Source organism: Corythoichthys intestinalis, chromosome 10, assembly GCF_030265065.1.
Source record: "Corythoichthys intestinalis isolate RoL2023-P3 chromosome 10, ASM3026506v1, whole genome shotgun sequence".
Lineage (NCBI taxonomy): Eukaryota > Metazoa > Chordata > Actinopteri > Syngnathiformes > Syngnathidae > Corythoichthys > Corythoichthys intestinalis.
This window is the reverse complement of record NC_080404.1, coordinates 14,462,533-14,745,905: the sequence shown is the minus strand read 5'-3', so window position 1 is coordinate 14,745,905 and position 283,373 is coordinate 14,462,533. Positions and strand designations below refer to the sequence as shown.

At 39.5% G+C, this 283,373-nt stretch overlaps 4 protein-coding genes across 9 annotated transcripts; 1 reads left to right on the top strand and 3 right to left on the bottom strand.

The window, feature by feature from the left end:
- Positions 1 to 9,865: 9,865 nt before the first annotated feature.
- On the bottom strand, positions 9,866 to 37,520 carry LOC130923168 (fibulin-7). Its single transcript, XM_057848681.1, has 8 exons — positions 37,306 to 37,520; positions 36,399 to 36,561; positions 30,290 to 30,466; positions 20,838 to 20,963; positions 20,633 to 20,770; positions 18,908 to 19,045; positions 18,412 to 18,550; positions 9,866 to 11,479 (listed from the first exon to the last, which is right to left on the bottom strand). The coding sequence occupies exons 1-8, from the start codon at positions 37,378 to 37,380 to the stop codon at positions 11,107 to 11,109; spliced, it is 1,329 nt and encodes a 442-aa protein (XP_057704664.1). The 5' UTR covers positions 37,381 to 37,520; the 3' UTR covers positions 9,866 to 11,106.
- A 2,520-nt stretch (positions 37,521 to 40,040) lies between these two features.
- Positions 40,041 to 54,457, top strand: LOC130923392 (zinc finger CCCH domain-containing protein 6). Of its 2 annotated transcripts, XM_057849069.1 has the most exons (13): positions 40,041 to 40,309; positions 40,405 to 40,515; positions 44,775 to 44,991; positions 45,063 to 45,185; positions 45,259 to 45,499; positions 45,586 to 45,728; positions 45,803 to 45,928; positions 47,920 to 48,034; positions 48,114 to 48,223; positions 48,308 to 48,534; positions 48,611 to 49,002; positions 49,088 to 49,273; positions 49,352 to 54,457. In XM_057849069.1, the coding sequence occupies exons 2-13, from the start codon at positions 40,430 to 40,432 to the stop codon at positions 50,776 to 50,778; spliced, it is 3,393 nt and encodes a 1,130-aa protein (XP_057705052.1). In that variant the 5' UTR covers positions 40,041 to 40,309; positions 40,405 to 40,429; the 3' UTR covers positions 50,779 to 54,457. The 2 variants fall into 2 exon arrangements, with proteins under 2 accessions (XP_057705052.1, XP_057705053.1); XM_057849070.1 differs by lacking the exon at positions 40,405 to 40,515.
- A 20,326-nt stretch (positions 54,458 to 74,783) lies between these two features.
- Positions 74,784 to 166,623, bottom strand: itga9 (integrin, alpha 9). The gene is made up of 28 exons (XM_057848312.1): positions 166,221 to 166,623; positions 165,852 to 165,979; positions 162,261 to 162,367; positions 158,435 to 158,558; positions 152,805 to 152,872; positions 150,266 to 150,395; positions 150,103 to 150,188; positions 149,960 to 150,022; positions 148,400 to 148,537; positions 146,862 to 146,967; positions 145,671 to 145,765; positions 142,940 to 143,030; positions 142,584 to 142,629; positions 140,179 to 140,330; positions 137,774 to 137,934; positions 103,539 to 103,691; positions 102,821 to 102,897; positions 99,410 to 99,557; positions 90,842 to 90,928; positions 90,669 to 90,748; positions 87,556 to 87,639; positions 87,081 to 87,189; positions 86,899 to 87,006; positions 80,793 to 80,918; positions 80,582 to 80,701; positions 80,415 to 80,510; positions 76,647 to 76,766; positions 74,784 to 76,481 (listed from the first exon to the last, which is right to left on the bottom strand). Exons 1-28 carry the CDS (start codon positions 166,394 to 166,396, stop codon positions 76,383 to 76,385), a joined length of 3,078 nt encoding a protein of 1,025 aa, XP_057704295.1. The 5' UTR covers positions 166,397 to 166,623; the 3' UTR covers positions 74,784 to 76,382.
- A 5,162-nt stretch (positions 166,624 to 171,785) lies between these two features.
- golga4 (golgin A4) lies at positions 171,786 to 232,646 on the bottom strand. Of its 5 annotated transcripts, none has more exons than XM_057847923.1 (26): positions 232,453 to 232,646; positions 230,356 to 230,433; positions 229,781 to 229,813; positions 224,633 to 224,734; positions 219,143 to 219,211; positions 218,738 to 219,064; positions 218,620 to 218,667; positions 217,150 to 217,206; positions 216,966 to 217,064; positions 209,117 to 209,258; positions 208,851 to 209,041; positions 207,601 to 207,684; positions 204,994 to 205,141; positions 204,736 to 204,914; positions 204,464 to 204,562; positions 204,217 to 204,372; positions 200,442 to 204,112; positions 200,208 to 200,329; positions 198,529 to 198,659; positions 195,066 to 195,152; positions 189,020 to 189,040; positions 188,408 to 188,476; positions 186,034 to 186,109; positions 179,187 to 179,284; positions 177,387 to 177,473; positions 171,786 to 172,398 (listed from the first exon to the last, which is right to left on the bottom strand). In XM_057847923.1, exons 1-26 carry the CDS (start codon positions 232,528 to 232,530, stop codon positions 172,381 to 172,383), a joined length of 6,270 nt encoding a protein of 2,089 aa, XP_057703906.1. In that variant the 5' UTR covers positions 232,531 to 232,646; the 3' UTR covers positions 171,786 to 172,380. The 5 variants fall into 5 exon arrangements, with proteins under 5 accessions (XP_057703906.1, XP_057703907.1, XP_057703909.1 ...); XM_057847924.1 differs by having other exon boundaries at positions 208,851 to 209,038; XM_057847926.1 differs by lacking the exon at positions 224,633 to 224,734 and having other exon boundaries at positions 171,787 to 172,398.
- Between the last annotated feature and the right edge of the window lie 50,727 nt (positions 232,647 to 283,373).

Here is a 283,373-nt window from a genome sequence, read left to right as displayed (position 1 = left end):
CGTCAACGCAGTGAAACGCATCCCTTCAAGTCAAGCAGGGAGTGCACAGCAGTCGCAGTGCGACCGTATTTTAGACGCGTCCTAGACGCAATTCAATGCGTCGCACTCGAAACGCACAGCAGATTTTATTATTTGACGCGGCCCTACTCCGTCAATTGAACAAGGTAGGATCGGGCAGACTGGAAGACACTCGTGTAAAAATACGGTGGATCCGGTCGATTTTCAAAATAATATGCAATTAATTGTATTAATTTCTGTGTGGCGCTTTACCTTGAGAAAACTCATCAATGAAGCTTTTTAAAACCGTTCGTAAGGAAAAAAATGATTCATTGAGGCATTTCATTTGTAAAATACATGTTAAAATCTTTGTCATTGCAATTGTTTTCTCTTTAGCACGGGACTTCTTTTTTCTTCTTTCTCTCAGAAAGAAAGCTGACCAATACGTGGGATCTGAAAGGCAAATGATCGTTACATTGTTATCTTTAAATACCCGCTACTCTTGTGTGATTTTGCAATCCTCGCGTGAACCGATAGAGCTGCGCCACAGACGCTCTGCTCGTAAAACGCGTCCTATGGAAATTGGGGGCGAGCGTCAGCGGTGTGTTGACGTACGGGCAACGCTGACGTGGCATAGACATGCATGGTGTATTGACCAGGGTGAGACTACGCAATCGGCTCGGGACCGCTCATCTAAATTTTTTCTTTTTTAATTGAAAAAAAATTCTCGATGGACTGAGGGCGCGAAGTTTGAAGTGCAAAGTAGCAAGGGATTACCATAGTGTAATTTTGGGACTATAAACCGCTACTTTTTTCCTTCATTTTAAATCCTACGGTTTATATATATATTATCTTTATTCCGGAATCTCACAGTGGGTCCATAGCACACACACACCAACAAAGAAAAAAAAAAAAAAAAGAATACCGTACATACGGAGACATAATAATAAAGTGACTTGAAAGGAAAAAAAAAAAAACAACAACAACAAGGAAGCACTGGCAATCAGTGCACAACAAACAGGCTTTTGTTCCAATGGCACCACAGGCTCGAACTAAATCTAAAGCTCATTGTAGGGTCTGTTAAATTCATTATAATATTATTTCCAGACTCATTTAGCCGACACATGAAGCTGTACATCAATTTTCTTAAAAGCGCTTTAAATGTGGGTAATCCAGAGCTAACAAATAATTGACTGGCGCTGTACCATCTAGGCACACGCAGTAACAGCCTCAGGGCATCATTGTAGGCTACATTTAGCCTCTGCATGGATTTAGCTGTGTACCTTGACCACAGGTGAGCTGTGTAAAATGGTGTGCAGTATGCCTTAAACAGCGAGGTCTTAACGTGGGGGGAGCACATAGAAAATCTTCTTTTGAGCATATTTGCCTGTGCATAAAGTTTACAACATTGACGATGAATATCCCTGTCATCCGACAAGTCTTCAGATATGAAGTGGCCGAGGTATTTGGCTTCATTGCAAATATTCATAGCTATTTTGCCAAGAAAGAACTGAGGGAATATAGCCGCCCTATCTTCTTTAGAACGGACAATCATGATATTACTTTTCTCTGCGTTATATTTGATGTCAAAATGATCACCAAATTCGGAACATATCGAGAGTAACTCCTGCAAGCCAGCACTGCATGGGGAGAGCACCACCACATCATCTGCGTACATAAGATGGTTAATGACAGTGTCTCCTACAACACCTCCCGTATTACACTTATTGAGTCGGCTGGATAAGTCGTCCATGAAAACATTGAACAAATATGGAGAGAGAATTCCTCCCTGTCTTACACCATTACCTACTTTAAAGCAAGCAGAGACCGAGCCACCCCATTTTATGCGAACAAGTTGATTTGCATACCAGAAGGCCAGAATACGGATTATGTATTTGGGCACCCCTCTTTTTGCTAACATAAGAAAAAGTTTGCTGTGATTGATCCGGTCAAAGGCTTTGGATGAGTCAATGAAGCATAAAAACATTGTTGAGTTTAGGCTTCGATATTTAAATAATAGCTCCTTCAGAGCAAATATACACATGTCGGTTCCATGTTTCCTTTTAAACCCGAACTGATTGTCGCTTGTCGAAATAAATGAAACAATTCTACCCAGTATGATTGACTCTAGAACTTTAGAGAGCACACTGGCCAGGGCAATAGGTCTGTAATTATCTTTACTATTGATTTTACCAGCCTTGTCTTTTAAGATAGGCACAAGTTGTACTGCCATCATAGAGTCAGGTAAGATGCCATGCTTAAAAAACCCGTAAAAACACAAGGCAAGAAGAGGGATTATTTTCTGACTGGCATTTTTTAAATGCTCAGCTGTAATACAATCGGCACCACCAGCCTTATTGTTTTCTAGTTCAGTAATAGCTTTGTGGATTTCATCCGGGGTTATCACTAAAATCTCACTGAGGTCAACATTATCCGGTATGTATATATCACTCTTAATACAGTTAAACAGCTCATAGTAGTGCTGTCTCCATAATTCCGCAATGTTATTCGAGCCACATACTCCGTTAATGTTAAAAGGTAAGGGAGCTTTACAATTATTCAATATTTTCACCTCTTTCCAAAAGTCACAGTATCTATGATTACTAAGTTTGCCAGCAAGGGAGTCTGCCCTCATACTGGCCTCATTCCTACTAATAAAACGTACAGCAAGCTTAAACCTTGCATTTGTGCGCTTTTTATTCTCAAAAAGAGGCCCACATCTAATTCTGCCAGATGCCGTCCATTCTTTAAAGGCTTGCCTAGCTGCTGAGTGAAGTTCAACCACATAAGAATTCCATCCAGGCTTGGCATGATGAATTTGCCCATTATTGTTATTATGTAAAGTTTTACCAGAGTCATATAGGCATTTAACGATGAAATCATACAAGCTGCACAAATCTTTGCGATGCTGTATGTTTTTGCAGTTTATATCGCAACATAGTAGAGTTTGCTTTGGTAATAACACGGAATCTAACAACATATCCGTTTTTAAGGTGTACTTGCTGATTATCTCATTTGTTAGGGCTGACCAGTTAAGTTTACTAAAGCTGGCTCTGCTTTCGTCTGCGCTTATCATTGGTATTTTCTCCACTTTGACACACATTAATAACGGAATATGGTCAGATGTAGCTAGATCGTAGCAAATTTTCATACTCATCAGTGAGGCATGGGCATCTGCCGTGGATACGCAGTGATCAAGCCAAGATACAGTATGCCACACATCACTAATGTACGTGTAGCTGTTTGCAGGCAATAACAGTTTGCTGGACATAAGCAGGCTATTATCATTGCAGAAGTGTAGCAAAAGTTTCGCAAAATTGGAAGACCCATCAGAGATGTCTGCATTATAATCCCCTACCAAGAACACGCTGGTTGAGCCACATCTGTCAATAAAAGCATTAATACACGCCAGTCTGTTACAGTATTCGTCCACATTGCTATATGACTCATAAGGCGTGTAGATATTAATAATAATAAATGATCTCTCCGTGCTTTTAAACTCAATGGCTATCGCCCAGTCAACATCAAGTCTTAACACTGACACAACTGGGTCAAGTGTGCAACTCCACAGTATTGCTACGCCCCCAGGTATTCTCCCACGCACGAACTTGTCCCTGAGATCGGTCGTTGACTCTCCAGCTCCGTGGAAGTTTGGATGCAGCGCATTTAGCCCATCAAGTTCTTGTTTGGCTAACCATGTCTCCTGTACGCAGAGAATATCACACTCCTCTAATAGCTTGTCTACAACAATACGTCGCGATTTGTCCGCTGCACTTTGCCCAACGCGCAGGCCACGCGCATTATAGGACACAATCCGTATCATAGTTACGCGGATACGAGCGCTGGGGCAGCTATACCCGGCATCCGATCATCCTCGGCTGGAAAGACTATGGGCTTTCTAGGCTCAAAGTAGCGGCGTATAAACGTCCCAGCTGGCCATAGCCCCGGATCATACATATCAGCCACTTCCGTACACTCCGCAGTTACCTGAAAGGAGCTGAATCTGGTCTGGGCGGTCGCGATCTTCCGGCAGATGACCACTCGAACCTTTTTCTCAGCCAAGTAATCCTTAAGTGTATTGGCGTCAAGTTCAGGGTCAAACCTAGTGGCGAAGATGTTCACCAACTTAGTTTTGACCACCGCGATGGTAGAGCACGCACCGGTGCCGACGATCCCCAGCTTCCTCCTCTCCCGTCTGGCAGGCGCCCCACCGGTCCGAGCCTCGGGTCTGGCGGCTCCTCCAAGTTCGGGAGTTTCTGTTGGTCTCTGCCGCCGTCTTCTTACCACCTCGGACCATTGTGGACGTGAAGTGTCGGTGTCCGCTTGCTCCTGCACGTCGATGGTATTCGTTGTTGTTGCCACAACGGCATCCGGTTGTGGGTAGCCATTCTGGCTAACGTTATGCACGGTTTCAATCGCAGATACCCGACTGGCAAGTGATACAGTCACATCTCGCAGCTTTTCACAAGCGCTCGTTTGAGCCTCGATGGCACTTTTCACCCCGGTCATGTCCGAGTTCAGCTGTTGTATCCGTCCCAGTAGTGAAGAGACGTCAATGTGATCGTAGCCGATAGGCGGTAGCTCGTCCAGGTGATATGACACAAAGCGTGGTATGTTGTCCCCATATTCGTTTAGTAACCTCAGACAGGCTTTAATATTGTTCGAGTCTTTTTGCGGTCCTTTGTGTGAGACACAGCGTTGCGTGGTGGAAGGGCACAGCTCAAACAAAAGTTTCTTGGAAGACTCGATCCACTCCGTGCTGAAATAGCTTGTGGCCAACATGACAATATCATCATGGCCCAGAGTTCTCATTTTTATGACGAGGAAGTTTAGCAGTTCGTCCTCTACTATAGTTTTACCGCTGGTTGTTCGGTAGATTTCAGGTTTAGCTCGCGGCGAGACTGCAGCGGAACGGCCTGCCGGCGGCGCCATCTTGCTTTTATAGTCCAGTGCGGCTTATTTGTTGATCTATTTGGGTTAATAGGTGACACTTCATTTGACAGCGACGTCATAAGACTGTCATAAGACCGTCATAATTATGGCACCGTATATAAAGGAATAAAATAATGATTAATAATTACAAAAAAAAAAACAACAACAAAAAACTAAACCAGTACCCCAACCAACAAACATTTGCATTTTACAGATGTATAAGATTTACAGATGTATAAGACAAGGTATTTAAAAAAAAAAAAAAAAAAACATGTTAGCAGCATCAGAGGGTCATAGTGTAAAGAGTAATTAGGACCGAATAAAAATGAAATGATGAAAACCTCTATGATGAAAAAAAAGCATTTTTTAAAACTCAACTGTTGCACTGGATCACAATACATTGTAATCTAGTGGTCAAGTTCCTCAAAATGATTTCCAAGGGTGAGCTGCTTCTTGTGAAATTCAAACTGATCCTTTGACATGACAAATGTATGGGGATGAGCAAAACATCCACTATGACCTGACATTGACATCATGTTGATTGATGTTTTCACATCTTTTATTGGGTTTCTGATTTATGCACTGAAATAAAGAAATCACCGAAGTCCATCTGTTTAATCCATTCACCTTTTTATCAACAAAAATAAGAATTGGCTTTGGGTAAAGTTTAAAAATATGTATATAATTAACATCAGAAGAGTTGCAGAAATATGTTAACCGCATCATTTAGTAGCTTCTCACTTATATCTTACTGCCTTGCGTGTTTGGCCCGATTCAAGCACTCAAGCTGCTGCAGGTTTGAGACCCACCGGCCAAAACACACTGGAACCTGGCTCTGCCTCAAGGCCTTCCTTGTATATTATCTCTCTCTTTCTCTTCTTCCCCTTCCCCGGCAAATGGCTTGTGTTAGGAAGCTTGACATTCTCCAATTGTCGCTGGCAACATCCTTTCTCCTTGAAATGGATGCAACATGTGCCTGAGGATAAGCCCTGAAAACAAACACGCTAATGCGAGTAGACCAGAGCCTTTGAGGTGGAACGCAATTCGTTATGGGATGCTGCTAGACCTCCAATCTGCGTTGGATTTTTCCAAAAGGAAAAGCATGGACATGGAATTAATTTGTTCAAGGGTCATACTGCCACTGTCATAAATCGATTATTAACTCTTCAATGTTTAACTGAGATGCTACCATTACTATTGGCCATACAAGAAAAAAAACATTGGTTTTACTTCTTTTTAGGGTAAGCTTTCTGTCTTACTACAGCAGAGATGTTTACTTTCCTGTTTTTTCATGACTTTTCTCGGGATGTCCAGTTTTTGTTAATGTCACAAGTGTTGATTTTTAGCATCTCTTTATATTCAGACTAGGTGACTTTTCAAATGCTCTGTATTCCATTGCTAAACAATTCAGTCACATTGACAACACCATCTATATGGGATATGGTAGGAATCTGAAAACCCACGCAAGCATGGAAGAACATATACATAAACGCTATACAGGAAGGTACAGTGTATCACAAAAGTGAGTACACCCCTCGCATTTCTTCTGATGTTTAAGTATATCTTTTCATGGGACTACACTGACAAAATGACACTTTGACACAATGAAAAGCAGTCTGTGTGCAGCTTATACAGTATAATAGAGTTCATTTGTTTTCCCCTCAAAATAACTCAAAATATAGCCATTGATATCTAAACCCCTGGCAACAAAAGTGAGTACACCCCTATGAAAAAAACGTACATCCCTAAATGTCCAAATTGAGTACTGCTTGCTTGTCATTTTCCCTCCAAAATGTCATGTGACTCGTTACAGGAGTGCTGTCAGCATTGCTGCTGAGATTGAAGACGTGGGGGGTCAGCCTTTTAGTGCTCAGACCATATGCCGCACTTTACATCAAATTGGTGTGCATGGCTGTCACCCCAGGAGGAAGCCTCTTCTGAAGACAGTAAACAAGAAAGCCCACAAATAGTTTGCTGAAGACATGTCAACAAAGCACATGGATTACTGGAACCATGTCCCATGGTATGATGAGACGGGTGGGCTTTCTTGTAACTAACTATAATAATAACTATATAAGCTGCACACAGACTACTTTTCATTGTGTCATAGTGTCATTATGTCAGTGTTGTCCCATAAAAAGATATACTTAAATATCTGCAGAAATGCGAGGGGTGTACTCACTTTTGTGATACACTGTAGCTAACACCAAACCCCCAAATGTGAAGCACACGTGCTGTCACCACCATTAACAGTGATGATAAAACAAAGTGGGTAACACTTTATAATAACTATCCGTTTTAGTAGTTAATAGATCATTAGTAAACTGTTGATAAATGATTTATTGTTGATTTGTGAAGTATTTGTTAACAGTTTGTTAAGCATTTATAGGGTGTTCTTAACCTGAAACACAGTTTGTGTAGAAACGTTTGAAGTTTTTGTGTGTAACGTTTGGCATTTCTATCTTTTCAGGTTAAGAAAAAGAAGAAAAGGCATTTTGATAAGGCATTTTGCAGGCAGCGCTCATGTTGCACACTTATGAAAATCTGCCATAGAATAGAAAAATATTTGTACTTTTTTTTCTATAGTTAACCAATAAAACTTATGACCTTCAACATAAAGTGTATATAGTTTTATTAAGGTCAATCAACTGGCATGGGCATTTAGAATGGGGTCAACCATATTGGAACACCCTGTAAATGCTGAACAAACTATTAACAAATACTTCACAAAGCAACAATAAATCATTTATCAACAGTTTATTAATTATCTATTAACTTGTAACCGGATAGTTATTATAAAGTGTTACCACAAAGGGGAATTTGAGTAGTAAACATTAATTTTATTTAGTTATCCATATTCGTCAAACCTCCTTAACTTCAATAAGGCAATGTGTTATCTTGTAATATAAATGCTAACTGCAGTGTGTAATTTTATTCTCTTATGATTCTTGACCTCTCTTGACACTAGAGGTGGGTAGAGTAGCCAAAATCTTTACTCAAGTAAGAGTAGTGTTTCTTCAAAATAACATCACTCAAGTAAAGGTTAATGTAGACGTCCAAAAATGTACTCAAGTACAAGTAAAAAAGTATTTGGTGAAAACAATACTCAAGTACAAGTAAAAAAGTATTTGGTGAAAAGAATACTGAAGTAATAAGTAACAAAGTGAATAAATGCTTAAGATGTTTGATTTTTTTTTTTTTTTTTAAACAATGGTATTTTTTTTTTCTTAGCACAGTTAACGTAATTCTCGGACTACAAGCCGCTACTTTTTTCCCTCATTTTGAGTTCTGCGCCTTATAGTCCAGTGCTTATTCGTTGATTTATTTGTTTTTTTGGGGTAACACTTTATTTGACAGCAGCTGTCAAAAGACCGTCATAATAATGACATGACACTGTCATTGGCATTAATGAATGCTTGTAACAGATGTCATTTAGTGTCATCTGGCAATTTTGTCACTAACTTCATTTATGTCCATTCTGGATCCTATACATCCATTAAAAAATGAGATAATTTGCTAAATTGTGTCAGAATTATGCCGGTCTTATGAAAGTCTTATGACACCGTTGTCAAATAAAGTGTTTCCGGTTAATATCATTTGTTTAAATATCTTATATAAATAGCTTATCTATGAACAAATACAGTTTTCGTGTCAAATTTGGTGGGTTGCGGCTTATAGTCAGGTGCGCCTCACAGTATGAAAATTATGGTATCTAAATGAAATGTTCATATTACATAATCACAGTAAGCCAAGAAATACAAAAAAAAAAAAGAAAAAAAATCAAAAAGTACTGAATTTCGTCGAGAGATCATTCGTCCAAAGACCATGAGTGCCCTCTCGTGAAGAAAACATATTTCCTATTATGAAACTAAAAGGATCATATCTCTGGTTTTCCATGGTCAATCGGTGTTAAATAAAGACTAGCAAAGAGTTTAAAATCTGTGATTTCCAGTCATGTTGACAGCTTAATTTAATTAACACTTAATTCTTACGGTGCTTTAAAGACGCCACGTGATTAAACAGGCCGGCGTGATCATAGAACGGCAAACTTGATTGCAAGCACGATTGGTATAATGGAGTCAAGTGATTATTGTTGTGACCATAAACGGAGATTAAGGGAGCCCCCTATTTTAATTAAAAATGGTGTCAATCGTTTGTGCTTCTTTTGTGTTAGTTAGTGGTGTAAAATCTTTTGTTTTTGCTTCAACGGTTTCGGAGATATTCTGCTTTTAATTTATAGTGACGATGTCACAAAACCCCTTATCTTGCGGAATGGAACTGTGCAATGGTGATGATCGTTTGTGCTACGTTTGTGCTGTAAAAACATTTGTTTACGACGCTATTGTTTTTTGTTTGTTTGTTTGTTTGTTTTAAATATAATTGCAATTCTTTTATAGGTCAATGTGAGGTCAACCAGCCCATTTTGATTAAAAATGGCTAAAAATTGTGTTTGTGCTTTGTTTTTACAGCACAAACAAGTACAAACGATGCACAAACGACTGACACTTTTTTAAAGCCATTTTTAATCAAAATGTTGGGCTGGCTGACCTCAGATTGAACTATAAAAGACTTGTAAATATCTCAAAAACGATAGCAGCACAAACAAAAATTTGTACTGCACAAACCGGCACAAACGTAGCACAGCTCGTTTTTGCCGGCACAAACGTAGCACAAATCGTTTATGCATTGTTTTTTACAGCACAAACGACTGACACCAAGATTGATCAAAATGGGGGGCTAGTTGAACTCAGATTGACCTTAAAAAAAAAAAAAAAATTGTAAATATCTCAAAAACAATAGGAACACAAACGAAACTTTTTACCGCACAAACTGGCACAAACGTAGCTCAAATGATGGACATCGTTTTTAATTAAATTTGCGTCTGATGTGGGGCCCACTTCAGGAAGGTACTTCAAACATGATACGTTGTGGTGTTTAATGCCCACTTTCCAGAAAAGACAATTTTACGGCGAACGTGAAGTCCTGGACGATGATGTGGGAAGACAGTGAAGGAAGACAGCACACATGTTGAACATTAGCATCGAATTTGGGAGGGGGAAAAATTAGATGTGTTTTTACATATTTGACAGTTCCCATGTCTCTGATGAACTCCGCGCTGCTTCGAAAGTGTGCTAAAGCCTGCTTTTTCATCCGTTCAGAGAACATTTGATCACTATCCAGGATTTTTCTGCTTAGGTTTAATTGCCTAACGCTGACTTGATAACAAGCACTGGCATACTGTTCAGGATCAAGTGAGGTAACTAAACAAAGGCTGAAATGTTATACTGAGTTTATTTCATTTATGTGGTAACAATTTAAATTGTGCAGTTGTTATCCTCAAAATACACTGTTTGATATGTGCTATATGTAATGTCCCGCTACTGTAGATCAGCTACAATTTAGAAGAACAAAATACTCGTAGCAATGAATAGTGTGCTTATATACAGTATATGATGTAAATAAACAATGCAAAAACCGCCAGCAATGTATCCAGACTATAATACAACAAGTGTCCTTGTTTCTATTGGTTGTAGTTTTATGCGATAACACAACAATCGTAAAAAATTTTTTTAAAAATCATGCTTTTTGATTAGGGAAATTGATACTTTTCGAGGAAATACTGTAAATGGAAATGCCAAAATTTGGCTGGAAAAAACATGGAAATTGTATTGCCTCTATAATGTAAAGCATTCTTAAATTAGGAGTTTAGTATGTATATACAGTAGGTCTATTTATAATTAAATCAAATTTCAAGTTAACTCAATTTTTCATTTTCTGGCAAGTACTCAATACTGTAATTTGCATGGAGTGCCATGGAAAGTGTCCTACTTGTCCAACTGAATATTTTTAAAAATCTGTTCTTTTCCAATGGAAAGTGTTGGGAAAGTTTTAAGAAATCAGTTGGAAAACTGGCGCCTGGATTTGCTATGTTCAAATTCAAGACAAGTTCTTCAAATTCCCGTCCATCTAACAAGAGCAGGACGATGGGAATCTTAGAGGGGTTACAATTTGATAGTGTCTGAGTAGCATTCTAATGCTGCCAAATTCTTACTGGGATTTATAATCTGAATAGGATATTTGCACAGTCTTACTTGCATTCTAAAATCCTAAAGCAAAGCACGCTCTTGCCTGCGAGCGGATGCTATGGGATGAAAATGATCAGTACAGTTAACTTCCTCAGAAGCTGTAGGGTGACACCAGAACATGGACTCTTGCCACATGCTTTGCCTGGAAGATACGGTCGGCGTATTCCGACATGTCCACGTCTACGTTGATCTCCTGCGGCCCGCGCAGCTGCTGAACCAGTATCAGCTCGCCAGTTTGTCTGTCTGAGCGCTGCATAACAAAGATACCCCTGGAGTTTCCTCCCACGATGCCAAAGCGCAGGCTGTCGGGCCCCGCGCGCCCCGGAGCCCCCGTGGTGGCCATTCGGAAAAGGGTGGCGGGCGTCTGTACGTTGGAGGGGAGGGAGAGATAGTGGAAAGAGATGGTCTTTGGAGCGAGGTGGCAGGAGCGGCTTTCCATAGGGCAGGGATTCCTCTCACACTGACTACACAAGACAGAAACACATCCAGTAAAGGCAAAACAAAGATAAACACTGATTTCCTTTTGAAGTTAGGTTATTTTTCACATTTGAAAGCCCCATTAAAGTTAAAATGCAATAGACATTAATCATCACTGGCAGGCAATGAAGTCATTAATGAAATACAGTAACGTTAAAACAGTTATAACAGTAGTAAGGTTGTCGATCTGTTTCTTTACAGGGCCCGGACGTACTTTTAAAACCGTCAGTGCTCCAACCACTGGCCCAGTGGGGCCAGTAAAAAAATGCGTCGGTTAAAAAAAAAAAATCTTATTTCACATCCATTCCCAGTGGTTCTGTGTTTTGATTATGTTACATACAGTGCCCTCCATAATTATTGGCACCCCTGAAAAAGATGTGTTTTTTAGCTTCTAATATAAATATATTTTTTAATTCAAATAATATGGGACCTTAATGGAAAAAAAGAGAAAAATCCAACCTTCAATACAAGTGCATTCATTCAGTGGGGAAAAAAATCCCACATAAAGAAAAAAATTATTTGACATCAAATAATGTGTGTCACAATTATTAGCACCCCTCGTGTTAATACTTTGTACAACCCCCGTTTGCCAACAAAACACGGTCTGGGGACTGAGATGGCCATCGGAGGAGCTTGATTTTGTGTCTGGTGAACCATTTCTGTGTAGATTTGGCCATATGTTTAGGGTCATTGTCTTGCTGAAAGACCCAGTGACGACCCATCTTCAGCTTTCAGGCAGAGGGCAACAGATTTTGATGTAAAATTTCCTGGTATTTCAAAGCATTCGTGATGCCATGCACCCTAACAAAGTTCGCAGGGCCTTTGGAAGCGAAACAGCCCCACAGCATCACTGACCCACCCCCATACTTCACAGTTGGTATGAGGTGCTTTTCAGCATACGCATCTTTCGTGGCACACCAGACCCACTTAGAGTGTTTGTTGCCAAAAAGCTCAATCTTGGTCTCATCTGACCAAAGCACACGGTCCCTGTTGAAGAGCAATCTTGGTCTCACATAAAAATACACACGGTCCCAGGCTTCAACACCCAGAAAAAAGACCACTCAGGAAAGAGAAAGTCACCAGAGGAGTTGACGGAAATCTAAATCCAATATGAAAAGAAAAGGGAGAAAAAGTTTTATCCCCAGTGGCGAGACCACTGGAACTGCCTTGGTAACGATGAGACAAAAAAAAAACAAAAAAAAAACGAGGTTTCCTGTGAGGTGAACCTGTGGTATGAACATAACGTGATAATTCATCCGCGTGACTACGGAAAAAATAATATCATAATGACAGTCTAGCTTGAAAATCGTAATTGCCATCTCTTTGACTTCTAAATTGTTGCCACGACAACCAAGACTTCCAGAGGGCGGTAAGGGGAAGCCAGGAAAGATTCGCCCAGGCACGGGCTCTCCTGCTGGCACGCCTCACCCTGGAGCCCCCAGAAAAAAATGCTTTTTTTTGTGTGTGTGTTTGTTCCCCAAAAACATAAAAATATGTTTAAGTGGTCAGTTGATTCGAATTGGGTTTATTCATGTTTCTGGTTGGGTTATTCATGTTCTGGGATGGTGCACCCTATAAAGTTGAAAACAGGTAAACACCACACGGCAGTTTGTCACATGCCAAACTTTCCACAAAAATTATAAAAATTATAAACATCATTTAACAGCATTGCATCTCTGCTTTTTGCTGTTTGCTTCATCAAGCTGTGACTTTCCACATTCACTGGAGCAGTTCACAGCCGAGTGTGAAGCGGTTGGAATGAAGATCACCAAATCCGAGATCATGGTCCTCAGTTGAAAAAGGGTGGCATGCACTCTCCAGTTCGGGGATGAAATCCTGCACCAAGTGGATGAGTTCAAGTTTTTTAGGGTCTTTTGTTAGGAGGAAGCGGGAGATCGACAGGCGGATCGTTGCAGCGTCTGCAGTGATGCTGACTCTGCACCGGTCCGTAATGGTGAACATGGAGCTGAGCCAAAAGGTGAAGCTCTCGATTTACCAGTCGATCTACGTTCCTACCCTCACCTATGGTTACGAGCTGTGGGTCATCGCAGGGTGTCCAGGCTCTCCCTTAGAGATAGGGTGAGAAGCTCAGTCAGGAGGGACACAGTGTCGAGCCGCTACTCCTCCACGTTAAGAGATGCCAGTTGAGTGGCTCGGGCATCTGGTTCGGATGCCTCCTGGACGCCTCCCTGGAGAGGTGTGCCGGGCATGTCCCACCGGTGGGAGGCCCCGGGGACGACCCAGGACATGCTGGAGAGACTATGTCTCTCCGCTGGCCTGGGAAAGCCTTTGAATCCCGCCAGAGGAGCTGGTTGAAGTGGCTGGGGATAGGGAAGTCTGGGCTTCCCTGCTAAAACAGCTACCTGACACCGGATTAAGCGATAGATGATGGATGGACGGACGGAGGGATGGATGGACGGACATCATTTTAGCGCAAAAAATCCCTTTTGATTAAATCTACCTAAAAAAAAAATGTTATTCACGTTATTCAAGCAAATTGTTCTTTTTTGTTATTATTGGTATCAATAACTGACGCGTTGACCTGAGCCAGTGGTTTTGATTGTGGGGCCTGCGAACTTCAATTCCCTTATTGTCTACCCCGGTTTAGGTTGAGTGTTGTTGTAAGTGTCAATACACCAGTGTTATCGTGTGGTCAATGTAGAAACAGTTCATATTAAAAGCAGATCTGGTTCATCTATCACACGTCTATCAATTGCAGCCAATGAGTGGATGAATACTATATACATAATACATCCATGTGGGAGAGTACAAAGCCAATGAGCTCATGACCACATTTGAAGTCTTCAGGAGTGGCGACACATAATTGTATATGCAAGCACTTGCATTGAAGTTCATGAAAGGCCGAGATTTTTTCCAGCACATTTGACGTTAACGTAACTATCTTTGCATTCAATGCCCCAGATCAGTTCCATTACATCACAATTCAAACAAAAGAGTTTTTATCCTAAAGACAACGAAAATAATATTTGTTTGTTTGACATCAGTGCTGTTATTGGCAGCACTTTTGATTATAATCTTATTCTTAGTTTTTTGGACGATAATACTTAGTAGTCTTAGTCATATTTTAGTCATCTCAAAATCTCACATGAGTGACAACCAACCAGTGTTACAATGCAGGCTAACTACACATACTGTACAATGCCACACATCGTGAACATGTGACGGAAACTATTGTGCATTTTCGTCTCGTTCTCGTCATGACAGACGAAAACTGGCTTTCGTCTCATTGTGTTTTAGTCTCACAAAACACGTTTTTAGCTCGTTAACGTCTCATCATTGTCATGAAAAAATGTGTTCACTGACGAAATATTTTTGTCATAGTCATTGTTGACGAAAACAACATTGTTTGACATATATTCAAAGATTGAAACTGTGAGAGAATTTTATTCATGCTTAAAACACAACCATTATACATCATATTTTGTATGCTTGCATGAGAACATTGTAGCATTAATCTGTTGAGTGTGCCTTCTCATGGCCTTGACGACTGTAGACTGTATCACAATATGCCCAAATATGGACAGTTATGTTCCTGTTTTCCAATATTCCCTGAATGAATACAATGAGCGACTGTGGTTTATCAGATTAAGTTTATCTTCATTCTAACCGGGACCGGTGTTCAAGGTCTCAGCTCAAATATGTTTTTGTATGGAAAAATACCCAGGTTTGTGAGATGATGAGTTTCGTTTCTTAGTAAGTTTCGTTTCACGGTGGGCTCCGGCACCGCCCTTTGAACAGTATAAATGTCCAGCCTCTATTGTACTTCTTTGTACTTTCTGGGTGATCATAGCTCCTGGCTGGGTCGCATCATTTTGTACCCGAGAGCTCTTGTTTATAAAGCCTTCGAAGAAAAGCAATCTATGGTTGGGGTTGTATTCATTTTTCTAATCGAGCTATCGAGGTAATACTTGTCTTGGAGTTCAAACTTGAGCTTCCCTGACAGGAACATTCCAAATACATGGTAACGTCAAATATTTGTAGAACACAATCAAATCTGGAAAATTATGGGAAATGTGTGTCATCTGCAATTTCCTTTTGAAATAATATTTTACATCGGTTGGTATCACTCGGAATGTGTGGGAAATAAACATGCGGTTATGAAGCACCAACAATGACATCCAACAAATTGTAAACTCACTTCATGAGGCAGCTGCATCTGATGGGCTGCATTATGCGTGCTGTGTCAAAAACTTGTGTCGTGTTCAGACGTTTACTTTATATGCAGTACACGACTGAAAATTGCAATTATAATCATAAAAATATCTTGAATCAGTGCTTCTGTGATAGTGTCCATTAAAACTTGGCATACTACTTTCTAAAGGCGAAACTTGTGTGTCTGGTGAGGCTATATGTTTTGGAATGTAGTATCTGATTGGCTTAAACTACGGTGCTAAGCAATACTTGGCTTTGTTCATGTTAGTGTCTGCCAAAAGCTTCAGTCATCTCCTCTGCTGGCATCGGCGTTCCACCACACTGCTGGTTCAGTAAGCGCACACAGGGCTATGTTTCAGTCCTTCAGACCTTGCAGCTTGGCTTTACAGAGATGTCGTAATGTTTCTCAGCAATTGGACTGCATTAAAGAGAAATTAATGTTTGGCACTGCGGTTCTGCTGAGCATGCATGCGCTTGTCACATATGGTTTGTGTCACTATTACACCGCTTTAACCACAAATCTTCTTTTTGTAGTTTCGGGCTTCTCATGTGGCTTCTGTGTGTGTGTACAATCCTCTTGTCGTTCTCCTTTGAGCTGCACTCCAAGGTTAATAATGATGAAATGCCCTCACCAATCACAACATTCAGCACACTTGCACAACTAATGATATCCCATCTGAGAAGTGAATCAAAAATTCGGACTGAACCAAGAGAACTGTAGCAGCCGTGTAAAAGTATACACTCCAGTAAAGGTTCTAATACTCTGATTATAACATGGTTCCGCAGCTGCATTGTGTTAATTTCAAGATTACCTGACTCATTCAGGCATGCACTATTTTAATTTACTGTGTAATGACCAATATTAAAAGATAACAAGCCAACATTAATTAAATCTACAGTATAGTTCTATAAAGAAGTATTTTCTTCTCGAGCTACAAGGGGAATTTGGACATAATGTGGAGGTTATAAATAATTTTTAGAGTTGTCTGATAATCATTTTTTAACCACTTACTAATATTTTCCAACTTAAAAAATCAAATAACGATCTCAAACCGATACAGACATGTGCAGTCATGCATTTAACACTTAACACTGCTAATTTATTGTGATGCCCCACTCGATGGATTAATCAAGATAAATATAACAACTTCAAGGTTTTCCAGACAAAATAATCATTCTGTCAAAAATAACAACTGAAGTAATACAAAATAAATGTCCCATATAGAAATTTGAATTGAAAAAAGCCCAAATTGTCCATAATTAAATAAAAGGAATCATTCACAATTAAATCACGTTTACAGTAGTTAACCCCCCAAAAAAACACTAGGGGATGACCAAAGCATAGGAAATGCTAATGAAATGACAATTCCCAAGATTTTTGTATTTTATTACTTTTCTAGATTTTTATTGACTATTTCTTTCCGGTAATGCAGTAATTATATATAATGAGTTTATAATTCATTATTTTTCAATCATTTATTGTTCACTTAAATTTTGCATCATGAATGCAAATGTTCTGCTCACAGAACAAATTCCAAACCTCTTACATTAGCGACATCTTATGATTAGTAGGCATAACTGCTGTGTTAAGCTGTAGCCAGCCTTTGTGCAAAGGCAGAAGTCTTCAACATTAACCTAGAAGGCGTCAATCATATTGGCCCAAAACCAGTATTGTAAAACCGACACCGATATTATCAGATATTGTCAGTGTTGTTATACCAGCCCTTTCTAATTTTCCTATGTAAGATAATACTTATTAGTCTTAGTCATATTTTAGTCATCTTGAAATGTGTTTGTCTTTGTCTAGTTTTAGTTGACGTTTACTCAAAATGTTTTTACTCAAAAAATAAATAAATAAATAAATAAATAAATAAATAAATAACACTTTCCGACTATTTTGAATGAACATTGACAGTCAAGCACATATTGTATATTGTAGTGTCTACGAGGGAGCCACCAACTTGGTGATTATATGCACTCAGCAGAAAAAAAAGTACATTCTTTTCAAGTAATTGTATACACCCGACGCCACAAACTGAGTGTAAAAAAAAAAATTGTCCGAGAGTTTAAGAGGATGCGCGGCATTAGCGTTAACCTAATGCTAACACAAATGCGTATGCAATCCTAACGCTACGAGTTACATTTAAGGTGTGATAATCACTCAGCACAGACCTTTAAAGGGCTAAAGATTGCAAATTCGCTCTGGCCAAGAAAAGAAAACAAATCTCAGCATGCATGCGTGTGTGCAAGACTGGTGATTGGAGAGCAGCAGCAAGTCACATGAGTGACACAACCAGACACTGCTGCCATGCAGGTTAACTACACTTAAAACACTTTGTGAACATGTGACGGATACTATTGCTAATTTTCGTCTCATTCTCGTCTTGCCATACGAAAACTGGCATTCGTCTTGTTATGTTTTAACAAAACACGTTGTCTCTCAAAACACGTTTTTAGCTCGTTATCGTCTCGTCATCGTCATGAAAAAATTTTCGTTGACGAAATATTTTCGTTGTAGTCATCGTTGACGAAAACAACAGTGGATGTTATTTTAGAATGCTTTCATCAGCGAATATTGTCGTCTATTCGATAATATTTAAAAAAATAATTTTCAGTGAAACTTTTCTTTTTCTGTTATCAGTAAAATTACCCCCCCAAGAGTATCATTCTTATTTAGTGTTCATGAAGTGGTCACTGAACGCAAGTGCAACATGGCAGGCAAAAAAAATTCAAAAGGTAGACGCACAGAGGAGATGTTTTGACGTAGGTGATGTTGCCATGGGATCGGGGACAGTCTGGGTTGATGCACTGGAAGCCTCCCCCAGTGTTGATGCATGTTGTTCCTCGGCTACAGTTGTGCTGCTGGTTTAAACATTCGTCCACATCTGGAAGACACAACAGCAGAGGCATGTAAGTAGAGTGAGGAGCCGGCAGGCAGACCGTCCACAGTCTGAGCGCCGGGTGCTGAACTCCACTTGTTTATTTAGTTTTTTGGTTCAGTCTCACATAAATGCTTCATGTCCTAAAAATTCTTTCTGCTGGGAAATGGTGAGGCCATTCATTCCAGGGACAGAAATTTTGCTCCATAAATTGGTCACAAGGAGAATTTAGGGGTTTGAAAGCTTTGCACTTTTGCAAATTACATGTAGGCAACCCCGTTTGGTCCGACATACCCAGTCAGATATGCAGCTGTTAAGGCCTTGTGAATGAGCCTTTGTCCCATGTGCCCTCATGTCACTCACCCTCGCAGCTCCGCCCATCTGGGAGTAACTTGTAGCCACTGGGGCAGGAGCAGTGGTATGAACCCGGGACGTTGACACATTCATGGACGCACAACGTCCCGCCCTGGTCCAGACGGTAGACTTCACACTCATTGACATCTGTTCAAAACAGGAAAAGGCAGGCATCTCAGGAGCGTGCAGGGCTGCTGTACACAGGACAGCAGGAATGTATGGGATGGAGAAATTTCACATTAAAAAAAACATACTAGAAAGATTGTTTCTGTCTACCGGGTTGCTTAAGAAATATGCATTTGAAATTAATCTAGTTTTATCCAAATGTTACACAGCCTACAACAAATTACCTCAGAAATCTGTCAAGTGAAGTCAGTATGACAATCAAATTTTACATTATTATGCAGTGCTAACATTTTTGTCACCAATTTTTTAAATGCCAAATTCATTTAAGGAATGATGAATGTATAGTAAATACATGACAGTTTGAGGAGGACATAAGAGCACCTTTATTGGACAGTGGGTAAGTGATATCATGTTCCAAATACTGCATCATAACTGTCACTAAACGTGCCTGTAACATACTACTGCTATCACAATCTTAATTATACATAGCAGGGATGGGATTTCATTTGGTAGAACATATGCAGTACCGTTCAGTTCACTGACCACAGGAGTGCAGTTTACTGGGCATGACAAATTGGCCCATGTCTATTTCAACTGTTGGAAAAGTAGTGTATGTTGTAAAAAATTTATAAGTTTTAATTTGCTCTGGATCATTTTTAATGATGCATTATCTGCATGTATATAATTTGGTAAGAAATAAAAGACATCTAGCCATTCCAAAGAGTTGATATTGTTTGAAAAATGGATAATTTTGACTAATTTATATAGTACAAACTAGGGATATCACGATATCTTTGCACCCGAATCCTAGTCAAAAAAAAAAAAAAAAAAACGAGGTACAGACTGAACCAAGGTTGTGTACAGCTAATATAATCCTATTTACTGTGCGCTTAAACTGTTAAAATACTATTTCAAAAACTCTCATTTACTAATCCTACTCATCCTAACAAATGTAGCGCTTGTCCTTATTTAGGGTCATGGGTACATCCGTCTATTGACACTTTAGATTTCTCAAAAAACCCAACCGAACCTGTTTTTTTGGAATGTGGGAGGGAGCACATTGTAAGGTAAATGTGTGAACCGTGAGGCCGCTATTCAGAAGCAAGGGAAACTACAATAGCTCAGAAATTAATACTGGACACGGCAATGCCAGTCAACGTCACCCCATAACAACATAGCAATCCCATAGTATCCACAAAGACTATGAACAGTACAGGGATAACTACAGAGCAACAGATTTTTGTGATTAGATCAGTTTAGTAAGTGTTATATAATCACGTTACGGTGTTTGCATTGTTTACAAAACACATACATGTTAGTGCTATAACTTAGTGTGAATACTTATATCTCATAATTCACATTTATACCCTAAACGCATCTGAACTGTGACCTAAATGTATGCTAATCAGCTTGCGATGTCTCGAGAGGATTATGTTGTTTGCTACAGACTGGCCTCCACTGATTACTTGTAGAAGATTCAGATTTTTAGTGGATGTTTTCTTGTGCAGTTAAAAATCAGCAAGTGAAACAGCTAAAAAATATTATCATGTGACATAATTACAGTGCAAACTTGAGAAACGTAACACATTCAATCTAACAGGAACTCACCCTGGCAGATGCTGTTGTCAGAGGTGCCACTCATGTGGAAGCCTGCATCACAGCTGCAGTGTTGGGCCCGGTTCACTTGGGCACAGCGAGGTTTTCGGCTGAACGCTGGATCGTTCATTACGCTCCACTCGGGAGGAGCTGCGTTAAAGGAAACAATATGCTTTCGCCTAAGGAAGAGCAGTGTGATTTATTTAGTGCAACCTACCAGTCTGAGTATGGTGCTGGCAATGAGAGCCACTCCAGCTCTGTGAGCAGGTGCATTTGTACTGATTAACACCTTCCACGCAGGTACCTCCATTTTGGCAGGGGTTACTTGCACATTCACTTACATCTGAAGTTACAGAAAAAAGAAGACAACACAAATTAAAAGCATTTTTTTTCAACTCCCATGGATAATGGATAATATACTGTCCCAATTGCAAAAAATTCAGTGTATCATAAAGATCCAACAACTAACACATTAAATCGATTATTAAATTAGTTGTCAACTAATTTTATAATCGATTTTTGCCGGCAGCTATGAGCAGAGGTGACTAGAGTATAGAAAAAATTTACTCAAATAAGAGTAACGTTACTTCCAAATAATATTACTCAAGTACCAGTACAATTAGTGATACAAAAAATGTACTCCAGTACAAGCCAAAAAAGTATTTGTTGAAAAGAATACTCAAGTAATGAGTAACATTGTGAGTAACTGATTACGATGTTTGATTATATATATATATTTTTCCAAACAATGGTATTTTTTTCTTAGTACAAAGTTATCTACAGCGTATCAAAAAAGGTGAGTACACCCCTCGCATTTCTGCAGATCTATCTTTTCATGGGACAACACTGCCAAAATGAAACTTTGAAACAATAAAAAGTAGTCTGTGTGCAGCTTTTATATTAGAGTTTATTCATTTTCCCCTCAAAATAACTCAAAATATAGCCATTAATATCTAAACCCTTGGCAAGAAAAGTGAGTACACCCCTATGAAAAAAATGCACGTCCCTAAATGTCCAAATGGAGTGCTGCTTGTCATTTTCCCTCCAAAATGTCATGTGACTCCTTACAGGAGTGCTGTCAGCATTGCTACACAGATTGAAGAGGTGGTGGGTCAGCCTGTTAGTGCTCAGACCATACGCCGTACTCTACATCAAATTGGTGTGCATGGCTGTCACCCCAGGAGGAATATAACATATAACAGCTTAGTCTCCAATCAACACAAACTTCCATTTAAAGTTTCATACAAGAGAGTGTGCTTTGAAATTGGATTTGGATTGTATTTATGAATAAATGACCCATTGACACTATTTATATCAGCACTTTGCCCACAAGAAAAAAAAATATCAATCAGCAGCACTTTTTTGTTTGTTTGAAGGAACAAGCCTTTTGTCTGATTTATGGATTGAGAAATTATTTTTATGTTTTGTTCTCAGAATCTTTAATCAAAACTTTAACATGTTTTATGTACTTAAAACAGTAGAGTTGTAGACCACAGTTGTTAAGTCAGGAAGCTGTAATAAAATATTATTTTTTTAAGGAAACAGTCATGAATTTTGTCCTCATTGTTACTTTCAAAATGCCTAAAACAACTTCAAGGTAAATTGTAAAGGTAATCGAAAAAAGTGACATTTATTAGATTAATCGATCAATCGTCTAATTAATCGTCGGATTAATCGATTATAAAATAATCGTTAGTTGCACTCCTAGTGCATCATATAACAATTTTGCAATCTTAATAGCTCAAATCAGAACGTAATAGGCTAAATACACGATTTGCATAGGCAACTACAATCCTGCAACGAATAGAAACAGAAGAAAAAAATCCTTAATTTCCATCACTTTTAGCGCTGAGTCCAATATTCCAAAATTACATCCTGACAACAGCAAACTTAAATGTTTCATATGATGGAAAAAATGACTATGTTGTCACACTGTTTCTATAAAAGTAACACTTCTTTAAGGATTGACATTAACGCTGTCTACCCACAACACTGTCTATGATGGACTTGTTCATGGCAGTGAAATCTCCAGACAAAATTCTTTCCGCTTAAACTTGCAAACACTACATCAGCTAGAGTACCGCAGACATGAAAATGACTAGATAATAATAAGGCTGTATGAAGGGTGAATTAATATGCTTACAGACATGAACTATAAATAACAAATTTGTCCAGATCCCCATGAAATGTTCTTTTAACAGGGATGAGGACAGTCTGGTTCTATGTAGATGACTTTACCTTTTATGCAGCTTTTCATACATACATAAATTGTTGTATTTCTGTATTTCATTGTTTGTTTAGCTTTGCAGTATGTAGGACTGTACACAATTAAAAAATAAATAAATAAATAAATAAAGATTTTCAATTCCAGCAGCGAAATAACAAATCCGCAAGAACTTTCAATCCAGCATTTTCCCCCACTTAAATGGGGAGTTCATCCTACTAAAACTACAAGTAAGATTTAAATGTGACCTACCCGCTTTATTGACATGCAAGAGGCAATATAAACAAGTTTATAATAACCACGACTGTTGATAACGTGTCATATTCAAGATGTATTTTTTCCCCTGGCCAAACTGGAGTTTTGCAAAATTAAGAGAACATTTAAAGAAATAAATGTTGTGCTCTTTATGCACAAAACACCAAAAATTTACCAAACTGTAACCGATAAAAAAACCAACAACAAAAAACAAGGCACAGACAGAGTTTTGACAAAAAAAGACACTTAATTTTCATCATAAATTGCAACCCACCTTAGAAATCAGTATCCACTCAATGGACAAAATGTGCAAAATAAGTTTTGAAAAGCCTTTTCTGTAAAATTTGATACTGATGGAGGTGTACCTTTTTACAAAATGGTGTTTACCAATTTGGAATTTTGTAAAAAGGACTGTACCACAATTTGGATGGGCTTAAAAGTATTTAGGCAAAATACCTAAAATGTAAATGCAACACTTGGATGAAAATTCTCCTGTCTCAGTCACTAAAAAATCAAATATGTATTTATCACTGTTAGCATTTAATGTTCAAAACCGACCAATGAAGCTACTTTACAGTGGAAGACAACCAACTCATTTAATACTTTGGTTGCTTTCTGTGGGCCTCTATACGGCCTTAACCTTTAAAAGCCCACTTCACGCTCCTGGATATTCATTTAACTCATTTAAAACTATGTCAATATTGTTTGTTAGCATGGCTAAAATTAGAATGCTGATGCCAGTTATAAAGAACACGAACAGAGATAATACTGTACTATTGCAAAGTCATGACTTCTCATGTTGCTTTAAGCGTGACTGCCAATAAACAAGTTAAAAATTTGGGATTTTGGGGGGTTAAAAGTGCTGCCAGCGCAGGCTGAAGTAGCTGCGAAAGCATGCTTAGCATACTTCAGCACTATCAGACCATAGTTGGGGTATCATTTCAGGTCCAAATCTCATGTCAAGAAACAAGCGAGATAGCGAGAGGAGATGAAAGAGTCTTACAGTCATCCAAACTACTGCTGTACAGGGGAGGCACAAAATTGGCAGGCGAATAAATGGCACAGTGGAATGATATACGGGAATTTTGAAGCATCCTTGGACATTAGATACCACATCTAACTAGGTTTTCTATTGGAATGTCAAAGAGGTCCAAGCATTGTGAAGAAGGCTTCATTTCTTTAAAAACTGAATTAAGCAACTGAACTACATACAGTTGTATGAAAAAGTATCTGAACCTTTTGGAATTTCTCACATTTCTGCATAAAATCACCATCAAATCTGATCTGATCTTTGTCAAAATCACACAGATGTAAAAACAGTGTCTGCTTTAACTAAAACCACCCAAACATTGATAGGTTTTCATATTTTAATGAGGATACCATGAAAACAATGACAGAAGGGGGAAAAATAAGTAAGTGAACCCTCTGGCTAAGGAGAATTAAAAGGCAAATTGAAACCAGTGTGTACCAAAAAATAAGTCAGGTGTGTGACCAATCACTGATGAGTGGTTTAAAGCTGCCCTGCCCACTATAAAACACACACCAGGTAAGAATTGTCTTGAGGAGAATCATTGTCTGATGTGCATCATGGCTTGGTCAAAAGAGCTGTCTGAAGACTTGTGATTAAGAATTGATGATTTGCATGAAGCTGGGAAAGGATACAAAACCATCTCTGAAAGTCTGGATGTTCATCGATCGACAGTCAGAGAAGTCGTCTACAAATGGAGAGTTTGGCACTGTTGCTTCTCTCCCAAGGATTGGCTGTCTACCAAAAATGACGCCAGGATTACAGCGCAGAATACTCAAAGAGGTAAAAAAAAAAAAAAACTCTTAGCGTGTCTGCTAAACACTTACAGAAATTACTGGCACAGTCCGATATCTCTGTGCCAAGAATAGTGTTTATGGGAGGATTCCCCAGAGAAAGCCACTGCTGTCTAAAAAAACCCCATTGTTGCTCATTTAATGTTCGCAAAAGGCACTTGGACACTCCACAGAAGTTTTGGCAAACTATTGTCTCGACTGATGAAACCAAAGTTGAATTGTTAGGGAGTAACACACAACGTCATGTGTGGAGTAAAAATGGAACAGCTCACCAGCATCAACACCTCATCCCCACCATGAAGCATGGTGGAGGTAGCATCATAACTTGGGGCTGTTTTGCCACCTCAGGGCCTGGACAACTTGCAATCATTAGTAGAAAAATGAATTCAAAAGTTCATCAGAATATTTTGCAGGAAAACTTGAGGCCGTCTGTCAGACAGTTGAAGCTAAAAAGAGGATGGATGCTGCAACAAGACAATGATCCAAAACACAGAAGTAAATCAACTTCAGAATGGTTTCAGAAAAACAAAAATACACGTTCTGGAGTGGCCAAGTCAAAGTCCAGACTTGAACCCTGTTGAGATGCTGTGGCAAGAGCTAAAGACAGCGATTCATGCCAGACATCCCAGGAATCTGATTGAACTACAGCAGTTTTGTAGAGAAAAATGGGTCAAGATTTGTCCTGATCAATGTGCCAGACTGATCTGCAGCTGCAGGAAACGTCTGGTTGAAGTTATTGTTGCCAAAGGGGGCCACAAAATATTAAATGTGATGGTTCACTTACTTATTTTACCCCCCTTCTGTCATTGTTTGCATACTATACTCATTAAAATATGAAAATATGTTTGGGTGGTTTTGGTTCAAGCAGACACTGTTTTTTCAACTGTGTGACTTTGACAAAGATCCGATCACAATTGATGGTGATCTTACCCTCCTCCCAAGTCCCCCTGGTAGGGTGGGTGGCTGTTCATCTCAAGTGCGGGTCCTCTACCAGAGGCTTGGGAGCTTTAGGGCCCTGCACAGTATCTTTGCTAATTCTAGGACTGCATTCTTCTGGACGGAGTTGTCTGATGTTTCTCCAGGTATCTGCTGGAGCCACTTCTCCAGTGTGGAGGACACTCCTATGACCACAGGCACTACTGTCGCTTTCACCTTCCAGGCTTTATCCAGCTCTTCCTTGAGCCCTTGGTATTTCTCTATTTTCTCGTATTCCTTTTTCCTGATATTGCCATCATTGAGTATGGCTACATACACCGGCTTTCCTCTGCTGCTCATCCATGATCACGATGTTCGGTTGGTTGGCCACAACCATCTTATGAGTTTGTATCCGGAAGTCCCACAGGATCTTAAACCTCTAATTTTCCACCACCTTGGGAGGTGTTTCCCATTGCGATCTTGGGGTCTCAAGTCCATACTCTGCACAGATGTTTCTGTACACTATAGTTGCTTCTTTGTTATGGCGTTCCATATATTCTTTTCCTGCCAGTATTTTACACCCTACTATTAGGTGTTGGACTGTTTCAGGGGCCTCTTTGCATAGCCCGCACCTGGGATCCTGCCTGGTGTGGTATATCATGGTCTGCTCCTGTGCTGCCATGATTAGCGCCTCTGTTCTGTCTTTCAGTGCAGCTGTCATGCCTTGAGTTTAGTCCAGTCAAGTTTGTGCCTTAGTGTGTCTTGTCATTGTGATTAGCCATTGATTTCACCTGTTGTGGCCCGCTCCTTGTGTTGACCAATCCGCTGCCTCCCTCTTGTATCATCCACCTGTGCCTCATTGTGTCGTTACCCCTTGTCTGTATTTAAGATCACCATGTCAAGCATAAAACAAAAAAAAAAAAAAAAAAAAAAAAACCCCAACAAAAATCACCATGTGCTGTCCGTTCATGTTGCGTCGTTCTGTTCTTATCTCATGTCTATGTCCATGCTCCTACTGTGCCTATATCCCACAGTAACTTTCCTACACAGGCTTTTATTTGAATTTTGTTTGTACTTTGCTTTTTGTCACCGAAATTAAAACATTTTTGAGTTGATCACCACCCTGCCTTGCAGCCGTTTGTTTTCCCTGCGTTTGCAGTATATATATACATATATATTAGGGATGTACCGAAAGCAAAATTCCTGACCGAAACCGAAAACCGAATATTGGAAATACTTGGCCGAAAAACGAAGGGCCAAGTAATACACAATTAATTTTTATTTCAGTTATTTTTATAAGCTATATTTTATTTAATCATTTTCCAATTAATGCCCTTTGCCCTGGCACTATCCCGAAATGTTTTCATATTGTCGAAAGGCTCCGCCACGGAAAGAGTCTGTATGCTGGAAGTGACTTCTTTTTTTTTTTTTTGTTTCTGTGAGATTCTTCGACTCGTCGTATTGTTTGAAGGACAAGTGGCTGATTAAACCTTAGGTGGAAAAATTCTTCGGCGTTGTACCCCCTCAAGACACTTCAGAAGAACAGATTTTACAGACTGCTATCCAAACATGTCTCTTTGATACCTCAAAATACTTCCAAACCTTGGACATGTCGATTGTGAACCAGTATTGTTTACAAAGCAGTGTTAGCCAGCGTGTTGCTTCTCATCACCACATGAGGACTAAGATTCTTCACACCATTCGGTGGTAAACTTTTGGTCTTCAAACCATTTTAAACGAAAACCAATAGTGCATTTTTACGTATTTTCAGCGGATAGTTTTCGGCGCCAAATTTTTTGACACATTGGTAATATACAGTGAATAGAACCCCTAGCAAAAAGTATGGAATCACCAGTCTCGGATAAGCAATCACTCAGACATTTTATCATGTAAGCTTGAAAAAACAATGAATTAGTTCAAAAGTGCAACTCTTTAGCATTCAGAAACAGACACTAAAAGATGGATGAAAAACATTATGGTGGTCAGTAAATGTTAATTTTATAAAGCAAGTGCAGGGAAATATATATGGAATCACTCCATTCTGAGGGGAAAAAAATGGAATCATGAGAAACAAACAAAGAAATAAAAATAAAAAAAACATCTCTAGTATTTAGTAGCACCACCTCTGGCTTTTATGACAGCTTGCAGTCTCTGAGGCATCGACTTGATGAGTATTCTTCATCAATTTGGTGCCAACTCTCTTTGATTGCAGTTACCAGATCAATTTTGCAGGTCAGAGCCTTGCTGTGGACATTTTTTTTCAATTTCAACCACAGGTTTTCAATAGGGTTGAGATCTGGGCTATTTGCAGGCCATGACATTGAGTGTATGAGTCTTTCTCCAAGGAGTCCTATAACAGTTTTAGCTCTGTGGCATGATGCATTGTCATCTTCGAAAATGACAAACATTTTTCAATTGAAGGGATAAGAAAGCGGTCTAAAATTTTAATGTAAACTTGTGCATTTATTGAAGATTTAACCACAGCCATCTCCCCAGTGCTTGCCTGACATGCAGCCCCATATCATCAAGGACTGAGGGGATTTTTATGTCTTCTTCGGGCAGTCATCTTTGTAAATCTCACTGGAACAGCACCAAACAAAAGTTCCAGCATTATCACCTTGTCAAGAGTCAAGAATCTGCATTGGACAAGGTGTCAAGAGTCAAGAATCTGCATTGGACAAGGTGATGATGCTGGAACTTTTGTTTGGTGCTGTTCCAGTGAAATGTTGCAGCAATTGTTAGAAAATGGAAAAGGCTAAACATGACCAATAATCTATCTCACACTGGGGCTCCTTCTAAAATCTCTCCTCGTAGGGCATGATGAGAAAAGCGAGGGCTTAGCCTAGAACTACACGGCAAGGGCTGGTCAATGACCTGAAGAGAGCTGGATGCACTGTTTCAAAGGCTACTATCAGTAGAACATGACGATGCAATGTTTTAAAACCATGCATTGCTCAGAAGGTTCCCCTGTTGAAACCAGTACATGTGAATGCCCGTCTAAAGTTTGCCAGACGCCTGAATGATGCAGACGGGTCATGGGAGATAGTCATGTGGTCAGATGAGACCAAGGTAGAACTTTTTGGTGCAAACCTTACTCATCGTGTGTGGGGAAAAAAGAAGGATCAGTACAATCCCAAGAACACCATCCCTACTGTGAAGTATGGCGGTGCAAACCTCATGCTTTGGGGCTGCTTTTCGGCAAAGGGGACAGGACGACTGTACTGTATAAAGCAGAGGATGAATGGTGAAATGTATGGTGAGATTTTGATCCACAACCTCCTTCCTTCAGTCAGAGACTTGAAGAGTTGTGGCTGGATCTTCTAACATGACAATGATCCGAAGCACACAGCCAAGCTGACTAAGTAGTGGCTGCGTAAAAAGCATATCAAGGTTCTGGAGTGGCCTAGACAGTCTCCAGACCTCAATCCAATAGAAAATGGATGAAGCTGAAACAATGTTTCTGAACGACAGCCCCGAAATCTGACAGATCTAGAGAAGATTTGTGTGGAGGAATGGGCCAAAATCCCTGTCCCTATACGTGAAAACCTGGTGAAGAACTAAATAAATGTGTCTGACCTTTGTAATAGCAAACAAAGACTCCTGCACTAAATATTAGCACTGATTTTCTCAGGGGTACAAATACTCATGAACCTCATTAAATTACAAATAAATGATTGAAAAATCATACAATTTGAGTTCCAGATTTTTTTTTAGATATGTCTCTATTAGTGGAAATGCATCAATGATTGAAATTTCAGACCAAGAGGTTATTTCTCAACACAGCTTCCTCCTCGAGTTCGAGAAATTCTGATGGAAGTCAGACTTTCAATAGCAAAATTAGGGGTGTGTTCCCCATCTCCACAACATTGACGTCTTTTTACATTACTTACAGTGGCTGCTGCTGGCAGAGAAAACCTTCTAATATCCCTAGTCTTCGAAGGGGGCGGAGGAGGCGGCATGTTGTATTTCTATCGGGCTGTGAATGCGTATGTGTGTGTGGGGGGGGTGTCAAGAAATCAGTCAATCAAATGTGTGTTTGAGGGGAAAAAATGGACAGGCACATTCAGCAAGTGAAAGGGGGTCAATGTAAGTCAGAATATAATGAAAGTACTGTAGTTCACTTAATAATGGTCGGGTCAGTTCTATCTTTACAACATATGGGAAGACAATGTAAATGACCTATAGAACTGAAGCCATTATATAATGCAAATAAGGTTGCTTAAAAGTTGGTTGGGACAATTTCAGCCTACTGAAAAGTTGGTAGTTTCTCCTAAAGCGTGATTGGCTGCTTGCCTATAAATGTTGTGGTCATTCACCATAAGCAATACAGATAAAGGATGGACGGGGAGATGGATTTATTTGAATTTTGAACTGGAATTGAATGGCACTTGGAGTTGAAGTTAAATTTCAGTGGCCTTGTATTCAGTCGCAGGTTGAGTGCTGGTCTCACTCACCTTTGCAGATTGCGTCTACTCCGCTCCAGGTGCCATTGTCCTGGCACACACGTGTGGCCGAACCCACCAGATGGTAACCCTGCGAGCAAGAGAAATGCACCTCGTGCCCGGCTAAGTGTTTGGATCCAAACTTGGTCCCGTGCTCCAGTTCTTCCAGGGGCTGGCAGGTGGCAGGAGCTGCAGCGAGAAACAAGCTGATCAAATGTGGAGAACAACAGTCAACCTCCCAACATCTATTGGCAATCCCTGCCTGGAGATGTACACGTGTCAGTGGACACGTGATTATTAGAAATGGACTGGAAAGTTGAATGTCTGAATAATATACTGTATTCACATTACATAACATTATAAATGGACTCCAATTGCGACTTTAATGGAACGTTTATGCTTCCTCCATCGATGACGGTTATGAGAGAAACTGTTTAATAACAACTCAAGAGTTTTGTTCTTTTGTGCCTTGAGACCAATTTTGCCGTTCAATGTTTTCCAGATGAACAGGATAAGCTTCATGACGGAAACACACCACATGAGAAAAATGTGCGCACAGAAACCATGGAAGTTGTTTTGCTTTGTTTGATTATTATTTTAAGACAAAACATTTTAAATTGTGCTTGACTGAATCCAAACAATGTCTTAATTCACTGTTTCGCCTTTTTATATTTTGGCATTTTATAGGGAAAAAAATGCAGTGTTTTGGATTAAATTTTCCCTTAAAAAACAGACAAACAGCATAATAATCTCAATTCTTTTTTTGCATGACAACCATAGTAACAGATGATTTTGGATCGTTTTAGGAAGAAACAAATCCAACAATAGCAGGTGTCTGTCGTACATCTGAAAGGAAAATGAAAGAATGTTGCACATATTGCATTATTAGGCACATTTTCATGTAGAAAGACGTAATTAGTCACTATAGAGGTCAGAAAAATCACAAAATACAGCAACAAATTTGCCACCAGTTGGAAACATTTATTGTGATTTGGTAAACACTATAGTCATGATTTAAAGAGCATCTGACATGAGAAAAAAAAGTCTTAAATAGCATTATTGTGTGAATTAGCATCATATTTTGAGACGATTCGACTATATACAACAATGTAGCAAAGCGCAGATGACGAGAAATTTGTTTTTTAATCTGCCGGTTAGCCACGCCTACCATTATAGGGCTCTAGCGTCCCCAACAGGTGGATGACGTCAGCGGGAGAATGGACTCATCGGTTTTACTATTCTGCCCATTGAGGGGGAATTATTCAGAATGAGGAAAACGCGACAAAGAGAGCCGCAAAATGTCATTGTTTCAGTCTCTCTACTCCAATATTTTTACAGGATATTCTTTTTATCCAAGTATTTTTCCCCAATAGCTTTATAAATGGCTTGAGAAGGACCAGTCAGCCCATTGAGGGGGAATTATTCACAACGGGCAAAACGCAACGAAGAGAGCTGCAAAATGTCATTATTTCTGTCTCTCCAATATTTTTACAGCATATTATTTTTATCCAAGTATTTTTCCCCAATTGCTAAATAGATGGCATGGTCCTGACAAATAACAGTCTTGTGCTAAATGGAATATGAAATTTAAAAAAAAAATGCACTTATTCAGGACAACATGGCAAAATTACTCCATAATGGTCAAAACTGTCGACTTCACCTTTACTGTCTCACCTCCCGAACGATATTTTATGACACCTAAATCGGGCTTATGTCATTTCCCTTCTCCGGCTTCGGAGAATGTAAACAAACCAAGAGGCGTGACAGCTAGCTGACAGGCTAACCCGAACCGAGTGATGTTTCAAAGTCTTCGAAGCAGAAAATCACAAATAACTAGCCCGGAACTTTTGACATGACGACTGGGTTGTCGATTGTCTTTGCTGATCGGCAAACCGCCCGGCGGAGAGCAATATACACTTCGTTCCCCGAAAGAGGGCGGCTGCAGTTGTTGTGCAGCTAACGTGCAGCTAATGTCCACGAGGAGAGCTTTTTACAAGCCTATCAATGATCAAACGTAAGTAGTCCTTTATTTAAAGAAAATTTGTACTGTTTACTTTGTAATCGCTGTATTCGCGGCTATTTTTAACACAAAGTTGCAATTTCTGATCGGATGGAAAATTTGACAGAACATCGGGCACACCAGGAATGCAAAAGCCGAGTATAGTGCTCGCCCGGCGGGGGTATGTGCGACAAGGAGCATGTCATCCACAAAATGATAGCCACCTCCATATTAAAATGATCCCAGTATTTGACATAATACAAAACAAGATGTTTACTCACTTCCTTGTAAGTCCTATGGTCCCACAGTAGTAGGGCTTGTTTTGGCCAATATCCACGGTGAATGGGAACCTTTTGAAACTCCAAAAAGGCGCACACGCCTCTCCCTCATACAGCAAGATTTTTCTGCAGCCGTTTGGCTGGCGTGATGCGAAAAATAAATGTATTAATCCGCAAAATCAGCTGAATCCTTAGTTCTTCTCATACAACAGTACGGCTGTATAGTGAAGAGGACTCCTTCTACCGTACACGTCACAGGGCCCTCTTTCTCAACTCGAGACTGTTGCCGGAAGTCACTCATTTTCATGGCGCGGGATTCAAAAAATTAAATAAATCTAGCGATCGCTTCCACACACATCCAAGCGGTCCATACCTTTCAGGAGCATAAAATACCGCGTGTATTTTGAAATAAACATGCTTTTTCGTGTCACATGCACTTTACTAAGTGAAAGCAATGCACTTCAGCTTTCGACAATGAATAATTATTACACAGAAATAGCACCATGCTACAGGGGAAAAAATATTGCTGGCTTGTAATCCTTTTATTTGTGTTGTTTGGGTCCAAACTAAATAAAAAAGTGCCACAAAAAAGGCAAAATTGTGGTTTGGAAAAATTAGAGGCTCTGGCTATATTTAAAATTTCCGATTTTCCGTCCTAGTTATGCAGAAAATAATTATGTTAAATGTCATTTTCTTGTGTTTGAGGTCTAACTAAGTCTATAAAATGAGGAAAATGTACATATATGACGGAAAGCACAGACAAGACTGAAAAAGCAGTTTCTACTCTTGCACTCCTCTTTAAAATAAACTGCTGTATTTTAAGCCAAAACAACTGTTGTGTTTGATAGAACAATATGTCTAGATGCTGCCAGAGCAGATTTATGGCGTATTAAGCCCCCGAACTATTTTTAATCTGTCCGTTTGACTCTGGAAACCCCCGTTTACAGACGTCGCGCAACCGATTTTGTTTCAACACTGCCATAAAAAGCTCAGTAATTATATTTATTATTCAAAATGTCTGTCATTTTTAGCTTAGAATCATTAATTGATGTCTAATATTTCGCAAACAAAAAAAAAACGACTTAAAAAAATTATTCACACGCATATTTTAAACTTTTAAACAAATTACGTCACAATTTAAAAAATGGTGCCTGTAAAAAAGCCACGGATGTCTACCTCATAACTATCGTTTAATGTTTTTTTTTTTTTTTTTTTTTACTGTCGCATTTTCTCCGATATGTTAGATGATAAATAATCGATCAAAACAAAGAAAAATTCAAAAAAAAAAAAAAAAAAAAAAAAAAAAAACGTTAAAAGGGTAACTACATGAAAAAGAAAATCTTGACCACTCCTTGATGTCGGCGGTTTCTGCATTGCGACCCTGGTTATATTACCAGGGTTCACCTATAAAATACCAAAAAAATCCAGGTGTGGCCATTCACAGCTGTGTCTTGACACTCAGTGATACATGCTACATAGAGTTTTTGGATCTCACCTCCAGATAGGGTTTCGCTGTTTAAAAAAAAAAAAATGTAATGCCCTCCTGTTCAAAATTTTTCTTCTCGCATAAAATTGAGATTTTGAGCTTTCCAATGATCTATCACACATGCATATTGGACAATTTTGAAATTTGGCCAAATTGGGGGTCTCAGAGCGGAACTTTAAGTCACCTGAGTGTTTTCCGCCATATATATACAGGTATAGACTAAATTATTGGCAGCCCTGGAATTTTTCCAGAAAATACATCATTTCTCACAGAAATAATGCAAATCCAAATGTTTTCAGTATGGATGTGTTTATTTCTTGGATGTGCGTTGGAAAAACACAAAACCAGCTGTGGAAAAAAGTCAAAATTGACAAAATTTTAGACAAAACAAAAAATATACTAGACAAAAGTGTTGGCACCCTCACCTCAATATTTGGTTGCACATCATTTGGAAGAAATAACAGAAAGCAATCGCTTCCTGTAACCAATAACAAGTTTCGTGCACCTCTAAGATGGAATTTTGGACCACACTTCTTTTGCAAACTCCATGTCTCTCAGATTTGAAGGGTGCCTTCTTGCAACAGCAATTTCGAGATCTCGCCATAGTGTTCAATATGAATTAGATCCGGATTGATCGATGGCCACCTCAGAATTCTCCAGCGCTTTGACTCCAAACATTTCTTGGTGGTATTTGAGATATGTTTTGGGTCATCGTCCTGTTGGATCACCCATGACCTCTAACACTGACCCAGTTTTCTCACACTAAATCCTACATTATGGCCTAAAACATTTTGATGGTCTCCAGATTTCATGACTCCTTGCAAACTGTCAAGGCTCCCAGTGCCAGAGGCAGCAAAACTACCCCAAAACATCACTGGACCTCCACCATGTTTTACTATAGGCACAGTGTTCTTTTCTTTGTAGGCCTCCTTCTATTTTTTGTGGCACCGGGCACTGGTCTCCAACCATTTCTTGGTGCTATTTGATGTATGTTTTGGGTCATTGTCCTGTTGGATCACACATGACCTCTGATGCAGACCCAGTTTTAATGACAATACACCCTACATTAATGCCCAAAACATTTTGATAGTCTCCATATTTCTTGACTCCTTGCACACTGGCAAGGCACGCAGTTCTAGAAAAAAGAATGATGTTTTGGGGTAGTTTTGCTACCTCTGGCACTGGGTGCCTTGACAGTGTGCAAGGAGTCATTAAATCTGGAGACCATCAAAATGTTTTGGGCCATAATGTAAGAGTTAGTGTCAGAAAACTGCGTCATGGGTAATCCAACAGGACAATGACCCAAAACATACCTCAAATAGCACCAAGAAATGGTCGGAGATAAAAGTGCTGGAGAACTCTGAGGTGGCCATCGATGAGTCCAGATGTAAATCCAATTGAACACCTATGAAGAGATCTCAAAATTGCTTTTGCAAGAAGGCACCCTTCAAATCTAAGTAACCTGGAACAGTTCGCAAAAGAAGAGTGGTCCAAAATTCCATCTGAGAAGTACACGAAACTTGTTGATGGTTATAGGAAGCGATTGCTTTCTCTTATTTCTTCCATAGGATGCGCAACCAAATGTTGAGTTGAGGGTGCCAACAATTTTGTCCAGCCCATGTTTCGCATTCTGTGTAAAATTGTGTAAATTTTGGCTTTTCTCTTCAGCTTTTTTGTGTTTTTCAAATGCAAATCCAACAAATAAACACATTCATAGTTGTGTTAATGTCTGGCAGAAACTGTATTATCGGAAAAATCCCAGGGGTGCCAATAATTTCGTCCAGGATTGTATATATAAAGCTTTAGAAAGTACAGCAGTAAAGAAAAGAGGGAAACAGAATTTTAAAGTTGTGACCACAATCCAAATCTTTTTGGGAAACAAAAGTGTTTTCATATGACAATGTGACGAAACAAACTAGGAAATACCACTTCGACAAAATATGTGTTGCATGGTATAATTTGACTTAGTTAAATTCTCTAAATTTTTTAAGGTTGAATGTTTTTTAAAAAAAAATGGCATTTACGCATGCACAGACAGGGTAGTTATGTCTAACTGGCTTAAAGATTTTGAGGGGGTCCTGGGCAAAAGTCAAGTCAGGTTTATTTATACAGCCTTACATGGTCAAAAATCCCAAAGGGCTTTAAAGACAAACAGTTGACATTGAATTGTTAAAGAAATGCTTTACAGTAAAGTAATTAAGTAATAGAAATAAAAGATATAGTGAAAACATACCCTGAAAAGCGTCCTTAGACCCAACACCTTGAACCCTTAACAGGGGTACTATGTTATGATATTGTGGCACTCCTACACTTCTAACATTTTTCCCCTTTCATATCACCATAAAGATTTTTACTAACCAGCTGACTGGTCCGCTTGAGGCAACTTGGAGACAGAATTCTGAAGAGTTGCCAATTTTGACTTCATGATCCGGAAGCCCTCGGTGAATCGAAGCTCCTGACCTTTCAGAAACTTCTCCATCTGTCTCAGCACCCCAACCACTTGGTGTTTATCCATGCATGTCTGTAGAGCATGTAAGAAAATTAGGGGGGACGCTGGGAAGGAATTATTCATTCTCTTTGTAATCGACTCTAAAATACATCATATTCAACATAAATCACTATTTTTGACCAGACAGAAGATGAAAAAACTCAACCTATTTCATTTCTAAGTGCAACCCAAACACCACAAGACAAAATCTGTCTGGCAGATGTTTGAAGGACCTGAGTCCAAACGCTGTTCCTTTGTATATTTTGCATGCAGCAGGACAGTCGAAGCTCATTGGATGGTTCTGAATGAGCAAAATCAAAGTTGCATGAATGCCACAAGCAGTTACTTGAACAAAGGTAGGTGCCAAGTCAGTACAGAGTTGCATTTAATCCTTCCTGTAAGGTTTATTAATCACATGCTCATTGAAGCAATTTCTCAGGGGCGGCATACCTTGAATTCCTGTACTCCTATTTGTAAGGAGGGGGGCTTGCTACAACAGCAAATAGCTTCAAGACATTAAAAATCATCGTGCACATAGTTTTGACCTGTGCAGTTGCTAGGCTTTGCTCTAAATGCCCAAGGCGAAAAGGAAATGCCTCCAGCTGACAAGACACCAGGATCTCAAGTCTCCCATCCAGATGCTGCAGCAAAACCTTTGCCTCACTCAATAGTATGATTTCATGAATGGAACTTGTTAGACCAAAAAAAGTGACAAAATAATGCTATTAAACAATAGTTTCAATCATCATGTCAGGCATTAAATAAAAATATTCTTACCTGAACTGCAGCGTGGCCATGTACAGCTATCAAACCCAGCAAAAGTAAACACCTGCACCAAAAAGAGAGCCCCATAGCTCCAAAAGTTCAACAAACAATTTCTTCTTTGAGCAAAAACCTATCTGGCAAAGTTAATGAATGTATTTCAGTCTGACTCGGAATCTTTTAGTGGGATGCTCATCAGGTGTCTAAGATGGATCGGTGCTCTAGGATAGTTTGCTCTCTGCGTTCTACACGTCGCCTCCTGCTGCAGGAATCCCTCCCACCAATCTAAATTACATTCTTCATTTTCTAGCATTCGTACAGCATGGAAATAACTTCTTCCTAATAACCTTTAGGATGAAGTTTTCAGTAAAACAAATACTGTATTATTTCTGAATTGTGACGTTGACGTGTTTTATGCATGTGAAAGGTAATGAATTGTAATTGCAGCCTAAGCCAATAAATTGGATTAGTTACTATTATTTATCATTTAAAAACAAACAAATAGAAAACATTTTTCATTAACGGAAAAGTGATAAACTACTTCTTATTTCAAGGCGTAGGTTTGCGTAGGGACGGTAGGGACATAACACGAACAACTTTTCAGGATACTCAAATTGTCCCCACCAACTTTTAAGCAACCTTGTTTGCATTATAGGGTGATTCAAAATGATTGTGACAAAACCATAACACAACATGTCAATAATGAAAAGCATTACAAAACACTAGCTTGGACACATGTATTGAACATCATTTCAGGTTTTACTCATTGATTAAATTATTATTTTTGGCTCTATGGCTCTCTCTAAAATGTGTATTTACTGCCATCCTGTGGCAAATATATGACATGACATACATTTATTATTACGTACACTGCTGGCCAAAAGTATTGGCACCCCTGCAATTCTGTCAGATAATGCTCCATTTCTCCCAGAAAATGATTGCAATTACAAATGCTTTGGTAGTAATAGCTTCCTTTATTTTGCCAAACTGAGTTCTTGTAAGTGGTAGTTTGTAGTAGTAGTAGTAGTAGTAGTAGTCGTAGTAGTAGTAGTAGAAGTAGTAGTAATAGTAGTACTTTGAGCACTTATAAAACATGGAATAAAACTTGAAATGATGTTCAACACATGCGTCCAAGCTAGAGTTTTGTCATGTTTTTTTTTTTCATTTTTGACATGTTGTGTTATGATTTTGGCACATTCATTTTGAATCACCCGATAGGTAATTTAGATTGTCTTCCTATATGTTGTAAGCATAGGCGGAGTTTGACTTTTCTGGCAGGGGCGGCACAATATGTTGATGACCCCAAAACGCAGTGTCAGCAATAAAATTAACTTACAAGAATATTTAAAATAATAAGTTGACAATGAGCGTTTTTTTTGTTTTGCATCATTCTTGAGGGGAATTCTAAATCAGGCTGCTTAGACAATACTTTGCCAAGATCGTCATCCATTGAATTTGGTACGCCCGCCGGTGTCGTGCCGATGTAGTTACCCCAGTCAAAAATTGCATCCCCTGGGCGGAGCCATGGAGGTAGTTTTGGGTCTTTATTATTCAATCAAAAAAAGTTGCTTCAATTTAAAAAAAAAGTTGCTTCAATCAAAATATATATTTTCAACAGAAAAAAGTCGCTTCAATCAAAGAAAATGTGTTTGAATACAAAAATAAATTTGAAACTCAAAAAACTAAAAAAAAATGAATGTGAAAGCTATTTTTCTTTGATTATTTTTATTTATATTTATTTATTTATTTATTTATTTATGCATTTGTTTGTTTGTTTGTTTAATTTAAGTCAAGTTTTTTTTTTTTTTTATTGAAGCAACTTTTTGATTGAAGTAATGTTGATTTGTGTTTGGGCCAAATTTTTAGCCTGGTGCTCCAGACTCACCGCTGTTCCAGCTATACCCTCAGTGTTTGGAAAAACACAGGGAGAACAGTCTGGCCGTGCCATGCAACCAAATTTTGGCTAGGACATTTTTCTCTTTATTATTGAAGCAGTCATTTCTGCAAAAGGATTCCTGAACAAGTATTGACTGCATAGCTGATATAATTAATTGAAGGTTGACTTTTTTGTATTAAAAAACACTTTTTTGTATTGGTCGGATGACATATGCTAATTTATTGAGATAGGGTTTTTTGTTTTTTCTTGACTTTTTTTTTTTTTTTTTTTTTCCCCAAAATCATCAATATTGAAACAATAAAAGGCTTGAACAACTTCAGTTGTGTGTAATGAATCTAAATTATATGAAAGTCTAATGTTTGTCAGTACATTACAGAAAATAATGAACTTTATCACAATATGCTAATTTTTTTGAAGGACTTGTAGTTTCCTCTAATTCGGATTTATCAATAAAGGTATTTGATTTATATTGTTTGGGGGGTTACAACGTCGCTTAGTGGTCAAACTGTGGAAAGCGTGGGTATTTTTAAATGAGTTGTCATGGATCTAAACAATAGCTTGCGTCTACAGTTTATTTTTTTATTTAAATTTGAAATATTTAAATATTGAAAGTGAGCGTCATGGAGAAATTAACTGAAAAACAACAAACAACAACAACATTTTTTTTTTCCTGTAGACGAAATAACGAATCTGAGGAATACACTTGTAAATGTTTGAGTGGGCGGGTGATTGATTGTGAATTGAGCCAATGGTAGCACCGTTGAAGTGACTCTCCAGAAATGTAACCAATCACAGGCGGCCAACTGAGGTCTCCAGTTAGATCCGCACTGGGCTATAAACGTGCGGACGAATACAGCGTTCGGGAATGTGTGCTGCGGTTCTCAGTAGCCATTTTGAGATGATATCGCTGTTGAGAAATCCCGTGAAGATGCTGAAATCAACGAACATGGTTACAACACAGATTGTTTCTCTCTCCGTTTGCTCTCTTCTTTCACCATGGCGGCTGTCAACCGACGGGACAATAGCAAAGCGGGGTATCGAGCTGTGCTCACAGAGTTAAAACGTCATTGGTATGAAAGAGGAGAGTGTCTGTACACTGTCTCTGTCGAGACATGAAACACCGTGAGTTTTTTTTCCTGCAGCCGAAAGTCTTCCAGCATCTGTCACAACACAGCGTCTCATTGACTGATTGAGTTAATTAATCTTGTACTGGACAGAGAAGTGAAGCAGATTTGATTTCCAATGGCCTCTGTGAGCCTCGTTTCCAGTCCCCCAGTCCCCGTTTTTGACAAAAATATGACAGACTCTGAGCTGGCAGGGGACGAAAGGTCGAGTAACAATCTTAATGTCATTTTTAACACAATCATCTGTGCGTTTTAGTGATGTGCCTCGACATGCTTGTTTTCTGTTGACCCCCCCATCATTTGCCAGTTTATACATTTCCTGATGCCCCCTTTTGCAATCCTTGCATGCCTTTTTGGTGCATTGAAGTGTCGCCTTAATTATTCTGCTTTCCTGTGTCTAATACTGTGGCATTCACTAGTATTTACATGCAATGGCAGACTTTATCATCTTCATCATCATGACCATGATCATTCTTGGTACTAGGACAAATTCCTGGCTGCATTGTTGCCATCTGCAAGCAGCAATGAGCTGACAACACGCCCATATTAGTAATGTGCTTCCTCTGCTGGCCGCTTGAGGTACTGCAGGGGAGCAATGTTCACTCAGGGTTAACATGATGGTGATGGTCCATGCATTGAGGAAACTGTTTTTCACAGACTATAGCTGTCTCCTGGCCCCTAACCCGAACAACTAGTATTTTTGCCTCACTAGAAACATACTTAGTTGTCCTTCTGGTGGGGTCTATGACCTTACTAGTACATAGGCTTTTAAGATGAGTATCAAAGAAATCCAACAAGCGCTCACAGATTAAATATAGATCTTTAAAAATTATAATAACGAGTTAACTGCATGCTAGATATTGGTATTCTATTGGTCTCATACTGCTTAAGTAGTTGCAGATGGTAACTAGTGCAGAGATTTCCATCACTACTAACAAAGCTGGCTTATTAGAAATGTCAAATTTCTTCCTGATGTGCATGAATGTCACGCAGTTGATGTTCTACTTGTTTGCCCCAGTCATTGTACTTGTGTGCATTTGTCTACTAGTAAGGACTCATAGGCATGTGCCAGTATGTTATTTTGACGGTATGATAACCTTAAAGATACCTGGTTTAAAACAAAACAAAAAAAAACTGGATTTTTATTTTTTAGAACATATTAGCAAAATGAAATAGTATACGATATTATTAAGTTAAAAATCTAAATAAAATTAAAATAAACGCAGTCTTTTAAGTGAGTTTAAACCCACGGCCACAGCTCAACATTATTACCATCAGAACAAAAATAATTGAATTATTTTCCATAAAAAGCACGTGTGTATGACTCGTACCATGCTTACATGATACACACACTCTCAACGCAGACAAATGCCAGAGAGGAAAAAAACCCACTGCATGTTTTACCACTGCTAGACACACTAAACACGCTGGAATTAACTCGTACCTGGTGGGAAACGTTCATGACAGTGTTTACTAACCTTTTTCATACCACGGTATACTTTGAAACCAGTAATCGGCACATGTCTAGTGAGGAGAGTTGATCACAGTCTGTATATCAAAGCTATTGAATAAAGATTTGGCTTCTGACACTGCTAAGTCACTGATGGTAAGGGCTGCATCTAAGGATTAATTTTATGATCGATTAATGGATGAATGTTATTTTTTGTTTTTTTGTTTCATTTTCTGCATTTTTTTCAATTAACTTCGAAATTTAGCTTAAGTTGTTTTAGGCATGTTGTAAGTAACAATGAAGACAAAATGGATGACTTTCATTCAAAAATAATAGTTTATTACAGCTTCCTAACTTAAAACAGCACAGTTGTAGACTACAGTTAAGTACATAAAACTTGTTTTTAATAAAGGTTCTGAGTATAAAACATACAAATAATTTTTCATTGCACAAATCACACCAAAGTCTTGTTCATTCAAATTTTGAAAAAATGCTGCTGATTGACATTTTTGTGTGGGCAAAGGGCTGATATAAATTGTGTCAATGAGTCATTTATTTTCTTTAAACAAACAAAAAACCAAATGAGGAGGTGGCAGATTGTAATGAATCAGTTATCCTTATCAAACAGTTTTTCATAAATACAATCAAAATCCAATTTCAAAGCACACTCTCTTGTATGACAATTTAAAGTTTGAATGTGAGTGTGTTGAAAGGAGACGCTAAGCTGTTATATGAATGGGTTTATGTGTGTGGTTTCTTTATAGAAAGGGATGAGACAACCTTACTATCTAACTCAAGTGCTAATATGCTTCTCCAAAACACAATAAAAAACGGACACTTAAGACACTAATTAGCATAATCGCTAACTAGCTTAGCACTCCGTTCTAAATAGTAACGTCTTATCAACAAAGAACACAATACAATTGGCTTCATTTACTCACCTCTGATGGAGGCACACTGGATATAACAACACAAAGGGAATCTAACGCTCGCGTAAGTACCGTATTGGCCCGAATATAAGACGACCCTGATTATAAGACGACCCCCTCTTTTTAAAGACTCAAGTTTGAAAAAAAGACTTTTTGAACACCAAATTAATTTTTATACAGAAAATAATTACAGTACATCTGAATCATGATTATAACAATATATTTGAGAGAAAAAGCATGTTATTTTGCCTCATTCAAATCTTAATATCTGAACATTTAAATATGTAAACTAAAGCGCAATCACATTCGTAAATGAATGGCTTCTGGTTTTTGAAATGTATATAAACCAATCTATTGTGATAAAACAACAAAATTGCAATAACTGCATTAACCATAAAAGTGAAGTCTAACTGGAACTGTAGTCTTGAAACAAATCTGAATCAGGAAAAACATTGCAATAGAATAATGCAAACTGGTTACACTTGAGAGTAGCTGAGATCTGTCATGACAGAACATTGCTAAAAGATATCTGGCGCCATCTAGCATCGTAAATGGGTATAATGTCTAGACCGCGAATTTAAGACGACCCCCACTTTTTCAGTCTTATTTCAATGCAAAAAACACCGTCTTATATTCGGACCAATACGATATAATTGATTTAGCAACTAAACCTGAGTATAGCAGTGAACACTCTCTCTAATTACTGGCGCACGCATGCAGCCTCACACACAAACAAGCACCCCAACGGGACTGCTCATAGCTGTCGGCAAAAATCAAATTCGTTGGCAACTAATTTATTATTCGATTTAATCGAATAGTTGTTGCAGCCATACTGATGGTGTAGTGCAGGGGTCAGCAACCCAAAATGTTGAAAGAACCTAATTGGGCCAAAAAAAGATAAAAACAAGTATGTCTGGAGACGCAAAAAAATGAAAGTCTTATGTAAGCCTTATAATGAAGGCAACGCATGCTGTATGTGTCTTTATTAGCCTACTGCATTATCAAAATTACAACTATGGCTACAAATTCATAATGAGCCTTCATGATTAAATATGTATTTTCCCCGCATAAATCCTATAATGACACATTACGTGACTATGTTGTACGATGCTGCCTAATTCATTACATTGTAATGAAGTTTAACTTCATTACAATGTAATGAATTAGAATCATGTTTGTCCTCCTGCAGAAACCATATTAAAATAAAACGAAACATTTATTTCCAGGGAGCCACTAGGGCAGCGCTAAAGAGCAGCATGCGGCCCTAGAGATGCGGGTTGCTGACCCCTGGTGTAGTGGTACATTCGTCTGATTTCGATACAGACGGTGAGATCGATCCCTACTCACTGGCGTAGTGATAGTGCGTGCCAATGGTTGTTCGTCTCTGTGTGTACCCTATGACAGACTGGCAACCAGTTTAGGGTATAGTCCAGCCTTTCGCCCAAAGTCTTAACAACAGTAATTGAAACAAGTATTTGGAATTGTACATTTTAGTTTGGTAAGAAAATGTACTTAATTTAGTTTTGACATTAATTAGAAAATAACATATTAATGTAATTATTATTGTGCTTTTGAAAGAACAATGCTAAATAATTCAAAAAATGTTGCCATTAAACTATCAATACTTTGATCTTAAATAGCTCATTCATTTAATTTTGCTCTCAATTCATATATGGAGAAACCAATGATGTTTTTAGATTATTCCGATGTGTCCTGCAGCTTTCTCCCAGACACCAAATTGTACATGTTGTGCGATTGTTAACATGAATCGTTGTTCAAATGTGCCCTGTTGCTGGCAACTAATTTGGAGTGTGCGCCTCTCAACCAAAGTCAATTTTAAAAAATGTAGGCCAGCAAAAAACTTTTTTAGATTTGTGTACATTTTCTTTTTCAATGTATACTTTTCTGTAAGACTGATAAGTAAATGCAACAAATTCCTTTTTTGCTTTGAACCTCATTAAAGGTTTTTAAAATCATGATTTGTTTTAAATAAATTATGAAACAAATATGTGTTGGAAAAGTTAAAAACTACAAGGACTTTGATTTTGTGTGTGTGTGTGTGTAAATGGTTAAAACCATTTCAGAGAGGATGGGGAGTTGGAAGATGGAGAAATTGACGATGAGGGAATAGGGATAGAGGAAGAAAACAAGGAGGCTCCAGAGGTGTTTGAAAACGAAGAAAAGCAAAAGGAGAAGGAACGGGACAAAGAAAAGGAAAAGTCACACCGGCACTCAAGGAAACGCTACAAAAAGACCAAGGAGAAGAGAAGGTCGAAAAGGAGGAGACGGGACAGACAAAAAGTGAGATACTTAATCTTAAAATGTTGGATTTGTACCATTATTTTATTTGCTGTTTTTGTCCATCTCCTCAGCATCACTCTTCTTCAAGTAGCTCCAGTTCTGACAGCTATGACTCAGATTATGACCGTCCAGGGAGACCCAAAAACAGGCCCAGTCATGGATCTGGACGCGATTGTGACGTTCAGAATGTTCAGGTGTGTCTATACACCCTACCTTAAATTCATGCAGACAGTTAATGATGACCAATTATCACTCTTGATTTTCCAGCATGGAAGAGACCAGAAAGGGTCGCGCGGTAGCTTGCAGAAGTCACCGCCTCACAAAAACTCAAATTTCGACAAATATAGTGATTACAGCGATGACAACTACGACTACGAAGATGAGGAGGATCCCTATGATGGGGAATCCGAGTACATGCAGTCTAAAGATTCAACATCTGGCCCGGGAAAAGGCCGCTATCCGAAGGAGCAGATGGGGAGGAGGGGGAACATGAGGGGCCTGAAACAATGTAAGGACATATTTAGTAAATATTTTTCATCTCAAACAAGTTGGCATGTTAGCAATAATACGTGTGGATTTTATTTTTTTCTGCAGTTGGGCAAAGAGGAAGAGGCAGAGGAATTGGATCTGGCAGAGGACGAGGGTCGCTTAACAAAAAGATTAAGGGGGGGAAACCCTGGATGGGACGTGGGGGACGTGGCAGAGGGGTTGACCAGGACATGGAAGACATAGCTCCTGTATGTCCAGGACAAAATCAGTTTTTGCAACAAGTTGTTGTTGGGTGCTAAAATTTTTATCTTTTATTTAACAGGAAGTCAAAAATTCTGGTTTTCAGAAGAAGAGACTCGTTATGAGCAAAGAATTCATCAGTCAACACACGGTGGAACACAATGGAAGATACATTTGCAAGTATTTCCTGGAGGGTCGCTGCATCAAGGTTCATTAACTACTATCTACCTTAATAAGCATGGCGTGAAAAAGTTTGTGATTACCTATTGATTACACAAATGTTTATTTTTTTTTTGACACCAGCAAAAAATTGGCAAATGCAAAACCGTATTGGCCCAAATATAAGACTTTTTTTTTGCATTGAAATAACACTGAAAAAGAGGGGGTTGTCTTATATTCGCGGTCTAGACATTATACCCATTCACGACGCTAGATGCCGCCAGATATCATTGAAGCGATGTTCTGTCATGACAGATCTCAGCTACTCTCCCCATTCACGACGCTTGATGGCGCCAGATACCATTGAAGCGATGTTCTGTCATGACAGATCTCAGTTACTCTCCCCATTCACGACGCTAGATGGCGCCAGATATCATTGAAGCGATGTTCTGTCATGACAGATATCAGCTACTCTTTTTAGTTTAACCAGTTTTCATTATTTTATTGCAATGTTTTTCCTTATTCAGATTTGTTTCAAGACTACAGTTACAGTTAGACTTCACTTTGATGGTTAATGCAGTGATTGCAATTTTGTTGTTTTGTCACAATAGATTGGTTTGTTTACATTTCATAAACCAGAAGCCATACATTTACGAATGTGATTGCACTTTAGTTTACATATTTAAATGTTCAGATATTAAGATTTGAATGAGGCAAAATAACATGCCTTTTCTCTCAAATATATTGTTATAATCATGATTCAGATGTACTGTAATTATTTTCTGTATAAAAATTAATTTGGTGCTCAAAAAGTCTTTTTTTCAAACTTGAGTCTTGAAAAAGAGGGGGTCGTCTTATAATCAGGGTCGTCTTATATTCGGGCCAATACGGGACTTACGCGAGCGTTAGATTCCCTTCGTGTTTTTCTCTCAAATATATTGGCAAGGCAAGGCAAATTTATTTATATAGCACAATTCAACACAAGGCAATTCAAAGTGCTTTACATCACATGAAGATCATAAAAATCACATTTAAATCAACACAACGTAGAAACGAAGACAAAAGATCGCATTTAATCACAGAATAAAAATAAATAAATAAAATAAAAATAAAATAATATTGTTATAATCATTTGTATTGGATGTACTGTAATTATTTTCTGTATAAAAATGAATTTGGTGTTCAAAAAGTCTTTTTTCAAACTTGAGTCTTGAAAAAGAGGGGGTCGTCTTATAATCAGGGCCGTCTTATATTTGGGCCAATATGGTATGCGGGAGTTCACTGTATACATGTTAGTGCTGCCGCTATCGATTATTTTAGTAGTTGATTAATCTGTCAACTGGTTAGTTCGAATAATGGAGGATTCGGATTAGGAACATTTAATGCTTTGCAGAAAAGATTTTAGGACATGTGAAGTAAAGGCTTGCTAAGATTGCACTTTCAAAAAAACATTAAATGCCAACGTAAAAAAATCCCGAGTTTTTCTTCACACTATGCAGATGTGCACTTTGATTTAAAAATAAGTTAAAATACTTGAGCTTAGCCTCAAACGTTATTTAAAAATAAACAAATGAGGATCTAAACACAGCAAATGAAAAATTTGGTTACTTGCATAGCAAAAGTCCGCTAGCTTAAATGCTATACAATGCTAACTTTTTTCACAGTACATTTAAGAAATCGTTCAATCACATATTCCCACTAAAACAGCTAAATATACCTATAAACAATTACGAATCCACAAAAAAACATATTAGCTTATGCTGCTCTTAACAGTGATCAGCTGGATTCAGCCATGTTAAATGAGTTATTTAATATTCATTGTTGCCACAAGAAGGCAGTGTATCCCCCAAAATCCATTAAACTAAATGCAAACACTTTCAAAACAAACCATTACAACACCACTCCATGAAAAGAATACTTGAAGCAGCAAAATTTGATTCAAGGCTTTTTTCTAATCACATTACTCGAGTTATCATTGCAGCACGTCTACATGTTCAATAAAATACACCAACATGAAAAACTGAGTGTTGCTTTCTGCAGGGAGAGCAGTGTAAATTTGAACATGAACTGGTCATCCCGGATAAGAAGAAAGAACTTTGTAAATTCTATCTCCAGGGATATTGCAGCAAAGGAGACCATTGCATTTACATGCACAATATCCTTCACTCATGATCATGCATGACCATGTAAAACAAAGTGTCTATTCTGTGAGGCTCCTTAATTAGTGTTTGAACGTGAATATCCTTGCAAGTTCTTTCATACTGGAGCCAAGTGCTATCAAGGGGAGAACTGCAAATTTTCCCATGATGATCTCACTGATGTGACAAAAGAGTTGCTCAATAAGGTGAGACAAATTCAAGGCGTATGAGAGGCGCTACATATTAGAATCTAAAACTATAAGAGCTTCTTCTCTTGGGTACATGATAAGATCATTAATACTGAGGAGGAGAACGCCCGTGAGGATGAGTTGGAGCTGGAGGACTTGAGAAAACAAGGCATCGCCCCACTTCCAAAGCCGCCTCCAGGTGTGGGCCTGCTCCCCACGCCGGGTCACAGCAGCCCAACAGATGATTCTTCTCAGGCAGGGAAGATTCCTTCCATCTTTGAAATAAGTGTTCAACCGACTGTTGACCTAGCTCATAAGATTGGTTTAAAGTAAGTCAAATCACAAGCATGTATACTATTCTTTCAGTGAGCCTAAGATTAATTCTGCATTCTATTTTTATACGAGTGAGTCCAACTGCCCCGATCCCAATGAAGACACTGACCAGTTTAGTGGAAGACCGGAGGAAACACAGAGTGGAGCTTTGGTGTCTCCAGGCTCTGATACTACCACAATCCCTTCCTTGGGGCCACCAGGCACCGTTGGCTACCCAACTGGACCACCCATGAGTGCCCAGAGTCCTCCTGGACAGCAGATGCCACATGGATACCCAATGCAGCAGCCAATCCCATCTGGTCAGACACCAGTGTTTCATGGAAATACCAACTGTCAGAGGCCTCCATTCCCTGCAGTACCTGAACTTCAGATGTTGCAGAGCCTCTTCCCTTTTCCACCAGTGGCCCAGAACCCACTAGAGCTTCTCAACAACTTGCTGCAAAAACAGTCTGTGAGCCATCAAGGTTTGTGTCATGTTAAAACCAGGATCACAATATGAATCTTGAGTTACCTAAATTAAAATGGATATTTGTTTTTGTTTTGTGTTAGTGGAACCCGGAATAAACCAGATCCAGAACCTCCAGCAGCAGATTCCAGATGTCCAGTTACAGTCTTTACCTTCAGCAGTGCAGAAAGCCATTATTCTACACCTGACCCAGCAACAGGCAGCGTCAAAGCCATGTGAGAGCAATCCGCAGGGAGCAGAGAGTCAAGATGATAGGAATACAAACAGAGGCAAGTCCCTATTCGGGTCCTCAAGTTTTTCCATCAAAAGCATGGCGATCAGGCAACTCATTTTATCTTTTCCTTCAGACGAAATAACAAACTGGTACTCCAGTGACGAAGAGGGCGGGAGCAGTGTCACGTCAATCCTAAAATCTCTCAAGAGGCAGACTGAGATGCAGCAGTCCAAGACCACAACACCAGTCACTACAGCACCTCTGGGTGACCCTCGACTTGTCAAGGAGCGAACTCAACCAAGTGACCCACGTGTGAAGGCAGATCCCCGGCAGAGACCTCCAGATATGAAAAAGGAGTCTGATGCAGGTATGGATCCACGACTATCCAGGGACCCTAGGAAACCGAGACATGTCGAGTCGAGTTCCTACCGCCAGCAAAACCAGTCAACTGGCCAAAAAAAGCTCACTGGAGATGAGGATGAGGAAGGGGAGAGGGAACTCCGTGACAGAGCAGTCCTTATCCCATTGGAGGCCAGTCCGGGTGTGATGCTGCGAGACCCCCGCTGCCAACTGAAGCAGTTTAGCCATATTCGCGTGGATATTTTGCTTCAACGCCCGGCTTTCGCTTTAACAGTAGTTTGGGCCCCTGAAGACTTAATCCCATCTCCGATACCAAAACAGGAGCACTCCATCAATTTACCACTGCCACCTCTGATCGCTGACGCTCAGATGAACAGAACAAGTGTTTCGGACCACTCCCTTCCGACAAGCCCTACGCTGACTGACCCCAGATTGGCGGCGGCTCGTTTAAAGGAACGTTTTGCTCGTTTGCCTTCTGGATCCTCAATGGATAGACCTGTAGATCCACGTCAGATAAAGAATTTAGACCCCAGACTCAAACGTACAGGAAGTCTGGATTCCAAGCTGCCGGGTCAGAAGGAAGCCCCTGCAGAGGAAGTTTTGGAACCTGAGTTGCAAAAGACCAACATTAGCTCCTCTCTTTCTGAGAGACTGCCGCCCTATGCGCCACGGTTAGCTTCCTCAGGGGGAGTCCTGGAAAGTCCCACGAGAATCCTAGGAGGGATCAGTCTGTATGACCCCCGCAATCAGACTGAGCCATTTCAAAAGGATCAAGTAGACCCTCCTAGAAGAGCGGGTATTCTCAAACATCCAGTGAAGAAAGACACTCCTCCAACACAACCTGCCTCCCCGAGTCATGTCTCGCAGGATGAGACAAAAAACACGGAAGCTGCCTCTAATCACAATCAGACCGTGCGTGACTCCTCACCTCCACCCCACCAAGACTGCATCAGCACCCCTCACGCAGTACATAATTTGCCGGTTCAAGCGGTGGCAGGCCTGATCAGACCTCAGTATGCTGAGGGCAGGCAGGCCAAACTGGTAGGACCAGGTTCAGCAGAGGTTGCCGAGGAACAGAAGGAGCAAAAAGAAGTTCTGGTTGATGAACCCAAGCAGATGAGGGAGGAAGAGCTGGAAGACAGGACTCTCAAAGAGGTCTTCAAAACCTTTGACCCCACAGCGTCTCCTTTCTCCCAGTAAAGCATTGAATTTTTATATGAAATACACATGTCAATTGTTATTTAGCTATGACTCTATTTATGTACTTTCACTTTATACATACTGTATGTGGGTGGTTTAGGAGTGAGCATGTTAATGATATTTAGTAATTTAGCTAGGTTATTGATTTGTCAAAAAGTTAATGAAAGTTACAAATGTAACTACGGTTCTATGACTCCTGTATGACCACCAGCTCTGTGGTTGTCAGCAGGGATGTAATAGAACTAGCTGTAATAGACAAAACTCAGATTCTTGTCTTTAGTGCATTTACCTACAATATATTTCAACCTGCAATGTGAGATGGTCCTTTTACTACATTCAGTGTCTCAATTTAAATGTACGCACAATTGATAGTTCTGTTAATATAGTCTACATGCCTTCAGTTTGTAACGCCCATTAGCATTTCACAAAATACACATTTTCTAGTGACAAGCTTCTAAGTAACTCAATATGATAGGATAATCATCCTTTCTAAAAAAAAAAAAAAATGGAGTATCTTTCCGTCGTTCAAATTAATATACAGGTAGTCCTCAAGATACGAACGAGTTCCGTTTCTATGCTGGCGACGTAACAAATTTCTGAATAAATTGGAATTAACCATTTAAGTACACCTAAACCTCAAAATAACTATCCAAAAAGTCCAAGGTATTGTATTTTTGTTTAATGATGGAGAATACACTGTCCTCTGGTAGCAGCGGTGTGTCTGGCTGGACTGTCGCCTTGTATGACTAAGAAGCAGACTCAGGCGTCTGACATGGATAAAGGATAGCTGCATTCTGGTTTGGCCCACATAAAGCTGTAAGTTGTTTCAGCTAATATATGTTTGTGTATGTATTTGTAATTAAGTTTACAGCTACATTCTGTGAAGTTGTGTGTGAGCAATTTGCTATAAGAATTGTAAATACGTTAGCATTCGTAGCATTTAAGCTAGTAGACTTTTGTTAGGCAAATAAGGCTAATTTAATCTACTAAATATACATATTGATCAGACTATATGGACGTTTGAACACCAATTATTTTGTGTCAAATGTTGTTAAAATGCATGTCGTTCTGAACATAGGTTTACATGTGTTTTACAGCTTTACAAATTGTCAAAAGTGAAGTAAAAAGCATAATTGCCTTGTTTGCTGTCTGTAAAGCTGAACAACTTCCCGTTTGGTGAGGACAGAACACGTAATTAATAAAGTAAAAAATAAGATACTGTGAGGTACAATAAAGTACTGTTTTTGTGACTTACAAAAAAAAAAAAAAACGAAGGGAGACGAAATTGCGGTCAAGCCTCTGGTGTCGTAAAGTCGAAAGCGCGTATGTCGAGTATGTCGTAACCTGGGGACTACCTGTCTAATTGTGAAAATAGCTTTCAGCTGCCAAAAAAAACAAATGTCAAAAGAGATTTAAATATTTATTAAATGGGAAACGATTCAATTTTTAACAAGCAAATAAGGTTCTTTAATGTGCATTGATCAGATTTCAGCGTTCCTTTTTTTTTTTAACTGAACTACTAAATTTATTGAGATGCACTTGAATTAACACTTGTTTTAAATGTTTTTATACCAAACGTTTTGCCTCAAAATGAGTTTGTATTTGAAATTAAAGCCATATTGGATTTTTTTTTTTTTTTTTTTTTTTTTGTATTTTCACATTTTAAATAACATTTTCATAGTTTAGTAGAAGTATTGGTGAATGTCCTTTGTTCTCATCAGCTTTTGAACGCGGTGTATTGTACATATCTTAACATGAATTAAATATCTGCACCACAACCTGATGTAAAACAGTACTGAGTTGGAATGTACAGTATTTTACTTCAGCTGTGTGACAGACGGTTATGTGAACCACTACTTTAATTGCAACATTAAATATTATCGGTCAATATTTGTGATTCTCTTTCAGTTATCATGTGGTTTACAGTATATACACTGCTCAAAAAATAACGGAAACACTAACACATTTGTAGATATGAATGAATGATATATTTTTATGAAATACCGTATTGGCCCGAATATAAGACGGTGTTTTTTGCATTGAAATAAGACTGAAAATGAGGGGGTAGTCTTATATTCGCGGTCTAGACATTATACCCATTCACGACGCTAGATAGCGCCAGATATCATTGAAGCCATGTTCTGTCATGACAGATCTCAGCTTCTCTCAAGTTTAACCAGTTTGCAATTTTTTATTGCAATGTTTTTCGTTATTCAGATTTGTTTCAAGACTGCAGTTAGATTTCACTTTGATGGTTAATGCAGTTATTGCAATTTTGTTGTTTTATCACAATAGATTGGCTTCTGGTTTTTGAAATGTAAATAAACCATTCATTTACGAATGTGATTGCACTTTAGTTTACATATTTAAATCTTCAGATATTAAAATTTGAATGAGGCAAAATAACAAGCTTTTTCTCTCAAATATATTGTTATAATCAATTGTTTCGGATGTACTGTAATTATTTTCTCTATAAAAATTAATTTGGTGTTCAAAAAGTCTTTTTTTCAAGCTTGTGTCTTGAAAAAGAGGGGGTCATCTTATAATCAGGGCCGTCTTATATCCGGGCCAATACTGTACTTCGTTCTTTTCAAAGTTGAATGTGCTGACAACAAAATCACACAAAAATTATCAATGTAGATCAAATGTATCAACCCATGGAGGTCTGGATTTGAAGGTGGACTCGAAAGTGGAAAAACACACTACAGGCTGATGTAACTTTGATGTTATGTCCTTTAAACAATTAAAAACGAGGCTCAGTATTGTCTGTGGCCTCCCTACAACGCCTGGGCATGCTCCTGATGAGGTGGCTGATGTTCTCCGGAGGGATTTCCTCACAGATCTGAACCAGGGCATCACTTAGCTCCTGGACAGTCTGAGGAGCAACCTGGCTCTGCCAGATGCACCTACACATAATGTCCCAAAGGTGTTCTATTGGATTTAGGTAAGGCGTGGGGCCAGTCAATGTTATCAATTACTTCTACCTTCAGAAACTGCTTGCAACTACAGCCACATGAGGTTGAGCATTGTCATGGACCAGGAGGAACCCAGGTCACACTGCACAAGCGTAGCTTATGACAATAGGTCCAAGGATTTCATCCCGATACCTAATACCAGTCAGGGTGTCATTATCTAATCTGTAGAAGTCTGTGTGTTCTTCCGGGGATATGCCTCCCCTGACCATCACTGACGGACTACCACACCAGTCATGCTGAATGATGTTGCACCCAGCACAACGTTCTCCACGGCATCTCCGGACCCTTTCACGTCTTTTACATGTGCTCAGGTTGAACCTGCTTTCAACGGTGAAGAGCACAGAGCCAGTGGCATAGTTGCATATTCTGGTGGTTAGTGGCAAATGGTAATCGATCTCTACGGTGATTGGCAGTTAGCATGGGGCTCACTACAGGATCTCAGGCCCTCAGACCATCCACATCGAGTCCGTTTCTGATTGTTTGGTCACAACAAACATTCACACCAGTAACCTGCTGGAGGTCATTTTGTTGGGCTCTGGCAGTGTGCATCCTGTTCCTCCTTGAACAAAAGAATGTATACCAATCCTGGTGAGGGTTTAAGGACCTTCTATGCCCCTGTCCAGCCCTCCTGGAGTAACTACCTGTCTCCTGGAATCTCCTACAGGCCCCCAGTTTGCTCCTCAGAATGTCCAGGAGCTCAGTGATGCCCTGGTCCAGATCTGGGAGGAGATCCCTCGGGAAAACATCCGCCACCTCATCAGGAGCATGACCAGTCATTGTAGGGAGGTCATACAGGCTTGCGGAGGCCACACACACTACTGGGCCTCATTTGAACTTGTTTAAAGGACATTACATCACAGTTGAATTAGCCTGTAGTATGTTTTTCCACTTTAATTTTGAGTATAAATCCTAATCTGGACCTCCATGGGATGATACATGATTTTCATGGATACTTTTTGTGTGAATTTGTTGTCAGCACATTCAAATATGGAAAGAACAAAGTTTTTAATACAAATATTTCATTCATTCAGATCTACAACGTGGTACGTTAGTGTTGCCTTTATTTTTTTGAGCAGTGTATACAGTATATGTATATGGCGGAAAACACAGACAAGGCTGAAAAAGCAGTTTCTGCTCTTGTACCCCTCTTTGAAATAAACTGCTATATTTTAAGCCAAAACAACTGTTGTGTTTAATAGGACAATATGTCTATATGCTGCCATAGCAGATTCATGGCGCATGAAGTCCCTGTATTGTTTTTTATCTGTCCGTGTTACCCTGGAAACCCCCATTTACAGACGTCGCGCAACCGCTTTGGTTTCAACTAAGCTGGAAAAAAAGGTAAGTAATCGTATTTATTATTCGAAATGTCTGTCATTTTTAGCTTAGAATCATTAATTGATGTCTAATATTCCGTAAAAAAAAAAAAAAAAAAAAAGACTAAAAAAATTTTCACTCGCATATTTTAAACTTTTAAACAAATTACGTCACAATGAAAAAATATGCGTCTGTAAAAAAGTCATCGGATGTCTACCTCATAATTATCGCTTAATTGTATTTCTTTCGTTACTGGTGCATTTTCCCCAATATTTTAGATGATACATAATCGATCCAAACAAAGAAAAATCGGGGAAAAAAAAAACATTTAAAAGGGTAAATATATGAAAATGAACAGCTCGACCACTCCTTGATGTCTGCGATTTCTGCATCGCGACCCTTGTACATTTAAAAGGGTAAATATATGAAAATGAACAGCTCGACCACTACTTGATGTCTGCGATTTCTGCATCGCGACCCTTGTTATATGACCAAGTTTCACCCATAAAATCCCCCCAAAATCCAGCTGTGGCCATTCACATCTGTGTCTTGACACTCGATGATACATGCTACATGGAGTTTTTGGATCGAAACAAGGTAAGTGCATGATAATATCTCATTAAAATCATGGCTTCTTTAATTATGCTCTCGCGTGCTCTCACCTCCAGTTAGGGTTTTGCTGTTTAAATTTTTTTTTTTTTTTTTTAAGTCCCTCCTGTTCAAAAATTTTCTTCCCCCAGAAAATTGAGATGTTAAGCTTTCCAATGATGTATCACACATGCAAAGAGGACAATTTTGAAATTTGGCCAAATTGGGGTCTCAGAGCGGAACTTCAAGTAGCTACAAAATATATTTAATAGTTAAACAAAGTATATAGCAATGCAGTTTTACAGTATAGTTCTACAAAATGTAAGAAATCACACACACAAAAAAAAACATGTCAAAGTAAAGTATCTGCTTATTGCAAAAATTGTGGGACAGCTCTATTGTGACCTTTCCTTTGACATGTCAAGTTGGAGCCATCTTGTACTGGCGATGCAAGACTCGGTGCAATGGAGTGCGATGAAATCTTCCTCAAACCCAGATCATCTGTTTTGGGGTTGGAGGTCTGCTGGGCTCGGTGCATCTCCAAGTTCCTTTTCCACTGGAAACACAACGCGGTAGCTTCGGCTTCATCTGAGTTCGGCTCAGGCTGTTTTAAACCCTCAAACGGAGAAATTGCATATAGTTAAAGATCTCTAATCTCATTCAATACAACAAATGCATGTCTGTCCTACTTACTGTGATGCAGGCAGTCTCTGCAGCATGGACCCCCTTAAGGACTGTGTGGAGTAGATTTTGTGTGTTCTTCACCACAATCTCATCAGACGATTTGCAGCCAGGTGTTACAGAATTGACACTAAAGTATGTATAAAATTATCTCATTACACTTCTTTTCATGCTTAAATTTTGTTTTTCAGCATGTGTTTGCCTTTTCTGACCTGGAAAGGATGCTGAGCTGGTTGGTGATAGTGAGAATCTGCTCCACAATGCGGGCGAGTTCCAGACCACATTGTGCATCCAGGCAATGGTTGGCTATAACTTGAATAAAGTTTGTCACCGACTGGCAGTTTGACATCACATCTTTGACGGCACTCACAAACGCTTCTTTGTTCTAACAAATGACAAAAAACTCAAAGATAATGTAACACAAGATAGTATTTAATTTTTTTTAAGTCATATAATGTTCCCTCTAGAGGTCCTTAATCCTTACCAATAACGGGCCTCTGTTTCTCAGGTACTGTGTCATCTGACACAGTGTCTCTGCCATCTTTTTGGTCTCCTGGACTATCTTGTTGTCTTCAGGATCCCAGCTGGCACTTTCTTGCTTCAGATATAAGGACGTGAAGGTCAGTGAAGATGCTTCTTTGAAACTAAAAACACCCTGCACAGAAATTATATAGACAAAAAAAACTTGCACAACTCATATTTTTACAGCCATCTTAGGCGTCATTAGCACTAGGATGTTAGCTCAACCTAGGTTCCCACCCAATCCAGGACTGTTGGCAACCCTAGCTCAGCCATCCCATGGCAAAAATTTGCTACTCATCTGTTGCTTAACCTCGTCTCGTGAGACAAATCTGATCATCTCAAATTTGTCTCATTCTCTGCTTAATTGTTTCTGAGTTTGTGCTCCTAAGGGTACCCTTAGAAGCAAGTGATGAGTCAAAATGAGCAAAGACATCATTGAGACAAAGAAGATTGATTTGAGAAAACCACGTTTGAGCAATATTTGAGAAGAGAAATTCTCTTAATTAAAAATGCTTGCACAGCACCTTTCAGGCACTCAAAGCACTTTGACACTACTGTATATCCTCATCGACCTGCTGGTGACACAACAACAACGTGAGGTTCAATGTCTTGCTCAAGGATACTTAGATGAATTCATCTGGACAGAGCGTTGAACTCACAACCTCTGGGTTGGGAAATGACTTCTCTACCACTGAGCCACGTACGAGCTCAGATGTACTGTGCTCAATGTGACGCGGCACATCAATGGAAAGCAGCTTCAGAAGGAGCGTGTAGCAGCGATGAAGAAAATTTATTATATTTTGGTTGATTTAATAATTTATATTTTTCTTTGATATTTCAAAAAAAACCTTCAAAATCGCAGATATGTTGCCTGTGAGCTAGTAATTTTAGCAAAACATCGTCAGCCAGCGTGTTGCCTGTTTTGATTATGTCATCAAACAAGAGGACTAAAGTTTTTTCACACTATTTTGTGGTAATCTTTCGGTCTTCGAAACCAAAAACCGATAATTTGTAGCGGGCGATAGTGTTCGGCGCCGGATTTTCGGTCACATCTCTAATTTTTACATTGAACAAGATGAACCAAATGAACCAAATGTTATTTAATTATTTGACCAATTATAAAATTTTCTCGGATTTTGGCATGAGATGGATTAAGTTGTGATTGGACATGTCAGAGCAGACACTACTCTTTCTTACCATGAAAGAATCTTGAAAACCCAAAATGAGCAATTGGAGACTGGAAGGAGATCAAATTGAGAAATATTTGTGACTGGCACAAAATAAGGTTGCTCCGCGAGATCAGCAAAAAAGGCAGCTTCGAGGCAAGTTAAAGAAATAAAATACTTTGCTCATCCATATCAGACATTACTGAGATTGTAACTCCAAGTAAGGAGATAAAATTGAGACGCATTTGAGATCGACACAAATACTCATAGTTGTCTCTTGGTGAGATCTTGAAAGGAGACAACTGTGAAAATCGTGCCAGTAGAACTATTTTCAAGACCGTCTCATGTAATGCTCACTATGAGACTTATTTCTCAAGAGACAAATTTGAGAAAACTGAGAAAACCACTGTGGTCTTAATTATTATTGATTCATTTCTCAGAGATGTAAATGAGACATGAACAAGATCTCATCTTCAATTTTGCTTTGCGATGGTATCCATCAAAACATACTGAGGAATCATTTGTTGTACCATTGATGACAACTTAAATGTGTTTAATTAAACATTAAGATTAATTCTAAAGCCTGAGTTATGCTTCATCCTTCTGTGTTTGTACGGTTTTGGGGGACTCTTGACAACTTCCTCTAGTTTTCTTCCGGTTACACAACAATGCCAACGGAGATGGAACGCTTGAATCTTCAGCTCATCAACATTGAACAGTAAATGTTGATCCTACAAATGTTGAAGCGCAGGCAACGCAGAAGACCGTTGTGGAGGTGGTCGTTAGCGCAAAAATGTTTGTAAATGGTGGTGATTTCGGGCTGAACCGGAAACAACAGTCTGAGCGGACCAATCACAGTCCATTTGCGTCACGTCACCACGCGCTGACGAAACGCGTAGTCAAAATTTTGTGAAGCTGCACGTCAGGCTACGGCGAAGGGTCGTAAATTGGGTCTGCCTTGACGGCGTAGGTCCGCCCATAACTCGGCCTTAAGGCTGAGTTATGCTTCTGCGTCAGACCTGTGCTGTCAAGGAAGACCCGATTTACGACCCTGCGCTGTAGCCTGACGTGTTCCTATTGAATTTTCAAACACTAGCATCACGTCAACTCATATGACGTGGCGGAAATGGACTGTGATTGGTCCGCTCAAGGTGTTGTTTCCGGTTCAGCGCGAAATCAGCGCCATTGTAGAATAGAATCAAAAATTATTTGTCTACACGCAAAAATGGACCAAGCCGACGGGAGTATCATCGAAGAGCAAGTCTCGTCAAGACATCATAAAGATTGCCAAATGGCGAGGTCAGCGATTGAATAAAAAATATGGAAGAACCACCGAGACGTGTGTGTTCGGAATCGAGTGGGCACACGAAGTGATGACCCAGTTGGCCAAAAACTGCCAGCTTTTTATCACTTTATGTCGTATTTCTGGTTGGTGCACTTCATTATTTATTGTGTACATATGTTTGCTGTGAGTCTGTGACTTATTTATGTGTCACATTTCAAGTATCCGAAGAATAAAGCACATATTTAGTGCCAAAAGAGTTGTTTTGATGTTTAATTTTCAACAACAGACGATACACGATACATCTTTATATTAACATCAAGGCTTCCAACGCAGTTTGGGAAGTTCCATAGACGCCAGAAATCTGCTATGGCTTCCCACTGGCTGGTTATAGAACACGGCAAACAAATCGGGCTGGAGGGCTTTGCAGACCTCGGGCAAAACGCTGGACGCAGTGCTTGACGCCAGTTTGAAGCTAGCAGCCACAGCTAGCTGGTTTCCACCAATGTTGATGAGCTGAAGATCCACATTCAAGCGTTCCATTTTGCATTGTTTATTTTTTCTCCGTTAAACTAGACAAGAGGTAGTCAAAAAGCATGCCCCAAAACTGTACAAACATAACGCCACACCCCTCAAGTGGCTTGGCAGTGAATTACAGAGCAATGCGTCACCTGGCTGGAGAACCATCGAATGTCGAATGACACCGTAGTCGCTGCGCCGTCACCGCAATGCGGGAGCATAACTCAGGCTTTAGAATAGTTTCATTGTACCTCGACAACCAAGCAGTCTTGATTAATGGCCAAAAATGTAAAACTATTGTAATTGCCATTGATGTAATGATTGTCAAGATTTGTGAGCGTTTTTTTTAAACTTTACATCCAAAGCTATTGTCATTCTCCGATTCCACCGAGTTGCTGCTGTCCCGTGCAGTGTCGTTACATTAATAGACTGTGTGGACACCAATTCAGCCCACTGGGATACATTTGCAGCCTGATTGAAATTACAAGCCAAAAATGCTTAAAAGTTTTTTTTTTTTTTTTAACATACAGTGATTGTTTGTTTAGTTTTCAGGTTTAAATGGACTTTTAGCCATTGTGCTGATTCCTATGGGACAAATCCAAAGTACCCTGTAAAAACAGGAACTACTAACATTAATAGTTTGATTCAAGTCTACAAACAGTACAAGTAATCATTTTGGATTCCGCGAAGAAGCCGGAGCCTCATAACTAAGGCATGTGAGTTAACCACAAAACAAATACCAATACTTACGTGTTTTGCTGTACTTGTGGATCCAAACTGATTAGAAGCTGACATCCCTGAAGTACCCTGAAAAAACAGGAACTATTAACATTAATACTTGCATTCAAGTCTTCAAGCAGTACAAGTACCGTATTTTTCGGACTATAAGTCGCAGTTTTTTTCATAGTTTGGCTGGGGGTGCGACTTATACGTGAAATTATTAACACATTATGATATCATTTCACATGTTATTTTGGTGTTTTGGAGTGACACTGGTGGTTTGGTAAACTTGTTAGCTGTTCTTTATGGTATAGTTATCTGAACAGGGGTCGCGTTAACCGAATATTTTCCGTCGTTGACCGATTTTTTAAAACGGTGACGGAAAAAACTGAAGTCCATCTGTCATTTTGACAGGTTGCAATTCACACCCCAGACCACAGGGTGGCGAGTGAGCATATTAATTAGCTATTGTCTCTCTTGATGCATGACGTCGTTGGCCTTACTCTGAAAAATGTCAAGGCAACTGAGTGTCCGAAGTTTCTTCAGAAAGCCCCAAAACGACGATGGTGTTGATAAAAGAGGTGAAAAAAGAGGGACTGCACAAGCGGGCACGCAATTCAAGTCCATGTGCACCAGGAGGAAAGTGTGAGAATGCGTTCAGGCCACAACAGGTGAACTGTTAATTTCATTGTTCCATATGTAGCCTAGCTACTGGAGCCACAGTCAGCTGTTTTTGTCAGTGCGGAGAAAAAGTTACATATTCATCTGCTTGATGTGTGATGGCACGGTGTGGATTCTCTGTTAAGCTTGTTCGGACAGAGTATTAATTTAAAATGAATGAAAACTAAATACTATTGAATATGTTGAAGCGGTATGCAATGTTAAGAGTCTTGTTAGCTCGAATTGCTGTGTCCAGCCGCTGTAGCTGTGCTGCTCTCTATTCAAGCTGGAACGCGCGTGGCTCTTAAGTGTCTGTCACGTGACTGTGTCGTAGCCGGTAACGCGCTCGGCCAAATGGACACACAAGTACGGAAGGTGAATTATGCCAAACAAATGGTCACCACAATGTCATTATCATCATTTTAAAAATTTAAGTGACGGGTGAAAATAGATTATGACTGGATTTTTATGACCCTGTCAGTCAAAATGACAGACAACGAAAAAGTCTAGCGTAACCTCTTTATCTGAATAACTCTTAATAGCTATGGCCATGTTCGCGTTCTGCCTTTGGCAATGTGTGTTCAATTGTATTATTTACTTTTTTATATTGAAATGCATGCTTTCAGTTTGTGGCGCTTTCACGCCCATGTGGGGACGCACTCGCACTTGTTTATGTGAAGAAGAGCGCTCACACGCCAGAAGAAGACCGACAGCTACGTAGCTCTGAGTGAGTGGGCGAGTTAGCGGGAGAGAAACACAGCTGCGAACCTATGTTCATAGTTTATGCTTGTAAATTATCTCTATAGAGGCAACTCCTGTGTGTGTGATCTTTTCTGTTGTTGTTGTGTGTTTTCCACCCGCGATCGGACACTTAGAGCCAGTTGTGTGGTTGTTTGAACGATGTGCTAATGCTAGCGAATGCATGCTAACCGTTTGTGTCAATGCTGTAATAGCACCTAATTATCATTTATTACGTTGATGCAAACCTGTTTGGTATCGAGGACGAAATTGATTCAGCAAATTATACGAACGTCCAGCATCGTCATTTGGGAGTTTAGCTCGCTGTATAGCCAGGACCGACCCGTAGCATCCTGGTGAGGACAGTATATTCGCATTTCGCTGTTCATGCACTGTACACTTATTCAGCATGTTGTTCTCTATTGTATTTTCATATTAAATTGCCTTTGAAGATGACATGTCTGTTCTATGTGTTGGATTTTATCAAGTAAATTTCCGCCCAAAATGCGACTTATACTCAGGTGCGACTTGTAGTCCGAAAAATATGGTAACCATTTTGTAATGCGGGAAGAAGCCAGAGTCTAAGAACTGTAAGGCAGGGTTAAACATGAGTTAAACATAAAGTAAATACAAATACTTACATGTTTTGCTGTACTTGTGGATTCAAACTGATTACAAGCTGACATCTTTGGTTCGGCAACATTTTCACAAGAAGCTTTATTTATTTCATCGTATCTCTTATCATTGGATGTTGTGATGACATTTCGGATAGATCCCTCTATTGACGTGCATTGAAATCCTGCTCTGATGTTCTGCTTTACCTCTTGGCGGATCCCATCTTGCTTGCTAATCTCTTCCACCACATAGTGAGCTTTGGCTGACCAACACTGAATCTTTACCTCCAGATCAAATGTGCCACTAATTGAGCAGGTTTGCGCTATGAGACGTAGCTGGCTGATGATATCAGACATAAAAAAAGACAGATTGGTGTTGATGGCACGCAGGTTGGCACGTTCACGAGAATCCCGCATGTAGTTAAAGCTGTCCTCCACTTTTTGGGTGGCATCTTTTACATTTTCAAGAAGTAAACTGGCAGAATTTTCAAATCTTTGCTGTGCTTCATTGGATTCATTCTCCCCAGCTTGCTCTGCTGCAAAATGAGCAATGGTGACCAGCATGTTGAGTGTTGTCACATAATTTTCATTTGCTTTGCTTAAAAGCCTAAAGAGCTCTTTCAGCTTAATGATAAGAGTCCTCTGAAGGATCTCTGGTTTCGTGAGCTGCATGATACAAGGCATTACCCCTAGGTCATTCGCAGCTTGAAGGTAGCGCTCAGTCAACATCTTTAGCTCACCCTCGTAAGCGGTCAACTCTTTTGAGTGAAACACACTTTTACAAGTTAGACTTGTTAGCCTTGCAGCCTCCTGGATTCTCAGCGAGCACTCTGATAAGAAAGAAAGTTGCATTTGAGGAGTGTGGAGGCTGGCTATCTGTGATATACCTAAAATTCGATCGAGAGAATTAAACAAAATTTGAACGGATAAACCCCAGAGGATGCAGAGTCCCTCTAGCTGATCAACCTGACCATCAGATGAAGCCATGAACTCCATCAGGTATCTTGTGTTGTTCTGGGCTTTGTTCAGTTTGTTGTGCAAAAGCGTCAGTGTCTCCTGGTTGTCACTTTGAGGGGTTACATGTGATGATGTCAGCAGTTGCACAGTGTCAGCACACCAGTTCATCGCTTCAGCAAGTTGCCATTTCACATCGGCTTTAGATGACTGATGTCGTCGCAGATCAGAGTAAATAATGTGAAACCAGGGTTCGCTTCCTGGCAGCAGAACCTTGCGAATATTGTTGATGAGGTCAGAAAACTGCGTACAGAGTCTGGAGACATTCCCCATGCCCATTGATGAACTCATGGCCATTTCTTGAGCAGTCTGGACTAGCTGAGGTGTCAGTGACACCAATTCAGCCCGAAAGCTCTCCAAAGTCTTATTGTCGACAACATCCATAATGGCTATAGCATCCCTCGTTGCTTGGGAGTAGCAGTTTGACAGTTCAAGAACAGCAGTGCACACCCGGCTGAGGACTACCACATCTTTTTCTTTTGTCGCGGTCACAACTTCTTGTAGGATGGGTAAAAGTTCAAATTCGAAAGGCTTCTGAATAATTTTAGGCTCCTCTAAGACATCTCTGCCTAAATCGTCAGCAAATTTAGGAGACAGCTCCATTTCCATCAATTCTTTATCTGACTCAGACTCATCCCGTTCTGTTTCTGTCTCAATGAAATCCAAAACTGAGGAATCCAAACTTCTCAGCCCGCGCTCCTCATTGAAGTTGCAAGACTCATCTTCTAAATGATCAGGTTTACGAGCGTCCTCCCGCGAAGGACTGAGTAGATGTGGGTGCTGGCGGCCATCCAGTCCTTCCCTGAGGACATTAAAATGGTGGATAGCAGCATAAGCATTGTCAGAGAAGTTTGAATAGTACTCCACATCCAGTTTTTGACCTGAAAGCGTGTCACTGACCAATTGGTTCATTTTGCTTTGACAAAGCTGAGCTTGTTTAAGCAGCACCAGAAGGCCGTTCCTATATATGGGGTCTTCGCTGTGGTCCAAATACCTCCTGACTATGTCCATCATCAGCTGCATGTGACATATTAGGTTGGTCGTGTGTCCACTAAAAAGCTCGAAGTTTTGCTGTCTGTATGCTGCGTCGCAACCACTGTGCTCATTCATCATCTCTTTAATGGCAATACTCGTAAATTCCCTGATTTCCATGACAATGCTGAGCGCTTCCTGGAACTGCTTGACCCCTTCTTCCCATTTGGGAAACATTTCATGTAGCTTTTGAAGCGTTTCCACAGAGTTGTCAGCTAGTTCCAGGGACAGAGAAGCAATCTGGGCTCGGAGTCTGGTAAGACACACTCTGGAGTTCTCCACATTCTCAAGGCTCTTTGCATCATCAGCTATAGCAGAGAAAAAACTGGCAACTTGGATCATTCTATCCAAGTAGTATATGAATTCTTCTACTGGTGACTGAAGAAAGCTCAAATCGATCTGTGTGGAGGAATCTGCGTCCAAACTTAGTTTCACGACTCTAGAAAGTTCTTTGAATGCAGATGTTGTGACCAGAAATATGTCTAATAGTTGGTGAAGAATGGCAGTCATCATTGCTCTGTCGAGACCCTGTTGGAGTTCCCTTAATGAAGTGCAGATGTTTTGAAGGTGTCCCACGTGATCCTCTGGGGACTTAAGGATCAGTTTTATGTCAGACCACAAGTCAAGAACATGTCGACAGTGGAGCACTAGTCTGTGCTGAAACTCTCCTCGAGAAAGGTTAGCCACGGCCATGCAGTGAAACACAAGATCTCTAACCAGGCAATCCAAGTCACGACCTGGCAGCATCGACAAGTTGGACCAACTTTCCAGTAATTGAAATAAAAGTTTCCTCTTTTTTGTGTAAAAACCTCCAGGTCCCAGGGGTCCGCTTTGACATTCGCTTTTCAGTGTGCTAACAATGTCATCCACTGTGCTCTTCACTTTGTCAATTATGTAGCTCTTGGCATCTTGCGCCTCCTTGCTCGTTGGGTGTTTGATGGTGGTGCAGGTAGCAGTGTGCATCATGGGTATGCACCTCCTCAGGGTCTCTAAGTTGTTTCTAAGGTCTTTGGCCTGTAGGGGGTCCTTTAAAGAGTCTGCTCTCTCCCCAGTCAGATGGCTGAGTAAAAGCAAGGCATCGGAGAATACCTGAAAAACCCTGAGCAGTGAGTGGATATCTGAGCAGGAGGCGAGCGCGGAGAGATGCTCGGTCACTTTAGCGGCAGCTGAAAGAATTTTTCTTACTGTAGAGTTGTCAAGCACTAGCAGAACCTGAGGGGGGGAAGCAAAAATAGGAATACTTAGAAAATGGCTGCGCCAAAGCATCTCGACAACACCCTGGCAAGGTTTGACATTATCGTACCATGGTACTGCGGTGTATTGTGATTGTTATTATTGTCTTTGTGAGGATAGAGTTTCTAAATGTATAAATGTATTGTAAAGCAAACCATACTTTGACTACACCCAGAAAAACTGATTGTGCTGCAGTGACAAGTTCCTCTTTGTGCACTGTCAAGGTGGGCTGAATGCTGAGCTTCTGAGCCACCAACAACACATGTTGGCCTGACACTGTGATTGGCTCCAGTAATAAGCCCATTTCCTTACGCAGCACATCATCATCAGTGTCACTGACTTGTCTAGAAACAGACAAATAGGGGTTATTTTGTTGATTAATTTTGTGACTAATAGCCTACACAGTGTACACCAATGATTCACAAAAGACGAGAAGTGTAGTGCTAACACACAAAATCTTGGCAAAAACATTCAAGTAAACAAAACAAAAACCATTTTGGGCTTGCAACCCCCGGTTTATTGTACTCACTTTGATGCCACTGCTGTCATGTTGTCAGTTGCTTTAGCCAAACTTTGAGCTGCCTCCACTAGCTGGCTGAAGTGTTCTGGCTCCTCTACGCTCTCACACAGCAGAACAAGGTGACACAGGTGACAAGCAAAGGGCGCGACCACCTGGTCTGCCACCGCTGTCCTTATCAAGCTGTGGTCCAGTAATGAAGACATTGCGTACATCGAGCTTCCAACTGATTCAACCAGAAATAGATGTTCTATGCTGTTTGTTAATAATTTAGTGCTGCCTGCAGCATGTGCTCGATGACAGCGTTTCTAAGCAATTGGTGTCACATGACAGTTACGCTTGTAGCCTTTGGCACTACAATATTTTATGCCAGTCTATGGAGGTAGATTTGTGTCTTTATTATTCAATCCTAAAAAAATGTTGCTTCAATCAAAGTTTATTCTCAATAATCTGTGTAATCTATACGTAGGCCTAGTATATAACCTGTGATCATTTAAATTAGTGCTCACGTATATGGTTGAGCATTGTTTGAATTTAAACGGTTCTTTTTCCGATTCCACATTCCGATTCCGGTTCCAAACGATCCTCAATTCCGATTCTTTTAATAGGCAGGGTCTAAAAATATTGCATATTTTATATTAATTTCTTAACTTCTCGATTTATATATATATATATTTTTTTAATCATAAGAACTTTTAATTAACTTTGCTGTGAATTTCTCACAGGGCTATTTTTAACTTGTGTATAAATATCAGTCTTTGAACTTAAATATGATGAAGCACAGGAGTGCACTTTCACAAAGATGTTTAGTTTTCAAAAGCTCACGGAGAAAACATTTACACATAGGCTTTTGCCTATGTTTTACAGTGTCTTATGCTAGGGTGACCATATTTTGACCAAAAAAGAGGATACTCGGCCCGGCCTCAAGATACTTGAATTTTACTCGAAGATCACTCAAAGATGCCTATATCACCTACTTTTTTTACTCAAATGGTTACTCAACAGGCTTTATTCTTCCTAAAAAAAAAAAAAATTGAATAGTAAAAAAAAACAATGAATAATGATTAAAAAAAAATTAATGTAATGCAGAGTTGCAGACCCATGGAAATGTAGTCCAGTCAATACACACACACAGTAGGCTATGTGCCAACTCAACTTTATTTTAAATTACTATCGCGAAAATTGTCGTTGACAAATTGTTATTCCCACTCAATTTTTATTATCATTCAATGTTCTAAATTGTACGCAAACAATAACCGAAATAAACTGACAAGCTATTCAACCAGCCTGTTTCCAAATGCAGCAGTTCAAAACTACATTGCCCATAATGCCTAGCGCGGCTGAGCTCCCTGATTGCTACCTTTTTAGCGACTACGGGAACCGTGGCAAAATCAGACTTTGCTATAAAAGTTTACAATCATTGGCAGCGGAAAGATGCGACACCAAACAGGATTTTACAGATTACACCAGTACAAATCTCCGACAGAAGTCATCATTTGCCATTGTATACTTGCCTGGCACGGCCAGACTGTTCTCCCTGTATTTTTCAAACACTGAGAGAAAAGTCTGGGAACCAGCCCATTAACGGCCTCTCGAGCAGGTGCAAAATCAATCGACAAATCAGATTTGTTTATTTGCGTGACGTGTTCTTAACGAGCAATGTCACTCTTGAGCGTCGAAAGTCGTCTCCACAACAACACAGATGGTGAACAGGAGAGCCAAGAATATGTTCCAATCCACGGTAAAATCAGTTTTAAATGACCAAAAACACATCGACACGTGTCGTTGACAACAGTCTGTCTCGCGCTAGCCATGTTGAATAAACTCCGCTCTCCTCGTATGTTTACTTCCGCGCGCAAGTACCTCGTCCTGCCGTCGTCGTTTTACTAACGTCACATCTGCCCGTCGCTGATTGGTCCACTCCGCTGTCTGTTTGCTGTGGCTTGCTCCGCCCTGGAAATTGTATCCGCTGAATGGTGGCCAGACTCAATAGCTGGAACAGCGGTGAATCTGGTGTACCAAGCAAATTGTATACGTATTTATGGTAAAAAAAAAAAAAAACTCATAAGAAAGACAGCTATTTAGAATATAATACTAGCATTTAACCAAATAAACTAATGCAGAACAATTACAAGACTCATACAATATACTGCATCTCTGTGTACACGTATAACCCTATATACAACAGAAGACACGTGATCGACATTAACAGGAGATAAACTTACAGAAAGGTGTATAGAGCCACGTCTTTTAGAACTTATTGAACTCCTTACTGTAGTCTGACCTCTCGCCAAACCGCCAGTAGATGGTGGTAATTCCCATGAAACAAAAGGGTAACCTGCCAACAAAAAAGAAGATCTACTCCTTCTCCCGCCCCTACTAGTAGGAGCCACGTCAACGCCGGCAGGCGCTGCCCCCTACCGGCCAGAGGGATTCTCTTCAAATTGGTCCCGAGAAAAATCATAAAAACCAGACATTTTCATGAATTTATGAAACCCGGCCGGACGCTCCGGAGGGCACGTAATAAGAGGACTTGTCCGGGCAAAAGAGGACGTTTGGTAACCCTATCTTATGCTGCAAGCATTTATTGTATTGCATCGTTTGTTTTAGGTGGTATTTCTACAAGTTAGTTAAGGGCTTGAGTGTGCTGTCCTTTGATCTTAAGTTGACTATTTTTTAAGTTTGATTTCTTTCTTAACTGATATATTGTTTATCCGTCCACAAGATATCACTGCTATCCTTGCTCGTTAGATTATTTTGTAGCAGCTCATTGCTAACGTAGCGCCAGGAAAGTGTGATGTATGTGTTTAAAAACACATTAGATTAGTGATGTCCCGATCTGATCACGCGATCGGAATTCGGGCCGAGTGCGCAATTTTTCAGAGGATCGGAATCATGTGAACAAGATCGGTTATTTAATTTAAAAAATATATTCATGTTATTCTGCTTCATGCTCATACACGCTCTCCCTCACCCTCCTGCTTTTCTTGGTCAGCAGTGCCCTAAAGTTAGCTATTTAAAATTAATGATGATTGACTGGGGTGTAGCTTTGATCTTACCAGGGAAGCTTAATAGCGCTACCATCAAAGGCCCAAATCATCATTTAGCTTTTTAAACACTAGTGGTAGTGTTCTGTGGCAACTCAATGTGTATGAGAGAGGCTGTTCTCAGCAGCGTGTCAAAGTGTGAGTGGATTTGAGTGGACTCACTCAATGAAGCATTTAATAAAGACAAACATTTTTCAACATGATTCTTGTTAAAAAATAATTCACATTATGAAGGCGGCACGGTGGGACAGTAATATTCTTAAAACGTTTTTTCTTTTTCGGTATCAGATCGGGACTCGGTATCGGCGGATTCTCAAAATCAGGGGACTCGAACTCGGGTACAAAAACGTGATCAGGACATCTTTACATTACATTGTGCACTTCGGCCATGCATAAATGAATCTGGTTCAGTTTGTGTTGGTGATCCCATTTCATTGTTGTTGTAATTATTTTACTGAGACTAGTGCATTTATTTACTGAATCTGTAGCCTACAGAGCTGTTGGTTCCTTGTGCCGATGTCTATCTGACTCCAACACTTCACAAGTCCAAATGGTGCAGTGAGTTATGAATATACTAGTATGTTGTGTACACATTTACACCATAACCAGTAGAGGACGCCAGAAAACACACACACACACAAAATGACACTATCTTTCACTCTAAAAATTTTTATCATTCGATAAATATACAACTTTAACATCATTAAAACCACTCAACACTCTATATTGGAAACGATATTCAGTGACAGTAGTATATTCAGAATAAACCCCCCCATAGAACTTGTGATTGGTGGTGAAAGCTATCAAAATTATTTCCATAACAGTTGAAATTTACCCTCCTATAGATGTGAAGTGTCGCTTGTATCTTCATTCAGGTTTGAATGATCAAGGAAGTGGACTGAAGATGTGCACAGTATATGCTTTCATGCCAGTGAAAATCATTGGTAACTTAAGAAATGTGTCCCATCCAATCAATGTAACACAACAAGATAAAAAAATAAAATAAAAAATGTGAGCCTCTCAACACTTCAGTCTTAAAGAAAGTCTGAAATCTAAACATACATTGATATTTGGCATTCCACATCAAATTGCAAATCATTTCATCCAAACACAACTGAACGTGGGTTTTAAAAAGTGAGTATTGGTAATACGCATGTGTGCGTGCGTGGTGGGGGGCAATCAAAACTTCTTTGGGAAGACTAGAGTTACACATTTAGGTTTCCATTGTCAAGCTTTAAATGTTTTCACACTTTGAAATGTTATTTTGCGGGACAATTTATACACTTATTGGTTATTGATAGCATAATTTCACAAGACATTTTTTACCTTATGCAATAAAAATGAAAAATACCAAGGCTCTTGCTAAGTGTTTTACGTCTCATGTCTGAGTTATAGTCAACCAGGTTATGTCAAGTGGCAGCGGTTAATTTGAGGCAAATTTACCTTTGTGAAAGGGGTTTGATATGACTTAGGCAACTACATTACTCGGCTGACTGATTGCTCATGCTATCTGAAAGTAGGCCCCAAAGAATTCATTCATGTTAGTGATTTATTATAGCCTATCCCCACCTATTTTTGGGATATGACTCACACTACAGTCCAGGCCCACGAGGGTCCGCTCACGTATACGCATGAGGCAGTGGAGTGCAACTCAAATTTCCTTCTCCAGACTCCAACAAATATACTGTAATTATATAGTAGTAACATTCTGTAACATAATCAAACCTAATACACTCCGCCATTGTCAACTGGCACATAAATCTTATGATTTATCTTACGTCCTGACATCAAGTCAAACACCACTTGATTGAATTTAGAATAAGGATGTACAGAACACATCATTTGGCACACCAGTGTTAATTGAGCTATTTAAAAAATTGCTGTATTTATAGAATGAACAGCGCTACATCACACTGACAGTTGGTTATGGAAGTTTGGCCCCGCATCCAACCAAATAAACCCAGCATAATATTTCAAACACCACTCAGTATAACACTGTGAATCAAAACGAACACTCCACCCACAATAAGTCTGACGGTGTTCCACCTGGGAAGTTCCACAGCAGTAGCTCAAACAAGAGCATACACGTGTACCTAATTCAGAATTTTTGACATTTGGCTTAATCTTAAGAGTTAGCTGGGGTAAATTAGTCGGTGGAAGATGATAATTAAAAAAAAAAAAAAAAATCCGTACAGTCTGTTAAGGCCGAGTTATGCTTCCGCATCAGACCTGCGCCGTCAAGGAAGACCCGATTTACGACCCTGCGCCGTAGCCTGACGTGTACCTTTTGATTTTTCAAACCCTCGGGTCACGTCAACGCATATGACGTGGGGGAAATGTACTGTGATTAGTCCGCTCAGACTGTTGTTTACGGTTCAGTGCGAAATCAACGCCATTGTAAAACATTATTTTTGTACACGCAAAAATAGACCAAGCTGACAGAGGTATCATCGAAGAGCAAGTCTTGTCAAGACATCATAAAGATTGCCAAATGGCAAGGTCAGCGATTGAATAAAAAAATGGAAGAACCACCAAGGCGTGTGTGTTCGGAATCGAGTAGCCACACGAAGCGGTGACCCAGTCGGCCAAAAACTGCCAGCTTTTTATCACTTTATGTCGTATTTTTGGTTGGTGCACTTTATCATTTATTGTGTACATATGTTTGCTGTGAGTCTGTGACTTATTTACATGTCACACTTCAAGTATACACAGGTTTGGTGTCAAAAGAGTTGTTTTGATGTTTAACAATTGGCAGTTCACACACGATACATAATCACTGAGTGCCTTGGTGCTTTTATGATAACGTCAATATCAAGGCATCCAAGGCAGTTTGGGAAGTTCCATAGATGCCAGAAATCTGCTATGGTTTGCCACTGGCTGGTTGTAGAACACGGCACACAAATCCGGCTGGAGGGCTTTGCAGACCTTGGACAAAATGCTGGACGCAGTGCTGGACACCAGTTTGAAGCGAGCCGCCACAGCTAGCTGGTTTTCACCCGAGGCTGGAACTCTCTATGCGGCATCAAAAGTTGGACAGACCGCCCCTAGACAGTCTTCTGCGTCGCCTGCGCCTCAACATTTGTATGATCAACATTTATTCAATGTTGATGAGCTGAAGATCCACATTGAAGCGTTCCATCTTGCATCGTTTATTTTTTCTCCGTTAAACTAGAAAAGAGGAAGTCAAAAAGCATGCCCCAAAACCGTACAAACATAACGCAACACCCCTCTTGTGGCTTGGCGGTGAATTACAGAGCAACGCGTCACCTGGTCGGAGAACCATCGAATGTCGAATGACGCCGTAGTCGCTGCGCCGTCACCGCAACGCGGGAGCATAACTCAGGCTTTAGTTATTTATTCATATCAGGGCTCCGGAGTGGCTATGTTAGCGCAAGTCAATGGTCCCTTCCTAGCATGCCAACAAAAAACAATATTAACAGATCTAACCTAGTAAAATAAATTCAAAATGCAGATCGTTGTTCAAAATACCCACGCGGCCAAAACAATGTCACACAAAACTGCCGTAATTTATTTATTTCTGCAGGACTATTTTTTTAGATGCGTAATGCGACCACAATAGAGAGGAGTACTTCAGCCACTCGTGCTCATGCTGCATTCCAGGAAGTTGGGAAGTGGGACTTATCCCACTCGGATGGTACCAGTTGAGACCTCAACGCGTTCCAAGCGTTTTTAAAAATTTTTTTTACCTTGGCCATCAAAAGACATGTTGACCTGCTGCAAACATGGCTTCCCGTAAGTGATCAAATAGTGGAGGAAAAACGAAACTGCCTTATTCGTGGTACTTTTTTTTCCTGACTTCGCGACTAGGGCCTCCCAGTTCGAGTGGCGTTCCAATGATATTTTTCCTGGTCGGAGGGAAAACGCCGATTTCCCACCTTCCTTGAATGCAGCATCAGTCTACGGAGTCTTGACTAAAGAATGGCAACATAGTGAAACGTGCATTTAGAGGCCGTGGAAACAAAAGAAATGGGTAAATGAGAGTTTCCACAAATTCCCTATGAAGAACAAGGAACAATAAAAACTGTGGATACTAGCTGCTGGCTACGACATAAACACACCGGTGGAAAAAATACTACTCCGCTCTGCAGCCTGTTACCTACAGAGCTACTGGATTACAAATGTTGATGTTCATACTGCAGTTATTGACGTGCAATGGTAAGTTTTAATATCTTCATCCTGAAAACATAGCCAACACTATTGATTGCATGGGTTATCGATGATTTTCATGCGTGCATATGTTGTTTTTTATTGGCATGCTAGGATGGGACCATTGAATCAGTGCTTCGGCCACTCGTGACTTGTGCTAGCTTAGCCACTCCGGAGCCCTGAAATTAATAAATAACTAATAAACTGCACGGAATTTTTTGAAATCAACTCCACCGACTAATTTAACCCCCACTAACTCAAAGATTAAGCCTAATGTCAAAAATTCTGTACTTTCGCCTTAACACTGATACTATTTGATACTTTTTTTTCCCCGACAGCTGTCAACAGACAAACATGTAAAGGAATGCGTAGGTTATACAGTTAACTTGTTAATGAAATTTTTGTGACATTTTTGTTTGATGGTGCGCGTTCAGACTTTCTAATGTAAACTATGTGCCTTGGATCTAAATAAAGGTTGGGAAATATTGATGATTTAAACCTCCGTGAATCCCCCCCCCCCATCAGATGCAAATTTACAGAAAAATTATGTTATTCGTTTGTGCTAGCTTTGTGCTGCTATCGTTTTTGAGATATTAAGAATTCTTTTATAGGTCAATCAGAGGTCAACCGGCACCCCATTTTGATTAAAAATGGTGTCAATTGTTTGTGCTTTGTTTGTGCTGTAAAATGTTTTTGTTTGTGCTGCTATTGTTTTTGAGATACTGAGATTTCTATTTTTAGTGATGACGTCACTCACAGCTTTTTTGGATCAAACTCCCGTGGCTGACGGAACGTACCAACTCTGACAATACAATAACAGAGGGGGTCCCAACAACTAGCGCAAATGTAGCACAAATAAATGGCACCCGTTCCGGTCCATTTTGCAGTAAATGGGGGGCTTGAGATATTAATTTCGAGTGATGACGTGATTTACAGCAAAATGGACGCAAAGGGGTGCCATTCGTCTGTGCTACGTTTGCCCTAGCAGTGGTTCAGTGAGTAAGCCTCAGGGGTTCGGTGAAGGTTAAGAAACGCATAGCCTTATTTAGTACGCTGACTAAATCAAGGCAAAGTGGCATTTTAGACCAGGTTTTGGACTGGTTTGTCCTCACTTTACAGGCTTTATTCCATTTCTTTCAAATGCTAGGCCTCTATCTAATGGGAGGAGAAATCAGTTTGCTCAGTGGAAGGTTGACTGGTACTTGGCATGAGGAAGTATAACAGATCTACAGACAGCGTGAACTGCGTGGATAATGATAAAAAAAAAAAAGCGTCATTTTACGCCATGAAAACTATGTGATGCAAGGATTCGTTCATTCATTGATTTCCGAGCCGCTTATCCTCATGAGGGTCACTGGGGCGCTGGAGCCAATCCCAGATAACTATGAACAGTAGGCAGGGTACAAGGACACAATAGGCAGGGTACAAGGAAACAAAAAAACCATTCATGCGATAATAAAACGAGAATGTAGACATGAAAACAAAGAAAAAAAGAAACTGTGTGAAATGAAATGAGTTTAATTTCACTTACTAACGTGAAAATTAATCAAAATTATCTGTAGTAATTTAGAAAACTGGAAGAAATTTGAACATGAATTAGATCTTAGTTTGCTAGGTGTTGAATTCGTTAAAAAATACAAATAAAAAAAGGCTTTATTACGAAATTCCGAAGGGTTTGGTGAATGCACCTGTGAAACCCGTGGGATTCGGTACCTTTAGCAAGGTTAAGAACCACTGCTCTAGTTGTTGGGACACCCCTCTGTGATTAAGAGAGTTGGTACGCTCCGTCAGCCGTGGCTGACGGAGGGGCTGCGACTGACGTCATCACTCGGAATTAATATCTCAAAAACAATAGCAGCACAAACAAAACTTTTTACAGCACAAACAAGCACAAATGAAACACGAACGATTGACACAATTATTAGCCATTTTTAATCTAAATGGGGGGCAGATTGACCTCAGATTGACCTATAAGAGAATTGTAAATATTTTAAAAACGATAGCAGCATAAAAGTTTGACATCATTTTTATATAAATGTGCATTTGATTGCATCTGACTTCACAGAGGTATGATTTAAAAGAAAAAAAACATGGCCCATAAGGTGTTAATATTTCTTAAAACCTCAGCCAGATTATTCACTGCACTTTGTGGGCCAACTCTGCAACAGCAGCAGAGGTTACAGTGTTTTTAACTGTGTGTGCGTGTGTGTTCTTGTGTGTAAAACATAACATTACTGTTTGATGGTATCAACAAAAGGGTAGACGGAGAAGATCGAGAAGAATTGTCCACTCCCTAAGTAGGGAACATTTCCACTCTGTTGAGGGTTAGATAAATTTCTGGAGCTGAGAAATTCAGGCATATCAGACATCAGTGCTTTTAGGAAAACATACGACGGACGCGGTATGTTTAGAATGGCGCTAACTCCTCTTCGAGACCACTTCTTGCACAATATGGCTTAAAGTGTCAAAAAATAAAGTTGCTTCTGTAACACAGCCCTGAGGTTTTTGTCGTCCACCAGAATCCACATTCGGACATTCGACCTGCAGCTCCTCGCCGCCAGCTGGAAGTTCTGGCTATTCTTCGTCACCTCGCAAATTCCTGGATCCCCACCCTCGAAAACATATCAAGTCTCCAGAAAATATGGAGAATATTCTTCTTCTTCCACATATGGAAGGCTTGTTGAGCCTGGTGCCAACAGGACGACGAGGCTGAAAGGGGAGCCCCGTGCCGTTGGATTCATTCTGACCCAATCCCTAAATCTCTTTGGCTCCACGAGGACCCCTACCGCCGCTGCCACCACCACCACAAGTCTCAATGGTTCTTTTCCATCCAGTCCCAGCTATCATCACTGTCCTTTCTGTTCCGCTCCGCCTCGATGATTTCGCGGTACCTCCGACGGAAGAAGCCCATCTGTCCAAAAAAAAAAAAAAAAAAAAACTTGAATTTTGGGAGAGCTGCATTGTTAGCTGTTAACTTTTTGAACATAAACAGTACTGAATAACAAAATGCAGTGGCGAAACATTTGACTAATAAGCTTTAAGAAACGGCAAAAAGTAAAATCAGGAATAATTTTACCTTCCATAGCAGCACAGCGAGCAGCAAAAAGATGAGGATGCCCACCAGCAGACTGATGGCGATGATCCAGCCCACCACATAGCCTCTGGGCTCCTGACTGTGTAGCGCCTCAAAGATCAGCTGTAATACACATAGAGTATATAAACATAAAATAATGTATTTAAAAGGAAAGACAGGTAGTCCCCGGGTTACGACGTACTTGACTTACGCGATTTCGACTTTACGACGCTGGAGTCTCGTCCGCCATTTTGTATCCAGTCGTTTTATTGTTTTGTTTTGTTAAGTTGCATAAAAAGTACCTTATTTTTTATTTTACTTCAATAATATGATGTGGGTAACACTTTACAATAAGGGTCCCTTAATTAACATTAGTTGATTTGAGCTGAAAAATGTTTTCGAAACACTGCTCTATTGCATTTAACGTGTTTTCTGATAAATGAAGGTGATTTTTTGGTCACTGCTTCCTAAAATGAACTTCATTCATCTTATTAGGTCAACACCTCTCTAAATCACCCACTCCCTTTTTAAATATAAAGTCTCAACATATCAAAAGTAATTTTTCTTTCCTGCTTATATAGTTAAGAGTCATTCTCAGTACATTGGCCTCCTGGATCATCCATCATTGTCAGCCATGTGCAGTTCAGTTAAAAAACACATCATCACAAAAGCTTCTATTATCATCTACTTAGTTACCACTGCTCTTATTTGTGTTTGATTTTCTCGCTGTGACTTGTGCTTCCACCACAATTAGATGAGCATTTTTATTTTGGAAATAAAGAAGTTTGTGAATGCTTTCATGTATTTAAGCTGCACTAATTTCACTCAAATGAAAAAGAACATTGTTTTGCAACAATCCTAAGCCTGTCTTCATGCTGGCAAACAAAATATCATGGGATCTATTTATTTACTCATGCAAAAATGTTGGACAGTCCATTTTGCCAGATATTTAAGGACACTCCCCAATTACACAAGCTGTATGACGTCCTAGTAAAGGCAGCTGCCTAGCTTTGAAATGCTGGGCTTTGAAATTCAATGTGGCGTGAGACGGCGAGAGAGTGCGAAATGAAGATAAACTCTTTGTTGAATAGTTTCCCATGTTAACACATTCGTTCGTCTTTTAGTTTGGGAATGCGACAACTGTTACAACCTGAAATCTGTTCATTTTAGGAACGTGAGTCTCATTGTACGTCAAGGGATTTACTGTATGTCACTGTGTTTACATGAAACGAGTAATGAGGAACCCAGCTTGTTGGTAAGCTGTAAGTAATACAACCCGGGGTCCCAAATGGTGTGGATGTGTGTTTACTACTTGATGTGTGTGGGGGAGTGGGTGGGGGTGAGAATGTCTGGAGCATAGGGTCAGAATGCCTGTTGCTGGTTCAGTATAACGTAATAATTTGATGGATGCTACCTAGAGGATCAGGGGTCTTCCATTTAATCATCATGACTGATCTTTGGAGCCATTCAATCAGTCAGCAAACGACAGGGGGGGCCCATCGGTCTTTGTTTGTGGTAGAAGTGCCACCACATATCCGACGACCTCAGGTGTTCCCCGCACGGCTCAAGACATTACCATCCGACAGCAAATTTACAGTTTGGTAAGGAATTTTAACATCAGAAATGGCGCAATAGGAGGTCAATCCAAACACAATTTGTAGAATAGCCTTCTAGTAGCACATAAGTAAGTATGTGCTTATTTTAATTTGAAAGAATTTTGGTTAAACTGTAATTGATTACAATTACATAGCCAAAAAGCAAAAAGATCTGAAGTTGAATTGCCATTATAAGACATTTAAATTGTCAAAATAAATAGCATAAGATGCACATCTTTCTTTAATAATTGGCCATTTAAGAGGCCTTAAACTCCAAGTAACCTTAGCAAAATGATTTTCTAATAAGGGTGTAACGGTACATGTATTTGTATTGAACCGTTTCGGTACGTGGTGCTCGGTTCAGAAGGGAGGCGTACTGAACGAGTTTCTGACGTAATGTAACCCTTACTTTTTGAGGCTGTGAGTCGATCGGGTTACAGTTTCTTTGTGTAGATTATATTTACTCAGTCTTCTCTACTATAATGAGGACCAACAAGGTAGGACAGAAACGTCAACGGTGTGACATCGTGGCCGCTGCGAGGACGCAGTGAAATGCGGGCGTTAAAGTCAATCAGCCAATGCACACCAGTCGCAGTGCGGCCGCGTGTTTGACGTGTCCCAGAAGTGGCTCAACACGACACACGCGAAGAGAACGTCAGAGTTTATTATCTGACACGAGACGCGACCCTCCTACGTCAATACTCCTACTGGTAGCTAGGATCGGGCAGTCTGGAAATCACTCATGTAAAAATACGGTGGATCCGGTCGATTTTTACACTAATATGCAATCGTAACCCACTTTTGAGTCCATCAGATCTCTTGAGTGGTAGATCGGGGCACAGCTGACTTGTCTTTGTTGATTTACTGCTGTTTTCTCTGCTATAATAATAACCAACACGGCCCCGTGTTCAATACAAAACCCTCCTACCACAACAAAACAAGTAGGAACAAATATTCACATACTGTAGGAACTAAAGTTATACAACAATATACATGAATACTACATCACATTTGTAAAATATAAACACATAATAAAATAAATAATAGCCCATTTAAATAAAATAAATTGAAACGAGCTAAAACACCTGTAATTAAATAATAACAATAATACATAGATCCTGCTTACACAATTAAATTTATTAATTTCTGTGTGGCGCTTTAACTTGAGAAAATCCCCCAATAAAGCTTTTGAAAACCGTTCATAAGAAAAAAAAAAGATTCATTGTGGCATTTCATTTGTAAAATATATGTTAAAATCATTGTCATTGGGATTGCTTTTCTCTTTAGCACAGGACTTCTTTTTTATTCTTTCTTTCAGAAAGTCTTTCTTTCCGAAAGAAAGCTGACCAATACGCGGGGTCTGAAAGACAAATTGTTGTTGGATTATCTTTAAATACCCGCTACTTTTTGAGCAGAATTCTAGCTTTGTATAGGCTAATGTTCCTATTGCTGAAAGCACAAAGGTGTGTAATAAACAACTAGCACACTTATATTTTGCATTTTGTTTTCTTACCGTACAGAAAATGAACCGAACCGTGACCTCAAAACCGAGGCATGTACCGAACCGAGATTTTTGTGCTGAACCATTTCGGTACGTGGTAGTCGTTTCATAAGAAAAAAAAAAAATTCATTGAGGCATTTCATTTGTAAAATACATGTTAAAATCTTTGTCATTGTCATTGTCATTGTACCGTTACCCCCCTATTTTCTAATGTATCTTTTTTTTTAATTAGCTAATTTAATCATATTTTCCTATTTCTGTCGACACACACAACACACACAAGGCTGAATAAGCAGTTTCTGCTCTTGCAACCCTCTTTAAAATAAAATGATGTATTTTAAGCCAAAAGAACTGTTGTGTTTCATAGAACAATATGTCTATATGCTGCCATAGCAGTTCATGGCACATTAAGCCCCCGAACTATTTTTAATTTGTCCGTTTTGCCGTAGAGACCCCCCATTTACAGACAGTGTTAGTCTCTCCAGAAGAAGAAACGGTATAAAACAGGAAACGCTCTGCTCTTGGGGATACGCTGTGATACTAACTTTACAATCTATCAGAATGATTTCCCTAAATGCAGTTTGTAATAAAGAAATCTCATCATCGTACAAAGCTTTTCGTTGTCTTGGTTTCCCTTGGCCAAGGCAGTTGTAACACTAATACATTTGTACTCACAGAGATATCTTCTGGCAAGCCTTTAGGCACCTCCACTGTCCTATCATTTACTTGCACGTGGCCTCGTGTCACAAATTGAACCACAGAGGAAGTATCCTGCGGAAAAGACAAGATTGCATTTAGCTTTTGAAGATCACGATGTTATTCAAGCGACAACCACCTCTTACCGTTTTTAGAATTTCAGTATTGAGTAGAAGTTTGATATCTATGTTCAAAGCTTCTTCTTTTAGCTGTGGCCCCAACGTGCAGGTGATTGTCATACACGCTCTTCCTGGCCGGTCGCAGTCCTGACACAGACAGTCAAAGAAACGTGATAAGCAGACAGAAAAGAAAAGGCCTGAATGGTTGTCAGGAAACGTGAGAATGGTGCATAGTTACCAGGACTTTGCGGCCTGATTTGGTGAAAAAGGCAAACAAAGTATGGAAGATGCTCTCTCGATCCTGGGGGATCATGCATGGTGCCGGGTTCCTATGTGGGGTGCAGTTTCCTCGGCTATCAGCCACCTGAACAAAGATGTTATTTTTTATTCACTATTTAACCCTTTAACACCGAACGTGTTGGCAGCGACGCGTTTACGCATGTCGTCTTTGAAGCTTAGTCACTCTGTAATTACGTCACCCATGTGCTGCTGGTTGGTCTCATTTGAAAGTACGGAAGTTGATGTCCACGCCAGTTTTTATTTGAAGTCAATCGACCATGAAAAACGGGAGATAATGTCATTTGAGTTTTATAGTTTTATTGCACTCATAAATATGCATTAAAACGCTGCATTGACCATGTATCTATTTCCATATTTCCATCATTTCTTGTCCTTTTTCAAAACCGAAAGCAGCACAAAAGACTACATATATCCCAAGAGCCGTTGTGATGTCAAGGAGGGCGAACCGAATGTGGACATTTTTAATATATTTCCGAGCGAGGTGCCAACTAAGGAAAAGGAGGCATGCTGAAGCAAGCAACGGCCAGTTTGAGCGAGTGACTTTGAAACGTGCAGAATGAATCTAAAACTAAATTTAGCGCAAGCTAATGCATTATTTCAGTAACTCAAGGAAGAAGATGAGCCGTATTTGTCGTTGTTTTCCTGGGATGAGTCGGCGTCTCGGCGAGTAGAGGTGACAGGCTGACAGCAGCGCGCAAACGGCGAAAGAGCAGGCTGTGTGACGTTGTGTGTGACGCAGCTCCGTGACCTGTTCATGCAGAAGCTTTATTGAGTTCGCAAAAAAAAAAAAAAAAAAAAAACTTTATTGGGTCGTATGCCAGAAATATTAGAATTGAACTGAACTGCTTGTCAATATTTTTTTAAATACTTTTTTTCAATGTTATATATATTTTTTCTTCACTATAATATTTTCCAATTTTCTAAAGATGAGTGTTCGAGAAGCTTGGTTGCATGTACTATATACTTTAGATAAGGTGATGGGTATAATACCTAACTTCACAAAGAGATATCCTCCAAACCCTTTTTGTGTCAGATGATATATATTTTTTTTTTTCTCACTATTTTGCACTACTATATAATCCGTTTTGACCATAGTATGTGTAAAGGCCAAAAACGCCTATGACCATACTTGCTGTTTGTGTTGAATTGTCAAACATAAAACTATTCAATCTTATTTTTTTCTATTGAATGTTTATCCTAACAAGTAGAATAAATATTATCAAGCTTCAAAACGTTTGGTCGAGCATGTTTGGTTGTCAATGGGACATCAACATTACAAATTTTGAAAAAATATTTTGGGATTTTTTTGTCTTTTTGGGTCCAAAATGTGGATTATAATTGGTCAGTGAAGAAAACAACAGTTTGGACATGAAGTTCAAGCTGTCCTTAAAAAAGGGACCCAACTTGGCCATTGTGAAAATGTTTTTCTTTAAAATATAAAGGCAACATCAAATGCATGCAAATTCGGCCAAAATAGGCTTAGGTGTTAAAGGGTTAAACATCTAATTGATGTCATTTCAGAGGAGGCATGTTGGAATTAATCATTTAAGTGACCTAGGCTAGGTCATAGACATCATCACTACTGACGTGTCACTTCGTCATTCTTTGCGCGACGCCTTATCAGAGGGGGCCGAGCTTCATTTAGTAATAGCCGAAGACGGCACACGCTCATGTCAGATTTAAGCTTGAATTTACTTACGACTGGATTTAACTACAAACGTTGTAAGGCATACAAACAGGAAGGATTGTCTCAGGAGGGATTTGTTCGAGGATTCAAGGTAAATATTATATTTTTCGTATCATGCATGCGTGATTGAAGCATTTATTTGCAGGAATTTTCTTCTTTGTTTACACATGGAGGCGGCTAGTTTTCGTAACTGACTTGCCTCATAGTTTACTTTTAACCAAGAATCAATACTGTTTTACGTCCATATCTATATAGAATTAAGGGATTTAAGCATTTATTCACAAGAATTTTCGCCACAAAAGCTCTGTTTACGCCAGGCGGCCACTAGCCTCATTCGCTCACATAGTAGCATTGTACCTCGTCAATATACATAAAACACTAACTGCACGCTTTTTTTTTTGCTTTTAACCAAGAATCGAGACTGTTTTATGTTCGGGGATTTAAGCATTTATTCACAAGAATTTTCGCCAGAAAAGTTTCTTTTACGCCAGGCGGTCGCTAGCCTCATTCGCTAACATAGTAGCATTGTACTTCGTCAATATACGTAAAACAAACGCTAACTGCATGGTTTCTTTGCTTTTAACCAAGAATCGAGACTGTTTTACGTCCATATCTATGAAGAATTCGGGGATTTAAGCATTTTATTCACAAGAATTTTCGCCAGAAAAGCTCCTGTTACGCCAGGCGGCCGCTAGCCTCTTCGCTAACAGTATGTTGTGTATAATGATAATAAAGGGCTATTCTATTCTCTAATAAGTTGTGATTGTATATAGAATGTATTAATAATCTATCTATAAATTGTTTATAATTGATTCTGCATATTTTCCTCAAGTATTAAGTTTCTGATGTCAAATTGAGTGATTTATTAGCTGTTGAAAACTTGAAGTAAATTAAATAAAATAAAAATAAGTTGCTATTTTGGTCAAAACTTATATGTTAAATATTGCTATTGATCCTGAAAATATAGGGGATTATCTCTGCATTTGGTGATTTTTGTGCATCCAGTGTAAAATCAGACTTTTATAGCCATTGTAAGTTATGTGTTATATAAAAAATAATTAATCTGGACTTTATAAGGGAACGACTTTGAATTTTTTGATGCCGCTGCTCACGGAGACTCATATATGCCTAATGTAGCAGCTTTGGTTTTGTAAATATTTGAATTTGAAGTGTTTGAAAATAGGCCCCCTACGCGTCTTGTCAATAGGTTATGAAGTCTATGGCTAGGTTCATAACGCAGGTCTTAATGGACTAATCCGAATCTTTGGGGATTTTCCGACTCTAGTCAGGCATTAACTTGACAGTCCAAACGGGACAGGTCGCATAAAAGTGGACCATTTCAAATCCAATCTAGTTCACTTTCATATGTAGTTAAAATCCAATCAAGGCCACATTTTTCCAGAATGTGGCTGCGGTCTGAACTGTTAAGTCCCCCAAATCGGAATTCATGCAGCAATTACGTCAGCAAAGAGCGAGAGAGACGCAACAGAGCTGTGCATTAGCGCCTAGCTTTAACGCAGCTTTTAGGAAAGTGGCGATATTTCAATTTTGCTATTTCAAGATTGCTTACACGGCCATGAGTCGGGGCAAACTGTCCGTACACGTGTGCGTCATGCACGCACAGTGGGTGCATGCTATCAATCCATATAAACTTTGAATATAAGACTAAACGGGGAGTATTTATGTCAGTTACGTGTCCTGGAAATCAAATTATGATCACCCTAGAATGTCGTTGAGCCAGCATTTGTTTTGATACTCCTGTGCATGCGGGTCAGTTAGCACAGCGCATCTCGGACTACGAGTTAGTGCGCATGCGTGATACTTGAACGGGCTCAATGGACAAAGGCAGTCCGAACGGGCACGCCCCAAAAAAATCGGATATGACGAAAAATCAGAATTGTGCATTAAGACCTGCGGTATGAACCTAGCCTTATTTTCATGTCGGTGGTGACAAAACAGCAAAGGTACCCGTGACCTAGAGCAGGGCGGTAAACCGAAAATTTACCGTTACCGAAATTCTTCACGATGACCGACGTAATTTTGACCATGTTGGTAAATTCGGTAATTTAATAAAAGAAGATATTGTCTTTTCATCCCGCTTTGACTCTGTGTTGTTCGGCTATGTTCATTCCCCTTTAAGAAAGCAGACAGTGTGCTTACGTTTGGAGTCACATGGTTTTCAGGAAGCCAATCAAACAGAAGCCCGGTAGGCTAACGCTAGCAGCTAACGCTAGCGGCTAACGCTACAAGTAAACAGGATGAAGTCGGGCTTAAGTTAGCTTCGCCAAACTTTCACCCAACATTAAGTAAACTCTTGACGGGTTCCAGATAGGGATGGAAAAACCTAGGCTTTCTGAAACAATGAACCACTTTTAAGACAATTGCCCTAAATTGAATCACTGTTTGACACACTGCAAGAGCCCCATCTACTGGATAAACAGTGCACGTTTCTTTTTAAAAGTAAAGTTGACAAATTGCCTCAGCATTACATATCTTCAATAGAATTAAGTGGATGTCGTCTATTTCAACCAGGGGATCGTGTCGTCATTAAGTGTGATTTACACAATTAAAGTTGACCTCTTTAAGCCTGTGTCATTGCTTTTGTCTGTGAAGATGTGTTCAAAGCAGTATTTGTAATACACGACAGTGCTAGTCTTGTAAGTGGCTCGTCCTAGATGACGGGGAGTAACTATGTATTGTTTATTTTTTGTAAAAATTACAGTAAAGTAAGCACAGTGCTTGGGAACAGGAATATTATTTATTGCATACTGTAAGGATTTCCAAAATCATAAGATGTAAATAATTGAGCCGAATAAAAGAAAGGAAAGGTTTGCGAAACATTTTATTTTTTAATTAAGTATAATTTCTGGGGGGCAGGTGGATGTGTCGTATTTGTATTTATTCTAAATATCTAAACGTATGCCACTATCTAGTGTATAACAATGCGGAATGAATTTAATGAAATTCAAGTGATGATATTTTTCAAGTCATACAAGCTGTTATAAATGTTCACACAAGAATTCTTATTGTTTACAAGATTTTTTTTAATACTTAATGTTTAGACTGCATGTGCAATTGTTAAATTGAAAGCTGGTAAATAAATTTAACGAGAAACTTAATTTGTATTCCATGCATTGATTCAAATTTTCAAATTATAAAACAGTTTGCTTGGGCGAATTTATCGTTATTTATCGTTATCGAGGTAAATCTGCTCAATTTATCGTGATACGTACTTAAGGCCATATCGCCCAGCGCTACGCGTGACCTAAAATGATCTGACCCCACTAATTGACCGGGTTTCTCTAGAGGAACATAGGAAGTTTTCCCCAGCATAAGGTCTCTCATATGGAGTGATTTAGAGGGAGCTACTTTACAGCAGAGCCTCCCTTCCCCCTTCTAGAGAATGCTTCTCATTTTGCTCTTCCTTCAGTCTGACCTGAAGCTCTGGAGGTGACACTCACCCATTGTCAGGGGTCTTATGAAATTCCACTTTTTATTAAGAAATCAAAATGCGACTCCATCCAACCCTCAAATAACATCAAAAGTCAAAGTTTGCCAACTTCCTGTGTCCTCTGTTGCCACCCAGCATGCCAGACCGCACATTTACTACATTGCCTTCTTATGTGCTGCCTTCATCCCGCCATTTCTGCTGCAATGATTCATCGGCCCTAAACCTGCTGGATTCTCTTACGGGAAAACGTATTTACACGTCAAATAAGCACGATTGAGGGATTTGCGCAAAAAAAAAAAAAAAAAAAGGAACACATGGGCAGGAGCCAAGAAAGTTGATGTCATTATCCAAACAAATGAATATCTGAAAAAATATATGGCTATAAAGTAGAATTGGGGAAATTTCCGGTGTTCTTTAGGCGACTATTGTAAGGCATTTTTGGTTCCAAACTGGTAACGGTGTGGCGTATTAGCCTGCTCCACAGGTGTCCCTTTCCCATTCCGTGCAAGCTGTCTGATCCCTTAAAAGTGATTCCAGATGGGCTCATGGAGGGTGGGATATAGTCAAACTCTGTCCGCCCATTCATAGTAAATACAATTAACAGCCTGAGCTCCCCCATGATCTACCTCAATGAAAGGGCCAATGTAAGGGTTAAGAAAATATCCAAACCAACTGGGAATATTGCGTTCCTTTATCTAAATGCATAATGTTGTGAAACCAAATGATTGGCCAGCTTCAGTAGCAACATCAACAGTTTGGGCTTTTTGCCTCACACCCAGCTGCGGCACCACAAGATGTCAGAGTGACAATGAAATGGATAAATGAGAGAAAGATGTTGCTGCCTGCAGTTGAATAAACAAGCAAATGATGGTTTGGTCTGGAAATTAAATCACTGTCGCCATCCACCTGTGTTTCAACAATGTGGAACATATCAGCTCCATTGCCAGCCAACCGGTTTGGAATCCTGATATCCACGGTGGAGCCTGGTAGCCGGCTGGGGCCGTTATTTATCACCTGGAACACAAGGAGAAGAAAAGGCATGAAACCACTCTGAAAGCTGAATACATACAGATGACTGCTTGTGTTACCTGGAAAGTCACATTGAGTGGCTGGAAGCTACACTCCATGCCTTGAAGCTGGACAAAGCGTGAGGCATCGATGGAGTTTCCATACACAAAAGAACTCGGTGTCACCACACTGCAGAACCAGGAGGAGTCATGTTTACATTTTTTTACAAGTATGCGATTTATAGCGGTATTAGCTCTATGTGCGCATCCCTGTACACTGTAGTAGTTGAGATAAGAGCCAGATGTGCTGACACCTCCCCTTGGGTTACAGACAGCAGACAGAGCAGCCTTATCACATGTCAAAGTTCTGGTGGATTTAAGCTGTTTTACATCTCTCTCCCTTTCGCCCGGTGATAAAACATTTTGAGATAAGGCCTTTCATGTTGATGTACCCCTCCGGTGTGACTCCCTCGTTTCCTGAGAGCCAGCAGGCGGGCATTCCCGCCACATTGCATGAGCGTTTCTTTTTTTATTTTTTTTATTTTATGGTTCTTACCCAGTAATTGTTGTGTCAGTCTCATGAATCAGCGGGATGGATATATCCAGAATATTGTCCGAGAGTTTGTGCTCAGGATTGGCGCTGCAACAGAGAGGTTATCTAGTTAAATTGTTTGCAACATATTCTAACATTGTAAACCGTAACATTAAATACAATCATAACACAATCTAATAGAATATGTAGTTTGGATGACAGTGTCATCTAATGTGTGGAAGGTGTAAAACTGCAAAGCATCACACTTAAAACGTGTTTTTATTGGTCTGACCCTCTCATGTAAAATAGGTTGGAAACAAAAACAATTAGAGTTATCCAATAATGACTTTTTAACCGATAACCGATATCGTCCAAGTCCACAAATTCGATACCGATATACAGTCGTATGAAAAAGTATGTGAACCTGTTGGAATTTCTCACATTTCTGCATAAAATCACCATCAAATGTGATTTGATCTTTGTCAAAATTAGACAGATGAAAAAACAGTGTCTGCTTTAACTAAAACCACCCAAACATTTATAGGTTTTCAGATTTGAGAGCGGATAATAGGCAAACAAAGACAGAAGGGTGAAAAATAAGTCAGTGAACCATCACATTTAATATTTTGTGCCCCAGTCCCTTTGGCAGCAATAACTTCAACCAGATACTTCCTGTAGCTGCAAATCAGTCTGGCACATTGATCAGGACTATTCTTAGCCCATTCTTCTCTATAAAACTGCTATAGTTCAGTCAGATTCCTGGGATGTCTGGCATGAATCGCTGTCTATAGGTCATGCCAGAAGTTGATTTACTTCTGTGTTTTGGATCATTGTCTTGTTGCAGCATCCATCCTCTTTTTAGCTTCAACTGTCTGACAGACGGCCTCAGGTTTGTCCTGCAAAACATGCTGATAAACTTTTGAATTAATTTTTCCATTCATGATTGCAAGTTTTCCATGCCCTGAGGTAGCAAAACAGCCCCAAATCATGATGCTTCCTCCACCATGCTCCACGGTGGGGATACGTGTTGATGTTGGTAAACAGTTCCATCTTTCCTCCACACATGAAATTGTTGTTACTCTCAAACTATTTTAACTTTGGTTTCATCAGTTCACAAAATATTTTGCCAAAACTTCTGTGGAGTGTCCAAGTGCCTCTTTGTGAACATTAGATGAGCAACAATGTTTTTTTAGACAGCAGTGGTTCCTCCGTGGAGTCCTCCCATGAACACCCATTTTCGCCAAAGTTTTACATATAGTTGATGAGTACATAGAGATATTGGACTGTGCCAGTGATTTCTGTAAGTCTTTAGCAGATACTCTAGGATTCTTTTTTACCTCTCTGAGTATTCTGCGCTGAACTCTTGGCATCATCGTTGGTGGACGGCCACTCCTTGGGAGAGAAGCAACAGTGCCAAACTTTCCATTTGTGGACAACTTATCTGACTGTCGATTGATGAACATCCAGACTTTTAGAGATGGGATATGTATATGTATATATATATATATATATATATATATATATATATATATATATATATATATATATATATATATATATATATATATATATATATATATATATATATATATATATATAGAGAGAGAGAGAGAGAGAGAGAGAGAGAGAGAGAGAGAGAGAGAGAGAGAGAGAGAGAGAGAGAGCGAGAGAGAGAGATGATATCCTTTCCCAGATATACAAATCAACATGATCGCAGGTCTTCAGAAAGCTGTTTTGACCGAGCCATGATGCACATCCGACAATGTTTCTCATCAAGACAATTCTTACCAGGTGTGTGTTTTATAGTGAGCAGGGCAGCTTTAAACCACTAATCAGTGATTGGGCACACACCTGACTTAAATTGTTTGGTAAAAATTGGTTTCAATTGCTCTTAACGTCTCCTTACGCAGAGGGTTCACTTACTTATTTTCCCCCTTCTCTCTTTGTTTGCATGCTATCATCATTAAAATATGAAAACCTATAAATATTTGAGTGGTTTTAGTTAAAGCAGACACTTTCTTTATATCTGTGTGATTTTGACAAAGATCAGATCACATTTGATGGGGATTTTATGCAGAAATGTGAGAAATTCCGAAAGGTTCAGATACTTTTGTGGTCGTGGACTTAACATATTATGGCTAATTGTATTGGGATGCCCCACTGGTGTCTTTACTAATGATAAATATAACAACTTCAAGGTTTTCCAAATAAACATTCTGTGAAAAATAAGAGAACAACTTTAACTGAAGTTATGGAAAAAGTGCCTATATTGCACCACTATATTTATTCTTGAAATCAAAATAGTGCAAATATCATTTTTTGGGGATCAAATACAAGTGCAAAGTTCCAATAATGCACTTATTCCTTGCTCAATTTGTGTGTGGGTACAAAAATCGGCAGATAGTGAACAAATCCAGCAAGTCAGACGCTGGAGTAAAGTTGAATTGGCTTTACTGTGGTCATCTTTCTTTTGACAAGAGCACAGATTCTTTTTTTTTGTAAAACTGAAAACAACAAAACATTGTGTCAATAATATGAAATCAAGTCACGAAACAAAGCAAAGTATACACCACGTGTCAATTTGAAGAGCAACAGGTGGTATAGCTTGCAAGCAATGAAAAAATGTAACCACATTTTACCACAAATGCAAACAAAACTAAATATACACATCTACAATATGCTACACAATGCTCATGAAAATAAAACAAAGGAAGAATACAACTTACAAGTGATGCTTGTATAAGGCACAACGTGGTGAGATGGCAAGAACTCTTATGGTAAACTGACTGCAGACGTTAGCTCGTCCATTTAACTTTATCAATCCGCAATGAGCTCGCATCGACATATTATTACATCAGCAGAAAGTGCTGGAACTTATCAAAACTAATTACACCTAATCGCCAGCAGGGGGCAACAAAACACCAGAACCACAGGCAGGCAATAAGTGGACATGACAACACTGCCATATGCATATTGGCCCAAAACCGATAATGAAAAACCGATATTATTTTAAAATGGGTTATATCTGCTAACCCCATAATATTGGAAAACTCTAATAATAATAAACATTTTTGATATTCTTTTCCTTTATATTTATTGTGTAGGTGCGCTAAAAGAAATGCCAGGTAAGAACAAACCTCTTTGCTTGCACCAAAAACTGCAGTGTGTCATTTTCCCCAGAGAGCTGACTTGTGTCAAAAAGAACTGCAAAATGGTACTGAAGAAGCAAGCACAGATAGTGAGTGTAGTGATTTTTTTTTTTTAGCAAATTCTAACACCAGGAACTTGATCCCAGCTTGCTTGGACCTACCTTCGTCTGAGCTCTCATGAAGGGAAATCCCACGCTGCATCGGAGGAAGTCCAATTCGACAAGTTCACAGGAAATGCCCTTCTCTTCCTGCAAAAAGAGAGATAGAACACGTAAGTAGGGGGAGCCAGACGGACTGGAGACGGCATAAGTAACATGGGAATTGCAAAAAGGAAGCCACTGTATAGACAAGACTAATCATGACTGAGCAAACACTTCCAATAACAGGTGAAGTTTGTCAGTGGAAGCATGTGTACATTATAAAGGCACCAGTGTTGAAACACCTGCTCATTGCACTTACATGAAGTGAACTTGAAAAGATCCGGCAAGACTACAAAGAGGTCTTTTTGTTTATTTGTTAAGAACAATTGTGAGGTCATTCCGAATAGATGGTCTCTTTAAAGGGAACCTCAGACTTAAAGACTTGTAGGCTCTAATAAGTCATAATTGTTCTTTGACTAAAATATGTCATTAGAAGCACATAAAATATTGCCATTGATTTAAAAATCTATAATATTTAGTACATGTTTTGACCTACGGAGGGCGCCATGTTTTATGCATGCAATGGATGCTCGGGGTGATGACATAGTTTGTCACTGTCACAAGACGAACACTACCAGTGCTCTGCAAAAACCTCCGACACGGCGAGACATCCAACACATGCGCACAGCAGCTAAAAGCGGTGAGTTCTTACTATTTGTGTTTTTATTGAGTTTTTTATTACCTTTTCATTGCCTCAAAATACTTTTTGCATGCGTTACCCTCTCATTCTTTTAAGCATTTTGTTTTTTTTTGTGGTAGCTTTAAAGCAGATTGTTGAACTGTTGACCACATTAGTCACGTAGTGTATTTAAACTAACCTTATTTGATGTTGCCACGTTTAAGTATTATCTTAAGGCATCCTTAGTATGTTCTGCCTGTTTGCATCTAAACAAAACAAGCTAAAAGCGCACGGTACCAGTGTTTCCCCTTGGATTTTTTGAAGCTGCGGTGGTGGGCTGCATCGGAGTCGGACTACCTCACGCAAAAAAATGAATTTTTTTTTTCACATTTTGCTTCCCAAAAAGAACCATAACAAAGAGGCTAATGTCGTAGCTCTCAGCTACGGTTCATGTACGTAAGCTGTGTGTGCGTAGCTGATTACAGTTACATTACCCTATGTAACAATACGACTGTTTTTTCTCGTAACAATAGTATGACTTACATTTCGTAGTCCTTCTTTTTCCTTTTATTTGGCCTTAATATGTACTATATTAACACAACAATAATAGTACTTCTGTTAATGGACCAATGGCGTAGGTTTGCATAGGGACGTTAGGGACATAACACTAGGAACTTTTCAGGATGCTCAAATTGTCCCCACCAAATTTTAATCAACCTTTTTGCATTATATAATGAGTTCAGTTATAGAGGTCATTTAGATTGTCTTCACATATTTTGTAAGGATAGAATTGACCCTACCATTATGAAGTGAATTACTTTCATTATGTTCAGACTTACACTGACACCATTTTTTCCCCCTCAAACGCACGTTTGATTGGCAGATGACTAAATTCCCTTGTTTTCAATCTACTAGAAATAAGTGAAATGATCTGCCAGTGCCTTAAGTAAATTTTACTCAGATTTCTTGAAATAAGATTATTTTCAGACAGCTGTTTTTTAACACACATATTTTAAGCAAAAAAAAAAAAAAAAAAAGAAGCTTTTTTTTCGTCAGGAATGTTCTTAATTCAACAAGTGATATCGTTCAAAACATTATTTAAACGCATTTTTCCCCTTGAATTTCGTGGACAATGACCAACCTTTAGATGTATAGGCTAAAGTAAATTGAATAATCTGACCCATTAATCTCTAAACTAGTCTTTAACACTCAAAACGAGATGGAGAAAATTATTCGAATAGATTTCAGAAAAATCATCTTGTTAAAACGTTCTAAATTTGCAGTGTGAGAGTTGGTATGTCAATACAGATTTATTTTTGCATTGATAATTTAGCCTATCAATTAATTAGGTTCAAATTGGTGGTGAGAAATGTAGCCCTGACCCCCGTTCACCCAATCTGTTGGGTCTTATTACGGTAATGTCCGTCCCCAGCTAAAAGTGTACATGCAGGTTATGCTGTTATATCGTCCCTACCAATATTGAGACCAAATCTACGCCCTTGTAATGGATCCATTTCAAAGAGTAGGGGGAAATTCTACTTGCCGTGTAAGAGAGATTTGCTAGTTTTGGTGAGAAGGTGAATATTTTGTTGTTGTTGTTGTTCGTCAACTCCATTTCCACACAAACGCACATTGAGGTACCAATTAGCTCAGCAAGGAGAATTAATTTTTCAAGTGTCCCAGAGCTCGCGAAACTTGAATGAAAAGACCGCATTTATCAAGGTTTCGTCAGTCGTGATTGCGTATATCCGTCCGCCGAAACAGCCTGGTAGCAGATATATTAAGTACGCCTGCCCGTCTGCTATTGAACGCGTTGTTGATTTTAGCGTGGCAGCGTTTTCCCCGCCTCTCGGCGCAATTTCGTTCAGACTTGCCGTTCCGTCCAAGGCGGCCGTCCACTGCTTACTTTCGCCGAAAAGTCTGATCCAAAATACTGTAATGCCCCGGATGGGGGGAAGAAGGAGAGGAGTCTGTATTGGCTTACCCACTTTATTGTGACAACAATAATAAAGAAAAACAATAACAAAATAACAGCGGGCTTCTATGACATGCGACTGCTATCTCGCTTCCCTCTACGTCACAGCTCCTCGTCAGAATGTCTCCTCGCAGAGTTACGGACATTACAATACACAATGAATAGGTTGCCACTGAACCCTTTACACTAGGCTGCCGCTAGTTTGAAATGGCCTTAATTTGTATTTTTTTTTTCAAACATCTTTTTGCACGGCGTGGCGACTTTTATATTGGTGTGGCTGTGCCACAATAATAAATATGTATGGGAAACCCTGGGTAGTATTTTGGGTGTCAGATCCGCCTCTTGTAGCACGTTTCGCCAGTGTAGCACATTTTGTCAGAACAACGGTTTTGTTCTACTCTCATCTTGTCTCATCCCGTCTTTCCTGTTCATTTTGCTTTTGCCGCTTGTTTTGTAAAATACTGACAGTGCTGTCATGCTCATTAATGCTCCTCTCGGGTTCAAATTGAATGGGCTGAACAGATGATATGTTTATGTCACTAGAGTCGTACTCTGGAAGCCCTGCAGCGTGACACAGTGACGTCACCGTCCTGCGATGTCAACAACAACAATGACCTACTAGTTAAACTAATTTTTCAAATTGTATAAAAACGAAAACATCAAGAGGTTTTAATATCAAATTATTTTAACTCATAATAATGTTTATATTTTAAGAACTACAAGTCCTTCTATCCATGGTTCCCTTTAAAAATTGTTATAATTTTGTTCAAGTTGTTTGTGTTGTTTAACTTTAAGATATTTACATTTAGATGTTCACATTCACATCTAACAATAACAATTATTTTGTCCTCAATCAAAATTCAAGTCCCACCCCTATAGCAGTGTGGCATATGTAATAGCCAGTCAGACATTATGCTGCTGATACCTGTGCATGTAATGTGCACCGTCTAGCCACAACAGTATTACCTCTTGCGCAGCATGATGTTATCCAATACAAAGTGATGTCAAATATTCTGACTTTACAAAGATAATACTGCGCACCAGTTTTGATGGAGAGATTGAACAAGTGATCATAGTGTTGTGGCTGGTAGGTTTATATTCTTAAAGATTGTTTGATTTCATACATGTTCTATATTGTACAAAGAATGTACAAAGCGGAGATGGTGCGCGCACACACATCCACTAATCTTGGCGGGTGGGTAAATTGGCCAAGTTCCAGACTGTGTGTTTGGAAGCTTGTCTAAACAATATGGAGCTCCACCGGCTGCACTGTGTAAACATTCAGGCTCTGACCTTGCGAGCAGTGAGGAATACTTTGAGCGAAAGGTTCACGGGGAGGCTTTCGGCCGAGCTTGTGTTGTGGGAGCAAGAAAAAGGCCAGAGAGACACAACTGTTCGCATCCGGAACATTCTGCTGGAGGTCAGACTTGGAAGATGTCTGAATACAGTATTTTTTCTGAAGTTTAAACAAGCCTTTTGAACAAATTTTCAAAAATGATAAGCGAAGGTGGGTAGTAACGCGTTACTTTTACTTGACTAACTTTTAAAGAAAAATGCACTTCTAAGAGTAGTTTTACTCAGCCATACTTTTTACTTTTACTTGAGTAGATTTGTGAAGAACGCTAGAAAACACTACTCTTACTCCGCTACTTTGGGCGACACTAATCATTGAATTTTTCCTCTTTATTCTACATATTAGATTAGATTTTTTTCCCCAGAGATGCCAACAGTGGCTCTAACAGTTTAACCAACGAGACGTGGCAACAATAATCACATGACTTCATTATACCAAACAGACTCAAGCTTGCCGTTCTATGATCACGCTGGCCTGTTCAATCACGTGGCATCTTTAAAGCACCGTAAAAAATTAAGTATTTAACATAGAGCTCTTGTAGGCGCTTGCCAGTCCCGAATAGTCATTCAATAGAACGGCATTTGCAGAAATTCGGGTTGCATCCCCAGCTTAGGAACAGAACTCGTTTGTAACTACGTTCGGGACTGCCTGTATTTACGATTCAACGATTCAAGCTAGGAACTATTTTCTTTGGACGAATGATGCTTCGGTTCTGTTGTTTTTTTTCCTCTTGCCAGATTTTTTTTTGTATTTCTTTCGCTTACTGTGGTTAAGTAATAGGTTATAGTACAGTATAATAATAGCAGTTCGTATCTATAACTTTGTGCTGAGAAAAAAAAATATTGTTTGAAAAAAATCCAACATCATAAGCAGTTACTCACAATGTTACCCATTACTTGAGTATTTTTTTTCGCCAAATACTTTTTTACTTGTACTTGAGTACATTTTTTGGTTGACTACTTTTACTTTTACTTGAGTAATATTATTTTGAAGTAACGCTACTCTTACTTAAGTACAATTTTTGGCAACTCTACCCACCTCTGATGATAAGCCAATAAGCTACATGGGGTAGACAAGAGTTACTAGAGCTGGGCAATATTACTGGTATATTGTGATACAAAGTGACAAAATAAACTAGCTGAAAATTGTTCACAGTAGCATATAATAAAGAGAATTCGTTAAGCTTTTTTAAATTTTTTATTTATTTTTAAAAACTTTTTCTTTCATTTATCTGTAAATATTAAAAAAAAAAAAAAGTTGACAAACATTGCCAAATATATTGCAATATTCCTTTGTCATATTCGATCATATTGCGATACGCTCTAAGCCGCAACCCCCAGTCCTACTGGTGACAAAGTATTTGCCAATACTTTCTTCGGTTTTGCTGATCGAGCAGGGTGTGGGAGTCTACTTTCTCTTCATTAACGCAACTGAAATAAGCACTGCTTTTTTCATGGAGAGGTGGGGGCATCCAAGCACAACTGGCAATGATGGAATTTCCTCCATTTCCTGTACTCCTCTGTACAAACACCACCCATCCCGTGAGGCTGTGCATGCAGTGCACTAGGGAAAGGAGGCTTGTTTACTCATCACCCACCTGGCGGCCCTTGAGCGAGAGCAGAGCACAGACATGTGCAGTGAACTGCCTTTATGGGGCGCGCAATGACAGGTCTGTTTGTTCAGCACTTCTTCACTGTATGTCTTTTTACATACTTTCTCTGGCCTCACGTGCGCACGCACTCTCAGGCCCGTTAAGTGTCATAGAACTGTTTAGTGTTCATGAGTGTCATACCAAACTTCTAATGGAGGAAGCACATCAGGATGACAATAAACAGGTGCTATTGCTTTTTTTGGGGGTGTCGCCTCAGTCTTAGAATGTGTAAACATTTGGGTTTACATGGTTGTTGTATTACCAGACTGGTGTCATGATCCAATCATAGAGTCAAGTACGTGTGGCCATTTACAATGACCACTAAATGCTATCTAACAAAAATAAGCATCTCGAAATTTAGAGAGCTTTGTTGGAAGTTGCACAGCTGGAGACAATGTAAACATGAAGAGGCATAGATTTGTCGATCTCTTTACTAACTATCTTAATATATATAGTACTTGAATCACAAATAGGGTTTCAGACCATCCCTTGAAAAACGGAATTGTCAGGTATACTGAAACAAAAGTATTAAGCTTACAAGAGACGCACTTTGTCCCGTATTATCATGAAAAGTGATAACAGTGTATTTGTAGAATGAACGAGTACTGATATGGTGTTTTTCAAGAATATGTAGGGCAGTGGTCCGCAAACTACGGCCCGCCTCCACATTTGGTCCGGCCCCCTGAACAATTTTTTTTTTTTTCTCTCTCAATAGTGTTATTTATTTCCTGGCTTTTTTCTGTGAAGAACCCAGAGAGGGTTATTTGGTTATTTTCTATTTAATTAATAGTGTTATTATTATATGATATGATATGATATGATATAATATGATATATGATATGATATTATATTATGTTTTTTGCATTGAAATTAGACTGAAAAAGAGGGGGTTGTCTTATATTCGCGGTCTAGACGTTATACCCATTCATGACACTAGATGGCGCCAGATATCGTTGAAGCGATGTTCTGTCATGACAGATCTCAGCGACTCTCAAGTTTAACCAGTTTGCATTATTTTATTGCAATGTTTTTCCGTATTCAGTTTTTTTTTTAAGACTGCAGTTACAGTTAGACGTCACGTTGATGGTTAATGCAGGTATTGCAATTTTGTTGTTTTATCACAATAGATTGTTTTATTTACATTTCAAAAACCAGAAGCCATTCATTTACGAATGTGATTGTACTTTAGTTGACATATTTAAATGTTCAGATATTAAGATTTGAATAAGGCAAAATAACATGCTTTTTCTCTCAAATATATCGTTATATCAGATGTACTGTATTTATTTTCTGTATAAAAATTAATTTGGTGTTCAAAAAGTCTTTTTTCAAACTTGAGTCTTGAAAAAGAGGGGGTCGTCTTATAAGCAGGAACGTCTTATAGTCAGGCCAATACGGTAATATCTTTTAAGAACTGAAAGCCTTTCTAGCCGTGGTTCCCTCCAAGGGGGTAAATTATACAGTTTTAAATTTAGCATGACGGATTTTAATTTTATTGTACTATTTTTTGTATTAAAGATACATAGCTGATAATTATTGTTTTTCATGTGCTTATATCAATCAAATATGTACCTAATTCAGTTTTGAGTAAAATTATTATAATATAATTATAATTGGGGGAAAAAAAACACCTTTCACATACAAAAAAATAATTAATGGGTTACAGTTATTGGGCTCTACCAATGAGGTGTCACTTTTTTTTCCCAAGGAGTTGGCAACCCTAATCACAAACCAAGCAAGCATGATCGTCCAAGGATTTTAATAATGCACAACTACTTGGCCACGAGTTTAGGATTATATATTTTTTGCTTTAAAAAGACTCCATCCAAATGAAATAATGTTGATTTAGTTAAGCGACTTCTATCATTTTATTTTTAGCTTAGCCTGCCATTTTCAAAGCAGCTTGATTCCCAACACTGCTATTAACATTAGCATTTTATCTTTGAACAAATTCCACTGACAAAGCGTGCCATTCAGAGTATAATGTATTTAGTTGATGATCATGATTGTAATTGGCTTAAAAGGGGAAGAAATGCTCATTTTCAAGAATTAATTGAAAGGAGGGACTGAAAGTAGCTCCCAGCAGTGTTGTCCAAGCAATTGGCTTCCACAGCTTTTTGACAGCTTTCATTGCAAGAACAACAGTCAGCTAAGACCCCTCACTCTTAAATCTAAAGGGTAGACAAGTTCATGCTGGGTTTACTGGAGGAAATTGCCTCTGGGGAAGATGGAAAGTTGCTCGACTTAAAAAAAAAAAAAAAAAAAAAGAAAATAAGCACATGGAAAAGCACATATCATCACTTCGGTCTTCTCCGGTAGTAATTAGAAATGTTTGAAAGAGTACTAAATCTGATCGATGGCTAATCTGTCACTACTGTTTTCTCTGTGCGGCGCGTCACACAGGTTCGTTCATCAGATGTAGCTTTGTGAAAGCTGCTAATCTGATGAATGATGTCAGCAAGAATTTTATGTCTTCTTCATTGCACATTATTAGATGTGAGCTTTTAATCATCACTTAAGTCATGTGGTCCTGTGTAGTATCCAAAAAGTGAACGTATAGGACGTCTCTGTGAGCGAGAAGACTTGCTTGCTTCCTCTTTCAACTGATGTAATCACAGGGAGATGTTGCCACTGGGAAAACCATTTGCATTTAAGAAAATCTTTCCCCCAGGTATCACAGGAGATGGCAGCGGTTGAATTTTATTGTAAAGGTGACATCATGATGAATTTCCATGAGTGCTCTAATCAATTTTATATGATACAGTGCAGCACTATGAGTTTTAAAGATGTCTGAAGCAACATTGGAATATAAAGCAGGTGCCCACATATGTGATCATCAGCTTATTTTATGGAAGTCAACATTTTTACAGGGTAAAACAAAAAAGGGGAAACGGCAAATCTAATAAAACATTGTCGGGCAAGAAACTAACCTTCTGCCAGAAGTTGATATAGAAAATCTCTCGGGAGAAGTTGAGATAGACGTTGGTGTCATATGCGTCATCTCCAGCGTTGGAGATGGTCAAGTTCAAGGAGACATTCCTGACTCCTCCCAGGGCCAAATGGGGCCTGCTGTGTGTCCTGATTGGAACAGAATGTAAACAGTTTTTCTCAGCCGATAAACTATTGTCTCAACAAATCTGAGCAATGTCACATGAATGGATATTAACTCCTGAAAAACTACAACGTTAGGTAGACCAAAATATGACTGACATACAATAAAAGAGCAACAAACAGTATTGTTTTCTTTTATAAAGATAATACAATAGTTCACTTTGAATTTGCATTGTCAGATGTGTCTAAAATAAATTTAAAGTAGAGTTGTGCTCTACTTTCAAACGTCTCTACATACGGAATATTCAGGTTACAACTACGGATGTCCCGATCACATATTTTTGCACCCGAGTCCGAGCCACCTGATTGTGAGAATCTGCCGATACCAAATCTGTATCTGATTACCGACAAAAAAAGTGTTGTTCAAAAAAAAAAAAAAAAAAAAGTCTTAAACATGTTACTGCCCTCTGTGCCGCCTTCATAATGTGAATAATTTTTTTAAAACAAGATAACTTAGAAAAATGCTTGTCTTTATTAAATGCTTCATTGAGTGAGTCGAATCAAATCCGATCACGCTGCTGAGAACAGCCGCTCACTTAGAATGGGTTCAGACCGCAGGTCTTAATGCACGAATCAGATTTTTTCGTGTTTATCCGACTCAAGTGAGGCATTAACTTAACGTTCTGGGTCACTACGTGGTTTTAATCCGATTTGGGGCACATTTTTCAAGAATGTGATGGCGGTCTGAACTGTCAAGTCTCCCAAATCGAAAATTCATGCCACAATTACGTTAGAACAGAGTGAGAGGCAAGACGGCAGCGATGTAGCCGTTCATTAGCGTTAGCACCTAGCTTAAACTCGGCTTTTACTACGCAGGAGGCAGGCTTGACCACAATCATAAAAAATACAATGAAGAAAAGGATAAGCCTTATAATGATCGGTTTCTTACTGTGCGCCAAATGAGCAATATTTCAGTATTGCTCACATGGCCGAGTCAGGGCAAACTGACGCACACACATAAAGATTATGTGTGTGCATCATGCACACACAATGCATAGCTATTTGCGCATTATGCATGCTTCTGTGCATGTGGGTCAGTTTGCTCAGCGTGTGTCATACTGCGAATTAGTGCGCATGTGTAATACTTGAATGGGCTCAATAGACAAAGGCAGTCAGAATGGGCACGCCAAAAAAAAGATATGACAAAAAATCGGAATGGTGCATTAAGACCTGCAGTATGAACCTAGCCTTAGACACACACAATGAGTTGTCAGATCACACTACCGCGAGAGTTTAACAAGCTAAACGATGATTAGTGCATTCGGCGCCTTTGAAGGTAGTGCTCCCAAGGTACTCTGGCAACATCAGAGCTTCATCCCCTGTCAATCAACGTTAACTTTAACAAGCAAAATCCAGTACACTGCTGACCAAGTAAAGCAGCAGGAGGGAGTGGGAGAGGCTGTACGAGCATGATGCAGAAAAACTCATATTTCTTTCAATTAAAAACCCGATCCTTTTCACCCGATTTCGATCCTCTGATAAATGGCGCCATTGGCCCGGTTTCCGATCATGTGACTGGATCGGGATATCCCAAGTTACAACACGCCACAACGGGAAAACATTGCCTCTTGCTACAAAAGAAATTTCAGAATACAAAAGCCGGAAAAATACAGTAAAAATACAGTATGCGCTGCGACTCGCAACTCCCAGAGTTTACTGAACTTATTAACATACTGATAGCTGCTCTGCCAGTGGCTATTGCCTAGAATCTTTCTGGCATCCAATTGGCTAAGAGGGACCGCTACTGTGTGTGTATGTGTGTATCCTAGCATCCTCTTATTTGCTCCTCTGGCAATGAGGTGTTCCAACAGCTTTATGCTTTACATCAGGGGTCCCCAAACTTTTTCCTGCGAGGGCCACATGACTTTTCCCTTCTCTGATGAGGGGCCGGGGTCAGTTTGTAACAGAAAAAGTGTGACCATTGCAGGAGTGCCTAAATGTAAAAAATTATTGTTTTTGAGAAAGCCACAATCAAATAACCCTTTCTGGATTCTTCACGGAACAAAAGTAAAAAAATAAATAAATAAAAAATAAAAAATTATATAATATAATAATAAAAATAAAAAAAACACTATTAATTTAATAGATAATAACCAAATAACCGTCTCTGAGTCCTTCACAGAAAAAGGCCAGGAAATAAATAACACTATTGAGAAAAAAAAAATTTCAAAATGCTCTCTGGGACAAAATGTGAAGGCGGGCCGTATCCGGCCCAGGGGCCTTAGTTTGGGGACCCCTGCTTTACATCATGCACAACTCTCATTTTATGTTTATTGTGCAATTATCTAATTGCAACTTGTATTTGTTACATGTGTTGGTACATTTTTAAGCTTTATAAAAGATTTATGTCAGAATTTTGGGGGCCTTGGAACAGATTAGGGCATTTACATGGAAAATGCATCTCTATATACATCCATATGAAACTACATCCAGAAACATTTAATTTTGTAATTAGAGCTACCACTGTATAAATTAACATTGTGTTTGTTACTGTGGCTTTAGTTCACACTGTTGTAGGACCCTTTTTTATTTTTTTAAAATTTTTTTATTTATTTATTTATTTTAAATTTAGATGTATTGAAAGACAGCTCAGTATGACGCAAGATTGCAAACAACTTCAACAAGGAACGAACTCTATAACACTGAGGCAGTGCTCGAAAAATCTAAAACTTTTTTTGGTGATCTCTTTTGTAGGATACCATAACACATCACATATAGTTTAATGAATGCCATTTTTTGCTTGAATTTATTGTTTGAACTAAGACACACAACGATAAAATGAATCGTTTCTGGAGGTGTCTAATATTCTTGCATGCCAACAGGTGGTTTCCACTTATGTAAAAGAGAGAGGTTGAAAGTAAGAAAACATCTGCGTGAGCATTGGAATAAAATTTCCACAGTTCCATAAATAATATAAATGAAAAAAAAAGAACATGTGAAGAGAAGTTAGCATAAAATATTATGCTATTATAGGAAGAGTGCTTCATTAAATTCAAGTTGTTCAAATTTTATCATTTAAAAATTAAAATCAATGACGACTAAAAAACTCACTGAATGTTCATAAAGTAATACACCATAAAAACAGGGAACTCCCTGTGCATGGAAAAACACATGGATATCCTCCAAGCATGCGTCATGGACCCACACCCACAGGGCTGATGTGTCCGCTTTTCAAAAAGGGCTAAAACAGAGACTGGATGTGAACAATGAGGCCGTAGCTTTGTATTTACCCAGAAAGCAACAGCTTCCCATGGAGACGTAGGTCTGCAGCGCAGTCATCTGACAGGCAGTTCTTCTCAAACCAAGTCTGAAAGGGAAACGAAAAGTTCACAATGACTTCCTTTTCAGTCTAGGGGGCAGTGTTGTGTTGATGTTGGCCTGCCGTCAATAGAAAGGTTAGGCTATTTTTTCCCCTTTCCATCAGTTTTTTTTTTTTTTAATGTTGCAGCTAAATCACATTGGAAGAGTTTAAACCAGAAAATTGAATTTCAAGTTATTTATGAATTTCAGATGAATCTTATTTGTAGATGTTTAATAGTGGAAATCCATTTTTAAAGACATTTAGCCCATTTCGGAAACAGATGGGTCAGGTTAGAGGTGGTGACAGTTATAATAAATCATTCTGTCTCTTGGATTCCACTCAAGAAAATCTCATATGAGTTATAATTAAATGGGATCCACCACATCATTGGAATCTTAATTTGTGCTTCCGAGTTCTTTTGTGATTCAATTAGTGCTGACAACATATTAACATTACGCTTATATGCATAATTGGCAAAAGGGTTCCCCTCCTAATATTATTTATTTAATGTTCATTTATTCTTTTATGGACAGGAATAAAATCTGTTTGTAATTTGGTGAAAACCATAATAAAATCCCCTTAAATCAGCCTGTAAAAGCCACAACAAAGCTCGCCACAGAATGCCAATTTTCTTAAGTGTCTTGTACCTCATTCCTAACAGCAATCTTGTTTCCCTTCCTCCAGCGTAGCACTGGGGTGAGTGCAGGCAGGTCTTGCTCCTGGTGTCCGCCTAATACATGCTTCCCTAGGCTGTATGCCACCTCAAATGTGATGGCTGTGAACACGTCTTTAACATCCTTCTGTAAAAAGCACAAAAGGCAGTTGCTGTGATTTCTGCTCCACCAGAAAATACAAGTTGGATGCATGTCGACTCATGAAAAGGAAGAATAAGGAATTGTTGTTAATTGTTAGTGACACCCCCCTTTGTTTTGAATATTGGTACATAAACCCAACATGCAATCCACATCAATGACTGCACTGAATGCTTGCAAAACAAGATAATTTTTATTTCATCGCTCTTATTGTCCGATTTACGCACCTCATTGAGACACAACTTACTGAAAATAACGAAAGGGGGGCCATAGACTTCACTATCAGTTGACGAGACAGCTCCTACAGACATTGTGCCACTGCTTCCCTTAGGGGGCCAGGCCAGGCACAGCGTTGTGGCAGCTTTCACTACGATAACTCAAACACACGCTGCGTTCTAACGTCGGATTTAGGTGGAAACTGGACGAAAGTTTTAGTGCATAAAAGACGGCAGGAGTGTCTCAAAAGTTATTTGGTCGAGGATTAGAGGTAATCATTACAGTGCTGGCCAAAAGTATTGGCACCCCTGCAATTCTGTCCGATAATGCTCAATTAAGCATAGAAAATGATTGCAATTACAAATGCTTTGCAATAAAAACACGCAAAAGAGAATGAAAAAAAAATTAAATCATTATCATTTTACACAAAACTCCAAAACGGGGCCGGACAAAAGTATTGGCATCCTTAGCCTAATACTAGTTAGCACAATCTTTAGACAAAATAACTACGAACAACTGCTTCCGGCATCCATCAATGAGTTTTTTTATAATGCTCTGCTGGAATTTTAGACGATTCTTCTCTGGCCAACTGCTCCAGGTCTGAGGTTTGAAGGCTGCCTTCTCCAAAGTGCCATTTTCAGATCTCTCCACAGGTGTTCTATGGGAGTCAGGTCTGGACTCATTGTTGGCCACTTTAGAAGTCTCCAGTGCTTTCTCTCAAGCCATTTTCTAGTGCTTTTTGAAGTGTGTTTTGGGTCATTGTCCTGCTGGAAGACCCATGACCTTTGAGGGGGGACCCAACTTTCTCACACTGGGCCCCAAAACATCAGGGAACCTCTGCCATGTTTGACTATGGGGACTGTCTTCTTTTCTTTGAAGGCCTCATTTCCCCCCCCCGTAAACTCTATTTTCATGCCTTTTCCCAAAAAGCTCTACTTTTGCCTCATCTGACCAGAAATCATTCTTTCAAAACATTTTTGGCTTACTCAGGTATGTTTTGGCAAACTCCAGCCTGGCTTTTATATGTCTTTGGGTCTGAAGTGGGGTCTTCCTGGGTATCCCTTTTTATTCAGACGCCGACGGAAAGTACGGGTTGACACTGTTGTACCCTCCGACTGCATGACAGCTTGAACTTGTTTGGATGTTAGTCGAGGTTCTTTATCCACCATCCGCAAAATCTTTCATTGAAATCTCTCGTCAATTTTTCTTTTCCGTCCACATCTAGGAAGGTTAGCCACAGTGCCATGGGCTTTACACTTATTGAGCACGGTAGACACAGGAATATTCAGGTCTTTGGAGATGGACTTGTAGCCTTGAGAGTGCCCATGCTTCCTCACAATTTTGCTTCTCAAGTCATCAGACTGTTCTTTGGTCTTCTTTCTTTTTTCCATGCTCAATGTGGTACACACAAGGACAAAGGACATAGGTTGAGTCAACTTTAATCCATTTTAACTGACTGCAAGTGTGATTTAGTTATTGCCAGCACCTGTTATGTGCTACAAGTAAGTAACAAGTAAAGATAGTAAAGATAATTACAGACCTATTGCCCTGGCCAGTGTGCTCTCTAAGGTTCTAGAGTCAATCATACTGGGTAGAATTGTTTCATTTATTTCGACAAGCGACAGTCAGTTCGGGTTTAAAAGGAAACATGGAACCAACATGTGTATATTTGCTCTGAAGGAGCTATTATTTAAATATTGAAGCCTAAACTCAACAATGTTTTTATGCTTCATTGACTCATTGAAAGCCTTCGACCGGATCAATCCCAGCAAACTTTTTCTTATGTTGGCACAAAGAGGGGTCCCCAAATACATAATCCGTATTCTGGCCTTCCGGTATGCAAATCAACGTTTTCGCGTAAAATGAGGTGGCTCGGTCTCTGCTTGCTTTAAAGTAGGCAATGGTGTGAGACAGGGAGGAATTCTCTCTTCATATTTGTTCAATGTTTTCATGGACGACTTATCCAGCCGACTCAATAAGTGTAATACGGGAGGTGTTGTAGGAGGCACTGTCATTAACCATCTTATGTACGCAGATGATGTGGTGGTGCTCTCCCCATGCAGGGCTGGCTTGCAGGAGCTACTCTCTATATGTTCTGAATTTGGTGATCATTTTGACATCAAATATAACGCAGAGAAAAGTAATATCATGATTGTCCATTCTAAAGAAGATAGGGCGGCTATATTCCCTCAGTTCTTTCTTGGCAAAATAGCTTTGAATATTTGCAGTGAAGCTAAATACCTCAGCCACTTCATATCTGAAGACTTGTCGGATGACAGGGATATTCATCGTCAATGTTGTAAACTTCATGCACAGGCAAATATGCTTAAAAGAAGATTTTTTATGTGCTCCCCCCACGTTAAGACCTCGCTGTTTAAGGCATACTGCACACCGTTTTACACTGCTCACCTGTGGTCATGGTACACAGCTAAATCTATGCAGAGGCTAAATGTAGCCTACACTGATGCCCTGAGGCTGTTACTGCGTGTGCCTAGATTTTACAGCGCCAGTCAATTATTTGTTAGCTGTGGATTACCCACCTTTAAGGCGCTTTTAAGAAAATTGATGTACAGCTTCATGTGCCGGCTAAATGAGTCTGGAAATAATATTATAATGAATTTAACAGACCCTACAAGGAGCTTTAGATTTAGTTCGAGCCTGTGGCGCCATTGGCACAAAAGCCTGTTTGTTGTGCACTGATAGTCAGTGCTTCCTTGTTGTTCTGTTTTGTTTTCTTTTTTCCTTTCGAGTCACTTTATTATTATGACTCTGTATGTACGATATTCTTTTCCTCTTTGTTGGTGTGTGTATGCTATGGACCCATTGTGAGATTCCCGAATAAAGATCACATAATAATAATAATATATAACAAGTGCTGTTAATTACAAAAAAGGAGAAGCATCACATGGTTTTTCAAAGGGTGCCAATACTTTTGTCCAGCCCATTTTTGGAGTTTTGTGTAAAATGATAATGATTTATTTTTTTCCCCCATTCTCTTTTGTGTTGTTTCATTGCATTCAAATTAAATGAAGATATTACTACCAAAGCATTTTTAATTGCAATCATTTTCTGGGAGAAATTCAGCATTATCTGCCAGAATTGCAGGGGTGCCAATACTTTGGGCCAGCACTGTATATAAAATGGCAACATGCATGCACTTTGAAAGGTTGTGAAAAAAATGAAATGGAAAAAATTTGCGTAACTTTAGCTCGAAATATTTATGTAAAATGAATGTTAACTGCCTGGTTGTTTTCTTTTAACCAAGAATCTAGACTGTTTTACCTTCAAATCTATAGAAATTCCAGGATTTGCCCAATTATTTACAAGAATTTTCAACTTAAAAAGCTTTGTTTTTTGATGGCCACCATGTTGGATTTTTTTTATCCATACACGTAACTTTACATTCAAATAATCAGGTCATTTTCGACAGACAGCCCATTTTTGGGCAAAAAAAACTAGTAATTCAAACATTTCTGCGTCCATACAAAAAAAAATCGTCTTTAGCGGCAAGACATGCAGAGGCAACAGTGACATCGAAATTCAACCTAAATAAGTTTTGGTTGTATACAGTACAGAAAACTGCAAAATTTGGTTTTGTTGAGTAAATTAAGATGATTCTGCATGCTTTCCTCAAGTATTAAGTTTCTGATGTGAAAATTGAGTGATTTATTAGCTGCTGAAAACAAAATTGCACTAAATTTAAAAAATTGAAGTTGCTATTTCAGGCAAAAACTTCTATGATATGTTAAAAATTGTTATTAATCCTGAGAATATAGGTGATTATCTGTGCATTTGGTGATTTTTGTGCCTCTAGTGTAAAATTTGACAATTTTATAGCCATTTTAAGTATTTTTACACTTAAATATGCCTGTTTAGGTCGCTAGCGGCTTTAGTTTTGAAAATATTAGAATTTTTTGAAGTTGAAGTTTGAAGTTTTTGAAAATAGAGCCCCCACGGAGCGGCCCCACGCCCCGTTTTCCTTTAACTAATATTGTAGTCTACGGTGGGGCAAACTAATCTGTACACATTCAACATTTTTTTAACCTGATGGTTGTGAGAACTAGCCTTGAATATCCAGCAGCTCAATCAGAGACCACGTGAGAACAGTTTGATTTGGCATCGTCTTTGGAAACATGCTGAGAGAAAGAAACTTTGATCAACTCGCATATCTTCATTAGATGACAGAATAATACGGAAAAAGCCTTTTTCATCTCCTTTGTCGGTTATATATAAAGAGTGGGTCAGGTCATGCTGTCTCAAAGTCAACAGTATAACCACGCACAGGCTTCATCAGTAATCTAACCGCAGTGAGCCAAAATCCACAATGAAAACACCCTTTATTTCCGGGCATCACACACTCACTTTTGCCCACTTTCACAAGATTTTCCATTGACCACCCACCCAACCGCTTTACTCACACCGGCACGCGGCCAGTCGGGGCTCTGAAGACACTGAAGATCATGAGTGGCGAACCCACCCAGCTCATCACCACTGAGAGAGTAATAGCAGGAAACAGCGCTCATTAGAGCAGGACGTGAACAGACAGAAACAGAAGATTTGGGTCTGCTTTGGGAAGCAGTGTAGCATGCAGATAAAGAACTGGCCTTGGTGATGATACATGAAACTGCAAAAAAAGAGGCCTCGAAGAATGATTGATTCATAGTGATACTGTACATAAAGTGAAAACTCCAAAGTTGAGGGCTATCAAAATGCAACATATATTTTCTGTAAGTCTACTGTCCTCATCTTAATTCGAATCTTTAAAGGAACGCCACAAGTGTGTTTTGTCTGTTTTTATGGGCGCTTTCACATGAGCACTGTTTGTTCGTTTTAAACGGACCACAGTTCTTTTTCTCAGATAGTCCGCTTTGTTTTGTAAATATGAACGCGCAACTGAACTCTAGTTCATACCAAACAATCGAACTCTGGTCCTTTAAAAAATCGTGGGTCTCGGTCCACTTTAGGCGCACTCTGCTTCGCTTGTGAATGCAACCAGAGCAGGGTGCGCTTTTGCTACTTTATGTGCAGGGTCACAGCCTGGAGCTGTGTTGCTCCAGGCTATGACGCTACATGCAGGGCATCCTTGGAAGCAGAAGTACAGTGCGCACGCTATTCAAAATCAACAATAGCAAGAGACTGATGATTACCCATGGCCAAACGCTGTTGAGTTGCGCTAAGCAGTTGCATTTGATATACAGAATCGGGTTCTAATGTGGCGGTTGTGTTTCGCATACTCTTCCTTAACGGACTGTGTGAGAGTGACTGTGGCCGAGGCAGGCGGAGCCTTACGTGGCAGCCGTTTTGTGAGTCTCGCTCTCCTGAAAGTGGCGACAATTTGACAGTCCAAAAAGTCATGAAAGTGAGAGCGATTACACGCCTGTGTGACTTGGGGTACTGCGCGGTTTCCTTTTGTGGTTTACTTTTCCCCTATGTATTTTTATATACTCCAGTTTGCTCGGCATAGTTGGGAGGGAGCGACCCTGCCACTGGCCGAGCGGCGACTTAATTTATGATACATAATGTGCAGCGTCACAGCGTACAATCTCTCTCCCCTCCCAGGAGGGAGGTATTTCCTCTTCTTTTTGTCCAATCAATGAGTGTGCCTTTCATCCACGTGATGCTACTTGGAAAGTTCAATTGGCTCAGTGTGAATGCTAAACCTTTTCAACAAGTCATTTGCAAGTGTTGTTGCATGGTAACTCTCCAACCGGACCCTGGTTCTCTTGGTCTAATGTGAAAGTGCCCAATGATAAATTGTTCCAATCCTGGCTTCACCCTTGCTTAGTAAGATTTAGCATTTTTTACCCCTCTTAGGGTTTCCTTTGGCAACTTGAATGGACACTTATCTCTTCTAATGCCTCTGAGGACAATACACGCCCAATCAGGGACCACAGCTGCATGTGGCTGTTTTAATCCCTCTGTTGTGAATTTTAACAACTATTTTCACGACCATAAGGCGCATCTGAAGTAAAAAATTTTCTCCATTATGGACAGTGCACCTAATAATGTGGTGCACCTACTGTGTGGACAGAATGTGTCTGTCTGACTGAGATATTTTTGAAAATGCAGATGTGAGAGCTGCATAAGAACCTTAAAGGGAGAAGTTTGCGTGCGATAGGGGCTTGCTCCCAGTAAATGTTCGAGGGTGTGCGTTAGGCTAAACATCATTGGTTTGGCGAAGGACCCTCGAAAATGGCACCTACTGCGATGACACACGCTTACGAAGCCCAGTTCAAACTCAAGGCTATCACCTACAGTACGCGAAACAAAACGAAACTGCCACCTGTGGTGATTTTTAAGCTCAAGACGCCGCCTAAAGAAGTTTCCCGCCGGAGTCATCGTGAAGGCCAATCAAAAGGGCTGGATGGACAAGGAGAAGATGAGTGAGTGGCTGAGGGAAGTGTACATTCCTGTAGATCTGACTCCATGTGGGTCCATCTCACACCCGCTGTGAAAAACCAAGCGCATCTGTTGAACTTGGAGCTTGCCATCCTTCCAGGAGGCTTGATGAAGGAACTCCAACTGCTGGACGTCGGTGTAAACCGGGCATTCAAAGTCAAGTTGTGACCGGCGTGGAAGCAATGGATGACGAATGGCGAACACACTTTATGAAGACTGTGAGGCAGCGCCGGGCGAGTTACGCCACAATTTGCGAATGGATTGTGAATACTTGGGCTAAGGTTTCTGCTTGCACTATTGTTCATGCTTTCGCCAAAGCTGGCATCATTTCTGAGGAGGGGGAGACCCACGGCAAGGAGACTTAATCTGACAAAGACGAGAGGGAACCTGCCATGTTTGATGGAGACCTAGCCCAGCTGTTCATTTCTGATACAGAAGACGAGAACTTTGATGGATTTGTGGCTTGATTAAGATTGATGTGAGTACTTTGTAAAATTGTTTAATACTCAGTTTTGCTCCCGCTTCCTTTTTAGAAAAATATACGCTAACACACATGCTAGCGTGCATGCTAGCGTATGTTTTTAATGCGCCCAATATTGCAGTGCGCCTTGTGTGTGTGTGTGTTCAATACAAAAACACCACCTAAAAATGAGCCTGCGCCTTTAAATACAGTGTGCCCTATGGTCGCAAAATTACGGTACTTTGTTACTAGATTGACTTCCAGTCCATTTTAACAGAGAGGGGCTGGCAGTTGACAATGGCAGCCAATAAGTTAAGGACCATAAGTTGATTCATGTTATGTCACTTACTCAGTGTCCACTGACACAGAAACACAGATCAATAACAATAAAACAGCTGGCCGGAAACAAAGGTCACACTCCAATTCATCAATGGATTGGAGATGGGTGCCCCATTGGACACACACAGAGCATTGTTGAGGCTGTGTTAGCTTTCACTTGGAGAGTGGTAATATGACCAGCGCTAGAGTCAGCACATGAGAAGTGGTAGTGGGCTTGTCGGCAAGCGTCTCCACCCCAGAAGCCATTAAAGTAGCATGCTTCAAATGGCCCCTGTCCACTGGCCCCTGTGTGAACTGAACCCCCTGGGAGTTCACTGCTCAGCTCATGTAGCCCCTAAAGTCTCACTGCTTATCTCACATTTTCACAGGCCACATGAGACTTGGGGGTTTAGCAGGGAATGGGGCATAATGACTTGTGTTTTTGTACAATTGCATGCTGAAAGAGTAACTTTTGTTTGTTCTCCACCACTAAATAGCCATAATCATTTCATTAAATGACTGTGCTGTGGAGGGACATGCACATCTCATTTTAAAAGAACATCCATTATCTTAAGAAACACAATCCGGCTGACTAGTTAACTCCCACTACTTACGACAAGCTCACATCATACATGCTGGAGACTGTTCACTAATACTCTACAAGTCTGCATTTCACTTATCCCTTGATCAATGCTCCCATTTGCCACCACACCCCTGGCGCAAACACGCTCTGATGCTGCGCCGACATTGCTTACAAGAATTCCTGAGGCAGCCAGCATAGTGTTAACTGCTGGGTAAATTGATGGAAAAATAGTCAAACAACTGTTTGACACAAAACAGTTGTCAACAGAAAGCTTGTCACTGGCCATTTTTGCAACAGAGGCTTCCATAAGGTTAGATGAAAGACTTTCCAGGAACGTGCTTCGTCCTTTCTGTACATAGTTTGCATGTTTTCAACTTAAAAGAGCTACTATATTTCCTGTAATGTCTGTGTTTGTGGCTTCAGTCGCGACATACTCGCAAACATTTTAGCAAAGGAAGTGTAGTGTGTTGGAATTTTAGGGGGTATTTTGTTGCCAGATCATCTGACGTCCCCTTTGACATGGTACTTAACCTCAGTCAGTAGGATGACCGTTTAATCCGTGACTGACACAGCAGCATGCAAAAATGACATAGAGGACAAAAGAGAGTCCTATGTTTGAGAAAGATCTGTTTGTTGAGCAGTGGCAATGATACTGCTAACTTTTTGACACTTTGTCAATGGAGTGGAATAATAAAATAAAACAAAGGACATTAAAGACCAAATGTGAAGTAATTTCATAAAATGCCAAATAGGGTCACAATTAAAGTAATTAAACATTGTCCAACAAATAAAGCATGAAAAAATAATTTATATGTTGTATATTTGACAAAATAATTGCGTTTCCGAAGTTCGAGCCTGAAAGGGGACGAACCCGGAAGTGACACGTCACACCGAGAACAGCGATGACAGCGCTTCATACGGCCGCCGTACAAAGCCCTTCAAACAATGATTCAAACAGCGATATAAGCAACAGATCGAGCGCAAGTGAGGAGATCCAAGTTTTTGAAGAGTTGGAGGAAGAGGAGGAGGTTGGAATTTTATGTTGGATCGTACATGTATTAGCCAGGCGCCAATCAGGATGCAAACAATGTGCCCAGACTACCTGACATGGAATGGAGACAAGACCCATCGAGATTACAAGATTGGTAAGATATTGGCTGTTATTATTTCTATCATTTGAAGCATGTCAGGTAAATAAACCACCTACTATTGCCTGGGATAAAAGAAAAGTTTTGACGAATCCCCGATCGTGTTGTGGAATGAGCGGTGGAGGCTAGCGATGTTAGCTTTTGTTTGCCTGACGTGTTTCGGCGAACACTTCCGCTTTCGGACCCTCTGACGGGGGTGGGGGTGTTCGCCGAAGCATGTCAGGTAAATAAACCACCTACTATTGCCTGGGATAAAAGAAAGGTTTTGACGAATTTATAAGTGTAGGCAAAATGACCTCAATACAACTATGATCGGGGATTGCCACGAGTTTGCTTCTGCTGTTTATTCCACAACACGATCGGGGTTTTGCCTCGAGTTACCTTTCGGCTAGCGTCGCTACCTTCTGCTGTTCATTCCACAACAGTTGGCAGCTCTGCTTTGACAAAGTCATCAGTCATCTATCCAAAAATCACACTTACTTTTTTGCAAATCCTTGATCATAAGCAGACCAGTTGAGGAAGCAGGCATCTTCAAAGTGTTTGTATCAGAGAACACTACTCGATGATGGCGTGAAATTTATTCGCTTCGTGCGAACGAAAGATGTCCATTTACATGCCCTGCTATCCTTTGGCCACTCATACAACTTTTCTTTAAATTCAAAACAATACATCGCCACAAACCGCCGTGGCATCTTACCGAGAAGCAATACTGTTCTATGGCGGGCTTCCCTCGCACTTCTCTGTGTGACCTAATTTCCGAAGATTTCCGAAGATTGTCGAAGAAAAGCATTTTCGTTGTCAAGGGCGTTGCTATGGGTTAAACAAAGAATCTGGAAGGGTTGCGTTAAAAAAAAATAACGAAAATATGCTTATAATTGTTTTGCCATTGATATTATTCAAAAAAATGGTTGGCGAACCTTACTTCACATTTGGTCTTTAATTGTTGAAAAGGTAGATGCATTTTTAGAACCTATAACCAGGGTTGGAAGTGGCTAGAATTTCTTGCCAGATTTCCCTGACATAAAGGTTGCCACGGAGCCATAATTTTTTTTGTTTTTGTTTTTTGTTTTTGAAGGGGAGGTCAAACCTCCTAAAACCAGCGAAATGCAAAGAAAACTACTTTTGGCACAATTATTCCTATACCACACAATAAAACAAAACAGGTTTTTACACATGCATCATTAGGCTACTGCATGTAACAAGGCATATATGAGAAACTAATTTTTATGAAAATTGTATATTTTCAATGATGTGCAAAATAACAGTTGACAAAAACACCAACTGCCATCTCCTAATTTTTATTTTCCCTCATCTCCTCATCACCTAAATGCAAAACCTCAGTCTTTACTACTTTAGAACATAACTTAAGAACATAGGACGTAAAATTGAAAATAATGTAAATATAGATTTTTTTTAATGTACTGTATGTTACATTTTTATAATTTGACAACAAATACCATATTTGTCAGACAATAAGTCGCACCTGAATATAAGTCCCTGTAGCCATAAAATGCCCAACGAAAAGGAAAAAAAACATATAAGTCGCACCGGAGTATAAGTCGCATTTTTGGGGAAATTTACTTGATAAAATCCAACACATAGAACAGATATGTCATATTGAAAGGCAATTTAAAATAAAAATACAATCAAAAACAACATGCTGAATAAGTGTAAAGTATGATAATGTTACATGATTCATGAACAAAGAAATGCGAACGTAGCTATTAAGAGTTATTCGATAACTATAGCATAAAGAACATGCTAACAAGTTTACCAAACCACAGTGTCACTCCAAAACACCAAAATAACATGTGAAATGATATAATGATGTGTTAATAATTTCACACAAAAGTCGCTACAGAGTATAAGTCGCACCCCCAGCCAAACTATGAAAAAAAAACTGCGACTTATAGTCTGAAAAATATGGTAAGAACAAATGACTCTTACATTATACACATTGAAATGGAATATATTATAAAGGTAATATTATATATTTTTTTAATTATAAAGAAATAAATAAGGAACCAAACATAAATGAACAAAACTATGTCCAAATGTGCACATTAACATAGAAGATGTTCTCAACCTCCCCATTAGAGCAAATAAAATAATGAACAAAACTATGTCCAAATGTGCACATTAACATTGAAGATGTTCTCAACCTCCCCATAAGAGCAAATAAAATAAAATAAAGTAAAATAAAATATGCCTCAGCTCTCTTTGTCTTCAAGATCTGATTGATTTTCTGTTCCACAGTCCTTTTTTATCGCATTAATTCAATAAGTTGTTTGTTACCTGTTACTACAAATGCTCTGGGTTGCCCATTTATTCTTTTTGTTGTTGTTCTAGAAAACAAATGTGTATTTCAACCAATCAGAGTGTTCCATGCTCTACACATGTCAGTCTTTCAGCTAATTTAAATGACAGCTGAGCACATCGACGCAACTTGTTAGAGTCAGATACTATGAAGCCGCTTAGCAGAACTCCGTGGAATAAAGAAATAATAATTATCGGTTGCAACGGATTACCTAGACAAGCACTTTATTAGTCTTTTGGTAACAGTTGTGAATGTAAATGTGACATTAGTAGATTCTTTTCTTCTTGGAGATGCGTGTGTGGCAAACGAGCTGGTTTTTTTAACATGGGGTTTTGACATTTGCCGTCATATTTCGGGGTCAAAGCACCGTTCTGCTCCATTCCAGCCCCGAATCTTCTACCGGAACTTATACCTCTGCCTATAACTATAGCAATATGACTAAAAAAACATAAATGAACCATTAGTCTTCCTTACATTGTTGTATAAGGATTGTTACCTCCAACAATATGTAAAACCTTAGGAAGTGGACGTTACATTGCAAATTTATAATGTCTAAATCAGATCATTCTTATTAAATCTAGTCAAAAAAATTCTCCATCTTGTTTTTAATGTTAAAGACTAGTTAAAAGATTAATGTGTCAGATTATTCCAGTTACTTTAAAGGGGAAGTTCAGAATTTTTGACATCATCGAGTTAGCGAGGGTTCAATTAGTCAGTGAAGTTTATCAATGACCCATGCAATTAATAGTGTTGGCTATGTTTTCTGGATAAAGTGATTAAAACTTACCATTGCATGTCAATAATTGCAATATGAACAGCAACATTTCTAATCCAGAAGCTCTGCAGAGGAGCAAGGCGGAGTAATATCACATAGTTTTTTTCCACCGCTGATTTTTTTTATGTCGTAGCCAACAGCAAGTAACTTTCCTTTGCCCATTTCTTCTGTATGTTTCCACAGCCTCTAAATGCACATTTCACCATGTTGCCGACCGTCAGTTAACTCAGGAGACTGATGCTGCATTCGAGGAAGGTGGGAAGTCAGAGTTTCCAACCTCCGATCTGGAAAAACATCATTGGAACACCTCCACTATTTGATCACTTGCAAGAAGGCAAGTTCGCTCGAGGTCAAAATGTCTTTTGATGGCCACTTGGAATGCTTTGAGGTCACAACTTGAGGTCAAAACTTCCCACCTTTCTCGAATGCAGCGTGAGCACGAGTGGCCGAAGCACTATTCTCTATTGTGATCGTATTATGTATCTAAAAAAAAAATAGTCCTGGAGAATTAAATGAATTACAGGAGTTTTTTTGTGACATTGTTTTGGCCGTATGAGTGTTTAGGAGCAATGATCTGCATTTTAAATGTATTTGACTATGTTGGATCTGTTCGTAGATCTGTATCGTTTTTTATTGGCAGGGCTAAGTTGGCCCCATTGACTCACGCTAGCTTAGCCACAACGGAGCCCTGAAAAGAACAACTTACACACTGCACGAAATTTATTGAAATTAACTCCACCAACTAATTAAACTCCAGCTAACTCGGAGATTAAACCTAATGTCAAAAATGTTGAACTTCAGCTTTAAGTCAATATTACTATTTGTTCTTATGAAGACCATGCATCCACAAGTTGGTCATTTTTCACCTAAATCAAGAATAATTTGGTCTGAAATAATGTTTTGAATAATATTTATTCTCGAATTCAGAACATGTCTGACAAACAAGCTTTTTTCTTTGGATAAATATCCCAATTTATTGCTTAAAATAAGTCTGTTAAGATTATTTTCAGCGTGATTTTTTTCTTATTTCAAGAAATGTAAGTGAGTAAAATTTACTTGATGCACTGGCTGATAATTTCACCTATTTCTCATATATTTACACTGAAAACAAGGGAATTTAACTACTTTTAAAGAGGTGTGTTTTGCAGTGTATGTATGAAAGTTCCTGTCTTTCTGTGTGTTAGTTAGTCTGTGTTTTTGTTCAAGATGAATGGTTATTAACAACTATGATTCATTGTTGTGATAAAATAAAAAAGGTTACGCATTTACATTTTATTTTTCCCTGTATAGTTTTTATGTGGATATCATCACTAGGGGTTTCCAAAAAACATTAACACCTGGCTTGAACAGGCCAACAGAGACGACAAGATTTATTTTAAATAAAAGAAGCTTGTTAAAAAAGGGTAAAATTACTGAATGGTGACAGTAATCCCATCTACCATCTTACCAGTGACTTATCCATATTTCCAATCACACTGTAACCCAGCAGGAAGTATTTTGTTTCCTGCTATCCTTTGGCAACTGTAAATTCTCAAATATAACATGACAAATGTTCTTGTTACCACAGTTGTGCTTTTCTTTTTAGCACTCTTCCTTTTCATATATGCATTCATGTCATGAAATCCCAGGATGCTTGCCATTTCACGTGTTATGAAAGAAAACAGCTGAGGCAGAAAGCTTTATCGAAAACACCACTTCACTACGGAGCAAAGTTTGAGCCAACGCTCTGTGTTTGTGTTCCCACTCAGAGCCAACATATTTATTGGCTACATACATACATAATGCATGTTTGCATTCAAACGTGTTCAATGAATGTGGTTTATTGGATCAGTGCAAACCTCCACATTCGTAGTTCTTCAGAAACTCCGATCATGGTAATCTAATCAAAATAATTCTAACAAACCCAGCGCCCCCCACCTCCCTTAACCCGTCACCTCTTTGGTTAAGAGTCTAGCTCCACCGCAGAAGGTCTAAGGAGGAGTGACGTCAGGCTGCAAGGAGCTCTGATCTTTAATCGCCTCATGCTTCCCTGAAATGCACAAGAGCTCCTCTCTCAGCCAAACCCTCAAAAGCATATGGCTGGATTCTGCTCATGGGAAGTCTTTATTAACTTGCAAGGGAAACACACGCACAAACACACACACTACTCCTTATTAGGACAATAGGCGTTTAGATGACTTGCAGCTTGAGGTCCTTTCATTGGGGGGATGAACGCCAGGGAAACTTAACTCCAATGGAAAAACTTTTGCAGTTAAGTGATGAATGAATACAGCCTGTCGAACGTTAGCGTGAGCTGTGTGTATGATGAGACATACATTACTTGCCAGAATGCCTCCACATATATAATGTACGGCGGCGCAATGTCCAGAAGAGTGAAGAGAAATGGCCCCTTAAGAACCACAATCCTGTTTGAAGACGTGAGAAGTCTGAACTGGAATGAAGTAGGAAAGGGAAGCAGCGTCTCAGGAAAATGACTCTCAGCTTGTGAAGCTACTTTGGTGTCTGTTTACTGGCCAAGTTGCTCACGTGAAAATTCAGCTGAAAACAATCACCAATGCAAGTCTCACACTGCAATAGCAGTTTTCAAAGAAGCAGAGCCTGCCCCAAAACACTTAATAAGCATGCCAGATATCATCCATCTCCACCACTTATCATGTTAAGCATCATAGCATGAGCTTAAACCCAACCTAGTTGATTTAAGGGAAAGTCCAGACTCGAGCATGTCAACCACTACACTCCAATGACACTATGCTAGACGTTCACGAAAAAGAAAAACAAAAAACTATACACCACTGTTGTTTTCGTCAACGATGACGATAACAAAAAATATTTTGTCATCGAAACAATTTTTCCATGACGATGACGTCACGATGACGTGCTGAAAAGGTGTCTTGGGAGACTAAAACATAACGAGATAGATGCCAATTGTCGTCTGACGACACGAAAACGAGATGAATATTCGCCATAGTTTCCGTCATAAGTTCACAATTTGTGATATTTCTTATTGTATGTGTAGTTAGCACGCATTTAGCAGTGTTTGGTTGTGTCACTCGTGTGACGTGCTGCACCTCACCCCGAACCCCCGAAACCCCCCACACACACATACTCACCGGCTGGTGAGTAAGACCGTGCCCATTTCAGGCTCCTTTTGTTAAACATATTTGTCAGGTGCTGCTTGGTAAGTTTTGCTTTCTTATCTTGGCTAGATATGCCATGTTGCTTTAGCCTTTAATGGTCTGTGCTGTATGATCAGCAGAAACTAAACTATCATGTAGCAATAGCATAGCGTTCGGGTTAGCCTTAGCATGTAGCGCAGTGACTCGGTGTCTTCTTAAACTCTTGGAAAACATTTTACATACAGTTCGCGACGTCCAGGTAAGTTTAATTGATTGCAAATAATGTGCTGTTTTCCTGATGAGTGTGTATTACCATCATGAAAATGTTGATGTCCTTGTAGAGTACAGTTATGCGCTCGTCTGTCATGTTCATTCGAAACTGTTGGAAACCTTTCATTAATTTATTTATATATGGACTAAAACTTTTGAAGTTTATAGACGAAAACATTTTGAGAATTGTCGACTAAAACTAGACGAAATTTGTCTGAGTTTTCGAGAAAAAGACGTGCATATTTTGAAATGACCAAAATATTACTAAGACTAATAAGTATTTTCGTCCAAAAGACTAAGACTAAGACGAAAATTAAAATGGCTGCCAAAAACAACAATGCTATACTATAATACTATATACCTTATTTTTCTGACTATAACTCGCAGTTTTTTTCATAGTTTGGCAGAGGGTGCGTCTTATACTCTGGAGCGACCTATGTGTGATATTCTTAACACATTATTATATCATTGTAGCTTGTTTGCATGTATTTATGCTATAGTTATCTGAATAACTCTAAACAGGTATGTCACATTAACATGTCAGGCACGTTCTCAGTTCGTCGTTTATGCGTCATGCAATGTTAGCATACCGTACACTTATTCAGCCTGTTGTTCTCTATTGTATTTTTATTTTAAGTTGCCTTTCAAGATGACATCTGTTCTTGGTGCTGGATTCTATCAAATAAATTTCCCACAAAAATGCGACTTATACTCAGGTTCGACATATATATGTTTTTTTCCTTTTCATTGCACATTTTTTGGCTAGTGCGACTTATAGTTAAAAAAATGCGGTAATATTAAAATATATAATATTTTTTAGACTATAAGTTGTACCTGAGGGTAAATCGTGTCAGGGGAAAAAAAAGCACAATGAAGAGGAAAAAAACACACAGTGGTACCTTCACATACCAATTTCATTCGTTCCAGGACCTGGTTTGTAAGTCGAAATGGTCGTATGTCAAGCGGAATTTTCCCATAAAAATACATTATAATTAATTCGTTCGACAGCCCAAAAACCTATTCTAAATCCTTAATAAATCCTTAATAAATACTGTAGGTTCAATAACCAATAGCAATTACACATACCAAAACAAATAAATTATAAATACAAATCGTAATAATAATAATAATCGTAATAACATAAAACAGGTAATGATAATTTAATGTAACGAATCAGGTTGTAATGTTGCAGTTGCGTTTTGCATGCTGTTTCTCAACATACCGTGTGACTGACGTGAAAATGTGAGACATGCAGAAGTGTGGTAAGTTTTTACTTTTGCTTTTCATGTTCAGTTGTTGTTGGCAGAAGTGTGGTGGGGTGCGGTAAACCACGTTGTCTACCCAGTTCACTAACACGCACACCACGTTCATATTTTTCTATCATTTCTTTCTCAATTTCAATGGTAAGCGTCACTTTTTCCTTTTTTCACCACCTGCACTAACCTTCCTGGGACCCATGTTGATTTCTCTCACAACAAAAACTGCCGTGCAGCCGTCTTGCAGCAAAACAATGAAATCGCGACGCTGTCATAAATCGTATTATTTCGAGCATGTCGTCATATGTCAAGACATGGCGAGTCAAATTTTATGTCTGATGTCAAAATGATTTTATGTCGATGTGATGGTATGTCGAGGTAACACTGTATAAATGTTGCATTTTTGGGAGGAATTTTATTACATCAGAGTCCAAGACCAACATTATAGTAATAACAATAAAAAGGGAGCACAATAGGCTAAATAGGCATCTGTTAACATAACATTAACAGTTATTCAAATAACAATAGCCTATACAACAAAACATAAATTGTTTACTAACCTATTGATCACACTCTAAATCATTATCAAATCCATTAAAGTTTCCATCTTCAGTATCACTTCTGAATAATTCCGTCAAGCGATTTTTATTTATCGGTTCATTTTGTGCCAGTGCATACTAGAGTTTGTACGTAGTGACATACAATGTCAGGGTAAATAGCGGCCACCTGCATGCGACAGTTGGCTCATTCTGTCAGAGTCAAGGACAGAGAGACTGGGTGTGTTCATGTTTAATGTGAGCTGTTTATGATCTTTTTCCGCTTATTGTTTGTCACTTAATGACATATTGCTAGATTCTACACCTACAATGGTATGAAAAAGTATCTGAACCTTTTGGAATTTCTTACATTTTTGCATAAAATCACGATCAAATGTGATCTGATCTTTGTCAAAATCACACAGATTAAAAAATAAAAATAAAACTGTGTCTGCTTTACAGTGTATCACAAAAGTGAGTACACCCCTCACATTTGTGCAGATATTTAAGTATATCTTTTCATGGGACAACACTGACAAAATGACACTTTGACACAATGAAAAGTAGTCTGTGTGCAGCTTACATAATAGAGTTAATTTATTTTCCCCTCAAAATATAGCCATTAATATCTAAACCCCTGGCAACAAAAGTGAGTACACCCCTTACAAACTTAGTACACCCTTAAATGTCCAAATTGAGTACTGCTTGTCATTTTCCCTCCAAAATGTCATGTAACTTGTTACAGGAGTGCTGTCGAGATTGAAGTGGTGGGAGGTCAGCCTGTTTGTGCTCAGAACATACGCCGCACTCTACATTAAATTGGTGTCCATGGCTGTCACCCCAGGAGGAAGCCTCTACTGAAGACGGTACACAAGGAAGCACGCAGACAGTTTGCTGAAGACATGTCAACAAAGCACATGGATTACTGGAACCATATCCTATGGTCTGATGAGACGGGTGGGCTTTCTTGTGTAGCATCATGATTTGGGGCTGTTTTTCTACCTGAGAACCTGGACAACTTGCAATCATTAATGGAAGAATGAATTCAAAAGTTTATCAGGATGTTTTGCAGGAAAACCTGAGGCCGTCTGTCAGACAGTTGAAGCTAAAAAGAGGCTGGATGCTGCAACAAGACAATGGTCCAAAACACAGAAGTAAATCAACTTCAGAATGGTTTCAGAAGAACAAAATACACGTTCTGGAGTGGCCAAGACAAAGTCCAGACTTGAACCCCATTGAGATGCTGTGGCATGACCTAAAGACAGCGATTCATGCCAGACATCCCAGGAATCTGACTGAACTACAGCAGTTTTGGAGAGAAGAATGGGCCATATTAATCCTGATCGATGTGCTGCTACAGGAAGCATCTGGTTGAAGTTATTGCTGCCAAAGGGGTGGGGGTCCCAAATTTTAAATGTGATGGTTCACTTACTTATTTTTCCCCCTTCTGTCATTATTTGCATACTATCCTCATTAAAATATGAAAACCTATAAATGTTTGGGTGGTTTTTGTTAAAGCAGACACAGTTTTTTTCATCTGTGTGATTTTGACAAAGATCACATCACATTTGATCATGATTTTATGCAGAAATGTGAGAAATTCAAAAGGTTTAGATACTTTTTCATACCAATGTAGATGAGTATAGGTTTATGGCCACGTCATTTTCCTACTTCCTCAGTGTGAAAATGTTGGGTCTAGTTGGAGTATTTCTTTTGAAAACTGCTTTGTCCCTATTTGCCCTCCCCAACCGCGCTAAAAATCGTTTCTTACACGACTTCTTGCAAGGTTCAATGGAAAGAATGGCGTCTACAAAACCGTGCAATTTTCTTCTGAACTACACGTCGATAAAAAAGAAAAAACTAACAAGACTACAAAACATGCACTCGGACTTTGGAAGCTTGAGAGTCACTGGAAAGTACAGCTCGCACCAGATGTATGCACTGAAAAACTTCAACAAACATCCAACAAGCGATCAAACATTGGGTCTGACTGATGTTAGAGGCTGAGGTAAGCAGAGATGTTTGTCCAGCTTCAGGTATTAACCTGATAACCTCCACAACCTGCTGTCCATCACAACACAGTGAACCTGACACAATCCAAACAAACAGAGCATTGAAGAGGTTATTGCTTTGCAAAAGTCAATTTGTTAGTAGCTCGAGCTTCTACAATTGCAATATTAAATTAACTAATCAAGGCAATTTACTTTGAGGGAACACGTTTTATCAAGTTGGATCATTTCCTCATTTGAACAGGCAAAACAACAGATAGGGTGGTTGTTGTAGTTTTTTTTTTTTTTGCTTATGTATGTTTGTACGCAAGATCAACAATTAACCAAAAAAAAAAAAAAAAAGTCATCACAAACTTTAAATAGGATGAACATGTGTTATGCATTTTGAAGTTTGCTTAACTAATCTGTAGTCTCGCCTAAATGAAGTTTTATCTTTTGCGCATTCCTAATTTCTCTGCACTCCCCACAAAACAGTAACACACAGGAACAAATTCAGTTGCAGCTTTTTTCATTTTAGAGAAACGAAAGCACGTGTAGCTGCCACTATCCATGAAAAAGTAGATCATAACCTAACCTTCTTGCGAAATAGCGCACTGCTAGAATGTGTTGAAATACATCCTGTGAGCGACTACACATTTTTGCCCTCCGGTTAACAGATGGGAAACAGAACATCTGCTCTATCATACAAGAAGCGAACTACAGTATCAGGCATGTACAGTATTAGCTTACGAGATGACTCAAAATTCCCATTTTAAATTTGTGTTTTACTTGAAAAACATCCCTTTTTGCATCAGCTTTGTATTGGCAAGCTGAGCCAGTAGAGAACCCTAGGGCGCAGATAAGGAGATATACATCCACCCTTCCGCATTACAAGTATAGTACATCTTATGAATACATCGCTCACATACTGTACAGTAAATGCAAATTACGTTCATTCATAGCCTCGAATGCATCATGATAAAGGCATTTGACCCTTTGTATATAGTGAAAACCACAGCTGGGATTCATAAAAAAGGAGCAATAGGTACCTCACGTTCTCGCTAGAAAGAATAGGCTTACTGTTCAAACATACTAAAATGATCTGCATTGTTATTTTTACTACATTCTGTCAACAGTTACTTGATTCTATGCCAGTGATTTGCACGGTTGTGTTCTGTAATATCTGAATGAAAGACTGCCAATCGCCTATAAATACACAGATGTGTTTCCTCACAGCTTTATAGCTCAACCCTCCCACATTGTTTTATTGTCTATCAGGCCTTTTCTCATGTTCTACTTTCAGGACCACAGGGTTTAATTTTGGAAATGACCCTGTAGCTACACAGTAGCAGAACCAAGAGGTGGGCTGTTCAAAAGGTTTACTCTCACTGCTTCTACATTCCCCAAATTTTTAATCCCAACATCATTATTGCAATCCTCATCATCATAATCATCAGTCTACCATCTATAGCAACATGGCTGATGAGTGAACTGTGGAATTACGTGCAAGAACTGAAACAAAACCTCATCTTGACACAAAAAAAAAAGTCAGGATGATATCCTTTTAAGGAAACAGTTTGGCTTAAGAACAACGTGTAGTCAAACAGTCAGGTCACCACCGCAGTAAGTATTTGCTGAAGCTCATACAAAAGGAAAGTTAATACAGTGGTACCTCGACATACGATCGCTTCGACACACGATCTTTTTGACACCGGACGTAAAATTTCGACTCGCCATTTGTTTCTACATCCGACGACATGCTCGAAATACAACGATTTATGACAGCGCCGCAGTTTCTTTGTTTTGCCGGAAGACGGACGCATGGCGGAGAAATAAACACTGGTTCCAAGAAGGTTAATGCAAGTGGTGAAAAAAGGCATCGTTAAACTTGCAGCTTACCATTGGAATGAAGATGGAAATGATAGAAAAATATAAGCATGGTGTGCATCCGTGAACTGGCACGACAATACGGCTGTAGAATGTCGATCTCGACGTTCCTTCTCCGACAAGTTTAGGTGACAATTATTATTGTGGTAACATCGCAAAAGAAATCGCCAGCTTCGTCAGGTTTCTAAATATTTATGCCATCAACTTGTTCACCACAACACACATATTCATGTATAATTTATTTGTTTTGCTATGTGTAATTGCCATTTGTAATAGGACCAGCAGTATTTATTAAGGATTTAATGCAGGTTTTCGGGCTGTGGAACGAATTCATGGAATTATAATGTATTCTTATGGGAAAATCCTGCTCGACATACGACCATTTCGACTTACAAACAAGGTCCTGGAACGAATTAACGTCGTATGTAGAGGTACCACGATACCGTAATTCTCGGTCTATAAGCCGCTACTTTTTTCCTTCATTTTGAATCCTGCAGCTTAGAGTCCAGTAAGGCTTATTTGTTGATTTGCTTGGGTTAATAGGTATAACTTTATTTGACAGCAGCGTCATAAGACTGTCATAATTATGAAATGACACTATTATGGGCATTACTGAATGCTTATGACAAATGTCTCCATTTATGTCCAGTTTGGATCACTTACATCCATTCAAAAGTAAGATAATTTGCCAGATAACACTAAATGACATCTATTATAAGCATTAATTAATGCCCATTATAGTGTTATGCCATAAATATGATTGCCTAATGACAGCCTTATGGCGCCTCTGTCAAATCAAGTGTTACCAAGTACCATAACTAGCAATTAATGAAACAACTGGAACAGCAACTGAAGAAATAATTAGCACAGAACATGAATTTTGATTTTCATTTACATCAGTAGCTTTCCAATGCATGCTGGGAGGCATGTTGGACAACAACAATGTTGACAGCAGGTGGCAGCAGAGGTTGATTGCCAAGGGTGCACTGATGGCCAAATGAAGCTTTTTGAAGCAACGAAGCTTTGCAGCCACTTGGTTCAAAGTTTCAAGGTGGTTCCTTTGGTCTTATGACAGTCGTATGATGCCGCTGACAAATAAAGTGTTACCGGGTATTATATTTTGGTGTAATAACCCCACAATAAAAAAACACAACAAAAAGTGCGGCTTATCTATGAACAAATGTCGTTTTCGTGCCAAATTTGTTGGGTGGCAGCCTTTAGTCAGGTGTGCCTTATGGTGCGAAAATTATGGTAATTGCATTCAAATAAACATGTTTATTTGCTTGCAAGTAAGCATTGCAAAATAATTCACTTCGCTGGCCAAAATTCTGTTTTTGTTCAGAAACTGGGCCCTCTGAAGACTTCCTCATTTTGTGAAATTAACTTCCTCCAACAAGATGATTAACTTTCATCCATAAACAGGAAGCATTTTATCTCTACTCGCGCAACCAGTTAAAGCTGCCCGGATGCGAATGGTTTCATAATACTATTAAAATGACATACTTGTAACTGTTGAGTTTCTTAGAAATATGCTTTAAAGAGCTAATCTACCGGCTTTTAAAATGCATGAGAAAGCAGCAGGGAGGGGCGGCCTAAAAAGTGCAGTGTTTGTGTTTGAGACAGTTCCATCCTGGTGATGGAAGAAGGCTCCAGATGCTTCCTGTAGCTGATTTCGTCATTCATTGCAAACGCCTTTGGCCGCTTCTGCTTTGTTGTTGTCAATGGAGACATTATTTATGGGACCAACCCCAATAAACCAGCACCACACAAACCTAAATTATGCTTAAGGTATTCTTCAAGAGCTCTCTTTGCTGGATATAAACAGATATCTAGTGTATACATTTTTATGTTTGCTTTGTGGCAGAAAACGTCCATTCATGCAAGCGGCAGAGGATGATGTTGACATCTAAAATAACAACTGTTAGCAAAGACAAGTGGGAAATGACAACACAGTCACGGCCATGTCTCACAGGGAAGTGCCATGGAGACGCCAAGTGATGAAGTAATGGCAGCCTTTTGTCTTCCCCTACTATAGGATAACAACAACACTGTGCTCCCTTTAATCGCTTGTGTTTCCTCTGCAGTGGAAGTCGAGGAAACATGGCTAGAGAATCCCTTTCATTGTGGTCAGACTTGGCCACCCATAATGTTTCCTTGTGGTAGCATCGTGCGGTAAGGACATGGCCAAAATCCTGCACAACCATTTTGCCCAGTGTGCTGAATTGCCAAAGTCAACAAATCCCCCAATCAGCGCAAGTTTTGGTTACTCAGATATGACGATAGAATTAAGACAGCAAGAACAGACTCGGTATAACGATCCGTAGTAGAAAAAACACCTTCGTAATGACTCGACTCAACATTTACGAGAACAACTTCATATGTTTTACTCCAAGAAAAAGTCTGCTAGCTGTGCACTCCCCAAACAAGGCTGAAGAACCCCTGTCTCACGTTCCCTCTGGCACGACCATGTAGGGAAATCCTGACAAAAATATTAGTCTGTGCTAAATTTAACTAGAATGATTCATCTTTACTACCTTGTGTTATAAACAGGAGAAATTTCGGGACAAAGCACGAAGTATTAGCCATTGACGTTTTCCACTTCTAGATATTATTACAGCACATTTCAATTATATTCTTTAGACATGATGCTTGACGTGCAGTCGTGTGTGACAGAAGACAGCTGGATATGATTACCTTCCCGCTACGAACTTTCACTGTATCAGCGCTCTCGGTAAATGAAACCAAGGGGACGGCATCAAGGGAACTGCACGTTTCGGCCGAGTCTGTATTTCGTCTGTAAAAAGGCAAACAAAGCAGGCAGTGTGACAGCGAGCCCGACTCTGGGCTTCCACGTGCCACATAATGCCGTCTCTGGGACTGCGTCCACATGGGGGACTATTTGGGAGGTTGTTACAGGAACTTCTGGTTTGCTTTTCTCTCACCAGGGTTTCCTGTTTATCCGTCAAAAGACAGCGGCCAGGTGCTGGTGACATGGAGCATTTGATTTGTTTTAACACACTTAAAGGAGTGGATTAGAGGATTTCAACACATCAATATTAGGGCTGCAGGTATCGATTATTTAGGGTCATCGATTAATCTATGAATTACTTCGAATAATCGAGAAATCAGATTACAACCATTTGATGCCTCGAGAATAAATTTCATGATACGTTTAACAAATAAACGTGTTTATGCTTGCAATAATATTTATTTTGACTTAGCTACGATTAGACTTTCGAAACAGCATTAAATGCGAATACAAAATAAAATTCTTGAGTGTTTCTTCAAACGATGCAGGATTGTACTTTCATTTCACAAGACCAATACTGTATATGCATTTAAAAAATAAATTAACATACCTTAGCTTAGCTTCAAACGGTATAAAAAAAATAAATGAGGATCTAACTACCGTATTTTTTGGACTATAAGTCACAGTTTTTTTTTCACAGTTTGGCTGGGGTGCGATTTATACTCTGGAGCGACTTATGTTTGAAATTATTAACAAATTATAATATCATTTCACATGTTATTTTGGTGTTTTGGAGTGACACTGATGGTTTGGTAAACTTGTTAGCATGTTCTTTATTCGATAGTTATCTGAATAACTCTTAATGGCTATGTTACGTTAACATACCGGCCACGCATTTCAATGTTCATGCATCATGTGACATTATCATACTGTACACATATTCAGCATGTTGTTCTCTATTGTATTTTTATTTTAAATTGCCTTTCAAGATGACATATCTGTTATATGTGTTGGATTTTATCAAGTAAATTTCCCTCAAAAATGCGACTTATACTCTGGTGCGACTTATCTATGTTTTTTTCCTCTTCGTTGGGAATTTTATTGCTGGTACGAATTATACTTAGGTGCGACTTAAAGTCAGAAAAATACGGTACAATGAAATAGCAATTGGCTACCTTGCATAGCAAAGGTCCACTAGCTTAAATGCTATGAAATGCTAACTTTTGTTTTTTCTTAAGCTCTAAACAAATCGTTCCAATACATATTCCAAAAACTGCTACATACACTTCTAAATAAAAGAACGAATGCATTAACATAGTAGCTCAAACAAAGACATAGCTCATGTTGGTATTAACAGGGAGCAGCTGGATTCAGCTGGAGTTACAGCGTATTCACTGGAGTTATGGCTGTATTCACTGTTGCCATTAAAGGGGAATGTATCCACCAAAATCAATAGAACTAGAGGCAACACTTGCACACTCAATGCAAACTCAAAACAGACCATTACAATGTCTCTCTAACTAAACGAATCCTCAAACAGGCAAAATTTGATTCGAAGCTTGTTTCTAAGAGTTAATTGATTAATTGCTGCAGCACCAATCAATATACAATTTGATTAATTCAAAAGAAATATTGATGTTACAAAAGGGCCAGTTTACATAATTCCATCCAATGAGGTAGCTGATAAATCCATAGATGAGTGACACTGATTCAACTTTTACTTGCACTTTACAAAATTTTGCCTTGTGAATGGGGATTTCGTTCAACAATAAAAGTCCTAAAAGCAGTGGAACTAGTCACCTAAGGTCAAAGGATACAGTACTATCATCAGAGTTCAAACTGTATGACTTCTGGGAGTTTTCACAAGTATTATTCCAAAGGGTATAAAAGAATAAAAAATAAAATAGTAAATTAAAAATAAATAAATTAATTAATTAATTAAAAAAAAAAAAAAAAAAAAAAAAAAAAAAAAATATATATATATATATATATATATATATATATATATATATATATACACAAATTGCCCACAATCATTAGTTAATATTCAAATGTTAAGTGTAGTTAACAAATGTTTACACTTCTGATAAATTTACTCCACAATTAATGAAGGTTTTGTGATGTCAGCAATATTAGATTATTTCTATTTTCCTTTAGAAAAATAGTATAAAAATCTGATATGAAACATTTAAGTTGGAGCAGATTTGTGTTCAAACTGACAGACAATTTACTGATGATGGCCTATATTTTCTCATGATATATCAGTGTTAATCACAGAGCAACAGTAAGTCAAAATAAAGAGAATAAGCAGTGGCTACAATAATGGAGTTTATCATCTGCCTGTTCCCATTGGCCATCAATCATCAACAGTGGGGAGAATGGAACGATACGAGAGTCCCAGTGCTCACATACCAAAGATGCCGGCATGATGGGAAAGTTAACCAGACCAGTCACCTTAAAGAGAGAACTCATTTATCAACACTGTCATGTGACTGTTGAAATATAATCTACTATCTGATTGGGGTGGAAGAAAATAAGAAACTTTTGCTGGTGAAACAAACTAGTACAACCTAGGTCACGACAAACAGTAACTACTACTAGCTACTTCTACATTTACTGTACATCTTTTGGCAGGTAGGCAAGATTACAAAGAAAGTCTTAACATTTTGTGGTCATCTTAACGACTTCACATTTGTTTTGTTTGTGCTGTAGTAATTTAGCGGCTACATGTGCCTTTATATTTTTCCTAAATGATATATAAAATACCTTGTTGACTAACTGTATACTGAGTGGTGCTCAGCGCAAAATCCCTTAGTGCTTGTTCTTGACTATGGCTGCTCACAAGCAGAATGAATCAAAGCAATGAGAAATGGTGAGATTTTCTTCTGGTGAGCGGCATCAAAAGACAAAATAATTAACAGTGTATTGTGCCCAGTAAATGTTAGTAGGGCAGAGGAATATAGGTCAGAGTAAAGTGCACGTTTGGGGTGTAGCAAGCATGACACTTTACAAGCTAAATTAAACGCACAACTGTTACAGGCAGGACTTTGGGAGCCTATTTTAGCTCCTCCTTGGAGACAGCGATGCATCTACTGAGCTACAAAACACCGGTCAATGCCCACAAATGCCCTTGCAAATACACAAGAACACATGTATGACGATGGAAACTTTTTAAACAAGCCCATAAGCGTGACACGTAATTGGAGACGGAGTTCAAGAGAAGTGCAGAGCACCTAATAAGGGATTGGTAAAATGGGGTTTGTTTACTAGGGTGGGTTATGAATCAAAGCAATGCAAGCCATGTAGACTCTATGCATAGACATGAACAATAACTATGCTATAGAGAGACATATTGTTTATCACAATGTAATGTTAACGCTGCACCTGTTGCTCCACTGAACATGCTGCAGTCTTGAAAAGCGCGTAGAGTGGTACTTGATTCCACACTAGCTGCATTAAACTCATCTATATGAATAGCTGACCACATCATTGTGGTGTTTGTGGCATTCATTTAACTTTCAGGCAATTACCACTGGTTAGCTAATTGCTAATTACTGTATACAAGCCCTCGAATCTTTCTTACTCAACTCTTCCAGATTTTTAATTTTATATTTGGGACTGCATTAGCATTTATGTTATTTTCAGATTTAGAGGGTTTTAATATTAGTAGAGAGTATGGATGGGAATTGATAGGATTTTTACGATTCCGATCCCATTATCGATATTGCTTAACGATTCGATTCTTTATCGATTCTCTTATCGATTCTAATTTGGGGAAAAAGAAGAACAAACATTTTGATTGGCATTGAGTTTGTTTAATCAGAAGTCACAACCTTACAAACTCACAACGAGGTCAAAAGAGGCCCAAAGCATCAATATTAACTGTGGCAATAAGTGGCAAATGCACAAGAATGTATAACATTTTACTGAAAAATTTTTCTCATAGAAATAAAAAAATATTGGTATATATTGGCATATAGGTCGTTGTTCTGCCTTTGGCAATATGTGTTAAACTTGCAGGTGTCCCCAAACTTTTTCCTGTGAGGGCCACATAACTTTTCCCTTCTCTGATGAGGGGCCGGGGTCAGTTTGTAACAGAAAAAGTGTGACGATTGCAGGAGTGCCTAAATGTAAAAAAATATTGTTTTTCAGAAAGCCACAATCAAATAACCCTTTCTGGATTCTTCACGGAACAAAAGTAAATAAAATAAAAATAATAATATAATATAATATAATAATAATAAATAATATTAACACTATTAATCAAATAGATAATAACCAAATAACCCTCTCTGAGTTCTTCACAGAAAAAGGCCAGAAAATAAATAACACTATTGAGAAGAAAAAAAAAAAAAAATCAAAATGCTCTCTGGTATTGTTCAGGGGGCCGAACCAAATGTAGAGGCGGGCCGTATCCGGCCCGCGGTCCATAGTTTGGGGACCCGTGTTAAAGTGTATTATTTACCAGTACATTGAAATGCATGCCTTTTAGTTTTTATGGTGCTTTCACGCTCAAGTGGGGGCGTCCTTGCACTTCCTCACGCGAAGAAGAAATGCCGCATCCAAGCGAGTGAGCGAGTTAGTGAGAGAGGGAAACACTGCTACGACCCTACGTTCTTTGTTAATGTTTGTAAAATAACTACAGAGGCACCGCCTGTATGTATCATCTTTTGTGTTGTTGTTTTTGTGTGTTTCCACTCGCGATTGGACACTTAAATCCAGTTGTGTAGTGGTTTGAACGATGTGCTAATGCTAGCAAACACACGCCAACTGTTTTGTTATTACTGTATTAGCAGCTAATCATCGCTGATTTACGTTGATGCGAGCCTGTTTGTTATTGGGGACGAAATTGATTTGTTTCATTTCTATTTTTAGTTTCACTCTTCAAGTGATGGTTGAATAAAGTCAGCATATTATACCAACGTCTTCTGCATCGTCATTTGGGAGTTTAGCTAGCTGTATAGTCAGGACTGAGCCTTAGCGTCTCGGTGAGGACAGTGCAGTCGTATTCCCTCCCGATGCAGTTATCTCCACATTCCCTCCCGATGCAGTTATCACCACCTTGCAATGACTGCAAGTCGCTTTGTTGTAATTTTTCCTCGTGAAGTGAAGACACACTTTCGAGCGTTTGAACCTACGTGCTGTCATTGTTATGTTTACGGCTGCAATGCTCGTGCTAAACCATCGTAACCTTTCATTTTCACCCTCTCTCCTGGTGAAGTGTAGCCAAACTTTGGAGCGGGCGGTTCTTGGCGCCATGCTAGTTTGATGCGTCTGGACAACAAGACACGTCACGACGCAATATGCGTCTTTAGGAATCGTTAAAGGGATCGTTAAGGCTTTTTCACTGTGATGTCGAGGCCTCGAAACACTAGGAACCGGTTCTGAATTGGAATTTTCGATTCCCATCCCTAGTAGAGAGTAGTCAAAATTGAAAGAATACATTATTTCACTTTACTAAATATATACACAAAAATATGCTGATCTTTATACGTTGTCACCAGCAAAGTCAGGTATGTATCCTAAAAAAAATTTTCATTCTCAGCTCTATCTATCTGCTGAACGGATCTGCTGAGAAGTGTTTATCCTGGCACAATTCCCTCCTAAAACAGAAAAAGATGTCAATTGTTCCAAATCATTTAAGGGAAAAATCATACTGAAGAATTTGGTTTGACGAGATGACTCAGTGGCATACAGCACCTCTGGTCATTTAAATCCTAATTACTCATAAGTGTGCAAAATCCTTTTTTACTCCAACAGGGGCAAAAGCAAGTGTGCGGTTTATTTAGCTGAAAATAACCAAACATAGACCATCTGGACGGCGAGTGTGCTGCGAGCACATGCCAATGAAAACATGTTGAAAATGGTCAACATGAAAGACTTGCATAATTTCAGACGGTAATACTGAATATGTGCTGAAGTATGAATCGCTGCATGTGGGCATACCTGCTGTTATGCTATATGTTTTCTCAAAGTGTGGTGATTTACTGATCTGCCGGTCTAGACTTCCCCGTGAACTAAGATGGTAGAAATTGAGCATGTCTGTTCCAGCACTGCACATTTTGCTGAACAGTTCAACTTAACAGTGTATTATAATATTTCGCTTAAATGTCTTGTAAAAAAAAATCAATTCAGTCAACATATATGTTTGACTGACAATAATAGTACCAGAAAGTATGTTTTTGTCCCCAGATTTGGTAGTTTAAACGCGACGCCAAGCAACTCTCACGTTTCACAGCTCAAGAAATCAACTTTGACGTGTGGCTGACATAGGAGCAACACGAGACTTGCACCCTGCTGAGGCATTCGGCTCCATTCTGTTCTTCTACTGTATACGGCTCCCTAGTGAGGCTAACAACCCACCCATAAAGGTTGCATCTGGGAAGCCAGATGCTTCCCATTAGCATATTCTTCTGGGGTATTGGAGGACTGTCCAGTTGATGTGGGGAAACACATAAGAAAGATAAATGATGCGACTGGTCAGGAAGACTCATTGAAAAGGCAAATAGATCACCTCTGTCAACTCTTTTCTATTCCATGCATGCTCCACCAATGCCCCGATGAATACACAGAGCCCTGACATTTTAACTGGGACTGCCCCAAAAAGACTTTTTTCTTCCCGTCGACTGAGAGTGTTCGGGACGAACACGTGCCTGTGCAAGTCCTTGCGTCAGCAGCAGCACTGTTTCACCGAGCCTCCACCTAGTCTCAACTTGGCAAAAACACTGTCCTAACCCACTTAAAAGGGGAAGTTCAGATTTTTTTACATTAAGCTTAATCTTCAAGTTAGTGGGGGTTTAATTAGTCTCAGGGCTCCGGTGTGGGTGAGCTAGCATGGGTCAATGAGCCGGTCCTAACATGCCAATTAAAAAAACGATATTAACAGATCTAACATTAGAGGTGCGAATCTTGGAGCACCTAACGATTCGATTACGATTCAGAGGCTAATCCTGCTGCGTGTGCAATGATGCGGTCAATTTATCGATTTTTCTAATGGCCGCCAGGAGCGCTCGAGCATAAAACCTAAAAGTGAGACGCTTCGAATATATGTGTTGAGGAAGACGCTTGTTTGCACTATTACCGGTGATTTAACTTTGTGCTTTGTGTGAATAAAAGTAGCAGACCCTCATCTTTGTGCATGAGTAAAATTAGCAGACCCACATAATGGAAAATTCTTGAACAAATGACCTTGCAATTTGACATTAGTGTGAATTGTGCATTTAAAGTGCCACTCCGAGTTGAATGGAAGGCTTAGATGACCAGCGGCAAGAGATTGTTTACCAAAACTGGCCGCATGCGAAGAGCAACTTTTGCACAAGTCTGCCAGTGGATCCTGACACCATAGAGCAGTGTGAAAAAAAATCCACCATCACCAACGAGTTTTGAAAAGCCTGTCTGCTGCCTGACGAACAGGACGGCACAAGCTCAGGGGTGAATTTGCCTCATTATGAGAGACATTGAAAGTGACAACGAAACAGAGACAGAGGGTGCGTGGCGAAGTGTATCTGAGCCTATTCATATTCGACACTGAGGGTGAAGACTTCCATGGTTTCAGTGCACAGGAAGAAGATGAAGATGGCTAACAAACACTTTCATGTTTCTACTAACCAGCCCGGTTAGTGCTGTACTCTGTGTTGCTGCTATGTAAGTGCCGTGTTGCTGGCGCTGTTTAGAAAGAAAAGTTAAGTTATGTTATTAAAATTTAGAAAACTCTGTTTATTTCTTTGTAAATATCTCAGGTTACTATGTGGGCACACGCGGATTATAGACAGGAGAGGCTTATGTATGAATGTATGTACAAAATGGTTGTTAAAATGGCTCCCGTTATTCCGTCATTTCTCTTCTGTCTACTTTCGACACAGGAAAGTTTTAAAACTGTTTCATCATTTAAATATAGAGTCAAGTCAAGAGTTTGCCGATTTAGGAGTATTTTAGATAAAAAGTCAATTAGGTTCACTACAACAGAGTCTTCCAGAAAAGTCTACTGCTTTAAGATGGCGGCTGTTTACTAACGCCGGCAAGTCTGTCATTTCGCATTTAGCTCTCTATAGATGTTCCCGCCGTCGTCTGTAATTTCGCATCTAGTTCTATATATAGGTGATATCTACCGTAGCATTATGTTGCCATGTGTTTGTAGCGGCTGTCGGCCAATTCAGGTATTATTGTTTTTTTATGTAACAGCATGAGTTGAACATGATATTTACTCTCGGTCCGTTCCTCATTGCGTCCCGAAGACATTGCTGACTGTGTTTTAGTTCCGCTTTACCTGGTATAATTAAATAATCGGAATTTGGATGCTTGTGAATCGTTCTCGAATCTACCATGGCCGAATCGCGAATCATCTAAGAATCGGAAATTTCGCACGTCTCTATCTAACATCGTCAAATAAATTCACAATGCAGATCGTTGTTCAAAATACACATGCAGCCAAAACAATGTCACACCAAACTGCCGTAATCCATTTATTTCTGCGGGACTATTTTCTTACATGCATAATGCAACCACAATAGAGAGGAGTGCTTCGGCCACTCGTGACTCGCGCTAGCTTAGCCACTCCGGAGCTCTGAAATAATAAATAACTAACAAACTGTACAGAATTTGTTCAAATGAACTCCACCGACTAATTTAACCCCCGCTAACTTGAAGATTAAGCCTAATGTCAAAAATCCTGAAATTCCACTTCAAGACCTGCCACTAACACTGAAAAATGATGTTTGCTATTTTTACATATATGGTACTGACTGGATAGACAAAATGCTCGTTGCTTTATGTTAGTTCTTGTACAAGCATTCGCGCCATGCACGAGCTTAACTCAGGCTGCGGTTACGCTTGAGGCCAGAGGTTGCAGTTGCGAGTAAAAAAGTGACAAATTCCACATCGCACCTTTAAGGACAAACAAACACTAAAAAGTGTCTTTCTAAAACTTCGTAGTTCCAAATTCTGCACTTCACTACATTGTATGCTAGCCAAAATGTTCTTTACCCAATTCTCATTTCATTTAAAAAAATCATCTTTTTATCATCTTTCCCTGCCAGTTGGAAATGCTATGACTGTGCATAGAATAAAACATACTTATTTCCCTTTTAGTAGTCGACAGGTCAATAAATTGTACCGTAATCATGTTAAAACAACACCTTTTACATGACCATTGTCAGTATCGTATTAGAAACCAGCATTGCTGGATATGAACAAGCAACCGCAGCGTTGATATACTGATAAAAAATACACCTATTATTTTACCCTGCAGTAAAGCATTGAAGCACACGCGTCAAACATAAGCGTTTGTAACAAAAAAAAAACAAAACAAAACAAAAAAAAAAAGGAATGTGATGACAACATATAGATCTTAATAAGGTATGATGTAAAGGTTAATGAAAGCACTCATTGCTCCAGCTACACCGTGATGCTCATTATTGTGTGCCGAGGAGAGGCTTGCCCAACCAATTCCTCCCCAGTTGGTAGCCAACCCTCCCACAGAGAAAGTGCCAGAAGTGCTTTGTAAAAAAAGGTCATGCAATTTACAAGCATGTGTTGTGTGCTGCCATGTTTAAGGAAGGCGAGCACGGCCTGTGCCCTCAGGACGTGGACCCTCCTTGTGGCTACACAATTTAATCACAGTGGAACACAATAGAGGGACTGTGATGACAAAGAGGACTTTGTTTCTGTCTTTTTCTGAGACACGTACACTTGAGGGAAATAACACACAGCCTTATGACAGCATGATTTGACCAGCCATCAAGCGCATGACTGTTACATTAACCTCAGCAACTAGTGATAGGGAGGATCCCAATATTCTCATAGCCTCTGCATTCTGTAATGTCACTTCCTTGATTGTGATTTTACTTGGGTTTGAACACTCTAAACAAGTTTAACTGGAAAAGTGTGCACTTGGCCTGTCAAATAAACAGATGAAAACGAAAACAAACTTCGGAGAGAAATAGTCCTCATGTCCTGTTGGATGATGAGTGTTTCCGGCGTGGGAAACAAACTGACAGACTATTTAAGGGAGTTAGAAGCAAAGCAAACACGAAGACCAGACAGTCCCAACTTACTTTGACATAGGCCGTGTAGCGCTGGCACTTTTCCTTGTTGACATCAAGGCTGAGTTGCTGGCTTTTCTGGCTGATCTGAGAGCCACTTTGAATGAAGTACACCCGGGAAGGAAGGGTCTTTTGTCTCTTTTCCACGTCAGCCGTCAGGTTGTACAGCAGCTCTAACCAGGATCACACACAAATACACAGTGGCAACTGAAACCAAGGTGCAATCTCTGAATGGTTTGTCCGTTCAACTACTCAACTCAACTGTAGCACAGGGGTCGGAAAACTTTTAGACTGAGAGAGCCAAAACACCCAACATATTCTAAAATGTGCTTCCACGAGAGTCATACAGAGATTGTCTATAGATGTGTGTGTGTGTGTGTGTGTGTGTGTGTGTGTGTGCGTGTGTGCGTGTGTGTTTATATATATATATATATATATATATATATATATATATATATATATATGTATATATATATATATATATATATATATATATATATATATATATATTATATATATTATATAGTCACTGAGTTGTGATTGATAAAAATCTTGAGAAAACAACAACGAAAGCCTAACATCATCATTTGATATGTTACAATCGTAGCTCAGTCGCACACTCACCACTTGGAAAATAACAAATAGAAACATGGATTGGTGTTGCGTATATTTCCTGGAAGCACCCCCCAGCCCCCCAACCAGGGGGACGTATGCATCACAGTGGCCGAGACAGGTGGAGTCTCTCAGGGCAGCAGTTTTGTGAGTCCCACTCTCCAGGAAGTGGCAACAATTTGACAGGCGAAAAAGTCATGAAAGTGAAACCGAAACTTGGGGTACCACACAGTTCACTTTCAGGTTTTAATTTTCACCTACGCATTTTTGTTGACTATACAATACGTTATTGCCATGCTGCTGGTTGAGTGGAGACGTAATGCGCGAGGCGAGCTATGTAAAGCCTATCTCCATGCAATCCCCGACAACCAATGGGCAACGAATTAAAGCATATCATTGCAACGTACGTTTGAAGTGTTCAAGATCAATATGAGTATGCGCCATGAGCTCATCACAGGTTGTTAATGTCAAGCGAGCCAGCCAGTTCCACATTTAAGAGTTGGCGGAGAGCCATATGCACTCCTCAAAAAAGCCAGTTATGGCTCGCAAACCATAGGTTCCTGACCCCTGCTGTAGCATGTAGAAACAATGGAGCATATGAAATAGAAAATGGCCATTGAATCCTCCAGTATAATTCTGGTACAATAGATTACATAATTCACTGAGAAATGATGGAAAATTCTCCACATTTGTTCGTAAAGAACCTATATAAAATATCAGCTACCAAAATAATACATATTTAATGCAATGGTCCTAACTCCATTGCTACCCACAGACATGAACCATAAGAGCAAAGCTTCTTTGACAACAAACAAATTCCTACGTGTCTTAATTCTGAGATTACTGAAGCAAAACTTTGCGTAGTATTGGATCTTAAGATGAGAAGATGATGAAAAAGGAAACCAATCCTCCAGCTGGTCAAGTTGAGTTTTATCACCCCCCTGCTGGTTCCACCCCTGGCTCTTGTGATGGAGGAAATGAACAAATAAAGTATTTTTTTAAGAACAATAATAAAATACTAGGTCGGGTGTTCCTGGTGTTTTTGAGAAAGCCATACACACACCTCTTGTCATTCAAACTCCAGTACCATGAATGAATCACCCTCAGTCATAGTACCGGTAATTGCTTCACAGGGTGTTACACTGGTAAAAAACTGGGAGGGGTGGCAAACACCCCAGTAGGACCAAACCCCTCTGTTTCCACCATCCAGTCGAAGGAGTGCCATGAGCTCACTCGTGAGCAGGCAACGGAAGGTTTGATTGAGGACGTCACCAAACACATGGCGCTGCTCTTTCCACGTACTTTGCCAGACTGCCAAACAGAGGGGCTTTATTTCGACAAGCCAGGATGCAGTCATTATGCAACACGGCTCTTACTCCCCTGGGGGTGAGAGCTGCGAGAGACCACACCCAAACACGGGAACAGGACGGCACGTCAGCGCTCCGCGCCACCATGAGCGCTTTGCAAAGGCTAACCACACACTGTCCTCCACTCCAGGCAGAATTGCTCAACATTTAAACGTTCCCTCTGTTTAAATGACCAGCAAAAGGTCAAGAAGTAAGATTTCTATTTGAGCAACAGCATCAGTGAATGCCAAATGGGATTCTTGGCTTACATTATTTTCACATAATGTATTAAATTGAGACCAGGCAGGCAGGGTGCAAAAATGCTGATCATTAGCTGCAACAACTTTAAAGAGTTTCAAGTAGCTGACATTGGTTTTATTTAGTGTTAAGAAACATGTCAGAATATGATGGAAATAGGCTGTGTGTGTGAAATCTACTGATGTGTTCTCTCATCCTCACCTATTTGTCCAGGAAGTTGTTTTCCATGGAAGTGCATGCAGACCGTCATGTTGAAGCAGTTTGCGTTATAACCCTCGTGGCATTGAGGTACAGAAATGTTGATCGACACAGGCAAGAAGATGGAGACGTCCACAGTAATGACAGGCCGGGACCTTGCAACGCATTGTGCAGGGATTAAGAGTGAATTAAGAAAGACAATTGCAGCAAAAATATTGAAATTAGAGATTGACAGATTATCGGCCGCGCCGACTATTGGCGCCGATATTTGGAAATTTGATTTATATTGGTATTGGCCTGGTTTTTAATCCGACTGGCCGATATGAAAAACTCAATTTAAAACTGCTCATTTCAGCTCATGCAGCCACGCCTCTCTCTCATGCCTGCTGTCTCTTGCACAAGACTTTACTCTGTCCTCTGGTTAAATTGTAATGGTAAATGGAGTTACAGACAGTGGTATGAAAACGTATATGAACCTTTTGGAATTTCTCACATTTCTGCATAAATCACCATGAAATCTGATCTGATCTTTGTCAAAATCACAGAGATGAAAAAACTGGAAACATTGATAGGTTTTTATATTTTAATGAGGATACAAACAATGACAGAAGGGGGAAAATAAGTTAGTGAACCATCACATTTAATATTTTGTGCCCCCTCCCCTTTGGTAGCAATAACTTCAACCAGACGCTTCCTGTAGCTGCAGATCAGTCGGGCACATCGATCATGACTAAGGCCCATTCTTCTATATTAAACTGCTGTAGTTCAGTTAGATTCCTGGGATGTCTGGCATGAATCGCTGTCTTTAGGTCATGCAACAGCATCTTCATGGGGAAGTCTGGATTTTGACTTGGCCACTCCAGAATGTGTATTTTGTTTTTCTGAAACCATTCTGAAGTTGATTTACTTCTGTGTTTCATATCATTGTCTTGTTCCAGCACCCATCCTCTTTTTAGCTTCAACTGTCTGACAGACGGCCTCAGGTTTTCCTGCAAAACAACCTGATAAACCTTTGAATTCATACTTTCATTAATGATTGCAAGTTGTCCAGGCCCTGAGGCAGCAAACAACCCCAAATCATGATGCTCCCTCCACCATGCTCCACGGTGGGAATGAGGCGTTGATGTTGGTGGGCTGTTCCATTTTTCCTCCACACAATGACGTTGTGTGTTGCTCCCAAACAATTCAATTTAGGTTTCATCAGTCCACAAAATATTTTGCCAAAACTTATTTGGTGTGTCCAAGTGCCTTTTTGCGAACTTTAAACGAGCAACAATGTTTTTTTTAGACAGCAGTGGCTTCCTCCGAGCAGTCCTCCCATGAACACCATTCTTGGCTATAGTTTTACATATAGTTTATGTGTGCAGAGAGATATTGGACTGTGCCAGTGATTTCTGTAAGTCTTTAGCAGACACTCTACAGTTCTTTTTCACCTGTTTAAGTATTCTGCACTGAACTCTTGGCGTAATCTTTGGTGGATGGCCACTCCTTGGGACGAAGCAACAGTGCCAAACTCTCTCCGTTTGTAGACGACCTCTTTGACTGGTCGATTGATGAACATCTAGACTTTTAGAGGTGGCTTTGTATCCTTTCCCAGCTTTATACAAATCAACAATCCTTGATCACAGGTCTTCAAACAGCTCTTTTGACCGAGCCAAGATGCACATCAGACAATGCTTCTCATCAAGACATTTTTTTACCGTGTGTGTTTTATAGTGGGCAGAGCAGCTTTAAACCACCCATCAGTGACTGGGCACACACCTGACTTAAATTGGTAAAAATTGGTTTCAATTGTTCTTTAAGTCTCTTTAGGCAGACGGTTCACTTACATATTTTTCCCCCTTCTTTCATTTTTTGCACGCTATCCTCATCAAAATATGAAAACCTATAAATGGGTGGTTTTAGTTAAAACAGACACTGTCCTTTTGTGTGATTTTGACAAAGATCAGATCACATTTGATGGTGATTTTATGCAGAAATGTGACACATTCCAAAAGGTTCCGATACTTTTTCATACCACTGTACACTTGTATTGCAACTTTCCACCTTTTTAAGGCTCTAAAAGTGCTTCACACTTTATCCAAATCTACCTACTGGTCACACATCATCAGGGGTTTAGTATCTTGTTCAAGGACACTTAGACGAGGTCTTCAGGGCGGAGAATTGAACCCACAACCTTTGGGTTGGGGAACGACTACAGTATCCCTGAACTTTTCTCTTTGTGTGATTCAATAAACATGCTTTAGTTATTTCAGTGAAGTTCAGTGTTTGCACTATTCATTTTTTTAACCCCAATTTTTACATTTTAACTGCAAATGAATATCGGGCCCTTTAACTACTAATAATCGGTATCGGTCCTGAAAAACCCATATCGGTCGATCTCAAATTAAAATTTAACAGTTCCTCACCTCAGTAGCACCACACTATCCGTCATGAAAGCTCCAATTGTGACATCTGCAACAAGAGCACACCAAAATATACTGTATATTACATGACATCACTGATACACCTGCAACGGATAAACAAAGACTCATTGAAAGTCATTCTGGTTCAGTTTGAATGTTGTCCAAGGAATGCTGTCAACAAAATGCCTCAGTCACGAGCCTTTAGTGAAGCTATTGCAGAAGAATGACAGTCAAAACATTAGCTTTAAAGGAGACATTAGTAGGAGATATTTAATGTTGTTTTCTTTTTGTTGTTGCTGAGGTTTTCGTTCCATTTTATGATGTGGTTTGAGGAATCTATCATATCTCCTTGACCCTACCTGCGTATCCATTGCCGTCCATATCAACACTGCCAGATATGGCCTGTCCAAACATCTGGAGACCAGGATTGACACTACGCCCAGTTATTTTCTGCAGCACAAGATAGCACCCATTAAAATACAGTTCAAGCTAACATGAACTCATGTTTGTTTTTTTCACAGTGACGTATTTAAAAGCACTCGGGGTCGAGTTAAAGAGCAGTCATTAATAAAGAATAATTACCAAAACATGTCAAATATGGAATGTAGTGTCCGTAAAGTTGCATTTTAGATGTGAATTGAAAAAAGTAGCAGATCAAATTTAGCTCCACTGTGTTCAGTTTGGGAGGGAAAAAAAGCTACTCAGTTATAAAATGCACTAATACTGTATGTGTAAGTATTTTCATGTAATGCAATCAAAGTTTTATATTTTTGCAAGGCATATGCTTAAATAGTTACTTGGCACCGCTACCGGAAATTAATAACTTGCACTGTCATATCATGTAATTAAATGTGTGGAAACATCACAAAGTAAAAAAAATCTTATTTATGGGTCAAGTAAAGGCTTACTTACTCTACTGTAGTTTTTAAATAGATTAGCTTAATCTGAATTTAAGTTTGTTTTAACAGTCTAACTTGAGTTTACACGTTACACTTAGGCATGTGCCGGTTACCGGTTTCACAGTTTACCGTTGTGTTAAAACATCACGGTTTCAAAACCACAAAAATTTTCCGTCACACCGTAGTCAGGTATTAGCTATCTTTTATGTCCCAAAGATGCAGCGAAAAATGCACTCACCACTCCTCCACCGGTTGTTGCTATCTGTCAATGACGCTACTATATGCTACAGACAAGAGTTGAAACTATGGCTGAAGGTGGTGAGCTTTTTACTCCGTCAAAAAAAAAAAAAAAAACTCGCTTGTACGGGAGCATTTTGGCTACCGAAAAGAGCAGACAGCCGCGTATTAGAGGAGGAAGGACATACCACGTGCAAGACTTGCTTGCGGAGGGTGGATGCAAAGGGGGGCAACACCTCGGACTTGATTTCACATTTTCGTGACCATCATATGTCACTTTATGCAAAATTGAAGGTAAATAAATGCTGTCATTTACGTTTCCCACCAGCTACGAGAGTTCTCTCCAGCGTGTTTAGTGTGTCTAGCGATGGTAAAAGAAATACTAACTATATATAAATACTAAATACGTGACAAGCTTGTTAACGAGGCAAATAATGTGGCTAGTTAGAATGCCAAGACGGCCAACCAGGTTCCTCTTTACCATTAGCTAACTTTTCTAAAGTTTTCCGCGCTAGAGTACTTGCCAACAGTCCCGGATTGTGCGGGACAACCCGCAATACAGTATAGGAACCAATCTAAACTTCCTACATTGCGGGTTGCCCCGCACAACCCAGGACTGTTGGCAACCTTAATTCTTTTGCCATTGTAAACATCTGTTCAAAATAACATTTTCATAATACAGCCTGTGGTGTTTTTTTTTCTCTCTGGTGACTGTCTGTGTTGAGAGGGGATGGATGGGTGGGTACTTGTGTGCGTGTGTGTATATAATGTGTAAATAATGATACGAGTCACACACACTCTTGCTCTCCATTAATATTCAACTAATTAATATTAATAGTAGTAGTGGAATGTGTTTTGAATAAAATCAAATTGATCACACATTGTTTAAGTCTAGTTCTATATTACCAAAGTCGATATAAATTAAGGGTAATTTAACATATATACTAGTATATATATATATCTTTATTTTTCCTCAATATAGGGCAGCAGTAGCTCTGACAGCAACATGGCATCAACATCAAAAGCTCCAGATCAGCCAACAGTTCTGGAAACTTTTCAAAAACAGAACAACTATGCACCTTCATCCAAACATGCTAATGACCTCAACAATGCTGTGGCATATTTCATAGCAAAAGATATGATGCCCTTTCAAACAGTAGAGAAACAGATTTTTTAAACTGATGTTCAATGGAAAAAAGTTTTTATTATTTTATTTTTTAACCCATACATCTCGAAATAACATATTTCAGAGCTAAAATTGCAATACTGTCATACCGTGAAACCGCAGTATTTTTGCTGACGGTTATCATACCGTCAAAATCTCATACCGGCACATGCCTAGTTACACTGTGTGACATATTAACAAAGAAACAAATTTGATCCTTCATGCCAGTAAGCCAATGCTCATTTTGACAATCCCACGACACAACCTATTACTCCTGAGTTTAAACTCTCCAAAGGAAATGTTATATGCAATACCGTATGTGCCTATGAACAGGACTTTAACGCCATGTACCATAGACAGTTATGACAACCAAAACACAAGCCTGTACTTTTACTATTAACACTAGGCTTAGATAATCGGGTGAGAATATATTCCCCCAAACAGGAATCATACTGTTCATACTGTTCCACACATTAAAATGAAAAATGTCAGATTTATCCACAAATTAAATATGATTACAGTAGTACACCATTCTCAGTTGTGAGCCCAGATATTGTTTTAACCATTCAGCAGCATTAAAATTGTGGGTTGTAATGGTCATAGCTCAATTAAAATTCTTGGGGGACAAACATTAATTTCACTAGACCGCATCGGCCTCACAATTCTCAATTACTTAACCTCAAGCGTTGCAATTTGACTCAAATGCACGTGACCATATGTTTTCATTTAAAATTCGGCATGCACGCTACAATGTACATACATTTGTGAACTTTAATTGCAATGTATTACCATTGAATATTTGCTGATGATTCCTGTGCCATCCCCGTGATAGATATAAACAGCTCCTCCATAGTCGTCCTCTTTCGGCGCACCTATGGCGACGTCTGCAGGGAAATATAGGATAATGTAGTATAACAACAGCAGACTGTAAGTTTGTGAAGCAACTGAGGCTTCAATGTCTCTTTGCGTTCTGGAGGGCAGTAGACACTAGGGCCACAAACAGCTAGCTATAGACTCCTAATAGACAATTAAGTGTTGTTAGTGGCTATAAAAAGTTGTGTGAACTCTGAGAGAGTGGAAACAGGACTATAAAGCGTGGGCAAGCGCAGTAAATTAGCATTACCATATCCCATTGCCACAGAAAAGAGCCACATATAAGCTATAATGCAGCGAAGCATACAAAAGCAGAAGTCGTAATAGGGATGGTGCATTTGAATTTCTTTCATGCAATAATTAACTAATTATGACTCAACAAGACATTTATTTTAATGAAAATTCCTATTTCTGCAGATGTTAAAATTGAATGTTACTCCTGTCAGTCAGTCAGTCTGGCTCTTTAGCCATCCAAATGGTTATAATGATGATGGCTCCTAACATAATTTATAACTGCTACCCGGCATTTTCCCCCAAACACAGAAGAACGAGGCCAACCTGCAAGTCGAGAAAGGGATTAAACTGGGAAATAGTGCCGCATGCAAGGGTGCCAAGTCAGACCCGTGGATCCAAGCATGGTAATAGCCAGGAAAATAGGGAGTTTGTACACCTTAATAAAATGTAGGGATGACAGTTTGAGCTATAGCTTTAAGTCAACAAATCAGGACAAATTTACTAACGTTTCAGGTTGAACAAACACTACACTGTTCTGACCTCCTTCACTTTCAAAACATGACAGTGACCAAAGGACAGCATCAGTAGTTACTGAAATGGCAAAATGCTTTCTTGATTGCCCATTTAAACACACAAAAGATCACTTCACCTCTGATTCATCTAATTAGTTTACATTTGCACAATTTTGTAAATGCAATACTTGGTCTCAAGTTGACCAAGAACACTTAAGTGGATATAGATCTAGTTCAAAGAGCATACTAAACTGCAATTACCAATTACTTGATGGCTATCATAGCACCTGAGCTCTGCTGCCCTATGCTTGCCCTTGAGCCGCAGAGTAAGCGAACCATGATGCTATTACTTTTCACTGACCTTGATAGCCATCGTCATCAATGTCTCCAATTGAAGAAATGCTCTCTCCAAAGTGGGCGTTGTAAGCATTGTCCCCAGTCAAAATGGCATGCTCCTCCATTACCCCCTGCCCACAAAAATACAGACAAGTGAGGAATAAAGACACAAAAATCTTGATGGCAAAAGCAAGTTCATGATGGAATCCCGCAGAGCTTTAAAACAAAATAACTAATGTCTCACTATTAGGGTTGTGCCGGTTACCGGTTTCAATGTATACCGTGGTATGAAAAACGTCACGGTTTCAAAACCACTAAAATTTTCCATCATACCGTTGTTACGGTATTAGCTATTTTTGAGGTCCCAAAAATGTAGCGAGAAATCCGTGGCTTGGATTGGCACGGCAGTGCTCACCCATCTCCTTCCAGTTGTTGCTCTGTCCCGTGTTTGTCAGTGACACTACACGTGAGCGGTTTCCCCGCTCAATAATAGAAAAAGTAGCTAGTGTGGGAGTACTTCGGCTACCGAAAAGAAACAGCCGCGGCTTAGAGGAGGAAGGACAGCTGACGTGCAGGCACCACCTCCAACATGATTTCACATTTACGTGATCATCATCCATCGCTTTACACAAAATTTAAGGTAAGTAAATGCTGTCATGAACGTTTCCCACCAGCTATGAGAGTTCACTCAACCTGGTTTAGTGTGTTTAATGATGGTAAAACAAATACCATAACATAAGCTTGTTAACGAGGCAGATAATGGGGCTAGTTACCATGCCAAGACGCCTAACTAGTTTCCTCTCTACCATTAGCCCACTTTTGTAGTGTTCCGCCATTGTAAACATCTGCCAATTTGCAAATACTGTATATTGTGAGAAATGAAAAAAATCCTGTTCAATGGAAAACAGTAATTTTTTTTTAAGTCACACATCTCAAAATAACACATTTTTGAGCTATAATTGCAATACAGTGATACCGTGAAACTAAGGTATTTTTGCTTAAGGTTATCATACCGTCTAAGACCGGCACTTGGCCAGTTACAATAGGAAAAATACTGCACACATAACGTATTCACGGTTTCTAAAGGTATCAGCAAATCTCATTTCATGCTTTTAATGTGACCAGCACTTGTACAAAGGCAGAAGGCTTCTGCATTCACTATGAAGGCAACATGCATATTGGCCCAAAATGGATCATGAAAAAACGAAGTCAATATTATCTGATATCATTTTAAAATTATTTTATCGGACAACTCAAATAAATTATGTAAAAAAAGCTTTTTTAACCGTCAAGTTTACATAATTTTAAATGCCTCGAACATTTAGTTTAATGCTTTTTAAGGCCTGAATTTTGAAAAAATCCATTTAATGACTTTAATGCTTTTTAATGACCCGCATAAATCCTGATATTATACTGGAAGTTAATTCCTTCAGAAATAACAACTGAATACTGAGAAAGCGTGCACCAATGTGGAACCAATTTCAGATTATTTATAATGTGTCGTGAACTGAAGCACATACTGTTCATTGTATAATAATGCCGAGCCATGAGGTCCTTACTTACATTGCCCATGCTGAGGTACACAAATACGCGGCCCTCATCCCGTAGCTGGCTGTGCATGGGTGCCCCCACCAGCAGGTCTGACAGGCCGTCCTTGTTCAGATCAACTGCACACAATGAGGAGCCAAAGTAAGAGCCCATCTGGAACCAAGCCGAGCCACAAAGCATTGGGTCAGATCACAGACATTTCTTTTCTATTTCATCATTGACATATGCAGACAGTCTGACTGATGGTATGTTTCCTTGTAAAGGTGCATTAAATTCAAAGAAATAGTTCAATAGACAAAAAAGTATAGGTTAGGACATCTTAAGGCATATTTTACCCAGATATTGCTGAGTTGTTTCAAAGGTTTTCCGGAACCACTACAGAAGTTGTTATATATGGCTTGACTCCTGGGTAAATTACAGTTAAAACCTGTACGAAATTATTCTTAACCAAATTCTATAATAAAAAAAAAGAAAATGGTATTTTTATTTTGGCTATTTTTTAATCTAGTGGACGGTTATTGCTCATTTGGAGATGGGACATAAAATATCAAACACTCTGTTTAAAAAAACAAAAAACAAACAAAAAAAATGATACATAGTAAAGAAAAATTATATAAATATTTTAAAATCACAAAATTGAAAAACATATTTTCATTGAAAGCGCCGATACAACTACCGTATTTTTCGGTCTGTAAGTCACACTTTTTTCATAGTTTGACTGGGCCTGCTCAGCCTGTTATGTTGTCTATTTTAGGCTATGGTTATGCAAAAACTGTAAATATGTTACATTAACAGAGGCCTATTTCGGCTGTTGTTCTTCATTTTATGCTTCATTGAGTGAGTCCACTCAAATCCACTCCACCTGCTCACTTGCACACAATGAGTTGCCACAGCAACTGTTTAACAAGTTAAACGATGATTGACGCATGGAGCGCTTTGAAGGTCGAGTCTCTGGCAAGATCAAAGCTTAACCGTCTGGCAATCATTGTTTACTTTAATAAGCAACTCCAGTTTACTCTCTGATGAACAAAGAGCTGGGACAGGGAGGGAGGGAGGGCTAGTGACTACGTGATCGACTAGGGACAGAAAAATCTGCGATGGACTGAGGGATCACTGTATTACTTTAAAGTTTAATGTTTGTTCTTGGTTTTTGATCAAGTAAAAGTTAAACCCCAAAAAACGCAACTTACTATCCAATGCGACTTATTTATGTTTTGTTCCTCTTCAATGTACATTCGTTGGTTGGTGTGATTTATAGTCCGAAAAATACGGTAAATAGGCTAGTTTTCATTTATTTCTAGCGAAAAAATCAAAGGATTAGTAATCATTTTGTCCTTTAATGTACATTTATCATGTAAAGTGTATCTATCAAGGCAGGTCCAGTGCTGGTCTTAATTTCACTGTATGGAAAACATTAACTCATTCACTTCAATGTAAAACTCAACAATGCAGTATTAGACTGTCAAAACCATAGCATCATGCAAATTGTCGTCTTCTGGCAGACGGTTTCATCTGCATAGTAATTTAAAAAAAGGACTATCAGTGAGTCCATTTAAACCACATTTGAAGTCATACCATTTTCCCTGAGGCTTGAAAACTCTTCACCAAAGATCCGCCATCAATTTTGAAAACGTAAACCTGATTAGGATAAAAATAACACGATTATTGTTGCAAGCAGTATCATCTACAAAATAAAAGCTGAACAATGAAGTCACTACCTTTCCGCTGCCGTTGTGCTGAGGGGCGCCTGCAGCTATGTCAATCACATTAGGGGAGCAGAAGTGTCCTGCAGTTACAGCATAGCCTGCACAAACAGGTGGAGTCAGCTGCCTTTATTTGTAGTTTTATATTCCACACGAATTCTTCTTAATATCCTCTCACCAAGGTAGCTGTATCTATGGGAGTCGACATCGTCTTTGTTTGGACTGTAGAAGGTGTCAGACGTCAGGTTGTAAACCTTAATTGTCCCCGTCCAGTAGTAAGACCCTGGGGCCCCCATCACCACCAGCTCCTGAAAATGAACCCCCATCATGTTCATTCAGACAGTTCTTTCTTTGTGGCTGTGAATAACTTTCATCTGCACGGCTCAAGTTGAAAACACAAGTGCCGCAGGGTGAAATTTTGGTTAACCAAAGGCCACAGACGGTTGCGCACTATCTGCTGCTAAACCGCTCGGTCTGAGGCCGAGAAGTAAGATGAGGAATGCAGGGCTTGTGTAAAATTGACAGCTGTAGGCGGACTTGTATTGTCACGGCTTAGCACATGTGACAGTTTGATGGCATTATCATTGCTGTTTCATGACATTTAAATGGCCACACACTGATCTACAGTACATATTAACATATTTCAAAATTATAAAAAAAAAATTTTTTTTTAATGAAAAAAAAAAATGAAAAAAAGAAAGGAAAATCCTGCTCTTTTGTGCCATTCATAACACTACATTTTAGTAGACCAGTCACACGTGCGTGCACACACACAGTCATTACAATCATTCACAGATGCCAAACATCAGCCTATGGTGCAGACGAAACTAAGATTTAACATCTTCTCAAGGAATTCCATGCATTCCTTCAGGAGTGAGGGATTGTTGGTGGGGGTGAAGTGTCATTCAAATGCCTAAACAGTTCAATAATGACTTTTATAGATATGTCTTTAACGAGTTCACTTGTTCTGTTTAAAAACACACTTTCTATAGTTATATTATATATATATATATTTTTATATATATATATATACACATATATATGCATATATATATATATACACACACATATATATGCATATATATATATATATATATATATATATATATATATATATATATATATATATATATATATATATATATATATATATATATATATATATATATAACTATAGAAAGTGTTTTCCGAGATCAATCTGTTCCAAATAAAAACTGGGAGGGAGGTTAAAAGCAGCGCTTTCGATTCATGTTGAGGGCAGCGCGCTACGTCAAATACTTCCTTTCTTACGGTGCTTTAAAGACGCCAGGTAATTGAACAGGCTGTCGTGATCATAGAACGGCAAGCTTGCGTCAGATTGTTGTAATGGAGTCATGTGATCATTGTTGCAACGTCTCATTGGTGAAATTGGTAGAACTACTCGCTGGCAAAAAAAATAAAAATAAATAAATCTAATACATAGAATAAAGAGGTAAAATGTTAAGACTGTTCTTCTGTAGCCCAAAGTAGCGGAGCAAGAGCGTTTTCTTCACAAATCTACTCAAGTAAAGGTATGGCTTAGTAAAACTACTTTTAGAAGTACATTTTTTTCAAAACGTTACTCAAGTAAATGTAACACGTTACTACCCACCTCCGCATAAGACTGACATAATTATGACGTGACACTGTCGTGAGCATTCATGAATGCTTATGACGGATGTCATTTAGTGTCACCTGGCAAATGATCTCAATTTTGAATGGATGTAAAAGAGCTGTACATAAATGGAGTACAAAATTTACCGAATGACACTTACATCCTTCATAAGAATTCAGAGTGTCATGCCATAATTATGACGCTCTTATGACAGTCTTATGATGCCACTATCAAATACAGTGATACCTATTAACTCAAATAATTCAACAAATGAACTACACTGTACTATAAGCCGCAGGATTCAAAATATGGAAAAAGTAGCGGCTTGTATTCCAAAAATTACGGGAAAATATAAATGACTTCCATCAGAGCCAGATTATTTTAATGATCAATTATCATTATCATGAATTAAAGTAAAATGTACTTGAAGATATGTGTGTCGTCGCCTCTACCTGAATCGACTATGACAGCAATTTGAAACATGCTGCTTCTGAGCACCACCAGGAAAGAATTAGATTGCAAATGTATAGAAAACCTGACATTTTAATGTATGCCTTATATGTGCACTTTTTTTGTCTCGTAACAGTACATTTGATGGAAAGAAGTCATTTGACCTCATCTGTTCAGCTCAGATGGGCTTCATTCAGGCTGTTTAAGGATGCGGTGCTGTACAAAAAGCTATTGTGCGATAGTGGATGATTTCATCGGTCACCAGTGCATCTCCGCTATATTGAAAAAAAACAGAAAACCCAGAGGTAAAATGAGGCTTGTACAGCCAAAGGAAACATAATCTCATAGTTACATGGCTCATGAGTGGTTTACTAGTTTGATTTTTCACATAATCTCACAAATAAAAAGACGTTGACAACAACTGTAAAAATGTTCCTTTCATCATGTTCCTTTTCAAGGAGTAAAAAAATAAACCCTTTCGTGCATATATACCGGTAAAAAGTTTTTTAGCTGAATAATTAGGTAAGGAGACAAATTAAATATACACAATAAAAACATTAAATACACATCATTTGTCAATTGTACTGTGCTAAGGAGATTAATAGAAAGATGAACAAGCACTGTCATCACTGACCTCTCTGAAAACTCCCGCTATCCCAGCTTGGCAGGAGCCGTGCTCTTCCCCATACTTCTGCTTATAATCTGGACACAAAAAACAAACCACAAATTATTTCACTGTGTGCTTGATCCAACATTTACTGGAGTTTTCGCTCTCTCGGCATTCCATATGGAGCCAGTCAAGGAGCCGGTCACATCCAAGAGGAATCTAGGGGAGCTGAGCGTAGGCAGAAAAGAGCAGCGCAACATCCAACGAGACCACTCACTTTGAGGGGGACGCTCTCAAGTTACAAAAAAAGCTCAACTTGGATCAGTGCAAAATGCGCAGTAAGTTGAATACAACACAAATCACAAGTCTTGCCTTGCCACTGCTGCAGTTTTTAAGTCCTGGAAGGAAGTGTGAGTCGGTGATTGTCACCGGCAGTGCAAATGCATTCAATGTTTTTAGAATAGTGGGTAATGGTTATCAAATATCCTTCCAGGACTCACCAAAACAACACACACAGTACTTTCAACTTTGTAAGTGTACTTTTGTTGGATCGGCGAAAGGGAGTTTATGCTTCACTCTAGTCCAAATAACATTGTATGCTTCTAAAACTTTCTTTTGACTTCCAGTCTGAGAATGTGAATATCTTTTAGCGAGAACCCAGCATAATTTGAAACTTACAGTGCCTTGCAAAAGTATTCGGCCCCCTTGAACCTTGCAACCTTTCGCCACATTTCAGGCTTCAAACATAAAGATATAAAATTTTAATTTTTTGTCAAGAATCAACAACAAGTGGGACACAATCAAGAAGTGGAACAAAATTTATTGGATAATTTAAACTTTTTTAACAAATAAAAAACTGAAAAGTGGGGCGTGCAATATTATTCGGCCCCCTTGCGTTAATACTTTGTAGCGCCACCTTTTGCTCCAATTACAGCTGCAAGTCGCTTGGGGTATGTTTCTATCAGTTTTGCACATCGAGAGACTGACGTTCTTGCCCATTCTTCCTTGCAAAACAGCTCGAGCTCAGTGAGGTTGGATGGAGAGTGTTTGTGAACAGCAGTCTTCAGCTCTTTCCACAGATTCTCGATTGGACTTTGACTTGGCCATTCTAACACCTGGATACGTTTATTTTTGAACCATTCCATTGTAGATTTGGCTTTATGTTTTGGATCATTGTCCTGTTGGAAGATAAATCTCCGTCCCAGTCTCAGGTCTTGTGCAGATACCAACAGGTTTTCTTCCAGAATGTTCCTGTATTTGGCTGCATCCATCTTCCCGTCAATTTTAACCATCTTCCCTGTCCCTGCTGAAGAAAAGCAGGCCCAAACCATGATGCTGCCACCACCATGTTTGACTGTGGGAATGGTGTGTTCAGGGTGATGAGCTGTGTTGCTTTTACGCCAAACATATTGTTTTGCATTGTGGCCAAAAAGTTCAATTTTGGTTTCATCTGACCAGAGCACCTTCTTCCACATGTTTGGTGTGTCTCCCAGGTGGTTTGTGGCAAACTTTAAACGAGACTTTTTATGGATATCTTTGAGAAATGGCTTTCTTCTTACCACTCTTCCATAAAGGCCAGATTTGTGCAGTGTACGACTGATTGTTGTCCTATGGACAGACTCTCCCACCTCAGCTGTAGATCTCTGCAGTTCATCCAGAGTGATCATGGGCCTCTTGGCTGCATCTCTGATCAGTTTTCTCCTTGTTTGAGAAGAAAGTTAGGAAGGACGGCCGGGTCTTGGTAGATTTGCAGCGGTCTGATGCTCCTTCCATTTCAATATGATGGCTTGCACAGTGCTCCTTGAGATGTTTAAAGCTTGGGAAATCTTTTTGTATCCAAATCCGGCTTTAAACTTCTCCACAACAGTATCTCGGACCTGCCTGGTGTGTTCCTTGGTTTTCATAATGCTCTCTGCACTTTAAACAGAACCCTGAGACTATCACAGAGCAGGTGCATTTATACGGAGACTTGATTACACACATTTGGATTCTATTTATCATCATCTGTCATTTAGGACAACATTGGATCATTGAGAGATCCTCACTGAACTTCTGGAGTGAGTTTGCTGCACTGAAAGTAAAGGGGCCGAATAATATTGCACGCCCCGCTTTTCAGTTTTTTATTTGTTAAAAAAGTTTAAACTATCCAATAAATGTTGTTCCACTTCACGATTGTGTCCCACTTGTTGTTGATTCTTGACAAAAAAATTAAATTTCAAATCTTTATGTTTGAAGCCTGAAATGTGGCAAAAGGTTGCAAGATTCAAGGGGGCCGAATACTTTTGCAAGGCACTGTAGTTAAGACTATTATGGCAGCGGTTTGACAAAGGGAAAATGGCTTAAGTATAGATGATTGTTTCCTATGTTGGAAGTCTTCAAATGGTACAGGTACTAATTGTGTTCACTTGCAATGCCTTTGAATGAGTAAAATACTATGCAACGTGGGGGGGGCCCATGACCGATGAGAAAAAAGAAGGGGGCAGGAGTCAGAAAGAGACGTGATTAGGTGGGGGGGAGCGTACACAAATAAGCAATGTGAGGTATAGAACCCAGTATTATGTGAATCACTTGTAAGTGAGGAAATGTTGACATCCTCTTCTATGCTGCCTGATCGCCACTCCTAGCACCGATGGTTTCTCTACTTGAGTGTGTCTAAGGCTAGGTTCATGCTACAGGTCTTAATGCACAAATCCGATTTTTTTGTGTTTTTCCGACTCGAGTGAGGCATTAACTTGACGGTCTGAACGGGACAAGTCGCATAGAAGTGGACCATTTCAAATCCGATCTGGGTCACTTTCGTATGTGGTTTAAATCCGATCAGGGCCACATTTTTCCAGAACGTTGCGGCAGTCTGAACTGGTAAGTCTCCCAAATCGGAATTCATGCAGCAATTACATCATCAAAGTGTGAGAGAGACGGCGCGTTACGGTAGCGGTGCAGCTATCTGTTAGCGCCTAGCTCGCCTTGAATAAGGCTTTTGGGGACGGGTCAGGCTTGGCAACAGTCGTAAAAAATAAAAATGGGTTGAAGATAAGCCTGAAAATGAGCGTTTTTCTCTCTGCTCTATATGAGCAATATTTCAAGATTGCTAACACGGCCGGCGCCGAGAGTCGGGGTAAACTGCCCGTACGTGTGTGTTACATGCACGGACAGTGCATGCATGCTATTGATTCACAGAAACTTTTATATAATAAGCCTGTCGCAATATGCAATAATTCCATTTATCGCGCGATAAATAAAAATGAAGGGGGTAATTTTTCCGCTGCGATTTATCACCTCGCGTGCACATGCGTGCGCGCGTGCGGCAGACGTGCTGTTAAAAGTTCAGATTCCTCGTTACCAACTGCGCAAAATGAATCTTTGTTCCAGGTCCGGCAAAAACTAGCGCCAGACCCAATCGTTCCCATTATATCCTATTGTTCAACGTATACCGGCCCCGTCAGTGCTAGGGAGTGAATAACTGTGGACCATCTATGGCGTGCCGGTGTTGTTGACGTGTGGGCGCTCCCGTCAGGAGTGAAATTTCACGCGGGGTGGCTATTTTTTGGCACAACGCCGGATATTTACAACGAAGTCCGCCAAAACATTGTTACCGACTTGGCTGCTACGAACAACCTCGCTTTGACAACGAACAGCTGAATGAAATTAAGAGCGCTGTGCTTCAAACTCGTCCTGTTTATGAAAGTCGATTGTCATATGCTGGCGTTGTGTAGTAATGAGCAGACGTGACTTCAGCGGCGCTTGCTAACTTTTTTAATGCGCGCACACACTAGATATCATGAAATGGCAAACTAGATGTGCTACGTCCCATGCCATTGGCTACGTGAGCCCAGAGTGATTATGGGACACGTAGTCCATATACTACATCAATGAATTCTAAACTGTCATGACTGAATGGAAGTTAAGAAGGCCAAATCAATCCATACCAGTGACTATAGATAATGTTGCAAATATTGTTAATTCAGTACGTGTACGCAAAAAAAAAAGAAAAAAACAAACAAACAAAAAAAAAACAGACAAAAAAAAAATATATATATATATATATATTTTTTTTTTACAGCGCATTAATCGAGATCGAAAATCGTGTCCCCCCCTATCAAAAATCGTACCGAACCATGACTTGACTGTATCGTTGCATCCCTATGGAACACCACTGCAGAAGCTATGACGGGAAAAGTTTTCATTTGCCTAAATGCTTACGTTATTAAGTGATTTTTTTTTTTCAAACACATTTTATTTATTCTATGTTTCTGTGCGGTATCAATATTGTTGTTTTTTACTTAAGAGGCATGGTCAATTTTTTTTTAGTTGTGATTTCTTAAGAAGTATTTTTGAATTTAAGAGTAAATATCTATCGCGTTTAAATGGCTGTACTTGATCTATTAATATATACTGTATTCACACTGTGTTATTGGAAATTGGTAAAAAAAAGTGGGGGGGGCGCAATAATATCGCATATCGCAATAATTTATGAGAATAATTATCGCACACTAAAATTTTTTATTGCGACAGGCCTAATATATAAGCCTAAACGGGGATTATTTATGTCTGTTATTTTATGTCCTCTTTTTGGAAATCAAAATATGATCGCCCTGGAATTTTGGATGAGCGCCAGCATGTGTAGTCATTTGTTTTGAAGCTTCTGGGCATGTGGGTCTTCTTGCTCAGCGCTCACCTGCGGTATGAACGTAGCACCCAGTCATGCATGAATCCCATCAGACGTGTGATAGCCCTGCAGACAAGTGAAAAAGCTGCGCGGGGGCCGGCCCAGGGCCACGGCCACTCCCCAGCAAATCAGGGGGGTGAGCCAGCGCAGCCCATCCCTCCTCCCGCAGCTCCAGGAAGAGGGATGCAGTCATCTCCTCGGGATCCAGGGTGGTACCCTGGACTATCCGTTCCCCCAATAACTGGCCTTCAGGGAAGGGATGAGGGGACGTACGCCCGCCCCCACCACCGCCCGCCCACCAGCCACCGCCGCAACCCCCCAACCGACACGGCACACTGCGGGACCTCCACGGCCCACTAGGCCCGGGGCAGGACATTGTCAACACCTTGTGGGCAACACCTCGCCGACCCACCGGCACTTGGTCAGCGAACCCGCGCCGGAGCCCAAGGAGGATAAGAGAGGGGAAGGCGGAAGCCGGAGAGCGCCAAGAAGCTGCTGCGGGGCAGCGGGGGACCGGTGCCCAGATCCTCCCCCGCAACCGGCAGCCAGGCGAAGAGGTGGCCACGCCAGAGAGAAAAAGTGTGGGACCCACCTAGCGCCACTGTGGCTGCCAGGTCCCAGACTGGCAGCCATTACCCCACACAGTGATGGGATTGTGTGAGGAGGGTAGTGCAGTGCATGCATGAAAATAGAAGAGCCTTGCTTAGGGCAGCGGGACCGCCGCACGAAAGTTCTTCCCAGCCACACATCCCACCGCCCCTCGCCGAAGCCCCCCATGGAGGATAATGTGTTGGTGCTTTGAAAGCGGTGCGGCAACTGACGCGTCACCCCCCCCCCCCCTCAAATGGTCCCAGCCGCCCTGCATCCTCGGTGCATAATGCATTGAAATCAAGGGGGAGAAGGCCAGGACTGTACGGCCCCGTTCCGACTCTCCCCAAAGACATGAATAAGTGTGTTTTTGAAATCTTCAATGTTTAATTATCCACTGTACCTTCATAGCATGGAATGAGAGGCTGTGTCCTGCCCTGGAGATTCGGTGGGATGATCGAGCAGTATCCATGCGGTAGAATATGCTCCGAGTCATAGTAGACATTTTTCCAGCGGTGGGCACAAGCCTGCAGGATATAAAATACAACTTAGATTGACCCCGACCGCATTGTGTTTGCTCAAGATGCTCTCGTGCTGAGCTGGAGTCAGTGGGTCTAAGAGAATATGGAACCATCTTCAATGGAAGCGGCAGTTCCACTCTGCGGGACACATAACTCAATGCGGCCCTCGCGGTGTTAAACATGCAGTGAGGAAGAATTGTATCTATTTTAGAGAATACAAAAAGCTAAAGGCAACATAAATTTGACCGTAAAATCACATTTAAATAATTTGTAGAGTACACTGGCACAGAGGGAGAATACAGTGTCTCGTTCACCTCTGTGATGACCCTGGAACATTTAGCAATACTTTAGCAATGAGGAGCCATACAGGACCATTAATGACAATGCCAGTGGCAAGTAATCATGATCCGCAAGGCCTAAACAATATTTGCCTGGCACGGCCAGACTATTCTCCCTGTATTTTTCAAACACTGTGAGAATAGTCTGAGATCCAGCCCATTAACAGCCTCTCGCGCAAGAACAAAATCAACCGTCCAATCAGAATCGTTTATTCGCGTGACGTGCGCTTATCGAGCAACTTCACTCTTCCGCGTCGGAAGTCGTCTCCACAGCAACACAGATGGCAAACAGGAGAGCCGAGAATATGTCCCAATCCACGGTAAAATCAGTTTTAAATTACCAAAAACACATCGACACAAGTCATTGACAACAGTCTGTCTCATGCTAGCCATGTTGAAAAAACCCCGTTCTCCTCGTATGTTTACTTCCGCGCGCAAGTCCCTCGTCGCTTTACTAACGTCACGTCCGCCCGTCGCTGATTGGTCCACTCTGCTGTCTGTTTGTTGTGGCTTGCTCCGCCCTGTAAATTTTATCCGCTGAATGGTGGCCAGACTCAATAGCTGGAACAGCGGTGAGTCTGGTGTCCCAGGCTAAAACAATATCAGATGTACAGGCGTATTTTTACAAGCTACTGTAAATTCTAAGACATATGCCATGAAATTGTGTTTATTTATTCTAGTGTACTTATTTGGTAGATTCTTTTGGCTGAACTTTATACGCACTTTATATGCACTGGCTACCTTATACTAGTATGTGGACTGTGTATGGGTGTTGATATTTTTGCACAATGAGCTTTGACCCTCGATGTGTTGTCAGTTCAACCTAATTTGCCCAGGGCCTTCAGAAACAGTAGTAATGGCCTATGAAAGCTAAATTATATTAGGACATTTTTTTTTATTTTTTTTTTTTTGGATAAAAACAGATTTCAAATATACCTTCTATCAAAATAAGGCAAGTTTGACTTGTAAAAAAACCTCTGTTGCCAATAATCCATTTTCTAATCTCATGACTGTCATGTTTCTTCTTCACATTTACTTTTTATCACATTGTTGCATGACTATTATTAGATCAGTGTAATTGTGAAGTGGTCCTCATAGCAAAGCAAGGCAAACAACTCTTCCCACTCACATTCACACCTATCGGCAATTGGATTTGATTAACCTCGGTTGTAACTGCAGCATTATAAACTCAAGTGGTGATTGCCTGAAAGAATACATTGCAAATGGAGCTACAGCTTACTGTCATGTTCTAGTTCAGTGAGAGCTTTGGAAGGAACATCTGCCAAGCAGCCGGTTCCCCCCTGGTGTGTTGTAACATGAGCTCATTCAGATGACGAGAACAAAAAAATGTTAAAATGGGCTTTAGAGCACTTTAGCAGCACGTGTTCTATGAAAAGTCAGCACCTTTCTTTTATCATTTACCTATTTAGACAGCCGCAGCATGTTGTAGCCAAAGGTTGCGTAACTTCTCACTCACATTCCTGATAGTGGAGCCAGGGGTAATAGCTTGATGTGAAGGCATGCCAATAGATTCCAAAAGTGTCTTTAATACATTTATAGTATACAGGTTGAAAAGCCGCAAAAAAGACCCCAAGATCCTCAAAGACCGAAAGATTCCTGTAATTTCTTCTCCCTGAGGAGGAAGTCAGCCGGAAGGGTGTTCAAGCCAGTGAATAATTACATTAAATCTCTGTGACTCACAATTATTTTGAAACTTACTTTTACCCTGTCCCACACGGTCCACGATGGTTACTTACAGATACAACCCATTTTGCTTCAACGTTATTAGAGGACCAACGCCAACAAAGGCATGCTTACCTATCAATGTGAACATTTTAGTAGATGACGCTATGAATTATTTTCTTTTGAAAAGTCCTCATACAGATAAGACAAATCCTGGAAGGTCCAGGATTTGTCCTATCAGTTCAGGCTGGACCTGTACATGTAAGCTTTATCGAGCATTTATTCACAAGAATTTTGACCGGACAAGCTCTGTTTATATATAGCGGCCGCCACATTGACTGACAGACTAGCATCGTACTTCGACATATTTACGTAAAATAAATGCAAACTGAAAGTTTTTTTTTTTTTTTTTTTGCTTTTAACCAAGAATCGATACTGTTTTACGTCCATATCTACTGTATAAAGAATTCAGGGAATTAAGCATTTATTCACTAGATTTTTTACCGCAAAAGCTGTGTTTACATATGGCGGTCACCACATTCATTGACAGACTAGCATTGTACTTCGACATATTTATGTAAAATAAATGCAAACTGTGCGTTTTTTTTTTTTGCTTTTAACTAAGAATCGATACTGTTTTACGTCCATATCTAAAAGAATCCAGGGATTTAAATAATACAGTATATTCACAAGAATTTTCAACGAAAAAAGCTCTTTTTCTGTGATTCCACTCGGTCAGCTTTGACGGCCACGCCAACAATGCAAGTCCCCAATTAATCGGCCCCGCACCCCGTCAATATCATTACGAAGTCTATGCTAGGCTTTACTTTCTGAAAAAAACCCATAAAGTGAGATTCAGAGACTCAAAAAGCAAGTAGTTGATAATGTTTTAAATAAATTAAGTCCAAGTATCCAGAAGAAGTGACCTTGTCATATGCTGTAAATCACCAAGGTATAAATCTCCCAAACTAACATTCAGATCACGCAGATAAACTGAAACTCAGTGAGGAAAGCGATTTTTTTTTTTTTTTTAAATGACTGATTCCTTACTATGGGAATACCTACATGTGTGTATTGGACAAGCCACCCACACTGTCCAATTTCATTTCTTGGTTCAACAACATGAGCCTCTGCCCTAATGTCTTACTGAATTTGTTTTAATTTTTCCAAATATTTTTAATAATATTTTATTGTATTAGTTTTTAATTCATTTATACATTTTAAATGGAGAGTTGTTAGAAAGGGTAATTGGTGGTAAGGAATGAGCGGCTGATTTGTTCATTAGCCCCTTCAAAAATGAACTCTGTCACACAGTCCCAATTTCCATATTATTTAGTAGTTTTTTTTCTCTCTCCTAAATGACTATATTGCTCAGACATTGACAGAAAATTTGGGGTTGGGGGTCCTTATTATTTTGGGCTCTTTAAAACATAATGAACAGAGTCCTGCAAGTACAGGAAACCACATGATCAGTCCTTTGGATAGTTGAAGTTATGAATCAGTGCTATTTAAATAAAACTAAATTGAAATAAAACCACCTCAGGCAAGTAATTAGCAATTTGTAGAAGAAGGCAACTGTTGTCTTACAGTGAAAATACCAAGAAGTGATGTTAAACCACATGCTGGGAGTATTTTTTGAAACAATGATGTTGCTGTAATCAGGCTCAGTCCTCGTTAATCAGCTCACCAGTACTTTGCCATCGGCTCTGTTCTGACGGGCCAAGCTAACTCCCATCCACTCGTCGTCTCTGTCCCCTTGGCACGTCTTCCCGCAGGACTCCCGGGGCTTGTTTCCTGATTGACAATGAGAGCAGATGTCACCACATCAGGACAAAGAGGGTGTTGCTGAAAATAAGCATCTGCTGTTGTCACACTTTTTAGTGTTTTCCTGTCAGCTTGGCAAATAATATCCTGTCACTTTAAAAACAGTGTTGTTGTTTATTTAAGGGCTGTTGCTAGGTCGCAACACAGCTGCTAAGAATCCAAAAAGAATACTGTACGTGTTGTTCACAAGTGTGTTTTGCTTTTTGTTTGATTTATTTATTTATTTCATTTTTTTAACAGATGTGTAATGTAATGAAGTACTTCGTTACTGTACTTAAGTACAATTTTGTGTATCTGTACTTGAGTACAAATAGGAAGTGGTACTTTTACTTTTACTTCACTACATTCTACAGCACACATCTGTACTTTTTACTCCATTACTTTCCAAAATGTCGCCTATGTTATACATAACTTTTGTTTGTTGTCTTTTTTTTTTCTCATTGTGAATTGATATTTTCGTTTTCATTTCTCCGGCACAATCGATAAGCTCAGTGAAATTATACCGTAATTGAGCACTAGATGCAGCAACAGGAGTACAAGCAAGATTAGGCAGGTTTAATAAATGGTTTTTAATCACTTCCAACGTAATAATTATGATAAGTTTTAAACATGTTACTGTCCCACCGAATTATTTTTAAAGAAGAATAAAGTAGAAAAATGCTTATCCATATTAAATGCTTCATTGTGAGTCCACTCAAATCCACTCAAGCTGCTCACTTACACACAATAAGTTGCCACAGCAAATATTTAACAAGTTAAACGATGATTGACGCTTGTGGCGTCTTGAAGTTTCAGCTTCCAGGCATCTCTGGCAAGATCAAACATTAATGTGTCAATCATCGTTAACTTTAATGAGCTCCAGTGCACTGCCTGAACAAGAAAAGGAGCAGGAGGGAGAGTGAGACTACGTGATCGGATCGGGACAGCTCATCTGTATTTATTTATTTATTTTTTTTTAATTGGGAAAAAAAAGATCTGAAATTTGACTGAGGGGGCGAAGTTGGAAGCGTGAAGTAGCAAGGGATCACTGTATATTAAAAAATATATATATATATATATATATATATATATATATATATGCAATCGTATCTTATATTTTTTACTTGTAAATTTTAAAGCAAGTACTTTTGTACTTTTACTTGAGTATTTTTTTTTGCACCTGGATCTGTCCATTTACTTAAGTTAATAAAAAGGGAGTACTTCATCCAGCACTGATTTTTAGATCTAACGTTAAGTAACCGATGGGTAAAAAAGTGTAATTTATGGTGATATATGAAGAATCTGACCTCGCAGTACAATAAAACAAATAGAATGAATAAAATCATATTGTATTTAAAGGCAAATTTTCACAAATAGATTTTAATACTGTATAGGAAATGTGATAAACATAAGGGCTAATGACTAGAAAGAATAAATTGGCTTGGGTCGTCTCCCAGGGATTTGTGATGTGTATAAGTCAGCCACTATGAAGTTTAGGAATGTAAAAATATAAATTTAAAAGGTGCCATAATATTAATAAAGGTTTTATAATGTTAATAGTTAGGGCATGGAGTGATATAAGTCAATGATTTCCAATAGGTGAAATGTTTTTGAAATTAGAACTTTTTGAAATTCAAGCGGTTTCAAAGAGCAGTTTGTTTTTTACCTTAGAGGTTGTATTACCGTAATATGACAGTGAGATGTATTGTTTAAATAAATTGTTTGAAAAAACTCAGCTTATGTAAATTATAACGGACATCATTGTAATATAACATTGTAATGTTATGCGGTCAGTCAAATATATTCCCATAGATATCCTGAAAATATATTTTTTAAATATATATTTAAAGCAACACTTGGTAGGTTTCAGTTTTGGTCGATTTTAGCGACGCCAGTGTGCAAAAGCAATAATGTTTTGCCTTAAGGAAGACTGCGTTTCCCATGATGACCAGCACACACCAGCGGTGTCATAAAATCATCAATTATGTCGTAAATTCATCAATCAATTTAAAAAAAAAATCAATCTCCTGTTCGCCTGCAGATGGATTAAACAACATTTCTGTTTCCAGAGGCTGTGTGAAGGATGAAAAGTAATAAGGTAATGAATCCAGTTGTGTCTAAACAATAGCATATGACGGTTAGCAACCGTGTGGCTTAGTCTAGCTAAACCCCCCACCCCACCCGAACTCATCAGCGCTAATGAGTTGGTTGGGGTGGGGGGGTTCCTGCCAGCGAGTGAAAGCCGGGCCAATGTTTATTCTGTGTATCCTGGTAGTCTTCCATTTTTTTCGTCCTCAGACAAAAAGTTTTGTCTCTTTTATTGCTCTGCCATCTTTACAGAATTTGCATCGACTTCCGTCTTTATGCATTGACTTCCGTCTTTATAATGTTAATTTATAATGCTGTTCCTACCACCCTCCTCAAAGTTAATTAGTGTCGGTGAAAGCGATACAGACCCCCTTAAGATATAAAAGAGGTCATCCAACTAGTTGTCAGTCGACATATTATCATAAATATCATATAAATGTTATGAAAATATCTTATAAAGGTTGAAAAGTTACCTACTCTTGCTTTAAAGGTGTATACTAGTCACTTTCGATACTTCCCAGATAGCAGACCGACATTGAATAAACGTTGGTTTTCCATCAAAATCATCAGTATGGTTGACATCCAAATTTTCGACGTCAAGTGACGTTGAAACAATGTTGTTCTATGGTATGTCAAGCGATGGTTGGGTTAACATTGTTTTATAGTTAATGAACTAATGTTGAAAAATACTTGATTTATGATTGACTAGAAAATATGATTGAAAAGTCATTCAATTCTGGATGAGCGGGCGTTTTGGTCGAAAACATAACACTGATTCAGCGTTGTTCCAATCTTATTAATAATCAAAATGACGTTTAGGTTTTGTAAGATTTCAATATTGAAACAACATTAATGGAGGGTGCAAAAGTGACGTTGATTCAACCATATAAGATCGACAGCGGAATGTTGATCCAACATTTTTTCAAGGTCATTCTGCTATCTGGGTTTGTATTTTGAAATTATCAAGATGATACTTCCAGTAAACCAGCATGTGTTTTTGTGACATATCAATTAGATCAAAGCGTCGCACCCTAGTGTTCTTTATCTTAAAACCAGTACTTCAAGATGGGATGTGGAAGCCTTTTTGGCTTATCCACATAGAAAATCTTAGCAAAGGAATACATCCTATTTATCCAGACGACTAGCGGGAAAGCCACTGCATACAGAAGCCTCTGGTCTCATGTGAATATTGCCGGTTATGTGCTCAAAAGAAAACACTAGTAAAGGGTTGCACTCTTGGATAAAACAAAACAGATGTTTGGGGGCGTTTTATGTAGATTTTGGAAGGTGAGACTGTGTGTATAGAGGGTTTTTGTGTGTGTGTGTGTGGGCATATTGTCTCAACTTAACACATGGCTGTGGTGTGGATGCTGCAAGCTTGACTGACCTCTTCCCAAGTCCATCTCTGTGCAGCGGCGCTCCGGGTTGCTGTGGACTCTACACTTGAAAACAGCACCAGGAACGTGCACAGAACTACTATAGGTAGAGTTGGCCTTGGGAGCCCCTACAATAACCCTGAAAACATCAAGAGGTGAAACGATGAGGAATGGTCTTTGCAATTTATGCATGGACAGTAGTTTCATCGAGCATCTCTTTCAATTATTTACATTAATTGTTTATTGAGTTTTAATACTCCCATTTACCCCCCCCCCCCCCCAACTGTGAGATTTTATTCAGCACAACCTTCAATTTCACTTTTGAAACAATTGTTATTAATGGTCAAAACAGCTGCATCGGCATCAAATATGGGACTCACCAGCGAGTGTTGTCATGATAATGCTCCAGCACAGAGTAGCCAAAAAAACTAGAATTAGGTCCACGGAACACCAAAGGATGTTTTAAGTCTATATTGTATGAAAAAACAACAGAAACAGAGAGGCACACGTGTAAAAAAGCTTGTACTCCTGTTTTTTGTCTTCGACGAGGAGCCATTCCGATTTTGCGTGTCGTGCGTAATTACGCAGTAAAAGTGTCCAAATGACGGTTAAAATATTAAGGGTAAATTGGTAGCACGCGAGTCAATAAGTTCTCAAAGTAATGTAGAGCGTTTTTCCCACTCTATCGTAGCACCCCGGTTGGAATGGCATGAGGAAAAGCTTCGCGGAGGAAAGCCACGGTCCACAAAATAACGGTGCGTCAGCTTCGCTCCATTCTCAGGTCATCTGATAAAGTTGCTGCACTTTGGCAGCCTGACGCTGATATGAAAGCGGTTATCCTACATCAAGCTAGCGGGAAATAAGAGAGGAGTAACAGGAAGTTGTACGGTTTAACAAAGTAAAAGCACAAACGTCTGGTGAAATTGACGGTGTTAGCTCGTCGCAATCGGAGAGCTGGGCTTACTGTGAAAGGAAAAAAGAGTGGACCGTGGATAAAAGCCTTTATTTTCACACATACGTTTTGAAGGACGCTAAGAGCGCATTGCTGCCCTCTAACGGTTATTCGCGGGCTGTGAGTCCAGGCCCACCATTGGATTATAGCATAAATTTACTAATTATTGAATTAAAAAATACGGTTATATTAAGTCTAAAGAACTGGGAATTAATTGACAAGAAATATAGCAAAAGATTTTCTGTGCCAGGTTAATCCTCGGAGGTGTGGATAAATTTGTCAAACTGACCGTTTTAACCAGCGGTGTTACCAGGATGCCAGGTGTGGGAGAAAAAAAAAAAAAAGCTACGACGCTCAAGTAGGTCGAAATCCAGCGTAGGGCTACTGCACCTTAAAACATGTTTTGTTTTCTCCTTGAGATAACTGTTGTTGTGATTTGGTCTAAACAAATAAAAGTTGATTTTATTTTATTTGACTTAGAAACACATCCATAACTGAACAGTATGGACATGCAGGTGACAATGTTTTTTTTTAGGTAACCTATTGTGGTTCCACGGTTTTATTATTATTATTATTATTATTATAGTTATTCTTTGTTCCGCAGCTCCTTAGAGCTCAATCTGACCCCCTTAGAATGCTTTAAATGCACCAAAATCGACAGGCAGGTCAAGACAGGTGCAATCTTTGATACCGTGTAAAGACAATTTCCAAATACACTATGTAGCGCCCCCTAGAAATCATTCTTGACCCCCTCAGAATGCTTCGAAACTCACCAAACTTAACAGCCAGGTGAACACTGGAGAAAACTTTGATAAAATGTAAAAAATATAAATAAATAAATAAAAAATAAAAATAAAAATGTGTAAATGTGTGTACCATACCATACAGGGTGCCCAGACTGCTGTTAGTAGTACATCCAGTTTTCTTTGGCCGTGTCCGTGGGTGGGCACTGACCACTCCTGCCCCCCCTGTTAATGTCCCTGGTTTTAACCTTTCTTTATATGGCATTCATATGGCGGAAAACACTCAGGTGACTTGAAGTTCCGCTCTGAGACTCCCAATTTGGTCAAATTTCAAAATTGTCCTATATGCATGTATGATACATCACTGGTTTGAACAGGAGCGCATTTTAGAAAAAAGTTTTTTATTAAACAGCAAAACCCTAACTGGAGGTGAGAGCATAAGAGCAGAATTAAAGACCCTATGATTTTAACGAGATATTATCGTGTACTTACCTCTTTTCGATCCAAAAATTCAAAACAGCTGTGAATGGCCACATCTGGATTTGGGGGGAATTATAAGGGTGATTAAACATTTTTTTAACATTTTTTCTTTGTTCGGATCGATTATTTATCATCTCAAATAACAGGGAAAATGCGACAGTAACAAAAAAAATTACAATTAAGCGATAGTTATGAGGTAGATATCCGTGACTTATTTACAGACACCATTTTTTTTTTCATTTTGACGGAATATGTTTAAAAGTTTAAAATATGCAAGTGAATAATTTTTTTAAGTCGTTTTTTTTTTTTTTTTAAACGGAGTATTAGACACCATTTAATGATTCTAAGCTTAAAATGACAGACACTTTGAATAATAAATATAATTACTTCCCTTCTTTTTATGGCTGGGTTGAAACAAAAGCGGTTGCGCGGCGTTCGTAAACGGGGGTTTCCAGGGTAAGACGTACAAATTAAAAATAGTTTGGGGGCTTAATGCGCCATTAATCTGCTATGGCAGCATATAGACATATTGTTTTATCAAACACAACAGTTTTTTGGCTTAAAATACAGCAGTTTATTTAAAAGAGGGGTGCAAGAGCAGAAACTGCCGTTTTTTTTGCGTTTTCTGCCATATAACTCAGCGGCCATTGACGGCGCTACCTGTCCAATCCATTTTGACAGGAGGACATATCCCAGATAGCAGACAGACGTTGAAAAGATGTTGGATCAACATTCCGCTGTCGATCTTGTATCGTTGATTCAACGTCACTTTTGCATCCTCAAATAATGTTGTTTCAACGTTGAAATCCTTACAGAACCTATATGTCATTTCGATTATTGATCATCATCCATAATTCAATGACTTTACAATCATATTTCCTGGTCAATCATAAATCAACTATTTGTCAACATTAGTTCATCAACTATAAAACAATGGTAACCCAACCATCGCTCAACATACCATAGAACGTCGAAAATTTCTATGTTAACCATACTGATGATTTTGATGGGAAATCAACGTTTATTCAATGTCGGTCTGCTATATGGGATTGGAGCAAATGATGCCTATAGCCCTTCCAGTCAAAATGGACTGGACGTCTTGCGCCATTAATGACATTGAAAGATGAGCCTTCACAGCCAGTTCTCAAAGTTTAAATGAATTCATTTTTTTTTTTTTTTTAAGTTAGTGTTATTGGGGGTCAGAACCAGGGTGTATTTGTAATCATTTTTTATTGTAATAATTTTGTTTTACTAACATTTTTCTTGATTTGAATTATTCATAAAAATATATACAAATAATGATTTGTAATAATAATATAATGCTAATTGAGACCTGGCGCCCACATATGTGAACATCACATTTTGGGCCATGTAGGTCACACTTGTATGCCAAATGTTAATGTTGTGGCCAACATCAGTGGTCCTCAACCTTTTTTGCACTGGTGTGATGTTAGCCTTTTTTTATTGGACCTGCAATAACACGATAGGGCTAAAAACGAACGTTAAGTGTGGGGAAAATGTAACTTACCATACGCTGAATCAACCTTTTTTAACAGCGGCCTCTCCTAAAACTTGACGGCAAATATCGTTGGTCACAGCCTCACAGGCATAATGAGGTTTTCTCCAAACATGAAAGGTTTCTTGGCCTCAGCAATACGGTTCACCATGAGGTATAATTCTCTCAATTAGTTATGAGATTCTGATGGTATGATAACCTTCAGCAAAAATATCACAGTATTGCAATTAGTTTCACCTTCATCCATTGTGTAGCACAGCTGACTCACGAACACTGAGCAACAATCAGTGGGGGAGGGTTGAGCCTTACAGCTGCAAGCGAGGGATTTCTCCCTGCATTTATGGTACATAAAAAATAGCAAATACCTTTGGGACGGTATGATGGAAAATTATGGCGGTTTTGAAACCGTGACGTTTTCATCCCACGGTATACTTTGAAACCAGTTATCAGCACATGCCTGATCTCAGTGCATTCGCTTTTGTTGCCTTGTTTGCTAGCTTTTAGCCACATACGGTATTATGCAGAAGGGAATTGGTTGTAGGCTCCTCTTTTGGCTCAGCAGGTGGCCTTGTCCCCGTAAAAAAAGCTGTCTAAAGACGTGTTTTTAAGTCATGTTCGCTAACGTGTGGGCTTCTAATTTCCAGCAACAAATCTGATGCTCCAACATCATTATCGAGGACAAGCGCACATAGATAAAAAACATAGATGCTAGCTCCAATGGATTTCAATGACGACTTCCTACCCACTTTTATTACCGTACTGGCCCGAATATAAGAAGGCCCTGATTATAAGACGACCCCCTTTTTTTCAAGACTCAAGTTTTAAAAAAAGACTTTTTGAACACCAAATTAATTTTTATATAGAAAATAATTACAGTAAATCTGAAACAAATGATTATAATAATATATTTGAGAGAAAAAGCAAGTTATTTTGCCTCATTCAAATCTTAATATCTGAACATTTAAATATTTAAACTAAAGTGCAACCACATTTGTAAATGAATGGCTTCTGGTTTTTGAAATGTAAATAAATCAATCTATTGTGATAAAACAAGAAAATTGCAATAACTGCATTAACCATCAAAGTGAAGTCTAACTGTAACCGTAGTCCTCGAACAAATCTGAATAAGGAAAAACATTGCAATAAATTAATGCAAACTGGTTAAACTTGAGAGTAGCTGAGATCTGTCATGACAGAACATTGCTTCGATGATACCTGGCGCCATCTAGCGTCGTGAATGGGTATAACATCTGGACCGCGAATATAAGACGACCCCCACTTTTCAATCTTATTTCAATGCAAAAAACACAGTCTTATATTTGGGCCAATACGGTATATCTATAGAGCAGACAGGCATATTGATGTGTCAAGAGAAACAGGCAAGACTGCGGTCGCTGACAAAATATTTATTATTTCTCCGGGCCTGGTGGTTGGGCGTGGTTAGGGATCCCTGGCCTACAAGACCAGGTACAGAAACTTGTCTATAGGGTTAAGTCGTTTTTTAAATACCAAAAATAGTCTCTTGCCATATAAAGGGTTAATACTGCTACAGTATAAGAATCAGAACAGCTAACTCACCAAGAATTTAGTAAAATGTGTGAATGAAAATACATGGTGGTTTATTTGAAAAAAAAACAAAAACAAAAAAAACTTGCTTATACAGTAGTAATTAGATTAACGCGTAACAAACAATGGTGGCTGACTAGCTGACCCACCTCAAAGTTCATAGCTTGCTGATTGAGCTCCAGTCCCTGGTTCACCCCATACTTGCTTGGGTTTTCTTTTGGTATACTCTTGATTTCATAGCAAAAACATTCATGGTATTCACTATTTCTTTAAACCAACCAATTAGGCCTGAGAAAATTTCAAGCAGTCAATATAAATGGTTACACACAAAAAAAACTTGAAAAAAAATATGCATTTTCTGTGATACTACAGTGAAATCAGGCCTGTGTAATATACAGGTGTTTGGGGTCTAATTTTTTTTAGAGCATACTTGCAGTAAAAGCTTTATGGCTTTATTTATATCCTGCCGTAAATTGCGCCTGGTCAAGTTGCACGTGTGCGTATTGGAGGGAGCTGAGAACCAGCGCCAAATTAGCCAAATGATAACAAACTACAATAAGAGAAATTTGAGTCTATAATGATGTAAAAGAGTGATCAACGATCTTTTTGATGGCACGGCAACATGGCATGCACTTACGTGGGTTTGCAGCGAATCTGTTACAAAAGTGACTAACAAAAGATTAACAACGCAGAGACAACATTCTGTAAATAAGATTTAATTTGTTATACAGAAAACGTATAGCAAGTCATATAGAGAGCCCTGTAGTAGTTTCCATTTTAAATACAAATTACAGTGTCTTTTGGGGTAAGGGATGGAATAAAATGCTTGGGAAATGAAAACATGGTCAACAGGCAACGAACTTAAATTTGTAACAAGGACAGAGTTAAAGGGTCAGATACAGGTTTGCAGAGGAAGTGAATCAGACAAAAACACAAAAAAATTTAAATCAACTGACCGTCAGCTTTGATATGTGATAAGAGTACCATTTATTGCACAGGCCATTCTGTATAAACACATTAAATAATAAAACATATAGCTCCTAAAACATGAGTCAATCTCAAATAAATGCAGATTTATGGAAGATTTGTGTTTAAATTCCCTCATACCTGTAGTGTTAATCATACATTCCAAACTACAAAGCACACAAAAATCCCAATCTCACACACACAGACATACATACATAGATACATAATGCAGAGAGAAGGGTTTGAGCAAATCCTTGGCAGTCTTCCCCTTCAGCAACAGCAGCAGCAGCAGTAGCAGTATGATTTTTATCTCAGCATCAGACACTCAACCAATGCTGTAGAGAGACAAACATGGATCATCACGACAGTATTTATATTGTTTCCTACAGTGTTGTTTTTTGGCAGCCCTTTTAATTTTTGTCTTAGTCTTTTGGACAAAAATACTTAATAGTTTTAGTTATATTTTAGTCATTTTAAAATGTGTTTCGTCTTTTTTTAGTTTTAGTCAATGCTTAATGAAAATGTTTCCTCTGTAAAATTCAAAGGTTTCAGTCCAAACCTTTCTAATGATGATGACATACAATGACATACAATAGTACATTATTTTCAATCAATTAAACCCACCTGGATGCTACGAACTGGAAAAAAGTTGGTGCTACGCTAAATGCTAAAGCTAACACGAACGCTATGCTAATGCCATGAGTTACATTTAGTGTGTTATATCACTGTCATTCTCACAGATTGAAATAGAGCTAAAGCAACATTGTATATTCTCTCTTGAAAGGATAAGAAAACAAACCTTATCTACATCATGTATTTAAAAAACAAGCAAGATGGAGTGCAGCTGAGTTTGAAGCACATCCTAACACCAGTGGGACGGCAGCACATCTCATATGAGTGACACAATGCAGGCTGTCATACTCCACGTACAATATAAAAATGTCACGTTTTGAGAACAAATGACAGAAACTGTTGCATTTTCGTCTCGTCTCTTCAAACAAAACTGCCATTATTCTTGTTGTGTTTTAGTCTTCAATGACACGTTTTTAGCTTGTCATTGTCATTACACTGCTAATGCCAGAACACTGTCACATGCATGTCACTAAATAATATGTTCATACAGCTTTCTCAATCTGGGTAGTGCATAATCTGAGTACTGCATATGCAAAATTTGCAGTTACACTATAGCATTTTTGCACTGTTACATCAACATATAGGCACAAGCTGCCATTGGCACTAACGTATAAAGTCAACCTCCCATGTAAATTTTCATATAAGCACTGTTATATTACCACTATATCACCACTTGCTACTAATCACTTATTCACTTTATTACTAATCTATTTACAATGTGACCTGTGGTTTTATTTCTGTTGTACTTTTGCTTTTGTTTTATGTGGTGCACTTTACGGCAAAGCTTTAAATCTCATTGTACTCAGTGACAATAAAGGCTTTTCTATTGTATTCCATGAAAAAAATTGATTGACGAAATATTTTTGTGATCATCGTTGAGGAAAACAACAATGGTATCCTATCACTAAGGGTGTAACGGTACATGTATTTGTATTGAACCGTTTCGGTACGTGGTGCTCGGTTCGGAACCATGGTGTACTGAACGAGTTTCTGACGTAATATAAACCTTACCTTTTTAGGCTGTGAGTCGATCGGGTTAGTTTCTTTGTGTAGATTATATTTACTCCGTCTTCTCTACTATAATGAGGACCAACACGGTAGGACAGTATAACCCAGAAAGTCAATGGCGCGACAATGTGGCCGCCGCGAGATTGCAGTGAAACGCGGGCGTTAAAGTCATTCAGCCAATGCACACCAGTTGCAGTGCGGCCGCGTGTTAGTCGCGTCCCAGAAGCGGCTCAACACGATGCACGCAAAAAGAACGGCAGAGTTTATTATTTGACGCGAGACGCAACCCTCCTGCGTCAATACGACTACCGGTAGCTAGGATTGGACAGACTGGAAGTCACTCGTGTAAAAATATGGTGGATCCGGTCGATTTTCAAACTAATATGCAATCGTAACCCTCTTTTTGAGTCCATCAGATCTCTTGAGTGGTAGATTGGGGCACAGTTGACTTGTCTTTGTTGATTTACTGCTGTCTTCTCTGCTATAATAATAACCAACACGGCCCCGTGTTTAATACAAAACCCCCCTATGAGCTAAAACACCTGTAACTGAATAATAAGAATAATACACAGATCCTGCTTACACAATTAAATTTATTAATTTCTGTATGGCGCTTTAACTTGAGAAAATCCACTAATAAAGCTTTTGAAAACCGTTCATAAGGAAAAAAATGATTCATTCAGCCATTTCATTTGTAAAATACATGTTAAAATCTTTGTCATTGGGATTGCTTTTCTCTTGAGCACAGGACTTCTTTTTTCCTCTTTATTTCAGAAAGAAAGCAGACCAATACGCGGGGTCTGAAAGGCAAATTGTTGTTGAATTATCTTTAAATACCCGCTACTTTTTGAGCAGAATTCTAGCTTTGTATAGGCTAATGTTCCTATTGTTGAAAGCACAAAGGTGTGTAATAAACAACTAGCACATTTTGCATTTTGTTTTCTTACTGTACCGAAAATGAACTGAACCGTGACCTCAAAACCGAGGTATGTACCGAACCGAGATTTTTGTGTACCGTTACATCCCTACCTATCACAAAGCAAATTTACAGCAAAATGTTTTGTAATGGACAGCAGGGAGGCGATGAGCGATGGTGAAATGCGAAAGTCATCGCCGTTGAGATGAAAGCCAACGCACGAGGCACGATGCAACTGTAGCAGCAAGCGACTTATGTATGTCCCGGAAATCATGCCGAGAGGTATCATAAAGTACGTGCGGTTCGTACACTGCTAAAATGATACGCTACTCCATGTTGACAAAGTGTTTTTTTTTTCTGTACATACAAGAGGAAAAAACAGGTTTATTCAGTCATGGATTTCACATTATGGAAAAAACAGAAGATGTACAAAATTATGCCATCCAAACAATAAGTTATGATATCAGTGAGAAAAAAATATTACACAAAAACTACATTTGGACTCATTTTCGCACTCCGCATTTCGTTTTTTGTCTTGCGCATACAAATATTCATCAGAAAAGCAACAATTTGCGTCGCTCCCTGCATAGGACATCCATGATTTAGAGCCAGTGAGTTAAAAGCAGTATGTCCGTTATCTAAATCTGCATTATGGCAACCTTCACCGTTGCTGAGTTTAAATAAAACCTGAAAAGTTGTGAGGGTTGAGGTAAAAAAAAAATGACACCGAACATCTTGTAGTCCAAGTAAAAGTCAAAACTAATTTGGACAAAGGTTTTTTTTCCAATTAGCACCACAATTATAGATAAAGAAAAACAGGCTCTTGACAGTACTGCAGAAAGACGGCATATATATGCCGGAAAACACTCGGGTGACCTGAAGTTCCACTCTGAGACCCCCAATTTCACCAACTTTCAAAATTGTCCGATATGCATGTGTGATACATTATTGGAAAGCTTTAAATCTTAATTTTTTAGGGGAAGAAAAATTTTAAACAGGAGGGCATTTAAAAAACAAACAAACAATTTTAAACAGCAAAACCCTATCTAGAGGTGAGAGCAGGAAAGAGCAGAATTAAAGACGCCATGACTTTAATGAGATATTATAGCGTACTTACCTTGTTTCGATTCAAAAACTCCATGTAGCATGTATCACTGAATGTTAAGCGACAGCTGTGAATGGCCACAGCAGATTTTATGTGTGAAACATGGTAATTCAACAAGGGTCGCGATGCAAAAATCTCAGATATCAAAGAGTGGTCGAGATATTCCTTTTCATATATATACCCTTTTAAACGTTTTTTTTTTCCCCCGCAAATTTTCTTTGTTTGGATCGATTATTTATCATCTAACATATCGGAGAAAATGTGACCGTAACAAAAAAACTAACAATTAAGCGATAGTTATGAGGTAGATATCCGTGACTTTTTTATAGACACCATTTTTTTTCATTGTACCGTAATTTGTTTAAAAGTTTAAAATCTGCGAGTGAATACTTTTTTAAAGTCGGTTTTTTTTTTTAATTAAATATTAGAATTCAACTAATGATTCCAAGTTAAAAATGACAGATATTTTGAATAATAAATGTAATTAATTACCTTCGTTTTATGGCTGGGTTGAAACAAAAGCGGTTGGGCGACGTCTGTAAATGGGGGTTTCCAGGGTAAATGGACAAATTAAAAATAGTTCGGGGGCTTAATGCGCCATGAATCTGCTTCTGCAGCATATTGACATATTGTTCTATCGAACACAACAGTTCTTTCGGCTTAAAATACAGCAGTTTATTTTAAAGAGGAGTGCAAGAGCAGAAACTGCTTTTTCAGTCTTGTCTGAGTTTTCCGCCATATAATGTTGACAAAGTGTGGCATGTGGATGTCAATTTCTGGGCTGGCCGATGTCCTCAGAAGTGATTTATCGATCAATAAATCTGTTGCTGATTGGTTGAGGTTGTAGTGCCAAGCAACAGCGACAGAAATAGAACAATTTCCTATTTTATCATAACGCGTACCTGGTCCACGTGTGCACGTGTACGAGCTCGAAATGTCACTTGCACGAACGTCGCGTGTCGCTCCGCCACAAGACACTTGGCCATTTTGCCTCGTCGTGCTCACTCCATAGAAAATGCATTGAACGCAAGTGACGTCGCCTCCCATATGTTTTGCCCCTCAGATATTTGGCATTCAAATGTTCATCAAAAGTACTCACACTATAATTAAAAGGGGACAACCAATCACAGAAAGAACACACAGATATGACAGATGGGACGTCAATTATTTGCCATGAACTCATGGGCAAGTACAGAGTACACACGCCTTGGCAGTCTCACGCTAATTGTTAGCATGGGCCTCAGGAGCTTCTGGTTGGTGAAACTATAGCAAAATACCCGCCGCCAGGATAATATATATGCCCATGCCTTGTTTGCCAACAACTTTAAAATATCTTGCTCATCATTTTTATTCTTAATGCTGTCTACCACCAACTCTGTGTCGCTGTTGTCCCTGCTTTCATAGTCATTTAACTCATTACCTGCCAGTGACGGCGCTTAACGTTCCCTCCATTTTGTATTTTGGTATCTATACTTTGTTACTTACCACAATTGACAGATATACAACAAATGTTTACATATATATGGCTTGGTGTACAATTTCGTCTGTCCTTGTGGAGGTCTTGCTGTACCGTCATTACAGTTGACATATGAAACATTTACTGAACACAAATTAGACACATTATCAGTTGAAGTTTAAAACCATAAATATATTCATCCTACCATTGCTTTGGACTCTTCTTTGTCCAAAACCTTTTGAGCCTGGTCTGGAGGAAACTTCAGCATGGACGTTATCACTTTGGCCATCGTCTGTCAGTCAAATATAAACATGAAAAACAGTAAGTTAAAACTCGACGGATTTTTAGTGAGACATCATTAAATGCCTAAACATGATCTTTTTCAAATGTAAGGGGGAAAAAAAATTAACTCTCCGTGTGATGCAGTCTCAAAAAACTTAGCCGATTAAAAAGAAAAAAAAAACCTTACGCGCATAATCAACAGCAGGCCTTTTTGCCAGGGTGCATAAACCATAAACACGGGAATAATCAGGAACAGGGCTGCTGCACTGAGGAACCCAACTGCTTCGCTAACAATAAACAAGGCCAGCGTGTCTTTAAATGTGTGCGTCATGCAACACATATGCGCTCGCAGTCTGGCTACAGGACATCCTGCACACAATACTGCCATGCTGCTATTAATGTAAGTAGTAATGTTCTTTGGAAGGTGCCGGGAAAGTCCTGCTGATTTTAGGACCATGTCAACAGCACTGTTAATTAAGGAGATCAATGTCAATTAGAAGTTTCTGCAGACTGTCATCACCAAGCACCTTTGTGTCAACTGGACAGATGCAGATTGAAATGAAAATTACTGGTTATTATATTAATATAATAATTCAAATTTTTTGGCACGCCACACAGTTCACGGGCTTTGAACGGTTCGCTCAGTTCAAACTTCAAAACATCCCAAAAATTCACACGAAACAGGTTGTTTTGATTTTTTTGTCTACACGTTTAAAGTCACAGCAAAAACATTTTTTTTTTTTTTTTTAGAAACGGGGGGGGGGGGCTCGTTTATTTTTCATTCATTTTAATGGCAAAAATATTAAAATTTTCACATTTCAAAATGTATCTCGTCCTGCATTTTATATCCTATTCACATAATTTACGCGGGAAAAAAAAAAAAATGGAAATCAAGGCACACAAAAGTTATATCATGGTTATATTCAGTTCTTGCCCAAAACGTACAGTTCTACCAAAATTTGATGAAAATATCCCCATTTATTTCCAATGACTACATTAATTTCCAATGTGAAAAAGCCTGCAAACCTGCAGGAAGTGACTCAGAAATGCCTTCACATCAATGCAACCCCACCCTGTAAAAATCTAAAATAGGAAAATAGCAAAAATCCTAAGTCTAAAAACCTGAAAAATGCCAGAATTAAAGGTAAAAAAAAAAAAAAAAAAAAATCCCGCACAAACAGTGAAAAAAAAAATGCAGAAAATGCAGACCAAGCCAGCAAAAATATGAAAACTGAAAAAAATTTTAATCGGAGAAAAAAAAAAAAAAATACGGTTCTTTATTTGCTCTTTCCCAGTCAAAATGGATTGGATGTCTAGCCCCGTCAATAACAATGAAACAGGAGTTAACAATGAAGTGACTGAAAAAATGCCCCAAAATTAATACGATAAATATGCTTTGTTACTGAATAACTAGTTTACACAATACTCTGTATTTTCCTTACCACAATGAATAAAGGTAAACTACTGGAACTAGAAGAATTCATCTAATTCTTTGTTTAGTGCTTTTAATCTCCACATTTTATAGCTTCCGCAGTTGTGAATGGTTTGGGTTATTTCAAATATTTTAATAGATCCATAAAATATAACAAACCACACTTTGAGAAAACAAGGAAATAACATCTCATTGCCAACAGCTCAGCTTGGCAACATTTTTGAGCGATGAAAAAAGACTTTGATTGATATTATTTGTACACAATTATGAACAAAAAGAAAGACATCATACTTTTGTTTCTCGTCCCATCATGTATTCAAAGAGGACTTTCTTCAGGTACTCCAACTCAGTGGCCTCTGAAAGGGGTTCAGATTTGTGGAGTGCAGCATCTGTCAAGAGAACGTCAAGTGAATACAGTATATGTCCGAGAACAGTGGTGGAATATAACGAAGTACTTTGTTATTTTACACAAGTAAATTTTTGTGTATTTGTACTTTACTTGAGTACAAATATGAAGTGTTACTTTTTACTTTTACTTGACTACAATTTACAGCACATATCTGTAATTTAAATCCACGAATTTCAATTTGTCACCTGCACTCCACGTTATTTTTGTTTGTTTTTCCTCATTGTGAATTCAAAGTTTCGGTTTCATGCCTCCGGCACATTTGATATGCCCCGTGCAGTTATAAGGGAACACGAGAGGCAGCAAAGCAAGTACAAGCAAGATCAGGCAGGTGAACAAGATATTGACCAATTAAAAACCAACAAAGAGCCGTGTGTCTTCAGAATGGGTGCTGCACAATCTTGTAGGGTAGGTGGTGGTATGCACCCGATAGTTGCTTGCAATCAGCCATTAAGCTAAATAATGGAGTTTTTTTTTTTTTAGCTTGTTAAGCTTCTGATTTCAGTGCAGTCAATTTTATTTGTTTTTTCCATTCTGCACAATTTTAAAGAAAAGTGAGCAGTCCGGTTCTTTCTTTACATATTGTCTCATATTCTCTTTAGCAGTTGGTAGCAGTGTTGTTTTCGGCAGCCCTTTTAATTTTCGTTTTAGTCAGTCTGTTGGACGATAATACTTATTAGTCAGTCATATTTTAGTCATCTCAAATTGTGTCGGTCTTCGTCTAGTTTTTGTTGTCTTAAACTCAGGACAAATTTCGTCCAGTTTTAGTTGACGTTTTACGAAAAATGTTTTCGTCCGGAAAATTAAAAAAATCTACTCCAAAGATAAAGGTTTCCAACTGTTTTCAATGAACATTGACAGATGATCACATATTGTTGCATCTACAAGGACAACACCATCTTCCTGATAATACAAACTTGCCAGGAAAACAGTACATTATTTTCAATTAATTCTATCCACGTTTTTATTTAATGTAAGAAAAAATAAAAAATAAAAAAAGTTGTCTGATAGTTTAAGAGGACACATGCAATTTAGCATTCGCAGAATGGTAACCCAAAAGCGAATGGTATGCTAACGCTATGAGTTAACATTTCGTGTGATGATCACTCAGCACAGACCTTGAAGGGCTAAAGCAACATTGCATACTCTGGCCAAGAAAAAAAAAAATCGTTATCGTTAGAGCTGGGAATCTTTGGGCACCTAACGATTCGATTACGATTACGATTCAGAGGCTCCGATTCGATTATAAAACGATTACTGATGCACCCCCCCTCCTTTTTTTTTTTATTTTTTAAATGTTTTGTACATTAGTTCCAAAATTGTTCAAAATACTCTCAGGCTAAACCAAACTATTGTTTCAGTATCAAGTTAACATATAGCAGTAAAAAAATATACAAAAATAACAGTAAGTAAAAAAAACTCCAGTCCCCATTCTATATCAGCAGCTTTAAATTACATTCAATTAATTTAATGTTGTGAATCAACCGTTAAAGTTGTTAAAATTTCTCCCGTTATTCCTTAATTTCCCTTTTGTCTACTTTCGACATGTTAAAGTTTTAAAACTATTTTAAAGATAGATTCAAGTCAATATTTTACCGATTTAGGAGTATTTTAGATAAAAAGTTAATTAGGTTTGCTTGGAAGGTTCGCTACAACAGCCTTGCAGGGAAGTGTACTGCTTTAAGATGGCGGCCGTTTACAACGCCCGCATCTAGCTTTTTGTAGATGTGCTGCTAACGCTACCGAATCTATATTGCATCTAGTCCTATATAAATGATATCTATCGTAACATTATGTGGATGTACTTTGTAGCAGCTTTTCGGCAGCAGTCAGGTATGTTGTTGTGTTTTTTTGATCTCTTGGCATGAGTTGAGCTAGAGCCGTGAGTTGAGCATTGGCATTACCCGAAGGGCCGGGTAACGAGAAGCATGATGTTTAGCTACTCTCGCTCCGTTCCTCACTGTCCCCAAGACCGCGCGGCGCGCTGAGTGTGTTGTACTTACGCTTTACTTGGCATATTTCAATAATCGGAATTTGGATATTTGTGAATCGTTCTCGAATCTTCCACGGCCGAATCGCGAATAATCTAAGAATCGGAAATTTTGCACACCTCTAGTTATCGTGTGTGCAAGCCTGGAGACTGGAAAGCAGCAGCATATCACATGAGTGACACAACCAGATGCTGCAGTGATGCAGGCTAACGATACAAAAAATGTCACACATTTTGATCGTGTGACAGAAACAATTGTGCATTTTCGTCTCGTTGTCGTCTCGTCAGATGAAAACTTGGCATTAGTTTCGTTATTTTTTTAGTCTGCCAAAACACTCGCTATACTCTCGTCATCGTCATGAAAAAATTGTCCGTTGACAAAATATTTTCGTTATCGTCATCGTTGACGAAAACAACACTGGTTGGTAGCCAAATTGTCGGTGGGTGTCTTTGTAGATTGAACCCAATGAATCAACGATGGGAGCAATAATAAACTTTGAAGAAAGAATATTCATTCTCGAATATATATATATATACACACACATATATACATATATACACATATATACATATACATACATATATACATACATACATACATATATATACATGTACTTAAAGCAGAAATGTGAAGTACTTTCATAATATGCCAAATAGGGTCACAATTAAAGTAATTAAATATTGTCCAACAAATAAAGCATGAAAAAATAATTTATATGTTGTATATTTGACCAAAAAAATCGCGTTTCCGAAGTTTGAGCCTGAAAGGGGACGAACTCGGAAGTGATACGTCACACCGAGAACAGCGATGGCAGCGCTCCATACGGCCGCCATACAAAGCCCTTCAAACAATGATTCAAGCAGCGATATAAGCGACAGATAGAGTGCAAGGGAGGAGAGCCAAGATTTTGAAGAGTTGGAGGAAGAAGAGGACGTTGGAATTTTAGGTTGGACCTAACATGTATTAGCCAGACGCTAATCAGGATGCAAACAATGTGCCTAGTTGATGACTTTCTCCACTTTATCGTGGCAACAATAAGAAAACAAAATAATAGCGGACTGCCGCCACATTCGACCGCGAAGTTTTGCTTCTCGCTGATCTCCTCCTCGCTTCCTACTACTCCAGCGTCTCTTAAACGGATCGTGCATAGTGTCTTTTTATGAGCTTTTTGTTGACAAATGTATCGAACACACGACGTGCTGACAACTTTGTTTCTTTATTTACACATGGAGCTAACAGTACGAACACAGCTTGGGGCTCTCGGCAGGAAGTGGCGTCTAATGGCGTGAGGAAATGTAGTTCACACAAGCGAACAGATTACAAAGCACCACTTCAGTGTTGTCCAGAGACTACATTTCCCATGATTCACTCTGTGACCTGCGCGCTCGCTGATTCGCTGCCAGAAATTAAAATCAAAACGCTTGTTGTCGTCACCTGTCAGCAGCTCTCGTACGTAAAACACAAACTAGAAGGCTATCAAGCAATCACCGTGAAAGAAACGCCGAACCGTACAAATGCAATGCAATGCTTGAAGCATGAAGGTGGAAATACATAATACAAATAAATGTGCACAAACTCACCGGCGGTGTGTGTCTCTTACGGCAAAGTGACTGTGAATTACCGCGACGCCGACCCGCTTATATGCATATCTACACCCCTTTCCCGATTGACAGTGGATTAACCCTTTCGGACAAGATCGTAGATGACGTACAATTTAAACACGCTTAACCTAGCGAACGCAACAACAACTATGATCGGGGATTGCCACGAGTTAACTTTCGGCTAACGTCGCTAGCTTATACTGTTCATTCCAAAACAGTTGGCAACTCTGCTTTGACAAAGTCATCAGTCATCTATCCAAAAATCACATTTACTTTTTGACAAATCCTTGATCATAAGCAGACCGGTTAAGGAAGCAGGCATCTTCGAAGTGTTTGCAGCAGAAAACACTACTCGATGATGGCGTGAAATTCATTCGCTTCGTGCGAACGAAAGATGTCCATTTACGTGCCCTGCTATCCTTCTGCCACTCGTACAACTTTTCGTTTGAGTGAGAACAAAACATCACCACACACCACCGTGGCATCTTACCGAGAAGCAATGCAACAAACAATGCTGTTGTATGTCGGACTTCCCTCGCACTTCCCGGTGTGACGTAATTTCCGAAGATTTCAGAAGAAAAGCATTTTCGTTGTCAAGGGCGTTGCTATGGGTTAAACAAAGAATCTGGAAGGGTTGCGTTAAAAAAAATAATGAAAATATGCTTATAATTGTTTAGCCATTGATATTATTCAAAAACATGGTTGCCCAACCTTAGTTCACATTTCCGCTTTAAGTAAAAAAAAAAAAAAAAAAAGAAAAGTGAGTACTTCATAAACCACTGCCTGAAACTACCGGTAATAATCCAATGACATGCTCCAAGCCGTTACAAATTTAGCTTGTAAGAGCCCCAGCTTCTCTACCAACAAATTAATGGGGGCACTTTTCACAGTGGCACGGCTGCAAATTAAACACTAAATAAAGGTCCAGGCTCAGCGTGAACATGCTGAAAGAGCATTTTAATTCTTGGCCTAAGGGTATATGACATTACACCTACAAAATCAATGAATGCACATTGTTGGCAAGAAGTGCGAACACTTTTACTACTGGAACAGATTTGACTACAAATCAAAAATTACTGCAGCTCAGTTGCTACTCGCTTGCTCGCTCTGTGTTTATTTGGAATATTAACTGAGGGGCAGTTTACATGGTGAAGCTCCTAGAATACGACAAATTTCATGTTTGCATGTACATGGTTCGGTCTTGGTTCCATCTCCATTCGAACGATGTCGCAATTCTGCGTGAAAACGTTGTAGTATTCATGCCAGGCTCTAGGTGGCAGTATGGTTTTACAAGACGACAACATAAACGACAACAAAAAAGCGAACATAAAATATATTTAAACTAAAAATATTATAGAAAGTAAATTAAAGCTGACGTTCCACCATGTTTGCTGTTTTGAATCTTTAGTTGCGGTGACTGCGCACGCCTAAAGTGACGTGTACGAGTGCTGACGTCATCGGCGCGAGAACGTTCCACCATACAAATGGTTGCGGCGCTATCCCAGCAATCAAATCGTTTAGCTTTGCAGGCCAGAATCAAAAGTTCTCCGCTATCCGTTTTTAGCGTCACCATGTAAAAGCGAAGCCATTCCGCAACACAATAGTTGTGTCTCGGTGTCGCAACGTCACCATGTAAACGGCCCCTGAGACTGCAACATTCATATTGTCTACAAAGTCTGATTACAATTTCAAAAAAAAAAAAATCGACAATTTTACTGAAATAAGTGGTTATCAAATTATTTTAATTACATTGCAAATGCTGGTATCTTGTTGATCAGTTTTTTGATGCTCCTGTTTTTTTAAAAAAATTTTTTATTAACATTATTAATAACATTAATAACATAATACCATTAATTAATTAACATTAATAATTTTTACAGAATTGTTTATTCATTTCCTCTTCCAATAAATGCGTTACATTCCTGGGAATTCTTGACAGACAACTGCTTGTGTGTGCCTGTGGAGAGACGGTCTGAGAGGTGGAAGGGCAGGAAAGAGATGTCAGACAAACTCAAACACCCCCTTGATCTCCTGGCATGAAGTTATGGCTGACCATAAATTCCATATTGCCTTGGTCCTCCTGACCCCACAATGCCCCAGACACTATGTTATTATCCCACTGCACGAAAACATAAGTTTGACTTGCAAAATGGGGTCATTGTTGAAGAGATCGTCAATATTTTATTAAGTTATGGAATATATCAATTGTTCCTGACTCCTTACCTAATTCAATACAAGAACTATTAAATTATCATCTATAGTCTTGTTTCATGCATATTGCAATGAAATGATAATGTTTTGGTGCAGATCCGTATACACTAAGCATTCATTCGTTAAGTGAATTGTCACATTGGGAGACATATTATTATGATATGCATGTTAGGAATTTTGGATGCATGAAAAAGCCGCAGTTGTCTAAAGACTACATACACTAAATATTAGTTTGTGTAATTTAGATTGTTGTTCATATAAGCATAATAAATCAATTAAGCCAAAAAGTCGGACGGCCCAGAATGTTGGCTCTGATGAAGTCTGTCACGAAAATAATGGCATTAAGAACAGAGTCACAATGCTGTGTAAAATAATTAAAATCACAACCTGCAAAAGTCATTATCTCAGAGTATAGCTGCTTCACAGACACCCCTCCACCTTTCACCTTCTGACAGCAGCTTCACTTTATTACAGAAGCAGCAGGAAACATTTAAAAGGAGAGGGTAATTCACTTCACCCCATGATAGGTTTATAATACCTTGTACATGAAGATATGGCACAGATTTACAATCCCATGGGGTTAAGCTACACATCCAATATGTCAAAATCTGCCTTAACACTAACCTTGACCAAAGCCTAGCTCAAACCACAGAGCTCATCTGAGGCCTCAATCACACTTGGATATATTGTTCTCTTATGAATAGCTAAACCAGACCGTGTGGCTACATGCCACAACGCCCCCATGAACTACCTCCGCACATCCTGAGTCCCCTCTGATGTGTGAGTAATCATGGCCGGGAACAGATAAGCTTATATGCATATGCTCAAGTCTGGGTACTGCAGATCATTTTCAAAAGCTTTGTATTACTGGGGGGGAAAAAAAGGGGTGGTGTACTCAAGAAGCAGAACTAAGTGATTCACAGTGTTACCTTTGTATGTGCTCCCCAGATGAGTTACAACTGTGTTCCGGTGGAAACATTTAATCTTGTCCTCAAGCGAGTGAATCTAAAAACAAGCACAGAAATGATCATGGAAGAAGTCATTAGACCTTAGCAGGTTAAGCCTACCCATTAGCTTAATTGGTAAGTGGGACAAATGAGTAGCACTTTGTGGTAGCATCCCTGGGGATGTGAGAAAGATGATGCATGGGAGAGAAACTGTGGGAGGCGTTGCTCCGCTTGTTTATATGGGTAAAAAATAAAATGTACACAGATGTGCAGTAATTAGGTTGATGCAGCAGGAGAGACTTGCTGGTGGCCACTTAGTTATGCATGGGAACACACTGCACGAGATTTGCTGATCACTCATCCATGGTGAAAGTGTACATGTTTGTCCAGATAGTCAGTAGTCACCATGAGTGGGAACCTTTTGGTCAGGAAATCATTCTAGGATATTCTACAAAACAACTCAGTAACAGAAAGACTAACTATTTCCATCCTTCTGCTGTGAATTGGAATGGGTTTATCACTAGTAGATGTCCAATCTATTTGAAGTTGGAGTGTGGCAGCGAATGAACGAATGCCAACCCTTCCACTTCTAAAAGATTGCTCACCATTGACCGCCGTAGTGTCCAATGAGTTTAATTTGAGGGCATTTCAAGCCATTTGCTGCTGATTTTTAGTACTTCCTGTTGATTTAGGGCAGTACTTCTCAAATAGTGGGGCGCGCCCCCCTGGGGGGGCGCAGAGCGATGCCAGGGGGGGCGCATGTGTCCTCGGGGAACATGCTTTTTTCTTTTTTTTTTTTTTTTTGCCGGACTGGAATAAAGTGTACTTGCACATCCACTCAGTGGGTGGCAGTGGCGCTCTCATTTTCAGAGTGCGTGCAGTATTTTTGAACTAAGGAAGAGCACTCAGCAATGCCAGTCAGCACACAGAAAACAGATATGAAGAGCAGTGCGCCGCCGCCGTTTTCGAAATCCGTTTTCCGACCGGACTCACTCACGCAGCGACCCACTGTCTTGTCCGGTTCTCACGTCGCCGCCCGAGAAGTGCCATTTTCGGCTTGGGATCGTCACGACGACCGCCCTCACCTACGGTTCTACCTCGGCCGCCGAGAAGGCGCTTTTTTCGTGCCGTTTGCCTTTTAGCTTTGACTTTTAATACAGTGGGGTGATGAGGAAAGACTACTGTTTACTATGTCTGAAAATATTTATAGTGGACTGCCAGAAGCCAAATCAATTAAGACGCCACTTAAAGACATTCGACCCCAATCTCATTGATAAGCCGCTTGATTGTTTTTCAGCGAAAACGTGCCGAATATTGCCAACAATAGTCCTGCTTTGTCAGTGTTACATCAGTAAACCAGTGAGCATTGTTAGCATGCTCATTGCAAAATGACTCCACACCATTGCAAAGGAGGTAATACTGAGTGTGAGCAGCAAAAATAAAAACTGTCCTTCTGTCCAAGGACACTCTTTTTTTCCTTTATTCATTTTTGTTTTTTCGGTCAAATTTTTTGGCATATTGTCCTCATGAGTAAATGTTTCTAATCAATTTGAATTTGTTATTATTTAAGGATTTTATTACATTTTATTTTTCTGTATCAAATTGTCAAAAATACCTTGAGTGCATTTTTACAGTTTGAATGTGACTTTTTTTTTTTTTTTTTTAATTCAGGCAAATTGATGCACGTCAAGTCTTCTCTGTTACAAACAAAACAATGTTAATAAAGTTATACTTTATCATAAGTTGATCTGTTACTTTTTTTCTTTATTAGAAAAAAAGGACACAATGTTGGGCAGATGCGTATTTATAATAGTAATTTTATAGATGAATAATACTATTTACAGTGGCGGCAGAGAGTTTGGGGGGGCGCGAAACATTTACGTCTTGCTTGGGGGGGGGCGTAACAGAAAATAATTGAGAAGCACTGATTTAGGGGCATTTCAGGGTGACTTTGTGTTGATTTTGGGGTTACAGAACAGGTATCTCCCCAAATTCATAGGAAGTCAACTGGGAGTGACCTGAAAACGCCCCAAAAATCAGAAACACTGGCTGCGAAAGCTCTGATTTTAAATGATCGAAGGTTCATTTGCCCCTCCCAGTCTAATTGGATTGGGCGTCTAGCGCCGCCAATTTTAACAAATGGCAGTTAATAGAGACACTATCTGGTGGAATATTTTGGTAGGAACTTGTTGGTTCCTTAATTTTTTTAAATGGATTTTTTTTAAACATTAACACCTTTTTTACTACGACACTACGACGTATCGATTTTTGGCAGAAGCATATCGATAACCTTTTGGGATCCAAAGTGTCACGATATATCACCAATTCAATATTTTGTCACACCCCTAGCAGTCACCTTTTCAACAAAACCCTGCTCCTTCAGTCGAGCTTCGCTCAGCAAAGTTGTCTTTTCAGCCAGCTGCACCTAAAAGGCAAATATAGAGGTGGACTCAGTGAGAGCTAAATGACTTACATTGGAGCAGGAAGCAAAGACATGCATGGTTATTCATCAAATGGAAAACACTACAAGTTCAATCTACTCAAACCTGGAAATAAGTTATCTAACCTTAACTGATGCAGCAACTACATAGCCTCTCATTGTTTTAGCTACCACAGAAATAGAAAATCTTCAACATGAAACCATCTAACAATGCATGGTGTTTAAATTAGGGATTGTAATAAAGAGTTCAGTTGGATCAGGATCTCACTACCAGTATGTTTTTAAAATTGGAAAGATAGTTTAACTATTCATTAAGTTGTCGGATGAAAACAACTACAACCATGGAACTCACACCAATGATAAATAGTGAAATTAGGAGCACATTATGTTGTGGAAATGTAAAACCACATATTGATGTGGCAAAAAAGGCTGACAATCGTGTCAAATGAAGACATGTTCATATATGAGGTCTAAAAAGGGCCTAAAACCGTAAGAAAAACATGAGCATGGACAGTATACAGTACATACCTGCAGTTCCTCAGGGCTCATCTGTTTCAAAGATAAGAGAAAAAAATATTTAGCTTATAATAATTGAACTGAATAAGAGTGTGCATGTTATAACAAAAGCGGTTTTTGTAAAATGTACTAAGTGTCAATTGTCATTTTTAAAATATCAGGTCATTATTGAGGTTTTGTTGCATTTTACATAACACTTTGGGCCCACTGTTCGAAACTAGGACTCTTAAAGTGCCTGTGACACGTAAAAGCAAGTTTATTTCATAATACACACGGTATTTTATGCCCCTGAAAGATATGGGCCGCTTGGATGTGTGTGGAAGCGATCGCTATTTTTATTTAGTTTTTTTAATCCCGCGCCATGAAAATGAGTGACTTCCGGCTTCGGTCTTGCATTGAGGAGGAGGGCGCTGTGACATGTACGGTAGAAGACGTCCTCTTCACACTACAGTGTACTGTTGTGTATGAGGAAGAAGGATTCAGCTGATTTTGCGGATTAATACGTTTATTTTTCGCATCACGCCAGCCAAACGGCTGCAGAAAAATCATTCTGAATGAGGGAGAGGCGTATGCGCCTTTTTGGAGTTTCAAAAGGTTCCCATTCACCGTGGATATTTACTGTGGGACCACTGGACTTACGAGGAAGTGAGTAAACATCTTGTTTTGTATTATGTCAAATACGAATACAGCGATTACAAAGTAAACACTACAAACTTTCTTTAAATGAAGGACTACTTACGTTTGATCATTGATAGGCATGTAAAAAGCTCTCCTAATGCTCATTAGCAGCAGCACGTTAGCTGCACAACAACTCCAGCCACCCTCCTCCGGGGAACGAACTGTAAATTGCTCTCCGCCGGGCGGTTTGCCGATCCGCAATGACAATCGACAACCGGGTCGTCATGTCAAATAATCCAGGATAGTTATGTGTGATTTTCCGCTTCGAAGACTTTGAAACATCACTCGGTTCGGGTTAGCATGTCGGCTAGCTATCACGCCTTCTGGTTTGTTTACATTCTCCGAAGCCGGGGAAGGGAAATGACATATGTCTGATTTAGGAGTCATAAAATATCGTTCGGGAGGTGCGACAGTAAAGGTGAAGTCGACAGTTTTGACCATTATGGAGTAATTTTGCCATGTCGTCCTGAATAAATGCATTTTTATTATTTCATATACCATTCAGCACAAGACTGTTATTTGTCATGACCATGCCATTTATTTAGCAATTGGGGAAAATACTTGGATAAAAAGAATATCCTGTAAAAATATTCAAGTAAAGAGACAGAAACAATGACATTTTGCCGCTCTCTTCGTCGCGTTTTCCTCGTTGTGAATAGTTCCCCCTCGACGGGCTGACTGGTCCTTCTCAAGCCATTTATATAGCTATTGGGGAAAATACTTGGATAAAAAGAATATCCTGTAAAAATATTGAAGTAAAGAGACAGAAACAATGACATTTTGCAGCTCTCTTCGTCGCGTTTTCCTCGTTGTGAATAGTTCCCCCTCGACGGGCTGACTGGTCCTTCTCAAGCCATTTATATAGCTATTGGGGAAAAATACTTGGATAAAAAGAATATCCTGTAAAAATATTGGAGTAGAGAGACTGAAACAATGACATTTTGCGGCTCTCTTCGTCGCGTTTTCCTCGTTCTGAATAATTCCCCCTCAATGGGCTGAATAGTAAAACCGATGAGCACAGTCTACTGCTGACGTCATCCACCTGTTGGGGACGCTAAAGCCCTATAATGGTAGGCGTGGCTAACCGGCAGATTAAAAGACTAATTTCTCGTCATCTGTGCTTTGCTAAATTGTTGTGTATTGTCGAATCGTCTCAAAATATGATTCAAATTCACATAATAATGCCATTTAAGACTTTTTTTCTCGTGTCATATGCTCTTTAAATGATTAAAATTTTTAATCGAGTTAATCACAGCTAAAAAATTAATTAATCGTAATTAATTGCAATTCAAACCATCTCTAAAATATGCCATATTTTTCTGTAAATTATTGTTGGAATGCAAAGATAAGACACAAGACTGATATATACATTCAACATACTGTACATAAGTACTGTATTTGTTTATTATAACAATAAATCCACAAGATGGCATTAACATTATTAGCATTCTTTCTGTTAAAGGGATCCACAGATAAAAAGACTTGTAGTTCTTAAAAGATAAATGTTAGAACAAGTTATAGTAATTTTATATTAAACCCCCTCTTACTGTTTTTGTTTTAATAAAATCTGTAAAATTTTCAATCAAAAAATAAACTAGTAGCTCGCCATTGTTGACGTCGCCGAGCGGTGAAGTCACAGCCATTCTTCCACAGTGTCTTTAACTACGTAAGATAGTGATTGAAATACACCACAAGGTGTCAATGGTGAGTTTTAAATCACTTAGAAATCAAGCCAATGAATGTTTTGTCCCTCGACAAAGACTAGACTGGGTCTGTTGTGATTCACGTTCATTTGAGTGCTGGCTTCACAATATACGAGACCACTGGTAGTTAGTATATTGTGACTAAATATTGCCATCCGGTGTATATGTTGAGCTAAACAAAATGTTTGAATAGAGTTTGACCAAAGTCTGAGTAAGTTTTATGTGTATTTTGCTTAGCTAGTTTGATTGGGAATGCCAGCTTTTCGTTTTTTGAACATTATTTTTTTGAGAGATAGGAATATTAGTTTTGTTGTGCTTTCACTAAATGATACTTATGTTTGTTGTGAAGGAGTTGCCGAAGCTTATGCCAATAAACGGCGCGGACCAATGAATGCATGTGTCCACTGCCTTTCTCGGCCTCTTAGCTCTCAATGAGCAAAAAACCGGCGGCATTGTAATCTGTTTAAGGCAATGCACGGGCAGGTCATTCCGCGCATGCGTTAAATGTGTCAAATATTTTAACGTGATTTATTTAAAAAATGAATTACCGCCCATTAACGCGATAAATTTGACAGCACTATTCTAAACATTTTGAAATTTAAATATTTAAACACAATTTGAAGCTTAGTCTGAATGAAATACAATGTTCAATGTCTTCCACTTCGCATTGGATTTCATCTTTTTCATTTCAGTGGGAGCACTAATAAATAAAACGAAAATGAAATAATAAAGCTTGTTTTAATATTCCAATGTATAATACTATGCCAGAACCAACATTTAGTTGCATATAATAATCTAATCAAAAACCTTACTTTAAGAATAATGATGGACAATAATTGTCTTGACATCAACAACAGTGGATTCAAGTTCTACTCTGGCAGACAAGACATGAAGTCACTCCTAAATGCCCTATTCTGCAGCTGTAAATCCTCAATTCAGTGTCACAACTGCAGACAGTCCCACACACAAACAACATCCGGCGCCTGAGTATGTACAGACTTCTTTTTAAAGAACCAGCTGCTTTTACTTTAAAAACCCAAGCACACTGTCATGATCAATTTTCCAAAAATCTTATCTTCAATGAAAATCACTGAGTTTTTTGGCTTCTACAGTAGTATGAAAAAGTATCAGAACCTTTTGGAATTCCTCACATTTCTTCATAAAATCACCATCAAATGTGATCTGATCTTTGTCAAAATCACACAGATGAAAAAACTGTCTGCTTTGACTAAAACCACCTATACATTTATAGGTTTTCATATTTTAATGAGGATAGTATGCAAACAATGACAGAAGGGGGAAAAATAACTAAGTGAACCATCACATTTAATATTTTGTGGCCCACCCTTTGGCAGCAAAAACTTCAACCAGACGCTTCCTGTAGCTGCAGATCAGTCTGGCACATCAATCAGGACTAATCTTGGCCCATTCTTCTCTACAAAACTGCTGTAGTTCAGTCAGATACTTGGGATGTCTAGCATGAATCGCTATCTTCAGGTCATGCCACAGCATCTCAATGGGGTTCAAGTCTGGACTTTGACTCCAGAACGTGTATTTTGTTCTTCTGAAACCATTCTGAAGTTGATTTACTTTTGTATTTTGTATCACTGTCTTGTTGCAGCATTCATCCTCTTTTTAGCTTCAACTGTCTGCAAAACACCCTGAAAAACTTTGGAATTCATTCTTCCATCAATGATTGCAAGTTGTCCAGGCCCTGAGGAAGCTAAACAGCTCCAAATCGTGATGATCCCTCAACCATGCTTCACGGTGGGGATGAGGTGTTGATTTTGGTGAGCTGTTCCGTTTTTCCTTCACACGTGACGTTGTGTGTTACTCCCAAACAATTCAACTTTGGTTTCATGAGTCCACAAAATATTATCAATAAAATAATATCAATATAAAACTTCTGTGGAGTGTGCAAATGCCTTTTTGCGAACATTAAATGACCAACAATGTTTTTTATTTTTTTCCTCTGTGGAGTCCTTCCATGAACACCATTCTTGGCCATAGTTTTATATATAGTTAATGTGTTCACAGAGATGTTGGACTGTGCTAGTGATTTCTTTAGCAGCACTCTAGGGTTATTTATTTATTTATTTATTTATTTTTTTACCTCTCTGAGTATTCTGCGCTGAACTCTTGGCATCATCTTTGGTGGACGGCCACTCCTTGGGAGAGAAGCAACAGTGCCAAACTCTCTCCATTTGTAGACAACTACTCTGACTGTTGATTGATGAACATGCAGAATTTTAGAGATGGTTTTGCATCCTTTCCCAGCTTTATACAAATCAACAATCCTTGATCGCAGGTCTACAGACAGGTCTTTTGACTGAGCCATGATGCACATCAGACAATGCTTCTTATCAAAACATTTTTTTTTTACCGGGTGTGTGTTTTATAGTGGGCAGGGTCGATTTAAACCACTCATCAGTGATTGGGCACACACCTGACTTAAAAGGTACGGTAAAAATAGGTTTCAATTGCTGTTTAAGTCACCTTAGGCAGAGGGTTCACTTACTTATTTTTCCCCCTTCTGTCGTTTGCATGCCATCTTCTCATTAAAATATAAACATATAAATGTTTGGGGTTTTTTTTTAGTTAAAGCAGACACAGCAGACAGTATTTTCATCTGTGTGATTTTGACAAAGATCAGATCACATTTGATGGTGATTTATGCAGGAATGTGAGAAAATCCAAAAGGTTCAGACACTTTTCATACCACTGTAAGTGGATGGAGTTCCTGCTAAAATTTTGTCTGTGACTAAACTACTCCAGACCTTCACCAACATTGATATTTATTTGCATTCTCCTTAAAGGAATATCTAAATGGCATATTTTGGAACTGACTGATAGACAATGAACTGCCGGTGTGCCGTCTAAGCGGAAAGACACACTGACCCACTCTTTTAATGATGAATGGTTTCTGAGGCACTTTGCAGGGGGAAGACCCCCTGACCATAAACCCACACAATCCGTACATAAAACCATTACCTCACTGAGGAAACATCCCATAGAGAGAAAAAATTATTGTGTATTGTGTGGTAAAGATAGAGGAATCCGAACTTGGCTCTCAAAGTACTACATCACCTGGGTCAATTATCTCCCTGAGGTGCTTTTGTCCTACCTGGCTTCTTTCCAGTGTGCATTTTCTTGGATGACAGTGTTGCTGAATGAGGCCCTTGCTTTGAGTCACCTCACAGACTAATAATTAAGAGCAGGGACAGAATCTGGCCTCTGCGTTTCGATCTCTTGTTTTCCAAAAAGAACATTCCTAAGCAATTCATACCAACTCCACAGCTTCCGGTACAGTTTGGAGAGAAGGCACACGACTGAGGCGGGAAAGACTAAGCCGAGTGAAGCATGAGAGTAAATTGTTTCCCAACTTGAAGGAAACTGTATTGTAACTGTTTGTTAACTTTTAACACGCAGTAAATGTATTTTGAAGACTTAAGCATAAACAGCACCTATATTGTCTTCCTTAAATTTATATAATTTCAACATTTAAAGAGCAAGAGGAGGTCACAAAACAACGACAGACATCCAATCCATTTGAACTCCCATTTAAAATAGATTGGATGTCTACTACTGCCAAACAAATTTAATTCCCAGCCAAAGGATAAAATGAGTCACATGATTGGACGAATATAATTGTCAATGGCACTGAAATAGTGAAGTACCTCTAAAGTGTTGTGGCTCCTCGCTTGCAGCTCCTCCAGTTCTTTTTGGACCTGCCACACTCGGGTCCCCATCTCCTCCTCTCGACTCTGAAAAAACACCAACAATTGCTGAGTCATTTCCTATGTATCAATGGAGCATCATCACTCAAATATGTTGATCACATCACTGCTTTATTGAAAACTCCCACCCTCTAAGACATCTTGATCATTATTATTGCCTGGAATAAAATCAGTTAAACACTTTTGGAACACGATCAACTTGAGGGCTGTAAATGATGGACAAATAGGTTGATAAATATTAATGAAAGGTGTATAATTTAAAACATTTTGTAAGTACAGTGGTACCGCTACATACGATGTTAATTCGTTCCATGACCTTGTTTGTAAGTCGAAGTGGTATATGTAAAGCAGGATTTTCCCATAAGAATACATTATAATTCCATTAATTTGTTCCACAGCCCAAAAACCTACACTAAATCCTTAATAAATACTGCTGGTACTATTACAAATGGCAATTACAAATAGCAAAACACATACATTATAAATAAAAATCAGGATAATATTATAATAAATAATAAGAATTCCTGTAATAATGTAACAAATCGGGTTCTAAGGTGGCGGACGTTTTTTGCGTGCTCTACCTCAACGCACCACGTGGCTGACGTGACAGTGAGATAGAGAGTGTGGTAGAGATTTTACTTTCTCTTTGAATGTTTTGTTGCTGCCGTCGACTGCGGCGGACAGTAGGCGTGTTGTGTTGCACAAGTTGATGGAATAAATGATTAGAAGCCCGGCGAGTTCATTGGTGATGTTACCACAAAAATAAATGTCACCTTAACTTATAAACAGGGGTGCACATAAGTGGTCCGCATGCGCGCATGCGAACTGTACGTAGACCAGTACTTCTCAAATAGTGGGGCGCGCCCCCCTGGGGGGAGGGCGCAGAGCGATGCCAGGGGGGGCACATGTGACCTCGGGGAACATGTTTTTTTTTTTTTTTTTTTTTTTTTGTCGTACTGGAATAAAGTGTACTTGCACATCCACTCAGTACGTGGCAGTGGCGCTCTCATTTTCAAAGTGCGCGCAGTATTTTTGAACTAAGGAAGAGCACTCAGCACACACAGACAACAGATATGAAGAGCAGTGTGCCACCGCCGTTTTCGAAAGCCGTTTTCGAAAGCCGTTTTCCGACCGGACTCACTCACGCAGCGACCCACTGTCTTGTCCGGTTCTCACGTCGCCGCCCGAGAAATGCCATTTTCGGCTTGGGATCGTCACGACGACCGCCCTCACCTACGGTTCTACCTCGACCGCCGTGAATGCGCCTTTTTCGTGCCGTTTGCCTTTTAGCTTTGACTTTTAATACAGTGGGTGATGATGAAAGACCACTGTTTACTGTGTCTAAAAATAATTATAGCAGACAGCCAGAAGCCAAATCAATTAAGACGCCACTTAAAGACATTAGACCCCAATCTCATTGTTATGCCGCTTCATTTTTTCAGTGAAAACGTGCCGAATATTGCCAACAATCGTCCTGCTTTGTCAGTGTTATATCAGTAAACCAGTGAGCATTGTTAGCATGCTAATTGCAAAATAACTCCACACCATTGCAAAGGAGGTAAATACTGTGAGCAGCAAAAATAAAAACTCTCCTGTCCAAGGACACTTTTTTTTTTCTCGTTTATTCAGATTTGTTTTTTCGGTCAGATTTTTTGGCACATTGTTCTCATGAGTGAATGTTTCTAATCAATTTTAATTTGTTATTATTTACTGATTTTATTACATTTTATTTTTCTGTATCAAATGGTCAAAAATGTACCTTGAGTGTATTTTTTAGTTTGGATGTGAATTTTTTTTTTAATTCAGGCAAATTGATGCACGTCAAGTCTTCTCTGTTACAAACAAAACAATGTTAATAAAGTTATACTTTATTATAAGTTGATCTATGTTACTTTTTTTCTTTATTAGAAAAAAAGGACACAATGTTAGGCAGATGCGTATTTATAATAGTAATTTTATAGACAAATGATACTATTTACACTGGCGGCAGAGAGTTTGGGGGGGCGCGAAAATTTTTTTTTCTTCCTTGGGGGGGGCGTGACAGAAAATAATTGAGAAGCACTGACGTAGACAAACGCGCTGGCCCTCAACGGCTTCCATACGCTTTTGCGTACCGATGGCTGACAACTGTATTTGCGGTAGACGCGAGAAAATCACTTCTCAAAATGTCAGAGGCAGGCCCCACTGAGTAATTATATCCGTGTTCCCCAGCCCCCGTCAAAAGAAAGACAGACGACAGAGACGTCACCGGAGCTACCGGAAAAAAGGACTTTTGCTGAAAAGTGGCTGCAGGAGGTACCATGGCTAGAAGCAAATGATGCTCGAACGGAAATGTGGTTCAACTCTTTCCGTGAGAATCCCAATGTCGTTAATAAGAGCAGCGTATTTTATGTTGGGTCAAAGAATTTTAGCCATCCAAACTTTGAAAAGCATGAAAAAAACAGAGCATGTGGCAATTAAGCAAACTATCGATGTCAGACAGGACCCCACTCGCCCTATGGACAAATGGCGGAAAAAAGTTATTGAAGAACAGCGCCATGCACTGACAAATGTTTTTTTGCTCGCTTTTCACAAAGCTAAACATGCACGTTCAATGAGCTTTTATGAGGAGGACATCCTACTTTTACAAAGGCTTGGAGTTAATGTGGGAGCCGCATATGAATGCCCTTTATTTTGAATTTGTGCTTTTATGTTTATTTCTTTACATTTCACTTCAAAGTAATGGCAATTTTGTTGTGCCAGTTTAAGTTTAATCAAGCATTAATTGTTTATATAATTAATTAAAGGTAATTGGCTCTAAGTAAAGCTTGTCATAATTTTATCGGATCAGGCGGGTCGGCTCTCAAGCTCAATGAGGACCAAGTCACATCTCCAGGTCCTCCTCTGAGAACCTGGGCAAAAAAAATATGTGCACCCCTGCTTATAAAGACTAGCTAATGGAGGTCGGAGGAGGACCGTCGAGATCGTAGATATTCTACAGCCGGATTTTCGAGCCAGTTCACGGATGCGCACACCACGCTCATATTTTTCTATCATTTCCATCTTCAATTCAATGGTAAGTGTCACCATTTTCCTTTTTCACCACCTACACTAACCTTGGAACCCATGTTTTCGCTCACAAATCCGCCGTGCGCCAGTCTTCCGGCAAAATAAAAAAACAGTGGCGCTGTCATAAATCGTCGTATTTCAAGCAGTTCGTCTCATGTAGACACAAATGGCGAGTCAAGTTTTACATCGGATGTCGAAAATGTCATGTGTCGAAGCGATCGTATATTGAGGTACCACTGTATTAATACACAATTTGAGATGCATTATTGTGGTGTTTAAAATAAAAAAGATTATAATTGTGTCAAAGTCTTAATATTTATGGATCTAAATGGTTGCTTACAAATTTGCTGAGTACCTGTATGACCTGCTCATATTTCCCGACAGTTCTGTTCAGTTCATCCTCCCTCTCGGCAATCACCTTCTTCAGCTGTGTGGTTTCCTTTCGATGGCTACTGAGTAGCTCTGCCTCCACAACCTGTGCCTTACCTAAAAGAGAGTTAAACGCAATAACCAGACATTTCATGAAACAGTATAGCGCAGGGGTCGGGAACCTATGGCTCACGAGCCAAATCTGGCTCTTTTGACAGCTGCATCTGGCTCGCAGACAATCTTTAATTATTTAAAAAAAAAAAAAAGTTTCATTATACTCCTTTGCGCTCTTACCGGCATCCCCAAGGGGCCGCTGTCCCGTTTCAACATGACCAGCATTGCCAATTTAGTGCAGAAGAAGAAGTGGCAAGCGTAAGGGGAGACAGAGACAAGTGTAGAGAGAGAGTTGCGTGGGAGCGCCGTGTTGAGTGGCTGGGTGTCCCCCACTGGTTTTTGTTTTTGTTAATAAAGTCTCCGATAAAAAGCCATCTGACACGTCTATGTGTTTTTATAAACTAGGCCACCTCCCCAAAGAAAGGACCGAACGGAGGAGCGACGACGAACGAGCCACGGAAATCGCCGGTCAACTCCCGACTATGGTTGGGAGTTGAGAGCACTGCATTACCAAAACTGCGGCGACAGTCACCGGTGACTAGAAAAGCGCACTATTTTTAGTGGGAAAGTGGCAAACATACATGTCGTTGTGTCTGTCTATTAAACTATCTATCACTCGCATAGGCAACACGGATGAGGCAGAGACACAGTTCAAGTGGGGTTGCCGTATTTTGCTGTCGAAAATAGCAGCCGATGTGCGCAAGATCAGGAAGTAAACTTTACTCGTTTTCAGTTTTCGTTGTCATTTGTCAGCTAATTTTAGAAACCCTCTTGTGAAGATGGCAAGAAGAAAAAAAAAGACGAGGAGTATCATACTTATCAGCAGTTTTTTTTCTCTCGCTTTGGATGAGTCAACAGAAGTAAGCAACTTCTCCCAGTTCAGCGTGATTTCAAGGTTTGGACTATGAAAGGGACAAGACGGGAGGATTTATTCAAGTCCTTCACTGAGTTTGCTAAAAAAAAAAATCTACCGATGGATAAACTTGTTTTGTGAACATGAAAAGAAAATCCTAAGTTTCTCAACGCCTGCATGAAGCTTAACCCCACCAGGTATCAACCAGACTACATAGCCATCAGCAAAACTATGTAGCACCAGAAGTTGCAGTAATGGTAAGAAATATCATTGATTGATTGATTAGCAACAGCATAATTAAGTTATTAAAAAGAACTCAGACACGTTGTACTTTAAAAGTGTTGAAATTACATAAAATGCACACATTATTTGTATATTTAGTTTTAAACATATTGCATGGCTCTGACGGAATTACATTTAAAAATATGTGGTGTTCATGGCTCTCTCAGACAGAAAGGTTCCCGACCCCTGCTATAGAGCAATAGAAGGAAAACATCCACCAACAAGAACCAGCTAATTTAGTCCAGACCATTGATCCTGCATGATGCTTTCAGATAACACCAACCATGTTCGCATATGCATTGAAGGTGTAATTAAAGAAAGGCTCAATTCCCATTTGAGGTCAAGTTCACCCATTTAAGGAAGCTGCTCAAAAGAAAGAATCAAAGTTAAAAGCCAATTTAAGAAAATTATCTTACCAATGGTTTCTTTCACTGCTGTATCTATCTCCTTCTCTTTTACAGCTATTTGCGTGTTAAACTCCCTCATTAACTGCTTGATTTCAGAGTTGTGCTTCAATTCAATGTCTTCTAATTCCAATCTGTTGAAATACAATGGAAAATGAAAAGAATACATAACGGTTAGGTTACATATGCAAAAGTTAATGAAATCAAAATACAGAAAAAATGGGGAAAAAACAAGCTAAAACTTACTTGTGCTTCAGTTCACTCTCCTCAATCAACTGTTTCTTGGCATATTCAAGTTCTTGATCATGCTCTTTCCTCATTAATCTGATATCTTTCTGTAATCTATTAAAATCTTTTTGAATTTTTTCCTTATCATTCTTCATCTGATTTAGTTTGCTCTTGAGAGAATCAAAGGAATCGTCATCCGGATCAGCTGAGTGGTTCTCATTTTCCAACATGCTCTTAGTTTGTTGAAGAGTATTAGACTCTATGTTCTTATCAGTTTCAAATACCACTTGAGCCTGCATCAAGGCAGCTTGATGTTGATCACACTCCACAGATTTCTGTCGAATTTCTTCCTTCAATGTATTAACTTCTTCAAGAAGTTCATGATTATGCTTTTCTGCTTCTTTAAGCTTAACTTCAATTTCAAGAGCTTCCCCTTGTTGAAGCTCTGTTTGGTGTAACGAATCTCGCTGAAGTGCAGACAACTTCTCCTCATACATGCTCCTCTGTTCCTCTAAAGACTTCTCCATCATCATCTTCTCATCAGCCTGAGTTTGTTCCAATTGCTGTGCCTGCTCTTGTTTGAGCTTGACAAGAATCTCCTCCAGAGATTTGTTTTTCTTCTCTAATGTGTCAATGCATTCCTTATTAGAAGTGTCATTTTTCTTGAGCTGCTCATGGCTAGCCTCCAGAGTTTTGATGACATCATTTTTTTCATCAAGCTGTGCAGTAAGCTGCTTTCTGATTTGACTGATTTTCTGTTCAGCTTTCTTCTTTAGGTCTGAAATTTTTCGAGTACTCTCTGCCGTCAACCTCTCTTCAGTTTCCTTCACACACTCCTCTTTACTTTTTATCATCTCATCTTTAAGCCTTTCAAATTCGGCTTCCTGAGATTGAAGTTGGCTTTTGCACTTATGGTTGTCCTCCTCAAGGTTGTGTAGTTTGTTGACCATCTCTTGCTCAAAGTGGCCATTCTGTTGGAGCTTTTCAACAAACTCTCTCCTCTCGTTCTCCCTGATGTTTTCCTGCTGTTTGAGATTACACGCAAGTTGTTCCCACTCTTTTACCTTTAAGGCCAACTGCTCCTGTAGCTCACAGAGCTGAAGGTTGGCGTTATCGAGCTCTGCAGTCAGTCTGTTCACTTTCTGCTCCTTCTCGCTCAAAACTTGGTCCATCTCAGACTTGCTAATGGACTGATTGTCAAAATTCACCGTCAGCCTTTGCAGAGCTTCGTTCTTCTCAGATACCGTGCGCTCCAGTTCTTCGAGCCTACCCTTCAAAGATGCTACCGTGTTGTCATTCTCAGACAGGCTGGCTCTAAGTGCATTTGCCTGCTCAGTTGTAGACTCACGCTCCTCCTTCAACCTCTGAAAGGTCTCTTCCATTTGATCTAATGTCTTTTGTTTCTCTTCTTCCTGCTGCTGCTTCAACTCAAGTATGGCTTTCTCCTTATCTTCTAGTTGGCGTTTCAAGTTACTGATAATGCTTTCCAAGTCACTCACTTGAAATTCATTTTCTTTCAACTTCGTTGATATGACTCTGTTTAATTCACTTAACTCTTCAATCTTCAGATCTTTTTCACTACCAGAAAGAGAATTATTCTCATTCTGAATTGTTAAGGCTTTGATTTGCTCCATGTGAGCATTTACCTGAGCAGTCACCTGTTCTAATGAAATGCATAGATTGTTATTCTCCTCACTCTTCTGACGAAGATTTTCTTCTAAAGTGCAAACTATGTCTACTTTGTTAGCAACAACATTTTTAAGGTGCAAAATATTTTTCTGGCTACACAGAAGCCTATCTTTTAAATCTGAAACTCTTAACTCAACGTTTTCACAAACTTCAGAGGTTCTGTCCAACAATTTGTACTGGACGTCCTTACAGTATTGCTCCATTTGGTTGCTGAACAAAATGATTTGCTGTTGGAATTGTGCTTCCAAAGCCTTTCTCTGAGCGTCAGCTTCTTCAGATTTATTCTGCAAGTCCTCCCAGTCCTTCTGTCTGGAACTTTCAAGAGCTCGAAGCTGCTTCTCCTTGTCATCCAAATTGTCTGACAAAGTTCTTAATTTCTCTCGGTTGTCTTCCTCGGTCATATTAAGCTTTTCCTGCAGGGAGTCTCGTGCGTTCTCTACGGATTTCAATTGCTCTCTCAGCAGAGTGTCACTTGTTGACAAATCTTCAAGCTTGACCCCTGCTTCACGAAGCTCTTCTTTTAGCTTTTGCACAGTGGTTTCTTGAATTGCAAATTCCTCCCTTAGGTCTTTCATGGCAGTAAGCAGTTGCTCGTTATGTTCTTTGCTTCTGTTAAGATTTAGAGAACAATCTTGCAATTCCTGTACCTTTTCCTGCAGTATGTGCGAGTGCTTTTCCATTAATTCTTCTTCCTGCTGTCCTAACTTCTCCTGCAATTGGCGCTCTAGCTCCAAGAGTTCATGTTTATGATTATCTCGTAATTTCTCCATTTCCCCCAAATGGTTAGCTTGCAGTTCTGACATTGTATCGCTCAAGCCTTGGGAATTTCTTTGCGCCATCTCTAAAATTTTCCCTTGAACTTCTTGCTCTTTTTCTTGAAGCTCCGCATCTTTCTTTGCAAGAGCCGTCTTCATAGATTCTTCTTTCTGCTGCATCTTTTTCTTAAAATGATCTTGCATTTCTTTGGCCTTCTGTTTGAGTTTTTCCATCTTTGTTTCTTGTGTTTTTAGTTTTGCTTCCATTTCTGTTAGAGTATTGTTAAGCTTTTTCTCATGAGCAGCTTTATCATCTTCCAGCTGTTTCTGAAGATGTGTTATCTCTTCTTTCATAGTGTTAAAATCATCACTGTGTGACTTCTCCTGCTCGCAGAGTGTAGTTTTGCTCTGTTGTAATTGCTGCTCTAAATCTTGGAGTAATAGCTCTTTTTGTTGAATGTCAGTTTTTGCTACTTCAAGCTGATGCTGCAAATCTATCAAGTCGTTCTTAGACTGAACAAGATCGCTTGAGATTTTCTCTGATGCTTCATTAGCCGCTTTTAAGTTTGAATTTTCCGTCTGAAGATTAGATAAAGATTGCTGCAAATCTTCTAGTTGTTTAGCTTTGATGCCTAGTTCTTCTAGATTGGCATGGGATTCTTCTCTTAGTCTTTTCTCTCCTTCACTGACCTCTTTCATTGCCTTCTCCTTTTCCCTTATAATAATTTTCAAAGCATTTAGTTCCTCCTTCAGCGATTTCTCCATTCCTCCGAGTGACCGTTCATGCTCTAGCTTGATATTTTCCAACTCGGCACTGTGCTTTGCCACCTGATCCTGCAGAGCTAAACGATGCACATCTTGAACTTCATCCAACTTCTTTTCCAAAAGTTGTTTACTCTTCAAAACTTCAGAAAGTTCAAATGACAGTGCTTCTTGCTCTGCCTGCTTTGCATTCAATTTCTGGTTAATTTCTTCTGTGTGCATGTTAACCTGTAAGTCTTTCTGTTGAAGAAGTGTCTCTAATTCAGCCCTCTGTTTTTCCTTCAGCTCTTCCAGAGCAGCATTGTGCTGCTGGGTTAGGGCGTCCTTGTGCTTTTCCAGCTGTGCCTGATGATCTTCCTCTAATCTGGACATTTGCTCCTTGTGGTTATCCTTCATCTGGCCCAATAGATTGGATTGTTCAAGGGACAGCAATGATCTGTCCTGTGAAATTTTCTCATGGGAGCTCTCCAATTCCATTATTCTCTGAAAACAGAGGGATGTTTCATTTAAAATTTACAGTTGTAGTTAATTAGTCGCAAAATGGAATATACCATAACATATCGCAGTCTTTAAAAATAACAACTCACAGTTTTTGCCACTTCCAGGTCTTGCTGCATATCCTTAACTCTATTCTCGCCATCTGCAATAAGAGCGGTCTTCTGTAACTCTGCGTCCTCCAAAGCCAGGGCGGCCTGATGCTCTTTTTCGTTGGTTAGCTGAGCAAACTCCTCTTTACACAGTTCCTGAAAATTAAAGAAAAAATGCCATGATGTGTCGACATTTTCTAGTGAAATCCTAGATTTTACGTCAAATATTGCCAACATTGGGACATACCACAGCTTTGTTGATTCTGCTAATTATCTCCTCTTCTTTTGCAGCCAGAGCTTCACTATGGGATTTTTGCAGGTTGGCCACCCTCTCCTCTGATGATTTCTAATGTTAAGAAAAATGACTATCATTCATATAGTTTACATTTGACATTTTGTGACTCAGTAAGTCAGTAACTGAATCACTTTGCCAAAATGCGGAAGGACATGCAACCAGATGAAATGAAATGTGTGAATAAATGTATAAAACAAACGTGTGAGGAAACCATATGCCCTGACCTTCATGATTGTGACCACCTCCTGTTTGACTCGCGTGAGCTCCTGCTGCAAACTCTTCCTCTCTTCTTCATTGACCCTTTCCGCTTCATTCATTTTTTCCTCCATCTGAACCTGCAGCTGTTTTCGTGCTTCGTCAGCCCTATGAGCTGAACCCAACGCCCTTTCAAGTTCTTCAAATGCTGCACCCATCCATAAAAAGCAGACGAATAGATTTATACAATTTCCAACAATTTGTTCCCACAAAATAATTTTTCTCACCTGATTTCTCAGCCTTTTCTTTCTGATCTTGCAGCTCTTCATTCTGGGTATTAGCCAACTGGAGCCTGGAGCGAAGCTGTGCTATCTCCTCTTCTTTCATTTCCAGAGTCTCATGCATTTGCCGCTTTGTCTCAGCAATTACCATGCCCTAAAAAGTAATTGACATCATCATTGCATTGAATAGTCGTAGTCATATTTTGTGATAACCAGTGTTGTTTTCGGCAACGACGACGATAACGAAAATATTTCGTCAACGAACAATTTTTTTCATGATGTTGACATCACGACGACGACCTGGAAACGTGTCTTGGGAGGCTAAAACATAACGAGATGGATGCCAGTTGTCATTTGATGACACGAGAACAAGATGAAAATTCGACAGTTTCCATCATTAATTCACAATGTGTGATCATTTCTTATTGTATGTGTATTTAGCACGCATTTAGCAGTGTTTGGTCGTGTCACTCATGTGACGTGCTGCGCCTGCCCCCCGCCCCACACAAATGCTTACTTACCAGCAGGTGAGTAAACCTGTGCCAATTCAGGTTCTTTTTGTGAAACACATTTGTCAAGTGCTGTTTAGTAAGTTTTGTGTTCTTATCTTGGCTTTGCCATGTTGCTTTAGCCTTTAAAGGTCTGTGCTGAGTTATCATCACACACTAAACTAACCTGTAGCATTAGCATAGCTTCCGTGTTAGCATAGTGTTTGCGTTAGCGTTAGCATTAGAATTTAGCGCGGTGACTCGGTGTCTTCTTAAACTCTTAGAAAACATTTTACGTACAGTTCATGGCATGAAAATGTTGATGTCCTTGCAGACTGTACAGTTATGTGCTCGTCTGTCATGTTCATTCGAAATTGTTGGAAACTTTTTATTTATTTATTTATTGATGGGCTAAAACTTTTGAAGTTTATAGACGAAAACATTTTGAGAATCGTCGACTAAAACTAGACGAGAATTGTATGAGTTTTCGTTGACTAAAACTAAGACGAGGATGAACACATTTTGAAATGACTAAAATATGACTAAGACTAATAAGTATTTTTGTCCAAAAGACTAAGAGAAAAATTAAAATGGCTGCCAAACACAACACTAGTGGTAACCAGGGACAAATATATAATTGCGGGATTCACATTCTCTCACCTGCACCTGGCTAATTTATCAGCAGAAATTGCTATATTAGACATACTGGTACAGTTTTTTTTTTTTTTTTTTAATTCATATTTTGGCTGGGGGTACGACTTATACTCGGGAGCGACTTATGTGTGAAATTATTAACGCATTGTTATATCATTTCAATTGTGATTTTGTTTTTTTGAAATGACTGATGGTTTGGTAAACTTGTTATGCTATAGTTATCTGAATAGCTCTTAATACCTATGGCCACGTTCACGTTCTGCCTTTGGCAATGTGTGTTCAATTGTATTATTGACTTTTTTATATTGAAACGCATGCTTTTAGTTTGTGGCGCTTTCACGCCCACGTGGGGGCGCACTCGCACATGTTAAGGTGAAGAAGAGCACTCACACGCCAGAAGAAGACTGACAGCTACGTAGCTTTGAGTGAGTGGGCGAGTTAGCTAGAGGGAAACACGGCTGCGAACCTACGTTCATTGTTTATGCTTTTAAAATATCTCTACAGAGGCAACGCCTGTGTGTATCATCTTTTCTGTTGTTGTTGTGTGTTTTACACATGCGATCGGACACTTGTGTGGTTGTTTGAACAATTTGCTAACGCTAGCGAACGCATGCTAACCGTTTATGTCATTGCAGTAATAGCACCTAATTATCATTTATTTACGTTGATGCGAACCTGTATGGTATCGAGGACCAAATTGATTCAGCAAATTATACGGACGTCCAGCATCGTCATTTGGGAGTTCGCTGTAAAGCCAGGACCGAGCTGTATCGTCCAGGTGAAGACAGTATATTCGCATTTCGTTGTTCATGCACTGTACACTGTACATTTATTCAGCATGTTGTTCTCTATTGTATTTTTATATTAAATTGCCTTTCAACAAGACATATCTGTTCTATGTGTTGGATTTTTAACTTCCCCCAAAAATGTGACTTATACTCCGGTGCGACTTATATGTTTTTTTTTTTTGTCTTCGTTGGGCATTTTATGGCTGGTGCGACTTATACTCAGGTGCGACTTGTAGTCCGAAAAATACGGTAGTTTTATTAGTATCATCTTCAAATACATATTTTTCCTATTGTACATACGGTGATTGTGGAGCCAGGTCAATAAAAGATGTTTTTCTTGAGGACTCCCTGCCTTTGTACTGTCACTAAAATTACACTAAAACGTCTATAGATTTTACTCCTGCAATATTACAGAGCCTGTGTAATTGTGACTTCTCTATCCTCTTACTACTGCAACAAACTTCAGTAATAAATCTCAGCAACCAGCTGCTGTTGTTCACCTTAAACAGTCGTTTTCGTTTATGACTGACACATTTGCTGCTATGGACTAGGCTAGGACAAAGTTTAGGCTGGCCGTACCTATGGTGCTAACATTGTGTGAATTAGTTAATAAAAAACAAAACAAACTCAAGATACCACACTTTGGAGTTTTAAATGAAATCTTCAAAATGCCTCACACCCACCTTATCCTGTTCCAGCTGTTCGTTTTGGTTTTTGACATCACGCAACTGATTAATCAGTTTCGTCTTCTCTGTTGTGTGCAGTTCCTAAAAGAAATTATGGAAAAAAGGTCAAGTTGTAAAATTCACAAATTGTTGAGCCAGTTTTTTTTTTTTTTTTCCCTTCAATTATATGTATTATAAGACGTTCTGATAAGTTTCACTTTAACCCACAAGCCAAACCGCTGAAGACCAGTTAAAACTGAACAACCTACATTACAACTTAGTTTAGTGGTAGTGGCTTGCAGAAGGAATATATTTTTACCACTGCTTACCCAGTTCTTAAAGCTTATGAGCATGAAGACCTGCACTACAAATTCGATCCAGTTTTAAAAATTACAAGAAAGATGAAGTCAAACTGTCCTTTGTCATAGTTCTTGCAAGATCATCTGCTTGGACACTGAGAAATACCAAGCAATCCTGTCATTCCAGATCAGCTGTATTTTGCGAAATTTTGAAAAACAATGTTGCAGACATGTCACAGTGATATGGTTTCAGCAAACCACTTAGATCTGAAAACAGACTAAAATAACAACTGAACAAACCTTTCTTAATGTCAGCCATAGCGTTTACCAGCTTCTATTCACTCCCCGCTTTTCAATATTCAGGGCAGTGCCATGACAGGTGCTTTACGTCTGTAGGGTATTTGAGCTGTACTTGAGACAACTAAACACTCACCGTATTTCGGTCTAAAGCTGGAAGATGACAACTACCATTGTTTTATGGGATAGCAAAAAAAATAACCGTATACTATCTGACCCTGAATGCATATCTACGTTTCCTTATATAAAGCTGTGAAACAACGTGGTCAAATAAAAATGAAATGAATGAATGGTAAACGGTGTTACATTTGTAGAGCGCCTTTCCACCTTTTAAGGCCCTCAAAGCGCTTTACACTGTCTCCTCAACTACCTACTGGTGACACAGCACTAGGAGCAACATGGGGTTCAGTATCTTGCACAAGGATACTTAGACGAGTTCATCAGGGGGGAGAATCGAACCCACAACCGCTGGGTTGTGGAACGACTACACTACCACTGAGCCACGTCATCCCAATGAATGACCCATTTCTTCAAAAATATATTAAAAAAGAAGAGTGTATAGCAAGGTGCTCAATTTTATAAACTTAAGGTCAAGAGAGTACACTTGTTACACTAATGCTGACAACTTGACACCCAAGTGTCAACTATATGAAAAAGAAAAAAGTAAACCACCTTTATCCTTTCGAGTTCTTGCAGTCTCTCCTGCAGCTGCTCTTGCAGAGTTTCATTCTCAGTAGCAATGTGGGTGCTGCGATCCTTGTGAATACGAATCATTTCTTTGCATTTGTGCAACAGGTTTTCCTGCCGCCTTACTCTCTTCTGCAGTGCTTCCAAAAGTTTAGCTGGATCACTGACGCCCTCTTCTGTCATAAAAATAAAACCCCTTACTTAAAAATTAAAACGCTTTGTATTTTACAAAGGTAAAATTATGTCCGCACCTTCATGCACTTCAGACTCTACTTCTTGGTCATTTGAAGAGCCGGTGGATTCGGATTCGGGAACATCAGAAATTGGCTGATCGCCCTCAACGACCAAAGCTCCATCAGAGATTCCTTTGACTCGTTTCTTCAGCAAACCAACCTGTTTTGAAGACACTTTCAATCAATTAATATTTACACTGGAGTACCAAGAGAAAACCCCTGCAAAACGGGAAGAAAATGCTAATTTCACAAAGGAATGCCAGAGCAGAGTTTCAAACTCAATACCTCGATGTGGTAGCACTCATCCACAGTACTGTCTATAATGCTGAATAGCACTGAACCATAATCAGAGGTGGGTAGTAGAGGTGTGCATCGACACCGCCCTCACGATTCGATTCGATTACGATTCGGAAGGCCACGATTCGATTCGATTTGATTTGATTCGATTCAGAGGGTCACGATTCGATTCGGTTCGATTCGGCAATGCATTGCAATGCATTAAAGCCTGGGATGCATTAAAATTCTAAAGCAAAGCATATTTTTCGTGAATCATGAGCCAACACAAGCGGACAGACATTAAACAACTTTTTATTGGCTCTTGTGTCACTCCTGATTGAAGTCAAATGAAAAAAGTATACTTTTATATATTTTTTAAAAAATCAGATCACAGCATTTAATTAGTGCTTTGAATGAGACCAGGGCTTTCTCTTTTTTTTTTTACACACAGTAGCAGCCTTTCACACAGTGCAACATCTGAACTCCTGTGCAAAATCAGTAATAACAGTCACTGTATTTTAGTCACAACAACCCATCAATAAAAATATTCAAGTAAATATTAAAGAAAACGACAAAGAAAATATTGTAGTGCAGCAGCATCCTTATCGCAATATCATTCCAGGGATCAGTTTAGTTGCAAACAAAACAACTAAATTGCAATGTAGAACAAAAGTAAAATGTAGGCCTAGCCTATCTTATATCTATAATATTTCTCGCTCCCTCTTTCTCAGTTTCAGCCATTGTTATGTTATGTCCTATCTCTCTGCTCTCTCGATTACAACTGCGCTTGTCTGACGTTACTCCGGTAAGGAAGCGGATTTGGGTTCCTCGTCCCCCCTGCATAGAGGTTAGATCTTGTGCCCGAACCCGACCCGACCCGAAATGTTAAGCATTCACGTTTCGGTGGGTCGGGTCGGGCCGCCGCGCCGGACTAATAAATTATTTAATAAAAAAATAAAAATTAAAAAAATGCGCAGAGGGCTGTGGCGCAGCCCTCTTTTTCTTCTTCTCCTCCCGTTATTTCGTTGTGTGAATGCTTTTATAATTCTCATAAAAATATGTAGACTATTTAAATATTGAGTAAACTTGCGTTTTTTTCCTGCCAACTGAGAATTCGTTACGAAAGACACTTTTATTTATGCACACAAAGGCAAATGTGATCCTTTTGAATCTTTTCCTCTGTGTGTCTGTAAAACCGTGTTGTTTTTTTAAAAAAATTTTATTAAACTTTCCCAGCGTTATTTCGTTGTGTAAATGCTTCTATAAATCTCATAAAAATATGTAGACTATTTAAATATTGAGTAAACTTGCGTTTTTTTTCTGCCAACTGAGAATTCGTTACGAAAGACACTTTTATTTATGCACACAAAGGCAAATGTGATCCTTTCGAATCTTCTCCTCTGTGTGTCTGTAAAACCGTGTTTTTTTTAAATATTAAACTTTCCCAGCGTTATTTTGTTGAGTAAATGCTTTTATAAATCTCTTAAAAATATGTAGACTATTTAAATATTGAGTAAACTTGCGTTTTTTGTCTGCCAACTGAGAATTTGTTAGGAAAGACACTTTTATTTATGCACACAAAGGCAAATGTGATCCTTTCGAATCTTCTCCTCTGTGTGTCTGCAAAACCGTGTTTTTTTTTATATTAAACTTTCCCAGCATTATTTCCTTGTGTAAAGGCTTTTATAACTCTTATAAAAATATGTAGACTATTTAAACAGTAAGAAAACTTGAAGAAATGAAAATAAATTGCTGCTGCTGCTGCGTTTTTTTTTTTCCACATCACTCGGTTCGGGCATGCAAATCTATAGTTAATTGATCTGGCCGGTCGGGCTTCAATACCAGCTGGCCGTGTCGGGTTGGGCTGGAATTTTTTAGGCCCGATTTAACCTCTACGGGCTTGCTTTGAATGTAAAGTACCTCTCTACAGGTAAACATGAGAATAACAATACAAATGGGGAAACCAAATCCATTGCATCACCGGAATTGCGCAGGGAAGATTTTTGAATGTACTTTTATATTTTAAAATGCGCTTAATCGATTCAGCGTGTTGCCCGCATCAAATCGAATCGTCCCTGCCCCGCATCGGGATGCATCGCCGCATCGATTATTGTTGACACCCTTAGTGGGTAGTAACGTGTTACATTTATTTGAGTAACTTTTTGAGAAAAAAAATACTTCTTAGTGTACGGTAGTTTTACCATGCAATTCTTTTAACTTTTACTTGATATATTGACTATTTTTGCTAGAGACAGTGGCCGTCTCAGTTTCACCAATGAGACATCGCAACAATAACCACATGATTTCATTATACCAATCAGAGGTAACAATGCTTTTTCTCTACTCGAGGGCAATCATGCTCTTTTGGACGGATGATGTTCATCATGTTATTCTTGTCTGAATTTGAAGATTTTTGGGTCATCTTTTTGGCAGAATATGGCCATGTACCGGTAATAGGTTATAGTCAGGGGTGAAAGTGGTTAGAATTTCTTGCAGGAACTCCCCAACGTGAAGGTCACCATGGAGCCAGAAATTTTATTTATTTATTTGGGGTGGGGGTGGTAAACCTCCTAAAACTACTGAAAGGCAAAGGAAACTGGTTTGGCACAGTTACTTCTATAACACATACAAAGACTCATTTTCATTGAAAATTGTATTTTTTCAATGATTTGCAAAATAAAAGTTAAAAAAAAACAAAAAAAAAACACCAATAACCCCAACCTCCATCTCCTAATTTTTATTTTCCCTCATTTCCTCACATATTAAATGCCAAATCTCAATTTTAACTATTTACAGGGGTGCACATAATTTTTTTGCCCAGGTTCTCAGAGGAGGACCTGGAGATGTGACTTGGTTCTCATTGAGCTTGAGAGCCGACCCGCCTGATGCAATAAATTTATGACAAGCTTTACTTAGAGCCAATTAACTTTAATTAATTATATTAACAATTAAAGTGCTTGTGACACGAAAAAGCATGTTTAATTCATAATACACGCGGTATTTTATGCTCCTGAATGATATGGACCGCTTGGATGTGTGTGGAAGCGATCGCTATATTTATTTAGTTTTTTGAATCCCGCGCCAGGAAAATGAGTGACTTCCGGCTTCGGTCTCGCATTGAGGAGGAGGGCGCTGTGACGTGTACGGTAGAAGACGTCCTCTTCACGCTACAGTGTACTGTTGTGTATGAGGACGAAGGATTCAGCTGATTTTGCGGATTAATACTTTTATTTTTTGCATCACGCCAGCCAAACGGCTGCAGAAAAATCATTCTGTATGCGGGAGAGGCGTATGCGCCTTTTTGGAGTTTCAAAAGGTTCCCATTCACCGTGGATATTTACTGTGGGACCATTGGACTTACAAGGAAGTGAGTAAACATCTTGTTTTGTATTATGTCAAATACGAATACAGTGATTACAAAGTAAACACTATAAAATTCCTTTAAATAAAGGACTACTTACGTTTGATCATTGATAGGCATGTAAAAAGCTATCCTCACGCTCATTAGCAGTTAGCTGTTAGCACGTTAGCTACACAACAATTCCAGCCACCCTCCTCCAGGGAACGAACTGTAAATTGCTCTCCGCCGGGCGGTTTGCCGATCCGCAAAGAAACTCGACAACCGGGTCGTCATGTCAAATAATCCAGGCTAGTTATGTGTGATTTTCCACTTCGAAGACTTTGAAACATCCCTCGGTTCGGGTTAGCATGTCGGCTAGCTGTCACTCCTTCTGGTCTGTTTACATTCTCCGAAGCCGGGGAAGGGAAATGACATATGTCCGATATAGGTGTCATAAAATATCGTTCGGCAGGTGTGACAGTAAAGGTAAAGTCGACTGTTTTGACCATTATGGAGTAATTTTGCCATGTCGTCTTGAATAAATGGATTTTTATTATTTTATATTCCATTTAGCACAAGTTATTTGTCATGACCATGCCATTTATTTAGCAATTGGGGAAAGTACTTGAGTAAAAAGAATATCCTGTAAAAATATTGAAGTAAAGAGACAGAAACAATGACATTTTGCCGCTCTCTTCGTCGCGTTTTCCTCATTGTGAATAGTTCCCCCTCGACGGGCTGACTGGTCCTTCTCAAGCCATTTATATAGCTATTGGGGAAAAATACTTGGATAAAAAGAATATCCTGTAAAAATATTGAAGAGACAGAAACAATGACATTTTGCCGCTCTCTTCGTCGCGTTTTCCTCATTGTGAATAGTTCCCCCTCGACGGGCTGACTGGTCCTTCTCAAGCCATTTATATAGCTATTGGGGAAAATACTTGGATAAAAAGAATATCCTGTAAAAATATTGGGAGTAGAGAGACTGAAACAATGACATTTTGCAGCTCTCTTCGTCTCGTTTTCCTCGTTCTGAACAATTCCCCCTCAATGGGCTGAATAGTAAAACCGATGAGCCTAGTCTACCGCTGACGTCATCCACCTGTTGGGGACGCTAAAGCCCTATAATTGTAGGCGTGGCTAACCGGCAGATTAAAAGACTAATTTCTCGTCATCTGCGCTTTGCTAAATTGTTGTATATGGTCGAATCGTCTCAAAATATGATTCTAATTCACATAATAATGCCATTTAAGACTTTTTTTCTGGTGTCGTATGCTCTTTAATGCTTGTTTAACATCAACTGGCACAACAAAATTGCCATTACTTTGAAGTGAAATGTAAAGAAATAAGAAGCACCAATTCAAAATAAAGGGCATTATGCGGCTCCCACATTAACTCCAAGCCTTTTTAAAAGTGGGATATCCTCCTCATAAGACCTCATTGAACGTGCATGTTTAGCTTTGTAAAATGCGAACAAAAACACGTTTGTCAGTGCATGTCGCTGTTCATTACCTTTATTCCGCCACTTGTCCATAGGGCGAGTGGGGTCCTGTTTGACATCGATAGTTTGCTTAATTGCCACATGCTCTCTGTTTTTTTCATGCTTTTCAAAGTTTGGATGGCTGAAATTCTTTGACCCTACATAAAATGCGCTGCTCTTATCGGCGACATTGGGATTCTCACGGCACATTTTGTACCGCATTTCTGTGCGAGCATCATTTGCTTCTAGCCATGGTACCTCCTGTAGCCACTTTTCAGCAAAAGTCCTTTTTTTCGGTAGCTCCGGTGACGTCTCTGTCGTCTGTCTGTCTTTTGACGGGGGTGGGGAACACGGAAATAATTTAGTGATTGCCAAATGAAGCCTCATGAAGCAATGAAGCTTTGCAGCCAATTGGTTTGCACATGTAGCAAAGCTTCATGGTGCTTCATTTACCCTATGGCGCCATCAAGTGGTCTAGAAGCCCAAGAGGTCAACATTGTTAAGAATTCAATGGCTATTTGCTTAAGACATAGATATGAATGTGCTTGTGTTAGTAATTTAGTATGTGAACAAAATACAACAAGTGCTAAGGGTAATTTGTTATTCATTTTTATTTAGAAATAATAGCTTTCCCACAGTGGCTGGCATTAAACAGTTTCTTTTTTTTTGGGGAAAATATTTCACCAGCTTTAGAAAATATTCTTTCACAAGGCACAGATGAAGCTGGGGTGCAGAGAAATGTGAGTGCCAGTTTATATCAATTTGGGTAGGTATTCTTTTGTGCCTCCCAGTACACTAATGGATTGTTCATTCTGTTGATGTTTGGTTCAGATAGGTACACACACACACTCACATTTATATTAAAGTAGTTTTTCTCCCTTACCTTATTGAAAGCAATCAAATCAAAATGTTCCCATACAGGGGAGGATCGCTCTTTTCGCGCAGGTTCCATCGCAAGCAAAGGACAAGGCTCGAAAAAAGATTGCACTGGTTGCACTGTTGCGCACAGATGTAACAAGTACAGGAGCCCGAAATCCACAAAATGTGAGATAACAGGCGATCGCCATTGCGTTTTGCAACCAATTTATACCGTAGTCTGTCCTGTTTTTGCAATGTGCGCCAAACGTTGGATCACTTCCGAAGCACTCACGAGATTCAGCCGGCCGCCGGCGAGGCTTCCCACGTCATTATTTCCGGGTTTTGCCGAAATGAAGCGTGCCTCGCTACAAGCTTCGTGGAAACCCCCCTCCCATTACTCGACACAAGCTTCGGAACCTCGGCTCATTTCGTCCCATCACTAAAGTAATTACTCAGTGTGGCCTGCCTCTTCAAAATTTTGAGAAGTTATTTTCTCGTGACCGCCGCAAATACAGTGGTCAGCCTTCGGTACGCAAAAGCGTATGGAAGCCGTTGAGGGCCAGCGCATTTGTCTACGTCCAGTACACATGCGCGCATGCGGACCACTTATGCGCACCCCTGACTATTTAAGAACATATAATGTATATTAAAATTGAAGTCAAACTAAACATTTACTTTTGCCTTCATTTTTTTTTAATAATAAAGATATAAGTAACATACATTCAGAAAAATACAAATGCAGAGTGAAATGGAATATATTTTGAAGATCGCGCAAACATTGACTTTTTTTAAATCATACGGAAATGAATAAGTAGCCTAACATAAATGAACAAATATAAGTCCAAAGTGCACATTGACAGCTACTAGGGGTGTAACGGTACACAAAAATCTCGGTTCGGTACGTACCTCGGTTTTGAGGTCACGGTTCGGTTCATTTTCGGTACAGTAAGAAAACAAAATGCAAAATATAAATGTGCTAGTTGTTTATTACACACTTTTGTGCTTTCAACAATAGGAACAGTAGCCTATACAAAGCTAGAATTCTACTCAAAAAGTAGTAGGTATTTAAAGATAATAATCCAACAACAATTTGCCTTTCAGACAGTATTGGTCAGCTTTCTTTCAGAAAGAATGAAGAAAAAAGAAGTCCTGTGCTAAAGAGAAAAGCAATCCCAATGACAAAGATTTTAACATGTATTTTACAAATGAAATGCCTCAATGATTTTTTTTTCTTATGAACGGTTTTCAAAAACTTTATTGGCTACACAAGAACTTTATTATACTTGTTGTTAACACTTGTGTATGTATATCTGATGTTGGTAGATTGTTTATTCTTGGAGTTGAAATGCATGTGTGGCAGCTTAGCATTTTTCTTTTTTTTTTTTACATTACGTCTTGACAGTTGCCGTCATATTTTTGGAATCAAAGCACCATGTACCTGAACAGCATTCCGGCCCTGAATCTTACACCAGAAATGCGTTCCTGCCCTGAATCTTATATAGGAACTGCATTCCTGACCGTTCTGGCCTACTTTACCCCTGGTTATAGCACAGCATAATAATAACAGTTCATATAGATGAAGTCGTGCTGAGAAAAAAAAAGATATACCGATATTTTAAAAGATCAGCCATTGCAAGCAGTTACACACAATGTTACTCATTACTTGAGTATTTCTTTTCAACGAATACTTTTTTACTTGCACTTGAGTAAATTTTTGGATGACTACTTTTACTTTTACTTGAGTAATACTTAGAAGTAACACTACTCTTACTTGAGTATTTTTTTTGGGCTACTCTACCCAATTCTGACCAAAATTTCAGAGCTACTTTGACATAGGAAGGACGTTCAACAAATGGTACCCTAGTCTCTACCTTTAAACATGCTAGTGGCAATCCACATGGCAAGACAATTACCTGTGTTTGCAGGACAGTAATCATTTGGTCTTTCTCCTCCAGTGCAGCATCAAACTCATCCTGAAGGTGTTTTTTTGCCTGCTGGTCCATTTGTAACTCCTTAAAAAAACAATTTTGAGGTTTAACTTCATTAAACCAGATAAAAGTCATGAAAAAAAAAAACTAGAAACCAAAGTTGCCAAACCTCTCGCAGTTCGCCTATTCTCCGGAGCGATTTATCTTGACACTGGCTTAGGATGGCCTTGAGCAAGGAAATAAGATGTACATATCATATAGACCCTACTCACGTGACGTCACAGCCACGCCCCCGCGCCATGTTGTCCGTCTACTCGTCATGTTAACGCATTACCGCTTCGTAAATTCCTCCTATTATGGCGTGTTTTTCTGCTCGTTAACATTAATAATCAAAATGGCGAAGGTGTGTGTGGCGGTCGGTTGCAAAAACAGAGAAGATAGAAGGAGAGACTTGAAGTTTTATCGTATTCCGAGAGACCCGGAGAGGAGAGCGAGATGGACTGCTGCAATTCGACGATAAAACTGGGCTCCAAACGACTACCACAGATTATGTAGTAGTCATTTTATATCTGGTAAAATGCATTTAATCTATATTTAGAGGGTTTTGGGCTGACAACCACAATTAAGATCATTGCTAGGCTAATCGCCGACAACATACCGTTTCAATTTCAAGATGCTTATTTGTTCCACCATCTTTATTTCTTGAATAATATTTAGCTGGTAACAAGTGAAAGAAGCTGGCCTCGTCTACGGGTCATCGGTTAAACAGGGGTGTCCAAACTTTTTGCAAAGGGGGCCTGATTTGGGGTGGTAAAAATGTGGGGGGCTACCTGGGCTGATTTACGTAGAACAATACATTTAAAGAAATTTTAGCAAGCCCTTCTGTGTGTCACATTTGCTTTATTATTATTTTTTTTAATACATAATTTCAACAATCTCGCCTTTGTGGCGTTCTCTTTCGACCCTCGGGCTCTTGCGAAATACTGCTGCTGTGAAATTAAATTATCTTCAAGTTGCTTTAATTTCTCGTTGCGTATCTTCCGCGACTGTCTCTTTGCAAATGAGGCAGACACAGTTGTGTATTTTATTGAAGAAATAGTCCAATATGCACCTATCCTTGATACGTCGCAGTCACCTTTTTTTTTTTTTTTTTTTTTTTTTTTATTGATTGTCGCCATTTTAGAAAATTGGAAGTAAAGGGTCACACGGGGTAATGTAATGTTGCTTTGAGTGCTGCTCTTAAAGTTTTTCAAACTTTTGTGAGAATAGGCTGATTTTGTGTGGACAAGATAGTTGTAGATATCAGGGTAGCAGATGTCAGGCAGAGAGGGCGAAGACAGCGGATCGAAAAATATCGATTTAGGTATCAAATATGGATCTGGCGAATGGATAGACTGAAGCTTTTCCACATAACGCCTTTTATGCAACGCATCCAATGAGTTTACAGCGTCAGATAACACTGGGGCTTCCATGAATTGCTCTATAACTTGCACGACTAATTGAAAACAATGAGAATAGGTCTAAAAAATGATGGACCATATGGCGGCCGGATACAGCGACACGTCATTTTGTGACATAGGTGAGTAGGGTCTATATTGGTAAAGGGAAAAAAGTGACAATATGATTCACAAGAACTTACCTGTGTTTTTTCTTTATCCCGTTGCACTGTACGATATGCAGTAACAATCTGCATGGTAAATAATGAGAAGTATATAAAGCAATCTGGTGGACAATGAAATCACCTTAACGTGACTCACCTCAGAGTACTTCCCGCGATACTTTGCCAGGCTTGCCTCCACTCTGATCAAACGGTGCACCAGCTGCTCTTTGGAGAGAGACTCGGCATTGCTTGATGCCTCCTCAGCCTCACTCTCAATGTCTGAAGGTGGGTCGTATGCAGGGACACCAGCAGCTTCGTTTTCTCCATAATGTGTTAAAGACTCGCGTGATGAGCTCCGAGCCAAGCTCTCCTTAGAGGGAGAGCGGAAGAGCTGCTCAGCCCGACTGGCACCTCCCCGAATTATGGACTCCATTGAGGGAACTTTCAACTGTAGTTTTTGTGCAAAGGATTGTGGTTCTTCTCTCTGTCAAAAAGTTGTCCAAATTGACAATTATATTTCTAGAAATGAACAAATAAGCATTGGAGCAGAGTGTTAACGCACTTGTGGAGAGATACTTCCATCCCCGTTGACACTTCCTCCGGGAGACCTGGTTGGCCCTTTAGAGGAACTCTGCACAGATAACATTAATCAGAGGTAACCTACGCAGATGTCTGTGAGTTAACTGGTGTCCCGGGTCAGTTAGTTATCCACATCCCGCATGACTCCCTGATTACTCTGGAGGGAGCAATATTAGTACTATTGCTGGGAGCAATGCAGGGGCATTGGGAACCCTCATGCAACTCGGGCGTGAAAAAAACTGAGGAGTTAAACACATAAAATGAAGGCATCTCTACAAAATAAAAGGGTTAAAACTTGACTGAACAGCCATGAGGTAAGAACAGACAGACGCCAGTTAGATTCAAGTCAGAGAGTCAGCCTTTGAATTAATTATGCTTGGTAGTTATATTGTACTAAGAGAGTCATAACTGGGCCAAGTTGAACATTCATCAGTTTAGCTGGTTTAGTCAACTGGTTAGAAGCAGATTTAGCAAAGCAAATTATTCTCTCCTCACTTGTCCAGCTCCAAGCTTCCCTATCCTTGGGATAACACAAAATTGTATATTCTATGTCCCATATTTGGCGGAGTCTATATCAGTTGCTAAATACGGTGGTATCATGGAAGATCAACAATTTTCTGAATAAAAGTACATTAAAAAATTGAATAAAATGATTGCTAGTAAAAACCATTGTCAATTTAATTTGCACCATGTTTTGAAATTTAAAAGAACAAACTGAACAAAGAACCTTAATTTAGTCCAATGTATGGATGCATTCACAACAATCCAAACAGTAGTAGAGTTTGATCGGCATTCTGTCTTTACTATGATCAGATGGAGATGAACGATGATAGATATTGTGGATGGTTGGAAGAACTGATCACATCAGCCCATTTCAGCCCACCGTTGTTATAGCCTTTCTAACTAGGCACCCAAGGACTCTGCAAATCCAGGGTTACTGAGTTTACAGTACATTTTAGTGTATTCAATGGAACTCAAAACAGTCCGCAGAATACAGGGCAAGTTGCAGAATATTGCATTTTACCAAGGGCATAGGTTTTCATAGGGATGGCAGGGACATAACACTACCAAATTTTCAGGATGATCAAATTGTCCCCACCAACTTTTAGGCAACCTTATTTGCATTATATAATGACTTCATTTATTTAAGTCTGTAATTTAGATTGTCTTCCCATATGTCGTAAGGATAGAATTGACCCTACTGTTATTACGTTATTTTTATAATGTCCGGACTTACATTTACCCTTTTTTCATTTACTGAATGTGCTAGTCCATTTTTTCACCTTAAAACGCATGTTTGATTGGCTGATGACTTGACCCCCAAACCCCCCACGCACGCACCCCCACTCACTGCCCTGACAGAAATACAACATGTCGACAACATACTGCCTCCTCCACCCCCTTCAAAGAGGAGGGATACTAGAAGTTTTTTTTTCAACCACAGCAACAATTGTAAGTAATTTTAAAAAGACGTCAATGTTGTGGAGGTGGGGAACACACCACTAATTTTGCAAATGAAATTTTGCTCCAACCTGCATCAGAGTTTGCATAACATTAAACGGTGTGAATTTGCTAACCTGCAAAACTCAAGTAGGAAGCTGCTTAGAGAGAAGTGTTCACCTGTATGTGTTTTCTACTGTTAACATTAATTAAACTGTGAGAAATGTAGTGAACCGAAGCTTACCCCCTTTTCCCCAATTTTCATTTTTATTTTATGTTGTCTTAAAGCAGCCCAAAGAAGCTTTCATTTTTTCCTGAGTTTGGCTGTGCTTTTGGACAAAAGCAGTAGTATTTTACCCAAAGGAAGGCTCAATTTTTATTTATTTTTCTTATTCCCTAAGAAGATTTCTTCAGTTATATTTAATTTCTTTATTTAGACAGACAATGTTGAGTGGTTTTAAGACAAATGTTTATGTTTTGCATTCCTAGTTAGTTAAGAGATTATTAGCAAGTTTGTATTTATTGTGTATGTAAATATAATTCATGTTTAAATATTGCAATAAAAATTTGCTAATAAAATCCAGACATTTAATGTGGAAGTTTTCGAAATGTTTCTTTAATAGTTTTTGAAAACAAAGGTTTGAATTGAACGATGTATTACCAGAACCACTACATATGACAGTTAGTGTAAGTCAATACAGATTTATTTTGCATTCATCATTTAGACTATCAATTAATTTGGTTCATATTCATGAGAAATGTAGCTCTGACCCCCGTTCACCCAGTCTGTTTGGTCATTATTATTATTATTATTATTATTATTATTGTCCTGTCCCCAGCAAAAAGTGCATATGCATTATATGCTGTTCTATCTTCCATACCAATGTTGAGATCAAACCTATGCCCTTGCATTTTACCTGTAGTTTTTATCACGGCCACTAGATTTCGTGGTTAAATAGCACCAGCAACACACAGAAAAAGTCAGCAGTAATGTTTATCCAACAAATGGATAATTTATATGTAGTTTTGTTTCGTTAAATGCGACGTTCTGCACCGAATAAGTTTTTTTTCTGCTCCAAACTGCAGGCCTAGTTTACAATATTCAGATCAAATGGATAGCTTGCACTTTTGTTTAAATCTTTCATTCATTGTCACTTCTGCCTCAAACCTATTGTTTGATTAAATGTTTTGCATTTCATAAAGAGAAATAAATCGGCTCAAGAGTGGCAAAAACAATATTTATGGTTAATTTATTCAATTCAATTTTATTTGTATAGCCCTATATCACAACAAGGTTGTCTCAAAGGGCTTTGCAGAGGCAATATGATACACAGTCAGAAACAGCAGATGAAATAAAGATGAAATAAATAAAGGTCATTTTTAACCATAATGATTTCTAAGTGTTTTAGTACTGATTTTTTACATCATGGTTGCATTAATTTGCTTTATAAATTGTCATTTTAAGTTGTCTATTACTACCCGTTGAAAAATAACTTTCAAGCCGTGGAATCAAAAATTGCTCTCCCCAAAACCAGGACTGTGCTTTGCGAAATCAACACTTTTTTTCGTAGCTGAATACTGGGGGGACTATCCAAAAATAAACCCTAAATTATACACACACTCAAACACATATATTATTTATATATTATATACACAGTATACATTATTTGATTGCACGATTAACAATAGTTAAATTTCCATTGTACGATTAGCAATAGTTAAATTTCCAAATAGCCACTCAAATCCATGAATAAGCAACCTTTAATAAGCTTAGTTTTAGATAGATGGAATCTGAAAATAGTTTGCATTGCTAACAGCTTACAATTGGATTGCCCAAGTGTGTGAACAAAACTAACAGAATAAAACTGACCAGAAATGACTACTTCATAATTTTAGGTATTGACAGAACCATGTGGAGTTGCGAAACCCCCATATGGACCCGTTGCACGCTTTCTACCCGCCTCCAACCGGGTTATGTAGCCTCAAATGGTTCCAAACATCGCTTCGACAAGGACGGGCGCCATTCATTTGAATGACTGGTTGTCAAGTTTATTCGGAGATAAATGGATTAAATAGCTACCTCTTTCGAATTTTTCATCTTTCTATATTTTATCAGAGGCTCTTTATGATGTACATGTTGAGCTTTATTAGTACTAGTATATGCACGCCGTAATATATATACTATATATAATATATATATATTTTTTAATCTTGGTGGATGAGCGATTTTCTCCTACTGGGCTGCTGAATGGGCTTCTGCTAATCTGCTTTCAATCCCCCCCAGGGCCACAGTAAGCGAATCAATGAAATCTTCACATTCTCCCTGAAATACATTACTCTATTACAGTGATCCCTCGCTACTCTGTGCTTCAAACTTCGCATCCTCAGTCCATTGTGGATTTTTTTCAATTTAAAAAAAAATTATAATAAAGAAAGTATTTTGTTAAGATATACAAAAGTATACATGTACATATTATTGTTTTCTTTTATATACAGTAGCAAAAAGTTTGGACACACCTCATTCAATACAACACATTTGAAGGTCCCAACCACATTGATAAAGCAATTAATTGCACTAATTAACCCCGAAAAGATATGCCTGTGAAGTCAAAAAACATTTTAAGTGACTCCCTTTTGAAGCTCATCAAGAGAATGGCAAGAGCGTGCAAAAAAATTTAGTCAGCGCAAAGGGTGGCTACTTTGAAGATACTACAATAATATACGTTTTTAGTTATTTCACCTTTTTTTTTTTTTTTTTTTTTTTTTTACTAAGTACATAATTCCACACGTTCATTCATACTTTTATAACCTTCAGTGAGAATTTACAATGTAAATAGTCATTAAAATAAAGAAAACACACAAATGAGAAGGTGTGTCCAAACTATTGGTCTGTATTGTACATCTCATTTGGATCATAACTGTTACATCTGCAGTGCTTTAAAAACATGAAAATATACTTACAAGGTTTTTTTTTTTTTTGTTAATTATACTTTTTTTTTGGGGGGGGGGGGGGGGGCATCTCTTATATGTATCTCTTTCCAATGCTGTTAAATCTAAATAAATGCATTTAACACACACAATCCAAAAAAAAAAAAAAAATGTAAATAATCTCTGCCTATGTAAAAGTCGATTTCCCATGGTAATGCTAACACAAACACAAAACTTCCCTCCAAATGATGGGGGAAAATTCCCATCTTTGTAAGTTTACATAGTTTTAATTTATTATCTTACCTTTCTAAACATAAAACTAACATTACAAACATATTATAATGCAATAATGACGAAACAAGCACTTGGATATGTGATTTGATCCATTTTTATCATGAAATGTCGAAAAGAAAAACATTACAGCACTGTTTGTGGTTGGAACTATTCAGGCCTACATGAACCAATGGACAAAGAGTGTAACAACTCTTTTTCTACATGGCTCTGGGTATTGACACATTTTTGTTAGCCTAGATTTAAATTATGAATTTAAATCTGGCAAACTGCAACAACAATAAAACATATAAGGTTGTCTATTTGTTTATTTTGTTTGCCTAATTTTTCAAATCAACAATAAAAATTTAACTGCACCACTAGAAATCTTATACTATATAAACTCTCCATTTTCAATTAAGAGACTTGTATAGAAAAGGAGGCAAGGTCTATTAGGCAACCCAGGAGGATGCTGTTGGGGTTTAAGAAGGCAGGCAACTGAGGGCAAAAGACAAGGGGCACATTTTGGTGACAGGTGGTCACAACAGAAGGGCGTGACACATACAGCAAAAAGCAGACAGGCCTCTATACCACAATATAAACCGTAACTCTCATCAGATGCAGAGTTAGCCTTGACGGGAGATGCCTTCTTGTTGCTAAATCCAAAAGGAAACGGGCGACAGAAGAGCAGGGAACAAGCCGTCCCTTAATGGGCCGCAGCCCGCTACCAGTTGCCCCAAGGGGGGCACAGTCAGGAGGAGGACCAGAGCAGGAGGAGGAGGAGAAGGAGCAGCGATGCGGAGGAAGAAGAGGCAGGACGTGAGGATAAACTCACCACACTGGCTACCTGGGCCGTTTTGGGTCTTTTTGAATGGTCCAGAGCAAAGATAGTATACTCAGAGAGAAAAGCGGGCTCTGCTATCATCCCGGCCAGCGCCTGACCCCCGTCAGTGCAGTTACGGCCGAAAGGTGGGGGGAGGAGAGGAACACAGAGAGCAATGAGAAAAAAACAACACCATGAGAGTGGGATAGCGCTGAGGGGAGTGTGAGAGAAAAATAGAAATAGAGAGAAGGAATTTGTTCACAGCAAAACCTCTACAGTTGAATGACCAACAAGCACAACTCAAGATGTGACCATTTTTTCTTCTTTTTTTTTTTGTGCCTTTAGAGATGGGACAAGGAAATATTGTTGTTCTTCAAACTGTACAGATGGGCCAGGAATTCATTGGAATTTATCTTTAAAAAATATTTACTTATAAACAGTTTATGACAGGAAATAATATAAAATTAATTGAAAACTACCTGTAGTCTTCAGCCAATAAGTCACACCTTAGTATAAGTCGCTCCAGCCCGAAAATGCGCAAAGAAGAAAAAAACACCACAGTATAAATTGCATTTTTTAATTTGCATATTTTACTACTTGAATTTTGTAATCTGCAGAATATGAATATCTCAGTTGTTTTTTTAAGTTACCGCCAATGTTGAAACACAGGCCTTGAGCGCCCTCTTGTGGTTTACTATGAAAATAACATGTGAAATGACATAATAAAGTGTTAATAATTTCACACATAAATCGCTCCAGACTGACTTATAGCCCGAAAAATACGTTTTTTTTCTCAGATTAATCAGTTAGAGACACCGTTTACCTTAAAGTGCATGTGACACGAAAAAGCATGTTTATTTCATAATACACGCGATATTTTATGCTCCTGAATGATATGGACCGCTTGGATGTGTGTGGAAGCGATCGCTATATTTATTTAGTTTTTTGAATCCCGCGCCATGAAAATGAGTGACTTCCGGCTTCGGTCTTGCATTGAGGGGGAGAACACTGTGACGTATACGGGAGAAGGTTTCCTCTTCACTATAGACCCTACTCACCTACGTCACAAAATGACGTGTCGCTGTATCCGGCCGCCATATTTTTTAGACTTATTCTCATTGTTTTCAATTAGTCGTGCAAGTTATAGAGCAATTCATGGAAGCCCCGGTGTTATCTGACGCTGTAAACTCATTGGATGCGTTGCATAAAAGGCGTTAAGTGGAAAAGCTTCAGTTTATCCATTCGCCAGATCCATATTTGATGCCTAAATCGATGTTTTTCGACCCGCTGTCTTCGCCGTCTTTGCCTGACATCTGCTAGCTACCCTGATATTTACAACTATCTTGTCCACACAAAATCAGCCTATTCTCACGAAAGTTTGAAAAACTTTAAGAGCTTGGAGGCTTATAAATACTTCGTTGCTGGTTGGGTGAAACAGGTCCTCGTCCACGAAAATTTGGCAGGAATCTATCTTGTGCTCGGGAAGGTGAGTTACGAAATTTTCAATTCAAAATCTTTTGTTCTTGCTAACATCCACTGTCAAGTCTAATGTATTTCATGTCATTTGTCAATGGAGCTAGGGCTTTTAATGTTTATATGGTTTAGCGATAGCACTCTCACTACATACATATATAATATGTAATAAATATGAAGTGCGATAGCACTACTCCAGATTGTCCCTAGTTGAATTTATTTTTTGGCTTTTGACCTCAATAGTGAAATTATAAATTAATTGTATGACCACTGTCTGATTATCCCCTTATAATTATATATTTTCAGGTAGTTCATTCACAACGTCTGAGTGTATGTTGTCGGCGATTAGCCTAGCAATGATCTTAATTGTGGTTGTCAGCCCAAAACCCTCTAAATATATATTAAATGCATCTTACCAGATATAAAATGACTACTACATAATCTGTGGTAGACGTTTGGAGCCCAGTTTTCTCGTCGAATTGCAGCAGTCAATCTCGGTCTCCTCTCCAGGTCTCTCGGAATACGGTAAAACTTCAAGTCTCCCCATCTATCTTCTCTGTTTTTGCAACCGACCGCCACACACGACTTCACCATTTTGATTATTAATATTAACGAGCAGAAAAACACGCCATAATAGGAGGAATTTACGAAGCGCTAATGCATTCACATGACGAGTATACGGACAACATGGCGCGGGGGCGTGGCTGTGACGTCACGTGAGTAGGGTCGATACAGCCTACTGTTGTGTATGAGGACTGAGGATTCAGCTGATTTTTCGGATTAACGGCTGCAGAAAAATCTTGCTGTATGAGGGAGAGCCGTGTGCGCCTTTTTGGAGTTTCAAAAGGTTCCCATTCACCGTGGATATTGGCCAAAACAAGCCCTACTACGAGGAAGTGAGTAAACATCTTGTTTTGTATTATGTCAAATACAAATACAGCGATTACAAAGTAAACACTACAAACTTTCTTTTAATAAAGGACTACTTACGTTTGATCATTGATAGGCATGTAAAAAGCTCTCCTCATGCACATTAGCTGCACGTTAGCTGCACAACAACTGCAGCCACCCTCCTCCGGGGAACGAGCTGTAAATTGCTCTCTGCCGGGCAGTTTGCCAATCGACGAAAACAATCGACAACTCAGTCGTCATGTCAAATAATCCGGGCTAGTTATGTGTGATTTTCCACTTCGAAGACTTTGAAACATCACTCGGTTTGGGTTAGCATGTCGGCTAGCTGTCACGCCTCTTGGTTTGTTTACATTCTCCGAAGCCGGGGAAGGGAAATGACATATGTCCGATTTAGGTGTCATAAAATATCGTTCGGGAGGTGCGACAGTAAAGGTGAAGTCGACAGTTTTGACCATTATGGAGTAATTTTGCCATGTCGTCCTGAATAAGTGCATTTTTATTATTTCATATTCCTTTTAGCACAAGACTGTTATTTGTCATGGCCATGCCAAATATTTAGCAGTTGGGGAAAATACTTGGATAAAAAGAATATCCTGTAAAAATATTGAAGTAAAGAGCCAGAAACAATGACATTTTGCAGATCTCTTCGTCGCGTTTTCCTCGTTGTGAGTATTTCCCCCTCGACGGGCTGACTGGCCCTTCTCAAGCCATTTATTTAGCTATTGGGGAAAAATACTTGGATAAAAAGAATATCCTGTAAAAATATTGCAGCAGAGAGAATGAAACAATGATATTTTGCGGCTCTCTTTGTCGCGTTTTCCTCGTTCTGAATAATTTCCCCTCAATGGGCTGTATAGTAAAACCGATGAGCCCAGTCTCCCGCTGACGTCATCCACCTGTTGGGGACGCTTGAGCCCTATAATGGTAGGTGTGGCTAACCGGCAGATTAAAAGACTAATTTCTCGTCATCTGCACTTTGCTAAATTGTTGTATATAGTCGAATCGTCTCAAAATATGATTCTAATTCACATAATAATGCTATTCAAGACTTTTTTCTCCTGTCGTATGTTCTTTAAAATTCTCCAAATACTGTCCTCCTTGTAGAAAATTTCTGTAGTCCTCGATATGAACATAATGATTAATTAGTCTGAATATGTTTATCGACTTTTGCTCAAGAGAAACAATGATCGTTATATAATTACATAGTATTTACAGTTCAACTTCAGCTGCGGTGTAGTTTGTGGTTCCAATTAGGCATGTGCCGTTATGTTATTCTGACGGTATGATAACCTTGAGCCAAAATAGAAAATTAAAAAAAAAAATTAATAGATAAATAAAACTTTATTCCATTGAAAAGGATTTTTATTTTTCAAAACAAATTAGCAAATTGGAACATAAGTATAATGTTAAGTTAAAATACATGAAAAAATATATATATATATTCTAAATAAAATTACTAGTGATGCACGATAATACATTTTTCAACCGATATCGATAACCGATAATTTCCTGCCCCTTCCACCCGATAACCGATAATGTCACGCCGATAATTCTATTCAAATATGTATGTAAACTTTTAAAGTATACAAAGATCAAATGTTACTGTGTATTTTTCTCTAAAAATTACAATAAATGCAATCCTTAAGGGGAGCCTAAACCCACAGCTCAACACTATTACCAAAAGTACAGGAGTTTCACTTCCTCAAGCCATCTTTAGCATTACTGAGCCTTACAGCTGCAAGTGAAGGATTTCTCCATGCATTTTTAGGACATAAAAAAACAACTCATATCTTTGGGACAGTATGACATAAATTTTTTGCGGTTTGGAACCTTGACGTTTTCATACCACAGTATACCTTGAAACGGGTAATCGGCGCATGTCTAGTTCCAATGCACGTTTAAAGCTAAAATGTTAAGCTCAGAGTTAGAAAAAATTAAATTTATTGATTTAACATTCTTTTTATAAGTTGATTAGTAGGGTAATCGCAAAAATAGTCCATTAGTTAACTATAAAAAAAAAAAAAATGTTCGTGCCAGCCCTACAATGTTTTACACTAATGTGATCATAACAAACCACATTTCCCCCCGCACATGAATAATAAAAATTTGCCTTTAACCTACAGTAATTTCTATATTTAAATGATGGTAGCAGTTTAAAATGGGACTTAACGATGATTTATAATTAAAAAATATATATATTTTTTGTGAGGGGAACAACGATTTTACAAACAGAACAAGTCAACATGCCATTCAACCTTAGAGGCTCCACTGTATAAGCGAGAATGAAAGAGCGTGGAAAATAAGAGAAGCGGGAACATGAAACAGTAAATGTTAATGTCACAAGTAATAGTTTAACATCTAAGTGTGTGGTCTTCAAGGTTGTTAATCAACAGTTGTTTATATTCAGTTTTTAAGTTAATGGTCTGGACAAAAAACTATAGTGATTATTATTGTACTTAAGCAGCAAATAGTAAAAACTACATTAGTAAATCAATTATTCCTTTCAACAATAACAATGAAACCACACACTCAAAGATGTCAAAGCGTTTGGGATTTGTGAGGTGAAAATGACACTGCCTTTAAGGGACACCTCCGGGAGATCTCAATAAAAAATGAAAAATGTGTGTATAACAATAAAGAAGGACTACAACTGTTAGGGGCACCCATCACTAATCTAGCTTTTGGTGTCGATAACCTAATATAGAAATAGGACCAGAGACTCTGTACATCTAAGTTCCTATGATCAGGATTCTGCAACTTCCAACCATCATCTACCTCAGTCTTGTCTGTATCATCAAACGGAGACCGCTAGGAAGAAAAGAAAATACGACAACTCACCAGAGAAAGAAATCAATTCAAGTTACATTAATAATTAATATACACATATACAATACATATACAAAAGCATGGTCTGCATTGCATCATCTAATCATACTAATTCAGAAACCTTGTCTTGAGTCATTCTAGTACAGTAATGAAATACAAATTGTTCACACACTGATATCAGCAAGCTTGAGTAAATTAATTACCAGAATACTTCCTGCTCTGCAGCAGTGGTAGGTCATAATGATGATTGTCATCAGAGTTAAAGTAATGAAGAAAATGATGACATTTATTATTTGAGTTGTGAAATGCTTTGGAACATACAGATAAGACATTTTATAAAAATGGGATTCATAGATTGTGAATAATTGTTTTGAAGTTTAAGCACAGCAGGGCAGTGGGGTTACATTTATTAGCTCAGGGGTTGCTATTGAGGGATATCAAAGCATAACATTAGACTCGGGGAGAGAAATTGCACAACAGTCTAAATTTATTATTTATTCATTATATGATATTATTATGCTCACCTCTCTGTCACTGGGAGAGGGAACACCATCATGGTAAAATAGGTTAGTTTGGCTGCTCCTGCGTTGTCCAGAGCCCATCTAATTAAAAATATAAAAAACAGAAAGTTACTTCCATTCAGCGTCGCATGTGACCATACTCAAGATGACTCCATTACAGTATACCAATCAGAGTCAAGCTTACCGTTCTATGACCACGTCAACCAAAGCGCCGTAAAAAAATCAAGTATTTGACAGAGAGTGCTGCCGTCAACATGACTCGAAAGCGCAGATTTTAACCTCTCTCCCAGTTTTTATTTGGCACCGATTGACCACGGAAAACCAGAGATATGAGCCTTTTAATTTCATAATAGGGAACATGTTTTCTCCACAAAAGGGCACTCATGCTCTTTGGACATATGATGCTTCATCTCTGTAGATTTTTTTCTCTCTCCCTGAAATTCAGTGACTTGTTTTGTATTTCCCAGGCTTAATGTGGTTATTCAATAGGTTATAGTATAGTATAATAAAAACAGTTCATATAGATAACTTTAAAAAAAATCAAACGTTGTAAACAGTTACTCACAATGTTACTCATTACTTGAGTATTCTTTTCACCAAATACTTTTTTACTTGTACTTGAATACATTTTTTGATGACTACTTTTACTTGATTACTATTATTTTGAAGTAACACTAGTAGTAACACTACTTGAGTAAAATCTCTGGCTGCTCTCGTATGCACCTCTTATTATACTACATAATCACATCCCAACAATCTGGGTGATGGTGTCAATATAATACACTGTAGTTTACACCGTGTCCCCAAAAAACGTATACACCCTTTTGCAGCTGATAACATGACATATTCACACTAGAAATGCATTTCATTCTTCCAGTAGAATTTTAGAATGAATTTCCTTTTCTTGAAGTTTATTCTGGCTGCAATCATTGATTCAATTGGTTTCATCTCCAAAACCAACAATTTGGTTACAAAATGTTAAAAAGTATACATTTTAGGGCTGCAGCTATCGATTATTTTAATAGTCGATTAATCGATGAGCTAGTTAGTTCGAATAATCGGATAAGGAAAATGAAAAATTAAAATACCTGAGCTGAACCTCAAAGGGTATATATATATATATATATATATATATATATATATATATATATATAATTATAAAAAATAATAATAAATGAGGATCTATGTACAACAAAAGAACAGTGGGCTAACTTACCTAGCAAATGTTCGCTAGCTTAAATGCAATAAAATGTAATTTTTTTTTTTTTTTGCAATGCTCTGAACAAATGGTTCAGACACATATTCCCACAAAAAAAACGGCTAAATATATCTATAAACTAATTTACGAATGCATTACAAAAACATTAGTTCAAACAAAAACTAAGCTTACATTGGTCTTAATAGGGAGCAGTTGGATACAGCCATATGAAATGAGTCAGACCAGAGGGTAGTGTAGCCACCCTAATTAATAAAACTAAATGCAAACACTTTCAAAATAAACCATTACAACGCCATTTTATTTAAACGAATACTCGAAGCAACAAAATTCAATTTGAATATTTTTTTCTAATCAAATACTTGAGTTAATCGATTAGTCGCTGCGGCACTAATACATTTTTTGGGACACCCTGTATTTGCCGAGTACCTCTAAGCAGACAGCTGTTGGGCACCGACGGATTGGAATGTACTGTACCATATAAAACTAACGTCTGAAATCCACCTGCATGATCTCCAAGACAGCAGCAGTCACGCCCATTTACGTCTTTGAGCCCAAGTTCCGTATCCTACCGTGAGAGTTACTTAAAATCAACAAGACTGAACTGCTGAATGATTAATTTTATGCCTGCCAAACTAGGAAAAAACTTGCTGAGCTGCTTGCAAGTCAGTTTTTAGCAGGCTGCTAACGCTTCTAAAGAGGGCATCTAAAAATGCACTTGTGGAAACGTTTCACATCTTAATAAGCTTAGTAAAGGAGATAACCAAAACAATAATCCCTATGCCACGAACACTTCACTGTTTGAAAGCAAGCCGAGGCAGGAGGTCCAAACAGTAAACAGATGTTAGCCTAGCAAGTTAGCTCCCAGGGGCACAACAACTAACCTGGGCCTGTTGGGGAGTCTGCGCATTCCTCTGTGGTGACTGCTCCTCGTTTATCTTTTGCTTGAGTTTTTTGAACATCCTGACCCGTCGACGTTGCTACAGATTTGACGAGCAGAGGACGACAATCGGACGAAGAAGTGCTCTGATTTCACATCCAGTGTTTCTTGTTTGACTTCCTTATTCAAGCAGGTGATCAGACCTTCTGCGCATGCACGGCCAACGTGGAGGCAAAACCATAGATACCATATTTATAACGCTAGATGTTTTATGGTGGAGTCTGTCATTATGATCGGCGTGATTTTCGCCACTTAAACATTCTAGATTTTTTTTTTTTAACCAAATTTTATAATAAGTGGGATGTGAAATTATTGCATCTCTCACGTTTAAAAAAAACCGAACCGTTTGAAAATTGGACGGAGATTGAGCAAAGTTCAGGCTCCATTGAGTTTAATGTTATGTGGCTCGAATAGCTCTGTCTTTAAAATGGCCGACAAATGACGGCAATTGTCCGTATTGGCTTATGGAGTGCATACCACATCTATTAACCTTTATTATGTCTATGTGAAAAAGAGGCGACGAATACGATTCAAAGGACCCACTGTCATGTATTGTCAGCCAAACCGGTAAATAAACAAACAAACAAACAAATAAATAAACAAATAAACAGGCAGATAGGTAGGTACGTAGGTGGGTGGGTGGGTTGGTAGGTAGGTAGGTAGGAACGCGACCTGGTTTATCACAATGTCTCTGAGACCTGGGTACTAATAACTTGGCTCAAGAAGCTCATAAAGTAAATACAAATAAATAAAATAAATTCACATAAAATACATTTTAAAAAAAAAAAAATAATTTAAACAAGACAGCAGGATTTTCATTTGGATTTTGTCAGCCGCAAACATAGGCCAACCAATACATTCGGTAACACTTTATTTGAATGCTTATCATAACACTGTCATAAGACTGTCATAATCATGACATGACATCTGTCATCAACATGAATGAATATTTATGACAGATGTCATTCAGTGTCCTAACCCAAAGACATTTTAAACAATGTCAGCTTTGCATTAAAAGTAACAAAATTCACTGAATGACACTTGAATGACATCTGTCTTAAGCGTTCATTAATATACATGACAGGCATCATGTCATAATTATAAAAGTCTTATGAGAGTGTTATATCAAGCATGCAATTAAAGTGTAAAATAAATAAATAAATAAATAAATAAATTGCTACAAGTCGCCTTTTGGGCCATAAGGCATTGAATTAACCCTTAAGAGTCGCAGGACGCGCCCACGCGTCCTCAGTGCATGTCGTCTTTCAAGTCTCTTCACGTTGTAATTATGTCACCCATGTGCCCGCTGGGTTGGTCTCGTTTTAAAGTGGAAAAGTTGAGGTTTACTCTCGTTTGTACTTGAAGTCAATCGACCAAGTAAAACGTGAGATAATGTCATTTAACTTTTATAGTTTTATTGTCCTCACAAATAAACATTACAACGCTGCATGGATCATTTCTTTATGTCCATATTTCCATCATTTCTTTTCCTTTTTCAAAACCAAAAGCACCACATATCCAAGGAGCCCTTATGACGTCACAATGGAAGCACACAATGCGAGAATTATATATATACTACCGAGCCCGACCGAAGATCTACCGAACAAGGGGGAGGAAGGCAAGTAGCGAGGTAGTGAGCCACGGCCGGTTTGATTGAGCGAGCGGCTTTTTGTGACTTTGTGAATGAATCAAAAACTAAATTTAGCTCAAGCATTTGCGCTATGTCATCATCTCAAGGAAGAGAATGGACCAAATTTGTCATCGTCTCCTCCAGATGAGCAGGGTTGCCACCTTTAAGAAATAAAAATAAGGGACGCCACACTCTCGCCCAAAGCCGTACAGGCGAGAGAAAAAAAGTAACATCCCCAAAACTCCTAAATTGCATAAAATGTATCCATCTATACAGTGCTGGCCAAAAGCACCCCTGCAATTCTGTCAGATAATGCTCAATTTTTCCCAGAAAGTGATTGCAATTACAAATGATTTGGTAGTAATATCGTCATTTACAATATTTTGCTTGCAATGAAAAAACACAAAAGAGAATGGGGGAAAAAATCATTATCATTATACACAAGATTCCAAAAATGGGCCTGACTAAAGTATTGGCATCCTCAGCCTAATACTTGGTAGCACAATCTTTAGACAAAATAACTGTGAACAACCGCTTCCGGAATCCATCAATGAGTTTCTTAAAATGCTCTCCTGGAATTTTAGACCATTCTTCTTAGGCCAACTACTCCAGGTCTCTGAGATTTGAAGGGTGCCTTCTCCAAACTGCCATTTTCAGATCTATCCGCAGGTGTTCTATTGGATTCAGGTCTGGACTCATTGCTGACCACTTTAGAAGTCTCAGTGCTTTCTCTCAAACCATTTTCTAGTGCTTTTTTAAAAGTGTGTTTTGGGTCATTGTCCTGCTGGAAGACCCATGACCTCTGAGGGAGACCCAGCTTTCTCACAATGGGCCCCACATTATGCTGAACAATTTGTTGGTGATTTTCAGTCTTCATAATGCCATGCACAGGGGCACAATCCAGTGCCAGAGGCAGCAAAATAACACCAAAACATCAAGGAACCTCTGCCATGTTTGACTCATGGCACCGTGTTCTTTTTCCTGTAAACTCTATGTTGATGCCTTTTCCCAAAAAGCTCAACTTTTGTCTCATCTGACCAGAGAGCATTCTTCCAAAACGTTTTTGGCTTTCTCAAGTAAGTTTTGACAAACTCCAGCCTGGCTTTTTTTTTTATGTCTCTTGACCAGAAGTGGGGTCTTCCTAGGTATCCTACCATAGAGTCCCTTTACATTCAGATGCCGACGGATAGTACGGGTTGACACTGTTGTACTCTCAAACTGCAGGACAGCTTGAACTTGTTTGGATGTTAGTTAAGGTTCTTTATCCAACATCCACACAATCTTTCGTTGAAATCTCTCGTTAATTTATCTTTTCCGTCCACAACTAGGGAAGTTAGCCACAGTGCCATGGGCTTTACACTTATTGATGACACTGCGCAAGGAAGACACAGGAACATTCAGGTCTTTGGAGATGGACTTTTAGCCTTGAGATTGCCCATGCTTCCTCACAATTTTCCTTTTCAAGTCCTCAGACAGTTCTTTGGTCTTATTTCTTTTCTCTATGCTCAATGTGGTACACACAAGGACACAGGACAGAGGTTGAGTCAACTTTAATCCATTTTAACTGGCTGCAAGTGTGATTTAGTTATTGCCACCACCTGTTATGTGCCACAGGTAAGTAACAGGTGCTGTTAATTAAACAAATTGGAGAAGCCACTATTTTCAAAGGGTGCCAATACTTTTGTCCGCCCCATTTTTGGAGTTTTGTGTAAAATGATACTGGTTTAATTTTTTCCCCATTGTCTTTTGTGTTTTTTTCATTGCAAGCAAAATAAATGAAGATCTTACCCCCACCTCTTACCTCATTTGTAATTGCAATCATTTTCTGGGAGAAATTGAGCAGACCAGAATTGCAGGGGTGCCAATACTTTTGGCCAACACTGTATATATTCCGTATTGGTTCAATATGGAACGCAAATCTTCACTTTTAATTTGGAACGTTTCCTTATTTCAAGGGAAGGGTGGAAAGCCTAGCTGCCCCGCCGCGAGTAAAAAGAGTGACGGATTTAAATACGTGGCCAACGCCATCGACGAGCAGAGGTAAGACAACTCACTTTATTTTTGATATTGTAAGTTTCTTTTGATGCTGCATAAGTGTACTGTATGTGTGTTTGTAGGACTGAGTTGGTTAATAATTGGTTAATAGACACTATGACAATTGTGGCCCAATGTCTTCAATTCATACTTGGGAAAAAAAAAACACATTTTTTTTCAGTGTTTACTTTGCATAAACAATGTTAAGAGAGACCAAAAAGAGGGAGGTTTCTAGAACCAACTGAACTGTTTCATACATTGCATTGAGTTAAATAGAGTATTGGGGAAAAGATATTGCCTGGCGATAATAGATGTATTTTCTAGATTAGTTAAGATTTTTCGTAGCGTACATGAGGACGAAAAAACTGTGATTGCATGTACAGACCCCAGTCTGCCAGACTATTGGAAAAGACAAATTGGACAAACTAGTAACAGACTGATGCAGAAGGAAAGACTTTGCCACTTTTTAGACTGCCAGATTTAACCCCAGGACCTGTTAAAGGTTCTGGCAGCATTCTAGCTCACATAAAGAAACAGTTTGATCAAAGACAAGTTTGAGACAACAGTGATCTGCCAGAATGTTCCGATCCACAGACTCTCAAGGTGCGGGTCGGAGACTTGGTCTTCCTGAAAGTGTTGCAGCCTGCCAGATGGGACAGTGAACGCTGGGACGGTCCTTAAGAGATGGTTGGCGTCAGCCCGACTGCAGTGAAAGTCAAAGTCTACGGATGCACTACATGAATTCATCAATCCCAGTGCGAGCTCTTGCGGTTGCCAGAAGGACCTAGCGACGCCAGTCCACCAGACCCTGATTCCTAACGTCCCGACCTCACCTAAAGTCATCAAGAGAAAAAACTGGTCAAGCCCACGCTGGGACGGCCCCTACACAGTTCTCCTGACCACCCTGCAAGACCTTGGGAAACCTTGCAGTCCAGAAAACCGGCATGTCATCAGGACCGGCCTCTGGTGGTACTGTGGAGGAGTAACCCTATACTACAAGCTCCCGATGGAATGGATCGGACGATGTGCCCTCGTCACCCCCGTCCAAAAGTCCACAACGATTGTGCTTGATCAAAGACACAGCAACACGACAGCTGATGAAGAACCAAAGTCCACTCGCCGAAGAAAAAGATCCATCTTGGCTGAGCTGCTCACCGACGCAAACAGAGTCTATTTTGATGCCATCCGGCAGCCGAGGAACATTCCTGACACAGCCAAGCTCATCGACGAGGGTAAAGCGGCAGCAGCATCCCAGCTACCCATCATCGGAGCTTTCTTCCCTGTGACCACCTACAAACACACCAATTTGATCAACTACTTTGTCATATTTGTGTGTGTTCTCAGCTCTTTTTTCTTTATGCAGCACCTGATCGAGCCAGATTGGCGGGGTAATGCGACACACCTGTGCTTGATTAGGAAAGCTCAGTATTTAAGGAAACCTGTCACCATCTGCAAGTGTCGGACTATTGCTTGCTACTTGCCTTGCTTACCGCCTGTGTGTTCATCGTCAGCCTTCGAGTTTCCCGACGTTCTACGGTCGTATTTTGGTTTGGTCATCTTTACTTTAGTGCTCTTTTGGGCTTTGTAGTTTGATTCTTGTACTCTGTTATATTCATGCATATTTCGCATGCTCCCTTTGTTGTACTTTATTATTATACTCGCGTTTATTTGCGTGCTCTCTCAGTTTGTTATATCCGCATTTTTCGCGTGCTCCCTTTGTTGTAATTTATTATTATACTCGCGTTTATTTGCGTGCTCTCTCAGTTTGTTATATCCGCATTTTTCGCGTGCTCCCTTTGCTGTAATTTATTATTACACTCGCGTTTATTGGCGTGCTCTCTCAGTTTGTTAAACCCGCATTTTTGGCGTGCTCCCTTTGTTGTACTTATTAAACACAAACTTTAGCTTTACCTGATCTCTTGGTCTGTTTTTGGGATTCACATCAACGGCTTGCCGTTCTTGACAGAATAGTCCGACCACATGGATCCCACGGACTCGGAGGATCTTTTCCGTGCTCTCGCTGGTCACGACCAAATGATCAGTCAACACGAGCAATCGATATGCAAATTAGTGGATGTGATCAGCTCGCTCACCACAAGAGTTGCGAATATGGCTCCGCCTGTAAAACCCGGAGGTATAATTGACGCTACCACGGCGCCCGACCTGCCCGCCCCTCCTCCGATGAGCCCGCCGGCGTCTTTTCGGGAGCCTATGTTGCCACACCCTCATCGTTATGAGGGAGAGCCAGGTGCTTGCCGACAGTTTTTGCATCAGTGCTCCCTTATTTTTGACCAGCAGCCTTTTACGTTTGCTAGTGATAGATCCCGTGTAGCTTATGTAATGAGTCTCCTCACCGGTAAAGCGGCTACATGGGCCATGGCGGTAAGCAACACAAGGCCCGTGGTCCGTAATTGTTTTGAAACTTTCGAGACTGAGTTCGTGAGAGTTTTTGATCATCCGGTTAGGGGCAAGGAGGCAGCCAGCCGCCTGTTGGATTTTTTTCAGGGCGATCTGACGGTAGCAGACTACTCTATTCAGTTTCGCATTTTGGCCGCGGAGAGCGGTTTTGGAGAAGCGGCGCTGTGTGGGATTTTTCGGCGTGGGCTGTCTTCTGCAGTGAAGGACGAGTTAGCGGCCCGGGACGATTCGTCGAATCTGGAGGACCTGATTTCCTTGTCCGTGCTTTTGGACAATCGTCTGAAGGAACGGGAGAGGGAACGTGCCATGGAGCCTCGGGGACGTCGTTGGTCGTCGTCGCAGAGCAGCCCGACTGCGGTCCATAAAGACGGCTTCGTCGAGCCGCCGTCCGTCTCTACGCCGACGCAGAGTCCAGTCCCGACGGGAGGGGAGCCTACACAACTCGGTGGCGGCCGCCTTTCTGCTGCGGAGCGACGGAGGCGGTTGGAGGCAGGCTTGTGTCTCTATTGTGGCTCGCTGGGACACCCTATCGCCGCCTGTGACGCTGTTCCTTCGCGTCGACCTGGATCTTCGGTTCCTGGGGTTCCCCTCGCCCGAGGGGGGCCGAGGTTCGTACATGACAGCAATCCGTCAAGTGAGTTGCCCCACGACGACATAAAGGAACCCAGACACCCCCAAGGCGTTATGAGACTGCAACTGCCGTGTGAATTGTCACATGGTGGGGTTAATTTTAAGTTTACTGCTCTGATCGATTCGGGGGCAGATGATTGTTTTGTAGACCAGAGTGTTGTGGACGCTCTTGGCTGTACATTAATAAGACTTGCTAGGCCAAAACGGGTTTTAGATCTCGATGGGCGACCCCTGGCGGATATTAGGTTTATTACGCCTCCACTCAAAACAAAACTGTCGGGCAATCATTTTGAGGTCCGAAGCTTTTTGGTTATGCCGTGTAAATCTGCTCCAGTAGTACTGGGGCTCCCCTGGTTGAAAGTACATAACCCCAATATTGACTGGGCTAAAACGCAAATAGTAACTTGGAGTACTTTCTGTTATGCACACTGTTTACGGTCGGCGTGTCTACTTCCCGCTCAAGCACACGTGACGACCGAGCCAGTTAATTTGGTCAATGTTCCTACTGATTATCACGATCTCAAATACGTTTTTAGTAAAGAGCATGCTATGACCCTACCGCCGCACCGTCCCTACGATTGTGCCATTAACTTGCTGCCCAATGCCCCACTGCCCAATTCAAGGTTATATCAGGTCTCTAAACCGGAGCAGGAGGCAATGAGGGAATACATCTCCTCTTCCTTAGCTGCTGGCCTTATTCGCCCTTCGTCTTCTCCTTTGGGGGCAGGGTTTTTCTTTGTCGGCAAAAAAGATGGGGGTCTTAGGCCGTGCGTTGACTACCGGGGTCTCAATGAGATTACTATAAAGAACAAATACCCCTTACCATTGTTGGATTCGGCTTTCGCCCCATTAAAATCAGCCAAAATTTTCACGAAATTAGATTTGCGCAGTGCTTACCACCTGGTCAGGATTCGTGAAGGGGATGAGTGGAAAACCGCTTTCAAAACACCGCTCGGGCATTTTGAATACCTGGTCATGCCTTTCGGTCTGACTAACGCGCCTGCGGTATTCCAGAGCCTCATAAACGATGTGTTACGCGACATGTTGAATGTATTCTGTTTTGTATATCTGGACGATATTTTAATCTTCTCAAGAAGCCTGCAGGAACATCAGCAACATGTCCGCCTGGTTCTGCAAAGACTTCTGGAAAACAAACTATTTGTCAAAGCAGAGAAGTGCGAGTTTCACCAGGATTCAATACAGTTTCTGGGGTTTATTGTGGAAAAGGGACAGCTCCGGCCTGATCCCGCTAAAATTCAGGCAGTAGCCGAGTGGCCGACTCCAACATCGCGTAAGCAACTACAAAAGTTTCTCGGGTTCGCCAACTTTTACAGACGTTTCATTCGTAACTATAGTATGAGGGCCGAGCCCCTTACTAGACTAACCTCCAACAAAAGGCCGTTTACGTGGTCTTCGGTGGCAGAGGCCGCATTTGTAGGCCTTAAACGGGCATTTACGAGTTCACCTGTCCTGGTCCATGCTGATTCTGATCTTCCGTTTGTGGTCGAGGTTGACGCATCGAGTTCCGGAGTGGGGGCCGTCCTGTCCCAGAGGTCTACCGTCGACCAGAGACTGCACCCATGCGCATTCTACTCCCGCCGCCTCACCCCAGCGGAAGCAAACTATGATGTCGGCAACCGGGAGCTACTCGCCATTGTGCAGGCTTTGCAGGAATGGAGGCACTGGTTGGAGGGGACTGAAGAGCCGTTCCAGATACTCACAGACCACAAAAACTTGGAGTACCTTCGGGCTGCCAGACGCCTCAACTCTCGCCAGGCCCGTTAGTCGTTGTTCCTGACCCGCTTTAACTTTGCAATTACTTACCGTCCAGGGTCAAGGAATGGAAAGGCTGACGCGCTATCAAGGATCCATGAACCGGTGGAGGAGGGTCCTTCAGAGGAGCCGGTCGTACCTGACCGCCTGATTGTTGGGGCGCTACGGTGGGAGGTCGAGCGTCTGGTGGAGGAGGCCTTGCGGGGTGTAACGGTGCCTGGAGGCTGCCCCGCTGACAAGTTATTCGTTCCGGATGCTCAACGTGCAGGAGTGCTGAAATGGGGTCACACTTCCAAGTTCGCCTGCCACCCAGGTGTGTCTCGCACGTTCTTCCTCATTTTCCAGAGGTTTTGGTGGCCGGGTATGCGCAGGGACGTCATGGACTACGTCGCTGCTTGTACCATCTGCGCTCGAGGCAAGGCGGTTCATCGTCCCCCAGCTGGATTGCTGCATCCACTTCCTGTTCCATCTCGCCCTTGGTCCCATGTGGCACTGGACTTCATCACTGGACTCCCGCGCTCCAAAGGTCTTTCTGTCATCTTGACTGTGGTGGACCGTTTCTCAAAGATGGCACACTTTGTCGCACTCCCCAAGTTACCCTCAGCTCTGGAGACTGCTGATTTGTTGGTGGCGCACATATTCCGGGCTCACGGCATTCCTACTGACCTGGTCTCTGATAGGGGGCCACAATTCGTCTCAAAAGTTTGGGGGGCGTTCTGCAAGGCATTGGGGGCCACGTCAAGCCGGTCTTCTGGTTACCACCCGCAATCGAATGGACAGACAGAACGGGTCAATCAGGAGCTAGAGGCCGCCCTCCGCTGTGTTTGTCAACTGCATCCAGCCTCCTGGTCAGCACACCTCCCGTGGGTGGAGTATGCCCACAACACCCTCGTTTGCTCAGCCACCGGGAGGTCACCATTCATGACCGCATACGGATTCCAACCTCCATTGTTCCCGTCGCAGGAAGCAGAAGTAGTTGTGCCGTCTGTCCAGGTCCACCTGAGGAGGGCCCATAAAGTCTGGAGGAACACAAGGGCTGCACTGGTCCGCACGGCAGCACGCAACCGCCAGATAGCTGACCGCCACAGAAGGCCTGCTCCGGTCTATCGTCCAGGCGAGATGGTCTGGCTGTCGTCGAGGGATTTGCACCTTGCTGGGACTTCTAGGAAGCTGAGCCCTAGATACGTTGGTCCGTTTGCTGTGGATGCTGTGGTCAATCCGGTCTCTGTCAGGCTGAAGCTTCCTAGCTCCATGAGGGTCCACCCAGTTTTCCATGTGTCCCTGCTCAAACCGGTCTCCACCTGCCCCTTGAACCCTCCGCCAGTGCCTCCTCCTGCTCCTCGCGTGGTCGACGGTGGGCCGGTGTATACGGTGCGTACCATTCTTGATTCTAGGAGGCGGGGTAGAGGGGTGCAGTACCTGGTCGACTGGGAAGGTTATGGCCCAGAGGAACGCCAATGGGTCCCCCGCTCCTGGATCCTCGATCCGTCGCTGCTGCGGGATTTCCACTCCCTTCATCCCTCGAAACCAGGTGGTCCGCCAGGGGGCGTCCGTTGAAGGGGGGGTTCTGTCATATTTGTGTGTGTTCTCAGCTCTTTTTTCTTTATGCAGCACCTGATCGAGCCAGATTGGCGGGGTAATGCGACACACCTGTGCTTGATTAGGAAAGCTCAGTATTTAAGGAAACCTGTCACCATCTGCAAGTGTCGGACTATTGCTTGCTACTTGCCTTGCTTACCGCCTGTGTGTTCATCGTCAGCCTTCGAGTTTCCCGACGTTCTACGGTCGTATTTTGGTTTGGTCATCTTTACTTTAGTGCTCTTTTGGGCTTTGTAGTTTGATTCTTGTACTCTGTTATATTCATGCATATTTCGCATGCTCCCTTTGTTGTACTTTATTATTATACTCGCGTTTATTTGCGTGCTCTCTCAGTTTGTTATATCCGCATTTTTCGCGTGCTCCCTTTGTTGTAATTTATTATTATACTCGCGTTTATTTGCGTGCTCTCTCAGTTTGTTATATCCGCATTTTTCGCGTGCTCCCTTTGCTGTAATTTATTATTACACTCGCGTTTATTGGCGTGCTCTCTCAGTTTGTTAAACCCGCATTTTTGGCGTGCTCCCTTTGTTGTACTTATTAAACACAAACTTTAGCTTTACCTGATCTCTTGGTCTGTTTTTGGGATTCACATCAACGGCTTGCCGTTCTTGACATACTTAAATTACAAAATTCAAGTTCTCTACAACTACACGAGCCTGGTCCACTCTAAGTACGCGGAGCAACTCCACGCCGTCTCCCTTACAGCAATCCAGAACAGAGAGGCCCTCGACATGATCCTTACAGAAAAAGGAGGCCTTTGCAGCTACATCAAGAAAACCGGAGAGTGCTGTACTATGGTTCCTCTGCACATAGCAAGAAATGGCTCAATCACCCAGTTAATGGACTGGTTCGACGAGTTTAAAGACAATCTTCACCAGAGCGGAAGGTGTCCAAGAAAACCCATTCCTCCAGTGGTTTCAGGACACATTCGGAAGTTGGAAGAACGTCATCCTGTCCGCCATCACCGCCATCACGGTCATCGTTGCCATAGTCATCGTCCTCTCCTGCTGCTGCATTCCACTCTGCAAACTCATAATCTCCCGCCTGTTCTCTATTGTGGACCAAAGGGTCAGCACTAGAGGTGTGCATCGACACCGCCCTCACGATTTGATTCGATTACGATTCGGAAGGCCACGATTCGATTCGATTCGATTCAGAGGGTCACGATTCAATTCGGTTCGATTCGGCAATGCATTGCGATGCATTAAAGCCTGGGATGCATTAAAATTCTAAAGCAAAGCATATTTTTTGTGAATCATGAGCCAACACAAGCGGACAGACATTAAACAACTTTTTATTGGCTCTTGTGTCACTCCTGGTCGAAGTCAAATTAAAATAGTATACTTTCATATATATCTTTTAAAAAAACAAAAATCAGATCACAGCATTTAATTAGTGCTTATAATGAGACCAGGGCTTTCTCTTTTTTTTTTTTTTTTTTTTTTTTTTACACACAGTAGCAGCCTTTCACACAGTGCAACATCTGAACTCCTTTTTTTTTTTACACACAGTAGCAGCCTTTCACACAGTGTAACATCTGAACTCCTGTGCAAAATCAGTAATAACAGTCACTGTATTTTAGTCACAACGACCCATCAATAAAAATATTCAAGTAAATATTAAAGAAAACGACAAAGAAAATATTGTAGTGCAGCAGCATCTTTATCGCAATATCAATCCAGGGATCAGTTCAGTTGCAAACAAAACATCAACTAAATTGCAATGTAGAACAAAAGTAAAATGTAGGCCTAGCCAATCTTATATCTATAATATTTCTCGCTCCCTCTTTCTCCGTTTCAGCCATTGTTATGTTATGTCCTATCTCTCTGCTCTCTCGATTACAACTGCGCTTGTCTGTGACGTTACTACGGTAAGGAAGCGGATTTGGGTTCCTCTTCCCCCCTGCATAGAGGTTAGATCCGACCCGACCCGACCCGAAATGTTAAACATTCACGTTTCGGTGGGTCGGGTCGGGCCGCCGCGCCGGACTAATAAAGTTTTTTTTTTTTAAAAATGCGCAGAGGGCTGTGGCGCAGCCCTCTTTTTCTTCTTCTCCTCCCGTTATTTCGTTGTGTGAATGCTTTTATAATTCTCATAAATATATGTAGACTATTTAAATATTGAGTAAACTTGCGTTTTTTTCCTGCCAACTGAGAATTCGTTACGAAAGACACTTTTATTTACGCACACAAAGGCAAATGTGATCCTTTTGAATCTTCTCCTCTGTGTGTCTGTAAAACCGTTTTTTTTTTTTTTAATCAAACTTTCCCAGCGTTATTTCGTTGTGTAAATGCTTCTATAAATTGCATAAAAATATGTAGACTATTTAAATATTGAGTAAACTTGCGTTTTTTTCCTGCCAACTGAGAATTCGTTACGAAAGACACTTTTATTTATGCACACAAAGGCAAATGTGATCCTTTTGAATCTTCTCCTCTGTGTGTCTGTAAAACCGTGTTTTTTTTTTTTTTTTAATCAAACTTTTACAGCGTTATTTTGTTGTGTAAATGCTTCTATAAATTTCATAAAAATATGTAGACTATTTAAATATTGAGTAAACTTGTGTTTTTTGTCTGCCAACTGAGAATTTGTTAGGAAAGACACTTTTATTTATGCACACAAAGGCAAATGTGATCCTTTCGAATCTTCTCCTCTGTGTGTCTGCAAAACCGTGTTTTTTTTATATTAAACTTTCCCAGCGTTATTTCGTTGTGTAAAGGCTTTTATAACTCTTTTAAAAATATGTAGACTATTTAAACAGTAAGAAAACTTGAAGAAATGAAAATAAATTGCTGCTGCTGCTGCGTTTTTTTTTTCCGCATCACTCGGCTCGGGCATGCAAATCTATAGTTAATTGATCTGGCCGGTCGGGCTTCAATACCAACGGGCCGTGTCGGGTTGGGCTGGAATTTTTTAGGCCCGATCTAACCTCTACGGGCTTGCTTTGAATGTAAAGTAGCTCTCTCTACAGGTAAACATGAGAATAACAATACAAATGGGGAGACCAAATCCATTGCATCACCGGAATTGCGCAGGGAAGATTTTTGAACGTACTTATATATTTTAAAATGCGCTGAATCGATTCAGCGTGTTGCCTGCATCGAATCGAATCGTCCCTGCCCCGCATCGGGATGCATCACCGCATCGATTATTGTTGACACCCTTAGTCAGCACCATGTTTGTCACCTACTCAGCCAAATACGACCTGGTGTCACAGGTCCCCCTAGAAGAACCAGATACTGATTTGGACAGTGACGATACGGACACTGTCGTCTAAAGCAGATTCCCCACGTCGGCCATCCCGACTCTGCAACCTCTCGATAAGTTCCATTGACGCGGCAACCTCAAAAGAGTTCCAGCCTGTACATACACTTACTCACCATGTCATTTTCAATGTTTTGTGTTCCATGAAGCCATGGCAATGAAGCTGCTCTCGTCCCTAGCGCATTGGGAAGGGAATAGGGGAATTTTTTCCTACGTGTTTAGGTTTTTCGCCCCTATCGTGGCATTTCATAACTCCTGCTAATGGATAATTGACGGGTCTGACACCAACCCCGCTCTCGGGAATGTCTAACTCTGATGAAAGCTGAAAAGTTTTAAACCCACAACAGGAGGGAAATGTGAAATGTGTTATGACGGCAAGCCGTTAATGTGCTTTAATGCTTTAATGCTTTTGCACAATAACAGTATTAACAATATTCACAATAACAGTATTAACAATATTCACAATATTTACAATAGTTATTGCAATTATGTGTGTTTAAAACTAGGTGTTATGATTATGTTTTCTCTATTCACTTATGCTTTTTAGTGTTTACACAATGGAAAGAGTAAAGTTTCTGTTTTCAGTAAACGTCACCATAATGTTTCATTCTAGTTTCTGTTCTCAGTAAATGATACAATCTCGATAAAACAAAACTTACGCATGTGCAATGAATGCTCTCCAACTTCTTAATAAAAGGCTGCGCTCCTCAGGGGTTAGATTAGATAAGCTTGTTGTGAGCCACATGCTCCGCATCAACCTTTCTCCTGACGGCCGTTAGCGTAAAAGCTTTATCTTCGTCTCAAGTCTGATTCTCTCTCCGCCCTCCCTAAGGTCCTTTATTATTTTCTTAGTACAATAGTAAGTTTAGACCCAACAGTATATATACTAATAAAATGTGCATATTAAATCAAAGTCATTTGTGTAGTGTATGTGTATCTCAGGCAGGCATTTACAGTTTGTGTTGTTCTTCTTTCTATATAAAGATTAGGGATGTCGCAGATATTCAGTTATGTTTATTATTTAGATCTGCAAACAGGAGCAGTGTGGTTTTCGTCCCGGCCGTGGAACAGTGGACCAGCTCTACACCCTCTGCAGGGTCCTCGAGGGTGCATGGGAGTTCGCCCAACCAGTCTACATGTGTTTTGTGGATCTGTAGAAGGCGTTTGACCGTGTGCCTCGGGGAGGCCTGTAGGGGGGGTGCTCCGGGAGTACAGGGTACCGAGCCCCTTGGTGCGGGCTGTTCGGCCCTTGTACGACCTGTGTCAGTGTTTGGTCCGCATTGCCGGCAGTAAGTCGAATTCACTCCCAGTGAGGGTTGGACTCTGCCAAGGCTGCCCTTTGTCACCGATTCTGTTCATAACTTTTATGGACAGAATTTCTAGGCGCAGCCGAAGCGTTGAAGGGGTGCGATTTGGTGACCTCAGCATTGAATCTCTGCTTTTTGCAGATGATGTGGTGCTGTTGGCTTCATCAAGCCGTGACTTCCAACTCTCACTGGAACGGTTCCCGGCCGAGTGTGAAGCGGTTGGGATGAAGATCAGCACCTCCAAATCCGAGACCATGGTCCTCAGTCGGGAAAGTGCCCTCTCCAGGATGGGGATGAGATCCTGCCCCAAGTAGAGGAGTTCAAGTATCTTGGGGTCTTGTTCACGAGTGAGGGTTGGAGGGAGCGAGAGATCGACAGGCGGATTGGTGCAGCGTCTGCAGTAATGCGGACGCTGTACCGGTCTGTAGTGGTGAAGAAGGAGCTGAGCCGAAAGGCAAAGCTCTCGATTAACCAGTCGATCTACGTTCCTACTCTGACCTGTGGTCACGAGCTGTGGGTCGTGACCGAAAGAACAAGATCCCTGATACAAGCGGCCGAGATGAGTTTCCTTCGCAGGGTGTCCGGGCTCTCCTTTAGAGATAAGGTGAGAAGCTCGGTCATTCGAGAGGGACTCAGTGTTGAGCCGCTACTCCTCCACATTGAGAGGAGCCAGCTGAGGTGGCTCAGGCATCTGGTTCGGATGCCTCCTGGACGCCTCCCCGGAGAGGTGTTCCGGGCATGTCCCACCGACGGGAGGCCCCGGGGATGACCCAGGACACGCTGGAGAGACTATGTCTCTCGGCTGGCCTGGGAATGCCTTGGGATCCCGCCGGAGGAGCTGGTTGAAGTGGCTGGGGAGAGGGAAGTCTGGGCTTCCCTGTTAAAGCTGCTGCCCCCGCGACCCATCCCCGGAGCAAGCGGAAGATGATGGGTGGATGGATGGATCTGCATACATTCTGTACATACATTTTCATGAACATCTACACATTTTTTTTTTCATGTACATGTCTAGTGATAATGAGCAATCTACATCCACTGCCCCACTGGAAAGAGGACAAGGGGTCAGCAAGGAAGAGGGATGAGATGTCAGCGCAGGAGAGGCTGGAGAAGTCAGCAGGGCAGAAGTCGATCCCCACTGGCTCAGCCTACATATTTTACTTTTTTTTTCTTCAACCAGTCTCCACAATTTTTGTATATAAATGTGTGTTCAAGAAGTTTGATTGAGTGTACATAAATCGTTTTCATTAGGTGATGGGTGCAATACCTAAACTCACAAAGAGATGTCCTCCAAACAATTTTTGTGTAAGATGGTTTTTATTTTTTCAGTTTTGCACAGTACTCTTTTTGACCAGAGCATCTACTGGTATTAAGGCCAAAAACGCCCATGACAGACATGTCCAAAGTGTGGCCCGGGGGCCAAATGCGACCCGTGGTTAAATTTCATCCGGCCCCCAGCCTGTGTCATTAAATCAATAATGTCTGGCCCGCACACAGACCTAATAAATTGGTCAGCAGTACTGCTACCAGCATATGAAGTAGCTTACACACTAAATGCTGCTCCTCATTTACCCACTAAAAGGCAGAAATACTCTAAGCAACATTACCTCGCGTGACCCTTTACTCCCAATTTTCTAAAATGGCGACAATCAACAAAAAAAAGAAAGTTGACTGTGACGGCCGACGCTTCAAAGATAGGTGGAAATTGGACTATTTCTTCACTAAAATACGCAAAAACTGTGTCTGCCTCATTTGCAAATAGACAGTTGCTGTTTTGAAAGAGTTCGATGTGAGGCTATATTACTAAACAAGACAAGCTGACATGTATGACAAGATTACAGGGAAGATACGCAGCGAGAAATTGAAGCAACTTAAAGCTAGTTTAATTAATATATCTAGTAAAATCAGTCAGCCTCAAGATGCCTCCTTTAGAGATTATTTATCAGGTAACTACCTGGGCTCCTTCTTCCTGAATCCAACTACCGATGATGAAGTTTATAAAATAATCATGAATATGAAGAATTCAAATTCAGCTGCAGCAGATGGAATTTCTAACAAAATTCTGAAAATCATTTCCAACATTATTACTGGACCTCTTACCCACTGTATCAATCTGTCTCTACTCTCTGGAGTTGTGCCTCAAACAACAAAAATTGCACAAATCACACCAATTTTTAAATCTGGAGATAAAAATGGTCTGAGCAATTACCGACCAATATCTATTCTGCCTACCCTTTCTAAGGTATTGGAAAGAGTAGTTTACAACAAACTAAATAATTACCTAGACAAGCTAGAAATCATTGTACCATTGCAGTATGGCTTTAGAAAGAAAAATAGTGCATATATGGCAGTTCTTGATCTAACGGAAAAAATCCACGATACAATTGATAAAGGGGACTACGGAGTCGGCATTTTTTTGGACCTATCCAAAGCATTTGACACCGTTAAGACCGATATACTAATGAAAAAACGACAACATTATGGGATTAGAGGCCTAGCGCTAGAGTGGTTCCGTAGCTATCTATCTGGAAGACATCAGTATGTCAACATTAATAATTCAGAATCATCATACAAACTCATCAATCATGGAGTCCCCCAGGGCTCCATTTTAGGGCCGCTCCGCTTCATCCTGTACATTAATGACTTTGTTAATTCCTCATCCGTTTTTCATAAAGTACTATTTGCTGATGATACAAATTTATTCTTTTCCCATAAACATCCCTCTGCACTTGAGCAAATCATAAATAGTGAACTAAAGAAAATAGACACATGGTTCAAATGTAATAAACTCTCTCTAAATATCAATAAAACAAATTACATTGTATTTCGCTCCTATAAAAAACAGCCCATCGAACAAATTTGTTTAAACATAAATGGAGAAACCATTGAAAGAGTCTGCTCTACAAAATTCCTGGGGATCCATATTGATGAGTACCTTAATTTTAAAAAACATATCGATGAGCTCACAAATAAACTGTCGAAATATGCCGCTCTGTTTTTTAAACTGCGACATTATATCCCACTATCTGCACTTCTCACCCTGTATAAATCTTTGTTTGAACCACATCTACAATATTGTAATATCATATGGTGCAACACATTTCCAACCTATCTAAAAAAGCTTGAAACACTGCAGAAAAAAGTCATATGTGCCATAACATGGTCCGGGTTCAATGCTCCAACTAAATTAATATTTCACCATCACCACCTTCTGAAGCTGAAAGAACACAATTACTTTCAAAATGCTTGCATAATGTATCAGGTCATCCATAAACTAAACCATAAATTAAGTGATCTCATCCCAATCTATACTCCTCAGCACACATATACTACCAGAAGAAAAAATCACATCACAGGAAAAAACAGAAGGCTAAAGTCTACAAGCTTTGGCATTGTGTGCAGAGGACCACAGATCTGGAATGAACTGGACGAAACACTTAAAATGTCACACTCCATCTCTATTTTTAAGAAAAAACTGAAAACTCATCTCCTTGCTATGTATGCTTAATATGCTGTCTTTGATTAACATTCCTAAGGTATCACATGTGAAATCCGATGCAATCAGAATTAGGAAATTTCCAATAGTTAATTGTATGTATGTGTATGGATGTGTGTATGTGTGTGTTGTTTGACTGGGCCCCTACTAAAAGCTTTAAATAGCTTATTCGGAGTGTCCCTTTCATGCATCTTGTCAGATGAACTGCTTGTATATATGACCATGTTCTCGTGTGTACCATGATACGATGTGTGAATAAACTAAACTAAACTTTTACAGCAGCAGTATTTCGTAAGAGCCCGAGATTCGAAAGAGAACGCCACAAAGGCGAGTTGCGAGATTTTTGGAATTATTAATTATAAAATAATAATAAAGCGAATGTGACACACATAATGGCTTGCTAAAATTTGCTTAAATATATTGTTCTACGTAAAGGACGTCAGCCAAGGTCAGCCCCCCACATTTTTGCAACACCCAATCTGGCCCCCTTTGCAAAAAGTTTAGACACCCCTGGCCTATGACTATACCTGCTGTTTATGTTAAATTATCAAATATAAAACTATTTATTCAATTTTGGGCAGTTTAATGTTCATCCTAACATGGTGAATAAATATTATCAAGGTTCAAAACGGTTCATTAAGCATGTTTGGTTGTCAATAGGAGATTGATATTACAAATATTGACAAAATATTATTATTATTTTTTTGTTTTTGTCTTTTTGGTCCCAAAACGTTGATTAATAATTGGTCAGTGAAGAACACAACAGTTTGGACTTGAAGTTCAAGGTGTCCTGAAAAAAAGGGACCAAACTAGGCCACTGTGAACAATTATTTCTTTGAAATGTAAAGGCAACATCAAAGGCATAGAAATTTACACAAAATAGGCGCGGACCTTATAGGGCTTAAAGGGCCTTAAATCATATTGTGCCAGCGCATTGATGTGAATTTGATGTATGCGGTCTTGAAACAGCGGGTATAAACAATGGGTGGTTAATGGCTGAGAGCAGGAGCTCTTCTGCACCATGGTGCAGTTAATGTGCCATGCTGAAATATGTATAGTATATATTAAAAAATACATCTATCACCTTTGTTTTTCACTTTTCCAGCAGACTACTGGGCACATAAGTCAATCACAGAGCACATCAAACAGCCCCTCATAATCACATTAACACCTTTCATTAATACAGGGTATTTCATTAAAATAGCAAGTCTTTTTGATGGTGGAAGGTATCCAGAATGCCAAGAGAAAACCCACTCAAGAACTTGCCAACGTGACACAGGAAGGCGTTGCTGCCTGTAATTTATATCAATATATGACTTCCAAACATCTGTGCGCTCAACAACAATGAACTTGTTTTCCCCAAATAGAGCAGTGATTTTCAATGTTTTTCTTTGTGGTTGGATCATATTGCAAGCATCTGTTGTTGAAGTTTATGCACCAACTGCTTTGAAAATTATTTTAATTAAGGGCTGATACACTGATCAACTCTCTCACATCTCATGTGGCATAATTGTTAAAAAGTAACAGTGCCTTCTGTCACTTTGATCCAGGCCAACACTGACGGTATCATTGATTTTTCAGTTGTCCATGTTTGTTGCTAGTATTAAAACATCCACTGCACCTGTCCTGAACAATTTAATAGCAATGCCTTTTAAAAATATTTAGATCAGGGAATATACACTGTACACTTGTACAGTGCAGTGGTATGAAAAAGTATCTGAACCTTTTAAAATTTCTCAAACTTCTACATAAAATTACCATCAAATGTGAGCTGATCTTTGTCAAAATCAAACAGATAAAAAAAACAGTCTGTTTAAACTAAAACCACCCAAACATTTTTAGGTGTTCATGTTTTAATGACGATAGCATACAAACAATGACAGAAGGGAGAAAAATAAGTAAGTGAACCATCACATTTAATATTTTGTGCCCCCCTCCCTTTGGCAGCAATAACTTCAACCAGGCACCTCCTGTAGCTGCAGATCAGTCTGGCACATCGATCAGGAATAATCTTGGCCCATTCTTCTCTTCAAAACTGCTGTAGTTCAGTCAGATTCCTGGGATGTCTGGCATGAATCGCTGTCTTTGGGTCATGCCACAGCATCTCAATGGGATTCAAGTCTGGACTTTGACTTGGCCACTCCAGAATGTGTATTTTGTTCTTCTGAAACCATTCTGAAGTTGATTAACTTATGTGTTTTGGATAATTGTCTTGTAACAGCATCCATCCTCTTTTTAGCATCAACTGTCTGACAGATGGCCTCAGGTTTTCCTGCAAAACATCCTGAAAAACTTTTGAATTCATTCTTTCATTAATAATTGCAAGTTGTCCAGGCCCAGAGGCAGTAAAACAGCCCCAAATCAAGATGCTCCCTCGACCATGCTTCACGTTGGGGATGAGGTGTTCATGTTGGTGAGCTGTTCCATTTTTCCTCCACACATGACATTGTGTGTTACTCCCAAGCAATTCAACATAGGTTTCATCAGTCCACAAAATATTTTGCTAAAACCTGTGTGGAGCATCCATGTGCCTTTTTGCGAACATTATACAAGCAACAATGTTTTTTTTTTTTAGGCAGCAGTGGCTTCCTCCGTGGAGTCCTCCCATGCACACCATTCTCGGCCATAGTTTTACGTATAGTTTATGTGTGCACAGAGATATTGGACTGTGCGAGTGATTTCTGTAAGTCTTTAGCAGACACTCTAGGGTTCTTTTTTACCTCTCTGAGTACTCTGTGCTGAACTCTTGGCGTCATCTATGGTGAATGGCCACTTCTTGGGAGAGAAGTAACACTGCCAAACTCTCTCCATTTGTTGACAACTTCTCTGACTGTCGATCGATGAACATCCAGGCTTTTGGATATAGTTTTGTATCCTTTTCCAGGTTTGTATAAATTAACAATCCTTGATTGTGGGTCTTCAGACAACTATTTTGACCGAGCCATCATTCACATCAGACAATGCTTCTCAACAAGACATTTCTTACCATGTGTGTGTTTTATAGTGGGCAGGGCAGCTTAAAGCCACTCATCAGTGATTGAGCACACACCTGACTTAAAATGTTTGGTAAAAATTGGTTTCAATTGCTCTTTAAGTCTTCTTTGGCAGAGGGTTCACTTACTTATTTTTCCCCTTTCTGTCATAGTTTGCATGCTATCCTCATTAAAATATTAAAACCTATAAATGTTTGGGTGGTTTTAGTTAAAGCAGACACTATTTTTACATCTGTGTGATTTTGACAAAGATCAGATCACATTTGATGATTATTTTATACAAAAATGTGAGAAATTCCAAAACGTTCAGATACTTTTTCATACCACTGTATATATCCACGTTACATGTACATACTGGAGAAAGTTCCACTAGATGGCGATATTATATTATGCCTTATAACACTAATGTGCCGTGTACAATGTATGTACACGAATAATTTGGGGGGTTGTTTTTTCCAACGTATTTACAGCCAATGACAGCGATAGACGTCAAGTCAATTTTAACTTGGAGGGTTGGTAATGAATTAGTTCATGACATTTCTTTATTTTGACCTGTTGTAGGGCATTACAGTGGCTAATACATCTGCCTCACAATTCTGAGGAAATGACTTTGCTTTTCTTTTCCAACCTTACTGGATGGAGTTTTCATGTTCTCCACATTAGAGGGATGACCTTATGTAATTTATGATCACTGCAAAGTGTCTTGAAACTGGCAATGTTGGATTGGGGTGGTGGTGGTGGTGGGGGGGGGGGGGGTGAGTACGATGTGTGTACATTATTTTTTCAAAGCAATATAGAGCTACTGCTGTGAAAATCAAAGGATGTTATTTACAGACTTGAGTAACAAACAGAGAAGCTAAATTCCTCTTTGTCAAATCAGTTGGGAAAAACAGGACACACACTAATTACTGTATGTTAATTTGGATAAATGTTCATGTGTTCTTTGCCAAATGGAAATCAATGATGGAAGCCAAATGTTGGTAGGGTAATGCCAAGCCTTTCTGCTCGACAGATCATTTAGCCAAACAATCTAAACACCATTATTGATGCTATTTCTTGCTTTTATTATAAGATCACCATTATTATCATTATTACGGTATCATTATTTGTTATTCTAACTACAGAGAACTACAATCTATGTATGGCCACAGATAATGAAAATATTATCCCCAAAATTAGGCCATGACAGTCCACAACAATATGTATGACCACTTACACAATTTAAGGAGACCGAATACAATAGGTAAATCAAATATTGTTTCCTTTCAAATGTGAAAAAAAACTGTTAAACACAATTGTTGTTGTCTTAGTTCTGACTTTTGTTTTATATAATTAAATATGAAAGGAAAAAAGTAGTTAGGCTATGGAGAAAACAACTTGAATAAAACTGAGACCATTTTTGTTACCAGATTTGTTAAAAACAGCTTTCAGACCTAAAACTACAGATTTTTTTTCCAAATTCAAATTGTTGCCCAATGTGATGCTCAGTTGTTATTGATACCCTTGAGCAGGTAAATTAATTTATCATTGGATAATGAACGTTTCGTTGGGGTGGAACCATTGTGAGCCGCAACTCATTGTATTGACTCCCATTAAGTTGCGGAGGTGGTCATATGCTAATCAGGGTAAGTAAAATAAACACAAAAATATCGTCATCCCGCAACAAAAAAGCTGAATTCCACTGTGAACCATTTTTAATTTGTCATTTTGGGACATCACAGATGTTACCAACAACAAAGCTCCTTTCCAACACCATGAAACCATGAAGTTTTGAAGACAAACAGATTGCACATTTTCACTGCACTCATTTTGTACTAGTCACAGTAGAAAATCAAACGTTTACTGGCGAGGGTCTGAAGCTGCAGTACCAAATAGCATCTGGTGTAGAAGAGCTTATACAAATGTTTTCGAACAATGCAATGACCACTGTGAAAGTGAAGGGAAGAAGAATATTCAGAACTAGTAATTTAATTCATTAGTAAATCAGAAGTTCAGACTTCAAGATTAAGATTTCATTTGTGCCATGAGCTGGGAGTGGAAAGCTATTACTTTCAGGGAGACTCAATTATTAAATTTCCACGAATACAAGCTTTAAAGTATTTTTCTCAGAGTTTTGCCGTAACATGTATTTGTCTTCGTTCCCATAATGACTTCGACTGTTTGAGCTTCAGGGTGCCGTCCTGTTGAGCATGCTGGGTTGCTGTCATGCTTCATGTCCCACTGGGACACTTTAATGTTCCTTTAACACCTTCCTATGACAACCCAAATGAATGTTCACAGTCAAATCCCCCTGTGGGGAGGAAGTAAGTATGGGAAGGAACAACATTCAGTATGAGCCAATACCTCACATGGCTGCTGATCTTTATAACTTGCCAGTCTCAAGTGCTCATGAAAACTAATCAGGAGCTTATGATGGTGAACTGATAAATCACAATCTTTTACCAGGAATGGAAGAGTAAAGTTCCCACAATGGGGGTTCACAAAATATTGAGTTTCTCCTCCCCTTAGGAAATAATTACCTTTTAAGATTCTACCTTTTGTGCCATCAATCAAGAGCATAATGTTCTTCATAATTCCAGCGGGAAGCAAGAAAGGATGACTCTTACCCAAAGGCGGTGCTGACTTAGCTGCTGCAATTTGCTGCCGTGGTGCATTGCATTGGTGAGCAAAAACAAAACAGAAAATGAAAATGTGTACAGAAAGAGAGAGATGAAAAGATATGAGAATACAGATTTTCCTGATAATTGTTTGGGCTTTTGAGTGCTGAATTGCATGCTCATCGCCAAACTACAGCATTCGGCTTCTTAGGAACAAATAAGTAAATGAAGATGTTTTATGAAGCAGGGATCAATTTCTCACCAGGCTGCACTCGTCACAGTAATACACTCATTTCTAGCAGTTGGATTGCCATCCTCCTCAGTGGACAGAGCCAGTGGCATTTCCAGATGGCATGAACACCATGGTGCATAAAAGCTGCATATTCTGACTCTCACAGACACCAAACTCATTAGCATATACATACATACATATACACGAAAAAGCCACATACTCTGCTTAAAACAGTAAGATGTATAAGAGGGATCAAATACAGTGGCTGGCTCAGCTTTGGGCATGACAGTAAAAAATACATTTTGCTTTAAAATTCACCAATGGATCATTTTGTGTATTTACTTAAATAAACACACATTTTTGTCACTGATGTCCGCTTTTACATGCACAGCAAAGACTGTCTTAAATTCCACTATAAATTAGGTTTCCCTCCGAACAAACAAAGAGTGTCTCATAGTAAAGATGTTCCCGATCTGATCAGGTAATCAGAAATCCAGTTAAAAAGATGACCTAACAAAAAAAAAAAAAAAAAGATTTATTTATTTTAGATTATAAAGGCTACAAACAATCCAAGTAAGTATATCAATATAAATACATATAAATAAATATAAATAATCCAGGGTTTTTAAGATATTTTGCTGTTAATAGAATTAATGGAATATGCAATACAGGTAGTACGATGTACCCGACTTACATGATCTCAACTTTACGACATCGGAGTCTCGTCTGCCATTTTGTCTCCAGTCGTTTTTTTTCTCTCTTAAATCACTTAACAGTGTCAAGTATTTTACAGTCTTACAGTACAGTATCATCTTATTTTTACTTGTTTTAATATGACATATAAGACACGTCTTTGGATAGTTATTTTGTGATTTAGTGGATATTTAGGGGTACTTATAGAGTTAATTCCAATTTAAGCAAAAATTCGGGTGACGTCTCCAGCGTTGAAACGGACCTTATTCGTAATCCGGGGACTACCTTTATAGTATTTCTTATTTAAGTTTACTTATGTACAACAGAATATTCAAACGTAATTTTATTACGACCTTATTTTTTCCTCCACAAATGTTCTTCTTCTTCCTTTCCTTTCGGCTTTGACCTTCAGGGGTTATTATGATATGCAAAAAAAAAAAAAAAAAAGGATTTGTGCTGCAGTAACCCTTCTTATATTGTTATCTTCTTGGGGTAGTTTTATCCCCCACCTCAAAAAAAACCCACACATTTAGGTGTGTTTTTCCTCTCCTCAAGACAATGCTGTAAAAAGTATGCAAATTATGGGTTCAAGGGCAACCTAACCGATGACTCAGATTCAGATGCAAAAATATGTGATAAGGACAGTACATTTTCTTAGTGAGGTTTTGATGAAATATTACTCCATTGACAATTTCTGTTTAGATAGGACTTTGCACCATCTTGTGACAGCTTTTCCTACTATAGTTATAGCAATAGGAGGATAGTTTAGCCAATAATGGAGACTATGTGAAATTATGACTAAGCAGGAATTATTGCACTATTGCTGAAGGCTACTTTGTTTTCATAACCACAAGCAAAGAATGCTTTTAACTGGCACCTTGTTGGGATTATTGAGCACACAGTTAACATTTATGCTTTCCTTATTAAAGTTAGTCACCAGATTGGATAACGTCCGTCTAGTCCTTTGTACTGGGCCATGTGCCCCCCCCCCCCAACCCCCCCCCCCCCCATGTAGTCTATGTATTCTATTCTATGTTCTATGTTGCTTTACTGCCCCTCCCATCCCTTTGTGTCCCCCTGAATAAAGATGGTTGCGATTTCAGCAACTGGAGGAGCAGCTACCAACCTCCACAAAAGCTACATCGACTTCCTTTTGTCTTTTGGCCAAGCTAGGCGCACATAAACCTAGCTTTAAATCTAACACACAAAACACCGTAATCCACTTCTGGTGTCTTTTCACTGGCTCACAGTTTTGTTTTTCTTGTTAAGTATTAAAATTTGGATATTTGTTTTTCAGTCTGACAGGTCTTCAGATATCCTGATACAGGTGGCTTGGACCCTTTATAAATGGTGTGAGCGTTTGGTCCGTTTTACAGGCAGTAAGTTGAATTTGTTTCTAGTGAGGGGTGGTGGACTTTAAAAGTCTGCTGTTTGTCACCAACTCTGATCATGCAAATAGACTGTAAACTACTTAACTAAATATAATAAGTGAACCAAACTCAATTTTTATCAACCTGTTGTGAACACAAATTTTTAATTGGTAAGTAGCAATTTGGGGCTAGAAAACATGCCTAACATGATGTATCTCAAATAAGTCAAAATGGAAAAAATACTTTTTTGTACCCACTGTTCTTTGGGCATTCTTTCAGACATGCGCAGATCTGCCTCGTCTGTTTCGCGCTTCTCTGACCCCAAACCATTCCCGAACCCATCCACGGTGAACCGTGCGATCAACCAGAGCTCTATTCAACACCTTCACTTACTTTACATTTGGTCAGTAAATATTTTACTTTTTATTAAAAAGTCGCATTGCCGTTTATAAAAGAGTAAAATTTTGTAGCGACTGTTATTTATCTGTTCTGCCGCAATTGATGATCTGTAGTTCTGGCAACCGCGACAGAGAATAGTGATTGCTTTTATAGTACAGAATGCTGCAGCCAGAGTCCTCACAAATACAAGGAAGCTGGACCACATTACACCGGTTTTGAAATCGCTACACTGGCTTCCAGTGAGTCAAAGGATAGACTATAAAATACTACTGCTCGTCTACAAAACACTTAATGGCCTTGGACCAAAATACATGCTTGACTTGTTAGATTCCTATGAGACATCTAGACCCCTAAGGTCGTCTGGAACCGGTCTTCTGCATGTTCCAAGAACGAGAACCAAGCAGGGTGAGGTAGCATTTAGTTATTATGCTCCTCACCTCTGGAACAAGTTACCTGAACGTCTGAAGTATGCTCAAACGGTTAGCTCTTTTAAAGAGCATACGACACGAGAAAAAAAGTCTTAAATGGCATTATTATGTGAATTAGGGCTAAAAACGCTTTTGTTTAGCACTGCATATCCATAACTGTCTATATATTTCAATCTACTTGCTTTCTATTCCTCTTGTGCTTATCTCCATTGCTGATTTCAATTATTATTAGTAGTAGTAGTTTTTGTTTTATCTTTACTTATTTATTTTTATTCTATTTGTGATTAAATGCGATCTTTATGTATAATTTTATTTCCGATTTTGATTGTCTTGGTTTTTACGTTGTATTGATTTACATGTGATTTTTATGATCTTCATGTGATGTAAAGCACTTTGAATTGCCTTGTGTTGAATTGTGCTATATAAATAAATTTGCCTTGCCTTGCCTTGCCTTATGTCATGTGTGTTCTGTTCAATAAAGTATGTTGTTTCTTGGGGTCGTACGGTGTTTGGGGCACAAATATAGCAAGTGTTAAAAACAAAAGCCTTTCTCTGTTATTCTTCCCCACGTACAGTAGCTCACCACAATATTTACTTAACAAATCGATGTGAAGGTGTTGAAGAGAGCTCTGGTAATACTACTGATTGTTAATTTCTTACCAAGCATTAACAAAACATTCAGCAGCATTTCAAAAGCCAATGTCTGTTGTTTCTTAAATGCATTGTGAGCATTTTAAAATAGTTTAATTCCCCTGAGTTAATCCATTGAGTGTTCTCCCTTCATTTACAGTATTTGTTGGTAGGGTCATTACTGTTTGAGATGTGTTATTAATTAAATAAGCATGTGCTGTTTATATTGTATACTGTAATCATTTCAGGTAAAAAACTGAAGCTCACCTGCATGTAACAAATGAGCAGCACTAAAGCTTACTAAGCTATCACTTTAGTACTGGAAGCTCACAATAAATAAGTTACTGTCATCTAATTCATTCAAGTTATTTTGAGCGCTCTGCAAACTCAAAATATATAAATTACTGTAATTTAATTTATTCAAGTTAACTTGAGTACTGCAAACTAAAAAACAAACAAACAATATATTCCAAGTTGGTGGCACGGTGGTTGAGTGGTTAGCATGTCTGCCTCACAGTTCTGAGGTTAAGGGTTCAATCCTGGCCTCTAGCCTTCCTGTGTGAAGTTTGCATGTTCTGCCAGTGCCCGCGTGGGTTTTCTCTGGGTACTCCGATTTCAAAAACATGCATGGTAGCTGATCAAGCACTGTAAAATGTCCCTAGGTATGAGTGTGTGTGCGAATGGTTGTTTGTCTCCTTGTGATTGGCTGGCAACCGATTCAGGTTATACCCCGCCTACTGTTCATAGTTATCTGGGATTGGCTCCAGCCCCCTCGTGAGGATATGTGGCTCGGACAATGAAAGAATGAATGATTAAGATTAATTTGAGTCCTTTAAACTTGAAATAATTAAGTAAATTGCATCTAATTAATTTAAGTAACAAATGATATTTTCTAGGCAACAAGCTTGCATTTTGTCTTTAAGTAAAGTCAATTCATCATATTTTACAGTGTATAAAGACAGAATATCCAGGCCGAAATATTCAGAGGGTCCAGTTTGGCAGCCTTCGTATTGCATCTCTGTCTATGATAATTTTCAATCATTTGATAAGATCAATGAGGCTTGGATTGGAAAGAACATTTTGATTGTAAGTATGACAGGGAATATATTTACAGTTACAAAATGAAATAAGAACACTGAAGAGACAGAATTTTTTGGAGAGGCGGTCTTTGTTTTTTGCAGTGAGCAGTTCAGCGTTTGATGGTCATAAAAATATTGAGTAGATTTGAGTTCTGTGTGGGGTTGTTGGGAAGAAGGAAACAATATTTATCAGTGACAAGTCTGCAGAAAAGAGCATACTGATATGTTTTTACAATGTCATGATGAGTGATTATACATATATAAAATGAGTTGGTTGTTTTAAATATGCTATAAGGAAAGATAGTGTCATCAAAGCTTTATAACATAGACATAATATGTAATGACTGTGTGACAGAAGGCAGTAAGGGAGTAAAAATTTTTTCAGAGATTGCTGGCCTCAGGCTTGTACTTATCTCATAGGACAAGAGCTCCAATTAGCTTGTACAAGGACATGAACACATGTCCAAATAGATACACTCCAATGTTCGGGGAGACGACAAGGCATCTGCCACCAAAGATACAGGCCTGTCTATTTGCCAGACGTCACTCTCGCCAACTCACTTCTCTGCTGTGCCTTCACGCTTTTTTTGCGCTTTTGCCACAGTCTAGCCATGAATAGGTTTGGTTAAAGAGAGAGCAGCTGCACGTGTGACCATTTAATGACAGAGCAGAGATGTTATCAGTGCTTTCATCTTCATGCCAGCAATAAAGTGATGCTCGGTACGAGTGGAAAAATGCAATCCCACTGATAAGTAGGATTTCAACCACCATATCCACCTTTCAGACAGCAGGTCGGAGACAGACAAACTCTTGAAGCTGAAGCAGAAGAGGCATACTCGTCTGATCACATCTTATGGAGAAAATTGTGTCAGTCTCAATCCGTGGCGAATATAGTACATTCCCCATGTCTTGTGTGTATTACAATGGTGACTTGACCAAACTTCTGAGTTTTTGATATATGACATTAACATTACTGCAACTAACTCCATATACTGTATATATACTTTGTATATACTGTAGCAGAAATTGGGCTAGTTTAATTTTTTGAATGAATTATGTTCAATAATGGTTTTTTTTCAAATGGTAAATGGTAAATGGTGTTACACTTATATAGCGCTTTTCCACCTTTCAAGGCGCTCATGTACAATATTAAAATTAAAAGTTCAATTTTTCTTAACAAAAATCACATTACAAAGATTTTGGTACTTTATTTTCTCCACAATAAACGAATGGGATTTCCATCCATAAATTCCAAGTCTAGTTATGATAAAGATTAGAGGCAAAAACAACATGATCGTGTCCAATCCAGTGGAAAGAATCTCGTTTCATGAATTGAAAAAACACAGAATTTGTTTTTACTAGCATTGGCTGCCATTTACGGTGCTGGTGTCCAATGCATTTTGACTTGAAGGTATTCGCTGCCAGCCTCTTCCAGTCTGGATTGGCACCGAACATTGGCACAGAAAGATGAGAATTCACAGCCAATCTACGGCAGGCAATGAGTTAATACCCATTACCACATGCAACTGTGCTCGAGCTTATTAGTGTGTTTGTGAGAGTGTGTAACTGACATCACAAAATTGCTATGCACCTGTCATTTTTTGTGTTTAAACATTATTTTCATCATTATTAGAGTCCTAAGAAGTTAGCAATTTGCATACCTAAATGCTTCGAGTAGCTGTTTTTTATATGAGTGTCAATTATACTTCCACATATACACACACAGAGCACTTTAATTTACTGCCTCATAAGAACTGCTTGGGCCTTGCAATACACAACAATTAACTCTCTCAATTGTTGTTATTATTACGATTAGTCCTTTTGTCAATTTTTAACAGTGATGTTTGTGTTCCAATGTATGTATGTCTCGCCAAATGTTAGTCCTGTGTTATGTGTCCTTCATAGGGATAGAGAGCAAAACACAATTTCGTTTTCTTTGTATGATCTGTGCATATAAAGAAGATGACAACAAAGCCGACTTTGACTTTTGACACTTTAAAGCCGTATTTCAAGGCGCCATTGTGTTGTTGTGCTTTGTAAGTTAAACAGTCAGCCAAGGATAAAAGAAAAGGTGTTTGACAGGTGTTAACATTCTATTGTCAAAGTGCAATCAGGGTACATGCATAATGGAATCATTCATCTGTAATGTTTTATTAATGCATGTTGAGGACTTGACTTTGTTCAAAGGTAAAAAGCCCAATATTGATGGGAATCTGCCCTCTAGCCCCCAAAATGAAGATTTATGTTTTGTTAAAATGAATATTGATGACTAACTCTCTGAAGATATATAAAATGGTACTAATCCAAGTTTTTATCATTTTTTTTTTATTTCTGGTATTTATGCTTTCATTTAAGACAATGCATTAACATGTACTGCACAAACAAACATATAGTAATAATGGTTTACTGCTATGATATTTAGTAGTATATATATATATATATATAAAGACATTTGATGGTTGTGCTCAACACTCTAGACTTCAGCTGCTGTGTTTATTAATAAATAACTAGAATTTTTGAATTCCTAATGACACACTTTTATTTGTGTTTTTGCTTTCACCATACCCATGAAAAATGCTTACTCATTGCTTAGTGAATTGATCCTCCTGTCAGTTTGTCAACATCTCTGTCCCTCTCATCCCATGGCAGCGAGCTTTCACGCTCACTTGATGAAGACATAGTGTCCATGCCACAACAACATGACATATTATTCAACTCCCTAGCGACCCTCCACAGCTGCTGAAAATCCATTTTGTGATTCAGAGCCGCTTTGGCCGCTGACTAGCAGTCATTTTCCATATTTAGATTAACCGGGCTGCTTTTATGACATGTTTGACATTCCTGTGCAGCTCACAAAGTGCAATTCTGATCCATACCTTTGCAACTTTAACATTTATAGTCATATTATCATGTATACAGTATATATAAAAAAAAAAAATCGTTGTCTCGCCCACCCGGGCGGTATGGTCTCTCCTTTCAAGCTCGGGTCCTCTACCAGAGGCCTGGGAGCATGAAGGGTCCTGCGCAGGATTTTAGCTGTCCCTAGGATTGTGCTCTTCTGAATGAAGACGTCGGACGTTGTTCCTGGTATCTGTTGGAGCCATGCACCCAGCTTGGAGGTTACTGCCCCTAGTGTCCCGATCACAACTGGCACCACTCTTGCCTTCACTTCCCACATTTTCTCCAACTCTTCCTTTAACCCTTGATATTTCTCCAGCTTTTCATGTTCTTTTTTCCTGATGTTGCTATTGCTCGGGATTGCTACATCTGTCACTACTGCTGTCTTCTGATGTTTATCCACCACCACTATGTCAGGCTGGTTGGCCATCACCAGTTTGTCTGGATCTGGAAGTCCCACAGGATCTTGGCTCGGTTGTTCTCGACCACCTTCGGAGGTGTCGCCCTCCTTGACTCCGGGGTGTCCAGTCCGTACTCGGCACAGATGTTCCTGTACACTATGCCTGCTACCTGGTTATGTCGTTCCATGTATGCCTTGCCAGCTAGCATCTTACACCCTGCTGTGATGTGCTGGACTGTCTCAGGGGCCTCTTTGCATAGCCTGCACCTGGGGTCCTTTCTGGTGTGATAGACCCCGGCCTCTATCGATCTTGTGTTTAGGGCCTGTTCTTGTGCTGCCATGATCAGTGCCTCCGTGCTGTCTTTCAGTCCGGCCTTTTCTAGCCACAGGTATGTTTTTCCCATGTCAGCTACCTCTTCAATTTGTCGGTGGTACACACCATGCAGGGGCTTGTCCTTCCATGATAGCTCCTCAGGGTCCTCCTCCTTATTGGGCTTCTGTTGCCTGAGGCATTCACCGAGTAGGTTATCACTGGGGGCCATTTTCATGATGTACTCTTGGAGGGATGTAGTTTCCTCCTGGATAGTGGCCCTGATGCTCACTAGTCCTCGGTGTCCCTCTTTCCGCCTTGTGTAGAGCCTCAGGATGCTGGACTTAGGGTGAAACCCTCCGTGCATTGTAAGGAGCTTCCTTGTCTTTATGTCGGTAGCCTGCAACTCTTCCAGTGGCCAGGATACGATGCCAGCAGGGTATGTGATTACTAGTAGGGCATAGCTGTTAATGGTTTGGATCTTATTCTTGCCATTCAGCTGACTCTTGAGGACCTGCCTCACCCTCTGTAAGTATTTGGTTGTGGCAGACCTCCTATAGTTGCTTCCTCATGCTTTCCATTTGCCTGTGGGATCCCCAGGTATTTGTAGCTGTGCTGCACATCTGTTATGTTGCCTTCAGGTAGTTCAGTCCCTTCAGTTGAGATCACTTTCCCTCTTCTGGATACCATTCGGCCACATTTATCTCGTCCGAATGACATCCTGATGTCATTGCTGCATATTCTCGTGAGGTGAATCAGGGAGTTGATGTCACGCTCGTTCTTGGCATACAGCTTGATATCATCCATGTAGAGGAGGTGACTGATGGTTGTTCCACTTCGGAGCTGGTACCCGAAATCACTCTTGGTGATGATCTGGCTGAGGGGGTTTAGGCCTATGCAGAACAGTAGGGGCGACAGAGCATCTCCTTGGTAGATACCGCATTTGATGCTCACATGTGTAACTGGCTTTGAGTTGACCTCTAGAATGGTCTTCCACAGCCCGATTGAGTTCTGGAGGAAGGTCCTTAGTGTCCTGTTGATATTATACAGCTTCAAGCATTCCATTATCCATGTGTGTGGCACTGAGTTATAGGCTTTGTTGTAGTCAATCCAGGCAGTGCACAGGTTGGTGCTCCTAGTCTTTCAGTCTCTGGTGACTGCCCTGTCCACCAGTAGTTGGTGCTTGGCTCCCCTGGTGTTATTGTCAATCCCTTTCTGTGCCCTGTGCATGTATTGCTCCATGTGCCTGCTCATTTTAGCCGCTATGATGCCTGATAAGAGCTTCCATGTGGTGCTGAGGCAGGTGATAGGCCGGTAGTTGGATGGTACTGTTCCCTTCTGAGGGTCCTTCATGATGAGAACTGTCCGACCTTGGGTTAGCCACTCTGGGTGGGTCCCCGACTTCAGCAGCTAGTTCATTTGTGCTGCTAGGCGTTCATGGAGTGCAGTTATCTTCTCAAGCCAGTAGGCATGAATCTTGTCAGGAACTGTAGCTGTCCAGCTTAAGCCAGTAGGCATGAATCTGGTCAGGCCCTGGAGCTGTCCAGTTCTTCATTTTGGACAGTCTTGTCTGGATGTCTGCTGTTGTGATGACTACTGGGTCTTGTTCTGGGAGGTTGCAATGTTCTGACTGCAGGTCTGCCAGCCATTGGGCGTCAGTGTTGTGAGACACCTGTTTTTCCCAGATACTCTTGCAGTATTGTTCAGTCTCAGCCCTGGGTGGGTCTGCTGTGGTCTTGCTACCCTGCCACTGAGAGTAGACCTTAGCTGGATTATTGGAGAACATAGTGTTTATTCTCCTGGCCTCTACTTCTCCCGTGTACCTCTTTAGGCGGCTAGCTAGGGCTGTGAGCCTTTGCTTAGCAGTCTCCAGTGCCTCAGCTGTGGAAAGCTTGCTGTATTTCTTGGGCAGTTTTTTTTTTAAGTTTCACGCCTTTGCTCAGCTCTGTTAGGAGGCTAACTTCTCTCCGTGTTGCCATGATTTTTGCCTCTAGCCTTTGTTTCCATGGTGGCTCCTTCCGGCTACTGGCGCTGTTATCTTGTAGCCAAGTGACTCTAGGATGACTGATGCTGCTGCATATATCAGTTGATTGGTCTCAGTGATGTTTACGGTGGGGGTGTTCAGCAGTGCTGTGTTTACATCCTCCAGTAGAGATTCTGATGGTGATGGTACTTTGTTTGTTAGCCTTGGCAGGTAGGAGGTAGTTGAGTTCCCCCAGGACTTCATGATCTTCTCTCTCAGGTCTGCTCCGCTCTCATTCTCTTCCACTGCTCTTTGGGCTTGGTACCCAATCTCGATGTTGGGGGGTGGTGAAGAAACCCCCCACTTGACCTGGCTTCCTGGCTCCCCCTTGCCGTAGCATCTTTGTACCCTGGATGAGACACATTGTGCCTCATCAATCTCTAACTGTGATAGCAAGTTCCTCTTGCAGATATTAGCACTGAGCTAGTAGTTGTTTCTTGGTCAGTGTATCAATCTCTAACTGTGATAGCAAGTTCCTCTTGCAGATATTAGCACTGAGCTAGTAGTTGTTTCTTGGTCAGTGTGGATGTAGGATTTCGAAGTAACCATTCTTCCCACATTCTCTGCATGTACCCCCTTATCTGCATGCAGTAGCACTCCATTAACACCCTGTTCTCCATCCTGCTCCATCTGTGTCTTGTTCCAGTAGCCCACTTGACATCAGGTTGTCCTGGTCCCCCAACACCTGACACGAACCTTGTTAACCAGGGCGACGTTCGAGCCGGTATGACTCTATCATTGATTGTTCCGCTCATTCTTAGGTATAGGCATATAGCATGAAGGGCCTTGCCTAAGGATCCACCTGGATATCACTATGCCCTGACCGGGATTTGAGCCCCCGACCTCCCGTACCAAAGTCAGCGAGATTATTCCAAGCAGTGTACTCACTTTTGTTGCCAGGGGTTTAGATAGTAATGGATATATTTTGAGTTATTTTGAGGGGAAAATAAATTAAGTCTATGTTATAAGCTTCACACTGACTACTTTTCGTTGTGTCAAAATGTCATTTTGTCAGTGTTGTCCCATGAAAAGATATACTTTAATATCTGCAGAAATGCGAGAGGTGTACTCACTTTTGTGATACACTGTATAAGTAACATACATAAACAAAAATAAATACAAATGACTTACAGTGGTATGAAAAAGTATCTGAACCTTTTGGAATTTCTCACATTTCTGCATAAAATCACCATCAAAAGTGATCTGATCTTTGTCAAAATCACACAGATGTAAAACAGTGTCTGCTTTAACTAAAGCCACCCAAACTTGTTCATCAATCGACAGTCAGAGAAGTTGTCTACAAATGGATAGAGTTTGGCACTGTTGCTTCTCTCCCAAGGAGTGGCCGTCCACCAAAGATGGCACCAAGAGTTCAGCGCAGAATACTCAGAGAGGTAAAAAAAATAACCCTAGAGTGTCTGCTAAAGACTTACAGAAATCACTGGCACCAGGGGTTGCGTTAACCGAATATTTTCCGTCGTTGACCGGTTTTTTAAAACAGTGACGGAAAAAACTGAAGTCCATCCGTCATTTTGACAGGTTGCAATTCACACCCCAGACCACAGGATGGCGAGTGAGCATATTAATAAGCTATTGTCTCTCTTGATGCATGACGTCGCTGGCCTTACTCGGAAAAATTCAGGTGTAGCAAACACGGAAACGTTAGGAAGCTTTGGAGAGCATTGTCTAAGGCTACATTCATTCTACAGGTCTTAATGCACGAATCCAATTTTTTCGTGTTTTTCCGACTCGAGTCAGGCATTAACTTGACGGTCTGAACGGGACAAGTCGCATAGAAGTGGACCATTTCAAATCCGATCTGGGTCATTTTTTTATGTGGTTCAAATCCGATCTGGGCCACATTTTTCCAGACTGTCGCGGCGGACTGTACCGTCCGGTGTCCCAAATCCGATTTCAGTTGTGCGTTATTAGCGCCTAGCTTGCAATGAACACGACTTTTGGGGAAGAGGGCTTGACAACAGTCACAAAAAAATAAAAATGGGTTGAGGATAAGCATAAGAATGATCGGTTTTCTCTCTGCTCTATGTGAGCTATATTTCAACATTTCCTACACGGCCGAGTCGGGAGAGGGGTCTGGCTGCAGCCCGTCTTGGAGAGTCAGGGCAAACTGCCCGTATGTGTGTGTAACATGCACGGACAGTGCGTGCATGCTATCGATCCATATAAACTGTGAATATAAGCCTAAACGGGCATTATTTATGTCTGTTATTTGTGTCCTCCTTTTGAAAAGCAAAATATGATAGCCCTGGAATGACGGATGACTTGTCATTTGTTTTGATTCTTCTGCGCACCGGCGCGTGTCGGACTGCGAATTAGAGCGCATGCGTAATACTTGAATGGTCTCAATGGACAAAGGCAGTCTGAACGGGCACGCCAAAAAAACGGATATGACAAAAAAATCGGATTTGTGCATTAAGACCTGTAGTATGAACGTAGCCTAATTGAATGAGCAGGGACAAACAGCTTGGAGTCAGAAGTACGTGCGCTATTCTCAAACCTGAACGCACCCCGAGTCTTGGATGACAAATCAACAGAGCAGAGAGTAGACACAACATGGCTGGTAGTTTCTTCAATTTATTCAGAGTTGAGTAAGTAACGCACCACTTTTGACCAACACTGCTATTGAATATGTCATTATTATCATTTTAAAAATTTAAGTGGCGGGTAAAAATAGATTATGACCGGATTTTTATCACCCTGTCAGTCAAAATGACAGACAACGAAAAAGTCTAGCGCAACCTCTGACTGGCACAGTCTAATATCTCTGTGCACACATCAACTACCTTTATGTAAAACTATGGCCAAGAATGGTGTTCATGGGAGGACTCCACGGAGGAAGCCACTGCTGCTGCAAAAAAAAAAAACAACAACAAAACAAAGTCTAAAAAAAACATTGTTGCTCGTTTAATGTTAGGATGTTTTGCAGGAAAATCTGAGGCCGTCTGTCAGGCAGTTGAAGCTAAAAAGAGGATGGATGCTGCAACAAGACAATGATCCAAAATACCGAAGTAAATCAACTTCAGAATGGTTTCAGAAGAATAAAATACACATTCTGGAGTGGCCAGGTCAAAGTCCAGACTTGAACCCCATGAGATGCTGTGGCATGACCTACAGACAGCGATTCATGCTTGACATCCCAGGAATCTCACTGAACTACAGCAGTTTTGTAGAAAGGAATGGGCCAAGATAAGTTCTGATCAAGGTGCCAGACTGATCTGCCGCTACAGGAAGCATCTGGCTGAAGTTATTGCTGCCAAAGCGGGGGCCACAAAATATTAAATGTGATGGTTCACTTAGTCCCCCCCCCCCCCCCCCCCTTGTATGCATACTATCCTCATTAAAATATGAAAACCTATAAATGTCTGGGTGGTTTTAGTTAACGCTGTTTTTTTCATCTGTTTGATTTAGACAAAGATCAGATCACATTTGATGGTGATTTTATGCAGATATTTGAGAAATTCCAAAAGGTTCAGATATGTTTCCATACCACTGTACATTATGCACAGTGAAATTGAATATATTTTGAAGATCATGCAAACATGGACTCTATCAAATTTTAAGGAAATAAGTAGCCTAACATATGTAAATGAACAAAAATAAGTCCAAAGTGCAGACATTGAACCTCCCTATCAGGGCAAATAAAATAAAATAAAATTAAATAAATATAGCCTCTTCAACTCTTTCTTTTCTCTGAAAGATCTTATCAATTTTCAGTTGCTTTGCCCTTTTTTTAATCACATTAGCTCAGCAAGTTTGTTCTTTTTTTTTTTTTCGGAACGAGCAAAATTCACATGTGGGGTTTCTCAAGGGTCCATTCTCGGATCACTTTTATTTAACATCTATATGCTTCCTCTAACTCAGATCATGGAACAGTATTACATCTCCTCTCGCACCTATGGAGATGACACACAACTCAACATTTCTGTGTCCCCACGTGATCATAGTCCCTTAGTCTCCCTGAGTAAACGCATTCATCAAATGAATGAATGGATATGCCAGAATTTTCTCCAGCCAAATGTAGGGAAGACGAAGGTGATCATTTTTGGGCCAAAAAAAGGAACGGTCAAGGATCAGCACGCACCTTGGCACAATGTCACTTACAGCTACAAATCAAGTCAGAAATCTTAATTATTGACTCAGACCTAAAATTTTACAGCCATCAAAAATTCGTCACCATATCTGCCTATTACCACCTAAAAATATTGGCAGAATTAAGAGGCTTCTATCTAAACAAGACATGGAAAAACTTATGCATGCATTCATCTTCAGTAGATTGGTCAATTGCAACGGTATATCTACAGGTCTTAATAAAAAAATCAGTCAGGAAGCTGCATCTAGTACAGAACGCCACTGCCAGAGTCTGTACAAATACAAGCAAACTTGACCATGTTACACTGGTTATGAAATCGTTACACTGGCTTCCAGTGAGTCAAAGGATGTACTATAAAATACTACTGCTTGTCTTCAAATACATGCTTGATTTGTTTGATCCCTATGAAGCATCTTGACCAGGGGTCAGGAACCTTTTTGGCTGAGGGAGCCAAGAACACCACATATTTTTAAATTTAATTCCGTGAGAGTCATGCAATATTTTTAAAACTAAAAATACAAGTAATGTGTGCATTTTATGTAATATCAACACTTTTAAAGTACAGTAAGTCTCTGAATTATTTTTAATAACATTGTTATGTTTATGCTAATCAATGATGAGTATTTCTTACCATTCATGCGACTTCTGGTGCTGCATGGTTTTGCTCATGGCTTTGTAGTCTGGTTTACACTTTGTGAGGTTAAGTTTAGGATGCGTCTCTTTTCATGCTCACGAAGAAACGCCACGAATCCTCTGTTTTTCCCTACCATCCACGGAGCACCATCAGTGCACACCGAAACAAGCTTACCCATTGGTAGATTTTTTTTCTTTAGCATACTCAGTGAAGGGCTTGAATAAATCCTCCCTTGTTGTCCCTTTCATAGTCAAAACCTTGCAATCACACTGAACTGGGATACATTGCTTAAAATCTGTTGATTCATCCAAAGCGAAAGAAAAAAACAGTGCTGCATTTATGTCCTTCACTTGCGTCGCCTCAATTTGATTTGACATCATGATGGCACGATCGTGAACAGTTCTTGCCGACAGAGGCATGTCTTTTATCCGTTTAAAGTGCCTGTGACACGAAAAAGCATGTTTATTTCATAATACACGCGGTATTTTATGCCCCTGAATGATATGGACCGCTTGGATGTGTGTGGAAGCGATCGCTATTTTTATTTAGTTTTTTGAATCCCGCGCCATGAAAATGAGTGACTTCCGGATCATTCAGAGATCCTCACTGAACTTCTGGAGTAGGTTTGCTGCACTGAAAGTAAAGGGGCCGAATAATATTGCACGCCCCACTTTTCAGTTTTTTATTTGTTAAAAAAGTTTAAATTATCCAATAAATGTTGTTCCACTTCACGATTGTGTCCCACTTGTTGTTGATTCTTGACAAAAAAATTAAATTTCATATCTTTATGTTTGAAGCGTGAAATGTGGCGAAAGGTTGCAAGATTCAAGGGGGCCGAATACTTTTGCAAGGCACTGTAGCTATTTGGGAAAAATACTTGGATAAAAAGAATATCCTGTAAAAATATTGGAGTAGAGAGACTGAAACAATGACATTTTGCGGCTCTCTTCGTCGCGTTTTCCTCGTTCTGAATAATTCCCCCTCAATGGGCTGAATAGTAAAACCGATGAGCCCAGTCTACCGCTGACGTCATCCACCTGTTGGGGACGCTAAAGCCCTATAATGGTAGGCGTAGCTAACCGGCAGATTAAAAGACTAATTTCTCGTCATCTGTGCTTTGCTAAATAGTTGTATATAGTCGAATCGTCTCAAAATATGATTTTAATTCACATAATAATGCCATTTAAGACTTTTTTTCTCGTGTCATATGCTCTTTAATTATCTTGTCTTTATCGGAAAAGTCGTCAAAAACTCTGTCCATTCCTTCTGAAAAGTGCGATACTCCTTGTCTTTTTTTCTTTTAGCCATCTTCCCGAAAGGGTTTCTAAAATTAGCTGACAGCGCGGAAAACGAAACTGAAAACGAGAGAAGTTTACTTCCTGATCTCATGCACATGCGCACATCGATCGCTATTTTCGATAGCAAAATACGGCAACCCCACTTGAGCAGTGTCTCTGCCTCATCTGCGTTGCCTATGCGAGTAATGGATAGATAAATAGATAGATAGACACAACGACATGTATGTTTGCCACTTTCCCAACAAAATTTACTGCGAAGTGGGTTTCTAGTTGCCGGTGACCGTCGCCATTTCGCTCAACGTGCAAAGGAGTATAAAGAAACTTGTTTTTTTTTTCAATGACAAAGATTTGTCTGCGAACCAGATGCAGCCGTCAAAAGAGCCAGATCTTGCTCGCAAGCCATAGGTTCCCGACCCCCAATCAAGACCCCTGAAGTCGTCTGGAATTAGTGCTGTGTGCTCCAAGAAAAAGAACCAAGCAGGGTGAGGCAGCATTTAGTTACTATGCTGCTCACCTCTGGTTCAAGTGCCCTGAAGGTCTGAAATGTGCTCAAACTGTTAGTTTCTATATATCAGGGCTAAAAACACTATTGTTTACGACAGCATATTCCACCCCACTACCGATATTTTACAACTCATCTCTATATTTACCTCATCAACTTTCTTATGCTATTGGCTGCAAGAAAACTGCATATCTAAAAATGGTGTTTCACAATGAAATATAGTATTGCAACCAAAGTTCAAGACTTGCTATTATAAATTCTTTTGGCTTGGTGAATTATGTGTTTTAAACATGTAATGGAGTATAGCTGATGCTAAAACGTGTGCACATCTGAATGAGAAATTTTGTGCAGAAACACAGAGCCTATAGAAGCAAATGTGAGGAAACCAATCGGAGTCTGTCAGCATGATAAATGCATCGGACCAAGTTAGTTTTCCTTCACTGTACAGCTGAAAGTCTCAGTGGGCTAAGAGACGCACAGCTTATAGGAGCTTTTTGCACAACATGAAGAATCTATAGGTTCCAATTGATTTTTGTTCTCCCAGGGGCGATTCTCCTTTCTGAAAAAGATGTAAGAGGTGAAACAAAACTCACGCAACTAGATACAATAATGAAATCCCATTAAAGCCAATACAAGAGCTTTATTAAATATCTACACTACTTCTTCATATACAGTGGAGCAAATAAGTATTTAGTCAACCACTAATTGTGCTCCCACTTCAAGTTCTCCCACTTGAAAATATGAGTGAGGCCTGTAATTGTCAACATGGGTAAACCTCAACCATGAGAGACAGAATGTGGAAAAAAAAAAAACGGAAAATCACAGTTTGATTTAAAAAAACATTTTTTTTGCAAGTCATGGTGGAAAATAAGTATTTGGTCAATACCAAAAGTTCATCTCAATACTTTGTTATGTACCCTTTGTTGGCAGTAACGGAGGCCAAACGTTTTCTGTATCACTTCACAAGCTTTTCACACACTGTTGCTGGTATTTTGGCCCATTCCTCCATGCGGATCTCCTCGAGAGCAGTGATGTTTTGGGGCTGTTGTTGGGCAACACGGACTTTCAACTCCCTCCACAGATTTTCTATGGAGTTGAGACCTGGTGACTGGCTAGGCCACTCCAGGACCTTGAAATGCTTTTTACGAAGTGACTCCTTTGTTGCCCTGGCTGTGTGTTTGGGATCATTGTCATGCTGAAAGACCCAGCCACGTCTCATCTTCAATGCCATTGCTGATGGAAGGAGATTTTCACTCAAAATCTCTCGATACATGGCCCCATTCATTCTTTCCTTTACACCGATCAGTCGTCTTGGTCCTTTTGCAGAAAAACAGCCCCAAAGCATGATGTTTCCACCCCCATGCTTCACAGTGGGTCTTCACAGTGGGTCTGGTGTTCTTCGGATGCAATTCAGTATTCTTTATCCTCTAAACACGAGGCACTGTGTTTCTACCAAAAAGTTCTATTTTGGTTTCATCTGACCATAACACATTCTCCCAGTCCTCTTCTGAATCATCCAAATGCTCTCTAGCAAACCGCAGACGGGCCTGGACGTGTACTTTCATCAGCAGGGGGACACGTCTGGCAGTGCAGGATTTGAGTCCTTGGCAGCACATTGTGTTACTGATAGTAGCCTTTGTTACTGTGGTCCCAGCTCTCTGTAGGTCATTCACTAGGTCCCCCCGTGTGGTTCAGGGATTTTTGCTCACCGTTCTTGTTATCATTTTGACGCCACGGGGTGAGATATTGCATGGAGCCCCAGATCAAGGGGGATTATCAGTGGTCTTGTATGTCTTCCATTTTCTAATAATTGCTCCCACAGTTGATTTCTTTACACCACGCATTTTACCTATTGCAGATTCAGTCTTCCCAGCCTGGTGCAGGTCTAAAATTTTGTCTCTGGTGTCCTTCGACAGCTCTTTGGTCTTGGCCATAGTGGAGTTTGGAGTGTGACTGACTGACTGAAGTTGTGGACAGGTGTCTTTTATACCAAGTTAAAATAGGTGCCATTGATACAGGTAAGGAGTGGAGCCTCGTTAGACCTCGTTAGATGAAGTTAGACCTCTTTGACAGCCAGAAATCTTGCTTGTTTGTAGGTGACCAAATACTTATTTTCCACTCTAATTTGGAAATAAATTCTTTAAAAATCAAACAATGTGATTTTCTGTTTTTTTCCCACATTCTGTCTGGTTGAGGTTTACCAATGCGTACAATTACAGGCCTCTCTAATCTTTTCAAGTACGAGAACTTGCACAATTGGTGGTTGTCTAAATACTTATTTGCCCCACTGTAACTGTGCATTGAATTTTGTTAATAAGAAATCCAAGAGTTGCTTATTGTTTATAATGTAAATAAGGGAACCCAAATATTACACTCAGTCCTCCGTATGCTGTGCACTGCTACACAAATACAAGCCGCAGATTCAATTATAAATCTTGTTAAATCAAGGCTCCTATAAGCGCTTGTTACTTTTAGCTGTACTGTATGTGTATTTCATCCAATGATGGTCGCTCATACAGATGTTTAATATTTGAATTTGTAGGCAGATAAAGACCAAGTGGAGAGCTGCACTGTTGTGTCTGCACAAAGTGCCACTTAAAACTACTTGACTGAGACATTTGCTGCTTCAGGCATATCACGGCATCCACCGCAGTAGCCATGGGGATTGTAAAACTTGTCCCATCAGCTTTTTCCTTTAAATTAGAAGAATCTCAGCTACATCTTCACCTTACTGAACCTCTTTTCTGTGCATTTATTTAAATTAGTAAGTAGCTCAGGTATTCTCCCCAATTAAAGTGAGTCTGAATCACAAAATAGAAATTCAATGATGTGTGCTGAATTGAGAATGTAATAACTAAATATTCCCTATTTATTGTCAATTCCCTTTTCATATAATGGTATGGTATATAGTGTATGTTTACTTTCCTCGCCAAGTTAGGGAATGTTTAGTTTTGTAATTCTTCTCCACTGGGCACACTTGGGAGCTGTAGAAAAGGTGGGTGGATGAAAGATGGAACACTGCAGCAAACCTCCAATGTCCACCTCCATGTTTTCACTGGAGTCTAGTCACACAGTGTGTCATCATGGGACGCATAAAACAAAACTGTAAATCATACTTAGTGTTGAGGAGATTCATGTGAAACTCCATATAAATGCAAAATTTTGCTTACTTGACTGAATTGGCACAGGCCAGGAAACGTTCATTTCTTTTTCCCTGCTTGGTGAGAAGCGATGACAAACCGTGAGTTATGCAGTCACACATTCTTTGCTCCTTCACGCTGATGAATCACTGTTGCCACTTGAGGAACAAAGTGTTACTACAACACAAAACAGGACATGTTGTTAGATTGTTGACCCTTTTTGCACAATTTATAACTCCTTGTCTGTGTAGTCCAAGTGAATAAAAATTAAACTCAGGACAAGTGCCTTAGTTATCTGTAGTGAAGGGCGTAGGTTTGCATAAGGACGGTGGGGACAAAACACTACCAGCTTTGATGTTCAAATTGTCCCCACCAACCTTTAAGCAATCTTATTTGCATTATATAATGACTTCAGTTATATAGGTCATTTAGATTGTCTTTCCATATGTTGTATGGATAGAATAGACCCTACCATTATTAAGTGAACTATTCTCATTATGTTCAGACTTACTTGTACCCCTTTTTCTTGCTGAATGTGATTCATCTGTGTGATTTTGACAAAGATCAGATCGTATTTGATGGTGACTTTATGCAGAAACGTGGGAAATTCCAAAAGGTTCAGATACTTTTTCATACCACTGTATATGACGCAAGTGGGAATTCCTCTATTTTGAAAAATGACTTTCTTCCATTTTTCTCCCTTTTTTTCATTTTTACGTAGGAAACACATCAGCATATTTGTGGGAAATGTAGAAATGTAGCCCTGACCCTTCAATCTCCTTTTTCTCACTCTACCTGCCACTTCTCTTACTTTATTTCTATTTTCCAATGTTAATATCTAGTTGTCTAGTCTCTTCATCACTAGTCAACCGGTGTCCCCTCTCCCCCCTCCCCTCTGGGGAGGGGCTATTTTTCAGCTGCAGCCTCATGACTGTCCGGACCCCAAGCTGGATGGACGTCCTTGTTGCTACCCCCGTATCATCTGGCTAGATGGACCGCTTCTTGTTCCTTTACTCCACTGCATCTTTACGGACTGTAATTTCGCCTGTTAATTCCCATTGGCGGTCCTGGGGCTTCCTGTCTATCTGTCATGCGAGTGGATCTCTGCTGACTGTGGTACTCCCCAAGGTTTCTCGTTTTTCTCCCGAAGACTCTGGAGTTTTTGGAGTTTTTCCTTGCTGACATGGAGGGTCTAAGGATGGGGGAACCCCAGGACTTGAATTTATTTATTCATCTCTGTTGCTTCATTTGCTGTTTCTGATTGTGTATCATATTGCCTCTGCAAAGCCCTTTGAGACAACGTTGTTGTGATCCAGGGCGATACAAATAAAATTGAATTGAATTGAAATGAACTGACCCTGTTCACCAAATCTGTTTGGTCTTAATAATGTCCTTTCCCCTGCAAAGTGTACATGCAGGTTATGCTGTTATAGGGTCCCTACCAATGTTGAGACCAAACCTACACCTTTGTCTGTAGCGTTGGCTCAAAATGTACTAAATCAGTTCAGTTCAGTCAATAAAGAAAGCTTTGACAATTTAAGTCAACATCAGCAAATAAAAATAAGACATGCACATTTTGAATTTAGGTTGAAGTTGTCTTATCTTGGGTTGAACTCCCCTTTAACATTATGTTAAATCTGCAGAGTGCATTTTAAATTGATTAAATAAAACAATGATGATGCTCATGATTTTCTAGACTTTTACTTGTTTTTCACCTCTGTTTAATAAAGTTTTCTTCAAAGCTCCTGTAAAAAAAAACACTATGTGCTGCATTTCTTCTTAGACTCAGGGGACTGAGGACTAAATTAGACTTGTCAAGCTAGATCTAAATCAATAAGCTCTAATTTATTTGAATGTATCTAGGCTAAGCTTTCATTGGATAACTTCATGGAACTCATTAGATCCCATTCTCCCACTGAACGTCCTTGTCTCCCCCGAGTACTTCGAGCATGACAAAGGATCGGTTCCACCTTATGTTCTAAATGACGGCAAGGCTTGTCTCACTCAGCAGGGTGAAAGGAAATCCCTCACTCTCCTGCTTCATTTCTCAGTGTAAGTGCATGTGTGTCCTCCCTTGTCTCCTCATCATTATTCGGTGGAGGAGCTGCGCTCGTTGCTGAATTTTGAAGGATAGCTTCACCTCTGTCTAGCCCACATGTCCTCTGTATGTCGTGGGTTCGGACAGTTACGGTGTGTGGAACGATGGTACGGGTGCATGTGCTGTTTATATCACTGAAACTGAAGGCTCGGGGCTCGCTGAAGGATGTGACTTGCAAGTGGGTCCAAGTGCGTCGACAAGTATTGATCCACGTGTCAAAAGTTGAAGCATGGCCTAATGTAGTCAACTACTTAGCTAAGCAAGTTCTAATTCGATAGCAATTTACTTTGATGGACAGCAAATTTGAAACATGTTGAATAAATGAACACTGATGCTCTCATTGATTTTAACATAACACTTGCAATGACCGTACAACATTGCTGCTCTAGAGTTTTGATGAGACTTAAATCATAACTTTATCAACTATCAAGTAATAAGTCTTTTTTGTCCTTTGCAGCAGCCCTTTTGTCACTGCAGAAGGAAGACAAACAGCACTTTTTTGCAGCTACGGTTGCTCTTACAGGGATCCACGGATAGAAAGACTTGTAGTTCTTAAAAGGGAAACGTTATTATGAGTTAAAATAATTTGATATTGAAACCCTTCTTGATGTTTTTCTGTTTGTACAATTTGTAAAATTAGTTTAACTAGTAGGTCGTTATTGTTCTTGACTTCGCAGGGTGGTGACGTCACATGGTTAATATGCCGGGTTTCCAAAGTATGACTCTAGCGACATAAACATGTCATCTGTTCAACCCTTTCAATTCGAACCCGAGAGGAACATTAATGAGCATGACAGCACTGTCGATATTTCACAACACTAGCAGCAAAAGCAAAATGAACAGGAAAGACGAGATGAGACGTGACGAGAGTTGGATAAAAAAGTGTTCGGCACAAATGTTCTACACCGGTGAAACGTTCAAATAGAGGCGAATTTGACACACAAAGTGCTACTTTCAGCTTGTTTTGTTTAGATGTATACAGGCAGAACATACTAAAGATGCCTTAAGAAAAAACTTAAACGTAGTAATATCAAATAAGGGTGGTTTACATATGCTACGTGACTAATGTGGTCAACAGATCAACAATCTGCTACAACACAACCACAAGAAAACACTATGCTTAAAAGTAGGAGAGGGAAACATTTGCAGAAATAATTTTGAGGCAATGAAAAGGTAATAAAAGACTAAGAAGACAAATAGAAAGTACTCGCCGCTTTTAACCGATAAGCGCATGTGTTGGACATCAGCCACATAGAAGGAATTGCAGTAAGCCGGTAGTCTTCGTCGAGTGACATTGACAATTTACGTAAACACCACGGGCGTCCATAAAATATGGCGCCATCGTAAGTCAAATCATGTGCTAAATATTAAAGATTTTTAAATCAATGGCAATATTTTATGTTTTTCTAATAACATATTTTAGTCAAAGAGAACAATTGTGGCTTGATAGAGCCTACAAGTCTTTAGGTCCAAGATTCCCTTCAAAGTACTAAATAAAATTTGAGTTGTGTATACGGTATATCAGAGTAGCCTAGCCAATTTTTCTGCATTTTGTGTGTGTGTGAAAGATTACACTGGGGAACACAATTTTAATTGACTTAGATTTACTATTTTACTACTAATTTAACTGTTTTTGGGTAGTGGAATCAAAAACTGGAAAAAGAAAAATACTGTCCTTAAAGCAACACTTGGTAACTTATCAATTTTGGTCGATTTTAGCAATGAAAAGCGCAGTGTTTTGCCTTAAGGAAGAGGTTCCTGCCACCCTCCTCAAGGTTAATTAGTGCCGGTGAAAGCGATACAGACCCCCTCAAGATATAAAAGAGGTGTCATTCAACTAGTTGTCAGTCGACATATCATCACAAATGTTATGAAAATATTTTTTTAAGGATGAAAAGTGTGTCTTTAATGTGCTTGTTTTATAAAAATGTACAAATATAGAAAAAATAAGAAACGGGCATGACTGCAATGTTTTTCAAGCACTTATGTGTTTTAAATGGCTATAGCTTGTTGTATGTTAGTAGAAATAACAGTACAGTGGTACCTCGACATACAATCACTTGGACATACGATCCTTTCAACATCCGACAAATAATGTGACTCATCATTTGTCTCGACATATGACGAACTGCTCGAAATATGATGATTTATGACAGAGTCGCAATTTCATTGTTTTCCCGCAAGACAGATGCACAGCGGATTTTCTTGTGAGAAGAATCAACATTACTCCGTGTCATGTCAATATATTATGAAGTCTATTGTCCTAACAAGGTTAGTGCAGGTGGTGAAAAAAGGAAAAAGGTGATGCTTACCATTGAAATTAAGAAGGAAATGATAGAAAAATATGAGCGTGGTTTACAGCAGGAATATGTCTTCGATCTCAAGGACGACTCTCATAATTATTATTATTATTATTATTATTATTGTACATCGGCATGGAAATCACCAGCTTTGTCAGGTTTTCAATCATTTATTTAACTTTTGCAACGCAACACGGCTACTGTCCACCGGAGCTGATGCCAACAACAACAGAACATGAAAAGAGAAAGTAAAAGCTTCCCACTCTTCCACACCTCTCTCACTCTCACGTCAGTCACACGGTGCGTTCAGGAACAGCATGCAAAACACAACCACCACATTAGAACCAAATTCGTTGCATTGTTATTATTATTATTTATGTGTATTTATCATTTGTTTTAAGATGTGTAATTGCTATTTGTAATTGTATCGGCAGTGTTTATTTGGGATTTAGCGTAGGTTATGGGGCTGTGGAACAAATTAATAATGAAAAAAAATAATTATAATATACTCTAGTGGGAAAATCCTGCTCGACATATGACCATTTCGACTTACAAACCAGGTCCTGGAACGAATCTAATTCGTATGTTGAGGTACCATTGTAATTACCGTATTGGCCCGAATATAAGACGGTGTATTTTTCATTGAAATAACACTGAAAAAGAGGGGGTCGTCTTATATTCGCGGTCTAGGCATTATACCCATTCACGATGCCAGATAACGCCAGATATCATTGAAGCGATGTTCTGTCATGACAGATCTCAGTTACTCTCCCCATTCACGACGCTAGATGGCGCCAGATATCATTGAAGCGATGTTCTGTCATGACAGATATCAGCTACTCTTTTTAGTTTAACCAGTTTGCATTATTTTATTGCAATGTTTTTCCTTATTCAGATTTGTTTCAAGACTACAGTTGCAGTTAGACTTCACTTTGATGGTTAATGCAGTTATTGCAAATTTGTTGTTTTATCACAATAGATAGGTTTATTAACATTTCATAAACCAGAAGCCATACATTTACGAATGTGATTGCACTTTAGTTTACATATTTAAATGTTCAGATATTAAGATTTGAATGAGGCAAAATAACATGTTTTTTCTCTCAAATATATTGGTATAATCATTTGTATTGGATGTACTGTAATTATTTTCTGTATAAAAATTAATTTGGTGTTCAAAAAGTCTTTTTTCAAACTTGAGTCTTGAAAAAGAGGGGGTCGTCTTATAATCAGGGTCCTCTTATACTCGGGCAAATACGGCAGGTATGCTGTGGAGAGGGGAAAAAAATAACTTCCTCTCGAGGCATGGTTCTCTATCTACGTACATCTGCACAGAAGAAATAATAAAAGGCGTGATAAATTTAAATCTGCAATTATCTCCTATAATCATTGATGTTGTGTTATGATTTTTTTTGTATATTTGTTGAAACATAAATAGTCATACAACAATTAAGGGAGGAAATCGTGACACTATTCTGGAACATCTTTCTAGCTAAATGGCTCACTTCATCAGCATCAGTGCTTTAAATTGGTGATTGAATTGATTGGGACAGTAGCAGTTCACAGGCAAAGCAAGTGTGTCACTCTCGCTTTACATTCTGCTTAGATTTTTGTAAGCCAATTCATTAGATTAGAAAATGCGATCAATCCAGCGACCTATTATACCAGACTGAGTAGTCATGTCTTCTTCTAATGAAGGAGACTCCTGGAGGAGTAAAGATTGTGCATGTAAAGGCTTTGATTTTCTCACTACATTCTTCCCAGTTGATCTCCACCTTTCTATTTTAAAGTGTCAGGTTCTCGGAATACACCCACTGCTTTGACTTACACTTTTGAAAGCAATAGTCGATATTTTCAGGGCCATTTTCATGGATCAGCAGATGGAGGTCGCCATTGATTTTGTCAAGATCTCCACCCCTTGTCGACCAATTCACACATATATTGTTCTTTTAGCGGATACAAATTGAAGACTAGTAATAGCCGTGCTGCTGGAAAACTATTTGAGAATCATGCTGCATTTTGAACATAACATAACATACTATCAAAAACTTAGCTGAGGAAAACGTTTTGGAAGAATGTTCTCTGAATTGCAAGGGTGCCAATACTTTTGGCCAGCAGTGTAGATATCTAAACAGTGGTGTATTTTGACAGCCACGTATTTTGTTGCCAAACAATAAATGCATGTGAGATTTTATGGTAAAACTGCACATACCCAATCAGATGTACTTTCCATGGCTTCCTGCAAAGAAGACAGTAACCATTGATATTCAGTGAATGTCATGACTTTATTACAGACGTCTGAGCAAACTAATACCTAACATGTCTGAAGCAATTGTTGCAGATGTCGCTAAAATATGGGTTTTCTCTTTATTCCAGAATTAGGGGATATGTTATGCCTCAGGGGTGAAAGTGGGCTGGTAAAAGATTTGGGGACGGAATGTGACGGAATCCCGAAAATATGACGACAACTGTCAAAACCCCATGTTAAAAAAAACTGCAAGGCTGCCACACAAACATCTCATCACCAAGTAGAAAACAATCTACTAAGGTCAGATATACATACACAAATGTTAATGACAAGC

Excerpts from the sequence above, each read along its gene's own strand:
- LOC130923392 (XM_057849069.1), top strand. The coding sequence starts at position 40,430 with ATGGCCTCTGTGAGCCTCGTTTCCAGTCCCCCAGTCCCCGTTTTTGAC. Across the intron at positions 45,186-45,258 it reads GTGACGTTCAGAATGTTCAG|CATGGAAGAGACCAGAAAGG; the intron begins GTGTGTCTATAC and ends TTGATTTTCCAG. Across the intron at positions 48,535-48,610 it reads GCTCATAAGATTGGTTTAAA|TGAGTCCAACTGCCCCGATC; the intron begins GTAAGTCAAATC and ends TTTTTATACGAG.
- LOC130923168 (XM_057848681.1), bottom strand. The coding sequence starts at position 37,380 with ATGGGGCTCTCTTTTTGGTGCAGGTGTTTACTTTTGCTGGGTTTGATA. Across the intron at positions 20,964-30,289 it reads AGTAGACGCAATCTGCAAAG|ATGTAAGTGAATGTGCAAGT; the intron begins GTGAGTGAGACC and ends CTGTAACTTCAG. Across the intron at positions 11,480-18,411 it reads TACGTCAAAACATCTCCTCT|TCAGTGTGAGAGGAATCCCT; the intron begins GTGCGTCTACCT and ends TGTCTTGTGTAG.
- itga9 (XM_057848312.1), bottom strand. The coding sequence starts at position 166,396 with ATGGCTCCTCGTCGAAGACAAAAAACAGGAGTACAAGCTTTTTTACAC. Across the intron at positions 102,898-103,538 it reads AGATTGCTGTTAGGAATGAG|ACTTGGTTTGAGAAGAACTG; the intron begins GTACAAGACACT and ends TTTCCCTTTCAG. Across the intron at positions 87,007-87,080 it reads CACTCAATGTGACTTTCCAG|GTGATAAATAACGGCCCCAG; the intron begins GTAACACAAGCA and ends CTTGTGTTCCAG.
- golga4 (XM_057847923.1), bottom strand. The coding sequence starts at position 232,530 with ATGTTCAAAAAACTCAAGCAAAAGATAAACGAGGAGCAGTCACCACAG. Across the intron at positions 209,259-216,965 it reads TTACTGTCCTGCAAACACAG|GTTGGTTTGCTGAAGAAACG; the intron begins GTAATTGTCTTG and ends TCTTCAAAACAG. Across the intron at positions 195,153-198,528 it reads AATATGAGCAGGTCATACAG|AGTCGAGAGGAGGAGATGGG; the intron begins GTACTCAGCAAA and ends GTGTTTTTTCAG.